Below are 288,358 nucleotides of genomic sequence, written 5' to 3'. Positions count from 1 at the left end.
ACCACCTACTGACCTGGGCTACTTCACACCCCAGCCAGATATGCAATAGAGAGGAAGTTAAACTCTGAAATTCCATCAAATCCCCATCATTTGTGTATCAAGGTCTAAAAACAAAAAGTAAGTAGGGTAGTAAACCTGGTGGTTCATCTTTACTAGACTGGTTGGTAAAAGAACAGGGATAGTTAAAGAGTTGCTATTAAAAATTTATTAAGGCTTTGAAATTCAAATATAATAAAAAAAAATTTTGTAATTAAGATATCCAGTAAAGAACTACTGTACCAATTAGTACATTACTTTGGTATTGCTTCTGAGTTTGGGAATCATAAATCTTACCCTTTTATATTGCCAGAACTAACAGAAAGTCTTGTACTCAATAGACCACTGAGAAACATTTGTCATTAGTGATTATGATTGTATATGTGTGAATAATTTATGAATACACCTTACACATGTATTGATATTTGAGTACTTTAAATGCATCAACTCTGATCTTCACAACAACCCTGAAAAATATAGGTTGCATTATTCTATCTAAGGAAACTGCATTTATGAGAGGGTAAGTTTCTTGACCAAAATGAAACATTAAAAGTAGCAGGGCCAAGTTTCAAACCAAGGTATAGATTGAAAATACAATGTGTTCAAACCATAATATCCTGGAACATGCAACACAGTAATGTTTCTCTAAGCACCAAAGTTCCTACTGGTGAATAAAATGCTCTATTATTCTGTAAAGTGTCCTTTACGGAACACTTGCTGAGTTAAATAGTACATAAGCCAGACACAGAGAACCATATTCCAATTCACTGGTGATAAAGAATATTTGCCCTAGCAACTTTAAATATATTCCTTATAGTTAATTTGAACATGGCATCAGTTTGCAGTGCTAACTCATTAGAACTCAGAACTCCCTCCTTTTCCAACCCAAGTCAATATTACCATTAATCATATTCTCAATAAAGAATTAAGATAACAAATCCCAAAATATTAGTTGCTTTTTATCATTTATTATAACAGTTCCATCATGTACACATTCACAGGCTTATCCTCAATTAGGATCACTAAATTTTTTGAATTGTTACTCACTTCTAGCAGATTCTAAGTGAAGGATGAACCACATTTCATTACTGTGCTCAGATGTACAGTCATGTTGGATTCTTTGCGACCCCATGGACAGTAGCCCACCAAGCTTCTCTGCCCAGGGGGTTCTCTGGGCAAGAATAGTGTTGTAGGTTTTCATTTCCTCCTCCATGGGATCCAATCCAGGCATCAAACCCAGGTATCTTGAGTCACCTACTTCAGCAGTTGGATTCTTTACCACTAGCTCCACCTGGGAAGGCTGGGCTCATTACTGTACTAACTATAAATATCTTAATTTTCCAATGAGTGCTCCAGTATATACTTTCATTTTAGTTCTAGAAAATGGTTATCTGTGATGAAACATATATGCAAACCATAAATGCTACCAAAATTACCAACTGATAAGATTTTTTCAAGAGGAAAAAAAACTGATGGTCTGTGGGTACTAAGTCACTTCAGTCATGTCCAACTCTGTGCGATGCTATGGACTGTAGGCTGCCAGGCTCCTCTGTCCATGGGATTCTCCAGACAAGAATACCGTAGTGGGCTGCCATGCCCTCCTCCAGGGGATCTTCCTGACCCAGGGAACAAACCCACGTGCCTCCTGTCTTTTGCATCAGCAGGCGGGTCCTCTGCCACTACCACCACCTGGGAAGCCAAGTCGTGGCTCTTAAGTATCGTTCTTTAGTGTTTCCTACTGAATCACTGAATTTTATTTATAGAAAGCACATTAGAAATAGTTTATCCAAGTTTCTTTTTACAGATTAAAAAAAAATCAACAGGTTCAATAAGTCTAAGAACATAATGATAAAGCTTCAACCTCCTACATAAAAGATGATAATAAGATTAGATTTTGTAAGAAAAACATCTCCCTAAGTTTTCATTGTACTACTACTACTTCTTGCTTCATTCCTCTCACATAAAAACCAGGGTTGCACAATTTCTTTCTCATGAAATAATGGGACTCCATTAAAACTGAAAAATTATCCAAATTCTTACAAAAATATATATGTGACACATACTTCAGCTATGCACTATGAAGCTTAAAGTTTGTAATATAAAGAAGGGAGTTGATTTTAGAAACATACAGAGGGCAGAATCAACAATATTTGATAATTGATAAGATGGGGGAGATGAGAAAATGAGGTTTATACATCCTAGACAGCAGCTTGAAGAGGAAACACTGTAATAGGAAATTAGAGTTGAATTGATGGAGAGAATATGGGATGGGGAAAATATGAGTATTTTGAAAGTTGATGTGGAACATTTTCCCTGGATATTTTCTGAATACAACTGGCTGGATGTATTGACATGGCAAAAATTTTCTTAAGTTATCATCAGGTAGGACTTCACATGGCATCATCAACTTGATGAACATGAGTTTAAGCAAGCTCTAGGAGTTGGTGATGGATAAGGAAGCCTGGCATGCTGCTGTCCATGGGGTCACAAAGAGTCAGAAACAATTGAGTGACTGAACTGAACTGAGTACTTCATATAAGCACTCACGTGTTTGAGTACTTACATAAAGAGAATAAACAATATGATTGATCATTTAAAATAAGATTAGGACAAGTTTATATCTGAGGTGAATAACATCTCATTTTAATACTAATCCATTCTGAATCAGATGATAATTGTAAAAAGTATTATTCTATCCATTTATAATATTGAGTTAAACTTAGACATATAAACTATAATAAATATCTTTATAAATTATATGCACAAGATTTATAGTCATTATCTTAATAAATATAAAATTCAAAGCAGAAGTTTAGCATCGGTGAACTTGTTTAACCTATTAGAGTTCTCAGATGAGATAGAAAATGTCATTAACTAGGAACAAAACCCCCAAAAATAAGGTTAAAGGAAATGGAAAAGCAACAGTGACATCTGCTGTCTGTTTTTATAGTTTCCTTAGAATTATCTTACATTTCAAATCTTTTCCTTTGATTTTCTTCTATATTTATCAGTGTTATATCTATAACGTAAGAAATGCTATGCTGACTAGGCATATCCTGTCTACTCCACTGACTTGTTCCCATAAAATAATCTGAAGCAAACTATTTTTAAATATATGGTATGTCTCATGGACCTTTAAATAAACACACCTTTACTGAAATCAGAGATACCTATAAATCAGTAAATTTAGAACATATAATAATGGGCTTCCCAGGTGACACAGTGGTAAAGAATCTGCCTGCCAGTTCAGGAGACACAAGAGACATGGGTGCAGTCCCTGGGTTGGGGAGATCCCCTGGAGGAGGAAATGGCAATCCGCTCCAGTATTCTTGCCTGGGAAATCCTGTGGACAAAGGAGCCTGGAGGGCTACTGTTCATAGAGGCACAAAGAGTCAGACACGACTGAGTAACTGAGCATGTTATAATGTTATACACAGACTACCGAGACGCTAATAGTCTTACTGCTGCTATTCTTTACATTCCATCAGTAATGTTTTTATAAAAAATAAAATGACTTTGCCTCTAATTTCTATGATATTATATGAAGTACAATGCACTTACTATGACATTAGATCCTCCGCAGAAGAACAGAGATGCACGACTCTAGGACTGAAAATCCAGGTTGCTTGCACCACCACCAGGACCCGTCTTACAAACAGGAGGGGTATGCAGAAGCCCACACATCTCTGCCAGATGTGCAGCATCCCAGCATCCCACCTCATGACTGCTGAGCACCACAATCATAGAGTCACCTCCTTGGTTAATGAATTTGTTATGAAGTTAGTCATGGCATAGTATTCCATAATATTCATTTTCACCCTAGAAGAATAAGACATTGGGCCATAAATGTTTACCTAGCTCCCCAGGGGGAGTTAATGAAACTGATTTTCTGTTTGACAACCAACGAAGGAGTGTTTTAGTTGAAGGAGCAAAGAGAATGGTTTTGTTGTTGGTACACTGGCCCAAGAGAGTAGGCAAGTTCTGAGGAAAACTGACCAATCAAAGTCTAAGGACACTAAGTACTTGGTTGAGGGAAAGAAGGAAGGAAAACCTGACAGAAAAGAGAGGTAGAATAACACCACAGACAGACCTGAACTGCATTGCAATTTTGTTCAATCCCCAAAATACCCATAAAACAGTCTTTACATGAATATTGAGTAAGCAGTAACAAAGATCTGAGAAACAATAAAAAATAAAGCACCAAAAATATTCCTCAATTCTTAAACCAGTGATACAAGACCAAAAAAACACAGGAAAGAATATGTGTACCAAGTCCATTTATCTTACCTGAGCAGAGAGGCACTCGTTTTTTCTTATTTGGTGTAACAAGGAAGATATGCTATTCATCTAGGTATGACAAATGACATCCTTCTACTGACAGCACTCAACACAAAACAGAATCTGTGGAAACTGATCTCACAGTTCCATATAAGAGAAAACAACGTATATGTGAAGGTTACTGGTCTGAAAAAAGAACATTCTTTTTCAGATGACAATACAAAAATTCTCTATTGGAAAAGAAGCAGTTTTCATTCTAGGGAAAAGAGAAAGTCAAAGGCTCACATGGGGGAGAGAGATCATTTGTTCTGTTTATTCTTGTTTGAACAGACACATTCTAAAATGCTCATCAATTAGGATAAACATTAAATAGGATAAACATTCAGAAGCAAACATTTCTATTCTCTTAATCCTGACATTTGAAGAAAATGTATAAAGACCCTTAACATAAAATAAATCTCAGATATTCAATAAAGGCAGGATAGCTCAGGAATCTAAGTGAAAGTGAAAGTCAAGTTGCTCAGTTGTGTGCGACTCTTTGCAACCCCATGGACTGTAGCCTATCAGGGTCCTCCGTCCATGGGATTTTTCAGGCAAGAATACTGGAGTGGGTTGCCATTTCCTTCTCCAGGAGATCTTCCCAACCCAGGGATTGAACCTGGGTCTCCTGCATTGTAGGAAGACACTTTACCATCTGAGCCACCAAGAAGTCCTAAGGAATCTAAGGTCATGATGAATATCCCAAGCAAAAGAAGAAATGTTTCTTAACGAAATCATTATTTGGTCATTTAATGTCTAAAAACAGCATCATCAAGCAGATGAACAAAATTATCACTGGAGAATACACTGGATATATTAACACAAAGATGAGTGAGTCATGTACTCTGCTCCACAGAGTTTTCAATAGACAAATAATGCATAAACATATGCAAAAGAAAAAAGTTATTCTTGTCTGTAATTTTCTGGTCCATGCATCACTGGTTTAAGGAATCTTCTTGACTCTTTCCTTTTCATTGGCTCATTCTTTGTCACCATACTCAATGTTCATGTAAAACTTGTTTTATGGGCATTCTGTAATTTGTTGATAAAGAGTTCAAAGTAATCTAACTTTACACCTAAATTTACTAGAAAAAGAAGAACAAATGAAGCTCACAGTAAGTAAAAGAAAACAAATTAAAATTCGAGTGAATCTTAATAAATAAGACTAAAAGGACAATAGAAAAGTGCAATGAAATTAAAAGCTGGTTCATTGAAAAGATGCCAAACAGCCAAAACAATCTTGAGATAGAACGACAAAGCTGGAGACATCACACTTCCTGATTTCAAGCTAAATTACAAAGTTATACCAATCAAAACAGTATGGTAATGGCACAAAAACAGACACATAAATCAACAGAACAGAATAGAGTCCAGAAATAAATCCATGCATTATGGTAAATTAATTTATGACAAAAGACTCAAGAACATATAATGGCAAAAGGATAGTCTCTTTGATAAATGTGTTGAGAACACTGTACAGTCACATGCAAAAAAAAAAAAATAGACTATTAACATACACTACATGCAAAAATTAACTCAAAATGAATTAAAGGTTTGAACATAAGACCCAAAACCGTAAGTCTCCTAGAAAAAAACCTAGGCAGTAAACTCCTTGACATCAGTCTTAGCAATGGTTTTTTGCATCTGAATTTAAAAGCAGAGGTAATAAAAGCAAAAATAAGAAGGTGGGACTACATCAAACATAAAAGCTTCTGCACAGCAAAGGAAATCATCAACAAAATCAAAAGGCAACCTACTGAGTGGGAGAAAATATTTGCGAAACATCTATGTGATAAGGAGGTAAAAAATATTACAAAAAAGAGCTCACACAATTCAACAACAAAAAATCTGACTTCATAAATGAACAGAGGATCTGACCAAGCATTTTCCCAAAGAAGACATTCAGGTGGCTAAAAGACACATGAAAAGATGCTCAACATCACTAATCATCAGGCAAATGCAAATCAAACCACAATGAGATATTACTTCACACATGGCTATTATCAAAAAAGACAACAAACAAGTGCTGGCAAGAATGTGAAGAATAGGGAACCCTCGTGTACCCTTGGTGAGGATGTTAATTGGTGCAATCATTATGGGAAATAGTATGGAGGTTCCTCAAAATATTAAAAATAGAACTAACATATGACAAAGCAATTCCACTTCTGAGCATATATCCAAAGAAAATGAAAACAGAAATGGGAAAAGATATATGCACCCTTATGTTCATTACAACATTATGTGCAATAGACAATATATGGAAACAACCTAAGTGTTTGAGCTGTTCCCTGGTGGCTCAGAGGGTAAAGCGTCTGCCTGCAATAAGGGAGACCTGGATTCGATCCCTGGGTCGGGAAGATCCCCTGGAGAAGGAAATGGCAATCCACTCAGATACTCTTGCCTGGAAAATCCCATGGACGGAGGAGCCTGGTAGCCACTGTCCATGGGTCACAAAGAGTCGGAAACAACTGAGCAACTTCACTCACTCAATCAAGTGTTCATCAACGGATAAAAAGATAAAGATGTGGTATGTGTATGTGTGTGTGTGTGTGTATGAATACATATACATGGAGTGTTAGTTGTTCAGTCATGTCTGACTCTTTGTGACCCTGTGGACTGTAGCCCGCCAGGCTCTTCTCTCCATAGAATTCTCCAGGCAAGAATACTAGAGTGGGTTGACATTTCCTTCTCCAAGGGATCATCGGACCCAGAGATTGACTATGGGTCTCTTGCATTGCAGGCAGATTCTTCACCAACTGAGCCATTAGGGAAGCTCATTGAATATACTCAGCAATAAAAAAGAAATGAAATTTTCCATTTGAGACAATGTGATGGACCTTGAGGGTATCACACTAATGAAAATGAGTCAAACAGCAAAAGAAAAATACTGCATGATTCAATTTATGTGCAATTTAAAAAAAAATAAACAAAGCAAAACAAATACAGAGAACAGATTGGTGGTTGCCAGAGGGGAGGCGTTGGGGGCAGAGAGAAGTGGTGAAGGGGGTCAAGAAGTACAAACTTCTTGTTATAAAACAAAGAAGTTAAAGGGATATAATGCACAGAATGATGACTGTAGTTAATAAAATTGCATTGCATATTTGAAAATAGATAAGAAAGTATATCCTATAAGTTCTCATCACAAGAAAAAAAATCTTGTAACTTTATATGGTGACATGATAAGTAGACATTGTGGTGATCATTTCATAATGCATACAAACATTCAAAATGTATTTGTAAATCTGAAACTAATATGTTAAATGTCAATTATCCTTTAGTTTTAAAAAATAAATTAAATTTTAAAGTTTTTTAAATTAAAAAAATGAATCTTTATAAATTTTTCCCAAAAATTTAACATAAAAATAAATGAGAACATGAAAATGAGGACAACGACCTAATAAATGGTAAAGTTTTATCATCTTAAATGCCTTTTTTGCTTACTTATTGCCTCAGAAGTGTTTATCAGTCAATTATAGCCTTAAGAACAGATGGAATAAAAAACTACTCAGTGATACCAGTTGTCTTCATTAAACATTCTTTCTGGGCACATAGCTAGAAACTTTCCATTCATTCAGCATTTGTTTATGGGTGAGATTGTCTTCCCAGGTGGCTCAGTGGGTAAAGAAGCCACCTGCAATGCTAAAGACACAGGACACATGAGTTCAATCCCTGGGTCAGGAAGATCCCTTGGAGGAGGGCATGGCAACCCACTCTAGTATTCTTGCCTGGAGAAACCCATGGGCAGAGAAGCCTGGTTGGCTACAGTCCACAGGGTTGCAAACAATCAGACAAAACTTAGCAACTGAGCACTGAGCATGAGACAGTATTAGGCCTTTCCCAAAAGCATACGAACTAGGACTTAATGAGTCTAGACAGACATCTGCTTGGAGATACGAGAGCCACCTGAACTGCAGAAAGCTTTTTGGTTCCAGCACAGAAATCTTATGGGTTTTTTCCCCCCCACATCTGTGTCTGTGACAGGAAAGTGCTTTCTGAAATGAGAATTTAAACGATCTCTGCAATGAAAGCCCATACCTGGAGTCGTGACAAGAGCAAAGAAAGTAAGACATTGATCCAAGTCAGCAACTGCTATGATAGAATTATCTTTTGGGGACAACATGTCTTACAAGTTCTATAATACCACTTGGAATATCAAAACTTGGAACAATAAAGAGCACAGTAAATACCAAGGAAATAGTGTGAGGAGATGGACTCATAGCTAGGTCCTTAGTATACATTAGTGTCTTTCACTTATATAAGTATACATATATGATTCTGATTCTTTATAATCTAATTATAATAAAAGGAGATAACAGAAGGAAAATATATTCCAAAAACTTTACTGAATATCTCTTCTACATTTTACTCTCACATAGGAAAACAAATATTTCCATTAGACACAAAAACCTCACCTATAGATTCACATGTAAGACTTCATGCAGAAGGTTCCTCAGTTTCCTTCATTTGCTTTTCCTATTTCAGTCTTTCATAAACAAAGCCATTTCTAACAAGCTCCCAGGTGATGCCAATGATGCTGGTCCAAGGAACATACTTGGACTATCAAGGCTTTCAGGCATAATGAACCTAACTCACCTGTCTAAGAAATATTTTCCTAATTCCTGTACAGAAGGAATCCACCCAGAAGAAGACTCACTAATTCAGCCTGTGGTTCCTCTATGGGGTGCTAATATTGTTTCTCTGGCTTTCTTTGGCAAATATTCATCCTGCATCTTAACTTCATCATCAAATTCTATGCAATTTTGTGCAGATCAATTAAATCTACATTCAATGATAAGAGGTAGTGTGCTGTGTGCTTAGTTGCTCAGTCATGCCCAACTCTTTGCAACCCTTTGGACTATAGCAGGAAAATGAAGAATCTACAGTCAGACAGCTATAGGTCCAAATCCTTCTCCTGCCTACCTAGCCAAGTGACTTGGGGAAAGCAGTGTAACCAATCTAAACCTCAGTCTCCCCATCTGTAAAACAGAGATGCCAATAGTCCTTCCAAAGTTTACTCTGAAGTTTTCATAGGCTAATCCTTGTAGTATTACCTGGTGAGAACTCAACAAGTGCTAGTTATTAATATTGACTAACACAATGTCACAGCATCTACATTGCTCTAATTTGTACTCACATCTCTATTGATAGCATTTGAGACTTGAAATTCACAAGTTGATTTAGCCTAGCAGAATATGTTACTCTCACAACCACCAGCAATGCCCATCCTCTAGATAAATTAACCAAATTTTTCTTCCAAATACTAAGTGAAGATCAACACCTGCAGTCTTTACATGTATATTCCAGGCATATGGAGTATTTAAAATTTTGTATTTATCACTGCAGCTTTCAAATATATAGCACAATTTTATTAACCTACTGTCTGAAACTATTAGTCAGGGCTTTTACTTGCCAACAACAGAATTGAATGAGCTAGTTTTAGCATAAAGGAATTTGTAGGAGAATATTAGCTAACTCATAGGATCCCTGAAAGGGCTAAAGAGCAAGGCTTAGAGGCTCACAGAGGCAATGAGCCAAGAACACAGTGAGAAGAAAAGCATAGCTACTGTGGGTCTGTCCTAAGAAACTCCACTGACATCCTTACAAGTTAGTTCGCTTGGTTCTAAGTGCCCAAGTCCTCATAGCTACTCTGAAAAAATTCATCACCTTCACAACCATGCTTGTTGAAGGTCCAGTCGCCCTGCATAAAACCAACATCTCATATGACTTGGCTCTATATCCCAACCCTGTCTATGTGGCAATGGAACCTGGGAATGTAATCCACCATTTTCCAAAGAATGTCTAGAGGAAGGGTGGAATGGCTGTTGGGTGAGCTGACCTATAATATTTGCTACTACCTTATGAGTTATAAGGATTCCCCACCTGATGAGTATTGTAGGTGGCAGAGCCTGCTATGCACTACGGGAAAAAAATGCCAGATACTCACTTTCTTAGTGGACTTCACCGCTGGCTCATGACCTCAGTTCTATCAGTCTTAGATGCATCCACTCTAATTTTAACTGTGAACAATGACACAAAGAAGAGAACATGAGCAATTTACTCTTGCAATGACAACAACTAGAGCATGATTATATGGCAATTGTAGCAGTGCTAGTGGCCCTAATCCAAAGTCCACTATTACTGTTGTCTGTCTTGCAAAATACAGCACCCAGTCTCAGCAGCAGCAGCAATGGTATCCTTAGAGGACATGATTTAGAGCAATGTTCCTAGTTCTGTAGCCCTGGAGACTCTGTGCAGTTTAATGTCCTAAGAACTAGTTCATTTTCTGCTTACATTATACACAATTGCTTTAACTAAGAACAGTAACATCAATTGATATCAGTTACAGTTGTAGCCAATAGTCCCTCAAAAAAAGGAATTGGATATCTGGCCTGGTTGAAAATAAAAACAATGAAAAGCCAGCCCATACTAAGAGATGGGAATCTGGAAGAAGTCCTCACTGAACAAGGACCACATAACCCACTGCCACAAAAGTATATGACAGGTGTGAGGAATTTAAGAACTATAGGCATGGAGTTTGCTTCTAACAGTGCTAGTGCTTAAAGGAAAAGAATGACAAGCTGAAATCACAAATTCTTGTCTAGAGGCATGAAGTGAAATCCCAAGTTTCTCTGACTGCTAAAAGAATCTCTTATCGCTTTCAGCCGCAGGGTTGAGATAACTGAAAATCAAACTCAAACTTTGATCCTGCAGGTTTCTAAATTATAATGTCAGCTGAATTCACACCCCACTGGGATCACTTATGTGAAAGTAAAAGCATTGATCAAAATAGAACAAAACTGAGATATGGAGGGGGGTAGGGTGGGGAATGGATGGATTTGGATGTCATAAATTCCCCAGACTCACCAAATCACAGGACAAGCCCTTGCTGGTGAAGACAATCTCACTCTCCTTGTCAAGAGAGGCACAGGAGGAATAAATTACCTATGAAAGTGGAGGGGCTGTCACAAAAATCAGGTTCTTTGGGTAGCGCAGATAGCAGAGTCAATGGCAGCTTCCAGAGTCCGTTGCTAGGGGTGAGCTGTGGCTCTTAGCAGCAGTGACAGCAAGGTCCCCACTGAGCTAGTTCTACAGCAGGATTTGGACTGCTGTTCTCATCTGCATGGTCCCAAGACTGGTTCTCTAGCTTAGTGTCCTCTGAATAAATAGCATTCTTCCTAAATCAGCCAAAACTGGTTTCCATTGCTTATGCCTAAGAAGTATTATGCTTACATTTTTCAATAATGCTTTATTTTACCCTTGACCTTGCCCTCCCCACCTAAAAAAAAAAAAAAAAAAAAAAATGTGGTCAAGATGTAAAACATTTCAATTCTGATTGCTTTGGAACAGTAAGTCCATAACCAGTTTAAATTTTCCTTACAATAAGAACTCATGCTTAGAGTGACAGGCTCCCTGCCTGGAAAATTTAATAAGAGATTCATGGCTGTTTGCTACTTATAGAGAAAATTTATTCCCTTACACCTTTATCCATCCTTGTCTCTTTTATATGCAATATTATTATTCACAGTTTTCCAGTGGATTATCATAGAAAAGGCAAACACAAACTACTCCCTATGTAGCAGCAGTCATCTAATTCATCAAATCATAACCTACAAATTCCAACATGAGCAATTGCCTGGTCAATCTAACACCGTGGCAAACTAAATGCTTGATAAACAGCCACAATCCCTTAGAAAATTTATGGCAGACTTTTAAAACCTCCAGTAAAGGGCATTGTTGGCGTGACAGTGAAAACCATAGATCAAGGGCAGCCTATACACTATTGATAAGGCCATTCAAGTACTTAAAATAGTACTTGGACTATTACTACATACATTGGTGGGGGTGAGGGGGTGTTAGCTGAAAAGAAAGTCATTTTGGTGTCTGAGACCCATAATAGGCCACTAGTCTCATGGTCACTCAATTGGGCTATTAAACCTTTCCAGATTTGCCCCAGTCCACCATCTCCTGGGCTTAGGATTCTTATTCAAGGAGAACCCAATCACCCCACCAGCCCCCTGTCTCCTCATCTCCTAACACCACTGCCCGGCTCACCCAGGCAAGCTTTAGCATGGCTTTCCTCAGCGACACCACAACCCTGGCCACAGTGGCTCCTCTCACTACTTCTAGATTCAGGTGAAGCTAGGCTGGCTCCTAGCCATCCAAGTGTCAAAACATTCATTCGTTTCCTCTCTTTCTCTCTCTCCTCTATTTTCATCATAACACTTGCCAGTAATTGATTATTCTTGTTCATGTGACCTCCATGACACCAGGTATTTTACCATCTGTCTTGCTCAACACTGTATCCCAATATCAAGAACAGTGCTCAGGATACAATAGTGAACGTGAAAGTGTTAGTCATTCAGTTGTGTCCGACTCTTTGCAAACCCAGGGACTGCAGGGTCCTCTGTCCATGGAATTCTCCAGGCAAGAATACTGGAGTGAGTACCCTTTTCCTTCTCCAAGGGACTTTCCTGACACAGGAATCAAACCCGTGTCTCCTGCATTGCAGGCAGATTCTTTACCATCAGAGTCACCGGGGAAGCTCCAGGATGTAACAGGAGATCTACTAAGTTTTTGTGAATGAATGAAAATTGAAATTTTCCTATTTGGTTTACTGGCAAAGAGATGATGAGTGATCTTTACTATTTCAATAGAGTTCAGATGGAGAAGTATAATTGGAGAGAATGGGAAGTGAGAACAATCAACAGAGAGAGTATAGTTCTTCAGAGAAGTTTAACTGTGGATGCGGGATTGCTGCAAGGGTGAGGTAGATATAGGGAGGCTTTTTAATGATGAGCAGATGAGGATATTTAAATGCTAATGGGAGGGAAAGAAGTCAAGATTCACTGCTGTTATTCTAATCTCATCCATTCACTCACTCATTCTCCTGGGTTTAGGAAACCAAGAGAGACTAATAAAATGACTAGCATGCACTCTTGAGAAAAAGCACATGCTGTGAGAAATAGTTTCAATAACCAACATATTTGTGTGACAGTGCCATTTATGAATGCAGTGAAGTGAATAAACAAGCTGAACTTGTTGTCATTAGCTTTCAACAGGATAGCAGTTTTCCAGACAAATTCAATCTTTTCTGACTCTGAAAGAACAATTTTATGTTGAATCTCTATGTTCAAGGAAGAGACTTTTTTTTTCTTTTTATTTTTTTATTAAGGGATAATTGCTTTACAGAATTTTGTTGTCTTCTGTCAAACCTCAACATGAATCAGCCATAGGTATATATATATCCCTTCCCTTTTGAAACTCCTTCCCATCTCCCTCCCCATCCCACCCCTCTAGGTTGATACAGTGCCCCTGTTTGAGTTTCCTGAGACATACAGGAAAGTCCCATTGGCTATCTATTTTACATATGGCAATGTAAGTTTCTATGTTACTCTTTCTATACATCTCACCCTCTCCTCCCCTCTCCCCATGTCCATAAGTCTATTCTCTATATCTGTTTCTCCATTGCTGACCTATAAATAAATTCTTTAGTACCATTTTTCTAGGTTCCATATATGTGCATTAGAATATATTTATCTTTTTCTTTCTGACTCACTTCACTCTGTATAATAGGTTCTAGGTTCATCCACCTCATCAGAACTGACTCAGATGTGTTCCTTTTTATGGCTGAGTAATATTTCATTGTATATATGTACCACAAATTCTTTACCCATTCATCTGTCGATGGACATCAAGGTTGCTTCCATATTCTAGCTATTGTAAATAGTGCTGCAATGAACAATGGGATACATGTGTCTTTTTCAATTTTGGTTTCTTCAGGATATATGCATAGGAGTGAGTTTTCTGGGTCATATGGTGGTTTTATTCCTAGTTTTTTAAGGAATCTCCATACCATCTTCCATAGTGGCTGTATCAATTTACATTCCCACCAACAGTGCAAGAGTGTTCCCTTTTCTCCAACCCCTCTCCAGCATTTATTGTTTATAGACTTTTTGATGATGGCCATTCTGATCAGTGTGAGGTGATACCTCATTGTAGTTTTGATTTGCATTTCTCTAATAATGAGGGATGTTGAGCGTCTTTTCATGTGTTTGTTTAGCCATCTGTATGTCTCCTTTGGAGAAATGTCTGTTTAATGTCTTTTTCCCACTTTTTGATTGGGTTGTTTGTTTTTCTGGCATTGAGTTGTATGAGCTGCTTGTATATTTTGGAAATTAATCCTTTGTCAGTTATTTCATTTGCTATTACGTTCTCCCATTCTGAGGGTTGTCTTTTCACCTTGCTTATAATTTCCTTTGCTGTGCAAAAGTTTTTAAGTTTAATCAGGTCCCACTTGTTTACTTTTGTTTTTATTTCTGTTACTCTAGGAGGTGGGTCATAGAGGATCTTGCTTTGATTTCTGTCATCGATTGTTCTGCCTATGTTTTTCTCTAGGAGTTTTATAGTTTCTGGTCTTACATTTAGGTCTTTAATTCATTTTGAGTTTATCTTTGTGTATGGTGTTAGAAAGTGTTCTAACTTCATTCTTTTACACGTAGCTGTCCAGTTTTCCCAGCACCATTTATTGAAGAGGCTATCTTTGCCCCATTGTATATTCTTGCCTTCTTTGTCAAAAATAAAGTACCCATAGGTGCATGGGTTTATTTCTGGGCTTTCTATCTTGTTCCATTGGTCTGTATTTCTGGTTTTCTGCCAGTACCATACTGTCTTGATGACTGTATCTTTGTAGTATAATCTGAAGTCAGGAAGGTGGATTCCTCCAGCTCCATTCTTCTTTCTCAAGACTGCTTTGGCTATTGAGGGTCTTTTGTGTTTCCATATGAATTGTGAAATTTTTTGTTCTAGTTCTGTGAAAAATGCCATTGGTAATTTGATAGGGATTGCATTGACTCTGTAGATTGCATTTGGTAGTATAGTCATTTTCATAATATTGATTCTTCCTACCCAGGAACATGGAATATCTCTCCATCTGTTTATGTCATCCTTGATTTCTTTCATCAGTGTCTTATAATTGTCTGTGTACAGTTCTTTTGTCTCCTTAGGTAAGTTTATTCCTAGATATTTAATTCTTTTTGTTGTAATGGTGAATGGGGTTGATTCCTTAATTTCTCTTTCTGATTTTTCATTGTTGGTATATAGAAATTCAAGTGATATCTGTGTATTGATTTCATGTCCTGCAACTTTGCTAAATTCACTGATTAGCTCTAGTAGTTTTCTGATACTGTCTTTATGGTTTTCTCTGTACAGTATCATGTCATCTGCAAACAGTGAGAGCTTTACTTCTTCTTTTCTGATCTGGATTCCTTTATTTCTTTTTCTTCTCTGATTGCTGTAGCTAGGACTTCCAGAACAATGTTGAATAATAGTGGTGAAAGTAGACACTCTTTTCTTCCTGATCTTACAGGGAATGCTTTCACTTTTTCACCATTGAGAATGTTTGCTGTAGGCTTATCATATATGGCCTTTACTATGTTGAGGTAAGTTCCTTCTATGCCCATTTTTTGGAAGAGTTTTAATCATAAATGGGTGCTGAGTTTTGTCAAAGGTTTTTTTCTTCATCTATTGAGATTATCATAGGTTTTTACCTTTCAATTTGTTAATATGGTGTATCATATTGATTGATTTGCATATATTGAAGAATCCTTGCATTCCTAGAATAAACCCAATTGATCATGGTGTATGAGCTTTATGATGTGTTGTTAATTCTGTTTGCTAAAATTTTGTTGAGGATTTTTGCATTTATGTTCATCAGTGATATTGTAGAAAACTGTAGCTTTCTTTTTTTGTGTTGTCTTTGTCTGATTTTGGTATCAAGGGGGTGGTGGCCTTATAGAATGAGTTTGGAAGTGTTCCTTCCTCTGCAATTTTTTGGAAAGTTTTAGAAGGCTAGGCATTAGCTAAGGAAGAGACTTTTAATATTACACCTTGGGACTGAGAAGACTACAATGACTAATTTGATGAATAAAAAGAAATAATAATTGTTTCCTCTTGTAAAATACCTACTTTAGGTAACAGTTAAAGGTGAAAGTCTTTCTATGGTCATTATTTTCAAGTCTCTCATTAATACCATAAAATAGGATCATTTTTAAGTGGTTAACTTTTGCCCTTGTATTCTTCCAAAGGAAACTCACTTATCCCAATAAAGTTTCTTAACTGAGATAAAATTTTCATAGTGTAACACAGTCATCTTAGATGAGCTCGATATGTGATTGTCCCAGAGGAAGTAGTATTCAGAAATAAGTGATATTAAAGTGAAAGCACTTTAGTGTAATACTTTAAATTTATGATTCTGTTTTTTTTTTTTTCCCAGTGGGTTTTGTCATACATTGATATGAATCAGCCATGGATTTACATGTATTCCCAATCCCGATCCCCCCTCCCATCTCCCTCTCCACCCGATTCCTCTGGGTCTTCCCAGTGCACCAGGCCCGAGCACTTGTCTCATGCATCCCACCTGGGCTGGTGATCTGTTTCACCATAGATAGTATACATGCTGTTCTTTTGAAATATCCCACCCTCACATTCTCCCACAGAGTTCAAAAGTCTGTTCTGTATTTCTGTGTCTCTTTTTCTGTTTTGCATATAGGGTTATCGTTATCACCTTTCTAAATCCCATATATATGTGTTAGTATGCTGTAATGTTCTTTATCTTTCTGGCTTACTTCACTCTGTATAATGGGCTCCAGCTTCATCCATCTCATTAGGACTGGTTCAAATGAATTCTTTTTAACGGCTGAGTAATATTCCATGGTGTATATGTACCACAGCTTCCTTATCCATTCATCTGCTGATGGGCATCTAGGTTGCTTCCATGTCCTGGCTATTATAAACAGTGCTGCGATGAACATTGGGGTGCACGTGTCTCTTTCAGATCTGGTTTCCTCAGTGTGTATGCCCAGAAGTGGGATTGCTGGGTCATATGGCAGTTCTATTTCCAGTTTTTTAAGAAATCTCCACACTGTTTTCCATAGCGGCTGTACTAGTTTGCATTCCCACCAACAGTGTAAGAGGGTTCCCTTTTCTCCACACCCTCTCCAGCATTTATTGCTTGTAGACTTTTGGATAGCAGCCATCCTGACTGGCGTGTAATGGTACCTCATTGTGGCTTTGATTTGCATTTCTCTAATAATGAGTGATGTTGAGCATCTTTTCATGTGTTTGTTAGCCATCTGTATGTCTTCTTTGGAGAAATGTCTGTTTAGTTCTTTGGCCCATTTTTTGATTGGGTCATTTATTTTTCTGGAATTGAGCTGCAGGAGTTGCTTGTATATTTTTGAGATTAATCCTTTGTCTGTTTCTTCATTTGCTATTATTTTCTCCCAATCTGAGGGCTGTCTTTTCACCTTACTTATAGTTTCCTTTGTAGTGCAAAAGCTTTTAAGTTTCATTAGGTCCCATTTGTTTAGTTTTGCTTTTATTTCCAATATTCTGGGAGGTGGGTCATAGAGGATCTTGCTGTGATTTATGTCAGAGAGTGTTTTGCCTATGTTCTCCTCTAGGAGTTTTATAGTTTCTGGTCTTACATTTAGATCTTTGATCCATTTTGAGTTTATTTTGAAAGTAATACATAAGAAGGCAAACAAAGAATATGCCCCTGATTCCTAATCCTGCCTAAAACATACCTAGAATTACTTTTTAATATTTTATTTTTGAAAAACTCCATATGAACTCTAGTGAATAAGAACAAATGACTTCAGTATGTTAGAAATAACAAAGAAACCTAAAAAGCAGAGGGCAGATGGATTCAGAAGTATGAAGGAAAGCATGGCCCCAACACAGAAAAGATGGAGTCTCTAATGCCAGGAGTACTCTAAGCACTATAGCAGCAAAAACTGATGGGAGAAGAGAACCTGGAAAACTGCTCAGATTATTGTCAGGAGAACCAGATTTCGTGCATCCAGATGGGTCTGCCAGGCTGGGACAGACTGTTAAGATGGTCACTTATCTTTCCCTTCGCTTCATTCATAATCTTGCAACATGCTGTTGCAGCTCCTCCCTTCTAGAAGTAGAATCTACTTCCCCATGCATTTGATTGCTTCAGTCAGCAGACATTAGCAAATATCATACAAGCAAATATGACTGAAAATCTTGTTTTCTTGTGCTTAGGGTTCTGAGACAGCCATTTGAACAAGCCCCAGCTGACCGAAAGGATAAGAGGCCTCATGAAGCAGAATCCAGGTGTTCAGCCTACCGCCAGAGTGAAACCATATGTCTGAGACCAGTTTCAAAACCAACCTACCAACCAACAGCAGAACAGAACAGTCACAGGACCACCTGCCGGCCGCAGAGTGTGGAGATCAGCAGAAACGCAAGGCAGCCAAGACCAGATGAGGTGCCGTCAGACCCACAAAAATGTCAGTTTAATAACTGTGCTGTTTTATTAAGTCACTTAGTTTTGGTTTTTTGTTGTTGACGTTATTACAACCATAGATAATTGACACAACTTCCCCTTCTACTATTGAACCAATCAATGCATGAAAGTCAGCCATCGCTGGCAACAGCAGTTAGTCTGAATGCATACCTTGCTGATATCTGGTACCTGGCAACATCTAGGAGAAATAGGAAATATCCAGAATCAGAATACTGGCAATGGGCTCACCCTTCCCCACAATAACTGTACCAAGCTGTGGTAAACAGAAATAACATTATAACATTCACTGTCTTATCACAGGGATTCTCAAATACAAGGGTGAACACATAACTAAAAATGACCAAAACATTTAAGGAAAATAACACAATAAAAGAGAAGAATTAAACCACAGAAGAAATGGGAACACATGAACTAAATAAGAATAAATATTAAAAGAAATTTAAATAACCTTAATGAAATAAGAAAGGACAAACTATGATGAAACAAGCATGTGTGAGTGGCTTCAGTCATGTCTGACTCTTTGGAACTCTATGGACTGTAGCCCACCAGTCTCCTCTGTCCATGGGATTCTCTAGGCAAGAATATTGGAATGGGTTGCCATGCAATCCTCCAGGGGATCGTCCCAAATCAAGTATCAAACCCGCGTATCTTATGCCTTCTGTATTGGCAGGTCGATTCTTTACCACTACTGCCAGTCAGGCTATAAAAAAGAAACAGTTAGAGATCTTGCCTATGAAAAATGCAGTCATCAAAATAAAAACTCAAAATTCAGGCTGGAAAAAAAAAAAGAGTGAACACAGATAAAAATTAAAGATACTCAGACTGTACCACAAATATAGCAAAAAGATATAATATAGTAAAACATTTTAACTAGTTAGTATGAGTATTAATATATCATTGCTAAATTTTCCTGATTTTAATTCATTGTAATATGGTTATAAAAGAGAATACCCTTGTGCTCTTACAAATTACACACTAAAGGGTCTAAGGGAAACAGGAAACTAACTCTGTGACTTACTCTCAAATAGTTCTTAAAAAAAATTATATACATACAAAGAGAAAGAGAATGATAAAGCAAATGAAAAAGTAAATTAAATAATATTTAATATTAAGTAAAATTTAATGTAAATTAAAATTTTAAAGTAAGTATAGTAAGTTAAAGTATAATTAAAGGTCAAAATATAGGTGGCTCTAGAGGTAAACAACCTGACTGCCAATGCAGGAGACATAAGAGATGCAGATTTGATCCCTGGACCTTGGGAAGATCCCCTGGAGGAGGAAATGGCAACCCACTCCAGTATTCTTGCCTACAAGATCCCATGGACAGAGGAGCCTGGCGGGCTACAGTCCATAGGGTCACAAAGAGTCTGACATGAGTGAAACGACTTAGCACACATGCACATGTAGTTAGGTGTTTCATATGGTAAACTATATGGTAAATATTAAATATGAATTTGAGATATGAAATATGGAACTTTAACCATAGGCTTAAAATACATAAAATCTGATAGAAATGTGAAAATAAATCTACAATCACAGTAGGAGATTATAATATTCTATCAGTTCAGGAAAACTCAAGTACACAAATATAAATAGGGGTATAGAAATTTTAAAACAAAACAACCAAGGTTTGATATAGTTGACATGCAGAGAAGGAATATAGCATAATTTGCTTATTAAATAATGCTGAACTGAATTTCACCAATGATCTTAGAGTTCGCATAATTCTTCTCCAAATTTATTTCTGACATTGAAATTTGTTCCAAACCAATCACTCATATCACTGTTGGCCCGATACTATAAAACCACTCCCCAGTATGAGGACTCAGCAATAACACTGACTAAAAGTTAACAAACACATCAGAAAAGAAGAAAAGCCTGTGTTCGAAGGAACACTACCAAACAGCAGCAGATGGTAAAGCCACTCTTTGACACAGAAAACTGGAAAATCAGTGCATTTAGAGTAGGAAGTATAGCACGTATCGTGTATTTATTACTGAGTTTAAAAAGTGTAACTGTAAGATGGTATGACCTTTTAAAGTCAGGGGCTCATTGAAAATTTTGACATTTGTAAGCACAGCATCTGTTACAAGTCATTCATTCTTCTTTCTCTTGTTGTGCACACAAATAACTGTATTATCTTGATCAGCAAATTTGATTTAACCCAAAGTTGAGTGAGTTAAAGTGATAATGATTCACATGACAAAATAATAACTTAAGGAAAAAGTCTGATTTGACCAGTAAAACCCATTTAAGAGAGAAAAAACATCTTTCAGTAGAAATAGACATGTTGAAATTGCTAGTATTTCTTATTTGACCATAATCATTTACCTTCCAAAATTGTCATTGACACAATTATGAGGTGAATCCTACCCAAACATGTCTTTAGGGAAAAGCAAAGATGATGGTGACTCTAAAAGATTTCATACAATCATCAATTCATTCTGCCAAATACTGTCACCAAAATCACAAAATAACCTTGTATAATGCATGTCAACACAATGAACATCTGAATGAGGTAAGAACAGAGAAATTTTAGGTTGAAACGATGATTCTCCAGCATTGTGTTGGAAGGTGGCGATATCTGATTACCATCCTCCAAACTGAGAAGCTTTGAAATGAAAAAACCAAGCAGGAAGCTCTATAAAGTGCAATTAGGAAGTTTACTGCAGGTAACTTACCTACAGGCAGGACTGGGCAGATGATGATGGAGAGGCATTTGAAGCTGTACTCTGTGATGCCTAAAGGGGCACAAGAAGCCTTTCAGGGGCCAAGGTTAAAACCAGAATCTGACTACATAGTGAGAAGCACCTCCACACCTATGAGAGATGAGAACCAGTGAAACCCAGGGGTCTGAAGACCATCAACCATCTGTGTCAGCAAAGGCATTCTTCCAGTTTTTGTATCAGATGAAGACAAGGGTAAAAGCTGTTAGGGAATTTATCTGGCTTGGGCACATTTCTTGTGAGGAGGCTAAAGCTGAGTCACACAGGAAGGGCAGGGGACAGGCCTTGCATGGAGCGTTCAAAATGGAGTATGTGGCTCAACCACACGTTGACAGGCAATAAGACAAACCTATATACCCCAGGATGCATTTACAGTAATAGTTATTGAATATCTTTGATAATCATTTGTAAAGAGTTTAGAAAAAATTCTGCAACATAATATAAGAGGTTATTGTATTGTTTATTGGGGTTGCTTTATCAAATACCACAAAAAATGGTTTCAAACAATGGCAATTTATGGTCTCACGATTCTGGAAGCCAGAAGTCTAAGATTAGGTGTTGCCATAGCTGGTTCCTTCTGAAAACTTTAAAGAATCTGTTTCATGCCTCTCTCCTTGTTTCTGGTGGTTTGTTGACAATCTTTGGTGTTTCTTTGCTTGAAGAGATATCATCCCAATCTCTGCTTTAATTTTCCTATGGCATTCTCCCTGTGTATGTATCTATCTCTGTGTCCAAATTTCCACTTTATATGAAGATACCGGTCACGTTGGGTTAGGAGCCACCCTAATGACTTTGTTTTAATTTGATTACCTCTGTAAACACCCTATTTCCAAATAAGGTCACAGTCAGAGGTACTAGAAGTTAGGATTCCAATGTATCTTTTTGAAAGTGACACAATTCAAACAGTAAATTACCTTAAGGTAAGCAGTAGATACAAATTTATTAGCATAATCACACAACTGCCTTTGACAGTGGGAATCAGTAGCAATCAATAACTCTTTGTAGTTTACTAATGCCAAAGGGTCATTCCATATAAATTGACTTCCTTCCTGATTTTAATGCATCCATAATGAATTCCAGCTAACACAGACATTCTATTTCCCACTATTCTGAAAGACAGGCATCCTACTTCTTATAAGTCTGGAGGAAATACCCAAGCTCTTCTCTTGGTTTCCTTGATACACACACACACCACTCATACACACACACACACACACACACAGAGAGAGAGAGAGAGAAAGAGAGAGAGAGAGAGTAAACCTAGTCAATAGCCTATTATCCTTAACAAAAATAATCTATTTTATTTTTTTAAGTATACAAAAAATATGAGGTTGGGATTATGCAAACCAATAGTTAACTTGAACTTAAAAAACTCACAAATGAGCCTGTCTTCCCCTAGATAAATTGATATAGCAAAGAGTAGCTCAGGATAAACTGAACATGAAAATAATTATAGAATGTTTCATTTCATAATAAACTAGAATGAAAGTGAAAGTGAAGTTGCTCAGTCGTGTCCATCTCTTTGCGACCCCATGGACTGTAAAGTCCATGGAATTCTCCAGGCCAGAATACTACCATGGGTAGCCCTTCCCTTCTCCAAGGGGTCTTCCCAATCCAGGGATCGAACCCAGGTCTCCCGCATTGCAGGCGGATTCTTTACCAGCTGAGCCACAAGGGAAGCCTAGACTAGAATAAGAGATCATTATTTACAGACAACAGATACTATACCCTAAAAATGCTTTTCCTTTAAAATATTTCTAGAAAGATGGTGGACTATGTAGCTACAGACGTTCTTTCCTTCACAGAGATATTGAATAAATAGCAATATGTGAATCAGAATACCTTTGTGAAAACTCTGGAGACCAGCTGAGGAGCTGTGGCACCTAGGCCATTGTAAAACCAAGAAGAGATCCCAGTGAAAGGGATAGAAAAAGTATAGTGTCTGGCACATCTGTTCATGTCCCTCACCCTGTCGTGCATAGCAGAGTATCCAGGATCAAACTCCATGCCAGGGCTCTTCCCTCAGCATGGAAATACAAAGTGGACTTAGCATCCAATTTTCTGGCTTGTATAAAGACTGCCCAAGGAACTAGTTTTTATCTTGCTGGACTCAGTCTTGCTTAACAGAAAGAGATACACTAAAGAAGAAATGGATTCTCTTGTCTTACCCCTAAGAGAACTTTCTCTTTTAACTCACTGAAACAATTTCTATACAGGCACCTCAAATTGATGTATAAAGCAGAAAGGCCTAGAATGTTAATTTGTAGTCAGATATAACTTTACTAAGCTTTTACTTATTTTTAAATGAGCACAGTAAGATGAAACTCCTTAGGCTTCCAACTTTAGGCTTACATGTGCCTAAAGGAATCATACAGGCTTTATTTTTCTTGAGCAATTAGAAGATGTTTTCATTTTGTAATGGGAACAAAAATCTAATTTGACAATATTTTCTTTTCTCCAATGGCAGTTGACTACATAATTACATTTTAAAGTGATGGTAGAAAAGTCGATCCTTATAGTAATCATTTTTCAGATCGTACAGCACAACTATATCATGACTAGATGTTCACAATCTCTGAAAAGAAGCTGCCTCCTTCAGCATCTACCTCCCTTCAAAAGAACCTTATGTAGGGAATTCCCTGGCAATCCAATGGTTAAGACTCCCCTTGTAATGCAGGGGTATGGGTTTGGTCCCTGGTCAGGGAGTTAAGATTCCACATGCTTGTGGCCAAGAAGGAAAAAAAAAAAAAAAAAACAGAGCATAAATAATAGAAGCAATATTGTAACAAATTCAATAAAGACTTTTAAAAAATGGTCCACATCAAAAAAAAACTTTTAAAAAAAGAATTCACTATAAAAGACCTGAAAGGCTAAGTGAAGAGAAGAACAAATACAGCTATTCAAATTACAGCCAAGTAATCCACTTTCATGTAATTGAGGCAAGAGGATTTTCCTACTGAAGTATCAAGATAATTACCAATTCTCAGCTTTAATTGTCCCAGAAGAACTGGTCTGAAAAAAGCATGCTCTAAGAAATTCAGAAAATAAGTTTCCTGAACATGCTGTAACTTGAAGAAAAGGACTTTGCAATCTAAGTAGCACTTTCTGCAAACCCTAAAGCAGAGAAGCACAAGAAATTTAGGGAGAACAATAGAATAGCAAATAAAGAGGGCGATCTGCCCTCTGCCTGGTTGCTGGTCAGAGAACAATCAGGAATAAAACAGAATGTTTCCCATACTCTGTTTAATTGGGAATAGAAAATAACATAGAAACATTTATTAACACTAGAGACAAGTTGAAAGAAATCATATTTTAATAATATTGTAGACACTGAATCTGAAATTAATCAGACAAGTTGGAGGAAAACTTTGCAGGCAAGTAAAAACACTTGGAAATCTCTCATTTCCCTTCACTCTTTGGTGATAACTTAAAGCAGAAAGGTATCACTTTCCAGATTTAGAGGTACTTTTTTGTTCTAGCTTAGTGAATGGGAACATTGTTTTTTTTTCAGCCTAGTTTAGTGTTTGACATCCCTGCTTTCCCCCCATAACCTTTTCAGTTTAGCCTGTTGTAGCCCCTGAAAAGGACATAGATTGCCCTCAGACTGTAAATGCTAGACAACCTATAATCCTCAGTACCTTTTTTCTCCCTGCCTGGCATCCAGGTATCCTTCTGAACAATTACTCCATTTGGCTCTATCATAGGGTACAGTATTGGTGCAATTGCAATCCAAGTTCCCTGCCCTCAATTCTTGATGAAAGTCAAAGAAGTCCCTTAAGAGTCCCTCTGAGAGCTTAGATTCTGGAAGTGGAAACTATCAGATTCCCTATCCTAGGATTTAAATCTACCATACATTTACGGTAGTGATAGCACCATGTTTCTGAACCTCCTCCTCTATACTTTCCATCAACCCCAGAGACTTCTTGAGATCCTCCCTCCAAAAAAAAAAAAAAAAACTTTTGCTTAAGTGAACTAAAGGTTTCTTCTACACATAATTCAAAAACAGTGGCACTTTGATGTCATCGTAAACACTATTTATGGGTTTTTTAACTTTGAGAATCAATCTAAACCAAGCCCTGAGAACACAATTTTGGTTATAGAAGAGACTTTTCATGGTCATGACTTGAAATACATAGCAGGTGGCGTTGTAGGACATTATTACCACACTTACAAAGAACTCTATAAAATGTGACTTCTTTAACAGCAAAGAATTCAAGCAGATTGAAGAGCATCAGAAAATCCAATGATGCTGGGGGTTCCCAATTAGATGGCATTGTTGCTTATCTTCTCAGCATTAAATTACACTTCACTAAGTCTCTATAAGATAAACTTAAATTATCCCTTAGCTGCCAAGATGGAGTGCATATACTTAATTTCCCTTAGCCTTTTCCTGGAAGCTTTTACTTGTCTTTCCTGGGCATCTCAGGGGATGGTTTCAGAAGCAGGGCAGAGCCTTCCTGAAAGGTCCAGCTGGGTTTTGTCAACTTGCAAGTGCATCCACCCTATTTCAAGTAACTCACATTGCTTAGGGACTTTTATCTAATAATAATTCACCCTGAACAGGTGTGGTGTGTTTTTATTACATAATATTTTCATCATTTTGAATTGCCCCAGACTAAAGCCAGGTTCCTTTCTTTCACATTAATAGAAATCAAGATACTAGCTAAAGTTTAAACAGAACAAAAATGGGAGCAAAAGGAATTAAACAAAATTAAGCAGTTGAAAAATTAAAAATTAATCTAACATTTGAATAATGAGAGGTAGAGATAAAGTAAATAAATTATATCTCTATCTTTCTATTTGCAGTTAAAAGTTGGATTAGTTTTCTAATTCTGCATGATAAGTTATTACAAGTTTATCAGCTTAAAACAAAACACATTTATTACCTCTCAGTTTTCTAGGGGTCAGAATCTGGGTTAGCCAGATGCTCTGTTCAGGATCTCACCAAGTTGAAATATAGGAATAAAAAAAAAAGAAATAGAGGAATATAGGTGTAAGTCACAGTTGTAGTCACATATGAGGTTTGTAGTTCTCTTCAGAACTCTTTAATTGCTGGCGGAAGTCATCACCTTGCAATTGTATGACTGACGCCCTTGATTTCCTGCTGCTGTCAGCAAGCAATCACTTTCCACTCCTCGAGGTCACCCTCAGGTCCTAGCCATGTGATTCTCTTTTCTCAAAATACAGCAGCTTCCTTCCTCAAACCTGGAGGAAAGACCCAGTTTTGAAAAGACCCAGCCCCTCTATTAAGGGCTCATCTGAACAGGTCAGGTCCACCCAAGATAATACCCAATGTATTAACTAAGTCAACTGATTAATAACCTAATTGTTAGAGTTATGTGCTGTGCTTAGTCATTCAGTCATGTCCGACTCTTTGCGACCCCATGGACTGTAACCTGCCAGGCTCCTCTATCCATGGGGATTCTCCAGGCAAGAATATTGGAGTGAGTAGCCATTCCCTTCTCCACGGGATCTTCCCAAACCAGGTATCGAACCACATTGCAGACAGATTTTTACCGTCTGAGCCACCAGGGAAGTCCAATTGTTAGTTATAGCTGATAATATTCACAGGTCTTCAACAGCCCTCAAAGGGAGAAGATTATACAGGGCATGCATACCATGAGGAGGAAATTTTTTTAATTTTCTAAGTTGATATTTTGTATTTTCATTTTTATTCAGTTGAAGAAATAGTTTTTAATTTTCTTTCCTTTTTGTTTGGTTTTTTGGCCATGCAGCAGGCAGGGTCTTAGTTTCCTGACCCAGAGATCAAACCCAGGCCCCCTGATGTCAAAACGCAGAATCCCAGCCACTTGACTGCCAGGGAAGCCCCCAGTGAGGGAGTCTTGGTGGTCATCTTAGACTTCTGATTAGCACACATCATGTTCTAAAGTAGGTAGATCAAACATCAGAGGAACAAGCATACTATTCAAACTTAGATACAGACTTTTAACAACTAAAATATACAATGAAACATATATTGGTTTTGAGGAATGGACTGAGCAGGGAGACAGACTTTTCTTCATATGCTTTTATGTACTATTTCAGTGTTATTGTTTTATATTACACAAGAATAATGTTACAGTAAAAAAATTAGAAATCACAGACAGGGGATGGAAAAATCTCACATTCACAGACTCACTTTCCTGTTCTTCTCCTAAGTGTTCAAGTTACTTAGTGTTGATTCTGTGGACTTACTCTCTTCTTTCTTTATACTCTCCCTGGATGATTTCACCCATTCCTGTGGCTTCAACGATATTCTACACACTGATCAGTATCAGATATATATTTATATCCCTGACCTCTCTTTTGAATTCTACACACACTTTTAATTCTTCCTACATACCTCCAACTACTTAACTAACCAGCATCTCAAACCTAATAAGCCCAAATTTTATTATTTGCTGCCACCATACCTTCTCCTTCTTATATTTCCTATATTGGCTGAAAGCATAACTATTCACTCAGTCTCTCAAACTATAAATTTTGGCATTGTCTGTCACATCTGCCTATCATTCCTGGTCAGCAAGTCTTCTTGTGTATAATCAGACTAGTTCCACATCTGACTCTCTACCATCACCACTGCCACACCATAGCCAAGCCTCATTTCTTTTAACTGATTTCCAAATACCAACCTTCCACCTACTAATCTATCCTCCAGGCTCCTAGGGATCATTTTCCTAAAAATCAAATGTGATTATGCCACTCCCTGTTAAACTCTCCCTCTCCCCAGTTTCCTTAGGGATAAGCCCAACCCAAATCTCATCCTTATCTCCATTTGCTCATCACTCTTCTGTTCTTACTTCTCCCACACAAACACAGTCTATCTTCTAGCCATGCTGAATTTCTCACAGTTTGATAAATAAATATAAATCTCTTTATAATCACTGAATTTTACACATGCAGTCCTCTCTTCCTAAAATGTTCTAGCTTTCTATCCATCCACTCTTGTCTCCTCCCTGATCCTTCTCCCTCTCACCTTCTTGCACACTGCTCATTCCTATAACAAATCTCTAGTCATTTTATGAATACATCTGCTCTTCAACACTCTGTCTTTTCACACATTTTTCTCTATAATAGAATACATTCATCAAATTCCTACTCATTTTTGAAGATCCAGTTCAAATGTTGCCTCCTTTAGCAGAGACTTCCTCATCCCTCTCACAAAGAGTTCATTTCTTTACCTTACAACATATAGTTCTTAATACAATAACTGCATTTTTCATTTTCATCTCACTTATTATTTTCCCCACTCAAGGACATTTTCAGGAGAGAATCTCTATTATTTGTATCTATATCATTAGTACCAAACACAATTCCTAGCACAAACTATATGCTCAATAAATGTTTTATGAAACAAAATTAACAAGAATGTTCACAAAAGCACTATTTGTAATAGCCCCAAAATGGAAACAACACAAATGTCATCCACTATTAAATAGAAAAATTGTGGTATATTTATAAAATATAAATTATACACTAACAAAAATGAAAGAACTACTGCTACTTGCAAAAACACTGGTAAATTCACAAAATGATGAACAAAAGAAGCTGGACACAAAAGAGTACATACTACATGATTCTTCTTATATAAGCTTCAAGAAACAGGTGAAACTTCTCTATAGCAATAGAAGTCAGAGCTGGTTGTAATGGCCAGGACAGGGCATAAGGCGCTCCTCTTGGGGTGCTGGTAACACTGTATCCCTTTCTGGGTGCTGTTAACATGGGTTTGCTCATTTTGTGAAAATTCATCAAGTTGTATGTACATTTGTGATTTTCCGTTTCCTCTATGTATGTTATACTTCAATAAAAAGTTTACTTAAAAATTAACTTGCACTGCTCCTAAGTTCTGCAGTCTTAATGATCTGCCGGTTGGACTATAATTTCTACAACCAATAAGAAAGTGAATAGCATGTTACCATGTTATTATTTCCTAGAACCAGTTTCTGAACTAAGAACATTATCCCAGCATGTTAAATCATTTGAAAGCATTTTAGAAGCCTATTACACTTGAATATCCCCTTAACTTGTTAATCTTTCAAAGGACAAAATTTGAGCTTCACTAGGAAGTTTCCAAGTGAAAGTGCTGATTGTCATTATCAAAAACAAATCAGTCTTCTCTGTATCTTCCTTTAGAAAGCTGTGTTCAGTTACTATGATTGGCTGATAATGGTCCCCCAAATATGTCAGGTTGTAATCCCAGGAACTTGTAAATGTTACCTACCTTACAAGAGAAAAAGGTCTTCACAGATGTGATAAAGTTAAGGACCTTGAGATGAAAAGATCATCATCAATTATCTAGGTGGGCTTTAAATGTAATTATATGTATCCTTATAAAAAGACTTAACAACACACAGAAGGAAAAGTAATATAATGACAGAGCAGAGATACAAAGATGCTGACCTTAAAGAATGGAATGAAGTGGCCAGAAGCCAAGGAATGTTGATAACCACCAGAAGCTAGAGAGACAAGAAATGCATTTTCCCCTAAAGTGTCCAGAGGGCATGTCACCCTCCCAACACCTTGATTTCAGTGCAGTGATAAAGAGCCTGTACTTCCAGCCTCCAGAACTGTAAGAGAGTAACATTTCTGATGTTTTAAGCCACAAAGTTTGTGATTATTTGTTACAGCAGCTACAGGAGACACTACTTTGCCAACAAAGGTCTGTCTAGTCAAAGATATGGTTTTTCCAATAGTCATGTATGGATGTGAGAGTTGGACTATAAAGAAAGCTGAGTGCCGAAGAATTGATGCATTTGAACTGTGGTGTTGGAGAAGACTCTTGAGAGTCCCTTGGATTGTGAGGAGATCCAACCAGTCCATCCTAAAGGAGATCAGTCCTGAATAGTCATTGGAAGGACTGATGCTGAAGCTGAAACTCCAATACTTTGGCCACCTGATGCGAAGAAGTGACTCATTGGAAAAGACCCTAATGCTGGGAAAGACTGAAGGTGGGAGGAGAACAGGACAACAGAGGATGAGATGGTTGGATGGCATCACCAACTCAATGATATGAGTTTGAGTAAACTCTGGGAGTTGGTGATGGACAGGGAAGCCTGGCATGCTGCAGTCCATGAGGTTGCAAAGAGTGGGACACAACTGAGTGACTGAACTGAACTGACAGGAGACAGGTAATAAATGTCAACCCTGTCTCCATTTAATTACAGAACTTGTCTAACACTGAAAATTGTATAATATCTCTCAAAATAATACCCCTTTTTAAACTTGCATAGTAAGCTATTTTCCAAATTGATATGGATTGTGGCATTTTATAGAACACAGAAATATTCACAGAAAGTGAAAAGGTAAAACAAATACTAGAACATAATTTATGTGGCTCATCATGGAGACCTTAAAACACAAGTCTATTGTGATTTTTTTTACTCTCAAGTTATCTTGTGTCTGCTAAGGGCTGGGCTTTAATATTCACCATTTCAAGTGGTGTCAAACATGGAATGTAAGCCTACTTATTCAAAAACTCAAATAAGACTATAAAAAGCACTCATTTAATTCATTAAGGATTGTTTAAAATGCAAATATATAGGGATATATTGATATTTCAGAGGGTTCTCAAATAAAACCTAAGTGCTTTATGGTAATTCATTAATCCACTTATCCTCAGTGAATGCTTGAGCTAATTTTAGCATATTGTATTCTCAGTGAATATGTCCCAATTCACCCAAAAGATTAATAGTTTCCTCAGTGCATACTTGTCAGGTGCAACATACAAAGCAATGTGCCAGTTGCTGATGTTGGGAGGTGGAGGAGTGAGCCACAGAAAACAAAAACTTTCCAGTGCTGATTTCTGCTGTTTAGGACCTACAAGCAATAAGGTACAGACCTACAGAAAGATAAAATGAACACAGATAGCTATAAGATTGCTTCTCTAAGTTATATATATAACAAGAGAGTTATAGGTAAAAGGTTAGAGTTCAGAAAAAGGAGAAATTTCTATACAGCTAGGGTGGGAAGAGGGTGAAAGTGATGAAAATAGCTCATGGAGAAGGCAGGCCTTGAATGATCTAATGTGCCAAGATGAACAGTTCAATTGATAAAGTACCATGTGTCCAATTTATTGTACAGAGATGACTTTGGCTGGGGTTTATAATTGATTGGAAACAAAATAGTAAAAGTCAGGCTAAGAAGGCTGGACTTGTCTATAGGCCATGAAAACCCACAAGAAGTGTAAAGCAAAGGAGTGATAAGACTGAGAAATTAATTGAGCAAGGTATAATAGGAAAAGGGGCTAGGAAATGAAGACTGGTGAAAGTGAATCAGGTTCTGGCTCAGCCACTTATGCTAATCTCGGGCAAATTACTTGTCTTCCTGGATCTCAGACTTTATTTCTATAAATGGAATTAACTGAAATGACCTCATAATGACCTCATAATGACCTCATAAGATCATTTGCTGTGAGGGTCAAAAATAAATAAGGAATTTAACAGTATTGTATAGGTTTTAAAACAGGATAAGTAAAAGGTATAAAATACAGAGTATGCGCTTATATTCATAATCCAGGCAAGGGTCAGTGAGGGCCTGAAGTATCCATTGGTAATCCGAATCAAAGAAGAGATACCAGAGATACCACAGCAGTAGGCCTGACAGACTCAGCAGTTGGTATAGTGGGGACGGAGATGCAGGGAACAAGGACCGAGAGGCCTTAACCTTAGATGACAAAAAGAATGGGAGCATAAAAAGAAAAGTAGGTTTATGGTTCACTGGACTTCTCCTTCACTCAACAAATAATTGTCATTTGCAGGCATCATTTTAAGTTCTGGGACTGCTACAGAGAACAAAGTAGACGAAGATTTGTCTCATGGAACTTGTATTCTGTGGAGGGACACAGGCAATTAAAGATAAGTACAAGGCATGTCAGTATATTAATCATGTTTTTTACTATCTGTATTTTATGATATTTTGACATCTCCTTTGATGAGTCTCCTGAAGTCTGATACACTATCTCCCAGGGCCTAAATCACCCCAGGGCAGGGAACCAGACAACTAGGAAACACCCTTATATTTCAGAGGCTGCAGAAGTTACTCGAACTATCCAATTCTAAATTTGTTCTACTACTTACTCTGCCTTTCTCAATCCTTCCCACAAAAACCACAATAAAGGCTCTGGTCCATGCCTTCCCCTCACTCCTACATCCTGACCTACCCCTCTGCTTCTCCATCTGGCCCTGCATGGCATGGCATACCTCATCCTGAAAACTATAAAAAACTATTTTTTCAATGGCAATCATTTTCTATCATCAGCCAAAAGAATACCTTATCATGGTAGTTAACTAAAGTTTTACTTCTATAATCAGATTAATTTTTAGAGTACTAAATGGCTTTTGTCACATCCTCCAATATACCAAAATGGTATTATACTTGGAAGTAATTCTTAAATATAAGTTTCACTATATTTTTTCCCATGATAATGCAAATGAATAATTGAACTCTTGAAAACTTGGAATAATTTTCCCCAAAGTATCCCTTTTCTCTCATCTATACTGCTTATCTAAAAAGAGGATTCATGGGACTTCTCTGGTAGTCCAGTGATTAAGAATCTGCCTGGCAACACAGGGGACACGGGTTTGATCCAGGGAACTAAGATCCCACATGCACTAGAACAATTAAGTCCATGCACCCGCATTCTCTGGAGCCCGTGTGCCAAATTAGAGAGCCCAAGTGCAGCAACTACTGAGCCCATGTGCCACAACTAGAGGGTCCGTGTGTCACAGCAAAAGATCCTGCATGATGCAATGAAGACCTGTGACCAGCAGCTAAATAAAGAAATAGAGAAATCCTGATGCAGTCAAATAAAGAAGGATTCATAATAAAAATAAATAAAAAGTATAAAAAATAATAAATAAAAATTAATAAATAAAATAAAAAGAGAATTCATATATTTCATATTTTTCAAGCATACAACCTAGTTCAATAAATATTACTAATGTTGTTAATATTTTATAATAAAAATAAACTTATACATGAAATTTCCACATTTACACAATTATTCTAATTGCTTTTTAAGATAAACAATAGCACTATTGAAAAACTACATATTGGCATAAATATGGGAAACATTGGAAATTAAAAAATTTTTTAAACCTTGAGGCTATACACATTAAAGAAGTTTTATATGTTGCTATTTTTGTTACCTAAACCTAACTAAAATTACTTTCACCAGCATGTTTTGAAGAATCTTAGTTGCAGATTCCCTAAGTAAGGGAAATGTAACTATTAACTTCAAAAGATAGATAATATATAGATACAAAGTATCATAATCCAAATAACCAAGATAAATGTCTTCAGAAAAGATCTGTAGTAATTTTAAGAGTTGAAAGGGCATTTATTATCAATTGTCTATAATGACCCATAGTTATTTGTTATAAGATGCATTTGAATCTGCAATGGAGAATCCAAAATTATTTAAAGCTTCAAGGTGACAAATCAATTATCCCATAATGAATGGCAAGTTATGTCAGTTGTAAATATGTGTCACAAGGATCATGTTTTAGTAGAAACACTGAAAGAAATCCTGAACAGCATTTCATTACCATGCTAATGCAGTAGAGCCTTCTGGCAACTATATAGAATTCAGAACATAATGTCTAAATACACAAGAAGAACATTTAGAACATGAACACTAATATCCTCAAACAACTGCTTACTTTATGCTAAACCAATAATAGTGCTCAACTTTTTGGTCTCAGGATCCCTTTACCTTTAAAGATTATAGAGAGCCCCAGAAAGTTTTTATGTGAGTTCAATCAATGGTTTATTACCTTATAAGAAATTAAAACAGAGAAAATATTTAAATAGGTATTTATTTATTTAGGAAATTTTTTAAAAATCATAATAAACACCCCATGTTAATATCAGAACAACTATGCTACCTTGTTCTGTAACCTCTGGACATGAAAGGAAGAAAGAAAAGTTTGAGTTTTTTTAATAAAAAAATAAAAATAAAATACAAAATGTATTATTAAGGAAACAGTTTTGACCTTGCAGACTCCCCGAAGAAGAGAACTGTTTTGAGAACTGCTGCTCTAAATCTTCAGTTTATCAGTAGGAAAAGCTGAATTTGTCTTCTAGGTCACATGAAAATGCTGTTTTCAGAAGGGAGAATTAACAGTAACCAAGCCAGTTCTTAGAGTCTTAAGAAACAGCCCAAGTCCAGTGACTAAGATAAGAACTTTAACTTCTAACTTTACACAAAGTTCAAGTTCTCAGCCTTAGCTAATAACAGCAGGCCTGGATATACTCCTAGACAGCAGTAATGCTTTGAAATGCACATGGTGATCAGCAGTGAGTTAACTGTGACAATGCTCTTAGTCTAAAAATTAACTTAATGATTTCTTTACGACTGTTTAATTCATTAGAGTTAATTACATATCAATACTGCAGTTAACTTATAAAAGTAATAAACTGGGCTTCTGTTTCTCTTGTGTTGTCTAAAACATCTTCTGTGTGCTAAAACTCCTAAGGATAGATAAATAAGTCTTTGAGCTGGAGATGACAAAAGAGCTAATGAAGAACATCTGTACAATCAGTGTGTGTGTGAGTAGCAAATGTTTATACTTATTTTGCATACATAAACATGCATGGGAAAAGTGACAGTGAAGTGAAAGTTGCTCAGTCGCGTCTGACTCTTTGCAACCCCATGGACTATACAGTCCATGGAATTCTCCAGGCTGGAGTACTGGAGTGGGTAGCCCTTCCCTTCTCCAGGGGATCTTCCCACCCCAGGGATCAAACCCAGGTCTCCCACATTGCAGGCAGATTCTTTACCAGCTGAGCCACAAGGGAAGTCCAAAAATACTGGAGTGGGGAAACTAGCCCTTCTCCAGGGGATCTTCCTGACCCAGGAATAGAACCGGAATCTCCTGTATTGCAAGCGGATTCTTAACCAACTAAGCATTCAGGGAATTTACCACATTAATTTCCTTTTTTAAGCAAAACCAAAATATGAACATTTTTCTACAACTCAATGAATTTCAAGACAAAATTACAAAGATTTTAAAATAATTTTTTGGTGTCTATATAGTAGACATTTTGTTTGTCCACAATTATTCTCTTCCCCAACACATTACCTGTACCCTAAATGATCCTAATTATTACAATCTGAGTGGGCTTCAAACTGATTAAGAACCAACAGAATACACAATGGAAAAAAAAAAGATGATCTCTTCAGCAAGTGGGAAAGTCGGATTAGTTCAGTTCAGTTCAGTCGCTCAGTCATGTCCAACTCTTTGCGACCCCATGAATCGCAGCATGCCAGGCCTCCCTATCCATCAGCAACTCCCGCAGCTTACTCAAACCCATGTCCTTCGAGTCGGTGACGCCATCCAGCCATCTCATCCTCTGTCGTCCCCTTCTCCTCCTGCCCCCAATCCCTCCCAGCATCAGGGTCTTTTCCAATGAGTCAACTCTTCGCATGAGGTGGTCGGCCAAAGTACTGGAGTTTCAGCTTCAACATCAGTCCTTCCAATGAACACCCAGGACTGACCTCCTTCAGGATGGACTGGTTGGATCTCCTTGCAGTCCAGGGGACTCTCAAGAGTCTTCTCCAACACCACAGTTCAAAAGCATCAATTTTTTGGTGCTCAGCTTTCCTCACAGTCCAACTCTCACATCCATACACGACCACTGGAAAAGCCATAGCCTTGGTCAGATGGACCTTTGTTGGCAAAGTAATGTCTCTGCTTTTTAATGTGCTATCTAGATTGGTCATAACTTTCCTTCCAAGGAGTAAGAGTCTTCTAATTTCATGGCTGCAATCACCATCTGCAGTGATTTTGGAGCCCCCAAAAATAAAGTCTGACACTGTTTCCACTGTCTCCCCATATATTTCCCATGAAGTGATGGGACCAGATGCCATGATCTTAGTTTTCTGAATGTTAAGCTTTAAGCCAACTTTTTCACTCTCCTCTTTCACTTTCATCAAGAGGCTTTTTAGTTCATCTTCACTTTCTGCCATAAGGGTGGTGTCATCTGCATATCTGAGGTTATTGATATTTCTCCCGGCAATCTTGATTCCAGCTTCTGCTTCTTCCAGCCCAGCGTTTCTCATGATGTACTCTGCATAGAAGTTAAATAAGCAGGGTGACAGTATACAGCCTCGACGTACTCCAGTCTGTTGTTCCATTCCAGTTCTAACTGTTGCTTCCTGACCTGCATACAGGTTTCTCAAGAGGCAGGTCAGGTGGTCTGATATTCCCATCTCTTTCCAAATTTTCCACAGTTTATTGTGATCCACACAGTCAAAGGCTTTGGCCTAATCAATAAGACAGAAATAGATATTTTTCTGGAACTCTCTTGCTTTTTTGATGATCCATTGGATATTGCCAATTTGATCTCTGGTTCCTCTGCCTTTTCTAAAACCAGCTTGAACATCTGGAAGTTCACGATTCACGTATTGCTGAAGCCTGGCTTGGAGAATTTTGAGCGTTATTTTACTAGCGTGTGAGATGAGTGCAATTGTGTGGTAGTTTGAGCATTCTTTGGCATTGCCTTTCTTAGGGATTGGAATGAAACTGACCTTTTCCAGTCCTGTGGCCACTGCTGAGTTTTCCAAATTTGCTGAAATATTGAGTGCAGCACTTTCACAGCATCATCTTTCAAGATTTGAAATAGCTCAACTGGAATTCCATCACCTCCACTAGCTTTGTTCATGGTAATGCTTTCTAAGGCCCACCTGACTTCACATTCCAGGATGTCTGGCTCTCGGTGAGTGATCACACCATTGTGGTTATCTGGGTCGTGAAGATGTTTTTTGTACAGTTCTTTTGTGTATTCTTGCCACCTCTTCTTAATATCTTCTGGTTCTGTTAGGTCCATATCATTTCTGTCCTTTATCGAACCCATCTTTGCATGAAATGTTCCCTTGGTATCTCTAATTTTCTCGACGAGATCTCTAGTCTTTCCCATTCTGTTGTCTTCCTCTATTTCTTTGCATTGATCCCTGAGGAAGGCTTTCTTATCTCTCCTTGCTATTCTTTGGAACTCTGCATTCAAATGGGAATATCTTTCCTTTTCTCCTTTGCTTTGCGCTTCTCTTCTTTTCACAGCTATTTGTAAGGCCTTCTCAGACAACCATTTTGCCTTTTTGCATTTCTTTTCCATGGGGATGGTCTTGATCCCTGTCTCCTGTACAATGTTAAGAACCTCCGTCCATAGTTCATCAGGCTCTCTGTTTATCAGATCTAGTCCCTTAAATCTATTTCTCACTTCCTCTGTATAGTCATAAGGGATTTGATTTAGGTCATACCTGAATGGTCTAGTGGTTTTCCCTACTTTCTTTTTTGTTTAAGTCTGAATTTGGCAATAAGGAATTCATGATCTGAGCCACAGTCAGCTCCCAGTCTTATTTTTGCTGACTGTATAGAGCTTCTCCATCTTTGGCTGCAAAGAATATAATCAATCTGATTTCAGTGTTGACCATCTGGTGATGTCCATGTGTAGAGTCTTCTCTTGTGTTGTTGGAACAGGGTGTTTGCTATGACCAGTGTGTTCTCTTGGCAAAACTCTATTAGCCTTTGCCCTGCTTCATTCCATACTCCAAGGCCAAATTTGCCTGTTACTCCAGGTGTTTCTTGACTTCTTACTTTTGCATTCCAGACCCCTATAATGAGAAGGACATCTTTTTTGGGTGTTAGTTCTAAAAGGTCTTGTAGGTCTTCATAGAACCATTCAACTTCAGCTTCTTCAGCATTACTGGTTGGGGCATAGGCTTGGATTACCATGATATTGAATGGTTTGCTTTGGAAATGAACAGAGATCATTCTGTCATTTTTTTTTTTTTTTTCATTCTGTCATTTTTGAGATTGCATCCAAGTACTGCATTTCGGACTCTTTTGTTGACCATGATGGCTACTCCATTTCTTCTAAGGGATTCCTGCCTGCAGTAGTAGATATAATGGTCATCTGAGTTAAATTCACCCATTCCAGTCCATCTTAGTTCGCTGATTCCTAGAATGTCAACATTCACTTTTGCCATCTCCTGTTTGACCACTTCCAATTTGCCTTATTCATGGACCTAACATTCCAGTTTCCTATGCAATATTGCTCTTTACAGCATCGGACCTTGCTTCTATCACCAGTCACATCCACAACTGGGTATTGTTTTTGCTTTGGCTCTATCCCTTCATTCTTTCTGGAGTTATTTCTCCACTGATCTCCATTAGCATATTGGGTACCTACCAACCTGGGGAGTTCCTCTTTCAGTATCCTATCAATTTGCCTTTTCCTACTGTTCATGGGGTTCTCAAGGCAAGAATTCTGAAGTGGTTTGCTGAAAGTTGGATAGCCATATACAAACCAATGAGGTTAGAACACACCCTCACATCATACACAAAGATAAACTTAAAATGGCTTACAGACAAATTAAAACAGGACTCCATAAAACTCCTAGAAGAGAATGTAGGCAAAATATTCTCTGACACAAATTATACCAAAGTTTTCTTAGGTCAGTCTTCCAAGGCAATAGAAATAAAAGCAAAAATGAATATACAGGCCCTAATTAAACTTACAAGTTTTTTTCAGCAAAGGTGGAAGCCCAAAGAAACCATAAACAAAATGAAAAGGCAACCTGTGGACTAGAAGAAAATATTTGCAAATGATGCAAACAACAAGGGCCTAATTTCCAAAATACACAAGTAGCTCATACAACTCCACCCAAAAAAACAAAGAACTGAATCAAAACATGGGCAAGAAGAACTAAACAGACAGTTCTCCAAAGAAAACATACAGATGGCCAACAGGCACATGAAAAGATGCTCAACATTGCTAATTATTAGAGAAATGTAAATCACAGTGACAGTGAGGTACCACCTCACACTGGTCAGAATGGCCTTCATTAGAAAATATACAAATAACAAATGCTAGAGAGGGTGTAGAGAAAAGGGAACCCTCCTACACTGTTGGTGGAAATATAAACTGATGCAATCACTATGGAAAATGGTATGGAAATTCCTCAAAAAACTAAAAATGGGTTCTATATGATCCAGCAGTCCCACTCCTGGGAATATATCCAGACAAAACTATAATTCAAAAAGATATATGCACCCCTATATTCACAGCAGCACAATTCACAATAGCCAAGACACGTGCGCGTAATCCCTCCGTCCTGTCTGGCCCTTTGCCAATGCATGGAAACAACCTAAACGTCCATCAACAGACGAATGGACAAAGATGTGGTACCCACATGCAATGGAATACTACTCAGCCATGACAAAGAACGAGATAATGCATTTGCAGCAACTTGGATGGACCTAGAAATGATCATACTAAGTGAAGTAAATGAGAAAGAGAAAGACAAATGCAATATGATGGCCCTTGTCTATGGAATCTAAAATAGGACATAAATGAACTTATCTATAAAGCAGAATCATAGACATAAAGAACAGACTTGTAGTTGCCAATGGGGAGGGGGTTGGGGGAGAGATGGATTGGATTTACAGGTTAGTAGATGCAAACCTTTATATGTATACTGAATAAAGAACATGGTTCTACTGTGTAACCCAGGGAACTATATTCAATATCCTGTGATAAACTATAATGGAAAAGAATATGAAAAAGAATATATATACATATATATATATAAATCACTTGGAGATTATTTTATATATATATATATATATATATATATATATATATATATATATGACTTACTTGGCTATACATCAGAAATCAACATTGTAAATCAACTATATTCCAATAAAATAAATTTTAAAAAATAAAACACATATTGTATTGCCAAAAAAGGAAGGTAATAGAAAGATTCCTGAATTAACAAATACAGAAAGCAAACCCATTTGAAAACTAGAAAGTAAGCATCTCAAGAACAAAGATCTCTGTCCATTTCTTAACTGGTGATTCCTAGGCATTAGTAAAAGCCTAATATATAAAAGACATGCATTAGATAGTTGTAGAATAAATGAATGTATAAATAAAGGTAAGGAACTATCTTTGTGACACATACAACCAAAATTTACCAGTGTGAGTTATTTTCCACATTCTCTTATTGAGGCAATAGTGCTCAGGTTTGACAACTTGAAAAGTTAGGTGTTACGTGGGTCAAACATAGCAAACTGTTTATTATAAATAAAAGCAATTTCCCTAAATCTGGATTGATATTACTCTGAAACGCAGAGTTACTAAAGTTATTCCTCTCTTCATTGGGAGAATATAAAATTATTTATCTGTAATATATCTGAAAAATAAAATGTTTCCCCTGTTATTCAACAGTTGTAATAATCACGAACTGGCTTACAAGACATTTTGTAGGTTAATTATATGCTGTCATTGCAGGAATGAAATGTTTAAATCAAAGCAGAATAGCATTTACTATTTACAAGAGTTTGTTAAAGGCAATATATAAAGAATAAACTCCCTAAAGTCTAAACAACCTAACATTTTATTATCAACCTTGTTTTAATCAGTATATTTCAACTTTCCAATTTTTGGTAATATTAAAACATCCTTTCTTCATTCAGTGTTTGCCCCTTTTTCTTCTGGTTTACTTTTGGGAGATGCTGAAATCAATTCTGGTTAGTCTATGACAAAATATAAACTTATTAATAGGATACTAGGATAACTCACAGAATTCAAGAATTTGAAAACATATGGCAAGAATACTGGAATGGGTTGCATTTCCTACTCCAGGGGATCCTCCCAATCCAGGGATCAAACCCGAATCTCCTGCATCTCCTGCATTGGCATATGGATTCTTTACCAACTACACCCCTTGGAAAGCCCAAGCATACATACACACCCCAGAAAGGGCAAGAGCAACTGGATATCTCAAACATAGAAGTCCACGGACTCTATTTAAGAGCATTGCCATTGATCTGACCCAGCTCCCAAAACATAATTCGAAATGACAAGTTCCAGCAAAGAAATGGTAATTTAAAAACTTTAAACATTACTCATGTCTAAGTAAAGTCAATATAATATTTAATAAAATAACATATCCCCAAAATTAGAAGGATGAATCAGACCATTTGAACAGTTTAGCCTAAACATGCTTTAGGATCATATCATCCCCCTATACCTAAATCTGTGATCACCAAAACAATTTTATGATCATTGAATTCATTTTTTATGTATTCATATCTAGTCAAAAAACAGATTTCCAACAGAGAGAACAAAATAAAGTCATTAGTGGTTCTCTCACCATTACCACATCCATGTAAATTTAAATATTGGTATTAAAACCAATAACCCCTGTCCAGTAAATTAGGTTATTGTGAGACCACACCTAGATGAGATGGACTCTCAAGGCCACGTAATATATGCTTTAATAGTTAAGGTTTGTTATTTTGGAAGTTCAAAGGCAAACACAAAATTATGGTAGTCTAGTGGCTTCGTCTCTAAGTCATGTCTGACTCTTGCAACCCCTTGGAGAAGCCTGCTAGGCTCCTCTGTCCATGGGATTCTCCAGGCAAGAATACTGGAGTGGGTTGCTATTTCCTTCTCCAGGGGATCTTCCTGACCCAGGAATCAAACCTGGGTCTCTTGCATTGCAGGCAGATTCTTTACCAACTGAGCTAGGAGGGAAGCCTGAAAAATCATGGATATAGAATATTATATAAGCTCTGGGTCACTAAGATGTGTGGTGAGGTAAAAGAGGAAAAGAACACGTGTGCATGAATGAATGAATGAAACTTTCTCAGTTGTGTCTGACTATTTGCCACCCCATGGATTATAGCCCGCCAGGTTTCTCCATCCATGGAATTTCCCTGGCAAGAATACTGGAGTAGGTAGCCATTTCCTTCTCCAGGGAATCTTCCCAACCCAGGGATCAAACCTGTGTCTCCCACACTGCAGGTGGATTCTTTACTGTCTGAGCCACAAGGGAAACTAGGTTATGCTCCAAATAGTTAAGCAAATAGAATGAAAAGACTGGTGTAGAAGTGCTTTTTATTCATTATTTTATTCAGTCCTATATTTTTCTGATAGATAGATGATAGGATGGATGGATGGATGGATGGATAAATGGATGGATGGATAGGTAAATGGATGATAGATGGATAGGTAGGTAGGTAGATAGACAGACTAACAAATGACTTCCTTGACAATGAAAAACTGATCCACTTTGATTTTACAGCTAAAAGCAGAACCCTCAGGACAGGTTCAGTCCCAGGAAAGAGTAACAATTCAGAATATCCACCCCACAAGGTTTTTGCTTGTAATAACCCATTCATCTTTAACTTTATGGGCTTATAAATGATAAAGAAAGAAAGCACTTTACTGAGACCAAACTGAAGATCTTTATCTGCTCTCAAAGATTTTCCAATTAACCACCTCAAACCAAATTTTTATGATTGGCATTTACATCCTATCTTTCAAAAGTAAATTTAGAACTCCATCTGGTTTGATTCAGAGCTCAGAAATGTTAATTGTATTACCTAAACTTGTGAGTCTTGACCAAAGTGAAATATTTTAATTTAAAATCCAGTCATTTGTACTAAATAGGGAGTACCCAAATGGCTGTCCACAGGCAAATGAGGCTCTGATTAAGGTTTCATTATTTACAGTGAAATTGAGAAAAATAAGAGCAATGCAGAAAGTTTCACAAAACTAAACTTATTTTTTATTTCTATCTATAATATTTATTTTATAATTAATTCTTGGAAAAATTTGTTGTACATTAAATAATAACACCATATAACAAATGCATATTGCATGTGATTAAGGTATAATCCTAAATTGTCCATGAATTAAAAACTAAAGTAAACAATTATATCAGTAGGGTTACAGTGAGGAGGTAGCAATCACACAGTTATTTGAATGAAGAGAATTTTAAAAATTGGAAACTGGAGAAATAAAAAAGTTCTTAAGATATCAGAAATAGCAACTGCAGAAAGTAGCTATCTCCACCTGGAGCGTTGGAGGAACAAGGAAAGAGGTTGTTAAAACTTAGAAACTGGAAAGGTAGAGGGGGGAGCCCATATGGACTCAAACATCTGAGGTGACGCTGCATGCCTGATGCTTCTGTTGGGGTCTGGGGTGGAGGGAGCTGTGCACGAGGGATTTCTTTCTGCAAGTATCAGGAAAACTGGCAAACCAGTCCCAGTTAATGCTGTAGGAGGGAGGGAACTGCGGCCGCCTGGTAAAGGGTTGCTGAGCTAATGCTCACAGGAACAGGAAGAAGGCAGAAAGAAAACTGGAAGCTGACAGTCTGGAGCAAGTCCCTCCTTTCTCCTTCCACCTCCCAGTCTCCTCCAACACTCCCTAGCGGAAGAGCCTGACAGGGAGCCAGCTTAACAGAGTAAAAATGGAGTTTACAGAGTCCAAGCATCACAAAGTGGGGTACAAAAGGGCTTAAGAAGTTAACTGATACAATACTGCTGGCTTTTACTTATAAATTTTTACTTAGATGTAAAATACTACTTAGTGACATAATTTTATCAATAGAAACTTTATGAGTTAAGTCAGTTGAACTGAGGTAGACGAACCAAGAGCCTGTTAGGCAGAGTGAAGTAAGTCAGAAAAACAAATATCATATATTAATGCATATATATATGGGATCTAGAAAAAACGGTACTGATGAACCTATTTGCAGGGCAGGAACAGAGATGCAGATGTAGAAAATGGGCATGACTCATCAGGAAAAGGAGAAGATGGGAGGAATTGAGAGACTAGCACTGAAACATATACACTACCATGTGGAAAAGAGACAGCTAGAGGGGAGTTGCTGTTTAGCACAGGGAGCTCAGCCTGGGGCTCTGTGGCCCTACAGGGGTGGGATGGGGCGAGGGAGGCCCAAGACGAAGGGGAATACATGCATACTTACTGCTGATGCGTGTTGTTGTGAGGCCCTGGGAGGAAGCAAACATGCCATCTCTCACCTCTGTAGCCTTGTATTGGGGAGGCGAACACTGCGGGTACTCTCAAAGTCGAGTTGCTCTCCAGACTTTGTGCTACCAACTTCAGAACTTTTCTCTTTTGATGCTCTTCAACTATACCCTCTCCTTGGAAGCTCCCACCACTATATAGAACCACTCTTTTCCCATGCTTATCACTTTCGTTACCAGCCTCCAAACCACTCCACCATGTTCATTAAGATCTGAAGCATCTGGCTCAAGATACTCCTTCACACCCTGAATCCTGCCACGTTCGGCCTGATTTAATCACAGACGTGAAGGAAACCTTAAATAGTAGTAACTGCACAGTTGTCTGATCCAGACCCCTACAACACACTTGGCTTCTACAGCACTTCAGCAATCCTGTGTCAGGAAATAACCAAAACATCAACCTTAATTAGAATCACTAATTTCTGGACTACTGAACTCTGAAACTAAATCCACCTAAATTCTCTAGTCCTTTCACTCATCTTAAGGCTTACCTTAAAGCTTCTCTCTCTAACCACTTTCCCAAACTATCAGCCCCTTTCTTTAATTTTGTCTTTCCAACTTAATCAGGAGTTATAATTAATGTTTATTGAGAAATTACTCTGCAGGCACTACTCTAGGTGCTGTGTGGGTAGCACCTCTTTTCATTCTCACAGCAACCTTACAAAGAAGAAGTCGCTACAGTCGTGTAAACAGTTATTTCTACCATTTTCTAGCCATGCCTTCAATTTCCTTTGACAGTGCACATCACTTGCCTACCCAACTGTGGGCATATTTTATCCTCTTTTTTTTTTCAGACTTCCAAAAAAGAAATCACATAATTATAGAAAAAACAGCATAATTAAATTGATTGGTTCAGGTTCCTAAGCTAGGACTCCAGCATTATTCAGTAGCCCCATATGCACCCCAAGTTAAATTCCTTTGCCACTTTTATGAAAGAGTTCCAAAGCTTTAACCCTCTGTTCAAGCTGCATTTTATATTCTCTTCTGCTACTCTACTCAACTCTATTCTATTCTCATCTTCACTCTCAACCTGTGGCCTGAACTTCAACTTTATGAAGAATACAGACATACTAAAGCATAATTTCCCTCTCCTTGAGCTCCAGTTTTATTGAAGGGTGCTTATTTCTTGTCGCCAGTCTCAAAGGAAGAAGACTGCCTTGACTCAAGCCCTTCTTTCTTACCTCATGATCTCATTTCATCTGTTTCTCTTCTATCTTCAATCCTTCATTCAACAAATATTCATGAGCATCTACTAGGTGTCAGAACCTGTTCGAGGGAAACTGGATACATAAGTGGAAAAAACAAAGATCCTTGCCCTTACATTTTAGCCTATCTATTGGTTTATGCACCTTAGATCTTTAAAGAATCAAATTCACCTTATATACCCACCTATGCATCTCCAAAAAAAGTTGTCGGTTGCAACTTCTGTCTCTTCTCTTCATCATTAAATTACTTAAAAAGGATATCCTTGAGGGGTAGGAAGCAATATCTTAAGAATGAAGTATATGGCAAATAACTGCTGAACAGAAAGAATCACAGTGATGCCACCAAATAAAATGCCCGTGAGCCACAGAGTCACACACCTGGTCCCTCCTCTTCCTGAGGCTGCCTGCTTCTCTGGATGACCAAGATTGGGAGAAAGCATCCCCAGAAACGATGTGTGCTCAGGGTACGTGATTCACCACACCCAAACTGTAGATGCCAGTTGACAGCAAACTCAGCTTACTTTCCCTTCACTTTTGGGTAGCTAAAGGCCTTAACAAAGATTATAAGCCAAGTGTTTCCAGGCCTCCAACTCAAATCCAGCATAAATTCTAAGAGTACAGATGAGAAATTACCAGATTAAAGTAGAGTAGGAAGTCAAGTCAAAGAGAGTGCACCCATAATTCTCTAGGCAAACAGCAGGTCTCTATAGATGAATAACAGAAAAACTTGAATACAGAGCCTATGAAAAACTATTACTAAATGAATTAAATAAATGTGATATGAGAAAAACAAATGAAAAATATTTGTTCAAAATATGCTTGTAACTGAAGAAACAATTTTAAATAAGGATTATTCACTCAGGTCTCCCTTGCTGGTTTTGAGTATAGAGGAAACAGATCACAAGGCAAGGAATGTAAGAAGCCTCTAGAAAATGGAAAAGGCAAGGAAATGGATTCTCCCCTGGAGCCTTCATAAAGGAACACAATTTCACCAACACCTTCAATTAAGGCCTATTCCCTAATCTATTTTGAGTTAATTTTAATGTATGGTACAGTTCATTTTTTGCAGGCGGATATCCAGTACTCCCATTTATTGAAGAGACTTTCATTTCTCCATTGCATATTCTTGCCTCTTCTGTCAAAAATAACTGACCTTATATGGTTTGTTTCAAGACTGTCCGCTCTGTTACACTCTCTGAGTGTGTTTTTATACCAGCATCATACTGTTTTGATTACTACAGATTTGTAATTTGGTTTGAAGTTAGGCAGTGTGATGCCTCCAGCTTTGCTGTTCCTACTCAAGATTGATTTCAAATTTGGGGGTCTTTTATGGATCAAACAAATTTTAGAATTGTTTATTCTATTTCTATGAAAAATGTCATTGGAACTTTTATAGAGATTATACTGGACATTTCAGCAATATTTTTAATCTATGAATATGGAATATCTTTCCATTTTTGTCTTCATTTTGATCATGAATGTCTTACACTTTTCAGTGTACAGATCTCTCGCCTCCTTGGTTATATTTGCTTCTAAGTATTAATATTTTATTGTTTTGATGCAATTATAAATGAGATTATTAATTTCTTTCTGATAGTTCATTGTTAATGTATAGAAAAGCAACAATCTTGTATCTTGATTTTGTATCCTGCAAATTTACTGAATTTTTATTAGTCCTAACAGTTTTATAGAGAAGTCCTGTGGTTTTCTTTATCTAATATCATATCATCTGCAAAAAGAGACTTCTGTTCCTCGTTTATTTGGATTGTTTTATTTTTTTGTCTAATTGTTCTGGCTACAACTTACAGTACTATGTCGAATAAAAGTGACATTCTTTTCCTTGTTCCTAATGTTAGTTTTCAGATTTTCACCACTAAGTATGATGTTAGCTGTGGGTTTGGTGTCTTGGAAACCCACCCTTCATGTGGGAGTCAAAAGCTGAGGCGCTAGATGTGCAATCCAAATTCTGCTTCTCAGGGAGAAGCTCAGAATAGGCGTTCTCTCTCAATAGTATTTCACAGCTGGGCGCAGAGTTTATGGTGAGCGTGTGCCTCAGCCTTTCCTACCTGTTTTGTGTTTTTTTGTATGTCTGCAATATAGAAATTGCTTAGCTAGTTTCTCAATTTTTTTTTCAGAGGGAATTTCTTAGAATGTACCTATATACATAATGCTTCCATGAGAGGAAGAATATTCAGGAGCCTCCTATGTCAACATCCTGATAAACTCTCCAAACTTTCGCTATTCCTAGAAGACACTGGAAGACACTGAAATGGCTCACTCACTACGTGTCTTAACTTCTTCTAACATGCTGAGGCTAACCAGTTAAAAACTATTTCACAACCCCTTGTACCTAGGGTCCTAGGTTTTATTTAAGTTCCTACCGTCAGATGTTAAACTGGACTTTGGCACTCATTTGTTGGTGTGGTTTGGGACAGCAGTGGCACTGGCTGGGACAGCAGCTGTAACAGCAGCTTCCTAAATTGGCAGACTATTTTCTGCTCATAGCAGAGGTTCAGGAGCTAATAACTTGTAGTTGTTTCTTTCTGATACTACAGCATCCTGCTTGGGTTAAAAGCAATAATCTCCTGACAGCCAGTGTAAGTTGGGAACCATTCCTGGAAACTCAACCTAGAATCTGTGAGCCATTTAATACTCTGAAGAATCTCTTTGTGCTCAAACTGGCTATAGTGAGTTTTAATCTCCAAAACTGAACACTGACCAATATACTACTTATTTATTCTGGAGAAAATTTCCATCTGTGAAGAAAGAGATTTGTGACCAAGTCAGTAATTCAGACACAGATTTCACTCTGCACGTTTAAGTCAGTAAAGCAGGAAGTACCTAAAATACAAAGAATGACAATTACCCTGTGCTATAGTAGGTCCTTGTTATCTACTTTATATGTAATAATGTATATCTGTTAATCCCAGATTCCTAATTTATCCCACACCCTGCTTTTCCCTTTGGTAACCATAAATTTCTGTTCTATGTCTGTCAGTCTGTTTCTGTTTTGTAAATAAGTTCATTTGTATCATTTTTTTAGATTCTACATAAGTGATATTCAATATCTTGTATCAATATTCAATACCCATAATGGAAAATAACCTGAAAAATAATATACATATTTACATATATATTAAACTGAATCACTTGGCTGTAAACAGAATCTAACACAACATTGTAAATCAACTATTCTTCAATTTTAAAAAAAGAATGGCAAGTAATGGCTTGTTATGGTCCTCAGTGGGCATCTGGCATGTTGAAATTTGGATGCAGCATTTAAAAAGATATCCAAATTTCTTTACTTAAGAAAGTAACATGCACTGTTTTCCTATATATTTCTTTCTATAAACATGCATCAGGACTTTTCCACATAAACACCTTCAAAAAGCAGTAACTACTCATCTGCATGAACCTACAGGCCCTGGGAAAGTCAAGCATTGATTTGAACTCCAATAGGAAGCATAAGAGAACTCAGAATCCAGGTCTATTACTCCTGGAGCCTCAAGGCTGTTCTGTCTGAATTTAGTTATCCATCTTTCTTTACCTCTGGGCTGTGGAGAAGCTCTACCATATCCTATTCTTTTAACCCAATTTCAAGTACTGACTGATGACCACCTAAGAAGGATATGTGACACTCTCAATGGTTTTGACTTCTATAGTCCCACGATTATTTCCTACGTGCACAAACACCAGCCATAGAATAGACAATAAATTTTTGTAGCAGATAGTGTGGTGACAGGAAATATTTGAGTGTCAAAGGTATAAAGCATCCTGGGTAGTTGAGATACGTATCAAAAAACAGACCTAGTTCCTGCTCTTAACTGACAGGCAGTGCCCATTTTGCTTGAGTGTTTCTGCTTGCTTGTAAAGTCTCTGAGCTCAAACTGAAACACGGCAAAAAAGCACAGATGCAGAGCTTAATTTGAACTGTGTTTCTATACCTATAAAACTCACTTAAAATCCATTATACTTTAAGTAATTTCTTACCAATAGTGTACTCAGACCTGGAAATGTCTAGAACTTAACCATTTTACACTCCTTGCGTATGGAAAAACTAACAAACAAATAAATCCTTTATGGAAATTTTCTATATTTCAATAGGGATTTAGAAAACCCAGGTTTTTGCATTGCTCAAAACTTATCTAATAGTACACTTAAAATCTGAATATCACAGTTACATAAATTTTACCTAGGGAAAAAAAAAACCTGAAAAAAATTAATTACATGAATGCTAAAATGTCTAGGAGTGAAAAGTACCCATGTCTGCAACTTAGTCTGAAATGCATCAAAAACTCAGATGCACAGAAGGCAAATATAACAAAATGTTAACAATCATAGATTCTAGGTGACAGATTCAAATATTCTTTGTACTGAACATTTCCATAACAAAAAGTTTAGAGGAAAAATGGTCTACCACAGCAGACCAGAGTCTCCTAACTGATCCTTATCTGGGACCAGAGGTAAGAAACTAAATTAAAAAAAAAAAAAAATCAATGGCAAATAATGCAAATACGATAGATCATGGAAGAAAGTGAAAGTGGAAGTTGCTCAGTCGTGTCTAACTGTTTGTGACCCCATGGACTATACAGTTCTCTAGGCTAGAATACTAAAGTGGGTAGCCTTTCCCTTCTCCAGCAGATCTTCCCAACCCAGGAAAGAACCCAGGTCTGCAGGAGGATTTTTTACCAGCTGAGCTACAAGGGCAGTTTATTTTGTAGGCACATGGAAGATGAAAAGAGGTGCAGAGGATCCTAACAAGCTCACTTAACATTACCCTACTAAAGAAAAACCTGCAAACACCAGCTGAAAACCAAAATCACAGGTTTGGGGATTTTTTTTTTAATATCTGCAGGGCATGTTTTTTCAAGTATTTTTATTACACTGAAAACTGAAAAATTGGTCTGCTTTGTTTCAAGGTAAAAAATTGCTACTAATGCCTTTAAGGAAGTGGGGGCCACACAGAGGGTAGGGCCCTTTACTGTAAGCAATCTTAGTGGGTTTTGGGGGTGCAAGACCAGGAGAAAGAAAAAGGGAGGAGGAGAGGCAGAGGCAGGGAGAGGAAACAGGGAAATAGGAAGGAGATAGAGAGAGGGAGAGAAGGAGAAAAGGAAAAGAAATTGAAGTTCCAAGGCCAAGAAGGGTAAAAGAGGAGCCAACCAGATGAAGGGCTGAAACAAAAGAATCCCGTGAAACTTCAAGATGGTGCATGGCTAACGGACATTTTGAGATCTGGGAGGCCAACTCACTTGTGCTTGTTTGCATTGCTGCTGTGTAAACTCTATTATCCTTTCCCCAAATCATCACTAACATCTCTTAGATTCATGAATATTTTCTGTGAATTGGCTTTTACTGGACATCAGACAGGGAGCTCAGTTTTTCTTCTGGGTCAGTGTAGTGGAGAAATCTTGAGACCGGCTTCAGACTCCCACAAGCCTTGAATGAAAGGTATCCAGGTCAATTTTATGGAGATCTCTTGGGCTCAGGATGAATGGGAAGGAGGAGGGGGATGGGGTTCCGACATTGGCATTTTCAATTGGCCTGTTGAGAAAAATAAAAAAATTCAAACTTAGTTTTTCTCATCCATTTTTAATCCAGAACACCCTCATTACCAGATATGGAAATTCAAGAAAGACATTTTCAGCTTTTGGTGATCAGTTTTTCATGGGGTAATATTGCCACCTGCTGGTATTTGAAAACAGAAATACCTTTATAATAGTCAATAGTTTTAAATTTGAAACCTTAAGAGAGTTTCATTTATTGGCAAATTCTTCCTTTGTGCTAGAATATAAACTTGTATAAAAGGAAGTTCTTTGTCCCCAAAGACTTCGTATTATCTGATGGCAAACTTAACAAAAACACTTTCTTACCTTTCAAGATTCAGGCACCATTTCATCAGTAAAACTTAACTAAGGTGGCCTCGGGCTGCAGTGGCTTGGGGGTGGGGGAGGGGGAGTGGGTTCCCAAGGAGAGATTGAGGCGGGGTCATGGCAGTGAAAGCACCAGAGCCTACCTACTAGACCAGTGGTCCATGACATGGGCCCCAGCCTTTCGGCTTTGCAGAAAAGAATTTCCACCAAGATACAGAAAATAGTGAAGCACGTGAAGTATTTATTAAGAGGAAAAAGAGTACAGTACGTGTGGATACACACGAGCAGACTCAAGAGGGACAGTCCCTGAGTTGCACTGTCGTGGCAGTTGGAATTAATTTTACGGGGTATTTCTTACAGGTTTCCTCTGGCCGGTCATTTTGATTAGCTGGCTCAGTCCATATTGGTATATCTGATCTCCCATGTGTGCACACGCATCTCTTAGCCAAGATGGATTTTACCGAAAAGGCATATGGGGACAGAACATCCTTTGACAGAACTCCTCCTTTAACATCCAAGGAGACTTTTCTGTGCGTGTGTGGTCAGGGAGTTTGGGCAGGGTCCAGCCTCCTCCCTTAATTGTTCTGCTTTTCTCTTCTTGGAGTTTCAGTCCATAGGGAATGAATCTCCAATTGCTTTACCTTGGGTGCAGGGCAATCTGCCTCCTACCTACCTCAAAACTTTTTGACAAGTGCTCCGGCCTGGTGCACTGGGAAGACCCAGAGGAATCGGGTGGAGAGGGAGGTGGGAGGGGGGATCGGGATTGGGAATACATGTAAATCCATGGCTGATTCATATCAATGTATGACAAAACCCACTGGGAAAAAAAAAATAAATAAATAAAAAATAAAAAAAAGCAAAAAAAAAAAAAAAACAAACTTTTTGACAGCAAGTTCTCACCCTTCTGAAACAGAAATTGGCTGCTCCCTCCCTCAGGCCCTAGTTCATCCTGTACATATTTCTTTCTTAGCACATACAATATAGCACAGTACTTGTTTTATTACAACATCTGTCTCCTATAACCAGACCATAAATTCCTTGAAACTCAGGGACTGTATCTTTTGAGCATTTATACTCCTAGCACCTGGAACAGAACCTACACATTGTAGCCAGTAAGTATATGGTAAATGAATAAATGAGTGACAGTCAAAAAAGCACAAACAAAGTAAATATTATTACATATAAACTTTTATTAATTCAGAATAACTTTAAATATTTTGGCTTCAGACATGCACATTATGCACTTCCTTATATATATATATATATATACACATATATGTGTGTGTGTATGTGTACTCATTCAAAAAACTCACATTTTGCAAAATTCATATACATATGAATTTTCAGTAGAATAAAGAATATGAAGCTAACTCAGCAGGTAATTTTCCCATCAGCATATAATCCATAAACTCTTCATTTTCATAAGGTAATCTAAAAGAAGATATTGATGGACTTTCTCATCAGTTAAGAGCACCAACTAAGACGAAACATTCGGGGTAAATAAATTTTATTTATTTGATAATGAGTCAGCATTGCTGAGGTACAAAACAAACTGAAAGTCGTGATGTTTGAATTTTTCATGTTAGTTACATAACCCAGGATCACAGACAGAGCTGAGTGTGAGATCTACTGAGATCTGCATACGAATTCTGTGGAACTCCAGGGCACCAAAGTCCCTTGAGTTTGAACAAGAACTGAAGAGTTCTCTTCTTCAGAACTCTTTGGAAAGGCACTTCCAGGGAGCCTGGCTGTTAACCCTCAGTCAGGAAAGAGTCAAAGAACATGCAAATGAAGTGTGGGAGGTAGGAGACCAATTCTTACAGGGGTCTATATACATGTACTCTTAGCAGATAATCTGGATACCTCTATTTCATTAAGCAAAAGCTGATGGAAATTCCTGTATGTTCTTCCCATTTGCCTCACACCTTCTATTTTCCATTCATTCCTCTTTCCTTCTTGCCTTCCATTCCAAGGTTGATCTCATCCTTTCCAGTTAAGTTCTGAGACCTTAACTCATAAATTATCTCTTTCTTCAGTCTTCCTCCTCTTTTCCTCACCAGCTCCTTCCTCCCTACATATCAAAACACCAAGCTTCTTCTGTCTTGGGGGGGAAAAGAGCCCTCCATTGAGTCCTGTTTCTGAAGAGGCCAGTGACAAATCCTAACTCCTTCCTACCTTCACCAACAATCTTCATAAAAGACTTTACGTGCTGCCACAGTTATCCTCTCCGTTTGATGGCACAATTTCTTGAGACCTGAGTTTTCTCAAACTCATATCTTGATACTGCTCTCCTACCCCAGATTACCAATCATCAACAGACTTGTCAGCTTCAGTTACTCCGACTCAACTCCTGACGCTTTGGGCAACAGGGATTATCACACTCGACTGAACATGCTTCTCCCCATCTTCTGCACTCCATCCTCTTCATACTTCTCTTGATCAGTTCTCAGTTTTCTTCCCTGGAACCTCTTCTGCTTCCTACCTCTAAAAGAGAAGGCAGAAGATGTACTAAACAGTTTAGTCCTCATCTTGTTCTCACTTGATATACTCTTACTTAGGGATTTCATCTATTATTTCTGCCCTTCTTTAACAAAAATCTACTAAGGGCCAACCATGTGACAGCTACTTATCCTTCGAGTTTGTGATTCAGTGATGAACAAGACTGACAAGGTCCCCATTATCATGAGTTGATATTCTTGATTATCATGAGTTGATATTGTAAGGGAAGGGTGGGTAGTGACAAATACTAAACAAATTAAACCACAAATAAATAGGAAAGTATCAAAATATGGTAACAAAAACTTTGCAATTGAGTCTTGTTAGAGAGGCACTCTGAGCTTAGCTTCCCCAAGGCTGGCATAGGTTAACCCCAGAATATCCAGCTAGGGAGACTGCCAGTTGAGGTTTCTGTGTGAGGGTGAGGGTCCATGGCTCAAAGTGAGCCACCCAAGCTGAACTGACCCAAGTCACTGCCAGATTTCAGAGGGGTCTCAAACACCAGAGGTCTTGAGAGCCAAGAAGCATCACTAGGCTCTGACCAAACTAAAGGAGAGGAGTCCAAACAGAAGAGCAGCAACTGACGAAGGACATCACCATGGTGACCAGAGGAACCTTGAGACAATATAGAAATCTGAGAAACCTGCCTTCTTCAAGCCATAAGATCACAGAAGCCACCCCTCCATCACATACTCAGATAACATCTTAGAGACAAACGCTTAAGAGAGCAGTTATACTAAGACATTAAACACTACTGAAAACTGAAAGGAAATGTTTAAATGCTTACACACACACACACAAAAAAAAATGCTTACACGCACCTAAGTTTAAAACCTGGTAATTTCCTTGTATTTTTTGTTACTGTTACTTGTTCCCTCATACTACCAATCCCCCAATAACCAGCAAATTGAGATTTGTAGAGGATGAATTAGAGCAGTGATAGCAAATAAACTTTTTCCTGCAGTTCTGAGTTTTGAAATGGGTAGCCTTATGACATGGCTATGTGTGTGTCTCTAATTCTGACCTCTCTCTTGAGTTCCAGACCAGGAACAGAGACACAGATGTAGAGAACAGACTTGTGGACACAGCAGGGGAAGGGGAAGGGGAAGGGGAAGGGGGAAGGTAGAATGAATTAAGAGAGTGGCACTGACATAAACACACTACCATGTATAACACGGCTTGGCGCTCCACAGTGACCTAGAGGGGCAGGACAGGGGCGGGAGGGGGGAGGCTCCTGAGGGAGGGGGTACATGGACACTTACAGCTGATTCCTGCTGTTGTACAGCAGAAACCAAAAACACTATAAAGCAAGTATCCTCCAATAAAAACAAATAAATAAATAAAATGTATCTGTCTCACCTACAGACCAACTTCTTCCTAAATCCCTTGCCTCAGTTAAGATGAATTTCTGATCCTCCTAATTAATCAGATTGAAAATTTTGGGAGTCTCTAAAGTATCACAAGCCTAACCTGAAATACTGTTCAGATATAATGTTTATTTATAGTCTCGGCCACTCTGCTAGCTCAGGAAATCTTTAGTTTCATCTAAAAGGTTGAAGTCTCTTGACTGGTTTTTCTGGAAAAGGGCATGAGGATAGTCCTGTAGGAATGGACATAAAATGTGAGAATCTTTGTATCACATATTAACACCCATCAGAAAGGACTCCACCAAGGAAGAGGCACTAGACAACCAAGTAGACAGAATACTAACCAGTTGACATCATCCAGCATATCACTGACCACCTCAGTGCTAGCACAATGGGCTAAGCTGCCAGGGTGGCAGAAATAGAGATTATGCATGGGCCCAACAGTCTGGGCTCCCTCTCACCAAGGCTGATCTAGCTAAGTGCTAAAACAGATTATCTAATCTGAAAGAGACCAAAGCTGAACCCCCAGTATAGAACATTTCCCCCAGGAGACCATCAGACAGAGTAAACTGATTACACTGGACCCTTTTACACTCTGAAAGGTGCAGTGATTCACCTTGACCAGAATCAACACTTATTACAGGTATGGATTTACCTTTCCTGACCACAAGTATAAATGTGAGCTTGTGAATTACAAAATTTTAAATGGTTCACATTTATGACTTTGCCAAAAATAAACTCCCAAACTTAAGTTAAAAATAAAATGGAACAAGGAAAGAAGACACTTAACACCAGTACCTGAGATTTAACAATGTTTCTGGTTCACTTTATATCCTACAGAACTTTGCTACCAACCAAACAGATGTACTAAAGCAAGGGAGATGTCAATACAGACTGCTCGGTCCACTAGTCCTATTACATACCACAACCTTCAGAAGCTGCCAATCTGAGACAGTGATCTGAAATGCTTGAGGAGCATTCTGAAGGCATGGTTGAGGTGATGATACCATGTGAAGATAGGACACCCTCCTCTGGCTTGTAGTTGTGCCCTAAATCAGTAAACATTATGCTACAGCATCTCTAAGAAGTAACATACACGTAGGCAAGAAACAAGGGGAAGAAGCAGGAATGGCCGCCTCAGTCCCAGGGCCCATTTAGAAATTTATATTTCCTTTCCCTGCAACGCTAGGTTCTATGAATCTGGAAGTCCTGTTCTCACGAAGGGACAGAGCCCATTAAACTTTAAGTTACAACTGTCGCCTGGTCACTCCAAGTACCTTGAGCCAAGAAACAAATCTGGCAGGAGTAAATGATCTTGGTCATCAGAAAGAGGTAGGGCTTGTGTCACAAAAGTGCAGGGTATTTTTTATCGCCAGATAACAATACGTTTGTCATATGATAGGCATATATGAAAGGGATCTATCTCTTCATACTCCTTTGTCCAATTTTGACAACAAATGGACAAATACGACAGTCAGAGCTGGACCATATCAGGTCTAGAGCTCACAGTGCGGAAGATGAAATGCACCACAACGGAACTTCCTCCTCTTCCAATCCCACTTTGTTCACTCCCTGACAGGTGGTTTTTCAAAAGGCACTCACCAATAAATCTTTCGTATGCACTCTCTGCCCTTTTATTGTGACACATTTCTTTGTCATGTTAAAAAAAAATGCAGGCTCACCTATTTTTCCTGCCCTAGAATCAGCCATTTCTAAAGAATCAAAAGCACTCTACTGCAAGAGAAACTGGTTAATCTAGGTAAAAGTCTTTCAGATTTTATTTTGAAAATTTTCAAGCTGAAAGGTTGAGAAAAAAGAATACTTCTTTAGAGCTTATAGTAACCATTTTCTAAGTTGGCCTCTAACCACTAAAACTGGACCATGGGTATATTGACTTCATTACTTAGCAACATTTCCTCTCTTATTTTTCATTTCCCATAGTCACTGTTCAAATCCTTTTGTTGGTTAGTGTATTTTCTCAAGACTTCTCTAATATTTGACTCCTCAAACATCTGCACATCTCTCTCCCTGCCAGGTGACTGATTACTTAGCCCAGTATAGGATTTACAGGATGTAATTCTATCACTAGTTCAGTGACATTATCCTACCATCTTCCAGTCTCCAAAGTTCGATGCAGGAAATTCAGTCTATCATTTTTTTTTTCCTTCACAAGTAACTTTTTTTTCTTTCTGGAACCCAGCAAGATTTTGTTATCCCTGAAACTTAAAAAATGTATAGGAATACATCTATTAGTTTTCCTCATCAATGCTAACTGAAATTTGGACTGAGGGGAAGGAATGGGGTATTTTTCAAAATGCAGATCTTCTTTCTAATATGAGTTCTTATAATTTTCTTTTTTTTAACCTTGTAGAACTCCTCCTTACATCTCCTGAATCTTAAGTTTATGTCTTCTTTTGTTTTTCCATTTTGTTTTTAATCTAGGGTTGGCAGAGAGGTATTTTTGGCAAAGTCACACATGTGCATCATTTAAAATTTTATAAGACTTGTTATGAAAAACATTAGGTCCCACACATTTCAGGGGCTTTCCTGATGGCTCAGACGGTAAAGAATCTGCCTGCAATGCAGGAGACCTGGGTTCAATCACTGGGTTGAGAAGATCCCCTGGAGAAGGGAATGGCAACCCATGAGAATTCCACGGACAGAGGAGCCTGGCAGGCTACAGTCTATGAGGTCGCAGAGTCAGACACAATTGAGCGACTTTGAGTTCACTTCACAATTCCACACATTTCACATTTCTCATCCTGGAAAGCAACTGCTTTCAATTCTTCCTGTTGGTTTCCAGTATTTATCCCCAATCTCTAAATAATATGTTTACAGTCTTATGTTCTTACTATCAGTTACTGGCATTACTATCTACTGAAAATATCTATTATTAATACAGAAGATGAGAATTTAGCTCTTTCACATATAACCACCATTCTCACCCCACTCCCACACACACACTTGGGTTCCCACGTTCTTCCAAAATCTTATAAAGTTATGATAAATCAATATCCATTTTCTCCGAGTCTCTCCCTCACACAACTCCCCTAGCCAGCCCTTCTAAAGGTCTGTGGTATCAATACCACAGGATAACACTACAGGACCCATATCTATTGTTTAGATTAATATTGTTTATGTTGACCATGCAAATACTATGATAACTCAATCATGTTTACTATGATTATTATCTCTAATTAAGAAATTTTTTTAAACTTTTCTATGTTTTAACATTAATTTTTCCTCCCATATTCTCCAAAGCTTGTGTAAATCTCTTCCCAATAGTCAAACCCACTGGGTATTTTATTAATTTCATCTTCTTAAAGAAGTCTCTCCTTGAGCTTTCTAACCTGTTACAATCTAGATCGATTCATTTTCAGGCCTGCTGCAAAACTATCATTTGATGTGTCTCTTTACCCACTCAAGTAAATTCCTTTGTCTCTCTTTTATGTTGGATCCTGTTCCCTCAATTTTGTTTTCTTCTTCCTTGATTTACACCAGTATTTTGATGATGCACAGGCTCCAATAATGTCCACAGAAATGGTATGTGGAAAATCAACCTCTGAATGTTTTTGTTGTAATTTATTTCTCTGTATGAATTTGTTCTTAGTTTTTAGATATTCTTCCTCTTGATTTTTCCAATACACTAATTTGGATTGATCTCCAGAGTGACTCTCCTTAAATTCTTCTAAAGTTTAATTTCAGTGATTTTTTTTTCCTATGTTTATATGTGTGGTGGTTAATTTTATGCATAAACTTGATTGGCCAAGAGGCACTCACATTAAACACTATTTCTGGGGTCTATGAGGGTGATTCTGGATGAGATTAGCATTTGAATTCATAGACGCACTGGGATGCCTTGTCCAGTTGTGGATGGGCACCATCCAACCTGTTGAGGGCTTATATGGAACAAAAGGTGGAGGAAGGACATATTTGCTTCTTTTTCCCAGCTTCACTGAGCTGAGACATCTCATCTCATCTTTTGCCCTTGAAGGGGAATTTATCTCATTGGCTCCTCTGGTTCTCAGGCCTTTAGGCTCAGACTGGATTACACCACCGCAATTCTCAGGTCTCCAGTTTACAGAGAGCAGATCACGAGATTCCTCAGGTCCTGGAAGTTCTGTTTCTCTGGAGAACCTTGACTGCTACAGATTTTGGTACTGAGAGTGGGATGTTGCCATAACAAATAACTTAAAAAGTGGAAGTGACTTTGCAACTGGTTTACTGGTAGCAGCTGGAAGAATTTAGAGGTACACACTAGAAATATGAGCATTAAGGGTATTTATGCTAAGGGTTCAGAAAGAAAAGAGGAGAGGAGAGAAAACCTCAGTCTTCTTAGAGAATATTTAAGTAACCCTGAGGAGAATGTTGGTAGAAGTGTAGACTTACAAAGGCCATTATGATGAGGTCTCAGATGGAAATGAGCAACATGTCATTGGAAACTGGAGAAAAAGTGATCCTTATTATAAAGTCGCAAGGAACTTGACTGAACTGACTTCATGTTCTAGTGTTCTGTGGAAGGTAGAACTTGCAAGTAATTAAATTGGATATTTAGCTGAGGATATCTCTATGCAAAATACTGAAGGAGTGGCCTGGCTCCTCCTGACTACTTATGGCAAGATGTGAAAAGAAAGAAATGATTTGAAGATGGAATTCTTAAGCAAAAAGGAACTAGAACTGAAAGATTTAGAAAATTCTCAGCCTACCTATTTGGCAAACTAAGAAAGCATTCCTTGAAGAGATACTAAAGGTGCAATAAAATCCACAAAGCAAATCATAAGAAATACTTAAAAGTAAATATATTACAAGTCACAGTCACTGATCATAATTTAAAAATATAAGAAATAATTTTTACATGTTTGAAATACCTTAACGACTTGAAAATTAACTCCTGATCAAGGAGAAAAATCATAAACACACGTGATTGCATGCATGCTAAGTCACTTCAGTCTGTCCAACTCTCTGCCATCCCAGGGAGTGTAGCCCATTAGGTTCCTATGTCCATGGTATTCTCCAGGCAAGACTACTGGAGTAGATTGCTGTTTCTTCCTCCAGAGGATCTTCCTGACTTAGGGATAGAATTTGTGTCTCTTGCGTCTTCGCATTGGCAAGCAGGTTCTTTATCCACTAGCGCCACCTGGGAAGCCCACAAACACTTTAGAAATTAATGAAAAAGTAACTACATAAAAATTTACAGAACACAGAAAAAGCCATAATTAGATAAAAAGTGATGTCCCTAAATCCTTTCATTATGAAGACAAATGAGCACAAGTTCAGAAACATGTTTATCCTAAGTATTTTTTTAAAAAGCACGAAGTTAACTAAAAGAAAATTTGAGGAGTAAATAGAGAAAGATACCAGATATAATCTGATACAGGAAAACAGTAGAAGAGTTAATAAATAATTCCAAAAGATGCTGTTTTAAAGACTAACAAACAAGATACATACACACACATACAAACACACACACCATTTATGATCCTGCTTAAAAATGTTAAGACAAAACAAATATTAGCAAGACAAGACATAGAAGCAATGTGTGATTTCCTAGAAAATACAAATAAATCAGAGAAAACCAAGTAGAAAACCAACTGGACTAATTACCAAAGAAGGGATTGGAAAGGCGACTATTATTTTAGATAATAATGATATATCCAAAAAATCTTTAAACCTTAGTCCACCTAACTTTTAGTAACAAATAATTACAATATTATTTAAATTATTTCATATCAAACAGAAAGATGAAATGTGACTCACTTCATTTCATGAAGCCAGAATAACTTTATTACCAGAACTTAATTTAAAAAATAAACCCACCATCAGCAGACAAATGGATAAGAAAGCTGTGGTAAATATACACAATGGAATATTACCCAGCCATTAAAAAGAATACATCTGAATCAGTTCTAATGAGATGGATAAAACTGGAGCCCATTATACAGAGTGAAGTAAGCCAGAAAGATAAACACCAATACAGTATACTAACGCATATATATGGAATTTAGAAAGATGGTAACGATAACCCTATATGCAAGACAGAAAAAGAGACACAGATGTATAGAACAGACTTTTGGACTCTATGGGAGAAGGCGAGGGTGGGATGATCTGAGAGAACAGCATCAAAACATGTATATTATCAAGTGTGAAACAGATCGCCAGTCCAGGTTGGATGCATGAGACAAGTGCTCGGGGCTGGTGCACTGGGATGACCCAAAGGGATGGGATGGGGAGGGAGGTGGGAGGGGGATTCAGGATGGGGAACACACGTAAATCCATGGCTGTTTCACGTCAATGTATGGCAAAAACGACTACAATATTGTAAAGTAATTAGCCTCCAACTAACAAAAATAAATAGGGAAAAAAATAAAAAATAAACCCAAAATGATAAACCATTCTAATTATCTCAGCTACTAAGACTATATTAAAAAACTACCCTAGTACTTATTGACCTAAGTGCAAAGAAACAGAGGAAAACAATTGAATGGGAAAGATGAGAAGTCTCTTTAAGAAAATTAGAGATACCAAGGGAACATTTCATGCAAAGATGGGCTCAATAAAGGACAGGAATGGTATGGACCTAACAGAAGAAGATATTAAGAAGAGGTGGCAAGAATACACAGAACTATACAAAAAAGATCTTCACGACCCAGATAACCACAATGGTGTGATCCCTCACCTAGAGCTAGACATCCTGGAATGTGAAGTCAAGTGGGCCTTAGGAAGCGTCACTACGAACAAAGCTAGTGGAAGTGATGGAATTCCAGTTGAGCTATTTCAAATCCTGAAAGATGATGCTGTGAAAGTGCTGCACTCAATATGCCAGCAAATTTGGAAAACTCAGCAGGGGCCACAGGACTGGAAAAGGTCAGTTTTCATTCCAATCCCAAAGAAAGGCAATGCCAAAGAATGTTCAAACTACGGCACAACTGCACTCATCTCACACGCTAGTAAAGTAATGCTCAAAATTCTCCAAGCCAGGCTTCAGCAAGTTCACATGAACTGTGAACTTCCAGATGTTCAAGCTGGTTTTAGAAAACGCAGAGGAACCAGAGATCAAATTGCCAACATTCATTGGATCATTGAAAAAGCAAGAGAGTTCCAGAAAAACACCTACTCTGTCTTATTGATTAGGCCAAAGCCTTTGACTGTGTGGATCACAACAAACTGTGGAAAATTCTGAAAGTGGTCTGGGAATCCCAGACCACTGATCTGCCTCTTGAGAAATCTGTATGCAGGTCAGAAGCAACAGTTAAAACTGGACATGGAACAACAGACTGGTTCCAAATAGGAAAAGGAGTACGTCAAGGCTATATATTGTCACCCTGCTTATTTAACTTATATGCAGAGTACATCACGAGAAATGCTGGGCTGGAGGAAGCCCAAGCTGGAATCAAGATTGCTGGGAGAAATATCAATAACCTCAGATATGCAGATGAAACCGCCTTTATGGCAGAAAGCAAAGAACTAAAGAGCCTCATGATGAAAGTGAAAGAGGAGAGTAAAAAGGCTGACTTAAAGCTCAACGTTTAAGAAACTAAGGTCATGGCATCCGGTCCTATCACTTCAAGGCAAATAGATGGGGAAACAGTGGAAACAGTGACAGACTTTATTTTGGGGGGCTCCAAAATCACTGTAGATGGTGACTGCAGCCATGAAATTAAAAGACGCTTGCTCCTTGGAAGAAAAGTTATGACCAACTTAGACAGCATATTAAAAAGCAGAGACACTACTTTGCCAACAAAGGTCTGTCTAGTCAAAGCTATGGTTTTTCCAGTAGTCATGTAAGGGTGTGAGAGTTGGACTATAAAGAAAGCTGAGTGCCAAGGAATTGATGCTTTTAAACTGTGGTGTTGGAGAAGACTCTTGAGAGTCCTTCAGACTTCAAAGAGATCCAACCAGTCCATCCTAAAGGAAATCAGCCCTGAATATTCATTGGAAGGACTGATGTTGAAGCTGAAACTCCAATACTCTGGCCACCTGATGCGAAGAACTGACTCATTTGAAAAGACCCTGACGCTGGGAAAGATTGAGGGCAGGAGGAGAAGGGGACAACAGAGGGTGAGACGGTTGGATGGCATCACTGACTCAATGGACATGAGTTTGAGTAAACTCCGGGAATTGGTGATGGACAGGGAGGCCTGGTGTGCTGCAGTCCATGGGTTCAGAAAGAGTCGTACATGACTGAGCAACTGAACTGAATTTAATCAATTTGATTTCAGTACTGACCATCTGGTGATGTTCATGTGCATAGCCTCTTGTGTTACTGGAAGAGGGTATTTGCTATGATCAGTGTGTTCTCTTGGCAAAACTCTGTTAGCCTATGCCCTGCTTCATTTTGTACTCCAAGGTCAAACTTACCTTGATGTAAGGTATCTCTTGACTTCCTACTTTTGCATTCCAGTCCCCTATCATGAAAAGAAATCTTTTTTTGATGTTAGTTCTAAGAGGTCTTATAGGTCTTCATAGAATCATTCAGCTTCAGCTTCAAAATTGGGAAAGGAGTACATCAAGGCTGTATATTGTCACCCTGCTTATTTAACTTATATGCAGAGTACATCATGTGAAATGTTGGGCTGGATGAATCACAAGCTGGAATCAAAACTGCTCGGAGAAATATCAAGAACCTCACATACACAGATGATAGCACTTCAAGGCAAATAAGATGGGGAAAATGTGAAAACAGTGACAGATCTTAATTTCTTGGGCTCCAAAATCAATGCGGATGATGACTGCAGCCATGAAATTAAAAGATGCCTACTCCTTGGAAGAATAGCTCTGACAAACCTAGGCAGTGTATTGAAAAGCAGAGACATCACTTTGCCGACAAAGGTCCATATAGTCAAAGCTATAGTCAAAGCTATTTTCCAGTAGTCATGTATGGATAGATGTGGGAGTTGGACCATACAGAACGCTGAGTGCCGAAGAATTGACAGTTTCAAACTGTGGTGCTGGAGACCTTTGAGAGTCCCTTGAACAGCAGGGAGATCAAACTAGTCAATCCTAAAGGACATCAACCCTAAATACTCATTGGAAGGACTGATGCTGAAACTGAAGCTTCAATACTTTGGCCACCTGATGCAAAGAGCTGACTCATTGGAAAAGACCCTGATGCTGGGAAAAACTGAGGGTAAGATGAGAAGGGGGTGAGGGGGATAAGATGGTTGGATGGCATCACTGTCTCAATGGACATGAGTTTGAGCAAACTGAGGGCAATAGAGATGGACAAAGAAGCCTAGCAGGCTGCAATTCATGGGGTCAAGTGTCAGACATGACTTGGTGACTGAACAACAAGGGATTGGGGTAGGGTAGGTGAAAAGACAAAGCACAGAGGATTTTTAAGTGCTATAATAGTGGATATATGTCAGTTCATGGGATTGCAGAGAGTAGGACACAATTTGCAACTGAACAACAACATAGAATATACATCAAGAGTGAAACCTTCTGTAAACTATACACCAGGGGTGATAATGATGCATCAATGTTCAGGTTCATCGATTTTACCAAGGTGCTACTCAGGTATACAAGGACAAGGGATATGTGGGAATTCTCTGTGCTCTCTGCTGAATTTTGTTGTGAACCTAAAACTGCTCTAAAAAATAAAATCTTTTAACTGTGTAGATTTCTTGTGAATCAATTTATAATCCACTCCATCAGACAAAAATCACACTCATAAATTTCAATATATGTCCTTGAGCTTCCTCTAGGTATCCTGAGAGACAATTCTCTTAAAATTCTTAGAGGACATTTTCATTTAGTAAAGATGTGTGAGGCATGGTATATCCTCAAGATGGACTACTTGCCTTGGTGAGGCATAAATTAAATCTCCTGAGACCTTATCAAAGAATGTCACAATCACTCCCTTGGTTTCATAGTTAAACCATGTGAATCTAGAGTAAATCACAATACTCTAGATTTAATCTCTTTCCATAAGATTTTTCTTAATTTGAAAATTTTCTGCCACCTGGAGAAACTAGAAAAGAGTTTTATTTTCAGACTCAGTAAGTTCTGGTTCCTTTGTATTTAACAATTCTTTCCTTAAATTCTCTCTCTTAGCCTAACTGGACTACTATTTATGAAATGACAGAGGCTTATAAATCACAAAAATTAATTTCTCACAGTTGTGGAGGTTGGAAGTCCAAGATCAGTGTGCCAGAATGGTTAGGTTCTGGTGAAGGCCAGAGCGTTCCGAGTGGCAGATTGTCACCTCACTGTGTTATCTCATGGTGGAAAGGGCTAGGGACCTCTGCATGGTCTCTTTTATAAAAGCACTAATCCTATTGATGAGGGCTCCACCATTCGGACTTAAGTACTTCCCTAAGCACCTCCCCATTTCCTAATACCATCACACTGGGCATCAGCATATGAATTTTGAGGGATACAAGCCGTCACACCACAGCACTTCCTCCTGTCAAGTTTACTATAAGCAGCAAGAAACAGCCAGACAATACCTTTGAATTTGTGCGATTCATTATAACCATTTTCTCTTTTCCATATTACCATAAGTGACAACATTGCTAAACTTTCTGCTATTGCATAACAAGGATCTTTTCTCCTGCTCCCAATGATACTTTCACTTTCCTTTAAACCTTCACTGAAATCCTCCTTGACCATTAGGATTTCACTAACAATCTCTTCTTATTTAAATATGTAGAGTGCATCATGAGAAACGCTGGGCTGGAAGAAGCAGAAGCTGGAATCAAGACTGCCGGGAGAAATATCAATAACCTCAGATATGCAGATGACACCACCCTTATGGCAGAAAGTGAAGAGGAACTAAAAAGCCTCTTGATGAAAGTGAAAGAGGAGAGTGAAAAAGTTGGCTTAAAGCTCAACATTCAGAAAACTAAGATCATGGCATCTGGTCCCATCACTTCATGGGAAATAGATGGGGAGACAGTGGAAACAGTATCAGACTTTATTTTGGGGAGCTCCAAAATCACTGTGGATGGTGATTGCAGCCATGAAATTAAAAGACGCTTACTCCTTGGAAGGAAAGCCATGACCAACTTAGACAGCATATTAAAAAGCAGAGACATTACTTTGCCAACAAAGGTCCGTCTAGTCAAGGCTATGGTTTTCCAGTGGTCATGTATGGATGTGAGAGTTGGACTGTGAAGAAAGCCAAGCGCTGAAAAATTGATGCTTTTGAACTGTGGTGTTGGAGAAGACTCTTGAGAGTCCCTTGAACTGCAAGGAGATCCAACCAATCCATCCTAAAGGAGATCAGTCCTGGGTGTTCACTGGAAGGACTGACGCTGAAGCTGAAACTCCAATACTTTGGCCACCTGAAGTGAAGAGTTGACTCATTGGAAAAGACCCTGATGCTGAGAGGGATTGGTGGCAGGAGGAGAAGGGGACAACAGAGGATGAGATGTCTGGATGGCATCACCGACTCGATGGGCATGAGTTTGAGTAAACTCCAGGAGTTGGTGATGGACAGGGAGGCCTGGCGTGCTGCCATTCATGGACTCGCAGTCAGACATGACTGAGCGACTGAACTGAACAATCTCTTCAATGTCCTCCCACCTTCTGCCCATTGTCTAGTCCTGTCTAGTTTAGCTTCAGTCACCACTACATTTTGAGGTTTCTGTCACATGGCACCCCACCTCCAAATACCAAAATCTAACTCAGTTTCTATGACTGCAAAACAAATTACCCCCAAACTTAGTGGCTTAAAAGAACAATATTTGCTCAAGAATCTGCACTTTGTGCAGGGCTTGGTGGGGATAATTCATTTCTGCTCCATCCAAAGGAGACATAAACAACAAAGAACTACAGATGCTATGATAGATGTTGTAAAGAACAGATGAGGAGCACAAAGTAGGCAGTGGTTAATTCCACCTGGGAAATCACAGAAATAAGTAACCCCTGAACCAAAGTTGGGGGCTGACATGAAGAGGAGCAGGTATCAAACAGTGGGTTATATTTGGGAAACCACTGTATTGGTATGAATAAATCCATTAAGGTAGGAGAGCAGGAAGGAAGGAATTAGTGAGAGTTGAGGCTAAAAGCAAGGCTGAGAACATATGATGTTGCTATAGGAGTAAGCAAGCGGCCTAGGGTCAAATCAGGTGTGACACTACCACGGGGAACAGCTGCAGCTGGGAATTATTGGGGACTCTAAAGAACTACAACCGCTAAAGGCAGGCCCCTATGATGAGAGCCAATAGTAAGAAAGAAGTCCAGGAGGTACTGTCACAGAGAGGTTGTCAGAAGGTGTCACTTCAGTGGTATCTGAGAGAAAAGCTACCAGGAAGAAAAGCAAGAAAAGGTCAAGCTGGGGTTCCCTGCACATTCTGTATTTCTAATTTACACACCCCACCTTTACCTTGGGGATAGAGGAAGTTTTCCCCAGTATCTACTTGACGCTCAGAGGTGGTAGTGATCATGAGAATTTCAACACAATTTCTCTCCAGAAAAATCTTCAGAAACTCAGGGAGGGCCTGCGGTTGTTAATACAGGCCAGATTATTCTCTCAGCTTCATGGTAGGAAAAGCATAAACCTGGAAAAGAAGCCTGTATTCTCTCAGATCCTCTCTCCTCTCTTCTGTTCTCCCTCCCTCTCCATCTCTTTCTCTTTCCCTCCCCTCTCTTCTCTCTCTCCAGTTTCACCTACTACATTTCTATATAACCACAGGTAAATATCTTATTTCAAGCCCACTAGAAACCAATAGCATGAACTCTCTATGGGATCCTGACTCCCTATTATATGTTTTCTCTTTAGAAGAAGTTTTCTCGTTTTTAAAAGAAGTGAAGTTTTTATTTGTCAGTGACACTTTCTGGAACAGAATTGAGAACAACATTCAGATAAAAGATTATTACTCTGTAAAATAAACACTATCTTACCAAGCCTTCCTTTCCTAACAGATACAAAATCTTAACTGTGCTTTCTATGCCTAAAGGAGTCATGATGACAACTGGAGATGCTGTCAGTTCTTCTAGCTCAAGTGGACAAGAATTATAGTGGAAATTTCAAATAGAATCTCTACTGCAACAACTGGAGCCACTCAGATAAGTAGGTATGTATGAAGAATGAGGGAGAAAATAATGTCTCCTATAAACTGCCAAAACATGAGCATTACTTCTAGTAGCCTAAATCTCACTTATGCTTGAAAACAAGCTTATATGAAACTTAAACAGAACCTGATCAGATGAAAGAAACATTTTTTAAGATTTAGATTCAGGCAGCTCTAGTAGGAGTTGATGGATCTCTTTTTTATTATTTCAACACTGATACGACTCAGTTATTTACTTGCATTTCCTTGCATTTTCGTGCTCTTATAACTAACTGCCTATATCACTGTAACTTCTGCTTAAATTTTCTTTAAAAAAAAAAACAAAGATTTTGGTTTTCTTTTTTTAAAAAACCAAGTTTCACTGACCCGCAAATGACCATTTCCCTTATGCCGGCAGTGCCTTCAAGGCAGCATCTTGTAGGCCCTGCCTGGCTACAGCTGGAGGGATGGAGCACTGGGTCCAACCGTCAGCAGACAGCTGCTGATGAGCTGGACAAGTCCCGTGGCACTGCACTGAGCCACCATCTGCAAGGACTGCCTACAACTGCCTCCCCAGCAAGAACTGTGGCTATAACAAGCTCTGCACAGATCAGGTAGTAACCTGCTCTAAAACCTACAGGCACTAATGTGCTCTGTTCTCAGCTTTGAGAACTCAGCCCAAAGTCCTATTTATCAACTTGCTACTGTCGTCTACTTTGAAATACACATTATCTTTTAATTATTTATTTTAGTAGCTCTACTTAATAGCCCTTTTCAAAGAAAAATCTTAAGGTGAAATCTTATAGACAGTTTGGCAGCATAAATATTTATGTTCTTTTGATTATTTAGTAGTTTCTTTATCCCAAAATTGTTCCCAGAGAAACCTCAATGCACCCAAAAGACTTCACAAAAAAAAAAAATTTTCTTTTCTATTGAAAAGAAAATAAGTCAAGGTAATTTTCCTTTGTTCAGAAAACACTGGAAGGTCTTGTATCTACAACAGGTACCATTTAGACAAGTAGATTAGAAACTTGCGTAATATTCTCAAGAGTGAGCAAATGTATTTGGCTATTACCAAAAGGAGACAAATGCAAAAAATAAATAAATAAATAAAGGCAATTGTGTCTGGGTAGTGATCTAGATAGGAGTCAGGGGGAAAGAAGAGAACACTGCAAAATATGACACTGGTGACCGGCTATAAAGGCCACTCTCCATTATACAGATTAAAGATTCTCCAAATTTTCTGCAAAACTTCCATAAGACACCTTACAGAACTGCAACATTCATTTTAGAGGCAAGTGGTCTAATGACAGAAAAGGATGCTAAACTTAAAACCTGAAACCATCCAAGTCCTAGAAGAAAACATAAGGTAAAAGCTCCTTGATATTGGATGTGACCATGATTTTATGGATAGGATACCAAAAGCATAAGCAATAAGAGCAAGAATAAATGGGATTACATCAAACTAAAAAGCTCTTTCATAGTGAAAGAAAAAATATAAACAAAATATTTAACAAATATTTCTTGAATCTGGGCTGGTTTTATGACTTATTTTGGTCAAAAGGGTCGAAGAGAGTGACAATGTTAATTTCTCAGCCAGTTCAAAGTCTATACTTCAAAAGTGTTTCCAATTCTGCTTACCTCACTTAGATCCTTGCATCTGTCATGTGAACAAGTCTAGGTTAGCCTGATGCTAGGATGAGAGACACACAAGGCTCACTGCCCCCATGACCTCAGTCAAGAGTTGATCATCTTTATAAAGAATGCTGAAAACATTCTGAAAGGACTAGAAAATAAAGGCAAAGGCATTTCCTAGAACATACAGCAAAAGCAAAGAGGAAACTATGGAACAAATGATATAAAAATTGGAATATAAATCTAAAAGAGTCAATGTCAGATAAACAAACAGAAGTTCCAGATGGAGGAAATAATTAAATAAATAGAAGAAATTTTCAGAGAACTTAAAATGCAAGTCTTTATATTGAAAAGCTATACACCAAACATCAATCAAATGAATAAAAATAAGATCCTTATTTAGATACATTCTTGAAACTTATTCTTTAGTATAAGGAATATATGAAAAATAATTTAAAAGCTTCTGGAAGGTAAGAAATAAGCAGCTATCAGGCTTCTTGGTAACAACACAAAATGCTTGAAGGCAATGTGCTTTGCCTTAAAAGTTCTGAAGAAAAAATGTTTGTAACTTTGAACTTAAAATTCTATACCCACAGCTCCATCAACTATAAAGATCAGGCAAAACACTCTCATACACAATCAACCCTAAAAGTTGTTGTTAAGCAATGTTCTGAAGACATCAAGGACGTAGTTCAGCGAAATGAAGTGAAAGACAAAACATAGGATCTAAGAAATAGAATATCTAGTCCAATGACACAGAAAGGAAAGATCCAGAATGACGACCACATGGCAGACCTGGAGAATAACAAATCTCACACTAAGACAAATCTCTGAAATGACGGTCTCCAAGAAGAAAGTGGAGTCTTAAAACTGACTGAGTATGACAGAGAAACCAGATCATTTTGAGAATGAAGGTATTTTATTCTTATGTCATTTAGAAGAAAAAAACAGTAATTCCAAATTCTAGAGAGGAAAAAAAGCTATATATGAAAGTCAAGATTCAGCTATAAAGAAAATCGAACTATTATATAACTTTTAGAAATGTATGTAGTAGTAAAAAAAAATAATCTATTTGACCATGATCCTAGAAATATTCTCTTTAGGGTCATGATTTTGGACACAGAGACAAAAAAATGTAATCATAGTATAAACTACTTGGTTCTGCATTATATAATCATAGTAAGTTAAATGTTGTTTACTGACTTTTTTAATTTAAACAAACTTTTGTTTAATTTAAACAAGCTTTTAATTTAAAGCTTGATTTATAGAAAAGTTATCAAGATAGTAGAGAGAGTTCCTATATGCCAGTCTCCCATATTATTAACATCTTACTTTATATACAGCATGGCTGTCACAACTAGGGAATGAACACTGATACTTTAGTATTAACTATACATTTTAGGAGACTCAGGTTTGATCACTGGGTTGGGAAGATCCCCTGGAGGAGGGCATGGCAACCCACTCCAGTATTCTTGTCTGGAGAATTCCATGGACAGAGAAGCCTGGTAGGCTCTAGTCCATCGGGTTGCAAAGATGACTGAGCAACACTTTCACTTTCACTTCTTCACACTACACATTTAACGTGGATTTCACTAATTTCTCCCTAATGTCCTTTCTGTTCCAGATCCCATTCAGGATATAATATCATATTTAGTGATCATGTTTTCCCACCTTTTTCTGGTGACAGTTTCTAAAGACCTTACTTTTGATGATTTTCACAGTTCTAAGCAGTACTGGTCAGCTACATGTTCATTGTAGCATCTCCCCATGCTCATCTCCAATCTCCCTTTTCAATAGTGAGAAAACTGGCTATCAGCCACCATACTTTTACACACTCGTTCATTCCCAGTACACTTGTAGTTCCAGAATTGTCATCTGCACCCCTGTGAGAAACAACTTTATCAATCACAGTACAGTGTTTATATATACTTTTGTCTTTAATTTTACAGTTTCTGAGTCAAAGTATTCTTTTCCAAAGTTATTCATGTCAAGCATTTCCTTACCCATTCCTTAAATGAGACTATGTCATATATTTTAAAACGCTTGTTAGATTATTACTCTGCGTTCCATTTTGGGATCCCTCAAAATCCTGGTTGATTTTTTAAATTTGCATACAGTAACTTTTTATGCTATAGAGTTCTATGGATTTTAAAGAATGTGTAGCATCATATGTCCGCCACAACAGTTTAGTTCATCACCCTAAAAACTCCCCCTGTGCTCCCCCAAGTCAAACACTCCCCCTTCCTCAAACCTCTGACAACCACTGATCTGATTTCCATCCCTATAGTTTTGCCCTTTCTAGAAGGCCATATGAATGGTATCATTTCGTATGTAGCCTTTTCAGTCCTTGGCTTCTTTAACTCAGCAAAATGCATTTAAGATGCATTCATATTGTAGCACTCAGTTCAATCCAGTTCAGTTGCTCAGTCATGTCTGACTTCTTGTGACCCCATGGACTGCAGCAGGCCAGGCTTCCCTGTCCATCACCAACTCTTACAGCTTGCTCAAACTCCTGTCCATTGCGTCGGTGATGGCATCCAACCATCTCATCCTCTGTCGTCCCCTTCTCCTCCTGCCCTCAGTCTTCCCCAGCATCAGGGTCTTTTCCAATGAGTCAGTCTTCACATCAGGTGGCCAAAGTACTGGAGTTTTACATACTTGTTGAATGAGTATTCATATTCATATTACATACTTGTTGAATATACAAAAGAAGTTGCAGCATTAATCTACAGTTATCCCTGCTTTTCATACCCATTGTATAGCTGTACCATCCTTTGATTATCTGTTCAACTATTATTGAAGAACTTCTTGGTTGCTTCCACTTTTTTGATGATTATGAAAAAAAGACAGCAGTTGTGAATAAAGCACACATGGGTTTTTGTGTGTAAATACATTTTCAAATCAACTTGCTAAATACCTAGGAGTGCAATGCTAGGTCATATGACAAGTCTGTGTTTAATTGTATAAGAAATTGCTGAACTGTCTTCCAAAGTGGCTACACCCTTGTGCATTCTACCAGCACATGAGAGCACCAGGATTTGGTACTCCCAAATTTTGGATTTTAACCATTCTAATCAATGTGTAGTAGCTCCTCACTGTTTCACTCTTCACTTCCCTAGTGAAAAATAATGTTGACTATCTTTTCATATGGTTTTTGGCATCCATAAATCTTGTTTAAAGTGTCTACTCAGATCTTCTGTCCATTTTTATAATGATTGACTGTTTCACTGGTGAGCTTTAAAAATTTGTTATATATTCAACACATACATTTTTTTAAAATATGTGATTTGCAAACATTTTCTCCTAGGTATAAATAGACTTTTCATTGTCTTAACAGTATCTTCTATAGAGCAAAAGTTGTTAATTTTGATAAAGTTCAATTTATCAGTTTTATCTTTCAAGACAGTGAAAGGGCCATCTCCAAGAAGGAAGTGAGTTTTTATAATTAAGTATAACATAAAAGGTAATTGTGAGAACACGATGAAATATTTTTTTTGTCAATAAGAAGGAAAAAAATAATTCAAAACTCTGGTGGGGTTGGGAAGGGCTCTAAAAGAAAGTCATTATCCAACTATAAATAAAATTAAAATATGCATAATTTTTAAAATATATGGTATACAAGAAAATATAATCCATTTGACTTTGCTCTTAAAAACCTTATTGCTAAGGTTATGATTTTGGACCCAGAAACAAAGAAATATAATCATGATGTACTATTTGTAACTTTTAGAATAAACTGAAAGCATGCAACAGTTAATTATGATTTCAGGATAATGATAACACTGATAGCAATCATTCATATAGTACTTAGTAGGTACCAGGCCTTGTTTTAAATACTTTACATATAGTAAGTCAGTTAGTCGTAACACTAATCCTGTGAAATAATATCATTATTATCCCCTTTTCACAGTTGAGGAAAGTGAGGCACACAGAGATGAAATAACTTGCCAACATCACAAAGTCATGATGTGGTAGAGCTTGGATTTCAACCCAGGAGGCCTGGCTCCAAAATCTACATTCTTAACCATAATGTCATGCTGCCTTCTTTAGTGAAAGTCACTCAGTCGTGTCCAACTCTTTGTGACCCCATGGACTATACAGTCCATGGAATTCTGCAGGCCAGAATACTGGAATGGGTAGCCTTTCCCTTCCCACATCTTCCCAACCCAGGGACTGAACCAGGGTATCCTGCATCGCAGGCGGATTCTTTACCAGACCAAGGTGTCCCGCATTGCAGGTGATTCTTTACCAGCTGAGCCACAAGAGAAGCCCAAGAATACTGGAGTGGGTAGCCTATCCCTTTTCTAGTAGATCTTCCTGGCCCAGGAATTGAACTGGGGACTCCTGCATTGCAGGCAGATTCTTCACCAACTAAGCTATCAAGGAAGTCCACCATCTTTAAATATAGTATTTATAATATAATATTGTAATATAATTATATAATATATAATTATATATCTCTATATTTATATATAATTATAATTATATAATTATCTACATTTATCTAAATATTATAAATGTTCTATTAAATATCTACTTTAAAATGATCAAAGTTGATATTTATATTCTAGTCTTCTTTAAATACAATATAAATATTATCAACTTTGATCATTTTAAAGTAAACAGATATTTTACTGTTAAAAGACAGAAAAAAGGTTAACGTAAAGGATATGACTGATAATAGTCTCGCTTTATAAAAAGGAAAATAAGAGATAGTGCTAACAATTAATGGAACACAAAATAGAGGCTTACGTACACTGGAGCTGCAAAAACTGAGGAATAACATCAATTAAGCATATAAAATTTGAAGGAAAGTAGGGTAGCACAAGAGTAGTGTAAATAAACTAAAGCCTCATCATTTTTTTTTTAAAGCCACATCACACAGCTTGTGGGATCTAGTTCCCTGACCAGGGATCAAACAGAGTTCCCCTGCAGTGGAAGCAAGAGAACCCTAACCACTGGATCACCAGGGAATTCCCTAAAGCCTAATCTTTAACGACAGGTCATCAACACTTACTGCCTTAGCTGACGGATCAAGAAAAATAGTGGTATATTATTATAAATTATAGAGGCATCTAATAGAAAACAAAAAGAAATAATTAAAATTGGCTTTTAGTATTTCAGCAGTTAAAAATTAAAGTTCTGGATCAAAACTTCCTGGGATCAAGCTCCATTCCTCCATTTAGTGTCAACAATGCTATTAAGTAAAGTTACTTGGTCTTTTCTTCTTAAATTTTCTTATCTAAAAATGGCTATATGCTGAAAATAGCTAATTCATATGATGTTATGAAGATTAAGAGAGTTAATACAAATAGAGCTTTAGAACTGTGAGTGGTTCAGAGCAGTAAACCCTAAACGTTAGCTATCAGCTATGAATTAGAGGGAACACACACAAAATAAGTTTGTATTTACCTCCTGACTTACTTAGCCAAAGAGTCAAATCTCAGCAGTGAGGGTGCCACTAAAAGCAGGGACAAATGTAGCATATCTCAGCAGAGCTTCCATCGGCCTGCAATGAGAGGACAAGGTGGGGTCTTGCAGTATCTGGCCAGTTCAGTTCTCTTGGTTCCACTCTCTTTTATGCTTAGGGCTTACATCAGCACTTTGTGCAATACAATCTCTAACAAGTTATGCCCTTTAATGGCAAGATATTCCAGACATCTGGGTTCCTGCTGGTTCCTGAGCCAAACTCAGTGCTAATGAGGCCACTTTTTAAACAATCTTTATTGGAGTATAATTGCTTTACAATGTTGTGTTAGTTTCTGCCATACAGCAAAGTGAATCAGCTTTATACATACACGTATCTCCTCTTTTTTGGATTTCCTTCCCATTTAAGTCAGCACAGAACACTGAGCAGAGCTCCCCGTGCTATGGAGTAGTGACAGCTTACAGTGAACGATGTCGGATTCGCGATCTCCAAAGATTTAGCTTCGGGACCAGAGACCAGGCTTGACCACTCAGGGCTCTTGTGTGACAGAAGTTTTATTACAGTGAAAAGAGACAGAGAAACCTTCTGACGATAGACAGGGGAAGGAGGTGGAGAGTGCCCCACTCGCTAGTCTTTAGCAAGGGAATCATATACTTTTTTAATTAGTTATTACAATAAATCAAAAGAATGTCTCAAGGTTGTAAAAATTTTACCAGACCTACTCCCACAATTTATATTTTAGGATAACAGGATTAGAACTTAAAAAAAGAAAGATCCTACCTGACCCAGTCCCATAATAAACACTTTACAATAACAAGATTAGTCAGAAGGTTTTCAGGAAGGAGAAACTCCTCAAGCAGAATACATTGTTGTTATATTATCCTCAGTTTAAACTGAGTTGTTTGTTGTGTAATCATCAATTCCAGGCTTAAAGACAAAAACATTTTATGTGACTAAGACTAAGGAATGTAGAGGGGGAAAAAGAGTTGTTCTTTCTTCCTTCTTGAGAATCCAGACCCCTATCTCCTTTGAGAACCCCAGGACCCTCTCTCCTCCTCGGGGACCCCAGACTTCTTATCAAACTGCCTAGGAATTGACTCTCAGTAGGTTCTCAGTAGTTATCTATTTTATACATAGTATCAACAGCGTATATCTGGCGATCACAATCACAACTTTTTATGTAATGGGAGGAACCAAAGTTAATGTCCAGATGCTTCTAAACAGCCTTGCTTCCCCCAGGTTTCTAATGTTTGTAAAGGCTTTCTCCAAAGATATCCCCTGAGGAGGAGATCTGAACTTCTGATCATTATAGAAAATATTAAAAATCATGGCTCCTGCTACAGATTTCATTAGCTTATTAGAGGAAAAAAGGACACGTATAAAAATATAATGAACTTCACAACACAGACAAGATAAAGGGGGAGTGGAATAAAGATGCAGACTTTCACAAAATGAAAGAATAACTGGTGTTTGGAAAAGAAATAGATCATTCTGTGGTGACAGGATAAAGGAGATCTTCAGCAAGTATCCAGTGTGACTGATTGAAGAGATTTATACAAGACTAACTGTGAAAGGCACGAGAACCTGGAGCCTTTAAAGGTATGTACTAAGCAGAGATACAGGGTATTTCAAACAGTTTATTTCAAAAAGTTTAATCTTTTGTTACTACATTCATTTCCAGATGACTCAGTCTCATAGTTTTAAACACTATCTCAATTCTGATGACTCCCAGACCTGCTTCCTAAATTTCAGTCTAATAGGGCTTTCCTGATAGCTCAGTTGGTAAAGAATCTGCCTGCAATTCAGGAGACTCAGGTTCGATTCCTGGGTCAAGAAGATCTGCTGGAGAAGAGATAGGCTACCCACTCAAGTATTCCTGGCTTCCCTTGTGGCTCAGCTGGTAAAGAATCCACCTGCAGTGTGGGAGACCTGGGTCTGATAAAGAATCTGCCTACAATGCAGGAGACCTGGGTTTGATCCCTGGGTTGGGAAGACCTTGGAGAAGAGAAAGGCTACCAACTCCAGTATTCTGGCCTGCAGAATTCCATGGACTGTATAGTCCATGGGGTCGCAAATATCTGGACCTGACTGAGTGACTTTGACTTTGACTTTCATACCCACCTGAACCTGGACAGTTTTGCTCTGCTTGGATGTCAAGCTGGGATCACAAACTGAGCATGTACAGAGCTTAACTCCTAACAAAGTGAAGTCACTCAGTCGTGTCCAACTCTTTGAAACCCCATGGACTGTAGCTCGCCAGGCTCCTCTGTCCATGGGATTCTCCAGCCAAGAATACTGGAATGGGTTGCCATTTCCTTCTCCAGGGGATCTTCCCAACCCAGGGATCGAACCTGGGTCTCCTGCATCGCAGGCAGATGCTTTATCCTCTGAGCCACAAGGGAAGCCCAACCCACTACCAAACCTGCTCCTCTCAGAGGCACCTGTATCTCAGTTAATAGTAACTCCATTCTTCAGCTGCTCAGGCCAAAAGAACTTCAAATAATCCTTGACTGTCCATTTCCCCTCATGTTTCACATCCAACCCACCAGAAAATTCTACTGGTTCTACTTCAACTACATCCCAAACCAGAATGCCTCTCACGACTGCCACTGCTATCACTGATGTCTGAGCCTCTACAATCTCTCACTGAGATCTGGGTCAAAGCTCCTATCTGATCTCCTGCTTCCTCTTTCTTTTCAATTACAGCTGCCAGAATGATTCTATTAACAAAAAGGATCTTGTCACTTTTTAACTTCAATATCTTCCCAAGAATAAACATTTCATTCAGAGAAAAAAAAAAAACCACACTCCTAATTGTGTCCTACAAGGCCCCACTCAACCTGTATTTTTCCACTCTATACCTATCTTCCTAATATATACCTTTGATTTCTATTAATATTACCCATCTTCCAGCTCACTCTACTCCTCCCTAATATTCAAACATGCCAGACATGCTTCCATCTGAGGACCTTTGTACTTGCTGCTCCCTTTGCTTGGAAACCTCTTTTCCTCAGATATTTGCTGCCTTTCCCACTCATTTTCTTCAAGTCTTTACTGAAATGCCACCTTTACAGAAGGGCCTTCCTAGGACCTTATCCAAAATGTCAACCTTTCACCCTCAATACTCCCTATTTCCCCACTTCATTTATTTTTTTCTCCTTTTCAGTTATCACCATCTAAGACATTATGCATTTTGCTCCTTTGTCATTGCACGACCTCACTGGAATATAAGCCACCAGAGTCATAAGTTTTTGTTTGATTATTGATTGCTATAAGATTATTATACCCTTTGCAGCTACACATCCTTGGTACATAATAAGCACTCAATAAATATTTGTTAAATGAATGAAAGAACATGGCAATGCTGTACAAAATACATAATTATACCATATTCATAAGAATACCATATTCTTAAAAACATTCCAGTTCAGTCGCTCAGTTGTTGCAAGGCTTCTGGGGAGTACAAAGACTAAAAAGACAGCAGTGGGACATAATTAACTATAATCCAAAATAGACATTCACAACTTTTATGTGAGAATTACAGGGAAAAAAAAAAGTGGTACAAGGGACTCAAGAGAAAAACTCTATCAGTAGGGGACAACTGCAGTAACCTAGGTATCAGCTGATTAGGCCCTATATTGGCTAGAGTACAATAAAAATGGAAAGGGTCATATGTGACAATGATCATAATAAAAGAAACAGTTGGTAGGACTTGGTGACTAGTCGAATTCAGAAAGAAACAGCAAATCACTGCTAAATGTCAAACTTAGGTAATGACAAAAATAGCAGTGCTATTTTTTTTAAAAAAAAGAGAGAAAAGAGGAGGATTAAAGTGGCAGGAAAAATGTTAAGTCCAATATTAGATATATTTGAGGTGATACCAGATCACATAAGAGAAAATTTCAGGACAGTTCTAGATTCAGAACTATGACTTCGGGTTAAGAATGCAGTTGACCCTTAAACAACATGGAGTTATGGGTACCAATCCTCCATCCAGTCAAAAACCCGTGTACTTTATAGTCAGCCCTCAGTATCTGTAGTTTTGTACCTGCAGATTCAACCAGTCACAAATTGTGTATTATTATTAAAAACTCAACATAAAAGTGAATCCACGCAGTTCAAACACATATTGTTCAAGTGGCAACTATAAAGACTTAGGAGTTATTTTCTCACAAAGACATCGGTGAACTGAAAAAAGTGAGATTTCTAAGCAAAAGACTAAAGGTAAAAACCATGAGAAATAAGTAACCAACAGGGCAGGAGAAGGAAGAGGTGCACCTGAACATAACAAAGAAAAAAAAGAGAGAAAGAATGAAAACAAGGACACCTCAAATATATATATATAAATTTTTTCAGGCTTTAAAAAAAAATAATCAAGCTACCATTCATTTTACATTTAGCAATTCTGTAAATATGTTCATTCACATACTCAAGATATCAGATGAAATCAAAGCAATATTTCAGTTGAATCTTGACTTAGAATTGTCAGACTGGTAAAATTAGGCATTTTCCTGGTAAACTCTGAAACAAAAAACAGCTTATGTACTTCTGCACATTTCACGGACTGGAGTGCAGATGTAAGATCAAGAATATGATACAAGTCTGTCACCCAGGAAACCACTTAATGGCAAACTGCTCAGCCTCCCTTATAAATGTAACTTCACCCTGATCTGGCCCAGCTCCATACATAGATGTAGTATTCAATATATATTCATTTATAATAATAGCAAGCAAAACAGGTAAACAGATACAAAAATAGATAAACTTAAAATAATTAGTTCAGGGTAGGGAAAGGAAATAAGGAATTTTTTAATTGGTATAGAGTTTTCGTTTGGAAAAATAAAAAAGTTCTGCAGATGGATGGTGGTTAACAGTCACACAACAATGTGGATATACTTAAGGCCACTGAACTCTACGCTTAATGATAAACTTTTGTTATGTATCAGTTCAGTTCAGTCGCTCAGTCATGTCTGACTCTGCCAACACATGAACCACAGCACGCCAGGGCTCCCTGTCCATCATCAACTCCCAGAGTTTACACAAACTCATATCCATTGAGTCGGTGATGCCATCCAACCATCTCATCCTCTCGTCCCCTTCTCCTCCTGCCCTCAATCTTTCCCAGCATCAGGTCTTTTCAAATGAGTCAGTTCTTCGCATGAGGTGGCCAAAGTATTGGAGTTTCAGCTTCAATATCAGTCCTTCCAATGAACACTTAGGACGGATCTCCTTTAGGATGGACTGGTTGGATCTCCTTGCAGTCCAAGCAACTCTCAAGAGTCTTCTCCAACACCACAGATCAAAAGCATCAATTCTCTGGTGCTGAGCTTTCTTTATAGTCCAATTCTTATACCCTTACATGACTGCTGGAAAAACCACAGCCTTGCTAGACGGACCTTTGTTGACAAAGTAATGTCTCTGCTTTTTAATGTTGTCTAGGTTGGTCATATAGAGAAGGCAATGGCAACCCACTCCAGTACTCTTGCCTGGAAAATCCCATGGATGGAGGAGCCTGGTAGGCTGCAGTCCATGGGGTCACTAGGAGTCGGACACGACTGAGTGACTTCACTTTCACTTTTCACTTTCATGCATTGGAGAAGGAAATGGCAACCCACTGCAGTGTGCTAGACTGGAGAATCCCAGGGATGGGGGAGCCTGGTGGGCTGCCATCTATGGGGTCGCACAGTGTCAGACATGACTGAAGCAACTTAGCAGCAGCAGCAGGTTGGTCATAACTTTACTTCCAAGGAGTAAGCATCTTTTAATTTCATGGCAGCAGTCACCATCTGCAGTGACTTTGGAGCCCAAAAAATAAAGTCAGCCACTGTTTCCACTGTTTCCCCATCTATTTGCCTCAAAGTGATGGGACCAGATGCCATGATCTTACTTTTCTGAATGTTAAGCTTTAAGCCAACTTTTTCACTCTCCTCTTTCACTTTCATCAAGAGGCTCTTTAGTTCTTCACTTTCTGCCATAAGGGTGGTGTCATCTGCATATCTGAGGTTATTGATATTTCTCCCTGCAATCTTGATTCCAGCTAGTGCTTCCTCCAGCCCAGCGTTTCTTATGATGTGCTCCTCATATAAATTAATTAAGCAGGGTAACAGTATACAGCCTTGATGTACCTCTTTTCCTATTTGGAACCATCTGTGGTCCCATCACTTTGAGGCAAATAGATGGAGAAACAGTGGCTGACTTTATTTTTCTGAGCTCCATAATCACTGCAGATGGTGACTGCAGCCATGAAATTAAAAGACGCTTACTCCTTGCAAGAAAGTTATGACCAACATAGACAGCATATTGAAAAGCAGAGACACTACTTTGTCAACAAAGGTCCGTCTAGTCAAGGTTATGGTTTTTCCAGTGGTCACGTATGGATGTGAGAGTTGGACTATAAAGAAAGCTGAGTGCCGAAGAATTGATGCTTTTGAACTGTGGTGTTGGAGAAGACTCTTGAGAATCCCTTGGACTGCAAGGAGATCCAACCAGTCCATCCTAAAGGAGATCATACCTAGGTATTCACTGGTAGGACTGATGTTGAAGCTGAAACTCCAATACTTTGGCCACCTGAAGCGAAGAGCTGACTCATTTGAAAAGACCCTGATGCTGGGAAAGATTGAGGGCTGGAGGAGAAGGGGACAACAGACGATGAGATGGTTGGATGGCATCACCGACTCAGTGGACATGATTTGGGGTAAACTCCAGGAGTTGATGGACCAGGGGGGCTGGCGTACTGCAGTTCATGGGGTCACACAGATCGACACAACTGAGCAACTGAACTGAACTGAACTGTTATTCCATGTCCAGTTCTAACTGTTGCTTCCTGACCGGCATACAGGTTTCTCAGGAGGCAGGTCAGGTAGTGTGGTATTCCCAACTCTTGAAGAATTTTCCAGTTTATTGTGATCCACACAAAGGCTTTGGCATAGTCAATAAAACAGAAGTAGATGTTTTTCTGGAACTCTCTTGCTTTTTGGATGATCCAGCAGATGTTGGCAATTTGATCTCTGGTTCCTCTGCCTTTCCAAAACCAGTTTGAACACTGGAAGTTCACGGTTCACATGTTGCTGAAGCTTGGCTTGGAGAATTTTGAGCATTACTTTACTAGCGTGTGAGATGAGTGCAATTGTGCAGTAGCTTGAGCACTCTTTGGCATTGCCTTTCTTTGGGATTGGAATGAAAACTGACCTTTTCCAGTCCTGTGGCCACTGCTGAGTTTTCCAAATTTGCTGGCATATTGAATGCAGCACTTTCACCACATCATCTTTTAAGAACTGAAACAGCTCAACTGGAATTACATCACCTCCACTAGCTTTGTTCGTAGTGATGCTTCCTAAGGCCCACTTGACTTCACATTCCAGGATGTCTGGCTCTAGGTGAGTGATCACACCATCGTGATTATCTGGGTCGTGAAGATCTTTTTTGTACAGTTCTTCTGTGTATTCTTGCCACCTCTTCTTAATATCTTCTGCTTCTGTTAGTTAAGTTAGTTAAGTTGCTCAGTCGTGTCCGACTCTTTGCAACCCTGTGGACTGTAGCCCACCAGGCTCCTCCGTCCATGGGATTCTCCTGGCAAGAATGCTGGAGTGGACTGCCATTTCCCTCTCCAGGGGATCTTCCCGACCCAGGGATCGGACGCAGGTCTCCCACATTGCAGGCAGACGCTTTAACCTCTGAGCCACCAGTGAAGCCGTGCTTCTGTTAGGTCATACCATTTCTGTCCTTTATTGAACCCACCTTTGCATGAAATGTTCCCTTGGTATCTCTAATTTTCTTGAAGAGATCTCTAGTCTCTCCTGTTCTATTGTTTTCCTCTATTTCTTTCCATTGATCATTGAGGAAGGCTTTCTTATCTCTCCTTGCTATTCTTTGGAACTCTGCATTCAAATGGGAGTATCTTTCCTTTTCTCCTTTGCTTTCTGCTTCTCTTCTTTTCACAGCTATTTGTAAGGCCTCCTCAGACAGCCATTTTGCTTTTCTGCATTTCTTTTTCTTGGGGATGGTCTTAATCCCTGACTCCTGTACAATGTCATGAACCTCTGTCCATAGTTCATCAGGCACTCTATCAGATCTAGTCCCTTATATCTATTTCTCACTTCCACTGTATAGTCATAAGGGATTTGATTTAGGTCATTCCTGAATGGTCTAGTGGTTTTCCCCACTTTCTTCAATTTAAGTCTGAATTTGTTATGTATATTTTACTACAAAAAAAAAAAAAAAAACTAATTCAGCTCACATATGTACTATAAGCTAAATGCTAATTCTCCAGAAGGAATGATTATATCAGTATTCTTTTTAATCCCATGTCTCTGAATTCCTATCACTGTAATTCAGTAACAAGGAAGAAAAGCTGTGATCCAAGATAAAAATGACAAAGGAAAATAGAAAACAAGATAAAAACAAGTTTTTTAAATTGAAAATAATTTTTATCAGATTGGATCTAGAAGATCAAGATGGTGGACAGAGTAGGAAGATCCCAAGCTCATCTTCTCCAGCGTACACACACATAGAACTACATATAGAATAACTATCTCTGAAAATGACTTAAAGACTAGCAGAATACATTTTCTACAACTAAAGATATAAAAGAAAATGGGTAGGAGGGACACAGAACCCACATCCTAGTGCAGCAACCCACAACCAGGAGGGGTATCACAACTGCAAATATTAACCCTGGAGAGTAAGGCAACTGAACCCCTTGTCAGGCTCCCTAGTCTGGGGCACTAGAACTGGGAAGACAAACCGATGGACTTACAGAGTATTATGCTAAGTGAAATAAGTCAGAGAAATCACAAATACCAAGTAATTTCACTTATATATGGACTCTACAAAACAAGACAAAGGAAAACAAGAGAGAAACAGAGTCAGAGAAACAGGTAACAAACTGGTGGCACCAGAGGGGAACTGGGTGGGGGTTGGGTAAAATAGGTAAAGGGGATTCAGAAGTACAAACCTCCAGGTATAAAACAAATGAGTAACCAAGATGTAATGTTCAACACAAGCAACACAGTTGATAATAACTGCAATAAATATGTATGGTGATATTTGGTTAAAAAACTTACAGTTGTAATCAATTCATAATGCATGTGTGTGTTAGTCACGCAGTCATGTCTGACTCTTTGCGACCCCAAGGACTGCAGCCTGCCAGGTTACTCTGTCCTTGGAATTCTCCAGGCAAGAATGCTGGAGTGGGTTGATATTTCCTTCTCCGAGGGATCTTCCCCACCCAGGGATCAAACCCGGGTCTCCTGCATTGCAGGCAGATCTTTACTGTGTGAGCCACTGGGGAAGCCCATAACGTATACAAATGTCAAAGCATTGTTTTCACTTAAAACTAAGATAATATTGTATGTCAACTATATTTCAAGTAAAATATAAAATAAAAACTTTAAAAGAGTCAACCCTAATTACAAAAGTAGGAAAACACAAACTGAAACAGTCAGTGTTGAAATTAAGGAATAAGTCAAATACATACTTGCAAACTTGGAGGAAATCCTGGAATTCCTGACAAAGGAACTGTGTGGTAAAGGACAGAAGGATCTTTCCATATCTCAATCCTGAGAAGCAAGAGCTGAAGGGAAAGTCAAGGTAGAACAGCAGAAAAAATAGATGATTTTAACTAAGACTTTTAATAGTTTGGCAAACAGAAACTACAGACTGCTGTGGTAGGTGGCTATAAGCAGGTTCAGAACATATAGGGAAATATATATAGTATGGAAAGTAGATTTTTTTCATTGATATTTTCACCTAGGTGTTTACTGTGTTCACTCAAAAGTAAAGGTGGCAAGCAACTTTCATGACAGAAGATTACCAACTGAAAGGGCTATCACACTCCTCCAGTGCTGTGTAACTTTCAAGGCATCTTCATGATAATCCTGAAATATAATCAGAGCAGAGTCAAGTAAGATGCTAAGGCTTCTCTTCAGATGCAGCAATTTCCACCAAAATAAGAAGTACAAATTCCCTTACTAGAGCTGTGAGTTCCAAACTTACCACATTAAGGATTCTGTGTTATTAAAACTATAAACTAGTCTCACATATTCTGCTAGGACTCTTTTCTCCTTCGTCACCGCAGATCATATTATTCATAGCACAACTCTCCTTCATTTGTAATCCAAAACCCCATTATTCCTGTTGGAAATGCCACAGTGCTTTACAAACATCCGAATCCCAGTCACCATTCAAAAAGAGATCTCATCTTCTTTGTGAAATCCTCTTCTAATCTCTTCACTGCTAAATATTCATAATCTTTGCAGTCTAAATTAGTGCTTCTTGTAAATTCCTGGCAGTCCACAGCACTTTCACTGCCAAGACCTGGGTTCAGTCCCTGGTGGGGAAACTAAAATAAATAAGTGCTTCTTTTCTTTTTCTCTAGTTGTGGCAAATGGGGGCTATTGTCTAGTTGCAGTACACTAGCATAGGCTCTAGGCACAGGCTTCCGCAGTGGCAGCATATGACTCAATAGTTGTGACTCATGGGCTTAGTTGCTCTGCCGCATGTGTGACCTTCCAGGACCAGGGATTAAAACAGTCTCCTACATTGGCAGGTGGATTCTTTACCACTGAGCCACTAAGGAAGTCCCAAGAAATACTTCTTGAACTATCTGTGGTAAAATGCCATTTAAAAAATTTTTCTACTTTGTGGACCAAGCCTTTTATAAAGTGAAATTTAAATGATTACTAGAATTTTTAAACATGTAAAATAGAAACCAAATTTTATTATAAATTTGACAGGCATATAATTTCTCTGTCAAATTCCTAGAAAAGTTGCTAAAGATTACTCTTAATTTTTACACTTATATTTCAGCACAGTGGTAATAGTTCACACACTGGTGTATCAGTCTGCACTTTGGGTTTTTTCATTTTGTTTTTAAATTTTTATTTTATATTGGAGCATAGTTGATTAACAATGTTGTGTTAGTTGCAGGTGTTTAGCAAGGTGATTCAGTTATTCTGCTCAATATTCTTCAATAACCTAAATGGGAAACGAATTTATAGAATGCACGTTGAACAGCATGTGTCTTAAAGAACTAGTGTTTTAAAAATTGAAATCATTCCAGTCATCTTTTCTGACCACAGTGCAGTAAGATTAGATCTCAATTACAGGAAAAAAAACTATTAAAAATTCAAACATATGGAGGCTAAATAACACGCTTCTGAATAACCAACAAATCACAGAAGAAATCAAAAAAGAAATCAAAATATGCATAGAAACGAATGAAAATGAAAACACAACAACCCAAACCTATCGGACACTGTAAAAGGGGAAGGTTCATAGCATTACAGGCTTACCTCAAGAAACAAGAAAAAAGTCAAATAAATAACCTAACTCTACACCTAAAGCAACTAGAGAAGGAAGAAATGAAGAACCCCAGGGTTAGTAGAAGGAAAGAAATCTTAAAAATTAGGGCAGAAATAAATGCAAAAGAAACTAAAGAGACCAGAGCAAAAATCAACAAAGCTAAAAGCTGGTTTTTTGAAAAAATAAAATTGACAAACCGTTAGCAAGACTCATTAAGAAACAAAAGGAGAAGAATCAAATTAACAAAATTAGAAATGAAAATGGAGAGATCACAATAGACAACACTGAAATACAAAGGATCATAAGAGACTGCTACCAGCAGCTCTATGCCAATAAAATGGACAACTTGGAAGAAACAGACAAATTCTTAGAAAAGTGTAACTTTCCAAAACTAAACCAGAAAGAAATAGAAGATCTTAACAGACCCATCACAAGCAAGGAAATCGAAAGTGTAATCAGAAATCTTCCAGCAAACAAAAGCCCAGGACCAGATGGCTTCACAGCTGAATTCTACCAAAAATTTAGAGAAGAGCTAACACCTACCTTACTCAAACTCTTCCAGAAAATTGCAGAAGGTAAACTTCCAAACTCATTCTATGAGGCCACCATCACCCTAATTCCAAAACCAGACAAAGATGCCACAAAAAAGGAAAACTACAGGCCAATATCACTGATGAACATAGATGCAAAAATCCTTGACAAAATTCTAGCAAACAGAATCCAACAACATATTAAAAAAATCATACACCATGACCAAGTGGGCTCTATCCCAGGAATGCAAGGATTTTTTAATATCTGCAAATCAATCAATGTAATACACCACATTAACAAATTGAAAGATAAAAACCATATGATTATCTAAACAGATGCAGAGAAAGCCTTTGACAAAATTCAACACCCATTCATGATTAAAACTCTCCAGAAAGCAGGAATAGAAGGAACATAGCTCAACATAATAAAAGCTATATATGACAAACACACAGCAAGCATTACCCTTAATGGTGAAAAATTGAAAGCATTTCCCCTAAAATCAGGAACAAGACAAGGGTGCCCACTCTCAACACTACTATTCAACATAGTGTTGGAAGTTTTGGCCACAGCAATCAGAGCAGAAAAAGAAGTAAAAGGAATCCAGATAGGAAAAGAAGAAGTGAAACTCTCGCTGTTTGCAGATGACATGATCCTCTACATAGAAAACCCTAAAGACTCTACCAGAAAATTACTAGAGCTAATCAATGAATATAGTAAAGTTGCAGGATATAAAATTAACACACAGAAATCCCTTGCATTCCTATACACTAACAATGAGAAAACAGAAAGAGAAATTAAGGAAACAATACCATTCACCATTGCAACAAAAAGAATAAAATACTTAGGAGTATATCTACCTAAAGAAACAAAAGACCTATACATAGAAAACTATAAAACACTGATGAAAGAAATCAAAGAGGACACAAACAGATGGAGAAATATACCGTGTTCATGGATTGGAAGAATCAACATTGTCAAAATGACTATACTACCCAAAGCAATCTATAGATTCAATGCAATCCCTATCAAGCTACCAATGGTATTCTTCACAGAACTAGACCAAATAATTTCACAATTTGTATGGAAATACAAAAAACCTAAAATAGCCAAAGTAATCTTGAGAAAGAAGAATGGAACTGGAGGAATCAACGGGCCTGACTTCAGACTCTACTACAAAGCCACAGTCATCAAGACAGTATGGTACTGGCACAAAGACAGAAATATAGATCAATGGAACAGAATAGAAAGCCCAGAGATAAATCCACGAACCTATGGACACCTTATCTTTGACAAAGGAGGCAAGGATATACAATGGAAAAAAGACAACCTCTTTAACAAGTGGTGCTGGGAAAACTGGTCAACCACTTGTAAAAGAATGAAACTAGAACACTTTCTAACACCATACACAAAAATAAACTCAAAATGGATTAAAGATCTAAATGTAAGACCAGAAACTATAAAACTCCTAGAAGAGAACATAGGCAAAACACTCTCCGACATAAATCACAGCAGGATCCTCTATGACCCACCTCCCAGAATATTGGAAATAAAAGCAAAAATAAACAAATGGGACCTAATGAAACTTAAAAGCTTTTGCACAACAAAGGAAACTATAAGCAATGTGAAAAGACAGCCCTTAGACTGGGAGAAGATAACAGCAAATGAAGAAACAGACAAAGGATTAATCTCAAAACTATACAAGCAACTCCTGCGGCTCAATTCCAGAAAAGTAAATGACCCAATCAAAAAATGGGCCAAAGAACTAAACAGACATTTCTCCAAAGAAGACATACAGATGGCTAACAAACACATGAAAAGATGCTCAACATCACTCATTATCAGAGAAATGCAAATCAAAACCACAATGAGGTACTATTACACGACAGTCAGGATAGCTGCTACCCAAAAGTCTACAAGCAATAAATGCTGGAGAGGGTGTGGAGAAAAGGGAACCCTCTTACTCTGTTGGTGGGAATGCAAACTAGTACAGCCGCTATGGAGAACAGTGTGGAGATTTCTTAAAAAACTGGAAATAGAACTGCCATATGACTCAGCAATCTCACTTCTGGGCATACACACCGAGGAAACCAGATCTGAAAGAGACAGGTGCACCCCAATGTTCATCGCAGCACTGTTTATAATAGCCAGGACATGGAAGCAACCGAGAGGCCCATCAGCAGACAAATGGAAAAGGAAGCTGTGGTACATATACACCATGGAATATTACTCAGCCATTAAAAAGAATTCATTTGAATCAGTTCTAATGAGATGGATGAAACTGGAGCCCATTATACAGAGTGAAGTAAGCCAGAAAGATAAAAGACCAATGCAGTATACTAACGCATATATATGGAATTTAGAAAGATGGTAATGATAACCCTATATGCAAAACAGAAAAAGAGACACAGAAATACAGAACAGACTTTTGGACTCTGTGGGAGAAGGCGAGGGTGGGATGTTTCGAGAGAACAGCATCGAAACATGTATATTATCTAGGGTGAAACAGATCACCAGCCCAGGTTGGATGCATGAGACAAGTGCTCAGGTCTGGTGCACTGGGAAGACCCAGAGGGATCGGGTAGAAAGGGAGGTGGGAGTGGGCATCGGGATGGGGAATACATGTAAATCCACAGCTGATTCATGTCAATGTATGACAAAGACCACTACAATATTGTAAAGTAATTAGCCTCCAACTAATAAATGGAAAAAAAAAAAACTCAGGGTTTAAATTAATGAATATTCACTTATTTGAAAAAATCTGAAACTTGAATTCAGCATTTGTTTAAGCTGGACTCAGATATGAAAGGGACAGTAACTCTGGAAAGTAGACACTACATGTATGTACAAAGACACAGATGTGAGAAATGACATGGCATGTTGCTGACACAATGAACAGTATAGTTCTTACTTGAGGGGCATGTAGTGTGAGAGAGGGAATTAAAAGCCAGGTAGGGTTTACAGAGGGAAAGATAAGCGAGGAAAAAGCCCCAAATATTTCTAAAGGAGTACCATGACAGAATCAGTGTCTTTGAAAAAGTAAGCTGGGAGTGGACAGGATGAGGAGGGACTTTATACTTACAGTGTTATATATCATACCTTTTTTCATGTCCTCCAGAGCCTGGAAAAGTGCTCAGTAGATGACGGATGTAAAGCATCTTCATTAAGTAGCAGGTGTTAAAAAAAATACTTTAAATTCTGTTAGATGTACTAGTTGAAAATATTCTATATTTACTACATATGACTTCTAAAATTTAAAATAAAAAACAACTTACAGATACTTCATCTGTATAACAGTAAAGAAAACTCAGCTTGGAATGATCCTTGATCATTGGCCAGCAAAAGATTTCAACAAATTTCTGAAAAACAATAACAGACAGGAGTGTATTAACAAATTAAACAGAACAGACGACAATAGGAGGAAGCTGCAACTGAGATGAAAGCCAACCTGCCCTCTGGAACCCCAGATGGATTCTAGGCTCAGGGATACCAGAGGAGCTGTCTCAAAGGGTTATTAAAGAAGGGACTAGCTAAGGATAGAGACAACAAGAAGATCTGAATATAGAAAAACTGTACCCAGTCAAATACTCCACATCTACCTTCCTCTTCCACCTCTAACCACAAAGCATACATGGAAGCCTAATATTTATCCCTAACCAAAAACAACAAGAGGATAACTGTCCTTTGTGGCAAAGATGGTCAACTATCAACCTAAAAGATGGAGTTATCTCTAAGATGGAACTGCTTAGCCAAACAATCCACCCTTTCTCAGACCCCTCTTGTATCTAGGTACTACCATATGACTAGTTTTAGCCAATGGAATGAAACAGAAGTAATGGGTCATTTCCCTGCCAGGCAATGAAGGGCCTTCTCTATTCTCTCCTTCCCTTCCTCTAGGAGACAGAGAACCACAAGGAATTTTAAGGATAACAGAATCACAAAAGAAATTCAGTACACTAAATCACAGGAAGGAAAGTTGCCTGCTGAGAAGACCCTCATTGGACGACTAAAGAAGCAAAAAAATAAAATGCTTTTTTGTTAAGCCATTGAATTTTCAGGTTTACTGATTTCAGCAAACAGCATCCTTACTAACGACAGTCACTTTTTTAAAAAGGAAATAAAAAAAGGAGGAAGGGAAAAACATCAACAGAAAAATTAAGCTTCGGTTTTAGCGACCCAGAGGCAGGCCTTCCTCTCTGTGGCATTTGGAATATCAGCAGCCTGATAGTCGGCTTTCTATCCACCCACACTAAAGGAAAGCCTGGCAGCTGGCATGTTCCATCACACATGCATATTAAGACGAAGAACTAGGTCACTGGAATGGGAAGGACATGAATGATTATCACCAAGAGGTCAGATGTGGTAGACTGGATTATTCTTGTAGTACCTTATCCTATGCAGCCAATAGCAACTAGCACACGCTTTCAACTTTCAACAAATTTCTTTGTCCAAAACTGCAACTTCATTAAACTGCCTTCCATGATACCACAGACAATAGTTTTATCAAAAGTTTTGCTACTACATAACACAATTCACCATTTTCCCAGCCTCCTATAGTGGTTTTCTTGCTAACCACCAACCAGTTTCAAAGCCAATGGTATGTAATTGAAGTTTCTGTTATAGCTGCACCCCACTCTGAGATACTCATCCTTATCAGGCTTATCAGGCAAAATCATCCTTATCAGGCAAAACAAGCAAACACAAAATCTCGATAACATACAAAAATAAGCATATATTTCTCACTTAGAGAAATAAATTATTTAAGTCAAATAGGGCAGTTCTGTTTCAGGCTGTAGATCAAGTTGACATCTTTTCCATGTGTTTCTATCTAGGGCTCTACAGTGGCCACCAGATGCCTGGGACCTGTTTGATTAGGCAAAGATTGGAAACTCCCAGAGGGGCAAGTGGAAACATTTAATAGCTTATAAGGCCTAGGCTCAGAACTGGTGCATTGTCACTTCTTCACAAGTTCTTCTGGTCAAGAAGTAAATATCTGCTGAACAGTTACCTAATCTGTCACAATTCACTCTCTTGCACACAAAAGATTGTGACTGCTATGAAGTAAAAGGTGATTAATAAGAACCAAGACATTAAACAAAGATTAAATTTTGCCATCTGGTACAATATGGAGGGAACCTGAAGGTATTATGCCAAATGAACAAGTCAGACAGAAAAAGACAAATACTGTATGATTTCACTCACATGTGGAATATTTTTAAAAATAAAATACACACACACACACACACACACACACGGATACAGAGAACAGACTGGTGGTTACCAGAGGGGAAGAGGAGTGGGGAGAAGACAAAATGGATAAAGAGGGTGTATGGTGATGGATGGAAACTAGACTTCTTTGGTGGTGAGCACTTTGCTGTGCATAAAGTTGTCAAATTATTATGTTGTACACATATTATAAACCAATATTAAAACATATCATAATGTTATAAGTCAATGTTACCTCAATAAATATATATGTAACTATATGTGTGTATACACATACACACATACACAAAAAAAAAAAACTTAAAATTACAATTAACTACCAAACACTGGTAGAAATTAGGGGAGGGAAAAGGAAGTAACTGAACTAAATCTTCATCTTTTATAAAGTGGAGGAAATAGATGGTGTTTAATCAACCAAGGAGTGTAGGTAAAAGCATATAAAGTTTCCTAACGAACAAACAATAAATTAGTTCAAATGTCTGTTTCTGGGGGTAGGCCTAACAACTAGTGGCAAAGAACAGAAACTGTTGCTTTATATAAAAAGTGTTGTTGTACTACATTTTTTTGTTGACATGTTCACGTATTACTCTAAGAAAAAAAGTAATGAATTTCTACTAGAAATTTCTCACTTAAAGGCTAGATTTTAGAGGTGAGAGAATATTCCTATATATAAACTGAATACCACGGAAAAAAACTGTGTACATGAAAGGAAACTTATACTTTCATTGTGGTACAAAAGTATGAGTCTCCCCTTTGTATTCAGTATAAGTGCAGAAGTAATTCACATTCCTGGAGAATGCAGTTAGGAAGTAACAAATTTTAATATTTAGAAATTAACTTAACATCACTTTCACCATAAAAAATTCTTAATATGGAAAAATTTACTTATAAAACTTAAGACTTAAGTGATCTGCTGTTACTCACAATATAGAGAATTGATATGAATACTAGCCACCAAAAAGTATAAGTACAACAAAAGGAAGATAGAAAACAAACACTAATAGATTATTTAAACAATAATTAACCCAAACTACAAATAAAACACAGGTCATTCAGGTCAATTCTTTCCAACCATGGCAGACATCACAAATCAAACATGGCACTCTGCCCAGTAACACAAGGGAACAATCTCAAATTCCAAAATCCATCTCAATACAGTACTCCTCACCCTCCAAAACTGATCAGAGTTGGCAAATCAAGTGAAACTTCTTTACCCTAGAACAAAGCAACACTCCAATTAAAGTTTACGACATGAAAATATTTACTTCATTTAGCCTTTTCAGCAGTTAAAAGGCTTAACAGATTTTTCCAAAAGTTAAATATTACATTCTGTGATGAGAATCTTGCCATAATTGAACATTAAGAATGTACTTCTTCATGGCGGAGTCTTGTAGCTACTCAACTAATATAACTTGGAAGTCTGATGGATATTCAAGTGGTAAGGAAAGGCAAAAAGACTGTCCAAACACTTTTCAACAACTATTTAAAAGATCTGTTGACAGCTTAGACCGATTTTGTTCAATACAGAGTTCCAGGAATCTCTGGATCAAAGGTTATTACTGAGCCATGGTATCGAGCAGATGAGCAGATAGATGCTGGCCCACATCCTGTTCTGAACAAAGTTCTTTCCTCTCTTCACCCAAATCCCCACATCCATCTGTCTAAAGCACTCCGCACATTACTCCATCCTCCTAAATTCAGCTAATTGGACTAGGGCAGGACACTTCACCTTAAAGCAAGCCAATCAAGAGGAATATGATCAACTTTTTTGTGGCATATCTTCCAAAATAACCCAATGAGATCTTCACACAAATTTCAACTGGAGACAAAGAACAAACTTGCAAATGAAAGTAGATACTTGACCTAGAAGACCATGTAAACTAGTGAGGGCCAGCAGCTGGGCCCTATGCAAAAGGTAACAGCAAAGGAAGCCTGCTGAAAAGGTCTCTCCTTTTCAATGGAACAACTAGGCTTCCCTTGTAGCTCAGCTGGTAAAGAATCTGCCCACAATGTGGGAGACCTGAATTTGATTCCCCGGGTTGGGAAGATCCCCTAGAGAAGGGAAAGGCTATCCACTCCAGTATTCTGGCCGGGAGAATGGCATGGACTGTATAGTCCATGGGGTAGCAAAGAGTCGGACATGACTGAGCGATTTTCACTTCCACTTCCATGGAACAATTAATTACTGTTTTTAGTTCCCCATCTAGTTCCGGTAAGGCTCAGGTGTGTTCTAATGTACGCATATGGATGTCCTCAAAACTCCCTAAAGTATCTCTAAAAAAAGAAAAAGAAAAAAAAAAATCCCCTCATTACATAAACTAGTTAAAAACTAAAGGAACCCAATTAAAATGCCTACTTAGAGACAGCACCCTTGGAGTAACTGTGGGATACTGCAAATACACAATATAAGCTGTACAACTGGAACCAAGATAATTAAAATCAGTCAATTACTGATCTTGACTAGAAGTCAAGGAACCTATTGGTTCTATCAACTTGCATTAAAGATAGCAACATGCAGTTTTTAATTACAAAAGATACCTATAGAACCATTCAATCTCTTGAATTAAAAGCAGGAAAATAGTAATGCTATAAAAATAAGACATTCAAGTTAAACCTCTTTTTTCTTTAAACTCTGAAAGGAATGAATGAAAATATATATATATATAATAGTTCTAGGAGTGGAACTGAAAACACAGGAATTAGCTAGCAGGCCCTGCTCTTGGAACACAAAGGGGCTCCAGCCACACATATGAAAGTTCTTTGGTTAAGAAGTTGTAATCCGGCATCCTGCCGGATTTCTGGTTTTGTTTAAATCTGGTTATGTTTGCCCTACAGAATATTCTTAATGTGAAAGCTGAAAATCAAGACATTTCATCTTTTAAAAAGTTAGAATTTTAGTTTCTCCTGAAAAATTAGTAAACCTGGAAACACAGAGCCCAGTTTCCCATTGGGAAAAGCATCCTCTGGGAAGCCACAGTCCTCCCCACTACCTATTATGTTGCTGAGAACCCAATTCTTCCCCTGTTGCTCCTGACTCCTTTAGGAAGGGCTGTACTTAGTCACTCAGTCATGTCAGACTCTTTGCTACAGAGTAGCCCACCAGGCTCCTCTGTTCATGGGGATTCCCCGGGCAAGAATACTGGAGTGGGTCGCCATGCCCTTCTTCAGGGAATCTTCCCAACCCAGGGATCAAACCCAGGTCTCCCACATTGCAGGTGGATTCTTTACCATCTGAGCCACCAGGGAAGCCCCAAAACACTGGCATGGGTAGCCTATCCCTTCCCCAGGGGAATCTTCCTGACCCATGAATAGAACTGGGGTTTCCCGAACTGCAGGAGGATATGAGCCTTTAGGATATAAGCTATCAATCTCTCCATTGATATAGATCTTCCAGTTCACAAACTTGCATAACCAACTTGTGAGTGGCTTGGTTAAGATCAGTTCTGACATCAACAACATGGTGCAACTATTAACAGAGGAAAAAAAAAAAAAGATTTGGTCTTTTGTCCTGCATCCAGCATACCAGGGCAGACTTTTCCTACCCTAAAGACAAGTGTCCTTCAGTTCTTCGTTTCTTTTTCCTGTAATACGACCTCTCTAGGAACCATCCCAATCCCTCAGACAAGGGTGGAGAGGAAGAATCAAATTCTCAGTTCTAATCTCCCAGGCGGCTCCTGTGCCTCTACGTACTTATGGATGTAGCTAATAGATAACTGGAAGGAAATTACATCATCTCTACCAGCCAGCAGTGTCTGAAACTTGCTCAGGAAAAAAAAAATTATTTCAAAAAATTTTTGAATTTAGGCAACTTGCATGTTTACTGGTAGCCTTGAACATCTTTTCATAATGTAATTAAAACAAAATTTGTGTCACAGGTTTTTTCTGTATTGAAATTTCAAATGATTCAGTAAAGTTATATTTTTATAACTACTGTTTGGCAACGCAGAGAAAGTTAGAGGAAAAATAGATTTAATATCCTAATAACCAAATTGGAAAAAGCATTAACTTTAGCATGTTAGAAAAGGAAGAACATAAGAATATTGAATGTTTTTCTCCAAAAAAACACATTAACAAGAATTAAGGTAACTCTACAAAAGAATCAATCATAATAAACATAACAAGAGAAACAGGACAAACACCTGACCATCAGCAGGCACACATATCACTCCACCAGGGTACATATCCATCTTGATGTTATACTCTTATCCATTATTCGTTGCCTGGGTTTCAAATCCAAATAAGCATGGGTAGTTGCTATAGTGACAATATGCCACTTTTGGAACCAGAAGCTTAGTACTACTGAGTACTTATGGTCTTCATAACGTCAGTACTTCCTCCCACACTTTGAATTATACATCCAACATTACACATTCCGACATTAAAACTTCACAAAATGTGATTTCATTCTGTCCTTTAAGAAGTCAATTTTGTTACTTTCTCAAAAATAGTTTCCCCTAAAATAATTTATAGTTTATGTAGTATAGTAAATGTCAAGAGAAGCAACCTAAGTCATTTAACATGTTAAGAATATACATACTCAATACATGCTTAGTGGATTAATATTAAAGATTCTGGCTTAATAAAATAAATTGTATGCCATTATTGAAATGTATTTTTTTAAAGAATTTTTTAAAGATGTGGACCAGTCTTTATTGAACATGCTACAATATTGTTTCTTTTTATTTAATGTTTTGGGTTTTTGGCCACAAGGCATGTGAAATATTAGCTCCCCAACCAGCACCCCTTGCACTGGACTACCAGGGAAGTCCCTGAAATATACTGGTTTTAAATCGTAACTGAGCATGATCATATCTTATTAATTCATGTCTTAGCTCAATGTTATTAATAATAGTATTCCTACCATCCTTCATTTAATACGAAAATTAAATGATTTTCATATTAAATGAAACAAAAATTCAAAAGCAACACTAAGAAGCAGCATTTTATTTTATAGCAGACTGATAAAGAGGTCCTTCTTGCCTTATAATGGGGTTCTGTTCCAATAAATCCATCATAAATCGAAAATACCATAAGTCAAGAACAATTTAATATACCTAACCTACCAAATATCACAGCTTAGCCTAGGCTACCTTAAACATGCTTAGAACACTTAAATTTAGTTGGCTAATCATCTAACACAAGCCTATTTTATAACAAAGTGTTTAAGATCTCATGTGACTTATTGTACATTGTTCTAAAAGTGAAAAACATAAATTTTTTAGTGTATTGGGTTGTTTACCCTCAATATTGTGATGCAACTGGGATATGTGGCTCACTGCCACTGTCTAGCATCGTGAGAAGAGTATCACACTATGTATTACTAACCTGGGGAAAATCAAACTTAGGTTTCCACTGAATGCACATCACGGTTTCACACCATTGTGAAATTAAAAAATCATAAGCAGAACCACCTACTTTGGAGACTATCTGTATTTTTATTTCCTTTAGAAACTATTCCTAATAATTAGAGACTAATTATTAGTGGTATTTAAGGCAGGTATCCGCCTGCCAATGCCAAAGATGCAGGTTTAATCCCTGGGTCAGGAAGATACCTTGGAGGAAAACCCATTCCAGTATTCTTGCCTGAGGAATCTCATAGATAAGAGGAGTCTGCTGGGCTATAGGCCATGGAGAAGCAAAACAGTCAGACAAAACTTAGTGACTAAACAACAACAACAACAAGGAGAGGATAGTTTGTTGCTAGTACAACACTAAGAATAAGGAAAAATATCATTCTCAAATCAATCAGAGAATATCTCCAGACCATCAAAGAGTCAGAGACTGGCAACCCTCATACATTGCTGTTAGGACTGGAAAATGACACAGTCATTATAAAAACAGCTTGTAAGTTTCTCCAAAAGTTATACAGAGAACTATCATACAACCTATCATTTTCACTTCTAGGTATCTACTCAAGAGAAACAAGACCATATGTCCACAAAAGACGTGCAAATAAAGAGTTATAGAAATGGTATTATTCAAAATAGCCAAAAACTAGAAACCTAAATGTTCATCAGAGAATCCCCTGGTGGTCCAATGGTTAGGATTTGGTGCTTTCACTACCAGTGCTGGGATTCAATCCCTAATCACAGAACTAAGAGTGGCCATAAATAAACAAACAAATAATGTTAATCAACTGGTAAATGAGTAAACCATAAATAAATGAAATTCTATTCAGCAATAACAAAAGGAATTAATGACCCAAGATCAAAAACACTATGTTAAGTCAAAGAAGACAGACATAAGAGATCATCCACTGTATAAATACATTCATATCAAATATTCAGAAAAGTCAAATTTACAGAAAAGGAAAATACATTCATGGTTGCCTGGAGGTAGAAGTGAGGAGGTAGAAGTGGAGGTAAATGGGCATGTGGAATCTTATTAAAGAGATGAAAATGTTCTAAAATCTATTTATAGTGTTGGTTGTACCACTTGATAATATAAATTATTAATGTGTATACTTGAAATAAATGAATTATATATGAAAAACATATCTCAATAAAATAGGGTGTTTTCTTTTTTAAAGTCAAAGAACATTAGAGCTGCAGGGAACCTTGCCAGAATTCAGACAAATGAAGAAAGTGAGGCCCCAAAGGGTTAAACAACTTGTTTAAATGTTACCCAGCTAGATTCTGACAAAAGTAGAATAGACCAAAATCCAGTCTCAGCCTCCTACTAAAAATAAAATACCATGGAATTGTTTAAAATTACAATAATAGTTACACAGATTTCTTTGTGAGGAGTTCTAGAAGTATCAAAATTTGAAAACCTAAAAGAATGTTTAAAACATAAAAATCCTAAGAACCTGATGTTCAGAAAAATAAAATAAAAGCTAGAAAAACTCATTTGTCACTCTTTGAGGCCATACAACTTTCAAAATTGGTAATAAAAGAAAAAGAACTAAGCATTTTTTCTGACTTTCCAATAAAAGTTATATTTCAGGGTAATGAAATGCTGCCAGTTTATGACAGAAAGCTTCTCCAATACAGAGGAATGCAAATTAATGAATGTAGATGGAATGAAAAAATTACAAATTATCATTTTGAAGCCCATAATAAAATTATAATTCAGGCAAGAATTATCAATTATTATTAAGGCCATTAAGTGGTTGAAGGGAAAGGTGGACAGAAAACATCACACCTCACAGATCACTTTGTTTTACGGAGACGTCACCAACCTAATCAAGCCGTTAGCATTAAATGTCCAGGTTTATTAGAACTTCAGGTACTAGAGTAATAAACACCAAGAGAAAGTAGTCAAACAATCACAGAAGGGAAGACATTCTCCAGGTCAATATGCCTCCTCTTTAGCTAATCAGAGAAACCAAAAAAAAGTAGGGGTGACTAATCTAGATTGAGATTTTGAAATATAAACAAAAACAAGTGTGGTCTTTAATTGGATCCTGGTTTGGACAAGATAGCTATAAAGAATATTTGAGAGATAACTAGACAAACTTGAAGATAACAGAAGTTACCTTAAGCGTGATAACACTATTTTTGTTATATACGATTATGTTTTCAGAAACACATATTGTACTACTTACAAGTGGGAGATTCAGATACCCATGGTCCACTTCAAAATATTTCAATGAATTTAAAAAATAAAAAATTTAAATCCAAGTCTCAACTTACTAATTCATTGCTGTTTCTATTACTGCTCATTAATTCATTCATAAATTATAAGAAGAATTACATAGAAAAATCTCTTGCAGACAAGAGGTTCAGAGACGTGATCTACCACGAAGGAAAGCATTTTTTCTGTTGTTGGTTTTTTGTCGTTGTTTTTACAGCGACCGAAAGGAAGACAGATAACTCAGAGGTAACAACTCAGTATCACAGACAAGAAGACACCAAAAGGCATCAAAGCATCACAAATGGGGAATTTTGCCCTCAAAGAGCTAAAAATATCTTGTAGAACAGTCTCGTGAAGTTAATTACAAGAAAACTATGCTGTTTCGAGATCACAGCTAAGGCTCTGAAGCGGCAGCCTCACTAATGCAATCCTCAATTGTTACATAAAATTACCTATTCCCTTCTGACTTCACTGCCCTGTACAACCAGTTTACTACTTTCCAAGATGTGGTGAAGTTAACGGAAACTCTTTCGAAAATCCCTCTCTCAAGCGAGGGGAGCCAAGCTAAAGAAAACCTTTACCGTAACCACCAGCTTCTTTACTTCTAGGGCCTCAAAACAGGGAACGCAGAGCCTCCCTCGAAGCCCAGGGAAGACGCCGATTATCAACCAGCAGATCTAACTCATTTGCCTTGTTTTCTCCTCTCCCTCTAAATCCGAAGGGTGGCGCTGTCCTCATTCCTTCCCCACACACCAGGTGTGCGCGCAGGTCCACTTCGAGGTCCGACCGAGGGGTGGCGGCGTCCACTGACCACCTCGGTCCGGCCTCTCCGCCGCCCCGGCCCGCGCGGCTCCTCTCCCTAACCCTACCCCTCCGAGTGAGCCCGCGAAAGCGCCCGCTCCCCTTCTCAGGGGCTGTCTCTCAGAAACTCTCCACAACACTCGGGGCAGGCGGGACGGCTAGGAAAGACACAAGCCAGCACTCTGGCTCTGAGCCCTCAGCCCAGAAACAGAGAAGCGTACAACAAAAAGCGTCAGGACATCTCGCACCAACGCGAGTTAACGCCGCGTCGACCTCCTGAGCGCCCAAGTTAACCGACTTACAGACTTGACTGAACTGAGTGGTCTCTGAGGGACGGGAGAGGGCGCCCATTTGCTGGCACCACCAGCGCTTCCCGCCCCGCCCCACCGGCCTAAGTGCGTCAGGAATCACGTGCCTCGTCTCTCATCCCTACCGGCAAGCGGGCGCTCCCTTCTTCCGGAAGTCGCGCCCAGTCACGCCCAGGCTCCTCCCACCACCGGTGACGTCAAACTCAGCTCCTACCACTGGTCTGCCTCCGCCTCCAGGCGCGGGGAGGGCTCCCGGTTCCTTAAAATAAATCCTGCCGCTTCCGGCCTCCTAACCAGTACAAGCGAGGGTTTTGAAGTTGCGGAGAGCGCAGGCCTCGGACGCGCGTGAGTAAAGTTTGAGAGGCCAGAGGCTGGCTATCTGGAGGCCACCCCCGCAGAGGCCTTTCCCCCTCTGCGCAACTGGTGCCGCACTTGGTTCCGCCGAGACCCACGACGGTTCCGCCCCCTTCTTCCTTGTCATTGATGTTGTTGTTCTTGTCAGTGCCGCAGCCCCGACCACCGGGAGCCCGAACCCGAGCCGGGGCCGCCCGGGTGGCGCGGTGGCGGCGGCTGCGGCTGCAGCAGCTGCGACGGCTGCGGGGGCTGCTCCGGGGACTGCGGGGGCGGCCGGGGATCGGCAGCCGGCGGCGGGGCCGGATGGCTCTGTGCGGGCAGGCGGCTGGCGCCGCGTCGCTGCCCAGCGAGCTGATCGTGCACATCTTCTCCTTCCTGTCCGCGTCCGACCGGCTCCGGGCCTCGGCCTCCTGCTCGCACTGGCGCGAGTGCCTCTTCTATCCGGCTCTCTGGCCCCAGCTCCGCATCTGCCTCCGCGTCTCGCCCGCGGAGCAGCCACGGCTCGAATTCCTCATGCGCAAGTGCGGCTGGTTCGTGCGAGAGCTGCGTGTTGAATTCGCCGCGGAGAACTACCTGAGCGGCGGCGGCGGCCCGGGCGATGGAGGCAGCGCCGACGCCGGGACTGGCGGCGAAGAAGTCGAAGCCCTGCAGCTCTCAACCCGTTGGCTGGAAGTGCTGCGCACCTACTTAGAGCTGGTCCTGTGCGTGCTAGTCAGCATCCGGAACAACAGGTAGGCACTTCGCAGCCCCTCCATTCATCCTCCTCCCCCCCGCCTCCACTTCCCGGGGCGCTGGGTCGCCTCCTTCCTCTCACCTCGAAATAGATTCAGTGTGGAAACGCCCCGCGCGCTTCAGCGTTGCTTTTTTCAGTGACTGGGGGTGTCAGTTCTAATCCGGCGATTTCCTTGAGGCGGGAGGGCATAACAGGACTCATCCTAATACTTTATAAACAGTGATGGACTTGGTGTTTATCAGACAGCACTCCTGGCGCCTTCCAGGCACTGTCTCATTCATCCTTTCGGCAGCAGTGGGATGGAGTTGACAGGCGCGGTCATTCTTCATTTTACAGATGAGAGAGCTGAAGCTTGGAGGGTGAGGCCTGTGAATGAGTCTTGGGAGAAACAAAACGAATCTGTTTTTTGTTGTTGTTGTCGTTTTGTTCTGAACCTTTCCGATCAAAATAGTTCGTGGTGGCGGAGAGAGTAGGTATGCCACAGGTTTCGCATAGGTTCGAGACTCTCCTGGCATAAAAAGAAATCTTTGACAGCCATTTTCTTACCGGGAATGGTTTTAACTAGGCCAGGCACAAAGTAGGAGGAATTTTTTTTTTTTTTTTTTAAGGGATCGGGGAACTGCCTGATAATCAGGATTAGAAGGTCCCTCCCTTTTGCGAACCTCCATACTCAACTTGTCCCCAGTGATTCACCTAAAAGTAGCACAGTACAGCTTGGTGTTTGCGTGTGTTGGGGGAACTGGCCAGTGTCTGCAAAGGGTAAGCCCAAACTGTCCTGATATTGCATCAAAATCTTTCATTCTGGGGTTAACTTCCTGTGTTCTGGCCCGTCGTCCTAATCAGTGTTTTCCATTCTTTATCTACCGCCCTTTCCAGAATCCTATTAACGTAGATTTTCTCTATCTGGATATTCTAACTAAGCCTAAAATTAAACTGGGAGGTAGAGGAAAGTTCATAAGTTCAAAAAAGGAGCAACTTATATAGTAGTAATAGTTCAGCAGTTTGCAAGTAGTTTCACATTCAGGATCTTATTTGATCCTTTCAGCTGAGCCTGTGAGTTAGGACAGCTGTTATTATCCCTGCTTTATAGAAAGGAAACTGAAACGTAACAGGGTCAAATAATTTGCAAATTATCATACAGTACTGTTTTTCTCTGACAGCAGTGTACTTCCTTTTGCAGTAAATACATTATGTTGAACAGGATGGAGTGAAGGTCCTGGTTATGCTAAGTGAGATAGATACATGTGTATTCTTAATTCTCTGTTTGAATCAGAAGGGTGGAATATAAGCGTTAGCTGCAAGTTGTATCTGGAGCATGGCTGCATCATCTCAGTGTACTGTGTATTTTCCTAGCTTCTCACACCAAGCCATCTTATTTCCTCACTTTGATTTTATGTGGCAAAAGAGGCTGTTTAAGACTATAAGTTGGTCTTGATCGTGTTGGAGACTTTCTGTCAGAGTTGGATGTGTGGCTGGAGGCCCACCTGACCCAGAGGTTACATTCAGTCAGTGAGCACTTACTGCTGATGATTCATTGGAGGGTAGAAGTGGGATGGATTCTTTAAAGAAAGGAAACTGAAACGTAACAGGGTCAAGTAATTTGACAGTATCAGTTAGATTTTTCTTGAGGTTAGATAGGAGTTCTGAGCAGTCATTTAAAAATGCATGTCTTTTGTCCAAGTAAGAACCCACTTTACAAAGTTTCTATCTAGTTCCTTTTAACTGATTGGTTGGTTGGACAGGTAAAGGTTATATAGGCAAAATAGTGATATATCACCTCTTTTCTTTGTTGTTTAATTTTTCATCAGTTTTTATTTTTTTAGCTGTGTGTGTTGAGGTAAAGTTGACAAATAAAAGTGAACCTACCTCTTCTTTAGCATCTCTATCTACTTGTCTATAAGACCGCCCTCTAAATAATCTTTATATATTTGGAAAAAATGTCTCAGCTTTATTTTTTTAAAGTATTTTGAGATACTCTACTAATATTGGAAGTACTAATATGAATGTTAAAAATTTAAGTGAAACTAGTTTTCTTTAGAGAAATTGGAAATGTTTTAAACCAAGATGTTTATTTGATAACTCTGATAAAGCCTATTCTTATTTCCTTCGTAACCACTTAAACATCAGACTCAGGCTCAATGAAGAATGACTCAAATGCTTTAGTGTTCTTTGGTTTTCTAAAACCATAGAATTTAATAACTAATGAGAAAAATCAATATTTGACATTGCTTACATTTCCAAGGTAAATTTTACAGTGCTTTTGCCTTATGATTTCTACCATTTTATAGGTAGAAGAGGAGGGTATGAACCTACCAAGTGACAAGCTTTATGCTTCCTGCCTTTATGTTGAATTTCATACAATTCAAACTTTCATTTTGCTGTTTCAGTTATTTTCTTGTCTCTGAGTTAAAGAACTAAAACTGTAACCTTGAATTGTGGGAACTTTTCAAGGGTACTGTTCTGAAAGAATAATTGGCATTTTGTTTTGCTTAATTCCTGGGTATGCACATGTGCTCTCAGAGTGACTGTAGCCACCTTACCAATTTCTTAGGTGTTGGGGACAACTGATGAGAATCAAAGAGGTACGGAAATGCCTCTCGGAGGGTAAAAGACAGTCTTCTGTCTTCAGAGTTCACTTCTCCAGAGGGTGCTAGGATACCTGCCTTCTTGATCAACAGTAAGAATGTAAATAAAAAATTAGTACTCAAAATACTAAAAAAAAAAAAAAAAACACACTTTCAACTCTATTGTAAATTAAATCGGCTGAATTTCTTCTGTAGGAAATTGTCCTTAGAAGTTGGAAACAACAAATATAAATATGCATTTTTAGAATTTAACCTGGTTGTCAAGTTGAGTACTACCTATTAAAATACTGTATTCCATACTCCTTAGGAAAAAGGAAACTTCAGAGACAATAAGATTTATGATAATAGCTAATAGACTCAGTCACTAAAAATACTTATTCTTAATCAGTAAGCATTAGGTACATTGTCAACATCTGATTTATACTTTCCTGGACTATATAAATATTTTGCATGAGCCTTTTTGGATGAAATACTAAATTGAGGGCAGTGCTTTTCTAAAAGATGCAAGCCATGGAGACTTTGTATAGAGTGATTTTCTTGTTAAAATTCTAACTACATGAGGTGGGGGTGAGGTTCAAGAGGGAGGGGACATATGTATATTTATGGCTGATTCACATTGATTTATGGCAGAAACTAACACAACATTGTAAAGCAATTATTCTCCAATTTTAAGAAAATCTAACTATCTAGATTGACCAGTTTTTTGACTGTGCCTGCTTATATACCCTGCTAGTAGTAGAACATCTATCAATAATTCTTAGATGTGGTCTGCTGATTTGGCACATGCAGTCACAGAGAATCTTACCTTAGTATTTTTTTCCACATCAGTATGCCAAGACACAGCAACTGATAAAGCAATCTAAAAATACATCTTAAAATAGATTAAAAAATCTTTGGACATTTCCTATTACTATCCAAGAACATAGGACATTCTTGAAGGTATCATCTCCAGCAACCCTGAGCCTTATTTTTCTTGAAATATTTTCCCATCACGGGGCAATAAATACGTGCAATAATAATATTTCACTTTTGAGAGCTAACTTTTGTTATTTGTTTTAAAAAGCCCATTTGGAGAACATGTATATTAAAATATATTGGGACTCTGACCAGTCCTTGCTGCCCAAGAGATGGTTGCTTTTAGAGAAGAGATACCTTACCCAACAGACTCCTCACCTTAAAACGGACAAAGTAAAGTGACTCCATGGGGATAGCTTCAAGGTCATTGAGCAGAAAGGAGACTAACCTGATGAAGAAACTGATCTCCTTGGAGGGCTGTTGAGAGGAATTAGGGCTCTCTTTAGTCCATAGGTAACTTCTTCCAGTGACTGAGAACTGAAGATAGAGGATAGGAGATAAAACTCAACAAAAAGGTCATCAAAGTAAAATACTTTTCCTGTGTTAAAAGAAGTGACTGAGCAGCTTTTGAGTGAAAGGATTAAGTTAACTCCATTTTAATATTTTAGTTCTGAGGCAGCCTCGGAAGAGTTCACCCAAGTTGTTAAATTTATAGCTGATTTAAGATGATAATTATTAAAATGTGTTTTTTTCCTCTCCAAATATTGAGAATATGCTATGTGCCAAGCAGTGAAGACAAACTCCCTGTTCCCATGGATTCGACATTCCAGAGGGAAAAGATAGGCAGAAGCAAGTAAACAAGTAAAAGCAAGATTATTTCGATTGTGAAAGTAAAAGAGGACTATGTAATAGTGACTAGGTGGCAACATGAGATAGATTGGTAAGGGAAAAACTTTTTCTATAAAGGACATTTAAGCTGCTACATGAATGACAAGTCACCCATCTGAAGATTTGAGCAAACAGCATTCCAAGCAGAAAAAAGAGTAAGCACCAAGGCTATAGGCCAGCCAAATTTTTGACTGCTTGCAACAGTAGGAAAGAAAGTAAGGCAGGACCATGTGAAGGGTGAGAGCACTGTCACAATGAGCTCTTACGTGTAGGAGGAGGAAGGAATGGTGTTTTTTTATGGGGACTTGTGAAATAAAGTTTGGACTATATTCCAAGAATAGAAGTTATTGAAAAAATGTTAAGGACAAGCATAAGGTGATCTAATTTGCATTTTAAGGCAGTCATTCTGGTTACTGTGTAATGAATGAATAATCCTCGTAAGAGATGATGATAACCTAGAGTATGATGGAAGAAAAGATTTTTTTAAAGGTGGATGGATATGGAATATATATGTGTGGACGTAGAGCCAAAACGACTTGCTGCTAGGATATAGAGGAAAGGAAGAATCAAATTTTTTTTACCATTTGTCTTTAAAACTCACTCAGTTTTCTTTCTTTCTTCCTTAGTACTGTTAAAATTATCTTTTAATGATATGTTAAATGACAGTTTTAAATGTCAGTCTTACTTAAATCTTTTTTTATTTCGTAACCCCTGGGATTTGAGGATGATGGTAATTCAATAAGTGAGGGCTTCCCTGGTGGCTCAGGGGTAAAGAATCCTCCTGCCAATGCAGGAGATGCAGGCTTGGTCCCTGGGTCGGGAATCTCCTGGAAGAGAAAATGGCAACCCCCTCTAATACTCTTGCTTGGAAAATCCCATGGACATAGAGAGCCTGGCAGGCTACAGTCCATGGGGTCACAAAGAGTCAGACACAACTTAGCCACTAAGCAGCAACAATTCAGTAAGTGAATTCATAGAGCAAATTCTGGAAAATTGCTTTTAGTTAATGGTTCCTAAGAAAGTTGATAAGGAATACTACTATAGGCCTGTGACTTAGTTGTGGAATCTCTAAAGCTGTACCAATAGCTACATATAGCTAATCAAATTTTAAATTACTTGGATAAAATTGAAGATTTAGTTTACTGTACTAGACACGTTTCAAGTGCTCCATATGTGGCCACTGGCTACCATTAAGTATTATGTAAATTCAAACACATTTGATATCAAACATGGACTAAGAAGATTAGAATTGGTCTGAAAAAATTTTATGCAATGATATAGATTAGCTTATTAGGTTAGAAAAGGAAAAAATTGCATTTTGTGACCTCCTATACATCATTGAGAAAGACTTAACCTTGTTAATAATTGCTTCTTTTTAAATAATCAAGTTTGTATGTAGTCTCCTTTTTCATAGTTAATTAGACTTAGCTGTATTACCTCTAATTTAAGGTTATACTAAATAATCCAAAGAAATCTCAGAGAAAAATGAAGAGTTTTTAGCACTGCAGTTAGACCTTGGGGAGTATTTCTTAAGCTCAAAGGTGGTTAATATTGTTTTCAAAGAATTGCCCAAGCTAACGCACTGAATCTGTATGTACAGGTTTTTATAATAAGGCTATCAAAAATTGTGTTGATTGTTTGATTCATAGGGAAATTTTTACCCTAAAAATAAAATAAGATCACTGTTTTCAGTGAAAAGTTGTGTGGTGGTTTAATTTCTTTTTAAAAATGTTTTATTGAAGTATAGTTGATTTAGAATATTATTATTAGTTTCAGGTATGCAGCAAAGTGATTCACTTACATTTTTTTTTTTCAGATTATTTTCCACTGTAGGTTTTTACAAGATATTGAATATAGTTGCCTGTGTTATACAGTAAATCTTTGTTGCCTATCTATTTTATGTGTAATAGTTTATATCTGTTAATTTCATGCCCCTAATTTATCCCTCTCCATCCTCCTTTTCCGCTTTTGTAGCCATAAATTTGTGTTCTATGTCTGTGAGTTTGTTTCTGTTTTCTATATAGATATATTTGTATTATTTTTTAGATTCCACAAATAAGTGGCCGTTTTTTTCACTGATTGGTTTTTCTGATGTTGAGTTATATGAACTATTTGTATATTTTGGACAGTATCCCCTTTGTCAGTCACATCGTTTACGAATATTTTCTCCCATTCCATAGATTATCTTTTTAATTTTTATTTCTTTTTAATAGGGGGAAAATTGCTTTACAAAGTTGTGTTGGTTTCTGCCATACAACAATGCAAATGAGCCATCATTATACATATATCCCCTCCCTCCCGTTCCCCTGTCCCACCCCTCTTGGTCATCACAGAGGCCGGGCTGGCTCCCTGTGTTATGGAGCAGCTTCTCCCCAGCTCTGTTCTATACATGGTAGCATATATATGTTGATGCTGCTTTCTTAATTCTTCCCTCTGCCCTTCCCCTACTGTGTGCACAAGTCCATTTTCTGCGTCTCCATTCCTTCCCTGCAAATAGGTTCATCAGTTTCATTTTTCTAGATTCTGTATATATGCATTAATATACAATACTTCTTTTTCTCTTTCTGACTTACTCTGTATGATGGTGGTGGTAGCGGTTTAGTTGCTAAGTTGTGTCCAACTCTTGCCATCCTATAGACTGTAGCCTGCCAGGCTCCTCTCTGTCCATGGGATTTCCCAGGGAAGAGTGCTGGAGCAGGTTGCCATTTCCTTCTCCAGGGGATCTTCCCAAGCGAGTGGTTGAACCCATGGACCCACATCTCCTGCATTGCAGGCAGACTTTTGCCGCTGAGCCCCCAGGGAATTCATCACTCTGTATAACAGGCTCTAGGTTCATCCACTTCACTAGAACTGATTGAAATCTGTTCTATTTTATGCCTGAGTAATACTGCATTGTATATATGTACTGCATCTTTTTTATGCATTCATCTGTCGCTGGACATCTAGGCTGCTTCCATATCCTAGCTATTGTAAATAGTGCTTCTATGGACATTGGGGTACATGTATTTTTTTAAGTTATGGCTTTCTCAGGGTATACACCCAGTAGTGGAATTGCGGGGTCATATGGTAGTTTTATTCCTAGTTTTTAAAGGAGTCTCCATGTTGTTCTCCATAGTAGCTGTATCCATTTACATTCCCACCAACAGTGCTAGAACATTCCCTTTTCTCCAAATCCTCTCCAGCATTTATTGTTTATAGATTTTTTGATGATGGCCATATTTCTTTTGCCTTAGGAGACATAGCTAAGAAATAAGAAAGTATTACTACAGTTTATGTCTGAGAATGTTTTGCTTATGTTCCCTTCTAAAAGTTTTTTTTTTCCTTCTAAAAGTTTTATGGTGTCATGTCTTATACTTCCGTTTTGAAATCATTTGGGATTTATTTTTATATATGGTGTGAGGCAGTGTTCTGACTTCACTTTACATGTAGCTGTCCATTTTGCTCAGGACCACTTATTGAAGAGACTGTCTTTTCTTCATTGTATCAATATATTTTTCTCTCCTTTGTCTTAGATTAATATCCATAAAAATTTTAGGATAATTTGTTCTAGTTCTGTGAAGTGTCATGAGTGTTTTGATAGTTGTTTTTGTTTTGTGTTTAATTTTGTCAAGTGGAACTAATGTATAACATAACCATATTTATTTGAGAAATTGAAAGCATGGCTTTTCTTTAAGTAGTGCTCTGCTCATATAGGCCTTACATAAATCAGAATCAATTTGTCAAATTTCCCCAGAAACTTCCTGGGCTTCCTCACTGCAATCACTTGGATTTGTTTCTCCTCCTTCGCTTTCCTGTTTCATGTAAACCCACTATTCCTTGAAATTTGCTAAAGTCTGACCCACATGTAAGCTATAGAATGGTAAGACTAAGTGAAAAGAAGCAGCAAGTATTATGTTGGTGCAAACATAATTGCGGTTTTGGACCATGAATTTTAAATCATTATAACTAGACTCAAACACATCGTTATTAATCAAAATAGGAACCATTACAATCAACATGTCTTTGACAACGAGAAATAAATTTGTTTATTCCTGTAGCATAAAAATCCATGCTTCTGGGATTCAGTGAACTCTTGGAAAGCATTTTCTGCCTTCCCCTGGTTGTGGAAGCATTTTTCCTACAAAAAGTTGGTGAGATACTTGAAGTGGTAGTCACTTGTCTAGAGGTCAGGTGAATTGGCAGATGAGGCAAAACTTCATAACCCAATTCATTCAACTTTTAAAGCATTGGTTGTACAACATGTGGTCAGGCATTGTCATGGAAAACAATTGGGATCAGACTGGCAGCCGACCACCAAACAGTAACCATGACCATTTTTTGGTACAAATTTGGCTTTGGGAAGTACTTTGTAACTTCTCCATCCAGCCACTGAGCTGGTCATTGGCCAGTTGTCATACAAAATCCACTTTTCATCACATGTCACAATCCAATCAAGAAATGGTTCCTTGTTGTTGTGTAAAAAAAAAAGAGAAGATGACATTTCAAAAACAATTTTTTTTTTTATTTTCAGTCAGCTCAGTCAGCTTATGTAGCTTTTTCACCTTACCAGTTTGCTTCAAATGCCAAACAACTGTAGAATGGTCGACAGTGAGTTCTTCAGCAACTTCTCATATAGTTGTAAGGGGATCAGCTTTGATGATTGCTCTCAATTGGTCATCATCATTCCAATGGCCAGCCACTATGCTCCTCATCTTCAGGGCTCTGGTCTCCTTTGCAAAACTTCTTGAACCACCACTGCACTGTATGTTGATTATCAGTTTGTGGGCCAAATGCATTGTTGATATCGTGAATTGTCTCCACTGCTTTATGATCCATTTTAAACTCAAATAAGAAAATTACTCGAATTTGCTTTTTGTCTAATATCATTTCCCTAGTCTAAAATAAATATAAAATACACAGCAAATAGTCATAAGCAAAAAACATAAAGCGAGAAATGCACATTAAACTAGTGTATAACATAACCACATTTATTTAAGAATGTATTAGACTATGAAATGGCAAAGTTCAACAGTGCAAAACTGCTATTACTTTTGCACCAATCTCATAGTACTCTGCATAAGGCTTCTTCCTTTCGTTTGCTCCAAATCACTGCTCTTATCACTGTTAACACTAAGTCAGGTAAATTGGTTTTTCTGTCCAGAAACTTGTCTTGTGTACTCTTCTGTTACATCTCTGAAATGGGCAAGGAAAAAGAAGGAAACTGAGGCCACACTTGAGCCATCTTTAACCCAGTTTGTTAATCAGATATTGCTGATAACTTCCAAAAAGAATCTCATTCTTAGAAACCTCAAAAAATCAACTTTGGTTCAAGGCAAAGGAGAAAGGCACTCACCTGAGGCAAAAGACTTTGACCTATAGCTTAGATCCACCTTCCCAAGCCACATACCTTCTCCATACCAAAGTCCTAGTAGAGTTACCACCGTGGTCATGGGGCTGGGTGAGCCCCAGTCATGTTGCCAGTACTGCAGAGAGCTGAGGAGTGTTTGTGTTCTTGATAGTCTTGAAATCGTAAACTAATTTTCCTAGAGAAACAGCAGTATTCAGCAACCATTTATCTTTACTGAAGTATTTGAAAGGAAATCCAATATATAGATGTCATTCATTTTATACTACACACTTCAACATAAAATTTTGAAAATTATGGACATATATATACATATAGGACTTCCCAGGTGGCGCTAGTGGTAAAGAACCCACCTGCCAATGCAGGTAGGTGTGAGATGCAGGTTCAGTCCCTGAGTTGGGAAGATCCTGTGGAGGCGGGCACAGCAACCCACTCCAGTATTCTTGCCTGGAAAATCCCCATGTACAGAGGAGCCTGGCAGGCTGCAGTCCATGGTGTCGCACAGAGTCGGACATGACTGAAGTAACTGAGCACACATGTACATATAACCAAAATAACATTAATACACTTAGCAAAATTGTCAATAATTCTTTAGTCTCTCCTGATTTTTTAATTAGCCTTTTTAAAATAAAACCTTTATTTCCACGCCAAGAATCTAAACTTGTACCTTTGTAACTTAACCACAGTAACTTTTCATGTAACTGACACACAGTACATATCTGATAAGTGAATGAGCAGAGAGTAGGAGAGCAGTCTGTAGCCTCAGTTTCTAAATTATAAGTACTTAACAGTCTGACACTGCTCTGGATCTAGATGATGAGTTTGTAAAATAGGATTGAAAAAGAATGCAATTAGTTGAAGAAATGTGTTCTTGATTATCAACACTTCTTATGACTTTATGCTTGTTTACAACACATTTTAGGATTTGCAAAGGGACTGTTAAGTAGGTTGTATCCTATTAGTATTACCATAGGAACAGAACTAAGTTAATTTGAAGAACTAAGATGAAAGAAAATATTTCTAAAAAAAAAAAAAGAAAGAAAATATTTCTAACCAACAGAACTGTTTTCCCAGTATGTTTTTGTTCATGCCTTTTGATCAAAATTGTGTTGTGGATATTGTGCAGGAAAGAATTCTGTATTATATACCTGGAACTAAAAATAGGGGTCATCCAGACAGTTTCCTTGTTTTAACTTGTTAAGTTTTACTAACATTCAGGTTGTTAATTCTTTTAATGATCTTGATGTGAATTAAGCTCTTATACAGGTGAAAGCTATGTAAAGCTGATTTAAAGGAAAAATTCATCAGTGATAATTCTAGTAAAATGTGAAACATCCTTTTATAAAATTGGAATAATAATATATATGTGGTTTTGAATAAACCTTTAACCAGACTCATGAAGAAAAATCTCAAAACAACCTAAACTTATACCCAAAGAAACTAGGAAAGGAAGAAAAAACAAAACCTTAAGTTTCAAAAAAAAGAATAAAAGAGCAGAAATAAATAGAGTAAAATATATATATATAAATATATAAAAGATCAATGAAACTAAGAGCTAGTTCTTTGGAAAGAGATACAAAATCGACAAACCTTTATCAGGCTCCTCAAGAAAAAGAGAGGAAAAAATAAATAAATAAATAAAAATAAAAAAAAAGAAAAAGAGAGGACCCAAATCAATAAAATTAGAAATGAAAAAGGAGAAATTACAGTCAACACCACAGATATGGAAAGGATCATAAGAGATTACTAACAGTGATTCATCAATAACATAGATGACCTAGAAGAAATGGACAAATACATAGAAATGTGCGATCTCCCAAAACTGAACCAGGAAGAGAACACAAAATATGAACAGACCAATTACTAGTAATGAAACTAAATCAGTAATTTTTTAAAAAATCTGCCAATAAACAAAATTCCAGGACCAGAGAGCTTCATAGGTGAATTCTACCAAACATTTAGAGAAGCGTTAGCACCTATGCTCTAAAACTATTCCAAAGAGATTGTTGCAGAGAAAGGAACACTTCTGAACCCATTCTGTGAGGATAGCATCACTCTGATACCAAAACCAGAAAATGACACCACAAAAAAGAGAGAAAGTTACACTGAAATAATATCACTGATGAACATAAACGCAAAATTCTCAGCAAAATATTAGCACCCTGAATTCAGCAATACATTAAAAGGATCATACACCATGATCAACTGGGATTTATCCTACGGATGCAAAGATAGTTCACTATCCACATATCAATCAATGTGATACAACAAACTGAATCATATGATCATCTAAATAGAGCAGAAAATGCTTTTTGACAAAATTTAACATCCATTTATGATTAAAAACTCCCTACAAAGTGAGTATAAAAGTAACATCCCTCAGCATAACAAAGGTCATATAGACAAGCCCTCAGCTTATCATCATACTCAATGGTGAAAAGCTGAAAGCATTTCCTCTAAGATTAGGAGTAAAACAAGGATGTCCACTCTCAATTCCTTTGTTCAGTATAATCAAAGTCCTAGCAATAGCAGTCAGACAAGAAAAAGAAATGAAAGAAATCCAAGTTGGAAAAGAAAATTGTCACTGTTTGCAGATGACATGATACTATATACCAAAAATACTAAAAGCTCCACTAAAACCTATTAAAACTTATCAATGAATTCAGTGAAGTTGCAAAATACAGAATTCGTGTGTAGAAATATGTTGCTTTTTTATGTACCAACAGTGAACTATAAGCGAAATTAAGAGAACAATCCCATTCATAACCACATCAAAAAGAGTGAAATAACTAGGAATAAATCTCAGGAGGTGAAAGACCTGTACTCCAAAAACTATAAAGACTTTGATGAAAGACATTAAAAATGACACAAACAGAAAAACATACCATGCTTATAGATAAGAAGAACCAGTGTTGTTAAATTATCCAAAGTAATTTACAGATTCAGTGCAATTACTATCAAAATACCAATTATATTTTTCTCAGAAGTAGAATAAATAATTGTTATTTTCATGGAAACACAAAAGACACTGAAAAGCCGAGGCTTTCTTAAGAAAGAACAAAGCTTCAAGTATCACACACTCTGATTTAAAACTATACTACAAAGCTACAGTAATCAAAACAGTATGGTACTATTGCAAAAACAGATGCACAGATCAGTGGAACAAAATAGAAAACTCAGAAATGAGCCCACACTTAGATGATCAACCAACCTACAACAGAGGAGCTAAGAATATACAGTGGGAAGACATTGTATAAAGACAGCCTCTTCAGTATTGGGAAAACTGGACAGCTACATGCAAAAGAATCAAACAGGACTATTTTTTTCACAATGTATACAAACGTAAGCTGAAAATGGTTTAAAGATTTAACTGTAAGACCTAAAAGCAGGCTGCCCTGGTGGCTCAGTTGGTAAAGACCTGAAACCATAAAACTTTTAGAAGAAAACATGGGCAATATGCTCTTTGACATCAGTCTTAGCAGTATTTTTTTAGATATGTTTCCTCAGAAATGGAAAACAAAAGCTAAATTAAACAAATGGGACCACACCAAACTAAAAAGCTTTTGCACAGTCAAGGAAACTACCAACAAAAAGACTGCCAACTAAATAGGAGAAGGTAGTCACAAGTAAGATATCCCATATGGGGGATAATATCCAAACTATATAAAGAATTCATAAAACTTAACATCAGAAAAACAAGCAACCCAGTTATAAAGTGGGCAGAGGACCTGAACAGACATTTTTCCAAAGAAGAAATACAGTTAACCAACAGACACGTGAAAAGATGTTCAACGTCACTAATCATCAGGGAAATGCAAAAGGAGCAAAGGCAATATAATAGAGAAATGATAATCTTTTCAACAAATAAGTGTTGGAACAACTGGACATCCACATGGGGAAAAAATCTATAGACACAGACTTTATTCCTTTCACAATAATTAGCTCAACTTAGGATCACAGACCTTAGGTGTAAAACACAAAGCTGTAAAGCTCCTACAAGAAAATGGGAGAAAATTTATGTAGTCTAGGGTTTGATCATGACTTTTTCAGTACAACATCCAAGGGATGGTCCATGAAAAGAAGCACTGATAAGCTGGACTACATTAAAATTATAATTTTCAATCTGTGAAAGACCCTGTTGATGGAGTGAAAGCCACAGACTAGGAAAAAATATTCATAAATGACCTCTAAGAAAGGGCTCTTGTCCAACATATATAAAGAGCTCTTAAAACTCAATAATAAGAAAGCAAAAACCCTATTAAAAAGTAGGCCAAAGACTTTAATAAAAACCTCAGCAAAGAAGATATGCAAATGGCAAACAAGCATGTGAAAAGGTGTTCCACATTATATGTCAAATTAAAGCAACAGGACACCACTACACACCTATTAGAATGACCAAAGTCCAGAATACTGACAACATCAAATACTGATGAGGATGTGGAGTAACAGGAACTCTCATTCATTCTTTGTGGAAATGCAAGATGGTATAGCCTCTTTGAAAGACAGTTTGGCAGTTTCTTACAACACTAAATTTCCTTCTACCCTATAATCTAAAAATCATGCTCCTACCCAAAAGAGTTAAAAGCTTTTTGGCCACACAAAACCCATCACAACAGCTTCATTTATAATTGCCAACAGTTGGAAACAACCAAGATGCCCTTAAGTAGGAGATTACTTATGATGTAATCTGAGTGATATTCAGAGTACAATGAAATGATATTCAGCACTAGGAAAAAAAAGACTATTAAGCCATGAAAAGACATGGAGGAAACATAAATGCATAGAACTAAGTGAAAGAAACCAACCTGAAAAAGCTATATACTGAATGACTCCAACTATTCAATATATAATATTCTGGGAGAGACAAAACTACAGAGACAGTTAAAATATCAGTAGTTGCCAAGGGCTAGAGGGAATGGACAGATGACTAGGTGGAGCTCAGAGGACTTCTAGGGTCATGAAGCTTTCCTGTATCATACTATATGCATATCATTTTGCATTTGTCCAAGCTTATAGAAGGTACAGCACAGACAGTGAACTGTCTGATAAAGCTAGTGATCTTTCTCCAGAAAGTGCACATAAACAAAATATTTTGCCAACAGTTTCTATAGGTTAAGAGCCTATAAATCCTTACTTTTGTATGATCTGGGTGTATTTATTTATGTAATATGGGTGTGGAATGTTATTTTTAAAAAAATTTTGGAGTGTAATTGATTTACCATATTATGTTAATTTTAGGTGTACAGCAAAATGATTCAGTTATACATTTTTTTCTAGATATTTTACCCACATAAGTTATTGCAGAATATTGAGTTCCCTGTGCTATACAATAGGTCCTTATTGGTTATTTTATATATAATAATGTGTGTTTATTAATCTCAAGTTGATAATTTATCCTTACTCCCGACATTTCCCATTTGGTAACCATAAGTTTGTTTTTGAAATCTGTTTCTGTTTTGTAAATAAGTTCATTTGTATCATTTTTAATTAGATTCCACATATAGTAATAGCATATGATATTTGTTTTTCTGTCTTCATTTAGTATGATAATCTCTACATCCATCCATGTTGCTGCAAATGATATTGTTTCATTCTTTTTTATGGCTGAGTAGTATTCCATTGTATGTGTATTCTGTATCTTCTTTATCCATTCATCTGTTGATAGACATTTAGGTTGCTTCCATGTTTTGGCTATTATAAATGGTACTGCAATGAACACTGGGGTTCATGTATATTTTGGAAGTATGGTTTTCTCCACATTATGCCCAGGAGTGGGATTGCTGGATCATATGGTAGCTCTATTTTCTAGTTTTTTAATTAACCTCCATCCTGTTCTCCATAGTGGTTGCACCAATTTACATCCCCACCAACAGGTATAGGAGGGTTCCCTTTTCTGCACAGCTTCTCCAGCATTTATTATTTGTAGATTTTTTGATGATGGCTATTCTGACTGGTTTGAGGTGATACATCATTGTAGTTTTGATTTGCGTGTTTCTAATAATTAACAATGTTGAGCATCTTTTCATGTGCTCTTGGCCATCTATATGTCTTCTCAGGAAAATGTTGAGCTGTATGAGCTATTTGCATATTTTGGAAAGTGACCCCTTGTGGATTACATCATTAGCAAATATTTTCTCCCATTCTGGGGATTGTCTTTTCATTTTGTTTATGATTTCCTTTGCTGTGCAAAAGCTTTTAAGTTTAATTAAGTCCCATTTATTTTTGTTTCCATTACTCTAGGAACTGAATCCAAAAAATATTGCTGCAATTTATGTCCAAGAATGTTCTGCCTGTGTTTTCCTCTTGAGTTTTATATTATTTGGTCTTATGTTTAGGTCTTTAATCTGTTTTGAGTTTATTTTTGTATATGGTGTTAGAGAATGTTCTAATTTCATTCTTTTACATGTAGCTATCCATTTTCATCTTTTCCCAGCATCACTTATTGAAGACGCTGTCCATTTCTTCATTATATATTCTTGCCTCCTTTGTCATCAGTTAGGTCACCATAGGTGCCTGTGTTTATCTCTGGACTCTCTGTTCTATTTCATTGATCTGTATTTCCATTTTTGTGCCAGTACCATGCTGTTTTGATTATTACAACTTTGCAGTATAGTCTGAAGTTAGGGAACCTGATTCTTCCAGCTCTGGTCTTCTTTCTCAAGATTGTTTGGCAATTAATGATCATTCTTCAAGCTAAGTTTTAGAATCATCAGACTTTTTAGTGAAACTAAGGTTACTAATTTGGGAAAATATGACATAATATTAAGAAGTTATTTTTCATTTACTTAAATCTTTTTATCACTTTTGTGGATTATACATTTCTTATTAAAGTTATCCCAAACTTCTAGTTACAGGCGTAATTCTCTAGTGGTTATGTTAAAAACAAAACAGCAGACCCAAAATGGAGTCAGTTGTGCTAAACCCCATGTCACCAAACTAAGACTCAGTACCTAGCCCAGCTGTGGTTTAATCAGCCTCAGGATTGTAACCTTTAATCAGTTAGCCTGGAATTACCAGGTCAGCACTAGTGAGGCAGTCTGCCATATAGTCCCTTCAGTTCCCTGTAGGAGGGTGACTATTGCCTGGAACAGTGCATTATTTACTAATAATGTATTTTTCTACTTCCTTTCTATTTTAAAAGCAATTTACTCAGTTGAATTTTTGTTGTTTTAACCATTATTATTAGCATTTAGGAATTTTTAATCTTTATCCTTTCTCCTACTGTGTTTAGAATTTTACTATTTAGAAAAGTGTGTTTTGTAGCTAAAGTTATTTACAGATTTTTACAGTTATTTTTTTTAATTAACCTCTTAATGGTAAGCTCTATGTTTGATCACAAAATCACAGAAGGTTCTCTAGATTTTAGTTAGAGTATTTCTTACCGTGGAGATAGAGATATCTCCAAAGCAGTGCCCCACCTTAGAACATTTAATGCACTAAGTTAACTGGTTTGGGAGAATTTTATATTATAGTTAAAATGTATATGAAAAATATATATATATGAAACTTAGAGCTTGAATGTTCTTCCATATGTCATTTTGTTATTTATTCATCCCTAAACCTTTAAGGTAGGTATTATTATTACTGATAGAGTTGAATTCCAGCAACTTTAAGAAGACTTTTCCATGGTCACTAAAACCTTGAGTTCTAACTAATAAAAATAAATGGAAAAAATAAATAAATAAAACCTTGAGTTCTGAACTACTTGTGCTTCACAAGTATGCTTCACTTGTTATGCTATCACAAGTTTTTCACTGTATGTTAAAAGCAATCTGAAAGTACTTAGTTGGATTCTAAATGAGTTACTAAGGTGGAACATCTGTAGAATATCCCTTCTGCATATGTTTACTTTTAATATTTATACTTTTATGTTAATTATTTAGACAATCATTTTAAATTACCTTTTTTTTTTTTTTTTTTTAAATTACTTTTCTTATAGGAACCTCCAGAAGTTTAGCCTTTTTGGAGACATAAGCGTTCTACAACAGCAAGGAAGTTTGTCAAATACATACCTCAGCAAGGTGGACCCTGATGGCAAAAAAATTAAACAGTAAGTTATATAGTTAATGGAAAGGGGACTCTATAATAATAAAAATATTTTTCTGAACAATGTTAAGATACTGTCCAAAGAGTAATGATATTTTTTTCTGAAAAGAACATGTACTCTGAAATGCCTTAACAATAAAATAGTGATCAATACATACCATTCCAATCTTTAAGACAAGAATTTGCTGTGTAATTATTGCTATTTAAAACTTAACTTCTCTACTTTACTTTGCTATAACATGAATTGTAAATCATCAGTCTTTTCTACTGATATAAAATGCTCCTTCACTTGAAGGATTTCAAGTACACATATTTCTATATGTGTAATATGTATTATATTTTTATGTGAATTTTAATGATAATACTACTTGTGGGTTAAATGAGTGTGCTCAGTTGCTCAGTCATGTCCAACTCTTCGCAACTGCATGGAATGTAGCTTGCCAGGTTCCTCTGTCCATGGGATTTCCCAGGCAAGAATACTGGAGTGTGTTACCATTCCCTTCTCCAGAGGATCTTCCCGACCCAGGGATCAAACCCATGTCTCCTGCATTGCAGGTGGATTCTTTACCATCTGAGCCACCTAGAGCTAAGTCTTAACAGGATTGTGTGGCATGTGTTTTCCTTACAGAATTCAGCAACTGTTTGAAGAAATACTGAGTAATAGTAGGCAACTGAAATGGCTGTCTTGTGGGTTTATGCTGGAAATAGTAACCCCAACATCACTGTCATCTCTCTCAAACTCTATTGCCAACACCATGGAGCACCTGAGTTTACTGGACAACAACATTTCTGGTAACAGCACCCTTATCACCACAGCAGAACTGGAGCGATTCTTGAACCTGCGCTCACTTGCCCTGGATTTCTGTGACTTTACAGCTGAGATGGCTAGAGTCTTAACCGATAACAACCATGTGCCTTTGCAGCGACTTTCTCTCCTGGTTCACAATGTTTCCGTGATGCACAAGTCTCTGGACAACATGCCAAATGATGAGCACTGGAAAGCCTTGTCAAGAAAGAGCACCAGCCTTCGGGTCTATATTATGGCTTTTGATATCAAGAGTGAAGATATGTTAAAGATTCTGAAACCCAGTATACCACTAGAGAGGATTCATTTTGACAGCTATATCACTTGTGTTTCAGGAGCTATTGTTGATCTTATATCTAGGCAGTACGACAAGTTCCTCACTCATTTTATATTAATGAATGATGTGATTGACACGTCTGGTTTTCCAGATCTTAGTGACAACCGAAATGAAGATCCGTTGGTTTTATTAGCATGGAGGTGCACAAAGCTCTCTCTTCTGGCAATTCATGGTAGGTGACTTTTGTTTGTTATAGTTTGAATTTGTTATTACAGCTGAAACATTTTATACCAATAAAAAGATAACACTGACATGTATACTGTCAAAAACTCTTACAACAAGTTGATATGCAGATTTTTTATACTTTCTAACATGACTGAAGCAACTTAGCATGCATGCATGCATTGGAGAAGGAAATGGCAACCCACTCCAGTGTTCTTGCCTGGAGAATCCCAGGGATGGAGGAGCCTGGTGGGCTGCCATCTGTGGGGTCGCACAGAGTCGGACACGACTGAGCGACTTAGCAGCAGCAGGAACATGTGTATAACATGTATAACATAGACCACTTACAAGTGGAAAGACACATTTCTACCCTATTTTGTTCCAACTCCTGTATTACTGTTTTTCTTTTGCCATGTGATTAATAGTACTCCACAAAAATGGCACTGAAATTATCCAAGAAAACATACATATTCACCTGCAATAGATATATTTCTTCCTCTTAAAAACATAACACAGAAGGAAGAAGAAAGTATGATTTCTTTCATGCTCACTGCCTCATCTTCTAGATTCTTGGTATCAACATGTTAATTTGTACAACATTTTTAAAACGATGGTTGTTGTTTGGGAAGTGCTCTTTTCTTACTGGCAGGCCTTTCATCTGAATGTGAACTATTTTTCATTTGGACAGAGTTCCTCTTAGAAGAACATATTACTTCTTTTCTGAAACTTGTAAGACATTTAGAGAATATAAAATAGAAAGTCTGCATGAACAACTTAAATTTATTATGTTTCATTATTTCTGAAATTAATCTTAGCTTCATTTGAGTGTGGGAGTGTATCTTACTTTTCAAGTTTTGCTTTATAATTTGGCCAGTCATTGGAAGTAATAGCAAAGAATAGATCAATATTGAAGTTAATAAATTAGGATTTTTTTAATAGGATGAAGAAATAGCAAGATATTTAAAATTAAGTCAGTCTTTTTAAAACTTCTTTTTATTTTTTTGACTCTGCTGAGAGGCTTCTGGGATCTTAGTTACCCAACCAGATATCAAACCCAGGCCCGAGCAGTGAAAGAGCTGAATCCTAACCATTGGGTCACCAGAGAATTTGCTAAAGTTTTTTTCTCTTATTAAAGTGTCACTTTATAACTTTGGACTGTGAATACGTGTGTGTGTGTGTGTGTGTGTGTGCGCGCGCGCGCACGCATGCACACGCAGGGTGCTCGTCACATCTCAATTCTTTGGGACCCCATGGACTGTATGCTGTCAGGCTTCTCTGTCCATGGAATTTTCTAGGCAGGAATACTGAAATGTGTTGCCATTTCCTGCTCCAGGGGATCTTCCCAACCCAGGGATCGAACCTGCTTCTCCTGCATTGACACGCCAAATTCTTTACCACTGCACCACCTGGGAAGCACCATAGGAGATGACTTTTACTAATGAAAAATATCAACTTACTATGTATTGTTAATCAAAAGCTATAAAATTATACTTTAAATGTCTTCAATTTTACTAAATGTGCTGATATCAGAATACAGTTACAGCACCTATCTGTTCACCAGCTGCAGTGATGGTCTTGGAGATAATATCAGACTTCTAGTCTTTTTTTTTCCTCTGAGCTAAACAATTACTGGGGCTTCCCTGGCAGTGGTAAAGAATCTACAAATCTCAGCATATTTTTAAAGGAAAAGGACCCCAAAGTGGTGAGATACAAATTTGTGGAAAAGACAGATGTATAAAATAGACAAAATAAAATACAAGGAAATGACAGTGCTTGTCTTTTGCTTATTTTTAAGGTTACACAGTGTGGGCACACAACCTCATAGCCATTGCTCGTCTTCGTGGCTCTGATCTAAAAGTACTTGAAGTCACCGAAGAAAGCATTGATTTTGACCAAGGCGAACTGGCCGACCAGGATGTGGATCCAGTGCATAATCTTATTGAGCAGGTATCCCTGGGCCTCGGTCAGCCTTGGCATGCAGTCATGGACATCGAATCACTCAGTGTCTTCACTGAACCAAATCGTCATTTTTACAGAGAGATGCAGAGCTTCAGCGAAGACATTTAGCTTTTTTTTAATGTACGATTCCTGTGGTTACATTTGCAAGTAGGGTCCTATTATGTTTTTTTTTTTTCCCTTCAGTAGTGTGAATTAACCCCTTTGTGCTGTGTTTAATCAGTATTAGCTTTATAGAATTATATGTGTATATTCTACTTCTTGATCAAAGAACATAGTCGGGTATTGGTTTAGAAGTTCAAAGTGACAATGTATAGGGCTTTCACGGTTAATGGACTTGTTACCAGACCAGACCTTAAGAATATACAACCGAAGGTTGTCTGAGGTTGCTGGCTAACTATTTTTCACTGAGTTACTCTGCCTTTTGATGTTTTTATTCTTGTGTGTAAGAGCTCAGGAGCCAAAATATTTTTATACATATATAGATATATATCCATAGCCTGATGGATTTGTATGCAATGCACTGCATTCATTCATTCTGATAGCATTTCATTGATTTTTATTTGAAATGGAAGAAGGGAGGATACTACGATCCCAAGTGAGTCATCTTTAACAGAAAAGCCAAGACTTTTAACTTTCATTACATATATAATAGTCAATTATCATCAATTACCACTCTGAATTTTGTATAGTAGAAGGTTAGAACATTGCTTAATCCTTTTTAAAATGCATTTACATAAACATGAATACTCAAATTATTGGATTTTTCCTAACTATATCTGACATAATTTAATTCATCAATTACATTATACATTCAAGTTAGCTTTTTAGCCCAGATTTCAAATAGTGGAGGAAGAAAGAAATAATATTCCAGGGTAAAACCTCCTAAAAAAATATCATCAAATCACAGAGTTGTAAACACACATGCTTGCAAACAAACATTAGTCGTGAAATCCCTAGCAACAAGTCACTGGATTTTTCTCTGTCAGCGCGCGTGTCAGCTGCCAAAGAATAGACTTAACTGAAGAAGTGCCCACATGCTGGCAGGGGCTGGCCCACTCTGGCCAGCCAGATACTGCTAGATTGTAATATTTAAGGTCGAATTTCGACCTGTGGTACACAGCTGTGCTGTGGCTCAGTCAGCAACCTCAGATCTCTGAAAAAAAAAAAAACACAAAACAAAAAAAAAGAAAAAAAAAAACCATGCACCTGTTTCACTGTGAATAGTGAATGTAAAGGAAAAAAAGGAAAAACTGAAAGCTTGTTCTATCACAGGTATGAGCTGCTATGATAAATGAAGAACATTCCATGAAGTATGTTTTAAAACCTTGTTATATCTGAGAGGCTTTAAAAGCCGACTTAACTGTTTCAGGGCAACCGCGGTACAGACGTGGTCTCTGTGAGACTTCCACCTGACCCCAGTTTTAAGTGGTACGAATGTTGTGCATTTAATGTTAAAGGACAGTCTGCAATAATAAAGTAAGTAGCCAACGTGGGTGCCCAGCAGTGCTGAGACCTGGCTGCTCTATTGTAAGCTTTGGAAACACAATTTATGCAACAGATGTCCAGATATGATTCTATTTATGGAAAAAGTTTATATGTATTTTACAAATGGTTTTACCATCTTATATTAAAATGACCTTTTGACAGGTGTGCACTGTTTTGTCTCCAGTGAGCACATACCATGCGGATTTTTTATGTACATCAGTAGTGTGAATCCACTGGCACAGGGTGTGTAAATGCCAGATGTGGTGAGATTTTATCTTATAAATGTGATCAGATAAAATAACTCCTGACAGAAACTGTAAGGAAACCAGCTGAATGTTTGACCTGATGACTGATGTTGTATGGTTTATGTTAAATGTATATTCTTTTAATCAATGAATAAAGCATTAAAATGTGATCATTGTAACATTTTCTTGTTCATGAAGCCTGAAAACCTTTAGTGTTAAATAAACTAGAGTAATCCTAACAATGTGTATAATCACGTTAGCTCCTATTGGTAGTCTGGTATAGCAAAGCTTAAATTTGAACAATTTGGAGAGTTGATTTTTTTTTTTAACTCACTGTGGCAAAATATAAACATAAAAGCAAATAGACTGGTTACCACCAAATCCAAGTGTATTATGTATTTAGAATACATTATTTATAGACTATAGGAACTTACTTTTAAAAATTCTTCTACTGGATGAAAAGAAAAAAAAAAAACCCATTTCAGTATGCCAGTACTTAAATAGATCTTAAACTTCTACACTGCTTTAGTTTGGCTTTGTAATCTCCACTCTTGGTTGTTAAGGCAAACAGCTGTCATTCCTTCTTCCTTCTCTCATCATTCCAGACACCACTTCTTCCAAGCACTGCCTCATCATGGAATAATCTGGGGTTCACGAAGAACTGTTATTATACCTACTGCTCCCTCATTTCATGGGTACATCTAACTCCTTTGGATGAATCAACATGTCTGTATTTAAAATACCAAAACAATACCTAAAATACATGAAAAAAGAAAGTCTATGAATATATACATATATGTAAAAGTGAAGTTGTATATAGTAAAGCACTAAACTGGGGGTGTTAACCCGTTTTCTCCACTAAGCTCTGACTAACGCTACATGAGCAGAGCAGACTCTCGAGCCTCAGTTTCCTCATCTGTGAAATGAGGGATTCGCCTAAAACTGATTCTTCATTGAAAGTTTCAGCTGATGTTAGTCTGACAGCTTGTAGACAAATATTTATTTTTAAAACACAACTCACTAAACTAGATGAAATTTGTATATCTAAAATTACTTTCCTATTTCTTCCACCACCCTGGGAATAGAGAAGTTAGGGAGTTGGGAGGGTGGGGCTTGGGAAGGACAGTGTGCTTATGATTGAACACATAGATTCAGCACCTAACTTGCTTGTGGCTTATCCAATAGCATGAACCAGACTGGGTTGTTATGAAGCTAGTAACATTAAATGGCACTAGTGGAGTAACATACAGTAGGTGTAAATAATACCCAACAGTCACACCACATTGTCTGTATCAAAGCTTCCTAAGCTTTTTCATATGCTGACACATAGAAAATATTATGCAGCACACTGGTATAAACAGAAGGAATTAAAGCAAAAAAAAAAAAAAATCATTGTTTTCATTACATAATTAGAAAAATGCAGAAGGTTGGCGGAAATCATTTTTTGTATAGAACTTTCAAATAAAATCTTTTCAAATATTTTAACTTATAACCTACTAAAAATTTTAATGTTCCCAAAAGAAACACCCCACAAATGGATGCTAATTTTTAAACCTTTCCATCCACAACATCAAACATGTATGCAGTTGAAATTATCCTTATGAAATCTAACAGCTCTAAATGTAATGGTAAGTGTAATGTTGAGCTTTCTTACATAATGTAAATTAATTTTCAAATTCAAGTGATTTTTTTTCACTACAAGTATTTAGAAATAATGATGAAGCTCTAATTTGTACATACATAACTCTGCTGCTAGTTAAGCCACTGTTGAGAGCACCCATCAGCTACCAACACACAGCTACCAACAAATCAGAAATACCTGATTTATATGAAAGCAATTCAAGGCCTGCAGGAAGCCCCGCTCCCACTTCCAGCCCCCAACACCCCCCTCCTCACACTCACCAGCTACATCTGGAATTTCATACCTGGACTTCCTACCTGCTCTTCAAGCACCTGGAGCATACTTCTTTCCCAGCTTCATAGGTCCCCATTGTCCGTGTGTGGACAGCAGAACACTGCATCTGGCAAGGGAGAAGTGGGTGCCTGGGTACAATTACAAGTACACACCACTCTGGTAAATACAATACCGTGGTGATTCCATACCTACTACCATTCATCTATTTTAAAAATGCAATAAGGTCTTGATCATTTGGAAATTTTACATCATTTTCCCCCTTAAACCTATATATCATATAAGTTATTAATTTGTTGCCTCAGCTCTGAATGCACCCTTCAATGTATGCTCTCCAATAATGGAACTCCTTTGAGTAACACACCTTTAAAGTCAGAACAGTGTTGTTCAGAAAGGGCCATGAGGGACACGGTAGAAGGCAAAGTTTATCATGTAGGTTCCAGGGTAGGCAGCCTGGCCGTAAGACTCCCGGTGTAGCCTCCCCCAGCCGTGGTCCCTCTGCTACCTTGCAGCCTCCGCCTGACCACTCTCACAGGCTGTGAAGCTCATGTGCTTCCTGCCCGCACTGGACTCCCATTCCCTGCCCTGCATGTCACGTGGCCCACACGCGCTCTGCAGGCCTCTCCATCCCTGGTGTCCACACGCCCACTGCACACCCAGGGCCAGTAGTTGCTGTTGGCCTCCTCCCCACCTGCACCCTGCTCAGCCTATTGCTTGCTGAGCATCTCCAGACTAGCTCAGGCCTTGTGGAACCAGTGATCTATCTCTGCTGTCCTGGGGGCTGAAACATACCTTCACCAAAGAGGACTGAAGCCCTTCTGAGTCTGTCCTACCATGAGTGCCCACCTCAGCTTTAAGGGGCCACATACAGTTTCCTCACATTTTACAATTATTATCATAGTAATAATTCTTTATATTAAACTTTCCCTGCTCAAACTACTGTGTGCTTTGTCTTCTGATTTGATCCAGACTGCTACATATATCCTTTTCAACTATGCCACAGCTTTTTATGCAAATCTAATACTTGTTAGTTTTTCATTGATTACTTACATATTTTCTGCAACAAAAGAGTTTAAAATGTGATTTTCTTAAAAGCCATTACATTTTTTGTCCTAGATTTCATACCTATTAAATATAATTGATCAAAAATACAAATATTATTACTTATTCCTGAAAATGAGTCAGGTTCATCATCCATTCAATTTTATTTTCATTTTTATAAACACAAATGGTAAAAAAAATTTGTTTCACATATATAAGTAGATGAGAGTTTTGTTACAGCAATGTCACTCATTCTTCAACTTCTGAGTTTTCAGGACCAAACAAAGCACTGTCCTATTATCAGAAGTTATTTTATATAGGTCAACAGTTGAAAACAATCTTTAATTATTCACTTTCTCATCACTGACACCAATATCTCAAACTGCCTTTAGCTCCAAATGTTTACACACCTTAGTTGGATGCATCATCATAAGACTAGAAGGTTAAAGGTATGTGCTCATTTTATACATGGGAGAAGGGTTACCTGCAAAATGAAGAAAAGGAAAGGAGAACCTGAACTTGTTCACAAGTTCTTTCTAGGCAGAATAGCAGTTAAGCAGTACACAGATGGAAGTGAATTCTGTGAATTTTCCTAGAAGCATACCCGCATAACATTTGGAAATTTTTTCCCACACTCTGGGGGGCTGGTGGTGGTGTTTAGTCACTAAGTCGTGTCTGACTCTTGTCACCCCGTGGACTGTAGACAGCCAGGCCCCTCTCTCTCCCCGTGGGATTTCCTAGGCAAGAATGATGGAGTGGGTTGTCATTCCTTCAGAGCATCTTCCTGACCCCAGGATTAAACCTGTGTCTCCTGCATTGGCAGGCAGATTCTTTACCACCAGGGAAGCCCCTCAGGAGGTGTACCCCAGTTTGAAAACTATAGCTTCTGTGACAAGAAATATTAACAGGCTTATTTCCACATTATTTACAATGAAAAATCAGCAGCAACCTAATGCCCATTAATATCAGAACAGAGTTACTCTGGCAAAGCCACACAGTGGAATACCACACAGTGGTCAGAATGAACTAACCTGACCTCCATTTATTAACATGATGGATCTCCAAATAATGTTGAGGTAAAAAAAAAAGGCAACTTCTAAACGATATATGTGTGTGTGTGTGTGTGTGTGTGTGTGTGTGTGTGTGTGTGTATATATATGTATATATATATATAAAAAGACATTATTGATTTTTATACATTTTTGAAAGGCAGGAAAAATAAACCTATATACTATACATAAACACATTTAACTGGAAAAACAAAAAAACATTCACTCTCTTTTCACAAGAGTACTTACCTCTATAACATGAGGACAACTGCATCTGGAATTTTTTTTTTTCTTGAAAAAAATTAAGGCAAATGTTAAATTTGCTCTCTAGGTAAAGGAGTATTCTTTACATAATTGTTAAAGAAAACAACCTCAGCTATTTGGAGTATGGCCAAGAATCCACAAGTAAATATAAAAGGTTTGTGGGAGATTATTCCCTGTACTAAAAGGCATCAAATTCAGTAGAGCCACTTGTTTCCTTCCAGCTCATTTGTTCTTTTTTATTTTTTTTTTCATTTGTTCTTATGTTCAGCATAATTCTAGTAAGTCTGTTTGTTTCTTTGTCTCCAGTAGATTAGAAGTGGAGAGAATAAATGAGTGTGGAAGGCAGAAGTTTACAATCCTCAAAAAAGAATATAATCTTAAGTCATTGTGAAGAAACTTGAAATAGACCTAAACAACCCCATAACAAGCTTTAAATACACTGTAATGATAAATGCAATGACTCTGAAACAATATAAAAATATATTCAAAATATCTCTGTAGTGAGTTAATAGAACACTTAATAATATCTTGGAAATCTTTGCACACAAGATGGTTAAAATAAATATTTGTGTTTAAAAGAATGGATTTTAATCAAGAAATACTTAAGTGAAATTTTCTAAGAAACACAGTTATTAGCTAAGAAATATCATGACTGATAGAAAGTGAATATTTACTGTGTACCAAGCATATTTTTAACTACTTCACAATAATGTATTTTATGTAGTTCTCATAGCAACCCTATAAAACAGGGTATCTGGGGCAGGGGAGAAAGGATAATTCTTTAGGGATATATTCCTAAAATATAGAGAAAAGCCCACATAACAACAAAGACCCAGCATGGCCAAAAATAAATAATTTAAAAAAGAGATATACTAATAGAGGTTTAAATACATTAAAAATTGCAAAAGCAACAATAGAAAACTTTAACTGGGATAAATATCAAACATGAAGAAAGGAAAACAGGGATGAGAATAGTACAAGTGCATTAAGTCCCAATTTTTCATCTCAAGGAATCAATACACATACAAATTAATATATGTAAGTTCATAGATTATATGTATATCTTCTAAAATTCTAAAATCACCAGAATTAAAAAGGAAAAAAAAAAGTTAAAAGAGAAAATGTCTAGGATGTATAACTGGGCATAAGGAATAAATGGGGAAAACTTGAAATTGATCCTTAAATTCTATTATTTGATTTATTCCCAGTTGTTTATATTACCTTAATAAAACATATTTTTAAACTAACTATGTTTCTTTATTCTGGAATCCCAAAGTATTTTAGACCACTCAGCCCACATCAAGTCTCCTGCCTCCCACCATGCTCTCATCTGCCTCCTTGGTTTATTACCATTCTCTCTGTTATGCTTGATTTGCTTTCTCCTCTCTCCTGTCTTAAGCCAAGACAAGTCTTTCCTACCCCAGGGCAAAAAAATTTTATTTACTTGATTACCACCTTCCACATTACTCCTTTTACATTTCTCTTCTTTCCCTTTCCATCTTTAAAAAAAAAAAATAGTCCTTATTTCCTACTGAAGGCTGCCTTTTAATACTGAATATAATGATGCTTTTTGGTCCTCATTCTACTTATTATTTTATCCAAGCATTTAACATGGAGCCTTTCTTTTTAGCCTTTTTTCTATGGCAGGGGTAAAAATGGAGACAGAGTGTAAATGCTTCACAAGAACAGCGTTTCAAAGAACATCTGGGGGAATGCTGGTATGAAGTGTTCCAATTATAATGCATCACTGCTTTGTTCAAGAATATTTAATCTTCAGTCTCTTGGCACTGAAGGAAAAAACCCAAGTAAACAACTGAAACCAATCAACTTTTCAATATAAATAGTGTAATATTAGCTATACTTAATTGCCTTTCCTTTCAAAATCATATTAATGTGCAAGATGACTAACAACAGAATACAAACCGGAGTTACAGAGACATTCTAAAGATACTGAGTTCAAAGCTCAAAATGACACACTGCCTCAATACAGCTATCGTAGAGTAAATCTCAACATTTCCCCACTAAAAACAGTAAATATCTTACAAATGAAGAGAAAAACAAGAAAAAAAATAAAGCTGCACAGGAAATCAGTGAATTAACTAAGAATATCCAAATTCTGAAATTTGCCATTAGACAATATCCTGGTTTTAAAATATGATATTTAAGTGTATTAACTTTTTGCACTGGGTCATTCATGTCTATTTATAAGAAAAGGGCACAGTTTTGGTTAAGATAACTGAATGCGAAAGATCCAAAGTATTATTTTTAGCCTCAAAGCCACTGGTAGAAGTAAAAAAAAAACTAACTAATGGAGCCATATTAATGAAAAAACTAGCTGATTTTATTATTATTAATGCCAATCAAGTCTTTAAATCAATCAAAATTTATTTAATTTGGCATAAAGTTACTTTCACATTTGTCTGCAACCATAGTAAATACAGTTCTTGGCATAAAGACGCACAGCCTTTGGAATTTAAAATATCCCCAACTGCAAGATTACATATATAAAACTCTCTTTATTGTTTATGTTATAGTGGATGAATTAAATTAAAATAATTATACCATCTAGAACAAAATAAAATGGAAATAATTTACTCATAAGATTCATATTTAAATCATCTTTATTTACAAAATACTATCCTGAGAATTATAATTCCATTAAGCTTCAATTTGAGCAAAAGTATACTCACTTAAGTAACAGCAGTTACTTAAACTGAAAATGAGAGAGAAGTCAAAATCGCTTTTGAAGAGAGACCCACAATATGGTCAAGTTTCTTGCGGTGGCTCTGGATGCTCAGTAGTAGGCTCATTTGAAGGTGGGATCAGCCCTGATGGGATCTCACTTCTACTTTCAGGATGTGGGGGTGGGGGGAAAAATCCAGCTCTCGGGAGAAGATAATGAGGAAAACCTCTTGGTGGATAGACATTTCTCACTGTTCAGAGAGATTGGTAAAAGACAGGTTTTAACTTTCAGCACCTACACTGTGGCCCCAATAAATCATTAGCTTATAACATCTAGTACCTATCTTTATTTTCAAAAGATGACACCAGAATAATTACCTGATTTAACAAATGAATTCTTAAAACACTGAGAAAAACATATGCTCTTCAACTTTACGTGATTAAAGGGAATATCACTAATTTTAGCTGCAGGTTTTTGTCCTATGAAAATCTAACATCTTAACACTTTTTAAAAAGGAGAAGAATTATTTCAAAATAGAGTAACTCAAAAAAGCTTTCATGTAATGTAATTTTCACCAGATTTAAAATTAAGATCAGTAATTCCCAAATCTAATTTGACAGTATCCTAAAATATTTACAGTTATATCAAAAACTGTCTTGAAATTCTTCAAATAAAATTCATTTTAGTTCACTCTAAACTTTAAAAAGAGGAGGAATGAGGGAAGGAATGACTCTATCAGACAAATGATAGGCTTTTTCCTGGTGTTTGTTAACCATGTATTTATCCTACTGAAATCTGTAGTTCTAAATGGAAACAGTCATAAAAGCAATAATCATTTCTTTTCTCAAATGTGAGGCCTGAGGAATTTTAATAAATTCAACAATTAGTCCAAACATGATGATAAACACATTCTAGGTTTTAAATAAGTAGGATTACATGGGAGCTACTTATGAAAAAGGATTTTAAAAGATTTTCTAAAATACTTTAGTCAGTCACTTTAACACAAAAATATAAACTGTAATTATTTTTACTAATTGACATAGTACCCAATTTCTGTCTAATAAGATACAAATAGTTTTAGTCTTAACATAAGACTGTTGCAAAAAGCCAATGATTTTCTTGATTACTGACACACAGAAGTAATTCTACATCTATTAAGATGAATCAAATTGAAGCCTCATTACTGATGAGACCTCATTACTGATGGCTGGCAATCTTCCCAATTTGGAAAAATAATGGTATACTTACAGAAGATGAGAAAAATTTTCCTCCATTGTATTACTACATGAATAGAAAGTAAAATTAATGTTTCTTATCTACTCTATAAGACATATATAAAGCTTTATGAAGCATACTTGCGAATGGTGGAGGTGGTGGGCCAGGGAAATCCCTTGGTGGAAAATAATCTCGGGGAGCTCCATACATGCTTCCTGGAGGAGGTGGAGGAAAAGGAGGCCCTCTTCTTATGAAAGGACCCCTTGTATCCATCGGAAACAATGGAACTCTGACTGGAGGACGAGGTGGAGGAACAAAACCAGGTCCAGTTGCTTCATTTTCAATGGGAAGAGATGAATCAGCAACATTTAAATTCTACAACAAATTGACATACAGCAGTCACTGCAATAGCAAAGTTTGCAATAGCTTTCCTTATAAGCTTAGGCTTAGAAGAAGGCATCTAAGCACCTAGGCAGAAAGCAGTCTATGATACCGTAAAAGGCTCCAGAAAAAGATTCCGTTTTCTACATCAGATGGATTTTAGCTATCATGAATATTTTATTAACTCAACAGAAAACAGTGTTAACCAACAATGTAATTGCCCAACTAAAAATAAAACATAAGAATAGCCCAAGAGTACCAAAATATACATTCTTTTATCAAGCATATACTAAAAAAAAATGCTTATGTTAATATTTTCAAGGTGACCAAAAACCAAGATTGTAAGTACAGTAAACAAAAAACATACTTTAAAACAGTCCTGGATTTAAAATAAAAGTCCAAGAGGGAATTCAAGTTCTTGTTTAACTATACAAACTAAATCAAGCCTTGAGTCTGTATGTTGTACTTTATCACCATGGGGTACAATCCAAAAAGGAAATAGCTATAATGCAAAGCATGAAGTACATTTGTCAAAAAGAAAACAGCAGCTTTTAATCAAAAAACCAGATGCTGGCTAAATTACTATTCTAGTAAACCAAGAGATTAGAAAGATCCTGAATACATGGATACAATTTCACTTTGAATACTTACACCAAGATCATCTTTGCTTTCATTTCTACTGGATTCCATTTCTGAAGATACTGGCCCATCTAAAAATAAAAGTTAAACCATGAAAAATACTTGGTTTAACACACCATTCTTACAGCTTCAGATCACAAAGGACATTGATATCCCTACTCCCCTTGCCGGCACATAAGCCAGCTTGACACCAGCATCCTGTATTGGGGCCACAGGGACAGCTCGGGGTCCGTGGAGCTTTTGGCAGACTCAGAGTTCTGTCAAGGCGTATGTTTGTGGTTTCCCCACCACGTGCCTAGACAATCCTACAAGCTGCATCATTAAGGAAGCTTCCAGCAGACAGCATTCCTCTCCCTCTCCCCAGCTCCTTTCCTCCTGCCTTCCTTTCCTTTCCTTTCTTCCTCCCTTCTCTCTCATCTTTCCTTCCTTATTCCTCCATCACATGACATGGACTAGCAACTGAATTAGCCGCTGTTTCTAAATAAATATGTCTGGGCTTTATCATTAAGAATTGCACAGGCTCTGAGAACATAAATTTAAACAACCCTCTCTCTGACCACAACTGCCTGTCCCCTCCCAGCCTTTTCATTTCATTACTCTCACTATACTTGTCCTTGGGTATCACTGAGGCTTCCAGTCCTCTGATCTCTCAGTTTCCTCCATTCTTCATTTCCCTCCCTAATTAGCTGATCTCGGAGACTCCACTGCTAACAGCCAGTCACTAGCGTCTTTATCCTGTTGGCCATCTTTCACCTGCCTAGGATTCTTCTAGACAATCTAAGAGCCTGATTCTGTACTCAGAGTCCCCTGCCTTGAGCTTCCGCTGGGATCTTCCATTCTGCTTCCTCCCTCCACCCTTTCTGCTAGACCCATCCTATCGGCAGGTCTCTCCCAACTACTATTTTAAAATTATAAAGAAAAAGAGAACCCCCTTAGAGCTATCGTTCCCCTTCACAGTCAAAAGTTCTTCTTCTTCTTCAAAAAAAGTTTTTCTATATATATTATTCAGAATTCCTGCCATTTTGTCTCTCAGTTGTACTCAATCTATGTGCAGCATACACTGTTCCCCTGAAATTATATCCCCCAAGATAACAGAACTTTCAGTTCTTATTTTTTGTGATTTCTCACATAGTTGACTACTCCCTCCCTCCTTCACTCCTCTCCGCCTTCACCTTCCGGGAGGGCACCTTCTCTCTCTCCTTCCTAGCTGCTCCTTCTCAGTCTCCTCCGTGGGCCCCAGGACTCCTCAGGGGTGGTCTCTTCAGAGTTCCGCCCTCAGCCTCCTCTCCTCTCATCCTCTCCTTGAGAAATTTCACCCATTCTACAGCTCTAATTTGATGTATACTACTACTGTACTTCCAGACGTTTAAGTCAGATCTATATATTTCCCCCAGGAATTCCGAGCTTGAAGTGCCTACCTGAATAGCCTTGCAGTTGTATCACAGGAGCAGCTAATTTAAGTTCAAAGTTAACTTAAAATATTTCCCGTCAAACATTATACTGCTTCTTGCTCCTTGTCTCTGAACAATGAATGGCCCACATGCCTTAGCCAAGAACCCAAGCATCAGCCAAGACTCTCCCTCCTCCCTCATTCCGTTCAATCTGAAGTCCTCCCAGTTATATTATCTCTGTGTCTCTTCACATCTTTCTGTCTGCTCAGCTAAGTCACCACCATCATCCATGTAGATTTCTGTCACAATCTTCTAAAAAGTTACCCTCTCTCCAATCTCAACCACTCTCTCTAATCTATTCCCCATAACACAACCAGAATAATTTCTCCAAAATGCACTTCTTATCTGATTATTCTCCATTTAAAATCCTTTAACATGTTCCCATTATCCCACAAGTAGGTCCAAAATTCCTGAACAGGTTTGCAAGGCCTTGAAAACTATGCACTGCTTACTTCTACACTACTTGTTTCAATATTCTGACTTCCACTCCATGTTGCAGCCACATTTACAAGGCATTCCTACCTGTGTCTTTAAATATGCTATTCTCTCCTCCCAGAACATTATCAAACATCATTCTGGCCCAGCTAATTCCTCCTTTAATTCTCAGCTTATACATCATATTCTCCAAAAAGACTTTCTCGACAACCCCACATTCAAAACATCACCACCTCTCATCTAGGTTAGTGGCTCGTGGCCCATAAGCTCCCATAACATTTTGCACGTGTTACTTTTGTCGCTATATAGTGCAATTGCCTGCAGACCACAGGCACAAGGAATGCTGACCTCCTATTCACCAGTGAAACAGAGCAGCTACCACAGTGCCTGTCAAACGGTAAACAGTCTACAGATATTTAGTGCATCAATGGCAGAGCTGAGGCACTAAACTGATCCACTACCCTCTCATTTCAGTAAAGCCTAAGGATCAAGACCATGGCTCTGGAGTCAGACAGGGTATCAAATCCTAGCTCTAACACTTCTTACCTAAGCTCTTTAGCACCTTTTTTGAGCCTTAATTTCTTCATCTATAAAATAAGGGTAATAGTATCTACTCTACAGGTTTATTGTAAAGATGAAATGAGGTCATTCATTTCATTCAATAAATGTTTACTGAGCACTAGTGTTACTTAATGTATTTCCATTTCACACCACTTTCCTTCATGTAAACACCATACACTGATAAACCAATAACAAAACATTACATAGATATAGAAATTTTTCAGCTTACAAAATACTTCCACACACATTAACTCATTTAACCCTCATAATATCAAGGGATTCATATGTCAGTTTTACAGGCATTATCCATCAATAACTTATGCTCTTTTCTTTATTTTTGCTCATACTCTTCATTATTACTGGCACAGACCTTTACCTTTTAACTAAATTTTCAAATTTCCTCAAAAGCAGCTCAAATGCCACCTCTTTCAAAGAGTTTTCCCTGATCCTTCAACTATATGGGCGTTTTCACTTTCTGTGAACCTAACATATTCTCTAATGGGACTTATCATCCTGGCTAGTATCAGTCAAGCATATATATCTGTCTTTCTCCTCTATTAGTAATTATTAGCTCCTCAGAGCTAAAAACTATACCTTACTATAATTATATTGTCTACCATGTCATGCAGTGCACCTTCTAAAGTGAAAGAACATAAAAATTATTTGCTAAATTGAATATTGTTCAATTGCAAAAAAAATGAACAAAAATGTGAAAAATTTTAAATAGCATTAGTTTAGAAATAGATGTTTAATCACACATACTTTCATTCACATTAAGCTTGAATTAATGGGGGAAAACAATTTCAAACACCAAACAGAAATAATTATAATAACAGAAAACCAGGCCACAGGTCTCCTTCTTTGCTTAATATTCAAAGAAGAATGATTTTCCAGAATAATACATATTCCAACTGGATAATTTCCCTCTCCTAAAATACATACCCTTTCCTGAGGAAATTTTTTACCCATAAATTTTCATTTTCTACTTTTAATCTTTTGTTATGTACTTCTAAAATACATTGGGTGTATGTAATTCCCAATTTCAATGGGTTGCTATGAGGTGGTTTAAGAAAATGAGCCCAAGACAAATTGTTGGTTGCTCAGTAAATGTTAAATCTACCTAAGCATGAAAAATTTAAACAAGGTAACTGATTAACCCATCAACCGAACATGCACTCAAATTATTTCTCTGATTTTCACATATCATTCACACAGCCTAATTTCTCTGATTACTACACAGGATTTATGTAAGTGGACTGGAAAAACTAGAAAATTAATCATGGAACACAGTAAAATTTACCATGACACGTACACAGAATAAAGTCATTGCAATAGTGCCCAAACCAACCACCGACACATGTGCAGATGCCATGGATGTGTACAAAACAGCAAGAAACATAAAACCAGGAAGTTCCCAGGAAAGAAACTGTGACCTTGAGAGCTAAGCAGAAATCACTATTATATTAGTCCTTTATGCAGCTTCCAGTTCTTTAGTATGCCATCATTACTAAAAAACACATATATACCCAGAATATTTCTTACCTGTTTTATCCAAAGAAGGCATATTAAAACTTCTGAGTTCTGCTGGTCCAGAAAGTCTACCAGAATTAGAATAAAATCTATCTTGCCTTTGTGGAAGAAGAACTGGATCAGGATATGGCTGGCCTAGAAAACATGTTTTTAAAATATCTTCATTAAAGATAAAAATCAAGTTTCCTTAAATTTAATACATTGAACATAGAATTTTTCTCTCTAAAAGACTTTGACACATATTCTTGGTAGACGATAGTAAACAATTTTAGGAAAACTACACACTTTACTTAAGGCAATAATTTTGCTTTTTAGTTAACACAAATATGATGATACCTTGGAGTTTGAAAGTTTCTGTTACTACATGTATATCAGAATATATGAACAGAATTTAGTTATATATATATATATTTATAGATAGATTTAACTTTAACTTTAATAATAGTGGAAGGAAGTGAATACATCAATAAATCAAAAAAAGGCTTCGAGGAGCTAGCTACTAGTAAACAAAGACAGAATATGCTGTAAACATAGAAAGAAATTTAGCAGAACTGATGATAAAAGAAATGGGTCACCAGAGCAGAAATAGTATCTGTGAGGTCATCAAGTAATCAAATCTTCAGTTAATTCAATATTTTAGAATTTAGCATCCCTCCAAAACTAAAGGGAAAAAATCTCTGACTCAATAGATGAATGGTAGGTTCACAATGCTCAGATTAAGGGCATCTGGGCAGACACAAATTTAGGCACAGGCTCTGACTCAAGTGCTTCTACAGTCAGCCTCCTTTGTCATTTATGAAGACAAAATGGTAATAATTCATGGATCCTTGTGGAACTCATCATTCTTGAAAAAATACAGGTAGTCTATCTCATCTGTTAGGTGATGGTAGACTTTGATTAAGGGTGCTTTTGCCAATCTTCAAAAATATAGTAGAGAACATGACCAGCATCTGCCCATTTCCCCATCCCCAACCCCTGGTAGGCCATTGGTCCACTCCTTCTATATGTTCCACATTTTCAGATGCCCACGTACAAGTAAGGTCCTGCAGTATCTGTCTTCCTCTATCTGAATAATTAGGTGGAAGTTCTTAAAGACACTGCTACGGTGGGAGAGAAGGGCCAGAAGCTTCCTTAAGCAACCAGATTCTTGCAAAAGTTAATAAGTAATAATACTACTAAAAAAATATGGCAGAGGAGAAAGGGGATAACTTTTTTTTGCCCTGTTTCACTCTCTCATCCTAACAGATACGGTCTCATACTACCTTCCATGACTGTCCTAGGTGAACATAATGTGAACTCCATACATACTTGTTATATGACTCAGTCCCTTGGGACCTTATAGAGACATCTTTCCCACAAAAAGCCAAGGATACCACCTGCCATCAACTCAAGTCAATGATGAAAATTATATTTAATGAGTGCTCAAGGGTCAAGTGGAGAAGGAAATGGCAACCCACTCCAGTATTCTTGCCTAGAGAATCCCGTGGACAGAGGAGCCTGGTGGGCTGCTGTCCATGGGGTCACACAGAGTCAGACACGACTGAAGCGACTTAGCAGCAGCAGCAGCAAGGGTCAAGGGATGTGACTTAGGAAAGAGAGATTCAGAGAGTCTTGAAGGCTCATTTCCTCCCTCTTTCAGAGTTGTAACCATCTGAATTAGCCCCATGGGAGAAAAGGCCAATACCAACCACTGAGGTCTAAACTGAGTTTTCCCTACTTTAAACACAGAATTAACTAAATGGCAGACTTCCAACTCTTTCTTAAAATCAGGTCTCAAGATACCATATCATTATCTTGCTTCTAAAATATATCCCCACAATATCAATAACCTGAGAAATACGATTTTGTTATAAGTATTCTGTTTTACTGACCATATGTCTCACACATTGCCCTCCTCTAGGAAAATAATCCACTCTTTAAATCTACCAGCTCTTATGTGCCAGGCATCAGTGATACAAAGTTGGTTTTAATACAATCTGTGTCCTTATGGTGATGAAACAAAAACAAATCATATTTTAAATAAAAGGGCATACAAATAATATGAGAGATGGTCTATCTAATTCTGACTGGAGGAGTCAGAAACAGTGCCACAGAGAAGGTAAAGCTTGCCCTGAAAGAAAAATAAGGAAGGACAAACGAGTAAACAATGATATTCTAGTCAAATTCAAATATACGTATACATGTATATGTACATGTACATACATAAACACACACATATACTTGATGTATTAAGATAAAACTACGTGGAAAGCATATGACCAATGAAAGACTAAAATACAAATAAGTACATGAAGGGTTCCTTTCTCTTTTGCCTGCTTACCTTTGTTTTCTACCACCCTTCTCAGAGAATAGATGATTAAAAAGAAAGAATGGGAGAAGGAAAAGAATCAGGGAAAAAAAATAGAAAAGGAGGAAGAAGCATACAGAGCACCGTGAAGCAATTTCATAAAATAAAAATTACCAAAAAATTCACAATGTCTAGTTTAAACAAAAATGTTACTCATCTCTTTTCATTCCAAAACAAATCTCAGCTTATAATAGTTCCTTCAGTAGCTTTAATAACTGGGGGTCTACCATATAATAAGAACATTAATGTGGTTAAGAAGAGAATTATAAAGATGGATAAAGGATTTGCATTTTTTAACTCAATACTGTTCACTAATCAAGTACAATAGGCATCTTTACTCAGAATGTGAAAAAATAATTTAATGATTAAGGAATTAATGGAAAGTAAAACTTCCAGAAAGTAGCTGATAAAACCATCAATATGGATAGATTATGGCTCTGGAATAAAGAGACCGATGGTACAGAGAAAATGTCTAAGAAACATACGTATGCAAACATGGACATTTAAGATAAAAGTAATATTTCAAATTGATAAATAAATATACAGTATTAAAACAACTGTCTACCCATGGGGGAAAAAAACTCTTCAACTAAACACGAAAACCAAAATAAAATCCATATTAAGGACTTAAAAAGTCAAAACAAAATTTTAAATTTTTAGAAGAAAAGAGTATCTTTTTGATGTAGACAGGTTCTAAAGAAAAAAAATTCAGTACAAATAAAAATGGATTAATTTCCCTTAACAAAAATAGAAAACTTTTGGTTTTTGATATATAACAATAACATACATAACAATAAACCAAGAAAATATTTACAAAAGATAGAAGATTAGCATCCAAAGGATGCTAAGAATTCCTATTAACCTAAAGAGAAATGGATCAGGCAATCTACAGAAGTAAATACAAATGACCAATAAACATGAAAAGAGGCTCAAGCTCACAAATAATGAAGGAACTGTAAAAAAAAAATCAAAGAAAAATGAGAAAAAATTTAACTCATATGGCTGGAAATATTTTTTAAAAGTTTTATATCAGGTATTGAAGAAACAGCTACTCTCAAATACTTCACACATAACCACCCTTGAAGACCAAGGGTAACATCTATTAAAACCGAAACTGTATGTGTCTTACTTCCCAGCAATTTCATAACCTGGACTCATCTCTAAAGAACATATGTGCAAAAATAAAGTTTTAACTGCAGCACTGTTAGTAATGGTGAAACACTGAAAACACCCTGAATGTTCATCAGAGGAAAATGGATAAGACGGGATAAATAAATTGTGGTATATTCATATACTTAAATACAGCAATAATAATTTTTTATTAAAATGGAAAGAAATCAGGAACATATGCTGACAAAAACTTGATAAAATAGAAATTTTTAAAAAATCATATATAGACTATAAGTTTACAAACATTAAACTTATGAGTAATTGTCTCTGGGAAAGAAGGTAATGACGACCTTGGGAAAGGAAACAGAATAGTTTCCCCAGTGGCTCAGAGGGTAAAGAATCCACCTGCTGTGAAGGAAACAGAAGAGACTTCAACTCATATAGTATGCTGTTTATATTTGTTTTATTTACCCATTCTCTTTCTCTGACACACAGCTACACACACACACACACATATATATATGAAACAAATATTAATATGTAAATTCTGGTAGGTGATAGACAGGATTATTCTGTTTTTTAACTTCTTATTTTTTTTTTTCTTCACCTGTAAAATGGGAATAATAAATTTAAGAGTGTTAGAATGATTAATATAAAGCTCTTAACATCTGGCACAAAGTAAGCATCCCAAAGTAGCTGTAATGATAAATTTTTTATAATTACAAACTATATTAAAATATAGTATTGACTTGTGTGCTCAGTCGCATTCAACTCTATGTGACTGCATGGACTGTACCCCAGGCTCCTGTGTCCATGGGATTTTCCAGGCAAGAATACTGGAATGAGCTGCCATTTCTTCCTCCAGGGAATCTTCCTGACAAAGGGGTCGAACTCGTCCCTTGCATCTCCTGCACTGGCAGGCAGATTCTTTACCACTAGTACCACCTGGGAAGCCTATAGTATCGACTGGTCTCTTTCAAATCTATGATCATAAACTTCAACTGGATCCTCAACATTGCCCTGTAATCATACCACATTTCACTTACATGTAAATTCTTTCACTCTCCTAAATGGCTACTGTGTACCTTTTTCTCCCTCCAAATCTCTGACAATCCCCTCCCTTTCTCTCCTATCCCAAGTTAATGATCTTACACATCAAGAAACTTGATGCAACTAAACACACTCACTTAACCTCACTCAGCCTCTAATCTGTACCCAGTTGCTCTGCCTTCCTTCCTTTCACAAAGTTATTCAAACACTATCTAATTTCTTAATTACCCTCTGGATCCCACTCTTTTTGTGTACTTTTATACCCTCTCCCACACATCGTCAATTTCTCCTCTGATCTTAGATCATTCCCATCAGCAAATAAACATGTTGTAATGTTTTCTATCTTTAAAAACAAAAACATTTCTCCATCCAATTACCACCTCATCTCTCATTTTTATTAAAAGCAAATTTTTTCAAATATTGTTTACATTTGTCCCCACATCTTAATCTTTCCTCTATCTACTCTCTTCAGGAAGACTGAAAAACTAAACATGGATTTTTCAAGTTTATATAACTATATATAGCAGTAAGTTAGCAACCAAATGCTAATCATTAGAATTTAAAAAGGATCATTACACAAGAAAGTTGAAGCGCCACAAGAAATATATACTCCCAAAAAAGTGACAGCCTCAAAATTTGGAAACAACTTTAAAGTAAATCTCATCCTCTAAGAGCAGAAAAGCATCACTATGGGTTTTAGTACACTTTTTCAGCTTATGAAGACTCCAAAATCTCAACAAGGAAATCAAAGTGAACCTCACTTGAGACAAACTATAATTCTATCAAACGCATCTTATCTGAAAGAATGTTTGCAATGCAGGGCAATGGTCTACACAAACATCTACAGATCAGAGCCAGTAATGTAAAAATCTATGCCTGTGTTCTCCAAACTGTTCTGATAAAGCTCTCCCAACTGTTCTGATCTGTTTAGCCTGCTCTTCTCTCTCAAGGTAAAATTTAGAACTGTCCTCATCAAGTTGGCTGTATATGTCTTCTGCATAGCTTTTTAAAAAAAGAGAGATAAAAAGCATGTTTTTTAAATATGCAAGGCTGAAGACCACACTTAATTCATGATAAAACCACCAAGAAATAACATCTAAGTCTCTTTGCTACCCCTTACATAAAATATATTATCTAAATCAGTTAAAGATAAGCACTGACCAAAAAAAAAAAAAAAATGGAATACATACCTACATACATATTCCCTGCTCTTTGCTAAAGTTCAAAAAAGTACAAGGAGGAAAAACTATATAATTCACTATTAATGCATATCTCTAGAGTAGCATAAGATCTGCTGAGAATTAAGATTCTTATTCTTCTCTAGTACTTCTCTATTCCGGGAAAAAGAAATCGTGAAGTAGCATAGAGGAATAAAAGGACACTGAAGCTGGAGCACTGAAAGATCAAGAGGGGCATTGAGAGATTAAGAATACCAAAGAGTGAGAAAAAAAATGATAAAAACTGAAACTTTGTTTCATTAAAGTATCTGTGGTTTTATTTTCTTAACTTAAAATTTTACTAAAATATTTACATGAACTTAGACACAATTACTATCTTTCTTGTTAGATTCATGAATACAGTCATGTACATATGATGAATCATTATTGTGATTAATACCTATACTATAAATTACTTATAGATATAATTCTCAAGAATCGGTTAAAAGACTAAAAGTCAAGAATCCTGCAGATTCATACCCTGACAGTCAAAAAGCTATCATTTAAATTTTAGCATTTCTTTTCTTATTTGAATTATGTTACTAGTATCGTAGAAACACAGTTACTAATTACAGTTTACAAAAAGCATAAGAACATTTTAATAAGCATGTCTCTCAAAATGTATTAATAACTACTAAATGTGGGAGCAGGAGATGCAGAAGATATGGGTTCAATCCCTAGGTTGGGAAAATCTACTGGAGTAGGAAATGGCAACCCACTCCAGTATTCTCACCTAGAAAATTCCATGGACAGAGGATCCTTATGGGTTACAGTCCATGGTGTTGCAAATAAATGGACATGACTGAGTGACCCAGCGAACACACATATGGGAGTTAGATCATATTTTAAGACTTTCTAAAAACTTGTTCAACCATTAGTCAAGATTGCTTACTATGCACAGCTTTGTAAATAAGAGCAACTACAAAGAAAACAAGGCAATTACTTAGGAAGAACTTAACAGAAAAACCATATATTCCTTTCTTCCAAAAAGTAATTTTAAAATTTTAAAATTATATTACCCAAATATGTTTTTTAAAGCTAGTCATACAGTAAGTGAAAATACATCACAATAGTATTCATATAATCCCTCTGGCTAGATTGTATTCATGATCTCAATTATTTACCTTTCCTTGTATGCTTGTCCTTGAGAGGTAAAATACCTATCCTGCCCAATGATTCCAAATTCTGCCATGTGACTTGCTTTGTCAACCAAATGTTAGCTGTTGTGATTCAGAGAGGCTTCAAAAAGCATTTTGATGTTTTTGCTTTTCTACTCCTGAACTTCAAGGGTGAGATCCTCACAGAATAAAGTTCTACTTCTCACAGAATGAAACACTGAGCAAGGTAAGTAACACTGACGAAATTCGTGTTGCAGTTCAATGTTTATTAAGAATTTATAATGGGCTTGTTAATTACGGGACATCTTCTTGTTAAAATTTTAATTCTGATTACTTATGACGTGATATTTCTACCTAAATTCATAAGACAAATAAAAATAAACTGAAAACAGTTTCTTAACCTGAATGCTGGCTTACAGGTGTGCTCAAATTTTGAAACAATCATCAGGTTATATGCTTAAAAACACTTGCACTTTACATGCACTGTATCCAGATAAGAAGGTTGTTTTGTTTTTTTTTTAACTGTTGATTTTAAAATAAAGATTCCCAGAGAGCTGCAAAAATAATGTAGAAAGTTCCTGTATACCCTTTACCCAGTTTCCCCAAATGTTTACATCTTTCATAACTATAGTTCAATGTAATAACAGGAAACTAACATTATTACTAACTATGTGTATAGTTCTTGCCATGGATAGATTTTATCATGAATAGATTTATGAAACCACCAGCACACTCAAGATACAGAACTATTCCATTACCAAAAGGATCTCTCTCAGGCTTCCCTTTAATCACATCCACTCTCCTCCCTCCAGCATCCCTAATTCATGGCATCCACTAATCTGTTTTCTAGTTCTATAATTTTGTCATTAAAGGATCATATACATAAAATCATATATTATCTGACCTTCTGAGATACTTTTCTCAGTCACCATCATGGCCTTATGTTAGTCACTCAGTTGTGTCTGTCTCCTCGAGACCCCATGGACTGTAGCCGGTCAGGCTCCTCTGTTTATGGAGTTCTCCAGGCAAGAATACTGGAGTGGGTAGCCATTCCCTTCTCCAGGGGAGCTTCCCAAGCCAGGGATCAAACCCGGCTCTCCTGCGTTGCAGGCAGATTCTTCTCTTTAAGAAGACTTTTTAGTGGTTGCTCTAGGTAGTACATAACTTATCACTGTTAACTGCTGAAAACATTTACCAGTTTGATTAAAAGGTAGCTTGACCTAGAACAGGAAGTCCCTCAATTAAGTTTTTAAACTGAAAAAGGTGTGTTCACAACTGGATTTAGGAAAGAATGCTGTAGTCTGGTTTTACTAACATTGTATATTATATTATTTGGTCTGTCAACTAGATTGAACATTATCTAGAACATCTCAACATTAACCACTAATACTGAACTAAATGTTCTATTACTCCGATAAACAGATTACACAGATCACTCAGTTCATCTCTCTCACTGTATAAAAGGACTGAACTCCAAAGAGCTAAAACAAATTTCAAAAATCACATAAAAAGATTAAAGAGTGAAGATTAGAAATCAAATTTCTTAATTTCCAATCCAAATACTTTTTCACCTGCAGAATTCTGGAGAGGCTACAGTCCATGGGGTTGTTTAGTTGCTCAATCGTGTCCAACTCTTTGTGATCCTGTGGACTGTAGCCTGCCAGGCCCCTTGTCCATGGGATTTCCCAAGCAAGAATGCCCGAGTGGGTTGCCACTTCCTTCTCCAGGGGATCTTCCCAACCCAGGGATCGAATCCATGTCTCCTGTATTGGCAGGCAGATTCTTTACCACTAAGCCACCAGGAAAGCTCCAAATGTACCAGATGGGCTTAACAGCAGAATGGAAGTAACACTGGAAAGAGTCAGTAAATTTGAAGATAGATCAACAGAAGTTATTCAACCATAAAAAGAAAGAAAGGAAAAAAATTTGGCAATAAAATGAGGAGACAGACATCCATGGGACAACATCAAAAGGTCTGAAAAATTATAGGTTTCAGCCAATTGTTAAACAACATGTCAAATATGTTCCAATTTTATGAATAACGGTCACTATTGTTTGGGTTCCAGCCTCAGCTCCTCATCTAGCTAACTGTTCTAACTGAAGACTGTCAGGGAAAATCCTTCTTCTGGGACTCAGTTCCCTTCTCTATTTAGTAAGGACACTGGATAAATTAGTGGTTTTTAAATTTAGCTATTCCTCAGAACCTCCTAGAGAGGTTTTTTTGGGAAATACAGATCTTACCTCCAGAGATTATCTTCAGAAGGTGTAATGACAACATCGTACATCAACTATACTTCAATGAAATTTACAGAAAAACTAGGGCGGGGGAATGTGGTGAAACCCAGGCATTTGCATTTTTTTAAGTCCCCTAGATTATTTCTGATGATAAGCCAAGTTTGAGCATCATCACACTAGCTAATACTTGGGGGGAGAGGCAGAGCATGTGACAGGGACTCTTGGTACTGACAGCTTGTAAATTCTCAAAAGGAACATCCTTTACAAAAATATGAGATTTCCCTGGTGGTTCAGTGGTTAAGGATCCACCTTGCAATGCAGGGGACATGAGTTTGATCCCTGATCAGGGAACTAAGATCCCACATACCTTGGAGCAACTAGCCCATGCACCACAGCTAGAGTCCGTGAGTCACAAAGAAAGATCCCTCTAAGGACTAATGCAGCCAAACAAAAAATTTAAAATATATATATATGTGTATGTATATATATATATATATATATATATATATATACACACACACACACACACACACACACAGAGAAATACAATATATACCAAAAGCTTGAAATCAAACTCCTTATGAAAGGGGCTGTAAATTATTCATCTTTATTTTTATCACATCTAAAGTTTAAAATGAATGCTACTTAAGAAAAAAATCCTTGAAAGGAGGATTTCTATGCCACCTATTAACAGATTCTTAAGTCTGAAAGTCACAGCATATATAGTTCTAGACATAAAAACAGTAAGAAAAATATTCAGCTTTCTTAGAATTATTTGGGTATTCATTCATTCAACAAATATTTACTGGGCAAATATTACAGGCTCAGCACTGTTCTAATTTCTGGAGATACAGCAGTGAACTAAAGTGACACAAATCTCTGTTTTTATGAAGCTGATACTCTAATGATATCAAACAAAAGAAAGTAACCTCAAACCAAAGAAATTACCACTTCATACAACATACACACACTTTGTTAGTGCAGCAAAGGCTAACTCTTGGAATTAAAGGGTTTTTTTAACCACAATATTCTTCCTTCTCCAACTCCTCAGGAAGCAATCTGAACTAGTATATTTTTTAAAATGTAACTAATTTATGCAAAGCAGACATAGCTCACTTTACATAACAGTGTCTGTCCCTGAAACACTGTGCATAAATAAAAGTTTAGCAAACTGAATAATTTTAATAACATTCCTTGGGCAAATAGAGGCTATAAGGGAATAGCAGTTATTGCCTTACTTCAGAATATTCTACTGTGAGTCTTCCAGTAAACATATTTATCTTGACAATTAATCTAAGATATATTGCTCAAGGGTAAAAAGACAATTATAAGGTGAATGGTATAACTGCACAGAAGTGATGAAGGAATGGGTATACCTATGTTTATGAAAACATATCAAAAAAGAACTCCCTAAAAGATATAAAACTATATTCTGGGAGGGGCATGCTTAAGATGACAAGGGGGATTTTTTCACTTTCCTAATTACACATTTCTCCATTGTTTGAACTTTCTAACATAAATATAAACATGTATCACTTCTATGAGCAACAAAAACTATAAAGACATTGCATGGTGGGGGTGGAGGGAGGACAGTTTTCTATAATGTGAATAATTATCCCTAATTACTCTCTTTGGAAATTTGTGTTACTACTGTTTTCTAATATGTATCATGGTTCTCCTTAAGACAGGGCACATGTGTACTTCTCTATTCCTGTATGTTGCACACACACTGGATGCCTTTCAAATATACACACCAACTATACTCATTCCATACCTGATGGAGGAATCATCATCCTACGATCTTGTTCCCAGGGTGGTGAAAGGGAACCAGTGTCAGAAGACGCTCTGTGAGGATCAGTTAACCTATCAGAATTTGATTCTCCTCTTTCATTGGTAATCGGATGGTCCAGAGGATTCCCTGGGCCTCTTGAGCCTAATTAAAGAAGAAAGATACAACTGTTTTATCTAAAAAAGTATTATAAGATCTCATCAAATAAAATCCAGGTCTTTTTTGAAAGGCAAAACAATCAGATTCTAACCAAGTTTTCCCAAGACACATTAGACTATAACTCTATCCTACCAAAGCCATTTCTAAAACAAAAGGAAATATTTTGTCATATACATAAATACTTGCCTATAAAACTCATTCTTAAATGTTATTACCATCATTAGTTACATACAAAATCAGTGGTTAAATTGGAAATTATAAATACTAAGTCTGAAAAATAAGAGTACAAAGTAAATAGCAAAGTAAAGGGTTTCTATATCAGATGTAATAATTATGAGATTTTTTTTTAATTAAACTAATATGCCAATAGTCAAAGAGTATGAAGCCTTTAAAACAGTCATCTTAGAGGCTATGTACCTATTTTAATAATTCTGCAACTACTCAAAGTATATTTTAGAAATGTACTCAGATTAACTTAACAGCTACTTAAGAAATTGCATCTTACTATTGTAGTAAGTAGAGACATGACTCTTCATGATTTCTGCCTCAGAAATGATTTTAGCCAGTCTGATTACAAAATTTATATATGCCAAATATATTTGACTTTAAGCGGCTTCTAGCAATTTTTAAATATCAAGTTCACCTCCAAAGAGAGCTCATTAACTCTGAAGTCAAGTCTAAAATAAAGAGTTTCAAAAGCAACAGCACTGTTGAAATAAACACTGAACAAGGTAACACTCATTTGGGTAAGAAAATCTGACATGCTAACATTTATAAAGAAAGGGAATCATTCCAAAATTCCCTTCCTATGACCACAGAAAGAATGGCACCTCAACTAATAACCCATACTCAATTAAAGTGAAAAACACAAATATAAAAAGGTTTAATATTAAATAACAAAATTAATTAATTAATATTTGATCTATCATTGAGGGGAGAATGAGGTCTCCTCAAAACTACATTGCCCAGAAAACAAAAGCTTATTTAATTTTTCAAAGAACAACTTTAAAAAACAATTATTTTAATAGAAATCATTCTAAAATGCTCCCCACATTTCAGCACTTCCTTTAAGAGATAAAAGTACCTTTTCATGGTAACTTGTAGCAATCAGTATAAACATTCTGTTTTTGTTTTTTTTTTTTAATTTTAGTAATTTTTAAAATTGTTCTATCTACTCTTGTTGTCAGGAAGCCAACTGACTTTTATGTCAGAAGGTCTATTTATCCTTATTCCTTCTAGTTTGTTCATCCTTTTAATCAGTTCATCAGAAGGGAAAAAAAGGCTGGGATAGCAGAAAATTAAATCAGTGAAATATGTGCAAGAGTCAATTAGGCTGAGGTTGTCTAGAGTGAAAAATGGATCTTTAAAGGAGACACTCAAAGACTTTCTCCTGATTGCTTACCTCCAGAGGAAAAAAGTACAGGCAAGTGACTATTAGGTGAAAAACTGCCAACATGAACATGCTAAAGGTCAAGGTTTTTCATTCAGTCCACAAGTTACATACAATTTACTCTAAAAAGAAATTATTTTCCTTACACTCAATCTTACTCAAACATGTATCTCATCCAAACTTTCAAAAAAAAAAGATAAGAGGAAGGAAAAGAAAGGTCATTCTTCTTTTGTGGGTCATAGAAACTTTCAGTTCAAAGCAACTCTTTTTAAGGCCTGCTAACTTACCTAAAACTTCTGTAGCTTTTCTAACAAACAGTAAAACACCCTTGCAAATGATCTAATCACATTGTATCTTGAAAGTTATTTAAAAAAGAAAGGAAAGTAACTTAAATAGGAGAGGAGAAATCAAAGGTAATTTTTACTGTTATTTCAAATATTCAATTAACTACAAGCAATCCTTGACTTATGTCATTCAACTTCTAGTGATTCACATTGCCAATTTAGCTAGTTTATACCCTTACTTATAGGGCACTGTTTTTCAGAACTGTTGGCTGCAACCCATTGTGGCATATGAAGTTAATCTTAACTAGTATTCTTTCTTAATGAAATGGAATAGAACTGAATAGAAGTTCTCAAAAAGCATCAAAGATAGTAAGGGTAGTACTACCTCATGTGACTGGCTTCAATAACACTTATGTTCACGTGTAATCTGACATGATATAAACAGAAATTCAGGGCTAAAAACCTAAGGCTCTCGATTTTGGAATAAATATGTTTGAATTTTGCCACAACACAAGGGAAAGTTCTAAAGTAACTTGACAAACAAAATATAGTTGAGAGATAAAAGAGGAAAACTCCAGATCAAAAGAGGTATACAGGTAACATCAGTGCTGATGAGGTAACTGCAGAAAGATCAATAGCTAATGCTTGGGCTTGAATGGCTCTGGAAATTCTCAAAAACACATAAGGGGGTAACAAAGCACACGATCTTGGGTCAGTTTCTTAAAGTATTAACATATGATTTAGGGCTCTTTTAAGGTTCCCAACAAAACTATGTCTACAAGAGAGCACTTCTGAATTCCTTATTTCTTAAAAAAAAAAAGCTCTTTCACTTTCTGATTTTTTACAATAAAAAGATCATGATAATAAAGTAAAAAAAAATTTTTTTTAAATTCTGTATTCCAATAATGCTTAATTAAAATACAATTTTATGCTAGGTTATACTGTTACTATATTTCATGTATACTTTTATAAAGTTATATATTATGTAGTAAAAGTTCCAGCTTTTAAAAAGATTTTAAAAGATGATGTATCAAGTCCCTGACCAAAATGTAATCCATCAGAAATAGGTTTCTAAGGGAAAAATATATTCAAATTAGATGTCACAGAGTTTCTTTTCCAAACAAAAATTAACCCAGAGTAAGTAAGTGCAAGGAATGCCTGTATTTTTCAAAGGTTTATTTTAAAGATCATTTTAAAGATAAGTTGAGATGAAAATATAAAGTAAGGAAGAAATCTAGAGTAATAAAGATGTTTAAACAATATACCTCTTCCTCCTCCCCCTGGAAGCAAAGGTGAGAGTCTGAGTGGACCCTCCAACAAAGTTGGAGGGGAGAGAAAAGCTCTCATTTCAGGTGAAGGTCGACCCAATGGTGAGGGACCATATGGGGAATGCTCTGGAATAATTAAAACAGCATATTTAAATTCATAGTTTCAATTACCTACACTATAGATTAGAATCCTAACTCAGCAAATTACCATCGGGTCATTCTATTGCCAATTTAAATTTAATCTCTGTCCTAAATACTAAAGGTGCCTTGGGTTTAGCTAATATGGGATAGAGCTATATATAGAACCATGTGTTTAAGTCTATCTACCAGACACTTCAGTCAATAAAAACATCACTCTTTTGGTAACTAATACACTTAAATGATCATACACTATTAAGTAAAGGACACCATATCTTAGAGTTATAAGAGGATTTGAGGGGCATGAAGTTTGTTTGTTTTTGTTTTGTTTTTAATGGCAGTATGCTTCCAGATAGTTCAGCTGGTGAGGGTTGTACCAATAGAAGGGCTCTGTTTAAATCAGGGCCAGACAGGGCCTGTATTGGGCTATGAATTACCCGAGTAAAGTTCAGATTTTCAAAAGCAGGAAAAAAAAACCACAAAATACTCTGAACCAGCAGAAATTACTTCTGATTTATCACCAGTGAAAACTTAGTTTTACACATCAAATAAATCACTTTATCTATAAACCATATAACCAAAAGTGTGATCATTTTACAAACTTCACCATTCTCAAATAATGGTTATTCTTCCAAAGATCGAAAATCAACAACATTATCAAAAAACAAACAAACTTCAATGCCACCCAAAATAACACTTTTCAAAACATGCTAAATTTTATTATGCAGCTTATATAATATTTGAATGTAGTTACAACAAAAGATCAAAGCATTATTTACCCTGAGACATTTTTGCATTAGATTCAGATAAAAATTCTTTCTGTGTAACTCCCTCAACTCCAGACTTTGTTCCTATTTGAAATTCATAACAATCTGCTATTTCTTAATGTAGAAATACTTAATGAAACTGGACTCTCAAAGTGATTTTTATAACTTTTCAACAGTTATTAAAAGAGGAGTCTACCTACACAAGATAGGTTTGCTTTTACTACCCTAGAAGCTTAATTCCAATTCAAGCAAAATTACTTTGAAAAATGTAAACTATTTGGAATAGTATGAGATCATAAAGATGCTAACTCACTAATGAATGGACAGAAATATTAAATACATCTTCCAAATAACTGGTTCTTTTGGAGGTAATTAAAGCAATCAAAACTCAGATTAATAAAGTTTTCCTACCCTTTTAATGAAGTTTTAAATAATTTAAAACCAGCTGTTTTAATTCTTATTTTTAAAATTCAAGCAAATTCCAAAGAATGGTTAACATGTAAACAGTCACAATGCTATTCCATTTAAGCAATCTTTACCCATTCACTCTCCAAAAAAATAATGAGTACCTTACTATGTACCAAGCACTTTGCTTCCCAAGGAGCTCAAGGTACTAAACATACATCATCCTACAAAATACCACTGAGAAAGCCATTACTCACATTATTGCTAGAGAACAAAACTCAGAAACTTGGCAGACCACAAGATAACTCAGATTAGAACCCTAGCTCCAAAATCTAAAAAATTCATAAGTAGTGTTAATTCACACTAATATAAATGGTATGTACAAAATATATTAAGTATTTTTTTAATGAGGGGTTAAAAAAAAAACTACCTCTGCCAAATGCTGTATTTGGAACATCAAGTGCATAAGGATCTTTTTCTAAAAGTTCAATTTTAAACTCTGTTTCAGTTAATCTGCAAATAAAGAACAAACATCACTAAGTTACTTATCTAAGAGAAGCACTCACATTTCAAGAAAAATGCCACTATTATAAACTATTTTTTATTATCTCAATATCTACATAAAAGAAACAGGTCCTTTAAAATTATTCTGACCAAAATACCTTTATATATCCCCCACTATTTATTTTAGGGTAACAGGTTCCTTTTGCCTCATGATAGTGATGTTTTGTTGAGGTTTGGAATTGTTTTATTCTCTTTCAAAACTAGGCTACAAAGAATACCATATCACAGAATCCAACTTTTAGAAAGATTGTGAAGGGCCCTCCAAGGTCAATGAGTTCAAAACTATTATTTTACAACTAAGGAAAGTGAGGTTAGGAGTTTAAATGATTTATGCAAAATGAAAGTACCGGGGTTAAAGCTCAGGGCTCCCAGCTCTGAGTCACATAAGCTTTCCGTTGTAGTGTTACCCATACGATTCCAGTCATAACATAAAGTTGGAACCTGATTAATTCATCCTACTATTTTATTCCTTTCCAAACTTTTATCTGAAAAATATGACATTTTAAAAGAATCTTATTTCTAGTTCTATGCCATTAGATCTGAAATAAAACATTTAATCATATGGCTTTAATTTCTGAGTAGAAAAGACAAGTAAGAGACTAAAACTAATACTGGATAATGTTAATAGTACATTCTGTCAAGAAATTATAACACTATGGGAAGACTTTTACAGTCTTCATAGAAAACCATTTACTCTTCCCTTCAATTGTACACTGTACTCTTTTATCCTCTCATTCATTTTGTTATTGTAAAGCAATGCCATCCAATATAATAAAATCATGGAAAAAGAGAAATAATAAACATTCTATCCATTTATTCATTAAAAGATGTTAATACTCTGTGAATTACCATGTCAAAAAGATTTATCCTTTCTATCTCCATCTCTTATAATCTCTTTCTACCCACTCTGATTTAAACAAAATTTTTTTAAGTTATACTTTTTACAAAAAAATCTATGAAAAGTTTCTCTCTGTTACAGTAACCTCTAGTCAAGCGTTTCAAACAAAAAATCTAGTAAACTCTAATAGAACTAAGGTATACTTTATTACTAGATATGTTGGGTCACTGAAAGTCTGTTTATCCTTATAAAAATATCAACTACTTAATAAAATAACAACTAAGAATAAAAGTCATAAGCAAAGTTTTTAAAGTATTCCTACTAAGATACTTACTTTTGTCTGTTGTGAGCATTTTCTTTCCTTAAATCATTGAGGTTTCTTTCAGCAGTCCGAGCTGCCAACTTAAGGAAAATAATATATTTTTAAAATAAATTTATGAAAACTTGAAATATAAGCATACATAAATATCTCAATAATTGCATACAAATATCACAATCACTTAAGTATGTCAGTAAGCATTTCAGTAAACTCAATGTAAAAAAAAATTAATTTAGAAAATTATATCAAAAAGAAATGAGTTTCATACAACCAGATGAACCTAAGGCTGGAGTTTAATCATGTACTTGCCAAGAAATGCTTTCAGCTAGATGTGAAGTCAAGGATTAGAATTGCTTGGTGTTGTAAATATCCAAATAACATGACAAGAGCTATGGAAGAGGACTCAAGCTTAGGAATGGAGACTCAGAATTATGCGTGGCAGCATTGGCAGCGGAACAAAGTACCTATCTCTGGAAAGAGATCACTGTAATTCTGTGAAACTATAAAGGTCTAAACATGCTGGTAAAGGCCATTTTTTTTAATGACTGAATATAATCAAAGAATGCTGCATGTTTATTAAGTACACAGCACTGTAGAGATACATTCCTTTAGTCTTTTACATTTATTTACAGACACTTTCATTTAATAAAAATCAGAGTACCAATACAGATGTTACAAGAAAAAAAGGCTATACCAAGAATATGCAATAAACCCAAACAGCTGTGGGTAAAATTAAGCTTGCATAGAATACTACGTTTCCCTGTTATCCTGTGGACTCTCCAGGATAGAAGCAGCAGAGTGGGGAACACCACACCCGCCAGATTAATGCAGTTCACTAGGGCAAATGTGACAGTCACCAAAAGGCAGGCAAATTAACGCAGTCTGTAATTGTGAACTGTACCTGAGAATTGACTTTAACTGGGCCAATATTCACTAAAAATATAGCTTAACCACATGTTAGCACTCAATATCAAAAGATTCCAGGTGTAAATCTTTTTCCAAATTATATAATCAATTTTGTACTAACAAAAAAGAACACCATTGTAACAATTTTTGTTAACAAAATACCAATTCATTTAACTTTTAATGATGCAGAACTAAAATCATTTCTAAATGTTTGCTAATGTGTAACATATTTACTCTTAAATACATGGCACAAAAATGTGTAGTTAAGTCAAAAGTAAGTTCTACTCTGATTATAGTGTAGTATATATTAAAGATATACCTACAACAAAGAAATATAAAAATAGACTGATCACAACGGTTCACATTTGAAAAATCTACCCCCAGAAGTTAGCAAAAACTGTAATCTTAGTAAATAACCAACTATGTTGTAATCTAGAACATTTATATTCAGATATTGAACACTTGAATTAAAATACGCAAAAAGATTCTATTAGGTACAGGTGTTAAGAAGGAAAACAAAACAGTCCCTATAAGCTTAAATCTGTGGTAAGAACAAATACAAATAACCACAGTACTTGCCACAGGATACAAAAAAAAAAAACCCAAGTACTATGACAATTTAAAGGAAGATTAAATCTAACAGGATGGAGCAAAGAAATGCTCAACAGAGTAAGTAACACCTAAAATTAAGAAATTATTACAGTAAATTAGTGGAAACAAACTGAAAGTTCATAAAATGAAAACCTTCAAAAAAAAAAAAAGAAAACCTTCATAGAAAAGATAAAACTTCATAAAAAATATCTATGATATATTAAGAAAGGTTATAAAACATTAATATATGATCTTGTTTTTTTAAACATATATATGTGCTTTATGTCTCAATGTATCTATAAAAGTATGGAATAAATTAAAGTACTACTGCTGATTACTTCTTTGTACTTTTCTACATGGTATAATTTTTGTTCAATGAGTATATAAAATATCTTTTTAGTTTGAGACATGAAGGGCATATTTTCTGCATGTTTTAATTTAAGGTCAATGTCATTATTTACTAAACAAGAATTTCAATGTATTGAAAAGAAAAAGTATAAGACTTGGAATCTTAAAAAAAAAACATATAAGACTTAGAATCTAAAAGGTCAATGTTTCAATCTCCAATCTTAACTCTCTAATCACGTGACCTAGGGCTGTTTCCTCATCAGGAAGACCTGAATTACAATACCCATTTTTTTTACAGTTATTGTGTGGACTAAGTGAGTAATATATGTAAAATGCCTTTGAGTACAGTGCCTAGAATATACGCAATACTAATAAACATCAGTTCCTCTCCATCTTTAAAAAATAATTTGCATCTGAGCATTTAGAAAGGAGTGAGGAAGACTAAACTCACTTCCAAGACCAGCATATTATTTCAATAACAAATATTATTTCAGTAACAAATATTACAGAAGCATATACATAAAAGCTCAAAACTGGGAAGGATCCTGATATTCAACTTATCTAATTTCTTACTCTAAGCTGAAATCTCCATTCCAAGAAACATCCATGCCTAAAAATAAAAATATCTTCCAAGCTTCAGTACAACAATGATAATTTAACAGTTAACATTTATTGAATGCCTACTATATGTCAGGTACTTGGCTTCAGAATTATCTTCTTTAATGTCATCACAATAACTGTGAAATAGATACTAGTAATATCTCTGTCTTTAGGTAAGGAACGGGTGGTAAGTGATAGAGCCAGGATAGCAACCAAGACAGGATGACTCCAGACCCCATATTCACCTACTGTGCAAATCACTTCCCCTTGAAGACTTTGAGGGGCAAGTCTTTCAAAGGCCAGCTGTTAACAACAGTTCTTCATGTTAGAGAGACCATCCTGATCATTACTCAAAATCTATATAGTTATCACTTTCTCATACAGTTCCTCCAAAACACTGACATGTCATTTCTTGTGAAGGTCTTTTTTTTAATGTGTAACAAGTAATTAAAAATCAGAGAATCAGATACCTGAATTATATTAATATAACTTTTAGAACTAGGACGGGCTTTAGATTATTACTTCAGCTAGTCCCATTGTTTTACAGATGAGTAAACAAGCCCAGAGAATTTTAAAAATTTGTCCACAAGTAATTAGCTGGCAATCCACTGCCTGAAACAAGTCTATGAATGTTGCCTCACCTCCCCCAGAGTATAAGCCCCAAAGAGTAAAGCTCCTTGCAAAGAAGTAATGTGCTAAAAGCAGAGAAGGAAAAATCAGATTTTGTGAATAACTGTATCATAACAAAGTATTTAGTTCATAAGGGATGTAATTCCACTACTGGTGAAATTAAAAGAAACTGATTTCTTTATACACTACCTTTTTTCTTAGTTATAAAAGTGTACCTTTACACTGCTCATCTAAATTAGGAAAAAGAACAATTTGACAAAAAAGCCTAAGAAAATTCAATACTTACCCAATTATCATGTGCTTTTTTCTCATGAGAAATAATCTGAAAAAGAAAAGTCATTAAAATACTACTAATAACTATTTTTTCTGTAAAAAACATTCATACCTACCACTATGATTTAATACAAAACTCATAAACTCAAATATAACTCAATCATCTCTAAAAAGTCAGCAAGTATTATTTTAAAGCAAATTTTCATATACATATGATCTACTCTATTACACTTCTAAAACAAAAACAATGTTAAGACAACTGAAATTTTTGTCTAGTACATTTCTGTTTTACACAATAATCAATTACAATCAGTTCAGTTCAGTTCAATTCACTCGCTCAGTCGTGTCCGACTCTTTGCGACCCCATGAATAGGAGATACCAATTAAGAAACAACTAGCCAGACTGGTCATATATTTATATATAAATAAAAGACCCTAATGCTGATATATGTTTATTTATTTATGCAACTCAAATTCCCAAATCAGCAGTAGTTCACATAGCAACTTTAAACAATGTCTCTTGTCCCAGAATCTTTGCTCCCTAGAAATGTTCCGCCACCACATGCAAAACCTCAAGAGACTAACTATACTCCTGCATCAAAACAGATATGAATTCAAACAAATCACCACTGTTTTAAGTTACACATACACACACACACACACACACACACACACACACATACCTGTCCTTGATAAGAATGAATAGTTCTCTCCAACTCTTCTTCTAGATCTTTGGCTCGCTTTCTATAAAGAACAAACAATCATTCTACTCTTAACATAAACTAAGAAATGACAGAACACACTATCTCTACTGAAAATATTAATTAATTTAACACCTAGACTGCTTTGTTTCATGTAATGCTAGAACTCCACATGTTCATCACCTTTGGGGTTGCTGGTTTAGTTGCAAGGTTCTAAAGCATATTTTTTTCCTGATATAATTTAAACATTAGGTAAGCTTTAGGAATATTACTACTTGAGTTTACCTAAAACAAAAATCATGAAAAGATTTAGATGGAATACTGGCTCATATTCATTTTTAAGAAGCATATTGGGAGATGTATTCAGATGTCTAGTGTCTTAACAGAACTCTAGGAAATTAAAGATCTGTGAGAAAGAAAATGCTATTACCTTTATAAGACTAAAAAGACTTAAAGTTCATAAGACTATAAAAAGACCTTATAAGACTAAAAACTTCTTTTGGATAAAATTCAAGCTTGCTCTTCCTAATGTAAAATGAAGTATCACAACAATTTGGAGTACTGCTGAATCTTGTCACTTATTTTCTCTAGGTTTTTATTATTTCTATTATTTTAGGATTAATTATTTCAGAAAGGATTGAGCTAAGGTAAAAACTAGATTTATGGTCTTATAAACACTTCTTCATAACTTTAATTAAGGCTTATTCTTTTTGCAGCATACTTCTCAAACTGATTAATATTATATACATTCTTCCCCATATGAACCAAAGAGGAAAGACCTTAAAATTAGTCACATTGACAAAGTTCTTAACTTTAACATAATATAGGATTGCCCATATTCAAATCCAACTACTCTAAGAGATTTTGAATTACATAAAGTAAAACTTTTTTCCTTTTTATATTTTCTGTATAATCGCATAAGAGCAAGACATCTAAATGAAAAATAATAAAACAAAATTATGGGGGATTTTTTTTGATTACTCTATTATTTTTTTCTGCTTTTGGGCTTTTGTATGGATACCCTTCCTACCTCAAAAAGAAAGGGGTGAAATATATTCATACCTATAGGTCTCCAGCTCTTCAGCTGCATGGTTGATCTTTTCATCAGCTTTGGAAAGTTTCTCCTCTTTCTCTAACCGGTAATTTTCCTCCATTGTCAATTTCCTTAAAACAAAAAGTTTTTATTTCTGTTATTGTATGTCATAAAATAACCAATGGTATATTTTTAATTATATCACAACTGGTGATTTATTCTACTAAAGCAACCTGTAAATATCAATAAAAACATCACACGTAAGAAAAAAACAAATGTACCTGTGTGGAATTTAATATAATAGAATCAAATTGTAAAGCACCTTATCCAATACAGTACTACTAATACAGATGCTTTAAGAGTTCACCATTAGCATTTATATTTTTATCATTGAACAAAAAATGTTTCAAAATCAAATAGCTTTCTTAAAAAAATAAATTGATGAGATGCAACCCAATCATAAATTAAGAACTTTGAATAACCACATAATGAAAGTGAAAGTCACTCAGTGGTGTCCAACTCTGTGACCCCATGGACTATAGAGTCTGTGGAATTCTCTAGGTCAAAATACTGGAGTGGGTAGCCTTTCCCTTCTCCAGGGGATCTTCCCAACACAGGGATCGAACCCAAGTCTCCCACATTGCAGGTGGATTCTTTACCAGCTGAGCCACAAGGGAAGCCTAAATAATCACATAAGCTGAAAGCAAAATATCTTTAAGCTATTTTATCTGCCACTCAATGGAGTGACCAATGTAATTTATTACCTGTGAAGTATCATTTCATTTTCTTGATATAGTTCAGTCATTACTTTAAGTTTCTGCTGAAGTTTTTGAGTTTCACTTTCGAACTGTGTATTTTCTGACTGTAAAGATGCTTGTTCAGTCTGGAGATTTTTAATACACTCTACAGAAAAATTTTTTAAATCACAATTAAGGGAGCAAATATTTTGAGCTACACATTAATATTTTATAAAAATAAAAATTACAAAAACTAGTTATTAATAAACTAAATTCTTTCTGACAGAAAATTGATATTTTGTTTGCCTAAATACCTTTTAACATGTTAAAGAGCTATATAAATTATAATTTTTTTATTATTTAAGGATTTCCTACAAAAAATTTCTAAAACCTTCAGTACTCTAATTCTAGCATCTAATTTTCAGTCTAGGAGACAAAAGTCACTAAAATTCTCAAAGTTTTGGTGATGAGGATTTTGAAGGCAAATACTTTAGCTTAATATTTCCTGTGAATCTCTCCCACATGATTAATAATGTATCTTTTTTTCGCTAGTAAAGTTTACCCATTAATACTTCTACCCAGCCTCTTTTTAAGCCAAAATTTTTATACATGGTAAAAATCAAGCCAGAAATTTGGATCTTCTCATAACGAATGCCCCAAAGTCCTGCTGGCTTACACCAGATCAAGACTGGAAAGGAAAATACTAACTTTAGCTTTGTTTCAACCTAAAAGAATCATCCATGAAAATTAAACAATTCTAATTAATTATGATTATAAAATAATCAGTGGGTACACTAATTAGGGAAATTATTTGTTTCAACATAACATAATTCAACTCCTCTAAGACTAAGGTGACATCTCCCCAAAAAACGTGTATGAATCACAACCATAGGACAAATCTTGAAACAAGGCAAAACTCACTCTGCCTAAACAGGACAATTCCAAAACAATACTAACAATCATTAGAATTTTATTGATTTATGTAATGTTATATAATTATTCTAAAACATCTACTAATTAAATATACACACCAAAAAGATAGTTTAATACCTTAACATTAAATGATTAAATGTGCAGAAAATTGTCCACATCTGTCTTTCCAAGAAATTTTTAAATCTAGATCAGTAAAGTTTGTTGACCTTTGGCCTTAAGCCATTGCCATGTCATCTTAACAATTCTTAACAAGCCATTGTTAAGTCACTTAACTGACATTCATGTTGGATATTACTTCTTTTAAAATTGGATCATCTCTATTTAAAAAAAAAAATCAAACCAACACTTAAACTTTCATTATATTTTTTCACTTCTACCATAACTATTTTGTTTCAAATCCTCTGTATCTTAAAATAGCACTGTAAATGATTACCAAAAACGGCAGGGTCAGAGGAGAAACAATTCAGAAGAAAACCTTTCTGTTCTGAATAGAAGATTAATTATAGAAATTTATCTTTCATGACTCCCTAAAATAAGAAAGATTTGCAAGAAGGGACAGAAAGTCTCCAAATACTAGTTTTAGAAAAATAGTAATTTGCCAAGATACCATATTAAGTGATGGGGTAACTGGTGAGCAAATTCCTTACTGTCCCAGCACTCATTACAGTTCCTCACTGAGAGCCTGTTAATGTACTAAAATAGGGCTTCCTTGAAAGTAGGCTCCGTATCTTTTCCTCTTGTAAATCTCCCATGGCTTTCAGTACCATACATTAGCAAAACTTTAAGTTAATATTAATGTTTTCCAAAATTCAAAAATAACCGAACTACCAGTACCATGTGAATAGGGCAATGATAATTTTTTAAATAATCTGTATCTTTGGTGGTTCAACCTTTTCAAAAAATATCTTATTATAAACACAGTTTACTTATTTCAGAAATTTTTGAAAATAAGTAAAAAGAAAACAGAAATCTGTCCATGATCCCATATTCAAAGAGAATCATGGCTGACATTCGAGAATGTCCTTCCATCATTTTTTTATGCTAACAGTTATGCTGAATTTTTTTTTTTTTTTACAATATGGAATGTTCCTTACATCAACTTTTAAAATTTTGGAACATAACAGTATTTGTTCACTTGAGGAAAAAAAATGCTATCAGCAAAATAAAAAAAAAATCTTTTCAATGAAAAACAACATCAGTTCTACAGGCCTAACATCATTCCCATATATGTTAATATACTATGCAAGGACATTAGAGGAAAAAACTGTACCATAAAAACATCTATAAAATATAGAAGTACCACTACTAAAAATCAAATCTGCAATTAACAAAGTTTTTTTTAACTAAGTTTTAATTTGCTACTTTTTAGTAACTAAAACCATACCAAATATTTGACACTGAAATTGAAAGTACAGCTTTACATTTTTTTAATAATGCCATTAATTTTATATAAATATGGGGGAAACGATATGACTTTACCAACAATAAAAACTCAGACTAACTTTTCACAAATAACAAACAAAAGTAAAAAAAAAAAATCAAATTGTATCTCCCCATAATTGATTCAATTAATGTTCTATTCTCTATAAGAAGACATATTTATTCAGAGAAACTTTGTAAGTCTATAGATTATCTACCTGTAAGCTCTTCTTTTGTTTTATCAACTTCAGATAATTGAGTGTAAATTTGGTTTCTTTCTCCTTCTAGGGTTTTTAAAGAAGCTCTTAACTTCAAAGAATGGGAGAAGGAGAAGAAAAAAAGCAACATTAAACAATTATACCAAAACAAATAAAAATCTCAATATACCATCCTAATCCTTTGAAGCTCTTTTACACTCCGATGAAATTACTACGCAGACTACAGAAGCCAACAATGGAGTTTCCATCTTAGAAAGTTAGCAAAGTCATCAACACATGTAAATCTCAAAACAGGAATAAAGAAGTCAGTGACTAATGCTTGAACAGCAGCTGTTTGCTTTCAGCACATAAATTTTGATCAAAGCAACCTTCAAGCTACATTACTGAAACTTCACATAGATCAATAAAGATCAAGATACCACTACTAGGATGAAACAGAGTAGGGATAAATCACAAGAAAATGAATCTAGTACCTACTTCTCAAGATAAGATATGGGGCAATAGAATATTAGAAAACACTGAGACCAGAGGATGAAGAACATTGAAAGAGGAAAAGTATGGGAAAATATGTAGTAAATAATCTTAATACAGTCCTTATCCAAAGAAATGAGTGCACACCTTGAAAATTTTTATTACAATAAATTCTAAAAACTAACAATATGAATTTCTAGTTACTGTAAAAAAATTAAAAAGCAACTGAAGAAAATTCTGATCACTTCTAAAACTTCTGTCACTTATATGGTAACTATAAAATGGACATTTAAAACAGTTACTAGGATATATGGATTTAATCCATGCTTTATCTGTTTCTCTATATTCTTATGTAGTAATGCAAACCTTAGCAGCATGAATCAGTTTCTTCAAAGCTCCTTTTGGTTGATTATCTATAGTGAAAAACAAAAACATAATAACTTGATAAAACAGTACAATGACACAACAGACAGCCAAATGATTTTATTAGTTCACTCAACTAGAGCTTTATAATCCCTTGCTACAATAAAGAATTTAATATAAGGCACAGTGGCCTCAGACCTGCTCCAAGGAAGCTAAACAAAAAAAGCAATGGAATTATCATAGTATCATGTAACACGGTTCTTCACCACTAACTCCAAAAACAGAGTTAAAATAAGCATTTGGGAATCACCTAAATCTAGCCCAGTTTCAATTATTCTTAGAATCCCTCATCAGACAAAATATGACCAGAATTATATTCCAAATTAAAATAACATTAAACATGAGTTTTCTCATTAGAAAAATAATTATTTCTAAAAAAATAAATTAAAATTTAAAAAAAAGAAAAATAATTATTTCTTACAAAATAAAGCAGAAGTAAAAAAGTACAAACAGAACTATAGGTCTTTACTTTGGAGTATACTTTTCTTCCAAGACATTAATGTTATCATCAAAGAAAATCTTCTAAAAAAAAAAGTCACACCTTCTCCTTAACATATTTTTTACTGACATAGAGGATGGAGGGAGAGAAAAGAGAAAGGTTACAAAAGTCAGAAAAACTATCACTGGGGGGAAACTCAAAGAAGATACCTGAGATCTCTCTGCACTGTTCTTATGATTTTCTGTGAGTCTATACATCAAAACAAGATGTTCTCTTTCAAAGTCAAAAGAACTGATCTGAAAACATACTAAGTGGCTATAGGGAACCTAACTTCTGCTGAGTTTTCATACTGCAACCAGTAATGGCAACAGAATTTGGGCTGGTAAAAATTAAAGTACTGTCACCATATGAACCATCTAAAGAAATGCATCTTAAGGCATTCATTTATATAACACTCAATTTTCCAACTACTCACCCATCCATTTGATCAGCTTACAGTACAGGGGGAAATAGGCATGGAAAGAATTATGATGCTATGTGAAGACTGCTGTGGTCGTGGTTGTGGTTTAGTCGCTAAGTCATGTATGACTCTTGCGACCCCTTGGATTGTAGCCCGCCAGGCTCCTCTGTCCATGAGATTTCCCAGGCAAGAATACTGGAGTGGGTTGCCATTTCCTTCTCCAGGGGATTTTCCTGACCCAGGGATCGAACACACATCTCCCGCCTTGCAGGTGGTCCCCTACATTACAGGCAGATTCTTTACCACTGAGCCACCAGGGAAGCCAAAGACTGCTATAATGTACAACACATAAAAAGAACAGAGATGAGGAAGGCTGAAAGTCTATCTGAGGCACTGAAGAAAGATTTACTGAAATGGAGCTATCTTAGCTGAAACAACCATAAGGGATAGCGAGAGACGAAAAGAATATTACATGAGTATATAAAGAGTATTATGCACATGGGGAACTAAAAGGATATACAAGAGCCAGTCATCATTTCCAGTAAAAGAAGATGAGTTATGACTTAATACCTAGGTATGCATCACTTTCTGAATCACTCTTCACTTCCCATTCCAAGTTATCATCTGTAATGTCTTCACCAAGTACAGCAGTCCAGTCTTTCATCTTTCGTAAGCGCTCTGTCAGAGACTTGACATTTACCAAAGGGGGAAAAAAAGAGGGTAATGCCTTATGCTGACTTTACAACCTCTGAATGCATAACTGTAGTCTAAAAATCAATCCACATAGATAAAAGTACATGAGCTCTTACTCTCTACCCAGCATAAAATATGTAAATACTCTCAAAAACTAACATTTATTTACTATTAAGGTCTACAAGTTAAAAATAACAACTGGTTACTCTTAAATCAAATATGAAAAGTGAAAACGCAAAGTGTCAGTCACTTAGTCAGGTCCGACTCTTCATGACCCCATGGACTGTAGCCCACCAGGCACCTTTGTCCATGGAATTCTCCAGGCAAGAATACTGGCGTGGATAGCCATTCATTTCTCTAGTGATCTTCCAACTCAGGGATCAAACCCAGGTCTCCTGCATTGCAGGTGGATTCCTTACCATCTGAGCCACCAAGGAAGTCCAAATCAAATAAATATAATACCTAGTAATGGCCCATTTTTGCTAAATGTATCAATGACTATATAGTAACAAGATTTCTTTTTTTTTTTTTTGAAGTCGCTCAGTCGTGTCTGACTCTTTGCGACCCTGTGGACTGTAGCCTACCAGGCTCCTCCCTCCATGGGATTCTCCAGGCAAGAGTACTGGAGTGGGTTGCCATTTCCTTCTCCAGATAGTAACAAGATTTCTTATGTGGTATTTCTCACTGCCACAGTAAGAGCAGTCATTAACATGAGAACAAATTTTGTGTGAAGTCAAACAAATCCCCAGGTGAAGTACATGATATATGAAAAAAGAGATTTCACAGATTCAATTTATTCAAGTAAACAACTAGCTGAGGAGATCAACTGACATAACTGACAAAAAGAAAAAGAAATTGTAAAAGAGAATCTGAGTTGCAACATTAGAGGCTTTGCTATAGTTCTTTTTGAATTTTCTTAAAGATTTTCTTACACTATAGAGAATAAAATAGACTATTCCATGTATTTCTGTGGAAGGACACACCTAAAAGACTGATTCTGCTCTATAATTTCCACCCTTCAATCTCCTCCCTTTTGAGAGTTCCAGGCACAAATGTCATGGCCTACAGCTCTGAGCAGAGTTTGAGATTAGCACCTCATTCTTCTTCTGTTAGGAAGAGTCCCAAGTCTTTTAGCAAAGTTTAGGAAAAAATAAAACAAAACAATATGCCAAATTACAAATACAAATCCTAATGATGGAACTGTGAAAACATCTTTGCAAGCATGCTAAGTCGCTTCAGTCGTGTCCAATTCTTTGTGACCCCATGGACTGCAGCCCTCTAGGCTCCTCTGTCCATGGGATTCTCTAGGCAGGAACCCTGGAGTGGGCTGCCATGCCCTCCTCCAGGGACCGTCCCAGGGATCGAGCCCCCGTCTCCTGCACTGGCAGGTGGGTTCTTTACTGTTGAGACACTGAGGAAGCCCCCAAAACATCCTTAGTAGTGAAGTAAATAGTGTAAATGTATAGCTTTCAAGATGACATCATCCACTTCACTGTGCAGGTTACAGAATGTTAGTTGTACATCTTATTAGTTAATATTCACACTTGAGTATCTGTTTGCAGCTTAAAAATGTAAGATTTAAAAGTGTAGGCAGGAAAAACTGGTAGAAGGGAGAGATAAGAAGTAGGAAAAAAATCAATAAATCTTAACAGTAATACCAATTATTTTATTCCTAATGGAGTTAAAGTGCAACTAGATTTACCTAAAATATTCATCTCTGTGAAAGTACATATACTGGTTAATCTAGGCATTAAAGATATTCATATTTATATTCAATGCATATAACTTCGTTTGTCCAATTTATAAAATTCTTTCTAACTCTTCTCATCAACAAAAAAAGATGGAAATCTTAAGATAAAAGCTAAAATCCAAAGTCTTTTGTCTTTCTTCATTAAATAGCTAGGCTAAAATAGAAGAGAGAAGAAAAAAGGACACGGGGAATACATATATGTGTGTATACATACACACACACACATATATATATATACATATATATACATACACACACATATATATACATATATATATATATACACACACACACTACAAATCTACAAGTTTTCAAAGAACATTTGGCAACAAGAATAAAAACACAGTAAGTACAACTAGCAATGTTTGCCAAAAAGTACATCTCCTCAAATGTCCTCAAAATAAAAGCTGTTAAAAACAAAATTTCTTATATTTCACAATTAATTTAAAGTTCTAGCTTAACTCAGTCATTAAACCAGCAGGGCCATTTACCTTAATCTGATTTTCTTTATCACACAGAACTTGTTCCACATGTACTTTGTAGTCTTCAAATGTTATTTTCTGTTTATTAAGCTCATTCACTTGTTCTCTCAATTCTTCAGCTTCTTGTAAAAGCTAAAATTTAAACCCCAAAGAAAAAGAAAAGCAACTCTTATTATCTCATCATATTTATGCACAGGTACACTTATTTATGGGGTTCCCTTGTGGTTCAGCTGGTTAAGAATACACCTGCAATGCGGGAGACCTGGGTTCCATCCCTGGGTTGGGAAGATTCCCTGGAGAAGGGAAAGGCTATTCACTCCAGTATTCTGGCCTGGAGAATTCCATGGACTGTATATCCATGGGGTCACAAAGAGTCGGACACAACTGAGCGACTTTCACTTTCACACTTATGTATGTAAGGTGTATCATTAATAGAACCTCACAAAAAGGAGAGTAACTCATATTCTTGTATCAAACTCAGGTGTAGATGCACTTATTTATATATACCTAGGTGCACCACTAATAAAGAGGCTTCCCGGGTCACTCAGTGGTAAAGAATTCGCCTGCCAGCACAGGAGACCTGGGTTTGATCCCTGGGTTGGGAAGATCCCTTGGCGACAGAAATGGCAACCCACTTCAGTATTCTTGCCTGGGAAATCCCATGGACAGAAGAGCCTGGTGGGCTAGAGTCCACGGAGTTGCAAAGAGTCCAACACAACTTAGCAACTGAGCACACATGCACCACTAATAAATATTATACAACAAAATGTGTTGCTAAGAAAAGCGAGAAAAAAGGAGGTGGTGAGGAAGGAGGAGTGTAATGAGGAAAGAAGGGAAGGAAGGAAGGGCTCCCTTTTTCAAAGAACTTTTAAAACATGGGTTTTAAAGTAAAATAACAGACACTTTAACATTCTTCAACTACTTACATGATAAATTTATATCAAATTAAAAGCTTTCTGAGACAAACACACTTGTTAGATTTGGCCATTTTTTGCCATTCTTTATATCCCATATAACATGCCATACCTCATTTATATTAATCTTTTTTTTTTAATCATGGGCCATTTTGTGGCTAACTAACCTTCAGAAATACCCTTAATCTAGAATAGATCAAATTCTGCATAAACAATCTTCTACTGTACAGACTTTTACAGAGGAGAACTTTCTCAACATGAATAAACGGTAAAGATGGTCATATAAGATAAACTTAACTACATAATGCTTATTTCAAAGTTTTAAAAATCAAAAAATAACAAAAATAAAATTTAAAATTTAAAAACAAGCAAGTAACTAGAAAGAAATATTTATATATACCAAAGGGTTAATAACTATAATATGCAAAAAGCTTTTAGAAGTCAGTAAGAAAAACAGGTCCTCTCCCCCAAAAAACAGAATCAGCAAGTAATTTACAAAACAATCAGCATATATATATATGGAAAAAAGGCCAAATTTATTTAATCTTTAAAACTCTATTTTATTAAATAGTAATTACTGGGTTTCCCTGCAAAATTAAGGCTTCATCAGCATATTCCCTAGCACACAAAAAACTAGTCCTTCTCCACGTATGTTAGTAAAATAAGACAATTTTGACAGATTAAAAATAAATAAGAATTGAAGAATAAAACTTGGATTTGGTGACTGGCTGATCTTTAGTGAGTTACTAAGGAGACTGCATACAAAGCAAGCAGTCTTATTAGGTTAAAGAAGGAATGTGTTAGACCATGGAGTCAGTGCATACAGAATAGTTTATTTCAAAAACTCTGATGACCAAAAAGGAGTTAGATTAAAGCAGCTATAAAGAGTAAGACAATCTAGATGAAATATTTTCAATGTACAGAAGGTCACTTTTGACTATATTGATAACATAGCAAAATTAACACAGGATATATTGATACCAGCCACTTTCTCCTGAAATCTACTAAGATGACAGTAAAGAGGTGTAAGGGGGAAAAAAAGCATAAACCCACAAGGAAAAAGACAAATGTGATGAAGAAAAAGATAGTTCCAGAAGTGGAAAGTGATGGAAGCATAGTAAAAGACCAGACAATTGAAATCTAAGGCAGAAGATGGTAGAGTCTAAAAGCAGTGTTGACTTGATACAAACCAGGAAGGCTCATGTACTAGTTTATAAGTGGAATGAAAAGAGAAGTACTGTTCAAAAGTCTGTATGAAAACCAGTTAGAGAAAACCCCATGTTCTCCCCACACATACATATACAAACATTCTAATTCTCAGTTCATCCCTCTCTCCCTCTTTTACATGCACGAACACATGCATGTGCACACACACTTACACAGACATACACACATCTGGCAAAAGCCTGGAGGGTTTTATTCTCTGGAGAGCTAGAATCTGAAACTCTGGGACACCTGACCCAGGTAAAGGTGTGAGTAATAAGCTGTAAGCATAAAAGCATTAAGTGAAAACTGATATACTGAACAGTGAGATACCAGCTCCTTACCTCACTAAGCTGCTTACCTCAATGTTCACCAACAGCCCTATACCTCCCAAATAGGAACTGTGGAGGACTCATCTCTGTGGAAAATGGTCTCTGAATACCAACATCTGGACACTCTCCAAAGAAATACCCTAGCCAGATTACTATGTAGAAAGGCCCATAAGAAACACACACAGGGCTTCCAACTAGATTTGGAGACCCCTACTATTAAATAAATAGACACCCATGAATCACCAAACATCTGAAAAAAGAAACTCTTAGACAAAAGACATAGACTAAAACAGAAAACAAAGGAACTCAAAGAAAACAAGGCAACTCAGCAAAAAAAAAAAATCAAAAAAGAGTAGGGGGAAAAAAACATGACGTCCTCAGCAAAGTAAGACATTGCATCCATGAAACCAGTAAAAAGCATAAGCAAAACAACAAAGAATTCTTACAAGTAAAAAATATCAGAGAATAAGTGAACAAAAGTTTCATAGTCATAAAGAAACCAAAAAAGACATTTTAAAATAATTTCATACATCATACAAAATACACCCCAAAATGAATGAAATAATTCCAGTAAATTTCCCAGAGCTGAATCAAGAGTTTCTAGAAAGAGTGTATCCAACAAATATATGGAAAAAGACCCACACTAAGCCATATCATTGTGAAATTTCAGAGAAGTGGAAATAATGAAAGATACTAAAATTTTCCACAGAGGAAAACAGTAGGTCACAAAAAAGGTTCAGTAATCCAAACAGCACTTGATTTCTTACAAGTGAGTCTGGAAAATGAAGACAATAGAGCAATAATGTCAAAAGTTCAAGAAAAGAAAAACTGGAACCCAGAAGGTATGCAACCAAAATGTTAGCAGTATGAGAGAAGACATTCTAAGTCATGAAACTTCCTAAAAAGTTCCCTCCTATACTTTTCCTCAGGAAGATAATCAAGGGAATTTACCACATAAAGCACACACAGGACATAAGAAATAGAAGATCCAACACAGAAGACAGAAAAGTCAAAGGATACGGGGAGAAGGGAAATCTCAGAACGGCAGAAATATAACAGACCTAGAGAACAAGTTCCTACTGAACTAGGATGGAAGACCCCAGAAAGTACTGCTTCAGGGAAAAAAATGAAATTAGTAGATTAACCAAAGCCTTTGCACACATAAACAAAATATTTACATAATCTCTAAAAGAGACATTTATGATTGAAATACAGATAAATTACAGATAGGTATAAAAGAAGCAAGACAATTATTAACTCTATGGCAAATAAAAAGTTGAGTGAAACAGAATACGTAATCAGAGCACATCATGTGGCTTAGCTGTGAACAAGTTTAGAAAATTATAAATAATGTTATAATTTTAAAAAATTTCCCACTGAAAAATTCTAACTGTATTGGGAGAACAGTAGGAGAGGAAATATGTTTGGGTGTGTGGCAGTGTCTACATATGTGAGGAGGAAGAAGATAAAAGTTAAATCCTTACAATATCTGCCACCTTAAGTAACTGCTTCTGTCCTTAGGCCCCTAGCTGCAATAACTATCATGGTTTTCTCTGCTCTCCTACAATCTGGCTTTGAAGATTTGTGCTAAACGCTATTTGCTATTATTATCAAAATGGTGAGTGTCCAGGCTTACTTTCACTCCTGGGGGAACACGGTTCCAGGAATACAGACCTTTGTATGCTATACAAAAGAGACACCATAGGATACATAGAGATTGCCCTGCTCTTGTGGTCTCCAGAAATAGCCTACTTTTGCCCCCAGCATGAGTCAGTCATGAGTATGCCTGGAACATTTATAACCATATACTCACAAGTTGAGGAGTCCCTTTTCAGTACAAACCTGTTTCTGTTTTTCCTGAAGTTGAGAATTTTCACTCAGAGCATCTTTTATAGCTATCTTAAGTCGTTCTTCATTCATCTGAAATATTTTGAAGGTTGTTTTGGCCTAAGTAAAATACAACATAATGAGATTACAAGAATTGGTTTGAAAGCCCTTTTTTATACACACTCCTTGAAACATGGGATTAAAATTAAAAATATGCCAATATTAATAGGAGAGGCAGCATGCTATAGCAGAAAAAAGGCTGACTTAAACTCACGGTCTAGTCCCTCAAGGTCTAGTTGCTCTGCCACTAACTTGCCACATGACTCTGGACAAATGATTTAACCTCTCGTAACCTTCTATGTACTACCTGGCAAATTTCATTAACTTTCTATTGTCTCTCTTACTAGAACTTAAAATCCACAAGAGCCTTTCTGTCCATTTTGTCTAGTAATATTAAGTGCCAATCACCTTCAACAGTGAACAGTACACACAGCTATGGCTCAAGAAATACTATTCAATGAAAAGAATGAACTCTCCTCAGATACTGTGTATCTTACGACTGTGTCTAGGGCCTCCCTGGTGGCTCAGCGGTGAAGAATCTGCCTGCCAATGCAAGAGACACAGGTTCAATCCCTGATCCAGGAAAATTCCACATACCAAGGACCAACTAAGCCTGTTTGCTACAACTATTGAGCCTGTACTCTAGAGCCCAAGAGCCACAACTACTGAGTCCACGCACCACAACCACTGAACCTTGTACACCTAGAGCCTGTGCCCTGTAGCCAGAGAAGTCACTGCACTGACAGGCCTGTGCACAGCTTCCAGAGAGTTAGCCCCCACTGCCCACAGCTAGAGAAAAAGCCCGCACGGCAACAAAGACACAACACAGCCAAAAGTAGATGTTTTAAAAACTGTATCTAAATTCTAATATTTAATTCTTTAATCATAAAAGTAATAGCAAAATGTAAATGATCTTTAAAGCAATAGATCTATTAAAATAATTCAACTTACTTCAGCTACTTGTGATTTGAGGGACTTGGATTCATCCTCTAGGGACTGGATCCTTTTTGAAATGTCCGACATCTAAAAAGACAGTATCAATCAACAAGTATTTACTGAACTTGTCCAATTTTCAAGATGCTATTTCTATCAAGTATATTATTAACCTAACACTTTTGGTCCAAAAGGGAGGATTCAAATTAAGAAAACTTAACAGCTATATGCTTAAAGGGATTTTATATGAAAGTTATATAACAACAATATTTCAACTCATCTTTAATATTTCTTAACATTTAAGTTATATATAAGAAGGCTACTAGCATTATATCTTCCTAAATAATCTCACACATTAAGATCATCCTTAAGACAGATTTTAATATAAAGACAAATAAAGGAAAGTTTAACTTCCTAAAACACTTTGAGTAATAAAAAAAACTACTATGTATGTGATTATTCAACTTAAATGATTTATGTGAGCTACTCCACAGTGCAAACAGAAAATTTCTATAAGAATATGCAAGAAATGTAACATAGTAATGCTAACCTCTAACAAATGAAAAGAGCTAGAGGACCCAGAAAATCTTATTCTCCACTTTATAGCCTTCTCTATTCTTTGGACTTTTTTTTTCACAGTGCATGTAATACTTTAACCGAGATCATATAACCTTTTTTTAACTCAATAACTTTCTTTTTCCTATAGTCTCCTCAAACACAAAAGTCCTACCAACTCATCTTGCTTCGAATGTTTAGATTTCTCTTCCTTTAACTCTTTTTCTAGAATGAGTATTTCATCCTCAAGTTCAGATTTGAACCCGTTCAATTTTTCACAGAATGCCTGAAAGAGGAATAAAACTTTGTAAGACAGTCATGGGAATATTTGGTCAAGATAAATCAGATGAATGTAATCAAATACACACACTGTAAGTTAAATAAAAAGTCTAGTTCAAATATTCGTTCATTTTTATAACACTGAAATAACAGCAATACTAGCAGATGTTAGCAAACTTTTTCTATAAAGTGATAGTAAATATTTTAGGCTTGAAAGCCATGCAGTTTCTGTCCCAGCTAAAGTCATATACATGTGTAGCAAGAAAGCAAAGACAATACATAAATGAATGAGCATGGCTGTGTTTCAATAAAATTTTATTTACAATAACAGGTGGAGAGCTCAGAGCCTAGTTTGCCAACTTCTGCTCTAAAGCATTATAAAAGAAGCAATGAGAAAAAACCCAATTGCATATAATACATAAAATCAAAAATAAACTCAAAAGACAAATCAAGATAATATTCTACACTGAATTAAGACTTATTTTCTGTGGCCTTTTTAATTTAAAATGATTAGTTATTGGATTATCCAGTTGGAATTTAAATACTGTAATAAACATACCTCTGATATTTGTGATCCTTCAACAAACTTGTTAAAAGAAAAATAAACCAAAAGAATCAAAGAACTTAATGCAGGCCAAAATAAAACTAGAATAAGTACATACTATATCATACTGGTTAAAAAGCATATTTATATATATGCATATATTTCCCCAGATTTGACTATCTGATGATACAAGTTCTCTGACTTGAATCAAAATTACCCTGATATTTGGATTTTATCTACAGATTCAAACAGCAATTTTTTGTAACTATACCACATTATAGTTTATATTCAACTATGCTTACCAATCTTGAAAATAAACACTGTATGTTTCAAAAAATTACTACAATTAGAGAAAAACTTCTAAAATATTCATTTTAAAGTAAAAATTCAATGCCTAAGAATAAATTGGTGTGCTTTATTTTATCCACAACATTGCAAAGCTTAAGTAAATATATTTGTGCTTCAGTTTTTGTTCTTTTGTCAGCATGCTAAATTTCGTGTGAAATTCTATTTTATTCAATCTAATAAGTTACTATGAGAACACTAGTTAAAATAGAGGGTCAACAAATAAAATATAATAATTTCAACAAGTTCTTGACAATATTAATTGGTAAAATGAAGAAAGAAAAGGTTAAGAATTCAATTTTACTTGGAATTCAATTTATGACTTCCTTTGGATGCTACTAGGAAATTCTGATCCATATGCTTTGATGGTTATAAACATCAGTGACGGAGAACTGCGAAGCTAAACTGAACATATATACCAAAGGTACAAAGTCCATCATTTTCTACTTTAACATTAGTATGCTTTTTACAACACTTCCATCTCTAAACAGTAGCAGGACACTCCTATTACAAACCCTTATCTGTCATACCTTGACATTTTCCTTCCTTCCTATTAGCCAAAATCAAACCTGGCTCAGGAGCGCCAACTCTGTATTTCTTCCAAACTCTACATTCTGTGGCATCATTTGCTACCTTGAAATTGGTCATAGTAGGAGTATATACACAACAGAACTCAGCAGGTGTTACAAATAAAGGCTCCTACTTTTTAGATACCAGCACATCACTGTGTGTAACATTCTAGTCAGCTCCTAACCCTTTGATGAGGTAAAGGCAAGAACTGCCTCAACTTACATAATTTACTATTTCAAATTACTCCTAAATTTATGAAAATGAATTCTATTTTTCCGTCCTGAAGCAAATTGAGCCAAAAAAGGAATGATTACCCTAATGCACTTCCCAGGAATGAAGAATTAAGAGCGTCTATACAACTCTAGATGACAATGAACTGAATATGCTTGACTCAAAACAAGTCATCAACAAAGGCTCAAAATTTTAAAATACCTTATGCTACTTACTAACATTCTATTTCCTATATTTAACTTAAATTTTTTTAAGTTTTAATATCCATGAAATGTGAGTTTTGAGAAGATACATGACTTTTAAAGTTTGTCATTTAGTAAGAACCTTTCTTTTAACTTTTGTAAGTATCTATTTGTTCTTACCTCCAAACTTTGTGCTTCTGTTGACTCCTTTTCAAAGTTGGCATCCTTTAAAGATGACTCTAAGCCTTCATACTGAAAAAAAGCAACACTATAAGTAAAAGTACTATAAATTTTATTCCAAACGTGCCCTCTGACCCACCAATTCTATGAGAAGCAACAGTTAAGACCGCACTGCAGAAAGACAGCATCATCCACAGCTTCAGATTTACCACAATAATTTTTATTATACTATTACTGATACTCAACATGGAAAAATCTGGCATTCAAGAAAATAAGATCTGAGTGAGAATCAAGAGAAAAAATGAACAAGAGAAAAAAACAATCTTAGAGGGTTCAGGTAACAGAGTTCTCCTTCAGACAACAAAGTAAGTAAGCTTAATATATAAGAGGAACTAAAAGACAATCATTGAGCCAAAGAAAAAGAACTACAAAAAGAGCCACACAACCTTTAGAGCCGAAAAAGGCAATAGATGAAATTAAGAAGGTTTAAAAGGTGATTAGGCATAGGTGAAGACAATTAGTAAAATGGAAGCTAGAGCAGAAGAAAATATCCAGACTGAAGTGTGAACAAAAAGATAAGAAATCCAGAGAACATAACAGATATGTGGGATATAGTAAAAGGCCAAAATACAAGTATTTGGAATCCCAGCAAGAGAAGAAAAAAAGAGCAAAAACAATATTTGAAAAGGTTATGATCAAGAGAATTACAAAACAAATAAGACATTAAGCCACAGATTCTGGAACATCATGAAGCCCAGGGATGAATAACAGAAGATACCACATCCACACAACTAATAACACTGCTGAAAATCAAAGATAAAGAGAAAATCATAAAAATAGGCACATAGTTTCTTATAAAGTTATACACTTCCTGCCATATGACCCACTAATTCTGAGGTACTTACAAAAGAAAAATAAAAACATATACCCACACACCAAAAAAAGGTAGAATGATCATAGCAACTTTATTCATAATAGCCAAAGATGGAAATAACCACATTAAGAGGTAAATGGATAAAAGAAAATGTGGTATGTTGATTTAATGCAAATTTACTTTCAAGTTTAAAAAAAAAAAAACTACTATATGCAACAACATAGTGAATCTCAAAAATACAATGCTACCTGAAAAAAAGCCAGACACAAAAAAGTATGATTTCATTTACAGAAACTCTAAAATAGACAAAAACTAATTTATGGAGATAAAAATATAAACAGTGGTTGCTGGCAGGGGTATGGGACTGAATGAAAATGAGGACAAGGGAATTTACAAGGGTGATAGAAATGTTTTATGTACTAATGAGGGTGGTAGATTCCTGGGTGAATACACCTGTGAAAATTCACAGAACTGTGTATTTAAGAATGTCCATTTAACTATTGAAAACTATACTTCAAGTTTTTAAATTGAAAGAGAAAAATAATATAAAAAAAGACATAACACCAAATTTCAATAAAACTTAGAGCTGACTTTGACCCACAAACAACATGCCAAGAAAAAAGTAGTAAAATGAGGTGTCCCCAAAGTGGCTTAAAGAAAATAACTGCCAACTCAGACTTCTATAAAGAACATTATACAAAACAGAGAAATAAAGACATGATCAGACAAAAACTAAGAGTTATCGACAGTATATTATAGAAAAAAAAGAACAGGAGCTCCTTCTATTCTTTACAAAAATCACCCCAGATGGAAGCTGGAAAGGAAAGGAAGAATGAAGAGTAATGGAAAGAATAAATGTGTGGATTAATCCAAATGAATCTTGACTGTCTCAAAGAATAATAAAATTATTTGGGGGTTTATATAAATATAAAGGCAAAATATAATGCAATGGCATATACATGAAAGGGGGCAAGTGAAATTAAAGCATTCTAAGATCTTTGTACTATCAATTAAGCAGTATTATAATAGCACAAGTTTATATTAGAACTCAATAAATTAAAAATATATGCTCTAATCTTGAAGGTAACCATTAAAAAAAAAATCCATAACTAACAAACCCACTGATGTAGAAAATATTGAATTAGTAAAAAAACTTTGCAACCCAAAAGTAAAAAAACAGAAGAGAAAAAGGCATGTGGAACAGATGGGTCAAATAGAAAATAGTTAAGATGGTCGATTTGACCCCTAATAAATTAGAAATTATATTAAACGCAAATGAACTAAATAGTCTAATTAAATAAAAATATTTTTTAGACTGATTAAAAAAAGAAAACCCCATAAAAAAAAAAAACACATAGCTAGTGTTCAAATCACTAGCTATGAGGGAAATGTACATTAAAACCTCACTGAACAACACTATAAATCAACTATACATCAATAAAATTTAAAAAAACAAACAACTCATTGAGCCAACACTTCACATCCATTAAGATGGCTATAACCAAAAAGACATAATAACAAGTGTTGGAAAAGATGTGGAGAAAATGTGGAAATATAAACTGGCACAGCCACTGTGAAACACAATATGGCAGTTCTTCAAAAAGTTAAATATAGATCCAACAATTCTACTCCTAGGTATATACCCAAAATAATTTAAACCATACATTCACACGAAAATTTGTACAAGAATGTCCATAGCAGCATCATTTATAACAGCCAAAAAGTACAATAACCCAAATAACCATCAATTGAAAAATCAATATGTCAGTTGTAGTAAGGAATATTATTTGGCAAAAAAAGATATATATATATAGTATTGGTGTTTGCTACAGCATGGATTAAGCTAGGTTTAAAAAACTAGTCACAATGAAGCACATGTTATATCATTCCATTTATGTGAAATGGAATCCAGAGTAGGCAAGTTTATAGAAATAAAAAGTAGGTAAGCTGTCTAGGGCTTGGGAATAGGGGAGATTGGGTGAAGGGTGACAGCTAAGACGTGCAGGGCTCCTTTAAGGTGTAAAAAATATGTTCAAAAACATTTTGTGGTAAATATACCAAAAGTATACTAAATATACTTAAGAATACTAAAAGTATACTAAAATATACTAATTATACAAAGAATCATTTGTATAATTTAAATGGGTGAACAGTACAGTATGTGAATTACATCCCAACAGAGCTGTTAAAAAAAATACTATAATAGTTTCAAAATCCTCAGATAACAGGGAATAAATCTAAGAAAAGATGTGCAAGACCTCAACACAAGAGTGTATAAACAATACTGAGAATTTAAAAAAGACATAACTAGAGGGATATATCATGGTCCATCGATAGATACTCAACATTGTAAAAATGTAAATTCTCTCCAAATTAATCTATATATTCAATTAATCCCAAATTCCTAGCAGGCTATGTGCATGTGTAAACTGATGAAGTGATTGAAAATTTATATGAAAAGACAAAATCTTGAAAAACAAGTCTGGAGATTTACACTGTCAGATGCCAAGACGTGCTAGGTAGATTTTAAAAAGCATGGTACTGGTGCAAAAATATATACACATATGTGTGTGTGTGTATATATATATATATATATATATATAATATACCAACAGAACAGAAAATATTATAGAAACAGGCTCAGATATACACAGTCACAAGATTTAACAAGGCTTAACAACAACACTATATAACAAAGGGAAAAGATGGCCTTTTAATAAATGGTCCTGGTAAATTCAACAGCCATATGAAAAATGTGAAATACTAACCACCAAATCACACATCACAGAGTCAATTCTAGATGGATTAAAGACTGATTAATTTGGGGCTGAACTGAGTTTCCCCTCAATATTTGTTTGTTGAAGCTCCAATACCTCAAAATGTGACTGTGTTTGGAGACAGGCCTCTTAAAGGGCATTAAGTTAAGATGAGCCCCTTGGATTAAGATAGGCTCTAATCCAATCTGACTGGTACCCTTACAAGAGAAGGAAATTTGGACACAGAGAAACGTCAGAAACATGCACCTGCACAGAGAAAAGACGATGTGAGAATTGACTAAGAGGTTGACTGGTTATGTCAAAGTGACAGGCCTCAGAACAAACCAAACCAGTCATCACCTTGATCCTGGGCTTCCAACCTCCAAAACCATGAAAAATGTAATTTCTACGTAAGTCATCCAGTCTGTGGTATTGTGTTATGACAGTCCCATCAAACTAATAAAAAGACTAAATAAGAAAAGTAAAGAAGATAAAAGTTTCTAAAAGATAACACAGATGAATATCTTCATGTTCTTGAGTAGACAAAAAAAAAATTTAAGTAGGAAACAGACAGCAGTCATCATAAAGAAAAGACTGACAAATTAGACTGGTACAAATAAGAACTTCTGCTTACCAAGATACCACTTGAAATATAAAGGCAAACCACAGAGTAGAAGAAGATATTTGTAATACATGTATCTGACAAAGGACTTGTATCCAAAATATAGGAAAAATCTATATACCAAAAGGAAAAAGATGACCATACTTCTTCACATTTTAAAAATGTGAAAAAAATTAACTAGGCAACATGAAACAAAAAGGTTATATCCAAATGGCCAATAAAACATCAAAGGGTGCTCAACCTCATTGGTCAGGGAAACGAAAACTGAAATCACAATGAGACATCTCTATGCACCGACCACAATGGTTACAATTTAGATTGGTAATATGAAAGCAACTGAACTCTCATACTTTGCAAACAAAGCATTAATAATCTTAAACTTATACAGAAATACCTGCTCTGAAAAGTAAGGATCCTAGAGGATCCTAACATGAATGTCAACATTTTCAAAAATGTCTTACCTCCTTTTGAACAATGCTAAATTTTTCAAGCAGTTTACATTTTTCTTCAATTAGTGTAGAAAGTTCTACAGCAAGCTTTTTCTCTCTCCCTAAAAAAGAGTTAATGTTATCATGTTTTTAAGTTTATTCAATTACAAACAACAAAGAAGTGATCTAAAATAGAAAAAAGAACTTACCCACATAAAGCCGGCTTCTAACCTGAAACAAATTTTTAACAAAAATTACATTAAAACAAACATACATTCAGGCAAATATTACTTATTTAACTGCTACTGACAACTTAAAGTGTTTCTTATTACCTTTAGTATAAATGTAAGCTAGCCAAAAAGTGGTCTATTTCCATTGAGAAAATAATACTGCATATTAAAGTCCCCCCATTGAAGATACACATTATTTATTAGCATAATAAAGGCTATGAAATAACTCTACCTTAAAGATACCCGTTTCATTTCATTTAGCCCACTGCTCCTCAAACATATTTGACCCCAAAACAAACTACTTAAAGAAGCCCCTACTATCATCTCCTTTAGTACTAATATCTAAAATAACAAAATTTGAAAATTGTTACCATGGGGCCATGGATCTGCTGACTTTGAAGTAAAAAAAACTTTTTTCTTCTTTAACCTCTCTTTCAAACAATGAAGGAAAAATTTCAATTTGTAAGTGGGTCAGGCTTAGGACTAAAAAACAATGGGGACTTAGATAATCTACAGAAGATATACAGGAATAAAATTAAATGAAACAAGATTTAAAAGTCAAGGTACAGTATAATTAGTTAGATGAGGAACAACTAGTGAACTGAAACAGACTCAGAAACTATCTCAAAAAGTAACAGGAGGAGGCGGCAGCGGCGAATCTCTTCCAAATGGTGCCGAAGCAGGACCCGAAGCCTAAATTCCAGGAGGGTGAGAGAGTGCTGTGCTTCCATGGGCCTCTTCTTTATGAAGCAAAGCGTGTAAAAGTTGCCATAAAGGATAAACAAGTGAAATACTTTATACAGTACAGTGGTTGGAATAAAAATTGGGATGAATGGGTTCCAGAAAGCAGGGTACTCAAGTACGTGGATGTCAATCTGCAGAAACGAGGAGAACTTCAAAAAGCCAATCAGAAGCAGTATGCAGAGGGGAAGATGCCAGGGGCTGCCCCTGGAAAGAAGACTGCTGGGCTGCAGCAGAGAAACACTCCAGTGAAACAAAAAAGAACAAAGACACCTGGAAACGGAGATGGTGGCAGCACCAGTGAGACCCCTCAGTCTCCTTGCAAGAAAAGGGCTCGAGTAGATCCTACTGTTGAAAATGAGGCAACATTCATGAGCAGAGTTGAAGTTAAAGATTCCTGAAGAACTGAAACCATGGCTTGTTGATGACTGGGACTTAATTACATAGCAAAAACAGCTCTTTTATCTTCCTGCCAAGAAGAATGTGTATTCCATTCTAGAGGATTATGCAAATTACAAGAAATCTTGAGGAAACAGATAATATAGAGTATGCAGTCAATGAGGTTGGGGCTGGGATACAGGAGTACCTCAGTGTGGTGCTGGGCACTCAACTGCTCTACAAATTTGAGAGGCCGCAGTACGCTGAGATCCTTGCAGACCACCCTGATGCACCCATGTCCCAGGTGTACGGGCCACCATATCTCCTGAGACTGTTTTGTAAGAATTGGAGCAATGTTGGCCTATACACCTCTGGATAAGAAGAGCCTTGCTTTATTACTGAATAATCTTCACGATTTCCTAAAATACCTGGCAAAGAACTCTGCAATTTTGTTTAGTGCCAGCAATTATGAAGTGGCTCCCTCTGAGTATCATCGGAAAGCCATGTGAGGTGTGTCCACCCACCCACATTTGATCTCTATAAACAGCTTTTTGTTTCTTAGTCCTTCTCTTGTACAAACAATGTACTTTGGAAATGTTCGTGTATAACAAAATTGATGTTTGTTTTCTGTTTGATTTTAAACAGAGAAAATAAAACAGCTCCTTTTTTCTTTCCTTTTTTTCATTTCGAAGTTGCTGCCAGAGTATACAGTGATGGACAACAGAGAGACATACTGTAGAGTGTTTAATTGCTTAGTTGACAAAGCTGCTTTTGAATACTGGTGGTTTCTATTCCTTTGACACACGCACTTTTATAATATGTGTTAATGCCACATGACAGAATGCTCTGATTCCTAGTGCCAAAGGACCAACTCAGTGTATATAACTGAAGACATTCATCTATTTGTGCTCCCCTTTTTTTTATGGTGCTTAAAGTAAAGAGCCCATCCTTTGTGAGTCATCCATCCAAGTTGTTTCTTAGGCATTTTATCTTTGCTCAGATTGCTGAAGAAAGGTGGCTTGTTTCATGGTTTTTGTATTTGTGTCTAATGCACATTTTAACATGACAGATGCAATGCATTGTATAGCTACAGTTTTCTGGAAAAGCTAATCTTTTAGAAATTGTTTTTCAGATCTTCAATAAATTTTTTCTTTAAATTAAAAAAAAAAGTAACAGTAAACCATTAAAAAAAAAATGAAAAAAAATCGTTAAAGAGATAAGGAAGTGAGAAAAGCCAACATCTTAAACAGCAACAGTCCCAAAGAGGAAAAAAAAAAGTAAAATGCAGAAAAAACTTCTCAGAATTAAAAAATATAAAAGATTTCATATTTAAATATTTAAGATAATTCAAAGAAGAAATAAGAAAACAATCAAGCCTAAACAAAATATATTGAAATAAGGATATCAAATTAAAAGCCTCTACAGAGAACAGATCACTTACAAATGAATAAGAATCAAACTGACAAGAGACCTTTCAATAAGTAACATTAGATATAAAAAGACAAGGAAGTAAAGGATTTTAAAATATTAGCAGGATGAAACTTTAGACCCAAAATGCTTAAATCAGACAAACTGCTGTTCCAGCGTAAGGACTTAATTCAAACATCCTCAAGCATACAAAAGATTTGCCATACAAAGACCAATATTAAACACAATATAGAAAGAAGTATCCAAATATGAGAAGAATTAAATCCAGAAGACCCTACAAGAGATATGTCAATTACTGGTGATCAAATATCTTGGTAATATTTATTGTTGTCTTCAGGGATGGAGAAGGGGTGGAGAAGAACATAAAAAAGAAAAGAGAAATATTTTTAGAACTAAAATTCTAGGTTACACCAATACGAAAGTAGTTTGGAAAGTGAAAGAGACCAAGGGATGTGAGAGTACACTAAATAAGGTTCTTGTCTTTTCACTAGGAAAATCTACTTTATGAATGTAGAAAGAACTGAAAAGAAATATATAAAAAGTGGAACAAATTAATGAAGTATGCTAGGAGAAAGTGGTCCAAATACATCGGTAATCAATAATCATAGTATACATAGAGACAGTAAACTCAGTGAAAACACAGAGATTTTCGGATTAAATATAAAAAAAGTTCATACAGAACTGAATCACTTTGCTGTATGCCTGAAACTAACACAACACAGTAAATCAACTATGCTCCAATAAAATAAAAAGAGAAATTCATAGAGTACATACATTAAGTAAAAGACCACAGAAAGACTGGAAAACATAAGGATGGAAAAAAGACACAATAAATATTACCAAAAAGAAAACTGGTCTAGCTGTATTAACATCAGATAAGAAACTTCTAAGACAAAAGCATCAGTAGAGTTATAGAGGGTCACTAAATATTGATTAAACAGTTAACCCACCAAGAAGAGATATAGCAATTCTAAACATATATCCACCTAACACAATATTCTCAAAATATGTAAATAAAGAATTGAAAAAACTATAGAAAGTAACTGATAAATCCATCATGACAGTGGAATTCAGCCAACTTGCCTATTCTTAATAGATGAAGGAAACAACAAAAAAGAGCAAGAATATGTGATACATGAACACTACAAATTAGTCAGTTAGCAAGACTGACCTAATAATGGATGAATATGGAATGATACATATGTATTTGTTTTCAATAATACTCAGTGGAATAGAAAAAAGAGCACAGAAAAGGTCTACGTCCACTTGGCACTCTCATGTGTAGCATGGCAGACAAATGGGAAAAGGAAAGACTATTCAATAAACAAAGCTGGGAAAAAGGTTATTTGGGGGGTAGGGTGAGGAGGATGGGGAATTACAGACTTGCTACCCTACACCAACCAGCAAATTAACTCAAAATGAATCAAGCACTTCTGTACTAAATGGAAATTATTTTAATTAAGAAATTCTACTCATCAGAAAACATCTTAAGAACAATGAAAAGATGTTTCATACTGGGACATCTGTAATAGACATAATCAACAAGGATATCATCAAGATTACATAAGGAGGGGATGGGAGGAAGGCTCAAGAGGGAGGAGACATATGTATACTTATAGCTGATTCACTTTGATATACAGCAGAAACCAACACAACAGTGTAAAGCAATCAAACTCCAATTAAAAAAAATTTTTAAAGAAAACATAAGAAATTCCTACAAATAAAAAGGAAAAGAACAAACTACTCAAAATAAAAAGGGGCATAAGACACAAACAAAATATTTCCCTGAAGAACAAATACATATGGCCAGTAAATTAAGTTTCTAATCTCCTTAGTGATCAAAGAGTACATCAGAACCATTGTAAGATATCGTTCAAGTGGCAAAAATAAAGAATTTCAACAATAACAACTGATGGAGAGGACAGAGATCAAATGGATCTCTAGGACCTCTTATATATTGCTGTTGGGAGTATAAACTGGTACAGACAACTGGAAAAGAATCTAGCATTACCTTTTAAAAGTAGAACCTCCAGCATGCACTAAACCAAGTAAATCTCAGATCCAGTATATTCCCAAGAGAAACTTACAAACACACAACAGGAGACAAGTATAAGAATTTACACAGCAGCATGATTTGTAATAGAAAAAACCTGTAAACTCAAAGGCCCAAGACCATAAAAAATATAAATTAACTGTAATATATTCTCATGATGTAATATTAAATCAAAATGAGCCAAAAATATGGATGAATCTTAGCAATATAGGATGGAGTAAACAAGTTCCAAAACATGATATTTGGCATGCAACTAAGCAAAATTACTATACTTCTGAAGGATATATGTATTTAATACATATGACAAAAATTAATTTTTTTTGAGGCACTGGAATATCAACACAGGATCTTGAACAGGATTACCTCTACTTCAGGGAGGCAGGGGGATGAAATGAGGAGGAGCATCTAAACATAAGTGACGGTCAATGTCTTTGATTCCAGGTGGGTCATATATTCACAGATGTTTAGTAGACTATTAAAAACAAACACCACCCAAATAATAAATAAGAAATAAAGGCAGGGTTTTAGTGTTAGTATGGAATACTCGTGTAAAGAAATTTTTTTAAATTTCAGCACTTTAAAAAATTCCTCTAGAGATTTCCCTGGCAGTCCAGTGGTTAAGACTCCATGCTTCCACTGCAGTGGGGCATAGGTTCTATCCCTGGTCAGGGAACTAAGATCCTGCATGCTGCATGGTGTGGCCAAAAAATGAAAGAAAAAAAAAATTTCTTAAAATCTATATTGATTTACATGTATTCCCAATCCCGATCCCCCCTCCCACCCCCCTCTCCACCCGATTCCTCTGGGTCTTCCCAGTGCACCAGGCCCGAGCACTTGTCTCATGCATCCCACCTGGGCTGGTGATCTGTTTCACCATAGATAGTATACATGCTGTTCTTTTGAAATATCCCACCCTCACATTCTCCCACAAAGTTCAAAAGTCTGTTTGTATTTCTGTGTCTCTTTTTCTGTTTTGCATATAGGGTTATCGTTATCACCTTTCTAAATTCCATATATATGTGTTAGTATGCTGTAATGTTCTTTATCTTTCTGGCTTACTTCACTCTGTATAATGGGCTCCAGTTTCATCCATCTCATTAGGACTGGTTCAAATGAATTCTTTTTAATGGCTGAGTAATATTCCATGGTGTATATGTACCACAGCTTCCTTATCCATTCATCTGCTGATGGGCATCTAGGTTGCTTCCATGTCCTGGCTATTATAAACAGTGCTGCAATGAACATTGGGGTGCACGTGTCTCTTTCAGATCTGGTTTCCTCAGTGTGTATGCCCAGAAGTGGGATTGCTGGGTCATATGGCAGTTCTATTTCCAGTTTTTTAAGAAATCTCCACACTGTTTTCCATAGCGGCTGTACTAGTTTGCATTCCCACCAACAGTGTAAGAGGGTTCCCTTTTCTCCACACCCTCTCCAGCATTTATTGCTTGTAGACTTTTGGATAGCAGCCATCCTGACTGGCGTGTAATGGTACTTCATTGTGGTTTTGATTTGCATTTCTCTAATAATGAGTGATGTTGAGCATCTTTTCATGTGTTTGTTAGCCATCTGTATGTCTTCTTTGGAGAAATGTCTGTTTAGTTCTTTGGCCCATTTTTTGATTGGGTCATTTATTTTTCTGGAATTGAGCTGCAGGAGTTGCTTGTATATTTTTGAGATTAATCCTTTGTCTGTTTCTTCATTTGCTATTATTTTCTCCCAATCTGAGGGCTGTCTTTTCACCTTGCTTATAGTTTCCTTTGTAGTGCAAAAGCTTTTAATGAAGAATTTAGGGGTGAAATATGTGATATCTACAACTCTAAAAGATATGGCAAAAAAAAAACCTGTATGTGTATATGTATACATAAATATTTGTATATTTGTGAGTAAATGTGTGCATACACACTTATACATATGTGAGAGAAAGTAAATGTAGTAAAATATTAACAATTGTTGCATTCAGGTGAAGGGTATTTGGGTTTTTGTCATTCTATTATTTAAAATTTTCTGTAGGTCTGACGAATTTCAAAATGAAAAGAAAAAAGTACTTATTTGGCATCAAATGCAAACTTTCATACTGAAATCCAGTAGTAGCACTAGCTTTTAAGGCAATCACTCAGCGGATCTGGAGCAGGGTTTCTCAAATTGAAATATATGTATGAATCTCTGGAGATCTTGTTAAAATGAAAATTCTGACTCAGGAGGTCTGGGTGAGTCTGAGACTCTGCATTTCTAACAACCTCCCAGGTGATATTGATGTTGCTGATCTCAGATCAGATTTTGAGCAGCAAGGATCAGGAACATTGTTATACTATTATTTCTTGAACTGTGTTATCAAAATGAAAATACACCATTAAAAAATTTAAAAAAAAAAAAATCTATATTGAGTTTCTACACATTAACATGAGTAGCCCACAAAACGACAACCTGTTTCCTTAAAACAAAAGATACGTTTCTCATATTACCTATTCAACGTGAAGACTGAATGAACATTCTCTTAGTATACCTAGCATTGGTTACTTACCGACCGAAAACTTCTCCACAAAAACAAGAGAACAGCAAAAAATCCAACAATAGTTGCACATATCACCAACTCCCATGGAAAACCATACAAGTTGGATTGTCTCATATCTTCAGGCAATGCTGCCACAGCCTTCAAGACAAAGAAAATTAACTTGTTAAAAAGTTTTGATCACCACACACCAGACCTGCAGCACCTTTATCATGGTGCTCCTGGCTCAGAGGTTAAAGCGTCTGCCTGGAATGTGGGAGACCCCAGTTCGATCCCTGAGTTGGGAAGATCCCCTGGAGAAGGAAATGGCAACCCAATCCAGTACTCTTGCCTGGAAAATCCCATGGAGGGAGGAGCCTGGTAGGCTACAGTCCATGGGGTCACAAAGAGTCAGTGACGACTGAGCGACTTCACTTTCTTTCTTTCTTTCACTTTCCCAGCCCCTAGAACTATGATGAAAATGTTTGTTAAGTCACTCAGTCTACAGCATTTTTGTTATAGCAGCCCTGTCAGACTAAGACATAAACATAAGTACAAATTTACATGTAAACACCTGTTTTACATGTTTACATGTATAAAACCTGTTTTATAAAATGACCTGTTATTAACCACTATCACCAAGTGATGAAGGAAAACAGTAGGGTGAAATGTAATGATTTTTAAACCAGAGTTCTACAGAGATGCCTGAAAGTGAGAGTAAGAGGAGAGAAGGCCAAAGAAAGAAGCTGAATCAGATACTCTTATCCTGATTCAATCATTTTAGGTTTTTTCCATAGTGTATATTGGCTTCCATATAAGATTTACCTAGGGGGTAAAAAAACAGATCTGCTGCTTTATTAAAGTTTAAAAACTACTGATGAAACCTTGGCTTTAGAATCTGAATCCCTCTACCGTACCTTCTCGATCTGTAATGGGAATAATGCTGTTTGAACATGGAGGACAGGTGCTCAATACAGGTAACTGTTTCTATTATTCCTCTTCCAAAGACCATGATACTGTAACCATGGCCTTTCCACATTACTTCTTTCCCTAGCAAGACTTCAGCGCAAAACAGTGGAAGGCTTTTGCAGCTCCTTCTGTATTTTACCTTTCTCTGGGTCAATTCGTCTTCACTGTCATCCAAGGAGGTTATTTTTTCTTTGTTACCAGGCCCCACATATTATTCAATCACATAAAAAGGTAAGAGGGGACTTCCCTAGTGGTTGAATGATTAGGAATCTGTCTGCCAATGCCAGGGTCCCGGGTTCAATCCCTGGTCCTGGACGATTCTACATGCCACGGGGCAACTAACCTCATTGTCCCATAACTACTGAGCCAGAGCACCTAGAGGTCTTGCTCCACAACAAGGGAGGCGTCCAGTGAGAAACCTGTGCACACTTAAGAGAAGCGCCTGCTCCCTGCAGCTAGAGAAAGCCATCGCAAAGAAATGAAGACCCAGGGCCGTCAAAAATAAACAGGGGAAAAAAAAGGTAAGAGGTAGGGGAATAGGAGAAAAATATCCTTTTTTTAAGAACAACCTGAAGTTTGATCAGGTTTGAGACTTTCCAGACTTCAATCCAAAACCTCTATTGGCAAATCTTTCCTTTTTAGGCCATTTCTATCTAGAAAAACACCCTTCAATATCTATTCTCCTTTTTAAAATCTTTTTTATAACTCTGATCCATATATGCTATCTACAGTTCATTAAGCTGTATTAAATAAACCTTATTTTATACCTTTCCAAAAAACAAAAAAACACCCTTTACCCTGATCTTTACCTCTGCCTTTCCCTACATTACCCACTACCAGCTCACAGAACTGTGACATCACTATACACACTAATGATAATTTTTTAAAATTATTTCTGTTTCTGAGAAAAAGAAGTATTTGGATACACAATACTGGGAAGAAACAGATACATGTATATGTATGGCCATGTCCTATCTCACTGTACACCTGGAAATTCTCATAATATTGTCTGTTAATCAGCTATACCTCAATACAAGATAAAAATTTTAAAAAATTCAAAAAGAAGGTGTAGTGTATACACACACACACAATGGAATGTTAGTCATATATAAAAAAGATAAAATTTTGCTATTTGCAATATGAGTAAATCTGGAAGGTATTAGCTTAGTGAAATCAGCGAGACGAAGAAAGACAGACACTGGAATTATCACTATATGCGGGATCTAAGAAATAAAACAAATGAATGCAACAAAACAGAAAGTGACTCAAGGTTATAAAGAACAAATCTGTGGTTACTAGTGGGGAGAGAGAGACAGGAAAAGGCAAGATAAGGGAAGGCAGGTAAGAGGTACAAACTACTATGCATAAAGAAAACTACAAGCAGAAGATACTAGGAAGAGGTGGCAAGAATACACAGAAGAACTGTACAAAAAAAGATCTTCACTAACCAGATAATCATGATGGTGTGATCACTCACACTCACCTACAACCAGACATCCTGGAATGTGAAGTCAAGTGGGCCTTAGGGAGCATCACTACGAACAAAGCTTGTGGAGGTGATGGAAGTCCAGTTGAGCTAATTTCAAATCCTGAAAGATGATGCTGTGAAAGTGCTGCACTCAGTATGTCAGCAAATTTGAAAGACTCATCAGTGGCCACAGGACTGGAAAAGGTCAGTTTTCATTCCAATCCCAAAGAAATACAATGCCAAAGAATGCTCAAACTACCACACAATTGCACTCATCTCACATGCTAGTAAAGTAATGCTCAAAATTCTCCAAGCTAGGCTTCAGCAATACATGAACTGTGAGCTTCCAGATGTTCAAGCTGGTTTTGGAAAAGGCAGAGGAACCAGACATCGAATTGCCAACGTCCACTGGATCATCGAAAAAGCAAGAGAGCTCCAGAAAAACATCTATTTCTGCTTTATTGACTATGCCAAAGTCTTTGACTGTGTGGATCACAATAAACTGTGGAAAATTCTGAGAGATGGGAATACCAGGCCACCTGACCTGCCTTTTGAGAAACCTGTAGGCAGGTCGGGAAGCAACAGTTAACTGGACATGGAACAACAGACTGGTTCCAAATAGGTAAAGGAGTACGTCAAGGCTATATATTGTCACCCTGCTTATTTAACTTATATGCAGAGTATATCATGAGAAATGCTGGGCTGGAAGAAGCACAAGCTGGAATCAAGATTGCTGAGAGAAATATCAGTAACCTCAGATATGCAGATGACACCACCCTTTTGGCAGAAAGCGAAGAAGAACTAAAAAAGTGAAACAGAAGAGTGAAGAAGTTGGCTTAAAGCTCAACATTCAGAAAACTAAGATCATGGCATCTGGTCCCATCACTTCATGGCAAATAGATGGGGAAACAGTGGAAACAGTGTCAGACTTTATTTTTGGGGGCTCCAAAATCACTGCAGATGGTGAATGCAGCCATGAAATTAAAAGATGCTTACTCCTTGGAAGGAAAGTTATGACCAACCTAGACCACATACTAAAAAACAGAGACCTTATTTTGTCAACAAAGGTCTGTCTAGTCAAGGCTATTGTTTTTCCAGTAGTTATGTATGGATGTGAGAGTTGGACTATAAAGAAAGCTGAGCACCGAAGAACTGATGCTTTTGAAATATGGTGTTGGAGAAGACTCTTGAGAGGCCCTTGGACTGCAAGGAATCCAACCAGTCCATCCTAAAGGAGATCAGTCCTGGGTGTTCATTGGAGGGACTGATGTTGAAGCTGAAACTCCAATACTTTGGCCACCTGATGCAAAGAGCTAACTCTTTTGAAAAGACCCTGATGCTGGGAAAGATTGAGGGCCAGAGGAGAAGGGGACAACAGAGGATGAGATGGTTGGATGGCATCACCGACCTGATGGACATGAGTTTGAGCAAGTTTCAGGAGGTAGTGATGGAAGGGAAGCCTGGCGTGCTGCAGTCCATTGAGTTGCAAAGAGTTAGACACAACTGAGTAAACTGAACTGAACTGAAGGAATGAAGTGAGGCAAGAATTGGGACTGATTACTAATAAGGACAGGGTTTCTTTTTAGAATGATAAAAGTATTCCAAAATTGTGGTGATGGTTGCACAATGCAGTGAACATACGCCAAAAAAAATCACTGAATTCAGCATTAAAAATGGGTAAATTTTATGTTATCTGATTTTATCTCAATAAATTATTTTTTTATCTAAAAAATTAAAAAGTAGAGCAGTGCTGTGCAATCCTAGGCCCCAGGCTAGTTTTGTGAGAATAGTGTATTTAGCCAAAAAAAAAAAAAAATCATCCAGGTAAAGATATTGTTCACACAGTAGAACAACTTACCCAAAATTTGGTTACCCTTCTCCATGTGTCTCTCCACTGACAGTCCCACAAAAATTAAGTTTTGATTATTGTTGTTTTTCGTGAAGAAGGAAATATGTGCAACCTGAAATTATCTCTCATCCCACAAATCCTTCCCTTTCTACATATACTATCTCTTTGAATGAAAAAGCTGCCATAACCAGAAACCTGGGAGTCATTCTACATTACTTTTCTCTCTCTGATCCTTTGTGTCCAGTCAATAAATTCCTACCCACTACAGCACTTCGCTACTAAATATTTCCCATTCAGTACCCTCTTCGCTGCTTCCCAGGTGGCTCAGTGGTAAAGAATCCACCTACCAGTGCAGGAGATGCAGGTTCAGTCCCTGGGTCGGGAAGATCCTCTGGAGAAGGAAATGGCAACCCACTCCAGTATTCTTAACCTGGGAAATCCCATGGACAGAGGAGCCTGGCAGGTTATAGTCTATGGGGTCACAAAGAGTCGGACACGACTGAGCATGAGCACACCCTCTTCTCTATCCCTCTGTGACAAGTCTGTCACCTCTCCCGTACACTGTGCTCCTAGTTGGGTTGTTCTTACATCTGACCTACACCCTCCTACCAGGACGATCTATTTAAGCCAAAAGCCTAACCACTGAAATACTTTGAAGGCTCTCCAGCACCTACATCACTTGGAACCTACTTATGTCTCCAACAAGCATCACTGCATGTTGCTCCCTGAGCCCACTTTACACTCCAGTAACACGGCTTCTAGTCGGCTGGACACACCATGCTGTTTTCATTGCTCGCTTAGGCTATTCACTCAGTCTGCAGAGGCTTTCATAATCACTCAAGAAAATGTCCTCTCTCCCACCCCTCAACTTCCTCAGCACTTTGTATGTATGCTTCAGTAAGCACTTTATCCATTTCTACCTCTTACTGCTTCTGTCTCCTCCCCCGTAACTGACAGTAGGACAGCGGTGGCCCAGCCTGTCTTAGTCTATCTAGACGCTCCATGTAACTATCATCTGTGTTTACATCTACACATACACAGACACGAGACACACCAGTGAATACCAGGGCAATAGAACTTTTTAATTTACGTATAAGAAACCAAAAATTGTAATTGACCCAATATTTAAAGGGGCTTTTGACATTTCTAACGCAAATATTTTTTTTAAAAAAATACGGTGACATAAATGCCCCTAAACATGTCAACAAAGACACTTATAAAGTTACTGAGAAAAATCCCTGCAACCTGATTATAAACTGAACCTTAAAAAACAAAAGAGAAATTGTAAACACTGGGAGCTCATTATCTCCAGATCTTGACGTTAACACGACCGTTTACATTAACAAGACAGAAAGAAGCAACGAACAATCTCACTTATGGTAAAGCACCTCAAAAGAGCATTCTTTCTTAAAAGAAACCGCAGAATTAGAATCCAAATTCCTCTCCAGGCTTAGATGTCCTTTCAAGCAACGCGAAGTTTCAGCACTTAAAAGGAACTCATTTCAGAGGATCAGTCCTCAAGTTTCTCACAGTCTGGGAAACCACGTGTCATCAAAATAAATAACGTGACCGAAAGGCTAACTGATTTTAGAAATCAGGAAACTCACCTTTCTAAAGTCCTGCTAAGCATAAGCAAATGCTCTCTTCACCTTCCGGATCTCCAGGTCCCCCTACACCACATCAGAAGCCGCCCAAACACCCTAGGAACCTGGCTACTGCCCTGGACACAGGCCGCAGCCCGCCGGCAGGTGAGAACTGGCTTCAGGACCTCCGACCACTGCGGCTCAGACCCCAAAGCCAAAGTCTGCAGCTTCCCTCCCCGGGAGGCACCCGCGACCCCTGGGCCAAGTAACCCTGATCGCGCCTGGACTCACCCAGCGAAGCTTTGCCAGAAGCAGCCCCAGGTACGGCTGAGGGGCACTCCCGGGCCCCTCCATAGCGCCAAGGCTGCTCTGGCAATCGGAGCCGTATCCAGGGCCTGGCCGAGCCACAACAAATGAACAGAACACGCAGCGTTCGGTCCGGAACCCTAACCTGCACCCGGCAACCGGAGCAGACCACTGCGGAGCCGGCTACAGGGGGGTGCTGGAGATGAATGGCGCCGCCGTGCCTCTAGCGTCCATGCTGACCACCCGGGGAGCTTCGCCACCCACCCCAAGTTACGCTTTGCGTACCGAAGATGGGAAGGTTCAAACCCGCCCGCGCGAGTCTGCGATCTACACTCTCCTTGCCGCCCTACCCCGCGGTTTGGTTTCGGCCGGGCCGCGGCGGGGAGGCGGGGTCGCGGGGACTCTGTTAATTTCCCTTCCTTCTTCGCGCGAGGTTCGTAGACGTGTCCTTGTCTTTCTCTCTTAAAGGGGCCGGCCCTCTACCTAGAGAAGCTACCCATCCTTGGAAATCGAGGTGCTCAGGGCTGAGAGAGAAGGATTCGGCCTCCGGCCCTGAGTTGTAGCGCGGGCCCCAGACATCCCCACCAAAGGTCAAGACCACGGCCCAGAAATCCCCACCACCGGGCTGGCGGCTGCTAGACTTCTCCCGGAGGCCCCTTCGGGTCGCCCGGCTGGGTCAGCGCGACGCGCCTCCTCTGCCCGACTGCCGGCGCCTGGCCCAAGCCCAGCCCCCAATGCTTTCATCTCGCAGCGCTTCAAGAGCCTGCTGTCCGCACCCCACAGAAGCCTTGATGGCGTCGTACCCCGGGGGAGCTCGCCGGCCCAGGGAAACCGACCGCCGTCTTCATTCCAGTCACAAAATGGCTTGCGGGGCCCGGGCCTCTGCGTCCTGCCAACCGTGTCCGGACTTTGGACAGGAAGGCGTCTTGGGTCAGCTGTGATCTGGGCAAAGTTTAACCTCTCCCACGCAAGAGAACATCGATCGGGCCTTCGGTGCCCAGCGGAGGGTTCCAGGGGCTTACTCACTTTTACCTGAGTTACCTGGGCACTTGCTACGCAAAACTCTTAAACTCCATGAGCTCCTAGTTACCCAGACGCCAAATCAAACCCGTGTGAACTTCGGCTGAGCGCGTGTTCTCTGAAAACGGGAGCTAAAAGTAGCACCTTGCCCTCTAAATTTAGGACCCTATATTTAGGTCTGTTGAATAAAATACCCGGGGATGGATCTGTTCTTAGAGATGGGTTTTATAGACCATCTCTGCATTTTCCAACTGAAGTCCTCGTTGAAGCAACAAGAAAAGGAACGGAACGGATACGTCTTCCTTAACAAATCACCTCAGAGAACTCAGCAGTTGAACAATATGTTAGTTCCTTAGGAAACTTCCCTAATGTTTAGCTCCAGCAACAACAAAAGCATTGTGCCATAAAGAATCCAAAAATGGTCCAATTCACGATGGAAGATTTTCGGAACCAAAATGCAGCCTAGATTTTCGGAACTCTCATTTGCCACATCAGCCTAAGGAGTTTCAGGAACTATCGGTAGCAAAAAACAGCAGAAATTGCTTAATAATTCTCCATATTTAAGGTATTACACAACCTTCATATGTGTTGGACAGTATATACTCAAACTAAACTATATGCATAGCTTATTCAAACAGAAGCCAAACTAAAACTCTGTCTTTAAAATTTAAAAGAATCTTAGAACAAAGTATGCCTCAAAACATTGTGTTACTGAATGAAAATTCTTCAGTAAATCTGAACATTTTTAGAGAACTCCAGAATTACTTTCAGCTTTCAGGACTTATTTACAACCTAAAGCATTTTTTTTAAAGTCCCTTTGCTCTCCCAGAGACAGTCTGTGCTTTTTTCTAATTTAACAATAATTACCACCACAAATATTAAAAACATAGTCAGGGACAAAAGGATAAATGACATTTTTAAAAAATCTACAAATTTCCCATGGCAAAAACAGTAAACCTTAAACTCAATGCCAGATCCGAACCTCATTTCTGTAGACACTTAATAGTCATATTGAAACTTACCTCTTCCTCTAGATCTTTCAATTCCATTTTTTAAAAAGTTCATGTTAAAATATCCTAATATATATGTAAAATTCTAGTAGTACCTCATATCTTTGAGAAAGATTTCAGGTTCTAATACATCCTGCACTTTTCTGTTTCTACAAAGACTGTGATCCTGTTTTGACACTTGTGTGGTAAAGGGGTGTTATAGGTGGAGTTGTGACTACCAACCCATAATCTAATTTCATGGACAAAACTCCTGGTCAGTTTTTGTCTTTAAATATCATGCAAGTACTACTCTCTTAAAATCTACAATTGAAAAGAGAAATCCTGGATTAGGTAACTTTGATAAAAATAAAATTGAATGTTTTAACATATATTCATATAGAGTATATGATTTTTACCATATTTACATTCAAAGTTTGTTTTCCTTAAGTAGATACGGGATTTTGCCACTTATATAGGCCCATCTAAAAGGAAATGGAGAACACATGCAGTCAGTGTTTGTGACAGCTACAAGAACCCATACAAGACCACTGGAAACATGCTAACCAGTAAACTTTGTCTACAATCCAGAAACTGATTTCCCTTATAAAGGGCCCTGTTGCTAAACTATAAATACTAGTTACTCCCTTTTGATTAAACAGTCAGTATCACTGGCTATAAGATCTAGTCTTTCAAAAGAAAGTCAAACATGCTGAGCCACATCTTCATTCGCTAATGATGTAAGAGTTTGTTCTCAGAACATTTAAATCAGAAGCTACCTGTTGAACAAGAGTTGGGTAATTTCCATTGTTTATTCCATATATAAATGAAGCATTCTAGTTAAGAATATATAAATGTTAGAACTCAAAGAGCCTCTTCAATTATAAAATAAAGTAGATAAAAGTAGTGTTGATTCCTATTCCTTAGGCTTTTTTTTTTTTTTTTTACAAAATCTAACTGAACTTATCAACAAATGGAAACAATTTAGGAAAGAAAAAAAGGAAACCCTTTCACCTAAATTTATTGGTGCTTATTAGACACATTAAGATTGTTGAAATTCCTGGTCTGACAGGAACGCTTCAGAATATTTAGTCCAAACATTATGAACTTAAACCATATAGAGGCCAAACAGTTGAAATAAGTATAGGGAAATGAAAAATGCATGTCTACTCAGTACAAGCTCTATTCAGCTTGAACTTCTTGTTGCTGTAGAAGAATGGGAGACTATGTATTACAGTCTTCTACGTTTTCAACAAAGTGCAGAAATCCAGATTTTTTTATTAATGCACATTTTAAGTGCAGGCAACTGATTCATAATGTTTTACACAAAGCTCAAGCCAGTCTATGACCAGTAGCCTGTCATCTAATCTCTGATATTAGAGTTTTAAACTGAGACTTCCCCAGAGAATAAGTGACTTTCCAGGGTCACAAGATAATTAATACATTTAAAGTCAATATTTTCATGTCTAAAGAATCTCAAACAAGATGTTCATATAAAATGTATTTGACAAAATTTACTGAGTCCACAAAAGTAAGCATACTTAGCACAGCCTATATTAAATAAGCACTTAACTGTATAGAAAGGTTAATATGGTGTAGCAATAAATTATTTTTTAATTTAGTAACTTCACTGATATAATTTATGGGGAGACGACAAGTAAGGGCTATGTCAGTAGGACATACTAATAAATAGAATTAAATAAGCAGTTGAAAGTTTTATTACAACTATTTTAGAAACTACATCATCATTAGTTTTTATTCTCTCCTATGCTAGAGCAGATTTCTGAGTAATGTTTTTAACCAACATCTTCAACACCAAATCATACTGAGTAAATTAATCATTTCTCTGAGCTTATTTACTAGGTAATGTCAACTCTCTGGAACCCACCAAAGAAAGTGACGAGGAAGCCTCTGAAAGCAAAACAATATGTGTTATTAAGCCTAGTTTTCACAAATACTCTTACAGTCAGTGGCACCTGGTCACCTTAGCTAGAAATCTCATAAATTTTCCTGTTTTTCATTTTCTCCTTGCTACTTTCAATCAATCACTAAATCCAGTGGTCTATCTGCAAAAGGTCTATCTAGTTTGTTCTTCCAATCATTTTAATAACCATTATCAGATACTTAGGTCAGAGGTTAAAAAATATGGCTAGTAGCCCAAACTCAACCCACAGAACATTTTGTCTGACCTGCATGGTATTTTTTTTTTAATCTGAATATTTGCCAGCAGTTAAAAATTGGGAGATTTCAAGCTTCCCTGGTGGCTCAGGGGTAAAGAATCCACCTGCCATTTTTCACAGAACTAGAACAAAAAAATCTCACAATTCATATGGAAACACAAAAGACACCAAATAGCCAAAACAATCTTGAGAAAGAAGAATGTAGCTAGAGGAAACAACTTTCCTGACTTCAGACTATATTACAAAGCTGTAGTCATCAAGAAGACAGTACGATACTGGCACAAAAACAGACATATAGACCAATGGAATAGTATAAAAAGCCCAGAGATAAACCCATGCACCTATGGATACCTTATTTTTAACAAAGGAGGCAAAAATACACAGTGGGGCAAAGATAGCTTCTTCAGTAAGTGGTGCTGAGAAAATTGGACAGCTACAGGTAAAAGAATGAAAGTAGAACACTTCCTCGCACCATCTTAAGTCTCTTCAGTCATGTTCGACTCTTTGAGACCCCATGGACTATAGCCCACCAGGCTCCTCTGCCCATGGGGATATTCTAGGGAAGAATACTGGAGTGGGTTGCCTGAGCCCTCCTCCAGGGGATCTTCCCGACCAAGGGATTGAACCCACATCCCTAACACCATATATCAAGATAAACTCAAAATGGATTAAAGACCTAAATGTAAGACCAGATACTATAAAATTCTTAGAGGAAGACATAGGCAGAACACTCTATGACATAAATCACAGCAAGATCCTCTATGACCCACCTCCTAGAGTAGTGGAAATAAAAACATAAATAAGTGGAACCTAATTAAACTTAAAAATTTTACACAGCAAAGGAAACTATAAACAAAGTGAAAAGACACCCCTCAGAATGAGAGAAAATAATAGCAAATGAAACAACTGACAAAGGATTCATTTCCAAAATAAACAAGCAGCTCATATAAGTCAATATCAGAAAAACAACCCAATCAAAAAGTGGGAAAAACCTCCAACTAATAAAAATAAATGGGAAAAAAAAAGTGGGAAAAGACCTAAATAGACATTTCCCCAAAGAAGACATACAGATGGCTAACAAGCACATGAAAAGATGCTCAACATTGCTCAATATTAGAGAAATGCAAATCAAAACTATAAGATACCACCTCACACCAGTCAGAATGGCTGTCATCAAAATGTCTACAAACAAATGCTGGAGAAGCTGCGGAGCAAACGGAACCCTCTTACATTGCTGGTGGGAATATAAATTAATACAGTCATGATGGAAGAGAGTGTGGAGATTTAAAAAAAAAAAACTGGGAATAAAACCACCATGTGTGTGCTTCCTAAGTTGCTTTAGTTGTGTCCAACTCTGCAACCCTATGGACTATAGCCCGCCAGGCTCCTCTGTCCATGGGATTTCCCAGGCAAGAGTACTGGAGTGGGTTGCCATTCCCTTCTCCAAAACCACCATATGACCCAGAAATCCCACTACTAGGCATATACACTGAGGAAACCGAAATTGAAATAGACACATGTTCCCCAATGTTCACTGCAGTACTATTTACAATAGCTAGGACATGGAAGCAACCTAGATGTCCAGCAACATATGAACAAATAAAGAAGCCATGGTACATATATACAATAGAATATTACTCAACCATAAAAAGGAGCACATTTGAGTCAGTTCTAATAAGATAGATGAACCTAGAGCCTATTACACAGAGTGAAGTAAATCAGAAAAAGAAAAGCCAATATCGTATACTAACACATATATAAGGAATCTAGAAAGATAGTGCTGATAAAATTATTTGCAGGACAGCAATGGAGACACAGACATAAAGAACAGACTTATGGACACAGGGCAGGGAAGGAAGGAGAGGGTGGGAGGTATGGAGAGAGTAACATAGAAACATACATTACCACATATGAAATAGATCGCTAATAGTAATTTGCTGTCTGACTCAGGGAACTCAAACCAGGACTCTGTAACAACCTAGAGGGGTGGGATGGGGAGGGAGGTGGAAGGGAGGTTCAAGAAGGAGGGGACATATGTATACCTATTGCCAATTCTTGTTGATGTTTGGCAGAAACCAACACAATACTGTAAAGCAATTATCCTTCAACTAAAAATAAATAAATAAAAAAGAATCCACCTGCCATTGCAGGAGACACAGGTCCAGTCCCCGGTCAGAGAAGATCCCGAATACCGCAGAGCCACTAAACCCAAGTGCAGCAACTACTGAGCCCATGCTCTCGGGCCCTCAAGCCACAGCTGCTGCGCCCGTGTACTGTGACCCCGGAGCCCTCGCACTGGAGCCTGTGCTCCGTAACAGGAGCCGCGGCAGTGAGAAGCCCTTGCACCACAGCTAGAGCGGCCCCCACTCACTGAAGCTAGAAAAAACCTGTGCAGCGACAAAGACCCAACACAGCCATAAATCAATAAATATTTTTAAATATTATTTTTAAAAAACAGGTTCTTTTTTTAAAAATGGGAGATTTCACACACAAAAAAAAACTAGATTTCAAAAAAAAAGAGAAAAAAAAAATCTAGATTTCCAATTTTTCTCGAAATATCAGAAAATCTGGAAAAAAAAAAACCCAAACTGAAGGAAGGAACTATATCCTTTGGAGAAGGTGTACACTCTATAGTTGGCTACAGTTCTCTCCTTTACCTGTGCTGCACTCATTTCATTTGAGTTTATAAACCCTAATTTAGACCTTCACGATTTGTTTCCTGAACTCAAGTGATAACTTCTTGATTGGACTCCCTTCCTCTGGTCTTCATTCAATTCTTATTAATATTGACAGTGTGGGTTGACAGACTTCATACATGAAACTTTTTCACTTTACTTAAAGCAATTATCTTCCAATTAAAAATAAATTTAAAAAATAGTGCCCCCCAAAAAAATTAAAAAAAAAAAAATAGTGCCCCATTATTGAAAAGATAGAGTTCAACTTCCTATCACAAATGCAAAGCTAACCTTTCTCTTTAATCCCAGTATTCAACTTTAGTCTCACTTTATATTCAATCAGACTGAATTACTTATAAATTGCTTATAAATTTATTGCTTATAAATTCAATCAGACTGAATTGCTTAGAAATGCCAGAATCTCTCCCACTTCTGTACTTTCTAAAAATGCACTCTCAACCTAGAATGTTCATCCTTTCTTGCCTGGCTAACTGCTACTCTTTCTTCAACATCAGCTCAAGTAAGATCTCTTCTGGGACATTTTCCCAGGCTCCTCCTTCCCACTTTCTCTACCTACCATTCCCAATCAGTCTACCAGGCAGCTCCTCCTGTGTAGCAGTAGCATCCTGTGGCCATTACAGCACATAGTACAGTTATTGCTTTTTCTACTGTGTCCAACGGGAATGAACTCCTTGAGGGCAACCACTGTTAAGTTTCATCTTAAAATGTAAATGAGAAGATACAAGTGCTTCCTCAATTATTTATATAATAGTAGTAAATGAGAAAAGGAACAAACACTTGCAAAAGACCTTATGTGCCAAATACTACGGCTAGGTCCTTTTGTAATATTTCATTTACAATAAATGAGATAGAATTTAATAGAAGTTACAATAAATGAAAAAGCAGACAAACTTTAGAATTTTAGTTATGACTTGGTTAAATTTTGAAGTACTAGTTGTTTTTGCAAGATTCTCACATTACATCATTTTGAGGTCACAGCTGTTATTCAAATATTAGTAATTTGCTTAAGATTAAGTTTCAGTTCATATTATTTCTGAGTTAAATCTTAGTATGATTTCTTCTGATTTAAAAAAAGAGAGAAGGAAAAAACCCTAATGCTCAAGATCAACAAAGCTTAAGGAAAGGTTTTTTAAAATATCTTTAAGAACATCCATGCAACAAAATATTCATGTAAGGGAAAAGCTTCATGTAAGGTTTTACGCAAAGAGAAATGTTATGCATCAATAATATTTACATATGGAGGATTCACTCAAACATAATTTTCAGTTACTCCTATATTTAGTAAAATAGGTAAAATTATTGGGTGGCGCTAGTGATAAAGAACCCACCTGCCAATGCAAAAGACATAGAAATTCAGGTTCAATCCCTTGGTCGGGTAGATCCCCTGAAGAAGAAAATGGCAATCCACTCCAATATTCTTGCCTACATCATCCCATAGGCAGAGGAACCTGGCAGGCTGCAGTTTATAGCCTCACAAAGAGTCAGACACAACTGACTCAACTTAGCACACACATAAAAGTATTGAAAAATATCTAAAATTTCAACTTACCCTTTCTATAAGAATTACAATTGGTGAAAATGCAGAATTCAGGAAATCATAAACATCAATTTGAAATAAATATTCCAGAAGCTGACGCCAAGAAGCATCTTCTGTCAATTTATAAATTAAAATGTTAATACTTGATAAGATACAAATTTTGAGTTTAATTTCTTCCTTAATTGCTGCATTAGAGAACAAATAACTTGTTTCTTACCTTTTTTAGCAATGTAATTTTGAGGAGATAAAGAGTTATCAGTTAAAAGGATCTGACTGTTTGACAGGGTATTTTCCGTAGATGTGTCCATTTCCACCTGAGTAGGCCTTTCAGTGTCTAGTGACGTTTTTAATTTTTCATCACTATTTTCAGAAGATAGAGTTTTGAAATGAGCTTCTTCATGAATTCCCATAGGGAGCTCTATTTCAGAGTCCATATCTGCAAATAGAAATGTTTAGGGTTTTTAATAATGTTTACTTTGTTGTAGGCTTCCTATTTTTTTCTAGGCAGGTCATCCTTTGAATCTTTGTGGGCATTGTGATACTTCATTATGGAAAGAATTCATTGAAACAAATTTATAGTCTGTATTAGTTCCTAATGCAGATATAATAAATTAACACACACTTAATAGCTTAAACAACACAAATATATTTCTAGAAATCAGAAATCCTAAAACCAAGGCTTTGGCAGGGCTGTGTTCCTTCTGGAGGTCTAGAGGAGAATTCATATCCTTGCTTGTTCTGCCTTCTGGAGGCCATCTGCATCCTTTGGCTCATGGCCCTGTATATATGAAGATATATATATATATATATATACACACACACACACACACATATATATCTATATGCATATCTCGAGAAAATTCATTTTAAAGAGGATTGTTGTCGTTGATGTTTAGTCATTAAGTTGTGTCCAACTTTTGTGATCCCATGGAATGTAGCCTGCCAGGCTTCTCTGTCCATGGGATTTTCCAGGCAAGACTATTGGAGCAGGTTGCCATTTCCTTCTTCAGGGGCTCTTCCGAACCCAGAGAGTGAACCCGACATGCATTGGCAAGCAGATTACAACTGAGCCATCTGGGAAGCCCTTAAAAAGTATTACCCTTCTCCAAAATTAAGAAAAAAATTTAATTTGAAATATATGTGTTATAATTTTCCATACTTGTAATGTTGCACCATATATTTATGTGCATGCCATGTCACACAGCCATCAATTCAATCTTCAAATATAGTTTAAACAGATCACTTGATTCAATGAACTAATCAAACAGGATTTTTTTTTTAAAAAAGGTTCTAACTAGTCCTAGCCTGAGGTATAGTAGTCAAGTAAATTGTGGAATTTATTTCTCAGTTACTTTTTAAGACAAAGATAGAAAACTATCATTGCAGTCCTGAAAAACAATATTAAAGAATAGTCCTAACTGAATTATTCAATATCTAACTTCGCTCTTTGAGTTATGAATGTAACATATCATTTTCATGCTGACACTTAGCATTGTTTAAAAGAAGAAAGTCCCCAGTGAGCAAACAGGTACCTGTAATTTAATAATATCACATGTGGACATTAAAATTTAAAATTAACAATCAATTCAGGAGTCTGAATATAATTGGACCACTGTAAATACAGGATTCAAATAGTGATCTACAATGATGTTTAATGGCATAAGAGGAAAAAAGACTTATTCAATAATTGATTTCCCAAAATTTATGTGTGCCTAGATTGATTCTTTTTAAAATGTTATCTGATAACACACTTGAAATAAATATATGTAAAAAACCAAAAACTTCCTATATTATTTTCATATTTAATTACATTTCTGAGGTATTATTTTTACATGACTCAAATGCAAGCCTTAGGATTTACATTAGAAGCCAAAGCAATCTTGAGAAAGAAGAACAGATCTGGAGGAATCATACTCCCTGACTTCAGCTTACACTACAAAGCTACAATCATGAGAACAGTATGACACTGGAACAAAAATAGATACATGGATCAATGGAGTAGTCTAGAGAGCCCAGAAATAGGCCCACACACTTATGGTCAATTAATCTACAACAAAGTAGATAAGGATATACAATGTAGAAAAGATAGTTTCTTCAATAAGTGGTACAGGAAAAACTAGACAGCAACACGTAAAAGAATGCAATTAGAACATTCTCTAATACCATACACAAAAAATTTAGAGACCTAACTACAAGACTGGATACTATAAAACTCCTAGAGGAAAGCAACGGTAGAACACTTTTTTATATAAATCACAGCAATATTTTGGGGAATCTGTCTCCTAGAGTAAAGAAAACAAAACCAAAAATAAATGGGACCTAATTAAACTAAAAATCTTTGCACAGCAAAAGAAACCATAAACAAAACAAAGAGACATCCTATGAAATGGGAGAAAATATTTGCAAATGATGCTATGGACAAGGGATTGATTTCCAAAATACACAAACAGCTCATACAGGTCAATATCAAAAAAGCAAACAACTCAATCAAAAATGAGTGGAAGACCTAAACAGACAATTCTTCAAAGAAGACATCCAGATGGCCAAGAAGAAGCACATTGCTAATTATTAGAGAAATGTAAATCAAACCTACAGTAAGGTACCACACCAGTCAGAATGGCCATCATCAAAATGTCGACAAACAATGAATACTGAAGAGGGTGTGGAGAAAAGGAAAGCCTTCTGTACTCTGGTGGGAACATAAACTGGTGCAGCCACTAGGGAGAACAGCATGGCGGTCCCTTAAAAAACTAAAAATAGAACTTCCATAGGATCGAACAACCCCACACCTGGCCGTATACTGGGAGAAAACTACAATTTGAAAACATACATGCATTATTTACAATAGCCAAGACATGGAAGCAATCTAAATGTCTATCAACAGATGAACAGAAAAAGAAGATTGTATGTATTAAATACATACAATGGACTACATGCCATAAAAAAGAATGAAATATGCTATTTGCAGCATTGGATAGACCTAGAGATTATCATATTAGATGAAGTCAGATAGTGAATGACAAATATCATATGATATCACTTACATGTGGAATCTAGAAAAATTATACAAATGAACTTACCTATAAAACAGAAATAGACTCACAAGCAAAAAACAAACTTATAGTTACCAAGAGAAAGAAAGGGAGGGATAAATTAAGAATTTGGGATTAACATTTATATACTACTGTATATATGGGTGGAGAAGGCAATGGCACCCCACTCCAGTACTGTTGCCTGGAAAATCCCATGGATGGAGGAGCCTGGTAGGCTGCGGTCCATGGGGTCGCTAAGAGTCAGACACAACTGAGCAACTTCACTTTCATTTTTCACTTTCATGCATTGGAGAAGGAAATGGCAACCCACTCCAGTGTTCTTGCCTGGAGAATCCCAGGGATGGGGGAGCCTGGTGGGCTGCCATCTGTGGGGTCGAACAGAGTCGGACATGACTGAAATGACTTAGCAGTAGCAGCAGCAGTATATATGGGGTCTCCAAGAGTCGGACACAACTGAGCGACTTAACTTTCACTTCATTTTCATGCATTGGAGAAGGAAATGGCAACCCACTCCAGTATTCTTGCCTGGAGAATCCCAGGGACAGAGGAGCCTGGTGGGCTGCTGTCTGTGGGGTCGCACAGAGTCGGACACGACTGAAGCAGCTTAGCAGCAGCAGCAGTATATAAAATAAACAACAAAGTCCTAATAATAGCACAGGAAACTATACTCAATATCTTACAATAACCTGTAATTGAAAACAATCTGAAAAATAATATATATTCTTATGTATGTACTCATATATGTTCTTATATGTACATATATTGTTATATATAACTGAATCACTTTGCTGTATACCTGAAATATTGTAAATAATTCAATTTTTTAAAAAGATTTACATTAGATACAGTTATGACTTTCTTATAATTGTTAATAAATTAATAAAGTTTTAATTCAAATTAAAAAATGAATTTTCTTTCCTATTTAACTGTACTTGAAAAATTCATTATTTAAATAAGCTCAGTTGGAATCCTTTTGTAAAATAGCTATTAATATTGTAATATAAATAACTTATCTAATTAATTTATTTTGTAAATTCTTAGATCAGCAATATTGGCTTTTTGTCAATGTGTTATCTCAAGTCTCAGCTTTTCACAAATACTTATTCAAGATCAGTGGTTCATTTTTCTTATGCATTCTTTATACTTAAGTCCAGTTTTCACTTGTTATTCCCTAAAAGGGTTACTGAAATTATCTGAAAATATTGGCTATTTTAGCTATTTCTCCAATATCCAGAAAATAGACTCTGTGGCATTAACTGAATCCTTCCTTTAGTATTCTCTTTTTTAATAGCAAACTTTGCATGACCCTAGTTTGCTTTTCATTTAGCTAATAGTGAAATGTTTGAAATATTTGTAGAGTAAGGCATCTTTTCTCTGAACCTTAAAAGAATTTCTTAACACTTTTATAAAAATCCTTCAAAACTAGTTATAGTTGCATAAATGCACTGCTTGACTATTTACCAAGTTATTCTCCCAGCATCGCTACATGAAATAAATTCTACTAAAATGATATTCAGAATGCCCTGAAGTTTCTATAAATAAGCTCTAAAATATTTTTATACATCTATAAAAATTTTTCGCCTATATTTCTGGGTTGATATTGCTTTGTTTTAGTCTCTCTTCTTTCCAGTTACTCTCATCTGCTTTTTCACAAATATCTCTTTAGGATCTAACAAGCTTAGAATAAAATGATTTCCTCTAGCCTTTGAAAATCTAGGTCTCTAATGTTTTCAATCATGAAAATCATCATATCTACACCTTTCTTATTTAGAAAAGTGTTAGAAGTGGCTCAGATGGCAAAGAATCTGCCTGCAATGCAGGAGACCCAAGTTCGATCCCTGGGTCAGGAAGATCCCCTAGAGAAGGGAATGGCTACCCGCTCCAGTATTCTTGCCTGGAGAATTCCATGAACAGAAGAGCCTAGCCGGCTACAGTCCATGGGGTCTCAAAGAGTCTGACATGACTGAGCAACAAATACTTTCACTTCACTTAGAATCTAAAGTCTATATTCTGGTTAGAGGATGTTGATCAAGTAAAGAACTCACATTTTGTAGAATATTAAGAAATAACATATAGTTCTTCTGGAAATTCAAGAAAATCAACTAGCTCCAAAGAAATGTGTTTCTTTCTGAGTTTGCATTATTGATCTCTTCTTGTGAAAGTTTTTCTGTCATTCTAAAGTTCAATTGTGTCTGTATTATTGGCCAATATTTGTTGAGTTTCTAATCTGTCCATCATAAAGACATCAGAATGGAGATGTGAGAAAGTCATGTTATATAACTCTACTTAAAATATAATCCACATGTTTTTAATCATAGGAGTCACTGATGCCTGGACACCTAGAAGTCTCCTCTGCTACTCTGCCCTCTTCTGTTGTCCTCTGTTGAGCTCCCAGAATTGAGAGACTTGAGGGAGAATGTGGAAAACTTTTTACATTGTTTTTGCTTGAGTTTCCATATTATCTTGTACACTTAAAGAAAACCCTTGTTATCACAGATCTTCTTAGGGGGGAGGTGAGGAACTATAGATCTAGAATAAAATATAATTTAGAAACCAAGACTATTTTAAATTAATGAAAGGTGTTTTTAGAATAACCTAATAAGCAAAATTATCACCTAACAGAACAAGAAGTCAATGGACATTATCTAAAATAGGTTAATAGGTTAATCAAAGAAGAACAATATAAATATTTTATTTAGAAAATAGATAAATACTAAAATAAATTTTCTCTAAAAAATAAAAGAAATTATTATCCTTGGGAGAGAGGTGGAAGTAGAGATGGACAAAGGGAATAGAAATTGCTTTTGTTTAAAAAAAACAAAAAAGCCTTAGCACTACATATATTTTTAAACCTGTCTACATATAGCAGTTTGATTAAAACTTATTGTAAAATACCTAGAGATCTCCTTGAAATATCCATATATATCCAATCATTCCTTGCCCCTTGAGATTTTATGATATTGAGATCTACTAAGGGCTTCCCTGGTGGCTCATACAGTAAAGAATCCACCTGCAATGTGGGAGACCTGGGTTTGAACCCTGAGTTGGGAATATCCCCTGGAGAATGGAATGGCAACCCACTCCAGTATTCTTGCCTGCAGAATTCCATGAACAGAGGAGCCTGGCAGGCGCCTGTCCATGGGGTCGCAAAGAGTTGGACATGACTGACTGACTTTCACTTCACTTCAAGATCTACTAAGTCCCAGAGCAAACCAGATATATTGATAAAAGGGTGATTGATAAGGTTGTTGCTGATTATTGTTTATTTAGAAAAACAAGGATTCCTGGATTTTTCATGTGATTTGTATTTTTAAAAGTAGGCTCAGACTATAAAGAATCTGCCCATAATGCGGGAGACCCGGGTTTGACCCCTGGCTTGGGAAGACCCCCTGAAGAAGAGAATCTCTACCCACTCTGGTATTCTGGCCTGGAGAATTCATGGACAGAGGAGCCTGGCGGGCTACAGTCCATGGCACCTCAAAAAGTGAGACAAGACTGAGCAACTAGCAATTTCACTTTTTCCTATGTTTAAAAAAGAAATCACATTATAGATATTTTATACTAACCTGGCTGACTGTAATCACTTTTCAACATATCTTCTATATTATCTGTGGGGTACTTTTCAGCTGAAAATTCTTCTGTTTTATCATTTTCACCTATATTACTTTCATCCAGAGTCTGTTTGGGAAATGTCAATTCTGTTTCCTTTGGAGTATTCTGGAAACTCCAGCGATTGTTAAAATTATACAATAGCTTTTTAAAATATGGTACAGTATCAGAATCATCTGTTTTCTCTAAGACCCTTTCCTTGACTATTTGATTTTCAGTTTCCGTAATTTTTATTAGTTTTATTTCTTGTTCTTTATGAGGGTCAAATTCACTTGTTGAAGGATGTCTATGTTTATCTCCCACACCTCCTTCTTCATTTATTCCATCATCTGATATCATTTTATCTTCATTAGCATATGCAAAGCCTAGCATAGCAAAACCAAAATCAAACCAGCTTGGCTTGAGAATTGAGCTGTTATTAGTGATTATGTCTTCTTTTTCTGTTAATATTTCTGTACACAGAACAGTGGGTTCTTCTTCAGAGGATATGGAACTAGGAACATCTTCTAAAGGTGGGTTGCTTTCTTTGGACAATAACTCAAGCTCTGTATCCTCACCTCCAAAACCCAAATAACTTGTAAATCCACCACCAAACCAACCAGCGTCTTGAGGATTGAAAATGTGCTCTGACTCAGATACTAGTTCAGACTGTTCCTTTGGCACTGAATCAAACTCTGATTCAAGTTCTTGCTTATGTTCTGTTTGGGGCTTACCACTGTTTAATTCCTCTGGGTCATTCCCATCTTCCACTGCTGTTTGTCTACTTCGAAATGAGCTTTCTTCTTGAGGTTCAATAACTGATTCAAAAGTCTTTTCTTCAGTTTGGTCCTTTCCGAATCCAAACCATTCTTTCACTTCAGGCACAGTTGAAGACGGTGGGACATGATCCCCTTCTGGAATAAGATACTGTTCCATACTTCCAGCTTCTGCTTCCCAATCTTCTGATTGACTAGTACTTCTGATATCTTCAGGAGCCTCTGAAGCTGGAAATTGGTCTTCAAACAAACTACCTTCAGAAGTTGAATAAAAGCCAGGTTCTATCTGAAAATCATTTTCATATACACTAGATTTGGGGTCATTATCTTCTTCATATGGATACATATTTTCACTATTATCACTGTTTAACTCACTAGCTTCATTTTCAAATATATAGTTTATTCCAAGAAGACAGAAAAAGTCAGATTCCTGAAAGGAAAAATATATATATGATTGACATTAATATACTGAAACTCCTTGTTTGTCCAAAATCATTCCAAGTGAGTGTCATTTTCCCAAGGCCACACAACTAGCTCAATAGCTGAGCAAAAACTCCTAATCGCAAACATTTGTATCCTAACTGACTTTTCAGGGTTAGTGATATAAACCTCAGTGAGATCCACTTGCATTAGGATTTGTGATCAAATAGTTGAAGAACTTTAGAAGAAAAGACAATCCAGTATTGAGTATATTCCGCAAAGAAACTCTAATGAAAAGGCATACATGGCCACAAAATCTTGCTCCTTGTAAGGGTACACTGAATGGACATTTGGAGCTGTGCAGTGGTTTCAGACCGGAATTTACAGCAGGATGATCACAGCTCAGAAAAACCAGATTCCAAAGCATGATGGCCTGGTTAGAAGCTACACTAAAACACTCAGGCTTCTTTAACTGAGTTACTGTAAGCAGCCAATGGAGACAGGGATCCACTTGCTCATTTCACAGAAAACCGAATTTTCAAGAATAAAGTGATAAAAGCTATTTTTTTTTCTGAAGGTATGAGACACTGATATGCACTGCTGTTTGGTAATCACCATTATAAAATGAGAATAAAACTCAGAATTTTACAAAAAAAAACTTCAGAATTGCAATTTCTACAGTATAATTTTGGCACTACAACACTGTAGGTGATTAATAGACGTTGGAGCCAAACACTATGGATTGAAATCTTTTTTTTCATTTTTTATTTTTTATTTATTTATTTTTTCATTTATTTTTATTAGTTGGAGGCTAATTACTTTACAATATTGTAGTGGTTTTTGCCATACATTGAAATGAATCAGCCATGGATTTACATGTGTTCCCCATCCCAATCCTCCCTCCCACCCCCCCATCCCCATCCTATCCCTCTGGGTCTTCCCAGTGCACCAGCCCTGAGCACTTGTCTTATGCATCCAACCTGGGCTGGTGATCTGTTTCACCCTTGGATTGAAATCTTAATCCTGCTGTTTACTAGCTCTGTGACCTTGGGTGAATTAGATGACCTTCCTATGCCTCAGTCTCTTCATTCACAAAATGAGAAAAATAATACCTTATAGGGCTGTTGTAAAAGATTAAATGAATCAAGTACTTAAAATAGAAACTGTCTCTAGTAAATACTAGTCTAATGTAGCCCAAGGTTATACTACCCTAGATGAGCCAGTCGTGCAAGGATAAAAAGGCTCATCCCCTTGCCTCTATTCAGAACAAATCTGAAAAGTCATCTCAGCTTCTAAGTTCCTTATAGAATCACCTGAAATCATTGCTGCAACTGCATTATAGTTCAACTTCTCTGTCTGTCCAATCCTGCATTTTCTGGTGTTTCTTTATAAGTGCTAGTCCCAAGAGTACTCCCCAGTACCTTTCTTGGATGCAAAAGTCCATCTATTTCCCAGGGGACTTGACCTAAGAATTTGGGCCTCCTATATGCCTAGAATGTCGACCTTCTAGGAATCAGCGAACTAAAATGGACTGGAATGGGTGAATTTAACTCAGATGACCATTATATCTACTACTGCAGGCAGGAATCCCTTAGAAGAAATGGAGTAGCCATCATGGTCAACAAAAGAGTCTGAAATGCAGTACTTGGATGCAATCTCAAAAATGACAGAATGATCTCTGTTCGTTTCCAAGGCAAACCATTCAGTATCACAGTAATCCAAGCCTATGTCCCAACCAGTAATGCTGAAGAAGCTGAAGTTGAACGGTTCTATGAAGACCTACAAGGCCTTCTAGAACTAACACTCAAAAAAGACGTCCTTTTCATTATAGAGGACTGGAATGCAAAAGTAGGAAGTCAAGAAACACTTGGAGTAACAGGCAAATTTGGCCTTGGAGTATGGAATGAAGCAGGGCAAAGGCTAATAGAGTTTTGCCAAGAGAACACACTGGTCATAGCAAACACCCTGTTCCAACAACGCAAGAGAAGACTCTACACATGGACATCACCAGATGGTCAACACCAGATTGATTATATTCTTTGCAGCCAAAGATGGAGAAGCTCTATACAGTCAGCAAAAACAAGACCAGGAGCTGACTCTGGCTCAGATCATGAACTCCTTATTGCCAAATTCAGAATGAAATTGAAGAAAGTGGAGAAAACCACTAGACCATTCAGGTATGACCTAAATCAAATCCCTTATGACTATACAGTAGAAGTGAGAAATAGATTTAAGGGATTAGATCTGATAGACAGAATGCCTGATGAACTATGGACAAAGGTCCGTGACACTGTACAGAGACAGGGATCAAGACCATCCCCATGGAGAAGAAATGCAAAAGGGCAAAAGGGTTGTCTGAGGAGGCCTTACAAATAGCTGTAAGAAGAGAAGCAAAAAGCAAAGGAGAAAAGGAAAGATATTCCCATTTGAATGCAGAGTTCCAAAGAATAGCAAGGAGAGATAAGAAAGCATTCCTCAGTGATCAAGGGAAAGAAATAGAGGAAAACAACAGAATGGGAAAGACGAGAGATCTCTTCAAGAAAATTAGAGATACCAAGGGAACATTTCATGCAAAGGTAGGTTCGATAAACGACAGAAATGGTATGGAGCTAACAGAAGCAGAAGATATTAAGAGGTGGCAAGAATACAAAGAAGAACTGTACAAAAAAGATCTTCACGACCCAGATAATCACAATGGTGTGATCACTCACCAAGAGCCAGACATCCTGGAATGTGAAGTCAGGTGGGCCTTATTTTTTGTTTTTCAGGTGGGCCTTAGAAAGCATCACTACGAACAAAGCTAGTGGAGGTGATGGAATTCCAGTTGAGCTATTTCAAATCCTGAAAGATGATGCTGTGAAAGTGCTGCACTCAATATGCCAGCAAATTTGGAAAACTCAGCAGTGGCCACAGGACTGGAAAAGGTCAGTTTTCATTCCAATCCCAAAGAAAGGCAATGCCAAAGAATGCTCAAACTACCACACAATTGCACTCATCTCACATGCTGGTAAAGTAATGCTCAAAATTCTCCAAGCCAGGCTTCAGCAACATGTGAACCGTGAACTTCCAGATGTTCAAGCTGGTTTTAGAAAAGGCAGAGGAACCAGAGATCAAATTGCTAACATCTGCTGGATCATCGAAAAAGCAAGAGAGTTCCAGAAAAATATCTATTTCTGCTTTATTGACTATGTCAAAGCCTTTGACTGTGTGGATCACAATAAACTGTGGAAAATTCTGAAAGTGATGGGAATACCAGACCACCTGACCTGCCTCTTAAGAAACCTATATGCAGGTCAGGAAGCAACAGTTAGAACTGGACATGGAACAACAGACCGGTTCCAAATAGGAAAAGGAGTACGTCAAGGCTGTATATTGTCACCCTGCTTATTTAATATATATGCAGAGTACATCATGAGAAATGCTGGGCTGGAAGAAGCACAAGATGGAATCAAGATTGCTGGGAGAAATATCAATAACCTCAGATATGCAGATGACAGCACCCTTATGGCAGAAAGTGAAGAGGAACTAAAAAGCCTCTTGATGAAAGTGAAAGAGGAGAGTGAAAAAGTTGGCTTAAAGCTCAACATTCAGAAAACTAAGATCATGGCATCTGGTCCCATCACTTCATGGAAAATAGATGGGGAGACAGTGGAAGTAGTGTCAGACTTTACTTTTTTGGGCTCCAAAATCACTGCAGGTGGTGAATGAAGCCATGAAATTAAAAGACACTTACTCCTTAGAAGGAAAGTTATGACCAACCTAGATAGCATATTAAAAAGCAGAGACATCACTTTGTCAACAAATGTCCATCTAGTCAAGGTTATGGTTTTTCCAGTGGTCATGTATGGATGTGAGAGTTGGACTGTGAAGAAAGCTGAGTGCCGAAAAATTGATGCTTTTGAACTGTGGTGTTGGAGAAGACTCTTGAGAGTCCCTTGGACTGCAAGGAGATCCAATCAGTCCATCCTAAAGGAGAACAGTCCTGGGTGTTCATTGGAAGGACTGATGTTGAAGCTGAAACTCCAATACTTTGGCCACCTCATGCGAAGAGTTGACTCATTGGAAAAGACCCTGATGCTGGGGAGGGATTGGGGGCAGGAGGAGCAGGGGGTGACAGAGGATGAGATGGTTGGATGGCATCACTGACTCGATGGACATGAGTTTGAGTAAACTCTGGGAGTTTTTGATGGACAGGGAGGCCTGGCATGCTGCGATTCATGGGGTCGCAGAGTCGGACATGACTGAGGGACTGAACTGAACTGACTGAACTGATATGCCTACTATGTGCTCTGCTCTGTGCCAAGTACTGAAATTCTACAGTAAATGATAGAAACAATAAGTAATAGATTGTTATAAGTGCTATGCAGGAAATAGGAAGTTGTGGTTGAGAAGCATTAATTCCTTTAGAATCATCATGGAAGAGCTCTCTGAGGCACTGATGTTTAAGCTGCGACCTACAGCTTAACGACTAAGCAATAACAGATACAACTTAAGGACTAAACAACAACAACAAAAGGATAAGGAGGGACTAACCAGGTGAAGAACTTAGGGAAAGCATTCCAAACAAGGGGAATGACCAATTTGGGTTTGTAGGCGGGGAAAGGGCTTGGCATGGTCTAAGAACAGTCAATAGGCCAGCATGGCTAGGAGCATAGTCGGGGCCAGAAGAAGGGCATAAGACAAGGTCAGCAGAGGGCAGGAACAGATCATGCAGAGCCAGGTAAGGAGTCAGAGCTTGATTCCAGATTCAACGCAAAGCCGTTAAAAGGCTTTAAAACAAGTGAATGACAAGATCTGATTTTTTGGATTTTGATTCATGACTATAAGATTCATGGCTGTTTAGAGAATGAATTGGAAGAGGGCAAAAGTAAAGGTAAAAAGACCAGTTAGAAACCTACTACAGGTTCTACTCAGGAGGTAATTATGCTTTGAGTCAGAGCTATAGGGAGAGTAAAACTGAAGAGAAGACAGATAGATATATTTTGGAGACAGAACTGGCAGGACCGATAGTTACACAGTGAATAGACAGGTAATCCCAGAATTTGTGCTGGGAAAGAGCCAGATAATAGACAGTTTACTTAACCAGGCAGAACTGACTTCACACTGACCTCATTTAAGGTAAACTGGCTGACTTCACACTGACCTCATTTAAGGTAAACTGGCTTAACCTGCATGTGTGTGTGCTAAGTCGTTTCAGTTGTGTCTGACTCTTTGTGATCCTATGGACCGTAGCCTGCCAGGCTCCTCTGTCCATGGGATTTTCCAGGCAAGAATTCTGGAGTGGGTGGCCATACTCTCCTCCAGAGAATCTTGCTGATCCAGGGATTGAACCCAGAATCTGAATTAAATGCGCTAGTCAAATTCATGTATTGAAGAGTCACCTTCTGATTCCCTTTCTCATTATCAAGCCCAGCATTATCAAACTCAGTTAAAGCTCCAACAGCAAAAGAAGTTTATAGATTGGAGACCTAGAGAATATGATGGGAGATAAACTCTGTCTCAGGAGGACAATAACATTAGTAATAATATCTAACATTTACATAGCATTTAGTAAATGCTGTTTTATGTGCTTTCATATGCTCTTTTTTCCTCAATACATTCATGAGGTAAGTTTATAATCATCATCCTCATTTCACAAATGAGAAAAAAGGCAGAAAGATCACATAACAACTCAGTGGCTAAGTCAGGCTTTGAACCCAGCCCATCTCCAAAATTTATGCTCTGAACTACTATATTCTACTGCCTGCTAATTTTTCAGTAAGCAAAATCTTTGTCATTAACCTTGTCTTACCTGATTTTATTCACATACTCAAACTATTCCTAGCATGAGTTCTTAAGACTATTTTATGTATCCACTCTATAAGATGTATAACCAATGGGCATTTACACCACAGAAAACTGTGTTAATCAAGAAATTTTAAATTCAACTAATAACCGATAAGGGAATGGCAACCCAGTCCAATATTCTTGCCTTGAGAATTCCATGGACAGAGAATCCTGGTGGGCTACTGTCCAAAGGGGTCACAAAGAGTCAGACATGAATGAATGACTAACACACACACACACACACACACAGAGACAGAACAACTATACTCCCATATCAATTAATTAAAAAATAAATTAAATTAAATAAAGAATACATTCATTAAAAGGAGAAAGAAGAAAAAGAAAACGGGTAATTGGAAAAGAGAATTCTTGTTAGGGAAAAAAATACATAAATTTACTTTAGAAAAATAAATCAGTTCAGTTAACAACCAAAATCTGTTTACTCACTTTTGTTGGTATTTGAACTTCCTCAGATATGAATACTTGTTCAATCTGGACTGCATCTCTGGGAAAATATCCAAAGTCCTTTCCTTTCTATCAAAATGAAGAATAAATATTAACAAGAGTAATCAAAGCAATAGCTATTGAGTCTAATTTTGTTCCATGTCCTTGACTTTCATGTATTTCAAATCACAAATATTTATTGGTTTTCATTTACTATCTAAAAGAAAGTCCAATTAAATCATATTCCGCTTGCTACTCAACAGAACAGGGTTAATTTGAGGGAACAAAGGGGCAAGCTATAAAATGGCACTTTTTCAGATTTCAGAGGGAAAACCACTCATTTTCTTCCTTTTTCTGTTCTTAATGACCTTTCTTGCCTCGTGGACCACAGATTTATACTAATAAACCTGGAATATGAAAAAACAAGGGAAAGGTGACAGTAGCCAAGCTAGATGGAGCTGTGACATATTCAGCATTTTCAGGATGTCAAAATAAGATAAGATGTTTAAACCTGAAGGGCCAAGATGGATTCATCAAGATAGTAAAGATCTATGAGTCCTCCAGAGGGGATCGGGTTCCATTCAACTTCTGTACCTTGGTGACAGAGGTCCTCTCAATCATGTTTAAGTGCCTTCAAGATGTCCCCCAAGAGTGAAGGCTTCACACGGCCACTCTCAGTCCATTTCCTACCCCTGTCCAAGTTTAAAGAGTGTATTTCTTTTGGCCCTTTGATTTAGCACCATTACACCTCAATTCTGATTTTTCCAGCTCTTCAGTTGCTGCAACTATTTGAAAACTGACAAAGCGAACTCCACAATGTGGCTCCTTTTCTATGGTGGCAAAACCTGGTTTGCAGGGTCTTAGTTCTTTAATGAGGGATTGAACCCAGGCCCTCAGCAACAAAAGCCCAGAGTCTTAATCACACAGTGTGGATTCTTTTAATTTTAGTTATTTACTTATTTTTGGCTGTGCTGTCTTTGTTGCCATGCAGGCTTTTCTCTGGTTGCAGCGAGCAGGGCCTATTCTCCAGTCGCGGTGTGCAGGCCTCTCATCACAGTGGCTTCTCTTGTTGCAGGGCATGGGCTCGAGGGCACATGGGCTTCGGGAGTCGTGGCATGTGGGCTCAGTGGTTGTGACTCCAGGCTCCAGAGTGCAGGTTCAGTAACTGTGGCTCACAGTCTCAGTGGCTTCGCAGCATTGGGATCCTCCCAGAGCAGAGATCAAACCCGTGTCTCCTGCACTGGCAGGTGGATTCCTTACCGCTGAGACACCAGGGAAGCCCACAGTGTGGCTGCTTAAATGGCTATCTGCCTGGACTAGACACCTAAAGCATAAAACTAAGTGTGCTTGAAACTTCACCCTGGCTCCACACATTACATCTTGCTTTGTGTGGAACTATCATTTTCACACATAGTAGACAAGAAAGAAAGACGGAGAAGGCAATGGCACCCCACTCCAATACTTTTGCCTGGAAAATCCCATGGATGGAGGAGCCTGGTAGGCTGCGGTCCATGGGGTTTGCTAAGAGTCAGACACAACTGAGAGACTTCACTTTCACTTTTCACTTTCATGCATTGGAGAAGGAAATGGCAACCCACTCCAGTGTTCTTGCCTGGAGAATCCCAGGGATGGGGGAGCCTGGTGGGCTGCCATCTATGGGGTCGCACAGAGTCAGACATGACTGAAGTGACTTAGCAGCAGTAGCAGCAGATAAGAAAGAATGCTTTCTTTTCTTCTTATGATACCTACTGTTTAATTTTTCTTATAGTTGCATTAGATACCTCCAGTGCATTCAAGTCAGAGAAATAGTGTGTTTAAAGAACCATAAGCAGTAAGAAGTCTTGGGAGCTGCAAAGTCCAGGTAAACAATTCTGGTCAACAATGTCTGAGGTTCAGTCATATAGCCTCTAATGCTAAGAAGCAGGATTGACCCACATAGAATCTGCACCTTCAAATAAAGATCAGAGGCTTCCCGTTTAGATGCTATACAACGAAGAGATCTTATGCATATGCTATATGGAAATGATGTATGTATAGTTTGGTCATGCTTGCTCAGCTTGGGAATAAAATCATGTGTCATGGTATGTTTTCATTCTTAAACATAATGATATAATCTTAGATACCAATCTATTTTCAACTGAAAATATTAATCATTAATTTTTCTACGTTATGCATTCAGAAAGATGATTCAGGAGCCTAGGAATTTCAGTGTAATAGGACTTTGGGCTGAATAAAAGTGTCTCAGCTATTCTTTTTTTCCATGAAAAATTAATATATCTCATTTCCTTAGGCTACTAATCTTTCAGAGGACCTCTTCAATAGCAACTCAGACCTTTATTTGCTCAGAAAGACATGTCTTTTTTATTTTTTTGGCCAAGTGAGATCTCAGTTTTCCCAGTTAGGAAATGGAACTGCACCTTTGGCAGTGAAAGGTGATATCATGGAGCTCTAACCACTGGACTGCCAGGGAAGTCCCAAGACACGTTTTTTAATCTGATTAACTAAAACTTCCCAGTCTCTCCTAAACCTTGGTAGCACCAAGGGATGGCTGGGCTTACCTAGTCACCTGGTAACCTCCATCAGTACCTCTAAAGTCTCTCCAAACAAATATAAAAGTTAAGTTAAAAAACTATGCATTTTATGTAAAATAACTTCAAGGCACTCTTAAGCCTTCATCTCAATCAGACTGGCTTCCCCAAAGCTACTTTTATAGAAATTCTGGAACCAATAGTGAACATGTCCATGTTGTTTGTTTAAATATATCAAAAGTTATATATATATATATATATGTATATATATATATAGTACTTTGAAATGTTTAAAGTTCTTTTAGAGATGAAAATGAGGCTTCTTTGTGCAAGCTGGTCATTTATTCTGTATTCGATTTATAAGGTTAGATACTTACACTTCCTGCCCACAAGTCTTCCCTTTTTCCTGAGAGTTTAACATAAACCGATATCTCTTCTCCCTTAGTGAAGTTCAGGTATCGACAGTCAGGTCCTCTGTAATCTCTTATGGCTGAGACTCTGCTTATTAAAGCTATGTAACATGCAAAGTAGAGAAGGGAAGGAAAAGATAATTAGTTTTCTTCCTAGCCATCTACTATACTCCAGGCATCATGATAAGCTCTTTCATACCTTTTATCCTTGTTATTATTAAATTCTCAAAACAGGCTATGAGGTAAATAATCTCATCTCAGACTAACAAATGAGCCTTTAATTAAGTCTCAAAGAGATGGTCACACACCTGATAAATAGTGGAGCCAGATCTGAACTGACTTTCTTTTCACTGCAACATCTGCTTTCTATATTCTGAGCTTTTCTTTGTTTTTCCCTAAACCTTTCTAGAAATCCATCAGTCTCTCTTAATGGACAACTCATATCCTACTTCTTATATGAGATATCCCTAATTGGTCCAGCCTACTCCACCCCTTCTCTGAATTTCAAAATTACCTATTATTCTTATGTTATACCCCTATTTACTATTTCATATTGACCTGTCTTATCATCATTTACTAGAATGAAAATCCCTGGAGGAAGAGAAACTTATCTTACATTTTATTTTATTCTGCTTAGATACACATCGCTCATCTTGCAGACCCAGCACATGACAGACCCTTGGTAACTATGAACGATTATATCCCCATATGCCAGATTTAGCCCTTCAACATGTAAAGTAATATACATATCATATTAACTATTATAATTATACTGACATATGTAAAACATTTTGATTAAGTTGTGCAATTAAAGTTAAAATAACTTTTATCGATTACTATAAATGTGAATGTTCTGTTAACATGATATGTGCCTAACCCTAAGGCAACTAAAATGAGGCTGTAAAGAAAGAAATAAAAATTGTTTTAATTATTATTATATAATTAGATAATAATATAATTATATAATGGTTATATAATAATATTATTATTATCATCTAGTAAACATTCTTTCTATATTAAATTACATATCCAAATTATTAAGGAAAATGTTTACACATAAAAATTTACTTTTAAATTATTTATGTTAATACTAATAATATTTTAAATTTTTAATTTCCATGTTGCAAATTAGAAATAATTCTCACATACTGGAGGGATAGAAGGTTTAAAGCGATTCTAATATATTGGGATGAAAGATGCTATTCGTTCTGTACCATAATAAGTTCTTAAAGAACAAAATGAAAATTAATTTATCATTGTAGGAGAAAGCTTAATATTCAGACATAAATAAAACTTTCAACTCCTAAAATTGATTTCATTATTTTTACATAATAAATTATGCAAAAATGATTAATGTGTGATAAAGTTTTAGACAATAAATCATGATGGTATGAAATAAAAACAGTCTTAGAAAACTCATGAGAGTCAGCAACTTCTGATTGTGAAACAGAAACTAAAAAAGTAAGAGCTTCATAAAAATAGCTATCAAATGGCTTTTTTTTAATACAAATCATTTACATTTATCTTAAAAAGTAGTAAAAGTGCTAGTTTGTTTTGAAAGCTGGATTAATGTCCTTATAATTTCTGATATATTTATATATAAGGTTATCCTTACTCCTTTATATTTACATTAAAAACTATCATAAAATGTTTTGCTTCTAGCATGTCCTTTTTATAGTGGACTACACTTTATAACTACAAATATTTCCCAATGATATTAATGTTCATTTTTTATCATACATGTCCACAATAACATTTTATATCATTTCAGAGCTTTAGTTTAAGAGGAAAAAAAGAAAAGCAACTTACTTTCACATTCCAAGTCACCACATTTTTTTAAGTCTGCCAGCAGTTTTGTGCTCTCCAAACACTTTGTCAGAGAAATAACCAAAAGGAAGATCCTGTGAACTTTAAGATCCGCCATGCTAAAATAAGCAGGAATCCCAAACAAGGTTTAAACTGATCGTTTAGGCAATATTTATGCCAGCCAAAACAGGAGATAACCCAGCATATTTTCTAAATGTAAGAGGGAAAGGTTTGAGGTTTTTCAACCTCTTGATAACTACTTTTTTCTGTCGGTGTTTAGGCTTAACTTGAGGGAAAACACTCTCTGTTCTCAATCTTCAGTATCTGCAGTGTCAGGTATCCAGATTATACATAAGGGTTTAATAATTAACAGGGATTTTTAGCTGGAGTCATGTCTTATAAAGCCAGCCCATGGAAAATTCTCTTGCTTAAAGGCACCTTGTGTTCCACAGAACAATTCTTAAATGGCCTCCACAAAAGGTAATTTATCTCTTTCTGTTAAAGTCTTCGGGTAGATCAGTAAATAAGTACATAGTATTTGCTGCATGTAAATACCAGCGTCAGGGAAGATATAGTTAAATGTAGAAGCAATAATAATTTATATTAAAAGCATCATTCAGGATTATCATGATGAAAGTTATTTAAAAAAAAATCCCACTTTCATATTATAACAACCTTCCATGTTACTCTGAGGTTGAAACTTGTATTCAGTTAAGATAGTTAAAATGTATTAAGTACTTATTAAGATCCACGTACTGTCTTAAACAATTACACGATCTGATTTTACTTTCACATCAACTGTCTAAATAGGTGACATTATCATCCCTATCTTGCATTATGAGGAAACTGAGGTACATGCAGATGGGTTAACTCACTTGCCCAACGTCACATAGTGCATGGAGAAGAAATTTAAACCTAGGTCCCGTGACTCCTCCTTCTCACAACCACAGAAAGATGTCTATTCCCTCTGCAACAATACCATTACAGAAACAGAAGGCAGTTTCATACAACACATACATACAGTATCATTTAATGTATTTAAAATCATATGTGTATTTCTGTATGTAAAGGGTGAATGAGAGAGAGGTCTGAAAGACTCCTCCCCCATACGGTGGGAATATATCATTTGAGTTCAGTTGTTTTCACTTTCCTCTTTGTACTTTCTATATTGTTTAACTTTCTTCTTAAAAATAAGTAAGCATATATCATTTTTAAATAACAGTAAGGTTATGGAAATTAAATTACTTGAATGACTTGTTTAGTCACTAAGTCACGTCTGACTCTTTTTGCGACCCCATGGAGTGTAGCCCTCCACGCTCCTTTGTCCATGGCATTTCCCAGGTACAAATACTGGAGTAGGTGGCCATTTCTTTCTCCAAATTGAATGATATTGTCCCTTAAAGGAGATCAAATCCCTATACTGGGAATTTTTGTGTAAAACACTAGGTCAAAGTAGACTTTTGGAAACTAAGTTTGTCCTGTTTCAATCTTAGGGGAATATTTTTCTTAGTCCTTCTTTGCTGTACCTTTTCCCAGTGTCTGGGCATGCCAACATACATGCACTTTGCAGAATGCAGCACTTGCAACACTTGTGTGACACCACACTCCCCTCTAGTGCCTGAGCAAGCTAAAGTGAAAGTCTGTTGCATTCAAAGTCCTAAATAAAAGGATGTGTGTTCTCTATTTGTTTTCCAGAACCAATAATTAGTAGGAAACCTGTTCTCTGAGATCAAAGATTTTTCCCTCTTCAGAAAAATCTGACAGAGCATGAGTTTGAGGGTCCTTTGGTTTACAATTAGAGCACTGCATAGCTGTACATGTGCACACTCAAAAAGGTGTAGGTTTGTTTCCTGAATACTTTTGCAAATCTGTAAACTATATTTGTCAAAGATATTGAAGAAGCTCTTCAGCTTCAAATTTTGGCACAGAATTACTTACATAGTCCATAGTATCAAATCAAGAATGTTCAATAATTAATGTACTTCATCCTTTTCTGTATTCAGTATTAAAAAATGTTAAAGCTAAATTCTTAACTAGTTAATTTAATTGTGTTCTCCATTATGAGACAGACGAACCCAGAGAAATGTGTCTGTTTGTTTGAGTCCAGAAAAACAAGAGAAAAATCCTTGCCTAAGATACCACCTTGCAGAGATTTACTCTTGCTAGAAATGCTCCCACTTTCTTACTACTTAATGCACTCAAATGATCTCATTTTATGTTCAAACTATTATTCAAATATATTTTAACAAGAAATCTGAAAATGTGGTAGCATAATGTCAACTGTCTCTAACAGATCCAGATGAAGAGGTGGTATATGAAAAGGATGAGAACATTTAGTTTAAAGAAACTGAAGTATCAATTTTCACTGCAAAAATAGTTATATTAACTTAGTCAGACGTTATATAATGGCTGATGCATTTTGCAGCTCAAGTGTTGTGTCAGTATTAAAATATAATACTGCTTCTGAGGAGGATTTCATAGTACGAGTCAGGAACACTGATTTGGAATGCCTATCTTCCAAAAGATAGGCCTTTGGAAGGCTTTCTTCCAAATCAGTATTGGAATCAGTTTGCCAACAAAGGTCTGTATAGTCAAAGATATGGTTTTTCCAGTAATCATGTACGGCTATAAGAACTGTATCATAAAAAATGCTGAACACAGAAGAATTGATTATTTTGAATTGTGGTGTTGGAGAAGACTCTTGAGAGTCCCTTGGACTGCAAGGAAGCCAAACCAGTCAATCCTAAAGGAAATCAACCTTGAATATTCATTGGAAGGACTGATTCTGAAGCTCCAATACTTTGGCCACCTGGTACGAAGAGCTGACTCATGGAAAAAACATGATGCTAGAAAAGATTGAGGGCAGGAGAAGGGGGCAGCAGAGGATGAGATGGTTAGATAGCATCAGTCAGTCAATGGACATGAATTTGAATAACTTCTGGGAGATGTGGAAGACAGGGGAGCCTGGTATGCTGTAGTCCATAGGGTCTATATTTGAGTGATCAGACACAACTTAGTGACTGAGCAACAATAGCTTTCTTCAGAAATCACACAGGATGTAAGAGTAACTACTGCACTGAGCTAAAGAATCAATCCTCAAAGCCACGAACGTTCAGTATCTTAGAGGTAGTATGACAAAGCAGACCTTCCCATGGGAATATACAGACATAATCATGAATGCTGTACTTCTACTGCTTGGTGATGTTATTTCTGATACTATGTGGTACTACCTTTTCTCTTAGTGCCTCAGATTTCCTAAAGTGGGAACATACTTCTTCAACCAGCTGCCTGTTACCTTGGCAGTTTATAAAATAGAGAAGCTTGATTACAGTGGTCCCATCTTATCCATATTTTCACTTTCCATGGATTCTGCTACCTGAGATCTGAGAACATTATATTGAAAATTCCAGAAATAAACAAGTCACAAGTTTTAAATTGTGCACTGTTCTGAGTGGTGTGATGAAATCTCCTGCTGTCCTTCTCCCTCCTGCTCAGAATCATCCCTTTGTCCAGTACATCCTGTCCATCAGTCACCTAGTAGCCACCTTGGTTATCAGATGGGTTGTCAAGGTATCACAGTGCTTGTGTTCAAGGAGCCTTTGGTTTACTTAAAAATGACCCCAAACACAGGAGTAACGATGCTGGCAAATTGGGTATGCCAAAGAGAAGCCATAAAGCACTTCCTTTAGGTGAAAATGGGAAAGTACTTGACTTAATAAGCAGAAAAAAATCATATGCTGAGATTGCTGAGATCTAAGGTAGAAACAAATCTATCTGTGAAATTGTGAAGAAGGAAAAAGAAATTTGTGCTGGTTTTGCTATCACACTTCAAAATGCAAAAGTTACACCCACAATGTCTGGTAAATGCTTAGTTAAGATGGAAAGGGCATTAAATTTGTACAATAAGAAATGCTTGGAAAGAGAAGACATACAGATGGCCAAAAAACACATGAAAAGATACTCAATATCACTAATTTTTAGAGAAATGCAGAATAAAACTATTAATACAATGAGGTATCACCTCACACCAGTCAGAATAGATTTCATTAAAAGATATACAAATAATAAATGCTGGAAAGTGTATAGAGAAAAGGGAACCCTCCTACCTTGTTGGTGGAAATGTGAATTGATACTGCCACTATGGAGAAGAGTATGGAGATTCTTTCAAAAAAAAATAAAAATAAAGCTACCATATGATCCAACAATCCCACTCCTGGGCATATATACAGAAAAAAATAATTCAAAAGGATGCATGCACCCCAATATTCACTGAAGCACTGTTTTACAATAGCCAGGACATGCAAGCAAACTAAATGTCCATTAAATGAGGAATGGATAAAGATGTGGTACATACATACAATGGAATATTACTCAGTCACAGAAAGGAATGAAATAATGCCACCTGTAGTGACAGGATGGACCTAGAGTCATACAGTCATAGAGTCATACAGTCAGTGTGACATACAGATTGTCATACAGCCAGAGAAAGGCAAATATGTGAACTCGGTCATGCAAGACTGTTTGCAACCCCATGAATTGCCTGCCAGGCTCCTCTGTCCATGGAATTTTCCAGGCAAGAATATTGGAGTGGGTTGCCATTTCCAACGCCAGGGGATCTTTTTAAACTAGGGATCAAATCTGCCTCTCCCACGTCTCCTGCATTAGCAGGCAGATTCTTTACCACCGAGCCACCTGAGAAACCTCAAATACTGTATAATATCACTCATAGTGGACTTTAAAAAATGGTACAGGCTTACAGATGAACTTATTTGCAAGGCAGAAATACAGTCACAGATGTAGAAAACAATCTTGTGGTTACCAGTGGAGGAAATAGGGGTGGGATGAATTGGGAGACTGGGAATTGTGTATAAGATTGTGTATCTCCATATACACACTATTATATATAAATGCATAACTAATGAGAACCTACTGTACAGCACAGGAATCTCTACTGAATGCTCTGTGATGATCTAAATGGGAGGGAATCCAAAGAAGAGTGGAGATATATATATATATATTATATATGTATATATTTATTTAACTGATTCACTTTGTACGGCAGAAACTAACACAGTATTGTAAAGCAACTATGCTCCAATAAAAATTAATAACAAAAAAAGAAATGTTGAGAGAGAGACCACATTCATATGACTTCTAACAGTGCACCTATTTCCAGGTCTGCCTCAGCTGCAGAGAGCCACCTTACCCAAGATCACCCCTTCCTGGGTGATCTGATGAATCTTGTTAATAAATGACAAGTGAATACAAAAGCAGGATCATCTCAGCCTAAGGCAGGACACTCTGACAGGCATTCCTCACTACAGAGCTCCTTGTTGGGTTGACTGAAGTTTGCAGAGCCTGCATTGGAGTTTGACTTCCCTTTCTGCCCAATCCCTCCTTCTCTCCTCTCCTTTAATAGGTGTTAATCTCTTGAACCCAAAACTCTGTCTCGGTATTTATTACCTAGAGGACCCAATCTCAGATGCTAGTGATCCGCAGATGCAAAAAGAGGAGAAAGTGCACACTTTGACTTGCCATTGGTGCTAGTCACTCCATGGCTTGTGTTGTTTTGTGTTGCTGAAGGCTATGTTTTAATTCTGACCACTTCCTCTTATTCTATCAGTCAGAGTTCTACCAGGAGACAGATGAGTATTCCATTTTGAGGGAGGCACTCCTGAGTGATTGAGGAGTTTTTAATAACAAAGGTGGGGGCAGGGTTAAGAAAGACCAGCAGGGATGTAACATCTCCAGGCCTGAAGGAACAGTAACCACAACCTGGAGAGAACTCCAGGAAAGTACTGCCCAAAACAAACTTGAAACCTTCAGTAAAGGAACTCAGTCAAGAGAATCTCTTTTTTTCTGATCTTCTGATTTTATCTCCAATCCATCAAACCCAGCCAGAAACTAGCGAATAGGGAACACTTTGAAGCCATTCTAAAGTTCTGTGTTCTAGAGATGCAGAGCAGAGTGGTAAAGAGTGGAGTGGGAGGAGCAGAAGAGAATACCCTCCACGTTGTCATTATTCCTTTACTGTGTGTTTTTGAATGATAGTATGCAATATCCTCTATAGTCAAGATGGCATGTGTGTTGATATTTGCTGGTCAGGGGACTGAATTGGTTAAGTCTCATCAGTGGGTAGGAAAGGAATTTAAAGTTTGTTGAACACCAGCTCTGTATCAATAAGCTTAATATTTCACATGCAAATCTCACCTTCCAGGATGGGTATTATTCATTGAGTGCCTGTGATGTGTCAGCCACCCTTCTAGGGACTGGAGGTACAGGAATGAACAGGGCAAAGTCCTTGCTCTCAAGGACTTTGTATGCTAGTGAAGAGAGACAGACAAGAACAAACAAGCAAATAAATGAACAGGATAACTGAAAGTAGTGATAACTTGTTATGTAAGTTTGCTTAAGATAAAATTGCAAGGAAAGGCATTTCTGGACAGTGACGTTTGATTTCAGATGGGGGAGCAGGAAGGCAGAACATTGTGTGCAGAGGGGAGAATTAATGAGAAAGTCTACTTCATTGTCTGAAGTTTGATTGTGTGTGTGTGTATTAGTCACTCAGTTGTGTCCGACTCTGCAACCCCATGGACTGTAGCCCACCAGGCTTCTCTGTCCATGGAATTCTCCAGGCAAGAATAGTGGAGTAGATTGCCATTCCCTTCTCCAGAAGTTTGATTACTAAAGATGTAAAGAAAAAAAATGAAAAAGTCACATTGAATGCATTATAGTATGTCAGAAACAAGGCTCTAAAGTGGAAACTAACTTGGCATATATAATCAAGAAACATAAAGGCAGGTGGAGAGTGGTCAGAGATGAAGTAGGAGACACAGATCCAATCGTGTAGGGACTTTTGACTTTGGAAATGAATGAGCTTTGTTCTAAGTGCAGTGGGATGCCATAGGAAGTTTTAAGGAAGGGACTGACATTATTTGTGTTTATATATATAACCTCACTTTTTTGCTTTACCAACCCCTACTTAGTGTTCAAGTATCTTAAGTTAAATCACTTAATGAATATATCACTCAATTTTTTATTAAGTGAATAAATTAACACATTCCTGAATGAGTAAACAAACTGATTTCTTTTCAAGGGCAAGATTCGTCATGTCCCATTGCTAAATGAAACTGTATCTTCAGCTGTGAGGCTCAACTGCTTCTTTCTCTCATTTCAATAAAAGTCAAGTGATCCTTTTCATTAAATTTGCATTGCTGAAGGTATGTTACAAAAATCTATAGCCCACCCACACTGTAATCAGGGGATTGAGATTAACTTTATATTAGATCTGTATTTCTAATATTCTCAGACAAGGTGTGAGAATGATGCTGGAACAAAGCCAATATATTGTGAAAATGCTCATAGTCTTATCAATAAACATTACCAACACTTGAGCAGATTTTGTTTTATATAACCTGTTGACAGAAAATTATCTCCATAATTATTTTAAAAGAAATAACATTTTCAAGTGACAAAAGTGTGAGCATTTTTTTTCTTCAGGATCAACAATTCAGAGACATTGGAGGGCTTTTACTTTAGGACTGCTTTCTGGGCCTATGCCAGAGAACTGCCTCATAAGAAAGTTCATGTTGATATATCAGCCATTCATATAAGGGTCGAGACCTGTCTTACACAGGATTACACTCTACAGAGTACTGTAAACTAGATCCAACATATCTACTTTCACTCAAGCCCCACAACAGTCCTGCTGAGAATTCATGTCGCCTTCATGCATACTTCAGGACTCCGTTACAGCAAAATCGGCACCTAGAGCTACATACATATGTTTCAAAATTTAGTGATAATAAAAAACTTTTCTCCAAAAATTCAACTCAAAGCATGTGAAGAGTGAAATGTCAGCCAAAGAGCCTTTTCTGGCTGTCTGCTTTCCTCACATTTGTAGAACACTTTTTTCCCCGTATTGTAGAGCATAAAAACTTAAATGGTGCATGTTAAAAGACGTAAGACCTGCATCCCCAGTATTAAATCCTGATTTTTCATTCTCAATAGGAAAGTCATGTCGAGTTACAGTAATCAAGCAGTAGTTCAAACAAAAATAATTAGAAATATTATCATATTACAAAGTATTGCTTCTTATAGACCTGCACATAAAATTCAGACTATTATAAATTCACAGTAATAAAGAGCTACTTAAAAGCTTAGAAATTTTTACTTTGAAACCTTACGAACTGTGTGTGGGCTTCTAAAAATATGCCATGTTAAATGAGTCACGTTGTGGCAAACACACTTATAGATGTATCTCCATGGCTAGCTTTTCAGATGTTGTTGAATATCTTTATGGAAATCCCTTTGGAGATGAGTAACGTGGGAGTTGGCAGTGCATTTTCATCCGACTTCGTCCGATTCCTGTCCTATTGCTATCATGACTAACTTCTTTTTCAGAGTGTCACACTATTTAAGCCAAAATGGAAGGTCTGTATTTTGGGCAGACGACTATTCAGTGCACTGAATGATGGAGCATCCTACCAGATACTGTTACATCTGGGAAATGATCAAAATTTGAAGTACAGTTTCTACTGAATGCCATATACTGCTTTCATACCATGGTAAAGTAAAAAAAAATCATAAAATCAAAAAATTAAGTCATAAGTCATAATCATAAGTCAAGGACTGCCTATATATACAAATGTGGCTTTTTGTTTGTTTGTTTTTTGCTGGTATCACCAATCTGCCCAGTTAATTTCTTCCAAAAGGAAAAACATTTAAGATTTTTCCCAAAATTGCCCAGCATACAATATTTCTCATTGAAAGCACCTATCTGTTCATTAAATGAACACTGCTATCATTTCAATCAGAGAAGGCAATGACAACCCACTCCAGTACTCTTGCCTGGAAAATCCCATGGACAGAGGAGCCTGGTAGGCTGCAGTCCACGGGGTCGCAAAGAGTCAGACTCGACTGAGCAACTTCACTTTCACTTTTCACTGGAAACTAATTCCATAAAGTAACCATTAGAACCAGGTTTGCTAAGTATTCTTATGGGAAGATTGTGAAAAATCTGTAGAAGCTAAACCACAATGCATTATAAACATATGAATCTTGACTATTTTCTAAGAAGCAGTGAGGTCTATGTGAATATATTCCATTTCCAGCATCTTGTGTTGAACAGATGCTCAATAAATGTAGGACTATTATCAGTCCTTAAGAGAGTGAAAGCAGCTTCAAGTTTTTCTTAGTAATGGAAGGCAAGGACTACCACTCACTCTCTCATTCTCCAATGTCTTCCTTTTACTGAATAAATAGGATTTTGGGACTTCCCTGGCAGACTAATGGTAGGGACTGCACTCCCAATGCAGGGGGTGTGGGTTTGATCCCTGGTTGGGGCAACTAGGATCCCACATACTGTAGCTAAAAAAAATAAATAATACAAAAATAAAATAAATAGGCTTTCAATAAATATTTCCTAAATTGAATCACTCAACAGATTGTTAACTTTGCTATGTTGAGAGACTAACTTGTTTGGGTTGATCTAGAAGTAGTAATAATCTATAAGCATTCTTGAGATGATCTTAAGGATAACAAAGGTACAGAAAAGTACACGTTTTAACTATACAATGCAGCAGATTCCCACAAATATAACCATTATCCAGGCGAAGAAAGAACTTTACCAGCAACTTAGAAGTTTCCTTCATGACCCCTTTCAGTCATTAACCTCTCCATTCCTCCCAAAGGTACCGCTGTCTTGATTTCTAACACCATTAGTTCTAAAACTATGGACTAGTTTTTGAAATTTGTGTCAATGGGATCACATGATATGTATTCCTCACTGATTTCTTTTGCTCAATATTGCAGTTGTAGGAGGTATCATGTTGATCATGTAACTGTGAATTGCTGAACAGCATTCCATCATATGAGTAAGTCACAATTTATTCATCTCATTGTTGAGGGAATTTGGATTTTTACAGTTGGGCCATCTATAAACAAGGCTGCTAGAGATATTATGTATATATCTTGGTGAAGACTGCATACTTTTCTATTGGATTTATTAGTTCAGTTCAGTCACTCAGTCATGTCTGACTCTTTGCGCCCCCATGGACTGCAGCTGCAGCACACCAGGCTTCCCTGTCCATCACCAACTCCCGGAGCTTGCTCAAACTCATGTCCATCGAACTGGTGATGCCATCCAACCATCTCATCCTCTGTCGTCCCCTTCTCCTCCTGCCTTCAATCTTTCCCAGCATCAGGGTCTTTTCCAATGAGTCAGTTCTTCGCATCAGGTGGCTAAAGTATTGGAGGAATTTCAGCTTCAGCATCAGCCCTTTCAATGAATATTCAGGACTGATTTCCTTTAGCATGGACTGGCTGGATCTCCCTGCAGTCCAAGGGACTATGTCCAGTTCTAACTGTTGCTTCTTGACCTGCATACAGATTTCTTAGGAGGCAGGTCAGGTGATCTGGTATTCCCATCCCTTGAAGAATTTTCCACAGTTTGTTGTGATCCACACAAAGACTTCGGCATAATCAATAAAGCAGAAGTAGATATTTTTCTGGAACTCTCTTGCTTTTTGGATGATCCAACAGATGTTGGAAATTTGATCTCTGCTTCCTCTGCCTTTCTAAATCCAGCTTGAACATCTGGAAGTTCATGGTTCACACACTGTTGAACCTGGCTTGGAGAATTTTGAGCATTACTTTACTAGCGTGTGAGATGAGTGCAATTGTGCAGTAGTTTGAACATTCTTTGGCATTGCCCTTCTTTGGGATTGGAATGAAAACTGACCTTTTCCAGTCCTGTGGCCACTGCTGAGTTTTCCAAATTTGCTGGCATATTGAGTGCAGCACTTTAACATCATCTTTTAGTTTTTGAAATAGCTCAACTGGAATTCCATCACCTTCACTAGCTTTGTAGTGATGCTTCTTAAGGTCCACTTGATTTCGCATTCCAGGATGTCTGGCTCTAGGTGAGTGATCAGACCATCATGATTATCTGGGTTGTGAAGACCTTTTTTGTATAGTTCTTCTGTGTATTCTCACCACCTCTTCTTAGTATCTTCTGCTTCTGTTAGGTCCATATCATTTCTGTCCTTTATCGTGCCCATCTTTGCATGAAATGTTCCCTTTGTATCTCTAATTTTCTTGAAGAGATCTCTAGTCTTTCTCATTCTATTGCTTTCCTCTATTTCTTTGCACTGATCACAGAGGAAGGCTTTCTTATCTCTCCTTGCAATTTTTTTGGAACTCTGCATTCAAATGGGTATATCTTGCCTTTTCTCCTTTGCCATTAGGTTCTCTTTTCTCAGCTATTTGTAAGGTCTCCTCATACAACCATTTTGTCTTTTTGCATTTCTTTTTCTTGGGGATGGTCTTGATCACTGCCTGCTGTACAATGTCACAAAACTCTGTCCATAGTTCTTCAGGCACTTTATCATATCTAATCCCTGGAATCTTATTTGTCACTTCCACTGTATAATCATAAGGGTTTTGATTCCGGTCATACCTGAATGGTCTAGTGGTTTTCCCTACTTTCTTCAATTTAAGTTTGAATTCGTCAACAAGGAGTTCATGATCTGAGCCACAGTCAGCTCCCGATCTTGTTTTTATTGGATTTATACCTAGTGATAAAATTGCTTGGATATAGGATCTGCAGAGAAATGTACTTCAGCAGATACTGCCAGTTTTCTAAGTAGGTTGGTTATACTACTTTTTTTTTTTTACTTTTTCACCAGCAATATATGAGAGTTCTCTTTACCCCATAACCTTACCAGCATATGGCATTGTCATTCTTTTTTAATTTTAGCTATTGTGGTGACCATCTATTTCTGGACTTTATTTCATTGGTCTGTTTGACTGTACTTGCACCAATATCAGTCTTAGTTACTTTAGTTTATAAAAAGTCTTGGTATCTGGTAGATATCCAGATATCCTTCTTCAAGGATTAGGTTTTTTACCTTTTCTATTTTCATATACATTTTAGGGATCCCTGTCAATCCTTACACACCCCACCTCTCCCTTCCCCCACACACTTGTGGAACCTATACTAGAATTATATTGAATTGATAGACCAACTTGATGGAAGTTAACATTTTTATAATAATCTTAATGATTGAATCTGGTACATTCTTTCACTTAATTCTTCTAAAACTTCTCTCAATAATCTTTTAGTTTTCTCTGTAGTTTTCAATTTTTTTTTCCTGTCCAATCTTCCTACCATCTATTTTTTCTTCTTGCCTTATTGCACTAGAGTTGTCCATTCAGTAAAATGTTGAATAAAGGTGGAGATAATGAATCTTTTTTTGTTCTTAATCTCAAGGATAAAGTGCAGAGTATTTTACTGCTGTGTATCATTTTTCACCACTGCTGGATTTGACCTTCCCATAGTTTAAGGTTTTACATTTGTAGGTTGAGTGAATTGCACTGTAATTTTCCCTTTCGTCTAATATCCGTGTGTCATACTGCTATTAGCGTTATACAGGCCTCGCAAAATGAGCTCAGAAGTGTTTGCTCTTCTACTCTCTGTAAGGGTCTATGTCAAATTAATAGAATTCACTGATGAAATAACTGGGGCCTGGAATTTTCTCCTCTGCTGTTTCCCTCTCCTCTTAGGGGAAAGGTCTAGATTACCTTCAAAGGAGCAAAAATAAGGCCATCATTTGACTTCAACAGAAACAATGAATACAGAAGGCAATAAAACAAGTTGTTCAAAATACAGAAAGAAAATACCTACCAACCCAAACTTCTATGTGGAGCAAATACATCCTGCAAAAATGTAGATGAAATAAAAGAATTTTAGGATAAATAAAAACAGAGACTACATCACCAGAAGACGCGCATTGAAGGATATACTAAAGAATGTTCTTCAGGCAGAAGGAAAATGATTCCAGATCAAAGCTTGAAGGTGCAGGAAGGTATAAAAAGCAATGCAAAGTGTAAATGAATATGAAAGTATGAATCTATAACAATGTGTTATGAGGCTTAAAACATAAATAGACAAACTATATGAAAAAACTAGCATATAAATGGAGCAAAATGTTCTAAGGGTATTGCCTCATGCATAGATAAATATTGTAAATTAAAGGACTGCCACCTGAAAAGGTGAAAGTATTACTCGCTCAGTTGTGTCCGACTCTGCAACCCATGGACTGTGGCCTGCCAGGCTCCTCTGTCCATGGAACTCTCTAGGCAAGAATATTTTGGGTAGCTATTCCCTTCTCCAGGGGACCTTCCTGACCCAGGGATTGAACTCAGGTCTCCTGAACTGAAGGCGGATTTCTTACCATTTGAGTCACCAGGGAAGCCCTTAAGAAACTTTAAAAGAATGTATCAAGTTAATAGAGCAGGAAAACAAAATATTAGTAATTACTCATTCAGTTCAAAAGAAGTCAAGAAATATAAAGAAATAGAACAGGAAAGAAAAATAATCAATTATTAATATGTTAAGATTTAAACCTAAATATGTCAATAATTAAAGTTAGGCAGACTATTCCAAAAAAAAAGACAAAGACTATCATATTGGTTTTTAGAAATATCTTGCTTATAAAACACATCTTTAATACAAGGATAACAGAAAGCTTGAAAGTAAAATGTGGAAAAGAAATTATGCCAACACTATCCCAAAGAAAGATGCAGCAGCTATACTAGAATCAAGCAAAGTAGACTTTAAGAAAAAAATATTGTTACAAGTAAACACCTTTGAAAATTCTAAAAGGGTCAATTCACAAAGATGAAGAAGCTATTTTAAATTTATATGCACTACAACAGCCTCAAAAATACATAAAATAAAAACAAAACGAGAAAGACAAATCCATGAACTTAGTGGCAAGTTATAACACACCTCTTGGTAACTGAGTCAATAAAGAAATAAGGATATAAAAGATTTAAGCAACACACCAATAAAAAGAATCTAATTGACATAAACTGTAAATAGCTACAGAATCACTGTTTTGTTCAAGGCCATGTAATAGTCAACTAAACAGATGCAAGGTCTAACCTAATAGTAATTCTCAACAAAATTTAATCAATTGAAATTACACAGAATAAGCTCTTTAATGACAGAGTTAAACTATAAATCAATAATAAAAAGATACTAGAAAATTCCCATACATTTGGATTTGGATTTGGTTTTGAAAAGTTTTACCATGCTTAATAGCTTTTTACTTATTTCACTTGAGGTTCAAGACTATGGCTTTATTGTGTTTCCTCAGTTGTGGGAGATCCTCAGCCACTGTTGAGTGACTGTCTCTATCTATTGTTAAATTTGGCTACTGAACTCTTTGATTTCAAAAAGTTTCTCAGTTCTAAGAATTTCCATTTTGCTCTTTCTTAAAACTAATTTTCCATTCTGTTAAATTCTCCATCTTCCCTTAGTTCCTTGTATATATTAAGCAGTTAAAGTTCAGGATTGATTACATATTATCAGGATTCCCTTTGACTCTGTCACCTTTGTGTCTGTTGTCTTTTGACCAGGTCTTTATCTCTCTTACTCTTGGATCAAATATATTTGATCACGTACAAAAAACTGCACAAAAACTTGAAACACCAGTAATGTTATCTTCATACAAAACAACTTTGCTCCTCTGAATCTCAGATAATAATCCAGTAAGGTTCATTCAGTCCCTTTGAAAACTAGTCTATTAATACTTCTGGTTCAGCCTAGAGTATATAGTAACTTGGGGTTCCCAATCAAAGCCTGGGGCATGGGAGGCTTAAAAGGGCTCCCCTTTTTGGTGACCACTGAACTCAAGGTTTTGTCTGCTTGGCACTTGATTCTGTACATCTGTTTTTCAGCTTCTTGGTAGCCTCTTCCAGAATAGGTCCTGGGGGAAAAATAGCCTCAAACACCAAGCACCTCTTTGTTCTTCCTTTCTCAGATTTTGGCCCTATAATCCTTTAGTACCTTGGTGGGTCTCTGCAGGTTTCAGATGTTTATATCTATACTTCTTTCTATATATATATACACAGACATACACATACATGTCTATTAAGTCACAGCTTTTCTAGTTCTCAGTGGGGAGATAGGTCCAATGTAACTACCTTAACTGGAAATGATACATTTCTTTTCCATCATGCTCTTACCCCATCACTGTCCTGAATCTGTTCTTTAAAAAATTTATTCAAATAGTTTAATTTTTGCTGTACAGCAAAGTGACTCAGTTATGTATTTTTTATACTTTTCCACTATACCACAGGATAGTGAATATATTTTCACTGTGCTACATATATATTAGGGCTTTGTTTTATTAAATTGTTCTTCTGAAGTTCACTAGTGACCTGTTGCTAAATTCAAGGGTTCTTACTCTTCATTAACCTATTTGCACCACTTGGCACATGATTATTACTTCCTCCTGGAAAGACTTCCTTCCCTGAACTTCAAAAACGCCCCTCTATTTCCCTATTTTTCTTTCTCCTTAGCTTCCCATTCTCTTAAAAGCTGAAACACCCAGGACTCTCATTACAACTCTTCTTCTATTCTTACCCTTGGTGATCTTACCATGGATACCCTCAGAACTCTCGAATTTGTACTTCCAATAAAGCATCTCCTGAATCAACTTTCACTTCCAGTAAAATGTCTTGCTCCTTTTACTGCATACTGTCACTTGGATATCCAATAGGAATTTCAAACTAAATTCCTGACCCACTCACCTTCACTATTCTCAAATCTATTTATTCATCCTGATCTCTCCCATTTCAGTTACTAACAATCCACTTCTAGTTGTGCAGGTAAAATCTTTAATCACCCCTGACTTCTCACAACATACTGTCCACAAAAGGAACTATCTTAAAAATATATCCAGAATCTGCTAACAACTTCTACTGCTCCCACCAAATCACTACATTGTGCCTAATTATAGTAGCTCCTTAACAGTTTGTCACTGGCCTTGGTTCCATTTAGTCTTTCCTCAGCACAGTAGCCAAAGTAATTCTATTAAATCCTATCATTTAACCTCTTTGTTCAAAACTCTCTAATGACATGCCATAAACAAAAGCTAAAGAACTTAAGCCAGAATATCTCCTTGGGTCCAGCTACAATGGCTGATACATTTGAAACAGTTCATTGTTTTAAAGAAGCATATTTTAATGTGATAGGAGAGGCAAAGTGAGCTGGAAAGAAAAAGATCAAATCACACAAACATTAATTACCCATCATAATTTATTCATGATATTGCCTAAAACAAACAAGGCCATATCCAAGGTATCTGAATTACAGCAATGGGATTAAAAAAAAAAAAAAATCACTCATGGAGTTTGAATTCTAATGGGACATATACAACATATCGAAGTACAATATAACTACATAACACTAAGTATTATGGAAGAAAATAAAGAGGATAGTAAGGGTGCTGTAACTTAAATAAGGTCCTGAAGTGGCAATGGGAAGTATGCTAGGTGAGACAAAGAGTAGTGTTTGAGATTTTCAGCTACCTCAGGTCTGCCAAGCTGCAGTCCTCCCCATTGACTTCTTACAGAAGCAAAGTCCAAACATGTAAACAGGCATCAGGTTTTCTGGGCTAAGTGCTTTAATGGCAGTATTTCAAGATGGGAAACTGATTTTACTTTTACTCAATGATTTAAAAAAAATGATCTAAAAAACTCATGTTAAGATACTGAACCCCAAACATGCTAGTGACTTGCTATTCTGAGGGCACTGGGCTACATTACTATCCCATGTAATCAACTGTCAATTCAGCAGCCTATGAACTCATTCAATTGCTGCATTAGTGCTTGGCTCTAAAACATGTGTATAATTACCAGAGTTCGATAGTGCAAAGACAAGCCCTAGACTGGATGCAGCTCATCGAAGACTACTATTTTCTAATTTCTGTGGCCATACCAAACGTTGGACTCTTAGAGCAGAGGGTTTTCTTAACAGCTTCTTAGATGTCTCTAATTAACAGAGCTCCAAACTAATTTCAGTCCTTGGTCAGTAAATGTACCCCTTTTACCCTTCTAAATTTTCCCATAAAAATAATTTCTAATAGGATTCCTGTATGTCTTTTTCCCCTAAGAAACTGTCACTACTTTTATTATATTCTAACATTTCTTGTACCTTTTTAAGGAACCAATTACACAATTCTCTAAACATAAATTCCTTAAAGTATCATTTACAAGGACAAAGCAAACCCCAATTTTAAAAATGAAACTTTCTCATTTATAAATGCATACCACTAAAAAGCTAAGTTATTAGAATTTTCTTTATATACATCAATATAGCTTAACCAAAATAAAATTGTTCTGCATATTCCAAAGATCTTTTCCTTTTTTCTCCTTATGCATTATAATCCCAAAATAATCTTCTGTATAAGCATGACAACAGTTCAAATTTTCTGGATAAAAATGAGTGAACAACATTTAATTTGTTTAAGACTGTAATACATGAAAGTATTTTAGATTCATCAAACAAGGATGCTTTAAGAAAAGAATCAGGTTGTCCTATGGTTATCCCTTTTAAGTGTTTACCAACCTTCCTCCCATAATGGCACACAAGAAAATAAAGCTTATACTGTATGCTGAAAAGCATTACAATTCCTCGGTAAAGTGACTGTTAGAAACAACTGGCCCAGGGATGCAGGTATCTAGCTTTGCAGCTTGAGAAGTTCTACACATTTACTATTTAATAACTGCTTCAAGAAAGTATTTTTTAAAAAGGTCTTTTACCATGTTCACTAACATTTATACAATGCTGGAAATGTGTTGACATTTTAACTCTTACCGTTTTCTTGTCAAGAGAAGGCATAATGAATATTCAAAATTAAGCCTAAAGCTACAGTCACAACAAAAAATTATGAACTCAAAGACCATCTGCAATTTAAGCGCTCTCTTGTATAAAGCATCAGAAAGTTAATACAAGTACTAGTCTTAAGCAGGCACACAAGTCTAAGCCACATTTATTTGCACATGTATAGTAATGGGCAACAGATACTCCAATTCATACAAATTTATAAAACAACAAATAATCATTTGGTACCACTTGCGTGTTATCTTGCTTACAGATTCAAGTGTAGATGAAGTTCCTTCATTTTGTAAACTTTCACACAAATACTTAAACAAAAATTCTTGAAAACACATATTGGCATGTTTCAGATAGGGCCAACACAAAAGTTAAGACAAGACCACAAACTTAAAATCCAAGTTTAGAATATACTTTTCTACCTCCCTCCCCTAGAAAGTGATTATTTTCTTTAACAGATGTATATGCCGTATCACAGAAGTAACCATGGAGACAAAAGATGCTCCCATAATCATAAAGAAAATGCCAGTCATACTGTTTTATCTACCAAATATATGGTTTAAATATGAGAAAACAGGAAAAATGGGGAAATGCTTAGATTAAAATAACAAGGGAGATTAGAAAAATGTGGTAAGTGATTTTGAAGGGCAACAAACTATGTTCCCATCAAAGCCGGAAAGTTCTGACTTTGACAACTCAAAATAATTGTCTAAGGCAAATAAATGTGAGGAAACCTTCAAAAACATTCTAATCACGTTTAGTTATCTAGTGATAAAAGCTGAAAATGGTATTAAGAGGGTATTTATTATACAAGCGTCAACGAGGACATCCCAAAGCTAATGAAAGAAATGCACATTTATTTCTACAAAAGCAATGTATGATACAGAAGGGAACAGACTTAAAGATTTACCTATTAAAATATACAGATTCTTACTGAAGAGTATAGGATATTTAAAAAAGATGACAAGGGATGTTAATCTTTTTTTATTATTATTGTTTTTACATATTTTGGAACCTCACATAATTTTGATAAATAACTCTTACAAAATTATGCAAAAGTACAAGAATGTCTGGTAAACAAACAGTCTGTATTTTCCAAAAAATTTTTTACAACATGCAATTCTTAAGGCAGCATTCTCCTTACAAGGAAAGGTAATCCTTTTAACTCATCAAGAAATCTTCTGCTGCAAAGAATAGGCTAAGAAAGCCTGGCTTCTTCCATTAACGCCTCTTGTCTTTCCTGTCTGATTTTCGGTCTCTTTCACTTCTTGAAGATCTTTTGCCTGATCGACTACTCTCTGATATAGACCTCTTTCTGTCAGACCGGGAATTCTTATCCTTTGACCCTTTCGCATCTCTACCACTACCTCCTTTTGAAGACTTGTGACTTCTTTCTAGTCCTGAAGCATCCCTTCGCTTCCGATCCACGCTCCTCCTGTGCTTTCTATCCCTGTTATGTCCCCGGCCCCTACTCCGACTCCTACTCTCACTACTGCTAGTCGTGCTGCTGCTACTGTCTCTACTGCTGCTGCCGCTGGAACTGGAGCTGCTACTGGAGCTACTGCGGCTACTGCTGCTGCCACTGCTGGAACTGCTGCCGCTGCTGCTACTGGTTGAGCTGCTACTGGAACTGCTACTGCTACTGCTTCGACTTCTACTCTTGCTTGTCTTATTTCTAGCTCGACCTCTACTTCTGCTCCTAGTTTTGGTTTTGTTCTTGCTCTCTGAATGTACCGTCAGGACTGGCTCTGTCACCTCAGTGAGTTTTACAGACTCTACAAGAAACTCCTTCCTCTCAGGTGGCAAATGCCCTTGCTCCTGAACAACCTGAGGTGGTGGCTGTGAAACAGCTAACGGCAAATTCTCAGGCTGAGAGAGAGGCTGGGGCTGGAGTACTTGTTGGGGCTGAGACTGGGATTGAGGTTGCGACTGGGGCTGGGGCTGAGGCAGGGACTGAGGTTGAGCCATAGGCTCAGGTTGGGGCTCAGATTCTTTTTCTTCTTTTTCCTCAGGCTCATTTTCCATTTCTAGAGTACTAGCATTCTCTTTTGCAGGAGAAACAGATTTACATTCTTTATCTGGCTCAACTTCAAATTCCATTTCTGGCTCCAATTCTTTGCTAGTTTCATTTTCTGACGGTTCTATGCTTTCAACTTGATTGATTTCCATTACCTCCTGCTCAGCAATTACATTTTTGACACTCTCGACCATCTCTAGCACATCCATAACTTCTTCAGGCTGACTATCCTGCTGCTTCTCACTTTCCCTTACCTCAGTTTCCTCCTCCATCTTTACTTCCATTTCCTGTTTTTGTTCCTCCTCCTCCTGTTCCTTCTCTGCATCACTATGAACTATACCAATTTCCTTTTCCTCTTCCTCTCCTGCTTCCTCTATTTCTACATCATTGTGCTGATTACCTGTCTCCTCCAACTCTTCCTCTCGCTGAGCCACCTTACCCTCTTCTTGTTCCGACTTCTGTTCTTCATTACGCACCACCACCTGATGTTCTTTTTCCTTCATTGATTGTCTTCTAGGCCTAGCCTCCATTTTATTTATTTGTTCTGCAAATTCGATGCGTCTACCTTCAAATAAAGCTAAAGAATAAAAATTTACATGTGTAAAATTTACTAAGATTTAAAAAACTCAAAGTCACAATTTGACATCTGGTCACAGAATGTCTTTTTTGTAAAGAGATGTCTTTTTTGTAAAGAGATGACAAGACTGATTATGTCAAGTAAGTAATTCCAAATTGATATAAGATGACAAAAGCAAACAACCACTGGAAACCTATACACTTTAAGAAATCAGTAGCAGGCAAAACTACATATTATCTAATTGATGGAAAAACAGGACTATCTTTTGCTATTTTACTGCAGACTAAATGAAAAAGAACAAAACTTCTTTTAAACAATCAATTTCATGGTATCATACCATGAATTAATTTTTCTGATCCCAAAAAGAGACAAATGAGCTAATCACAATCTTAGTAGTATCTACCCTTCCATGTATATACTTCCTCTATAGACTACATCAATCTTCACCTTTTTCTTGATTCATCAGCATTTGAACCTGGCTACTAAGGATGTCAAGCAAAACACGAAGTCAGCTCACACAAATGCTTTAGAAACAAACATGCATTAAGTACCACCTAATATGTTAAGTTTCCTGTACCTAATATCTGTCATGAAACAAATGATTCTGTACTCGAAACACGTTAGCACCTTAAGAATATTGTTCTAAAACATTAACGAATTGCAACTGCTACATGAAAGAAACAAACATGTATGTATGTATGTATGTATGAATCTGTTACCTTACCCACCAAGGAAATTTCAAGGGACCTCTTCTTTACACTTACCATTCATTTTTCTCTGAGACTCCTCTATTAATTTTTGGGTAGCAGGACACATTCTTCCAGGAATATAGAACAAATGGGGCTTTGTTTTAGTTCTGATATATTTTATTATCTTGGCATTATGCTCATTCCATTCTTCTTGCTAAAGAAAAGGTAAAAGGTCAGTGCTTTTGTCAACATGAAGGATTACCAATCTTAGAATTCCAAAATATACTCACCAGCTGCGCAAGCTCAACCTTCTGTTCCAAAAGTCGCAGTTCTGTCTGTTTAGCACGTCTCTCTTCAAACAGTTCTCTCCTCTCATTTTCAACCTGTTTTCTTTCTTCTTCTGCCTGCACTTCAAGTTTTTGTTCAATTTCCTGGCGTCTCTTTTGCTAAGGATAAACAACAACCTTTAAAAGCTTATTATGCACCCTGATGTAAAACACTGCAATTTTACTGATGTCTACAAACATGTGTCACATCTGCAATTCAGGACACCAGCTAATTCAAACTTGGCATCTGAAGCAGACTGCAGTTTCCCTTTCAGGAAATGGGGACTGAAGCCTTTTCATGTAAAAAATCTAAATTTTAAAGCTGCCAGCTATAATATCAGTTACTATTTCATTCCAACACAATATATGAAAGAACTTAACCTAAAAGTTCACCTGAAAAAAAAAAAATAAATAAATAAATAAAAAATAAAAGTTCACCTGAAAGAGAAGAGTACTGTCTTTATAGGTTATTTTCAGTTACTCTTTCCAAAGCAAAAAACTGGAGACAAGTGATATCCTAGAACAGACAACTAGTTCACTCTCTCTGAAATAAAACTTGATTAACTTCCTGTAACTGAATTGCTATCTCCCTTCTCCCCTGAGAAGCAGTAACTTGGTGTTCAACTCCAAGGACACAATTTTGTAGCTTTAGTAAAATAAAAACTTCCAGAAATAGGACAAATAAACTCGGGAGAGCAGGAAATATAATTTATGCTTCTGCTTCTAGAGTACCTCTGAGTGTGTTTTAGAATTTATAATTACTTAATAAATTACAATGATTAATAAGTTCAACTTGCTGTTTTAAAGAAAGTACTGTAAGGCCTGAAGAAATGGAGAGACTTGGCCAAGACCTGAAAGTGAGACTGCTATAGAGCTGAAAACCTGAATCCAGATTCTCCTGAGTCAGATTAGGCTCAATGAACAACAAAGAAAAGTTCACTAAGTTACTTAGCAGCACCTCAGAAAGAACCAGTTAATAACAACTTGAGAAAGTTTTAAGTTTTTCCTTAGCTTTATTTTAGGCTGGCAATTAAATCTTTTTCCCTCCTTAGGAAATATCAGTAATGCACTTTATGAATCTTGCAATTAAATCTTAAGATTTTTTAAAACATTTAACACATAATTAACTACCTTGACAGCTTAATAAAGGAAGCAAAAGAAAAACTGCATAAATACCCTTTCGGTAGCAACAGTGGATTCTTGTTTAAATTTCTGAAGGGTGCCCATCAACAAGCCAAATATTCGCCGGTTCCTAAAGAAAAGAAAAAATCCAGTTTCAAAAGGTTCTACTTCATTTGAGCCTGCCATGTCCTATAAGCAGCACGGTTATACACTTGAACAATTCCTAAAATTTTCTTAAAATTGCATTATTTAACAAGAGTTATTTTCCTCCAGAAAGATACTCAAGATACCTTTGCTTTCCCTTTTCATCCATATTTTGATCCTGGATAAGGTCTCTCCGTGTGCGCTCTTTGGAGGTAGCTACAACTGAAGACTGCAAAGCTGGCTGCAGGAGAAAAGAAATCTCAGTAATCTAACATACCAGTAGCACTCTACTAAATGTAGCAAGGTGAAAATACTATATTCACCCTCTATGAAGTTCTTTTAATCTCAATTACCTTCTTAACATCATCATCCTCTGGGTCGCTTTCTTGGCGTGATTCTCGTCGAGTCCGACGCTCCCCTCCCAGCCTGACATAGGAAAGGGAATTTAAAAAGGCCAATTCAAACTTTGATTTCCTAGAGCTCTCAATCCACTTAAGCTTTTGTAGTTTAAGACAGGAAAGTAACACAAACTGACTATTTCCTCAATCTTATTTTTCTCCTGACCTTTACTGTGCTTTCATTCTTTTTTAGTTTTATCAGTTTACTGCTACCAACCCATCTCCCTCCAATATCTATCCTGCATGCGTGCTCAGTCATGTAACCCCATGGACTGCAGCCTGCCAGGTTCCTCTGTCCATGGACTTTTCGAGGCAAGAAGACTGCAGTGGGTTGCCATTTCCTTCTCCATGTGCTAAGATTTCTGTTACTGCCATGAAGAACTGAGTTTTCAGGGATACTGGCTGTCTCAGTTCAGTCAAATACCAAGTGAAAGACTCAGAATAAGTGATACTACTCAATTCTAATACAACTCAATCCAACAATATTAAGTACTTATATTCTACCTCATAAAATAAAGTATGCTTCCAGAATCATGTCCTCCAACATACCTACTGACTGCCCCTTCAAGGTCTCTCTGTTTGGCTGGGGGTCCTCCTCCACTATCTGAGAATCCACGCCTGCAATAAAAATGTCCAACATAAAGCGCATGAAAATTAAGAAAAATGGTTATTTCTACTTAAGAAGATAATTTAGTTGCAATTATTAAAAACTCCTCTTCCAAATAAAGTAACCTCAAATGGACATTTACTTCAAGATGGATGTTTTTATAGCATTTCTCTTAGCTCTATGAGAATAAATTAAGTTTGCACATAACTGATATACTTACTATACTCTTCAATCTCTAGCTGTAAATGTAAATGAAATTAACTATAGAGAAAACTACAGCTAATCACAGCTTCAAACAAACCAAACTTTCCTTAACACTAACTCTAGCAAGAAATTTGTTTAAACCGATTCATTAATTTAGTACAGTACCAATGTATTAAATTTTAAGGACATCTTACCTCAGCAATAAACTACCACGTCCTCTACCTCCACCAGGACCAGAAAGGGCGAGCAATCTGGCTTGGATGGGCCTACAAAATATTTACAAATCAGTGCAACAATCGTTTCTAACAGCACCAAACACTCCAACGGGTGCGGTTCACCATCAAGAGAAAATAAACAGAAAAGTTCTAAGAAAAAGGTTTCAAATCCACGTGTTTGAAGCACGGCAAGTGGCACTTTACTAACTACCTCGTTTTCCCAAGACCAGTTTCACAGAAACGTATTTCTCTCAACACCACTACACGTTAACAGACCTGAGTCAGGTTCCAATTTCACCAACCCAAAGAAAGTTGCACGTGGGCAAGAGCCGGAGGGTGAGGCGGCGGACCGCGTCCCCGGAGGGTCCCAGGGCCAACCCTGAATCGGGTAGCCCGGGAAGGAGGAAGGCTTTGTGCTGCAGTTCCGGGCCTGCGGAGCCGAGGGCGGGAATCAGCAGTCCCGGCCTTCCCACAGGACGGGAGGCCATCCCGGTGCACCCAGGCTCCGCTCTTTCCTCACGCACCCAGGACTTAACGCTGAAGGCCTTGGAAATTCCCACCTCACAGAGAACAGGGTCCCACGGCTGCTCGGGAACAGGCCTCGATGTTCCAGTCTTCTCAGGGCTGACCGCCCTCCCCGCCCCCAATTCACCCCGGCTTCACGGCCGCCTCTGGGAGCCAGCATTCCCCATCCACTCCTTACCTCACGTCATTCGGATCCCGCCCGGTGAGCTTGCGAATATTCTCATCCACATTCTTTAGGCTCTCTTTGGCCTTTTCTAGCTGCTCCTGCAAAGTTCTCACTGCGACCGCCATCTTCTCCCTGCAGCAGGCTTCGAGACTGCTCTATAGGCCGCGCCTGCCTGTGTCGCGCCGCAAGACGCCAGAGGACTGACAGCTGGGCTCAGCCAATGGCAAAAGGAGTTGTATTTCGGCCTCAACCACTCAGCAACCGGAAGGGGGAGAAACTGCCGGCCTTTGTGACTCTGGGCCAATGAAAAGTCAGGCAGGGGTCCCCTCCCTCCCCAATTAGCTGCGGGTGGCTGGGCTCCGCTTCTAGCGCAGAGCCGGGGCGGGTTTGAGACTACTTGGGTCCTCGGAGACGTGGGTTCGCGGCCCACCTCTTCTGGTGAGGAGAGCGGGGTCTTCCTGGTCCTTTTAACCTGTAGATGACGTGCCTCTTATCGTTTACCACCTGATCCCCTCAGAGTAGGGTTCAGACGAGTCTATTTCCCCGTCTTCCCCCGGTAAATGATTTGATTAGGACAGGGTGCGGCCATTCCGTTGGTGCGCATGCCCAGAGAGGCGGTGGGCGGGGCGCAGACTTCTCTTGATTAGGTTAAGCCTTAGAAGAGCGGAGGGAAGCGAGTGAAGAGGAAAAGTCATTTTTCCTAATAGCTAACAATTATTTTGTACTCTGTGAAACACTTTACGTGCATTATCCCCCACAAGCCAAAGGCTTGAATAAACTTGTTACTCAGGCTTGTTACTACTGATAAGGAAATTGAATCTGGAGATAATGTAACTGTCCTAGGTCACGCCGGTCCAGAATCACCCTATGATCAGACCAGTGCCAGATTGTACTACAAAAAAATGATCAGATCATGTGCAGGGTTATACTAAAAAAAAAAAAGAAAGAAAGAAAGCGACGATAATGGGTATTAGCCTCTACACCTAGGTTGCAGCTGGTTGGTTTAAAATGGGTTCTGAAGAACAATGTTATGGATAATCTTTATGTTCTCATCCTTCACTCGTTAGCTAGGCATCGTGCACTAAGCTTAGAAGGCCAGCAGTATTTAATCTGAGTTACCATTAAATTCATCCAACAATCCTTAAAAGTTCTTGATCTGTTAATCTGGACTCTGGAAAAATCCTGGAACAAGATAGCTGTGGTTCCTGCTTCCACGAAGTTTGTAGGCTTCTCAGGGAGCAAAATGCTTCCTGTACTTTACGCATTTAACAAATATTTATGAAATGCCTACTATGTGCACTTGGATAGTCACTGTACAATACAGATATCTGCCCACAAGGAGCTTGGCGATGGGACGAATGAGGAGACAGATAAAAGCATAAGTAAATTATAAAACGTGGTAGAAATGGGTTAAGTGCTATACAAAAAAAGAAAATGTAAAGCTGGGTAAGAAGGATGCGTGTGTGCTCAGTCGTGCCTTTGCAACGCCATGGCCTATAGCCCCAGGCCCCTCTGTCCGTGGGAATCTCCAGGCAAGAATACTGGAGTGAATTGCCGGTCCCTCCTCCAGGGAGTCTTCCTGATCCAGGGATCTCCTGCATTGGCAGGCAGTTTCTTTACCACTAGCACCACCTGGGAAGCCAAGAAGGATGAGTCTTGATAAATAATTAAATGATTCTGGGACTTCTTTGGTGGTGCAGTGGTTAAGACTCCTAAACTTCCACTGCAGGGGGCTCAGGTTTGATCCCTGGTTGGAGAACTAAAATTCTGCTTGCAGCTGTTGTATGGGGGAAAAAAATTACATGGTTCTGATTGTGAGCAATCACTGCAGATGGTGACTGCAGCCATGAAGTTAAAAGACGGTTGCTCCTTGGAAGAAAAGTTATGACCAATCTAGACAGTTAATTAAAAAGCAGACACACTACTTTCCCAACAAAGGTCCATCTAGTCAAGGCTACGGTTTTTCTAATAGTCATGTATGGATTTGAGAGTTGAACTATAAAGAAAGCTGAGCACAGAAGAATTGATACTTTTGAACTGTGGTGTTGGAGAAGACTCAGTCCCTTGGACAGCAAGGAGATCCAACCAGTCCATCCTAGAGGAAATCAGTCCTGAATATTCATTGGAAGGACTGATGCTGAAGCTGAAACTCCAATACTATGGCCACCTGATGCAAATAACTGAATCATTTGAAAAGATCCTGATGCTGGGAAAAATTGAAGGCAGAGGAGATGGTTGGATGGCTTCACCAACTCGATGGACATGAGTTTGAGTAAACTCCTTGAGTTGGTGATGGACAGGGAGGCCTGGCGTGCTGCAGTCCATGGGGTTGCAAAGAGTCGGACACAACTGAGCAACTGAACTGAACTGACTGTCAGCATGCTTAGTCTCATGGATCCTTACCACAATCCTGTGTAGTAAACAGTACTTGGAACCTGAGTGTGGTAATAGTGCCATGAAGTGTAACAGTGTTTCCATGGGAAGATGCTTTTAGAGTCAGCCAAAAAGGTAGGATCTAGTCCTACTTCCTTAGAATCTATTACTAACATCCTTGGGAAATTTAACAGTCTCATTTACGGGGGATAATCAGTAGAATGCCACGTCCAACATTTAGTAATGCTCAATAAATATTAGTTTCCCCTCCAGTCGCCAAAATATCCGAAGACACCGTTATTGTGGTTTAAGAAATAGACCTTAGTAAGACACCAATTTTTTGCCTAATCTTTGACCTTGCTGGTGGTGACAGGGGAGAATACAACTGGGACATAAAGGACCTGATTTCACAAATGGGAGATTTTAGTGCTGGAAAAATCAAGATTAAGATTACAAAATACTCTTCAAAATTAGTCTATTTTCAAAGGGTTTGTTGAAACACGCTTGATTTTTTGTGGTGGTTGAAAAAACTGATTGAAACGTTAGAAGGGACATTTTTAAAAACAAAACAAACCCGCCTCTATTCCAATTATGGTACATGGTCTTAAATTTTATGAAAGGATATGAAGAGTTGAAAGGTTCACAATTTGAGAAACTCAGCACTTTGAGGGAAGCAATGACTTCATTGGGCAAAAAATCTTTTCTGTAAGTTACTAAGAAAAGAACTAATCATAGGCGCAGCAACACGTTTAAGCCAAAGTTTGCCAAATTTAAAATGTGTATATGGTCTAACATTTGTATTTGCATGTCTGCAGCAGTTGTCCACATCCGCCATAGATTCTTATATGAACTCCATCCCTTCAGTCGCATTTCTGAAGTCTTTTATTTGCATTTTCTGATTCAAATTTCCCTTTCTTGTCCCTTACTTCCAGTAAACTTCCTGGCGGCCAAAATGGCTCTAAATCTTACACCTAGGCTTATCCAAAATGGATTGGGGTAATTTCTCAATATACCTAAAATTTATCAGTTCAGTTCAGTCCTCAGTTGTGTCCGACTCTGCGACCCCATGCACTGCAGCACGTCAGGCTTCCCTGTCCATCACCAACCTAAAATTTATAGCCTGAAAACTGACCATTTATTCACTCCATACAACTTTTCATATTTAGGAACATATAGCAGAAGTGGAAGCTTTTAATGAAGCTGTTAGACATTGTTGTGCCTAACATAACAAATTAACAGAGATGGCAGCGGGAGCTCTTCTCTTCTCTTACCAACTTTGCCACTTTGCACACGAAAAATCCTTCTTCCTATCGGCGCCAGCAGTTCACCCCGGGGAAGGAACTCTGTGACCATAGAGCTGGCGGAATGCCGGGGTAGAGGGGACCGGATGTTGTGTTTTCACCTCCCTGCCTAGGGGCCGGATCGGGTCTCCCGGGGCTGGGTTTGGTTCCCGTTGCTGTCAGACTCTCCCGTTCAGCCGCAGGGCCGAGTGGCCCTGGGGGTGAGCTCGCCCCGGGACCAGACTCACTCCATTACCAGCCTTCAGGAAGCTGAGTGGATTCCTCGGTCTCCTAGCAACGAGGGCCCGGCCGCGGACTGAGCCAGCCGCGTAGCTTGTCCAAGCAGTTGGGGCGCTATCCAGAATCCCCAAGCCGGACCCAAACGGGAGCCGAAACCCCGAGCTTGGAGGAATAAGCAGGAAATGGCGGACGAGGCGTTGTTTTTGCTTCTGCATAACGAGATGGTGTCTGGAGTGTACAAGTCCGCGGAGCAGGGGGAGGTGGTGAGTGCTGCCACACGCCCTGACACTGCTTGTTTCCACTCAGTTCTTTCCTTCAACCCCTGTCCCATCGCATGCCACTCGTCGCCTCCCGAAGTGTAGACGAATTGGTACACTTTCAGGTATCCTAAGCCTTAGAACCTGTCAGCTGTCCAGTCTTGCATTCTTGTCTCTTTCGTATCTTCTACTCTATGATACCTTTTTGTCCAGTCCCGTATCTGTGTCTGGCAGGCCACAGATTTTCTTAGTTTTGTCCCTTCCATGTGTTGTCCCTGCCCTGATTTGCGAAAGAGTTAACTGCTGATTTTGGCACCCCTACTTAATTACAATGTCACTAACAGCACTTCCCAGTTGTCCACTGGACAGATCTCTCCTAGCCTGAGAATCCTGTCCCTCCCTCCACATCCCTAACTCTCACTAACACTCCAGGAAACTCAGAGAAAGAACGTTAATGAGATTTGAGGTCGAAGCAAAGGAAATTTTGCATGTGTTACTATGATTAGGAAACACAATGTAAAAAAATTTAGTGTGCATTATATGTCAGAGCTGGTCGCTGGGGATATAGTAATGAAGAAGCAAACAATGGCCCCATCCTCCTGGAGGTTACTTCTAATGTATGTGAGTCTTCATTCACTAATTGATTCATTTAGAAAATATGTTAAGTGTATTGTGGGCCTGACACTGTTAGATTAATAAGGTGAAGTCCCTGCCTCACAGTCATTGGGGAATGTGGTTCAGTGAATAATTAACAGTATTTGGTGGTATGAAATAATGGAGTTGTAGGATTTCATAAATAAAGTATTCTAAAGTCATGCTCAGGTCAGAAGCTCTAGTTTCTATAATGCTGTTGATAAAGAGGGGTAGAAATTAAGGGCAGGTCAAGCATCCTAGGCAAAGGGAAAGTCATAGTGGAATGAAAGGTGTAGAGTATTTAAATATGCCTGAGCATTCACTGTGACTAGATTGAATAGGTGGAGAGTGAAAAGTTTTGAAAGCTGAAGCTAGAAAGAGCCTTGTATGATTAAAAACATGGACCTTCTCAGTGGAGGATTTTTAAAAAGAATGACACAGTCCATTTGCATTTCAGAAAGACGAAAGTATTCTTTGGACTGGAGAGGGAAGCTCTTGTAGTGAGAAGCTTCCTTATTGTAGGAGTCCAGGCAGGAGATGATGAAGATCTGGATAAAGAGGAGAGAACGGTTTGAGAGATAGGAGGCCGAATCTCTAAGACGTGATTAGGTATAGGAATGAGAATTGAAAATTATCCCCAAGTGTTTAGCTTGAGCCGCTGGGTTGGATGGAGAAGGAATAAAGAAGAGGTGAAGATACTGAATTATTTTGGATTGGTTGAATTTGTGGCACCTTAAGACATCCAGGAAGAGTGGCTGTCAGTTTGTGAACTGTAAGAAGGATACTGTCTGTTTTAGGGGGCAGTAACAAAGATGCCAGAGTGATTTATAAACAACAGAAATTCATTTCTCACAGTTCTGAAGGCTGGGAAGTACAGTCAAGGCACCAGAAAATTTAGTGTCTGGTGAAAGCCGCTTCCTGATTTATAGATAGTGGTGTTTTGGCTGTGTGCTCACATGGTAGAAGGGGACTAACTAGCTCTCTGGGGTATCTTTTATAAGGGCAGTAATGCTTTTCTTGAGGGCTCCACCCTCAAGACAGAATCATCTCCCAAGGCCCCTACCTCCTAATACCATCTGGGGGTTAGATTTTCAACATACGAATTTTGGGGAGATAGATTTAATCTATGGTATTAATTATGCATTAGAGATATTAATAGGAAGATATCAGGAAGAGTATTGGAAATAAAGCAAATTTTATCTTTTTTTTTTTTTGGCTACACCTTGCAGCATGCAGGATCTTAGTTCCTAGATTGAACTCACGCCCGCAGCAGTGAGTCCTAACCACAGAACCACCAGGGAATCCCACAAAGTCTATTATTCAGATTCATCAGTAATAAGAGATTTTTTTCCAAATTACAAACTTTTGACTTTAACATCATTAACAACCAGTAGTTAATGTTCAGCATCTGTGCTGAGTGCTAGTGCTGAGTAGCAGACATTTGTGTTTGTGTAGAGTTAGAGTTCCTTAAATCCTTTTCCCCAGAGAATAATTAGTAACACATCTCTTTTACTCTATTATCATAAAATCCCTGCTCCCAGCCCCACCACACATGCATCAGCTTGCTTGATTCTGCTCTCTTCTACTTTCTTTCCCTCTTTCAGCTCTTGCCCAGGAAAACCTTTTTTAAAAATCCGCCCCCCCCCCCCCAAATGGGTTAGCCAAAATAAAACAAAACGGTTGTTCTAATCGTGACTGATAATTTTGAGAGATGTGCCAGTCCTATAAGAGAAAGGAAATCCAAAAGTTTTGAATCATTAAAAATAACTTTCTTTTCCTATTGCAGTTTGTGTATGGTGGGGAAAAAATTTTAAGTGCATATAAGCAAAAAGGATTTTTAAAAAGTTATGTAGTAGGCTTGATGATTAGAATCCATACTGGCATCTTGGTGTATGAGGGTTTGGTAACGTCTCTACTTTGTGTGTGCTTCAAATTTTTCATAATAAAAAAATGTAAAAGAAAGACATAATTCTATCAGAGATGGCCTTTATATATCTTTTTAGACATGAAGTCATAAGTTTAAGTGAAATCAAGGAAAAGACTAATGTTCTCACACTTCAATAATTTTCCAACTGTGCCAAAGAGGTATTAAATCTAATAATTGAACAACTGGACATTTAGCAATTTATTGGGAATATTTTTTTTTACATTAATGGATAAAATATTCCTAAGTTTTTCTTAAAAATTTGGTACTTACTAGTGAGCACTCACAGATGCCAAAGTGAATGAACATGTAGCAACATCAGAAGGTTTTCCTAGGGCTTAATTCAAGAGTTCATGTGATTCATAGTTAAGATTTGAGAATGTCTGCATGTAAGCATATTTCCTGCTTATCAATATATTCCTGGGTGATTCTACAAAGAGCGTCATGATTTGCAGGTCATTCTACCTGAGCATGTTTGGAAACCGGTGTGCAAATGAACAGAGTGGTGCTGTATGGTCCAGTGGAGAAACAACACAATTTGGTGTTTAGAAAGTCTATAGCATAAATACAGAAAATAAATCAAAGGAGAAAAAACTAGAGACAAGGAGGTCAGTTAGGAGGTTCTAACTGAAGACCAGGAGAGAAAGGTTAAGAGCTAATTTAAGCAGTCAGGAGAGAGAAGATGGACTTGGGAAAGCATGTAGATGATAGGCTCCACAGGACTGCAGTGTGTATGTAGGCTTGGCAGCACAGAAGTGAAGGAAATGGAAGTTTTCTGGTTGTAGTAACTAGATAGATGGTGGTGCCATTAGTGAGGTTAAAGAATTTTGGAGGCAGAGCAAGCTGAGGATGCTAAGATAATATCATTTTGAACATGCCGTATTTAAGGGGCCTGTGGGACCTCGGGGCTTCCCAGGTGGCGCTAGAGGTAAAGAATCCACCTGCAATCCAAGAGACGCAGGAGACATGGGTTCGATCTCTGGGCTGGGAAGATCCCTTGGAGGAGGGCAATGGCAACCCACTCCAGTATTCTTGCCTGGAGAATCCCAGACAGAGGAGCCTGATGGGTGACAGTCAGCGGGGTTGCAAAGAGTTGGACATGACTGAGCATGCACACAATGGGACCGCTAGATGACTGTGTCTGCTAAAATCTGTACTAGAAATAAAGAGTTAGTAGTCAGCCCTATTAGTGGAGTACTTAGAAGAAAGTTCAGCAGATAACGAGGCCTGTGGTGTTAATTGAAGACAAAGGCTTCAAAATATATAAAATTTCTTGCCCTCTTGTTGCTGTATTCTAGTAGGTGGGGATGGAGGAACATGAACAGTATAAAATTAGTAACATGTATATTGGGTTAAATGGTGAAAGAAGTTCCCTGGAGACAAATTAAGCAGAGAAATCAGAGCATCAGTATCACTTTTGGAGGGCTTCTTAAAACACAGGTTACTGACCCATACCTACAGTTTCTGATTCACTGAATTGGGGGTGGGGTTACAGAATTTGCAATTTTTGCAAGTTCCCATGTGATGCCGATGTTGTTAGTCTTGGGACACACTTTGAGAATCATTAGGTAGTTTCTGAAGTGGAATGATACTGTAGTTTTAAAAGACTGAAATTGGCCTCATTGAGATGATGACTTGTGAATGAAGACCTAAAGCCAGTGAGGTGGTCATGTGAGTTATCTAGATGGAGAGGTGCCTAGAGCTTGCCTGGCATGTTTAAGGACAGCAAGGAAATCAGTGAAGCTGGATGGGGTGAGTGAAGAAGAGGAGGTGAGGTTAGAGAGGCACAGGAGTCTGGATTGTATAGGGCTTTGTAGGTCATCCAGAGGATTTTGAGAGTCTTTGACATAGGTGTTATTTAACGACTGAAGAGTGGATGAGATTGTCAAAGGAAGAGTGAGGCAATTGCATGATTCCAGAAATAGGATGGTGGGGTCACCAACTAAGATACACTGGGAAATGGAAAGCTTGGGTGACTCTTTAAGAGACATTTTCAAGCAGAACTTAGAACTTAGTGACAGCACAAAGGGAATGACAGAAAAAAGTCAAAAGCGATACCTTGACCTTAATTTTATAACGGAAAGAATAGTTGAAAATGGAAAAAGCCAGGGAAAGCAGGAAGAGTAATTGGGAAGAGGCTTTGGCATTTCTGAAAAGTAGTAACAGTTCTGTTTATCTTATTGCCTTATGAAAATGATTAAGAAAATTCAAATATGACCTGTAATTCACTTTTTCTCACAATGTTCAGTGAAATATTTACATTCTGGCATTCTAAAATTATTCAAAACTATTATTTTTTTAAATAGGAAAATGGACGCTGTATAACTAAACTGGAAAACATGGGGTTTCGAGTGGGACAAGGATTGATAGAAAGGTGAGCAGTATGGATTTGAAAATTTTCTTCCAGGTAGGTTATGAACAAAGATGATCCATTTCAAAAGATTGCATAAAACTTGAGATACTTTCATTTTAATTCCTAAATTTTATTTATTCTCTGTTCTTTATTCACAGATTGAAATTTCTTTTTAGGTCTGATGCTATTTTAACTCAGTTATCCAACTTTCATGTTTCAAAATTTGAAGAAAATAAGTATTTGTTTAAAATTTTTTTCCTGAAAACTTTGATGTGCTGAAACAACTATCTAAAATCTTGTTGCATTTCCTACTTAAGCTCTAGTAGGTTCTTTATCCTAAATGGAATATGGTTTAAATGTGTACCTTAAGAGTCTGTTTATGCATGTGATCGTCTTCAAACTTACAGATCAATTTCTTTTAGTATTCCTTTCTATCTGAAATAACTGAACTCTGTTATATTTTCCTGATCTTCCCTCATGGCTCAGGTGGTAAAGAATCCACCTGCAATGCAGGAGATCTGGATTTGATCCCTGGATTGGGAAGATCCTCTGGAGAAGGAAATGGCAACCCACTCCAGTGTTCCTGCCTGGAATATCCCATGGACAGAGGAGCCTGGCACCATGGATCACAAGGAGTCGGACACAACTGAGTGACCTCTCTCTTTCATATTTTATATAACAGTACCATGATCATGCTCAGCTTTTTTTTTTTTAAAAATGTGTCAGCTGTACCTAAAATTGCTTACTGTTAAGACTAATTTTAGCCCCATCATTATATAACAGTATGTGAATTCACTGAAATGGGAACTACGTTGCTTGGTGCCTGTCACTTTATAACTGTCAGTAAATGTTCAGTGCTATTGTGGCATTTGGAAATTAGTGAATAATTTGCCCCTCCTTTCTCTGGATGAAAAGTACTGTATTACTTCTAGTTGATCTTTTTAGGTTTACAAAAGATACTGCAAGGTTCAAGGATGAGTTAGATATCATGAAGTTCATTTGTAAAGATTTTTGGACTACAGTATTCAAGAAGCAAATCGACAATTTAAGGACAAATCATCAGGTATTTAGATAAATTAAGGCCTATTTTTTAAAGTCCTTTATCTTAATATAAATGTCCTAGTTTAGTGACTTACTTGTTATATAAAACTTAATTTCTCAGAAACTTAGGAATATTTCTATGTTATTAATACATCACTACTTTTTTTCTCTAGTAGGGTATAGTGAATAAAGGCAAGGGCAGTTATCTGTAATGACAGCTGTCCCTTTCTCTCAATAAAATTTTAAGTTTTAAAAAGTAGCAAATATCAGAATGATAAGTTTTAGGACTTGGTTCTTTCATTATTCTTACTTAGTGGTGGTAATATGCAGAACCACAGATATATCACATTTCTGTCTTTCAAATAATTCCTAAGTCTCATTGTAATTCTTGCCTGTTCAGTTGCCATTGTATTCTTTATTCTTAAAATATTTTGTTAATATAAAAGTTAATAGGAAAAAAAAAGTTAATAGGTTGCGTGAGAGATTATGCAAAAAATGACATAAAATTTTAGGAGATATTTAGAATATATTTGGCATTTACTAAAGTATAAAAAATGAAAATAATGTTATCTCTTAGCTACCAGTAGAATTCATTTTTACAGATAACATCAGCCTTAACCTAAAAGTACTTGAAATGCTTATGTGAAAAAGTGACACTGATTATTGGCTTTCTAGGTATGAGTTAATTAGATATAGCTGCTAATTTCACCTAGAATGTATTTTTGATTCTTTCACACTAGACTGAATTCTTTAAGGATAGGAACTGTTTTATGTATCATTGTATCTTCAGTATCTTTAAAGCATTCAGTAAATATTAGTGTTATAAATGATGAACAGCTCTTCAGCTTGAACACTGCAAAACCTCTTTGTATAAAGAAAATTTGACCAATGGAAGGGAAAGTTTTAATAACTTAAAAATTCTTAAATTGTTTTGAAGGGAAGAGTACAGATTACATTGACTTTGGATGTCTTTCTGTTTTTGGGACAGGGCATCTATGTACTTCAGGACAACAAATTTCGCCTGCTTACTCAAATGTCTGCAGGAAAACAATATTTAGAACATGCATCAAAGGTATTTAATGGAATAAAAGATTGGTTTTTTATTATGAAACAAGTAGAAATGTAGGGAAAAGTACAATACTAATCACAGTAGACGTGAATTCAAAATGTTTTAAAATTGTTCCTTTTGCCTAAACACTTCTCTACGAAATAGGAGAAAGATATTTATCATATTGAAATAGTTTATATTAACTTGTAACTAAGTAGGCTTATGATGACCAATTCAAGAAACACTATAGTTTAAATGTCATTAAAAATGTAGATTAATGATAAGATAGTACTAAAATATAGTATGGATACATCAGAAAAGATACTCAAGCTTAAAAAACTGGTATTAGCTATACAAAATTATTCAATTCAGAGTTCATATTTACAATCTCCATCAGTAAATTAAAAAAAATTTTTAATATAGTTAATATTTATTTCTAAGAATATATGTCTTGTATTAAGTATATCTGCATTTCAGGGTCTCATGTATTTTTTTTTCAGTCTCAAGTAGGAATCAATAAATAGGCCAGATGTATTACAGATTAAAATACATTGGGCAGTATGTAAAAGCTGCTTTTTATCTGTAAAATTTGTCCACACCTAAATTAATCTAACACAAAGGCAGTTTGGTGTAGTGGGAAGAGTATGAACTTGGGACCAAATAAATCTAGATTTTAAGCTAACTCCACAACTTATAGATCCCCTCTGGACCTTAGTTTCCTTATTAATAAAATTGATTGTAACAGTATATTATAAACAATCTCTAAGTTCTTTCCCAGTTTATAATTTCATGATTCTATATCTGATTACCTATCATTACCCGTTTATGTATATTATAAAATATTTTTTATATTATTCATACATATTGTTGAATATCATGCAATTCAAAAATGTAGATGATAAAATACCTTGGACTATTTGATTTTTGGTTCTCTTTTTGTGCTGTCTCTGCTATGGCTTAGTCCCATTTGCTTGTTCCCTTAACAGTTTCTCAACATTGGCACTTTGATCCTTTAAACTGGATAAGTCTTTGTTGTGGCAGGCTATAAGTCTTGAACAAGTCAAGATTCTTGACTCCAGAAACCAATTTTGATTGAATGGAATCATATTAGTTAGCTTACAGAATTGATGGGAAGGCTCAGAAAACAGGCAAGAACCAGGGAAGGGGAATCTCCTGGTGGTTTAGTAGTTAGGATTTGCTGTGGCCCAGGTTCAGTCCCTGGTCAGGGAACTGATCCCATAAGCCATGCAACATGGTGTGGCCAAAATTAAAGGAAAAAAAGGCACCATGGGAAGTTAAAGCAGCCAGATCGCTGCACAAGGAGAGTCTAGATAGAATCCTTCAAGCAGCACTGACGGTAGACACAAACCACCTTTACTGTCTCTAGAACGAATTCTAACCTGTTTCCAGCTTTTTCTGTCACTCATTGTAGATTCAGGGTCATGGACTGGGCCAGTGAGTTGACTGAGCTTAAGTCATGTGTCCATGTTCAGTTGCGTAGGAGCTGGGAAATCTAATAGTAAGAATTTTTAATAGTTTGAAAAATTATTACAGCTTTTCCAAATAAGTGACTTACTTATTAACGTCAAGGTTTAACTAAATGTGATATTTAGCAATACCTTTACTGTCTTAGTAAACCCTTAATACTTTTTACACTTTTGTTCCTTTTAGTATTTAGCTTTTACATGTGGCTTAATCAGAGGTGGCTTATCAAACTTGGGGATAAAAAGTATTGTAACAGCTGAAGTATCTTCAATGCCTGCCTGTAAGTTGACTTCATATTTCTTAACAAATGTTTTTAGCAGTTATTTATCAGGTCTGGTGTTCTTTTTGTTTGTTTCTTGTATTTGTTACTTAGAGGACATTTAAAATGCCAGAACCATTTCATTTTACTTTTGTCAATTTTAACACTTAATGTAGTTATATGTAGCATACTTATATTTATAGTCAATGATTTTAAAATTCGTAAGAGACAATGATTTAAGAAAATGTGTTAAGGAAATGTAAATTTATAAGACAACTTAAAGGGTGACTCTTAATTTTTAAAGGAAAATTTTAAGATAGCAAATTTCCTTATAATGAAATTTTTAAAAAAATTTTCTCAAATACATCTGTTATATAAAGCTAGATAAAGCTAACTAGTCTTTTATCACTAAACTCCTTTTCAAAAATCTCTTCGCCACAGCTACTAACCAAGAATAAAATTGGATTGAGCATCACTCTATTTCCTTTCTATTCATAGTAACTAGCAATGAAATACCTAAAATATAGAAATCAGAGAAACAAAGGCATTCATTCACAAACCGGATAATCATGATAAAAATGAAACTGACTTTATCAAATAGTGTGAAGTGTGAAAGGTCATTTGATATAGCAAGTTTCTTGATTGAAACAACTTAATAAAAAGAGCAGAAAATGGATGTTTAGACATGTTTACCTTTTACCTGAAATCAAAATGATTTTCATGTTTTCCTTTTAGGTAAATTTCAAGTGATGATACAGAAGCTATAGAACCTACTGAAATGCAAGGCTTTACTAGTGTAAAGAGATAAATTATTCCTGTATAAAATATTTCAGAAGGCAATGATTACATTGTTGGACATTTGTACTGATATAAGCTATTTGCTAACTTGTATAATGAAAGATGCACGCTTAAGCAGAGGAAGGTTGTATTTTATCAATTTAAGACAGACCTTAAAGCAAGTAGAGACATTCTACTATAACATACACTTTACTGAAACTATTTAGAATGAAAATCTAATTTCAAATAACTAAACACCAATGCAGGACCCTTATTTAAACATTTTTATTTGCTTAGAGTGATACATATTTAACCAGAAATGGAGAAGCAAAACTCAGGGTTTGGTAAATTAGCATAAAGAAAAGTATGCACCAATCAGAATCATTTGTGTAAAAATGAACAAATTTTGGTTTATGAATTTGTTATTAAAAAAGCAAATAGTACACTAAATTTTAAACTTTATTATCTTATTGCTTATAATTTATTTCTATTGAGTTTTTATGCATGTATAAGGATTTCATTATATACATTGTGTGTTGTGTGTGTGTGATATATATTTAACTGCCTAAATTGCTTTAAAACTTTATTTTACTTTAATAGAATTCAGTTCTTGAAAGCTTCATTAATATAATAAAGTAAAATATAGATCTAGACAAAGTGGGATACAGATGTGAATTCAGTGACTCCAGAGCCAAAGAATAATAGGTATTTGAGGAAGGAATTGTTATACTTACTCCAGTTAACAGTCTTGACTTTCCATTTCTCTCTCCATATGTGGAAGTGCTGGTGAAGATTCTAACATCTGTACTTTTCCCCCTTACTTTTAGTCTTCCCCAAGGGCAGAGGGGTGGATGAATCGATAGTCACACCAGTATTCATGGGCCCATAAGCTTCTGTGGGTTGAGGTCAGTGTTCATCTAGTGTATCTCTTACCTCTTCTTTCATATGATGATCATGAAAGGACAAGCATGGAGATGAAAGCTGTCATTATTGAGGATAGCAGGTGCAGACAGAAAGCACCTGAATGGTGCTCCTGAATTAACCAATCCTGGAACTGCTATACCTTTGGACTTTTTCTTTTATAATAAATTCCTTATATTGGTCAGTCTCCCTTTTGTGTATTTTGTTGTGTGTGTGTGCTCAGTTGTGTCTGACTCTTTGCGGCCCCATGGACTGTAGCCCGCCAGGCTCCTCTGTCTATAGAATTCTCCAGGCAAGAATACTGGAGTTGAGTGCCATTTCCTTCTCCAGGAGATCTTCCCAATCCAGGGATTGAACCTGCATCTCTTGTGTTTCCTGCATTGGCAAGCAGATTCTTTACCATTAGTGCCACCACTTGTAGCCAAAAAACAGGCCTGTCTTGGTAGAGGTGAGGCAAAAGTTGGGTTATACAGGAAACAGTATGGGAATATTGAATTTTCTTTTTTCTATAGGGGGAGGGCAAGACAAAGGTTTACATTTAAAACAATAAAACCATAAGGTGCTAAAGACAATATGAGGTTCTATGATCTTGTAGTAGAGAAGGCCTTTTCAAGACTTGTAGAAAATCAAATAAAGCCAAATAGTAGAAAAATAGCATATCTTCAAGAAATGGTACTGGGAAAACTGAATACACATCCACATGCAAAAGAATGGAGTTGGACCCTTATACCATACACAAAAATCTACTGAAACTGTGTTGAAGACTCAAGACCTGAAACTTTAAAATTCCCAGAGGAAAACAGGAAAAGAGCTTTATAATATTGGTCTTAGCAATGGTTTCTTAGATTTGACACTGAAAGCACTGGCAACAAAAGCAAAAACAGACAAGTGAGACTGTATCAAACCAAAAAGCTGCCCAGCAAAAGAAAGAACAGAGTGTGAAGTGGCCCTGTGGAATGCAGAAAGTTGACGCAAACCATGTTCCCTGGTAAGTGGTTAATACCTAAAGTATACAGGGGACTAAAACTAGCAAAAAAAACTCAAATAACCCAATTAGAAATGAACAGAGGACTGAAACACATATTACTCCAAAAATACATACAAATGGCCAACAGGTATATGAAAAGATGCTAAGTATCATGACTAATGAGGGAAATGCATATCAAAACCACCACTAGTTACTACCCCACACCAGTTAGGATGGCCATTAAAAAAAACCCAAACCAGAAAATATGTGTTGGCAAGGATGTGAAGATATTGGAACCCTTGTGCACTCTCAGTGGTAATGTTAAAATGATACAGCCACTGTGGAAGAGAGTATAAAGATTTCACAAAAATTTAAAACTACTATATATTCCAGCAATCCCACTGGAGAGTATTTATTACAAATAATTTAAATCAGGATGTTGAAGAGTTATTTGCACTCCCATGTCCACTGCAGCATTGTTAACAATAGCCGAGAAGTGGAACCAACCTAAATGTTCATTGTATGTATAAGGATTTTCACTATTTGACTATATTCATTGACGGCACTTGATTTGTACTGGCAAACAAGGAAATAATGTGCAGCCAGTAAAAAGGATGAAATAGAGCTGTATGTATTTGCTTACATGGCATGATGTTAATTGGTCTTGAGAGAAAGGTTTTTTTTTTTTACAGGATACCACACATGCAATATGTAAAATATAAATATACATGACTATGAGTGTATCCAAAAGACTTGAAAGGTGTAAGTAAATTGTACAGTAGATTATTTTAAAGTAATCCCACAATAAAGATATTTTTATTTGGGTATCTTTCTGTACAACTTTATGTTTTAATTATAGTCATCAACAGCCCTAAGTGAACTGTAAACTTGTGTTGAAGAGCAGGTGTATGTTTCAAAGGTAAATATACTGTATGAATGACAAACTATGAGGTAGCTTTATAAACTAGTTTTTATAAACTGTAGTCAGTGGCCTATACTAACCATGATGACAGTTCAACCCTTGTCTACCAGCCAAACCTCTGTAAAGGAACTTAAGCCTGGAGATGTCATCAGAACCTGTCTTGGTCCATTTGGTCTGCTTTTCTACTATATACTGCTATACTCATCTTTCTCAATTTCGAACGCATTTTTATTATTTTTGTCCCCAGATGGTAAAACTGGTAACTTGAACCACTTTTCATCTAGTTCAGTCTCTAATTGACTAATTCTGCTAAGAGATACAGATGAAATAATCTTATCTTAAAAAATGAATACAATAAAAGTTACAATTTAATGAATGCATAATGTCCTCCTGACCAAAGAAGTAATCAATCTTTATGTGAAAAAAAATAGGTGCAATCCAATTTATCTGGTCCATACCCCCACAGACCTGATTAAACTACTGTATGGTAGCTATTATTTTCAAAATAATTACCTTTAAATTCTGCATTTAAAATGTGTAATTTCTCAATGAACTTAAAAGATTTTTGTGTCAAAGTTTGGAAAAATTTTCCTCTTCAATTTCTCATTAACATCAGAAGATACTTTTGTTAAAGACTTGATAAACCCTTCAGCTATATTGGTAGTCTGCCTAACTATATTTGTGGCTTAAAATATCTTGTTTCTACATTCCTGAAAAATATCCTTATGCCAAGTAAAGTTATTACAAAAATAAATTTTCAGTTAAATATTAAAGACCTACAGTTTGCTGGAAAACAGAGGTATAAGAGCATTAAAATAATTTCATATACCAATTGTCTTCTGTACATGCAAAATTGCCTTTTTTGTTTCAAGTTCTCAGGAAAGTTAATTCTTCTGTGTGAGTAGTGACCATAATTACATGCTCAGCCACTAGCCATGGAAAAGCTATACATTAGTTACAACAATAACTGACACTTTATACCTTTACTATTAATAAGTCAGTTCCTAGCCTTACCCACTAAAGATCAAATAGCAAAGAACATGAGGCTATTACAAGGCTACTTGTGGTTATTGGTTGGAAATTGAAACTCTTCATGGTAGACACTGCTGGCTGCCTACTCAACAGCCCCTCTCCCCTCTTGTCTAACAGAACCATTTTTGGTAGAAGTGACAATGTGCTCACCAATAATTACATTTTCCAGCCTTCATTCTAAGTAGAAAATATCATAATTCTGGCAAATAATGTGTAAGTTGAGGATTTCTTGTAATACTTTTCTCCCCTGATATGACATCGAGAAGTGTGATACCTTTTTATCCTCCCTGGAATGTAGATTCAAAGAGATAAAACAACCATATCATGACTAAAAAGATGAAAACTATCCTCTAAGATTGATAAAAGAGAAATTTGTATGTAGCCTAGAATATTTAAGATATTGTTACAGCCAGCTGCTACACCAGCCCTGAACTTCTCAAATCAGAATTAATAAGAAAAAAAATTCTTAATTTTTAAAACCTCAATTAAGTCAAGTTTCAAAAGCAATGTTTAACTGTTGGATTTGCAATCCTACTCTTGGGAACTTCTGGTCAAAGAAAGGAAAATGTTGTACATAAAGATATTTTCTATATTGGATTAGCACTGAAAACAGATTAAATATCCAACAATGAGAGAATGTTAAAATTCTGGTAAAACACAACTTAAGACTACTAGGCTACCATTTAAAACTCAAGTTTTTTGAGGGAATTCCCTGGCAGTCCAGTGGTTTGGACTCCTTGCTTTGATTGCTAAGGGCCCGGGGGTTCAATCCCTGGTTGGGGAACTAAGATCCCACAAGCCACTGGGCGCGACCCCCGTCCCCCACTGCCAAAACCAACTTTTGGAAGACAACACAGTAGAAAAGATTAAAATACAAAATTATATCTGCTCCATTTATAACTAGCGGCAAAACTATTGGTTGCCCGATCCACATTTATTCCCAATCCTCTTTTCCTTTTCCATTAGAAAGATTGGAAAAGCTTACAATTTCATTTCCCATTCTTCTTGGAGCTAGAGGTAATGATTTTATACATTCAAGGCCAACAGATGAACACAAGTCTGCTATGGATTTCTGGAGCAGGTTTTGCTTTTATGAGGAAAGGATCAGATGTGGGAGGCTCTGCCTCCTTCCCTCACTTTTCTGTCTTGAATACAGACACACCGCTCTGCACTGCAGTGGCCATCTTACCAAGAGGGAAAAACTAACAGACTTTCAGAGACCTTGGTAAAGTGGAGTCACTGAACCAATGCCAGCTCCTCTAGGTTTTTTGTTATATGAGAAAAATAAATCCCTATTTGAAAAACCATTGCTACTTGGATCTTCTGTCACTTAAAGTATGAAACACTCCTACCTGATATAGAAGTAGAAAAAGTGTAAGTGAACGATAAAAGATTTGACGGAAAAATTAAGTGTTGACCTTTTATAGTATTATAGAAAATGATTTGTAAAGAAAAAATTGCATTTATGCAAGAAAACTTTAAAAAATGTAAGTACTGAGCATAAAGAGAAAACATCAGACTAATTTTGTAGCTAACTATGAATACACATGTCACATAATCTAGATTATCTTAATTCTAATACTAAGGACATTAGTCTGCTGTCTTTTGTTTTGTTAAAAGAGTCAAACAAAATCTAGTAACCAAAACATATTTTCAATAAAATTTTATATGTGTATATGTAAATAACAAAACAGCACCAAAGACCTCTGTACAATTTTACCATACAGGTTCTGTGTAGGATGCTTCATCAATAAACCTTTTACTTTTGCTCTAAAAGCACATGATTACAGAAAACTGCTTATTCATTAAAAACTGGGTAAGATCTTTCAAAGATACCTCAGATATTCAAAATAAAACAACCTATCTTCTAAGATCAACCTGAGTTGCACAGGTTAAGTTGAAGACTCTTCACACGGTGCTGAAAATGTGAGGCAATCTGCACTTGAACTGGCAGTGCACTTCCTCAGACTCAGGCTGTCTTCATCACAAGTATCTTCTATCTCTGAGAGATCAGCTACATCAAGATGGCTCATCAGCTAAGTCACGCTGGTCAAAATACCTGGTGAAAAAAGAATTTGCACAGCTAAGGAAAGCATAAAATGAAATGGGAACCTATGAACTGGGAGAAAATATTTGCAAACGATGTGATCCATGAGGGTATAATTTCCAAAATAAAAAAACAACTCATGCAACTCAATAACAAAAAAACCCAATAAAAAAAGTGAGCAGAAAACCTATACAGACATTTCTCCAAAGAAGATATATAGCTGGCCAACAGGCACATGAAAAGGTGCTCAACATCACTAATTTTTTGAGAAATGCAAATCAAAACTACAATGAGGTATCACCTCACGCCAATCAGAATGGCCATCATCAAATGACGGAAAGGGTATGGAGAAAAGGGAACTCTCCTACACTGTTGGTGGGAATGGAAATTGGTGCAGCCACTATGGAAAAACAGTATGGAGGTTCCTAAAAAAAATTAAAAATAGAGTTACCATATGATCTAGCAATCCCACTCCTGGGCATATATCTGGAGAAAACTCTAAAAAGGTACATGTATATACATATATAAAGAATATCACTAAGCTATAAAAAATAATGAAATAATGCTATTTGCAGCAACATGGATGGACCTAAAGATTATCATACAAGGTGAAGTAGGTCAGACAAAGATAAATACCATATGATATCACTTTTATGTGGAATCTAAAAAATGATACAAATGAACAAAATGATATAAAACTGAAACAGACTCACAGGCATAGAAAACAAGTTTATGGTAACTGAAGGAGAAAGGTGAGGGGCAGGGCAGGGGAGATTGAATTAGGAGTTCCCAGTGAGCAGATACAAATTGCTACATACAAAATAAACAAGGTCCTACCGTACAGCATGGTGAACTATATTTAATATCTTATAATAAACTATAAAGGGAAAAATCTGAAATAGAATATACATATATATATGCATAACTGAATCACTGTGCCATGCACCAGAAACTAACACAACATTGTAAACCAACTATATTTCAATTTTTAAAAATTAATGTATACTTAAAAATATTAATTGTAGCATATCCAAAAGGATACATCTATATACATATATAAGGAATATTACTCAGCTATAAAAAATAATGTTTTTGTAATAGCAAAAGACTACAAACAACCCAAATATCCATCAATAAAGTGACTGGCTGAATAAACCATAGTACATCTACACAGTGAAATATTACAAGGCTTTTATTTTTTTTTTTTTTTTTTTTTTTTTTTTTTTTTTTTTTTTTTTTTTTTTTTTTTTTTTTTTTTTTTAATATGGAACGCTTCACGAATTTGCGTGTCATCCTTGCGCAGGGGCCATGCTAATCTTCTCTGTATCGTTCCAATTTTAGTATATGTGCTGCCGAAGCGAGCACTACAAGGCTTTTATAAAAAAGGGAATGAGGAAAATATCTACACTGAAACCATGTAATTCCCAGGATTCATTAAGTGAAAAATCAAAGTACAGAACGGAAAGCTAAGTATGTTATATTTTATAAGCATGTGCAGGGTATATATACATTTGCTTATATTTTTAAAAAAGAAACAGTGAATGGGAGGATAAATCAAAAATTAACAATAAAACAGATAACTACAAAAGGGAGAAAAGAGACTACAGAGGATAAAGGTGGATTCTAAAATACAAATTACAATTTTAACTTTGGAACAATGTAAATATTTTATGAAATTATAAAACAAGTTTAAGTAAAGATAAAATCACTAACCAGACTCCACTAAATGAGTCTTCTCCTATACTATGTTGGTGGCATAAACCAAATAGGAGAATAATTCCAAGTAATCTTAAACATGATGTTCTGATATATGTAACTAGTAAGATACACCATAGACAAAAAGAACTGCAAAGAATTCTTAAAGGGACTTCAACAGTTTTACTACTGGTAATATTGTTAGTATTGTTATTCTGAAACTACTATGTGAATATTGTAGGATAAAGCCAATAATTATGTTATTAAGAAAAATCAAGTAATCTTAAGTTAGAACTGAAATATCAACTTGGACCTATGATTTTATTTTTCTTTCTAAAAAATACATACTTCATAGCTCTGTTCAGTGAAAAGGTCTAGGTGCAATGACCAACCCGAAAACATCTAGCTTCCCTAATGTTCAATTTATGGACTCTAGATACCACTTTCTACTTTGAAAGATGAACCAGCACTCCCAGGAGAAAAGACTAATTCCAGATCTGGAGCCAGACGTGCCCAAGATATAACTGAGTCATTCTGGCAGAGCAGAAAGTAAGAAAGCTATCAAAAGACCACTGAGGTCATAGACCAAAAAGCACAGGAACTGATTGAAGGGCTCCCACTATCCAAAGATAGAACAATTTGAGCATCAAAAAGAATGACTGCTATATCCCTTTACCTGAATGTGAAGATCATCCTCACACCACTCTACGAAAGAAAACTAGACAGTATGCTTCCTGACGTGACACAAGAGCACACAGTCTTGTAAACAAACACACAAACACACATCATTATATATAATCAAACCTCTAGACCTACCTACCAGTTTACAGAAAACATGCAGGATAAATGAACCATTAAACATCACCATGAAGTTAGCTGTCAAAACCAAAATACAGGAAATTCTACAAGTCAAAGGATCCGTTTTTTTCAGCAAATAAATAGCAAAGAAAAAAACCGAAAGGGTTGATGGGGGTACTTAAGAGACATATCAGACAAATGCAACGAGTGCATCCTACTTGGATCCTGGATTGAAATTCAAACATAAAAAGACATTCTTGGGATAATTAGGGAATATGAAACACAACTGGGCATCCGATGATACAGAGTTATCACTAAATTTACTGGTTATGAGTGCAATATTACAGTCATTTTTTTTAAAAACCCTTTATGAGTCAGATACACTAAAACAGGAGAAATAATATGTCTAATATTTGTTTAAAACATTTTTATGTGTTTAAAAATCTCTATAATATGGAGCATAAAAAATAATTATGATTGGTAAAATAATTAAGGTGGCTAATAGCTACCGGGGGGCTTCCCCAGTGGCTCAGCAGTAGAGAATCTGCCTGCAGTGCAGGAGACTGGGTTAGATCCCTGGGTTGGGAAGATCCCCTGGAGGAGGGCATGGCAACCCACTCCACTATTGTTGCCTAGAGGATCCCACAGACAGAGGAGCCTGGTGGGCTACAGTCTGTAAGGTCACAAAGAGTCAGACCCTACACTGAAGCAACTATGCACACACAACAGTTACTGGGTCCTGTGTGAGTGCGATCCTACTCATCTGATAAGGTATTTCTATGAATTAGCAGCTATTGCCTTAAAGCTATTGAAAGAAAACCAACAAAAAAAACACAGAAGACTTATAACCATGTAAGTTGCTTACACTGAAGCAGTTAAAACAGAGTCAAGGCCTATGTTAAATGGTTTTCAAACCTGCTGTAACCTATAGGTTTTCCTAAGTGAAGTCTATAGCCTCAGAAACTTCTGCCCCACCTTCTAAGGATTAAATGAGTTCCTATTTTGAAGCACTAAGAAAAATGCCTGGCACAACTGACCAGCAAGTATTAATTATTATCATTAGCATAATTATTATAGGCCAAGAAACTAAAAACACAGACCAATGAACAAAAATATCAAGTCCAGAAAGAGACCTAAAATAAATATGTATGTGTATGTATACACATATTCACATATAAGAACTTAGAATATGAAGACATTTTCATGTAAATTCCAGGTGGAATTTTAATGTAAGAAATGAAATAAAAGATAAACTAAATAAAAATATGCTCCAACTGAAAATGAACAAAGGACACAAGCAATTAAAAAATACTGCAATAAAATGAAACATACTCTACCCTTATGCATAACCACACAAAGCAAATAAAAATAATCTGCATCTTTTTATTACTAGAATGCAAATATTTACATCAACTGAAAACACTCAGCGTTGAATAGTAGATGGGCACTCTCACCAACATTTTAGTGGGAACCCAGAGTGGTATGATCTTTCTAGAAGGCAAATGCAATAAATATCTCAGTTTTACAAGTACATGCAAGTCCTTTAATTTATTTCCAGGAATTTGCCCTTAGGCAATAAGCAGAGCTGTAGGTATAAGAATCTTCAATGCAGCATTATTTATAGAGAAAAACTAGAAATAAAGGGAATTGTGATACATATAATACTGTTTCCTTATGCCTCAACTTCCTCACTGTAAAATGGAAACAATACTTTCTACCACCATTAATACTGCTATTATAAAGCAAGAAAGTGAAAGTAAAGTCGCTCAGTCGTGTCCGACTCTTTGACCCCATGGACTTTAGCCTACCAGACTCCTCCGTCCATGGAATTTTCTAGGCAAGAGTACTGGAGTGGGTTGCCATTTCCCTCTCCAGGGGATCTTCCCAACCCAGGGATCGAACCCAGGTCTCCCACATTGCAGCTAGACGCTTTACCATCTGAGCTGCCAGGGAAGCTCATAAAGAAGTCAAGGATTACTTACCTGCTAACCAAGCAGATTAATAAATTCAAAGCAGGAACCCTTTCATCATCTTTGCTGTCCTAAAAAGTAAGAAGAAAAAAAGAAAGCTTGCAATGTAGTCTGTTATCCCCTAATTTTTTCTTCTTCTTTTATTGTGGCCTCGCAGCATATGGGATCTTAGTTCCCTGACCAGAGATCAAACCCACGCTCCCTGTGGTGGAAGCAGAGTTTTGCTTCCACTGGATTGTCAGCAAAGCCCCAACCACCTATTATTTTTGAAGGAAGTTTTAAGGTGCAAAACATGAACATTTTATTATATGACAATCATAATCACATGGATATAGGAAACATCAAAGAAAACAGAGAAACTGTAGAGTTAATGATTCCTTGAGAAACATCTAAGATCTTTTAAAGAAAGCTCCTGAATAGGTCCTAGAAAGGAATAAGAGTTGAGGGCTCTAAGGAGGATAACTTGGGAGAGATACTTTTCCTGATTCCAAGTATAAGACTGAAAAAAGCCTGTGTCCTAACTGGACACTAATGGAAGCAAAATATACAGACATATTTTAAAGAAAATATTTCAGATCAGAGTTCTCAATGATGAAGGAAGTTGTTCCTGAACTATACATTTCCTAAAATTCACTTTAAATATATAGTGAGTAATAAGTTACATTTTGCTCAGAGTACAGGCCATTTAAATTAGTCTGTGCCATCTCATGGAAGTTTAATGAAAATATTTTGGAGTAGTCAGTGGAGAACAGTTATATATCTTGTGCAGGTGAAAGGAGGAATGAAAAAAAATCAGCTTAGTCTGCATCGAATTAATTTATATCGTAATGCTGCAGGCATGAGTTAGAGGAAGGGTCTATCTAGAAAAATTCAAAACCATTATCATGCCACAGACTGCTAGTTGACCACTCTGGCTTGATTCCCCTTATTATGTAGCAAATGAAGCTCATTTTCAGATGGGTACACTGTCACCCAACCAAAATAAACATTTCCTATAATTCTTTATGGTCATGTGACCAAATTCTGGCCAATGAGCTGTTTTGGCCAGATGTGCTTGTAAGAGGCTTTGGGAAGGCTCTTTAGAGGGAAGGACCTTCTCTTCTTTCCAGCTTCCTTTAGTGAAACATGCTGGCGGAACCTGAATTATGAAGTGAGTCTGGGGAGGGAAACCACATGTGGCAGAACTGGAAGGCCTGGGTTACCGCCACCTTAGATCTAATCTGCCTACCTTCATACTCCCTTTGAGAAAAAACTTCCATTTTATTTAAGATAATGTTATTTTGGACTCTTCTATTATGCAGCTAAATCTAATCCTGTCTAACAACATAGTCCACGTTTTGTTATTTCACTGAAATCGTTCTTTACGATCACAGAAGCTGCTGAGTACTTCCAATATGAAATAGTGAGTCTGAACTTACCACCAAAAGCCTCACTTCAGAGCACCTTCTTGCAAGCTGCCGAATCAGTGAATGAGCCTCCGGTAATAAAGGTTTTTCAAGACAAGCCAATAAAGCATAAAGCCATCTTCCCTATACAGGATTTAAAAAAGTAGTAAGTAGGCAAACTACACCGTAAGTTTAATTTATAATTACTTAATTGTACCTCAGAAAGGCCGTATCAGGTTATATTCCACCAGCAGTACACGTGACTGAGTTTATTTGGAGCAACACATCGCTCCACGGACTACTCAAGAGGATTAGAACAAAGTTTAAATAGCAATCTGTCAACACACTAAGGTAGCTCCTCAAGCAACCCCAAGTCAATGGCTTTTTTTTTCCATTTTTTAAAAAAAATGGTTTTGATCTATTCAAGCTTTATTTCAATGACTTTTTCTTGAACAAAAAGATTCACATCCAGGTTCCTTTCACAAAGAGTGAGTGGGATTCTCTTCTACGTGAAAAGAGAGGTATACATTTAAACTTGACCAGAAGCTTCTGGACGGCAAACATTATATCTTGTTTTGACTGGGAGCCTTGAAGCTTCAGATACTCTTTTTTGCAAGTATCCTCAATGGTGAAAAATACTTGTTTTTAAAATCAAATCTAACTGCAAAGGATGATAAAATTTCCTATTAGGGGATTAAGTGGGCAATTCATTTACATAACATCTGTCAAATTTACCCAATTTTGAAGGTGAAAAAATTTTAAGCTCTGAGTGTAACGCAATAAAATAGAAGGACAGTACAGTATAGTTGGTCAGAGTACAGCCAGACTGCCCCAGCATGAGTCTCGGTTCTGCCAGTCATAATCTGTGTGCCCTCAGGCGAGTTACTGAATCCCTATGAGCTGTTTCCTCATCTGTAAAATGGAAATAACAGCTCATAGGTTATTGAAAGAGTCACGGAGTTATTATACATAAAATCCTTAGAATGAAGCCTGGCACATATATTTGCTATTATTCCTATTTCTGATATTCTTTAGTGGACTGGATTTCAAAACCATTTTACAAATGCATTTCAAACTTCTCTAAGCCAGGACTATTTGAAATGGGGTCTGCAGACTGGTAGCCATTCTGTTTGTTACTGATCTGTGAAAAGATAAGCAGCTTCTCCCAGGATATAAACCAACTATTTGGTTGATTTTTTTCCTCCTCAATGCAAGACTCTCAATGAAGGAAGTACTATGTTGATTAACATTCTATTCTAAGTTCCTTATTTTACTGCAAACAAGCATTATCTGCATTATACATATAGATGAATAACACATACATATATATAAATAGTGTAGAGCCATAGCTTACATATAAGGTAAGTATATATAATTTTGTCTGCATTATGAAAAGAAAAAGATGCAGTACTACCAATTCTGGAGTAAAGTCTCTTTCTCCAAACCAATTATTCAGATATTCCAAGACACTAGTTACTGTTGACTAAAAAAAGGGGGAGGGGGAAGAGATGGGAGAACAGCATTAGTAATATAGCACTGACAAGTTCAAGCTGAGTTACACCAAGTTCAGTGAGAAAGCAGCTCTGCTTAAAATGGACTTCTTCTTTAGACTTAAAGAGAAACCTTTGACTCTATTTAGTAATTTGATTAGATGGAACATTCAGTGAGATAAGGCTTTTTTGACAAATATTTTTATATATTTTTCAATTATCAACACGGTTTAAATCCTAGGATTTAGTTAGTAACTACTAATTTAGTTCAGAACTATTTTTTAAAAATTTCACCTACTCTTAAAAAAAGGTCTTTGCATAAATACCTTCAGCTTATTTTCATTAAATCAAAGTACAAATAATCTAAAGACAAAGTTAGCTAGAGAAAGATTAATTTTAAAGCTATACAGATAGAATTTACCAAATTCTCTAGCTTATTCTAATACAGATGGGACACTTACAAAATTCACTCTCATTGAATTTAATATAATTATTTGAGTATCTTAATGTAAATGATCAAATAAGTAAAACTGTAGGCTAGTATATTATTTACAACAGAGTATGACCTGTTAAAAAATTTATCTTCCAAGGGTAGCCAATATATGTGAATACAAACAATCAAAGTTTTATTTGCTCTTTAAGTGGGTAACAGAGTTCCTAGTGCTGAGAGACTGAACAAATAAAATCCATATTGCTTCCCTTTTGACCTAAGAAATTCAAATTTAATTCTTAATGAAGTGTGCACAACATCTGGAACTAGAAATAGCAATCTAACCTTAGTAATTTTTTCAAACCCCATAATCTAAGACTTATAACTGAAACATAAGCGTATGAATAGTTTAGCAGCATGATAAAGAGCATGCGTTCTGAAGTGAGATCAGCCTGGGACTGAATTCCAGTACTGCCAGTAAAACTTGCCAATAAACCACCTGCAAATGACTTAATCGCCAACTGTTTCCTCATTTATTAAAAAAAAATGGATATTAATAATAATTCCCCATATAAGGCTGTAGTGAGGATTAAGTAAGAATTTTAAAGAGTTTAGGACAGGGTCTTACATACTGTAAAAATTAAATAAATGTATTCAAATATCTTAACACACACTGCAAACAGAAGAATGCATATATTCTTATTATTATTAGATATATTTTACCTGATTCATTCTGCTAACAATACTAAGCAAGGGAGGAAAACCAATCTGAAAGAAAAATGAGACTGAGGTTTACTAAGTGGTATTACAAAGACGGGGAGGCTTCATTTTTTTAAATTGGTGAATTTCTCAACATGCTGTTTTATAAAAACAAAAAATAGATAAAATTCCTTCATTATGATCCTTTTGTAGTTCATGAGCATGATGATTGGGTGTTCACGCTGCTGCGTGACATGTGCCTCCCTCACAAACCTTGTTACGACATCGGCACATTACCTGTCTGACGTGAAAAAAAAAAGAAAAAAGAAAAAAAAAAAATTCCTTCATTATATATTACAATAAAATATTCCATGAACTATTATGCTAATAATGCCCAAGAAAACAATGTCTTGACATTTGAATACATAAATGTAAAAATATAGAATGATCTGAGTAATGAAGATATTAAAATAAAGCATGTAATTAAAAACATAGTATGATATTAATAACTTGTGCACACTCTTTCAAAAACTTTTAGCTAAAGCAAACATTTTGGGGAAGTAAGGGTACTTGAATGAGTTCTTTCAAACCTAATCTGCTTTAAATAAAAAAAATTATTTTGGACTTTAATGTTGGGAGCTTTGATTATGAAAACGGTACCGACTTATGAGAAACTTAAGTGGACACGCATTAAAGTATATTTTGCAGTAACAAACTGAATAAATATACATTCTTTGCCAAATTAAAAAATTTTGAAGAAAAGTTAAACAAATAAATAAATAAATAATAGAATTTTTAAAAGTAACATATATTAGGGGATATAATCCAATAGACGAAATGCTGTTTAAGAATCAGCATCAAACTAGCTCTGAGAACTGAATCTGTCTACACTCCCACCACCATGCATTAAGAGTGCCTGTTTTCCCAGCCCTTATTAAGAGTGTGTCAAACTTGCTTTACCAATGTTAACTGAAAAATCCCAGCTCAATGGAGCTGTAATGTTTTTATTTTAAGTGAGTTTGGGCATCTTCTCATAAAAGAACAATTTACATTTCCTTCCTGTGAAATGTCTCTTTACATCCTTTGCTTTTTTTTTTCCAACTGGGGTCTTGGTCTTGTTTGGCAATTTTCAGAGCTTTTACATTTAGGGGATAAGCTAATTTTAAATGAGAAAAACAAAACGTGGCACCAAAGAGAAAACAATAAATACCTATTCAACAGAACAGACAACATGGAATAGGGAGTTACCAGTAATGCAGATGTATGGACATCTGCAAGCTTGCGGGCAGGTGAATCCTGAAGGACAAGAAGCGGCTGGCCACATAATTTATTATTAAAGTCATATGAAACATAAATAATCTTTATATTTGTAAAATATAAATATAGCTTCAACATTTCACTGCCAGAATATGCAATTTATTAAGCATTTTTAAGCACCTGAGTCATGTTTTCCTTTGTTTCTCTGACTGCTCAGAACTCATTGTTTGACCCTTGCCTAATCATTAAAAAAAAAGTCCTATCTAGCTCAAAAAATTATTAAACAGCTAAAGCACACACTGTTTTAGAAAACAGGCTGATCTAAATCAGTCATATATTATTTGCTTTTTAAAATTTTTTTATAAACTTGGAAAACAAAAAAGCTATTATGCTTCTATGTTTAGCAAATGAGCTTATAAAAATAGTCAGGAGACTGGATTTGGCCCAAGCTGTATTCTGCTAAGTCTCTATACTAAATCTCCCACCAAAACTAGGACCTGTTTTTTGTTTGTTTAGTCACAGTATCACTTACTTGTACATAATCGATTCCAGGACTTTCACTTGCAGCTGGTCCAATAGCCCCTTCAGCACATAACCTTTCACCTAGACAGAATTTTTTCCAGCCTTCTTCATCTTCAGATTTTGGCTAAAAGAAAAAAAAAAAAAAAGAATTTACTTACGTATTTTCTTTAATACTGATCAATGAAAAAACAAGTGAGGATTCCTTCATATTCCCACCACCTCACACAAACATATAGTGCTTGTAACAGAGGGAACTGTGTCCTCTCAAAATTCGTATGTTGAAACCCTCACCTCCAGCATGTGACGGTTAGGAGACTGAGTCTTTACAGCAGTGATTTAAGTTAAAATGAGGTGGGTAGACTGGGTCCTAATCCAATCTGACTGACATCCTTGTTAGAAGAGGAAATTTGGATAAAAAGACATGAGGGATGCGTGTGCACACAGAAGGCCATGTGAGGACACAGCTAGAAGATGGCCATCTGCAAGCCAGAGAGAAAGAGTGACCTTTAGAGAAACCTACTGAAACTTTGATCTTAGCCCTCTAACCCACAAAGCTGTGAGAAAATACATTACTGTTTGTTAAGCCACTCCATCTGTGGTGGTTTGTTACAGCAGTCCTAGCAAACCGATACAGGACCCAAGTGGTCACACCATATGTGGGACCTTTTCAGTCTGGATCATACTTTAGTGAACACTGACAAGCAAGTACGTGCTCAAAAGAGGGTGATAAAGATGTAAAATTGATATTAAAAAAAATACACTAAGAATGCTTACAAGAATGAAGCCTATTTATCCCAAGGAAGGAGACACAATTACATACTTCACATAAAAGGCTGTCCAATCAAAGAAGGAACAGATTTACACTGTCAGAGGAAAAAAGCATGACCTTTCAGCTCAATCTTAACAGAACAACCTAAAATTTTTTTAAAAAATATTTATTTATTTATAGTTGATTTATAATATTGAGTTAGTTTCAGGTGTATAGCAAAGTGATTCAGTTAACAGAACAATTTTTATTTGGACACATCACCTCACAAATCATTTTATACACACATGCAGTTAGATTCTCAGAAGGAAAACAAAACCCCTAAAAGGTAAAAGCCTACTGTCCTGGAACAATGTTTTCCCATTACTCCACTAGGTCAGAGACTGTTTCTACTTCAGGTAGCACTGAAAATCCTAATCATTACATATGGTTGGTGCTTAACAAATGATTAGATCAATCAATCAATCAATATTCATATTTACATAGCTGCCTTCAGAGGCTGCTCTAAAAATTCATATTATTATTTACATGTTTCACATCTGCCACGATGAATATATGTTACTGCTATGTAATATTCCACTGTTTTGATGGAGGATCTTCATTAAGTCAATTAATTATGTTGTCATTTCTTTTTTGACAAAATTATATCATCATCATGTTACTGATGCAGCTTCTTTTTGAATTATATAGGTACCCAAAAGTCCTTACCTTGAGCAAGGAAAAAATGTATCTACCTACCTACTGCCCTCTCCCTCTTCTTACCAGGAGGCCTCACCGTACAGTGAAAGGCTTTCGAATCAAAGTCTGGTCTGTATCTCAGCTATACTTATTTTATGAGTTAAATGATCTTGGGCAAGTGATGTTAGTGTCTTTCACACTTTTTCTAGAGCAGAGCTTCCAACTAGTATACAGAAGCATAGACAGAGGTTACTGAATCTCTGTTTTCAGCTGGTAGTCTTAAGCCATGAGAGCAGCTTCCTCCATTTATCCCAAAGTGACATCATTTAAAAGATGTTAGGAAGCACTGCTTAGAAGAAGCTTCTAAAACCTGAAATCTATGGGGAATTCCCTGGTGGGCCAATGGTTAGGACTCTGTGCTTACACTGCAGGAGGCATGGGTTTGATCCCTGGTCAGGGAACCAAGATCCCACGGGGAGCGCAGCATGGCCAAAAAACCCCCTGAAATCTATGAACCACGTGAAACAATGAGCAAAATTGTATGAATAGGTGCATTTTCCCCCCTCTGAAAATAAACAGCTTTCATTTGATCCTCCAGAAGAATATGAGACTCCCTAAGACATTAAAGAGCTTTCCTGGTTGCTCAGTGGTAAAGAATCGGCCTGCCAACGCAGGAGTCTCGGCTTCAATCCCTGGGTTGGAAAGATACCCTGGGGAAGGAAATGGCAACCCACTCCAATATTCTTCCCTGGGATATCCCATGGACAGAGGAGTCTGGTGGGCTACAGTCCATGGGGTCGCAAAGAGTCAGACACGATTGAGTGACAAACACTTTCACTTTTTCAATGGAGATACAGACATAGGGTACAGACTTGGGGACACGGTGTGGGAAGCAGAAGGTGGGACGAATTTGCAGAGCAGCATGGAACATATAAATTACCATGTAAAATAGATAGCAAGTAGAAATTTGCTGGATGAGATAAGGAACTCAAATCAGGTGCTCTGTGACAACCTAGAGGGGTTGGATGGGGTGGGAGGTGCGAATGAAGTTCAAGAGGGAGGGGATGTATGTATACCATTCATGTTGATGTAGGGCAGAAGCCAATACAATATTGTAAAACAGCTATCCTCCAATTAAAAATTTTAAAAAATTAGTCTAAGCTGATAATACATGAAACAGTACTTTCCAGTAAGCATGACAAACTTTACTAAAAAGTCAGTCACTGGTACTGGCACCATTATCCCATCAGGAAAATCCAAGGCACCTTTATTCAATCTTTTTGTAAATACTAAAAATGTATTTACTTTCTCGAAAACCAAATGTCTAGAAGGACCTTTACAGACTTGTAGAGAGTGATCCAAAGTCTCTTAAGATGTGGATTAAGGGTGTCATAAACATAACTTGCATTACTTATTCTATCCTTTTCAGGTGAAAAGACAATGGAACTGTTACTATTAATAGTAGATGGGAGAGAACTAAAATAACATAGATTAAACAAGAGAATCTTTAAGAACTGAAGTAAATACTGACTGTTTCAAATAGTTATACACTGTACAATGGAAAGAGAGAAACTTACATACCATGGTCACATTACTATCCAACTGTTGTGATTTCCAGTGACTTCTATGTCTGTTCACACTCTAAAGGAAGAGAAATCAGACAAATGATCTTCATAGAATGGATAACTCAAAAGAAATCAATTGCTGCACAACATTCTAACAATCTTAAAGCCTGGAAAATGTTTCAAATTGTATTACGTTGAGTGATTATAATAGTAATTTGGTAACTGATTCATGAATGTTCTTATCTTTATATATTTAGTAGCCCAAATTTTCCAACTACAGTCTAAGAACAGAAATAAATCTGAAGGAAGGCTTTAATTTGATGAAATGATAAAAGTAGAAACCTACCTGCCGAACAGTTGAAAACTGTGTCACTTGTTGCCGTTGCCACTGAAGAGTGGGGGAGTATCCTTCCGGGGCAGGCTGGCATCCTGAAAGCTAGAGATCAGTTCATAAATTTCAGAATCAGTGTTAAGTGTTACCACTAGAATCTCAAGCCTCTGCAAAGTGAAAGCAGAATCAAGAGGAAAAATGAGTAATAAAGCAAGTAAGACTACACAAGAAAGGAAGTACTTTTTGCAGATGTAAAAAAGGAGGCAATTCATTTATGTTTGAGTTTAAAACATCAGGAAAAGATCCTTATATAGTTGCTTTAGTAAAAGCAATCTGGAACAGTTTATAGTTGGGAGTTTCTACAAAATCCAAATATAAGACCTAAAGATATAACCCAGTACTACCTTTCTATAATAGCAAAACTGTTTGAAACAAAAAGACATAATGCAAATAAAACATTCCGGTATGAGCAGAATGCAAATAATTCAAGACATTTGACTTTACATTTGAGTTTTTTCAAAACAGCACATAGGTCACAACTGATCACATATTGCCTTGAAACAAAACTGAGTGTGGTCACATTTTAAAAGCCAGGTATACAAGATAGCATCTGTCATCAACTAAAAATTCCTGTAAAGGAATTATATGAAACATTATAGTGTCTGAGTTAAAATCTCCTGATAATAAACATCAGATAAACAAATTACTTAGAACAAAAAAGGAAAAGGAACTGTGGTAATTTTAAAAATGCTGCTCTCAAAAAAAAAAAAAAAAAAAAAATGCTGCTCTCCTTCCACCATAGGTTAAACAGCATCAAGTGGACCTTCTGTGGCTACCCCATCCAGACTAGTTCTCCCTGTTACTTACTGGTCATTATATGTTAACTTTCTTCACAGCAACAGACACAATATATAATTGTTTGCTTTTTAAATGTCTTCCTCAGGAGAAGCAAATTCTACAAGGGTAGGGACTTTTTCTGTCTCATCTTCTGTTGTATTCCCAGTGCCTGGCGCATACAGCTGCTTAGTTAAAAAAAATGTGCTGGATAAATAAATGAATGAAAAGGTTCACAGTGGGCAAGTAGGTAGAAAAGTGTGACACTTGGGTTTCTGTTTTTAAAAAACAAAACCTAGTCAAATTCAAAACATACCAACTACTCTAAGTAAGATTAAACGCTAGCCCAATAATAATTATGAACTGGTAAAAGGTACCTTAAAAATAAAGGCTGGCATAAACAACCTATTTAAAGACTCCATGAAGATCGGATCATGCTCCTAAACTGTTATGAGCAAAACTCCACGAATGTCAGGGTTACTGAAAGCCTCTTTAGAGGCAGTAAACGCCAGCTGTCCTTTTGGGGGGAAAAGTACAAGCAACTGTCTAACTGAGCATACAGCAGTCAAATCTTACACTGTAACTGATCCTGATACTTTCTGACACTATACGGTGAGCCTCCGTCTTTTAATTTGCGGGCAGGAAAAAAAAAATCCCCTGACGCGTAATAACACTCACAGAAACATTCACACTTTGCTTCCTTTTCAACTTCTTTGGGTCAATTTGAGCTACCACAACATCTGGACATTGAGCTGCTTCGATCCTACAAACAAGTAATAAATGCAAAAAACGTGATTACTATTGTTCACGTGTAGTATAACAAGCGATCCAACTTCTACAGTTCAATATAAAATTACAAAGTTCAGAATTGCAATTGAAGCTCTAAACAATAAATTTCTGAAATTATCTCGACTGAAAGCAATCTAAGAGCATGTATCTTGTCACGAGTAATCAAGTTTAATAAAATGAAGTTCACAGAAACTCACTCACACAAAGATGTAATCAAGGGATTTTGTTCTGACCGAGTATGGTAAGGGAACAGAAGTGGGGCTTTATCGCACTTCGGGGTCGATCGGGGTACGGGTACTGTGCCCAAGGGCGTAAGGACAACCGGCCCACCCGCACAGGGTCCAACACTCACTGGACCCGCCTCAGGTATTCCTGGGGAGTGCTCGGAGGTACGCTGGGATCGAAACTTTCCGTCAAGTCGCAGGGCTCCACCGGCAAAAGCCGTGGCATCAACTCCTCCACCGCAGACTCCGCAGGTACCCACGCCATAGTTTTCAATGAAGAGCGTCCCACCCAGCGCATGCGCCAGAGCTGGGGTCACAGCGCAGGCGCACATGGAGGCGCGTTAGGCGCGGAGTTGAGCAAGAGGCCGGCCTTAGGGGGCGTAACTGCGCAGGAGCAAACCTGAAGCTTGTCCCAGAGTTTAAGGGTCCGGTGCTGTAGTGAAGACTGCGAACTTAGTTCCTGGTAGAAGTGGTTCTGAAGTTTTTTCTGTGTTTTATTCTTATACCTTTCTAAGACCGAGGGTTATTAACTTTTATGCATCATTAGTATTGAGGGAACTGTAAGTACTTTTTAAGTTAATGAGCAGTTACTGTAACGATCATTTATTGAGCTTTAAATTCACATTACCTGCATTTCCTCATTTAATTTTTACTGTCTTTTAAAGTAAGTGGTATTGTGCAAGGTTTGTGGGGGAGGAAATCGACTGAAAGAGGGGTGAAGGACAATTGTAACTTTCTTCTAAAGAAGACCCATTGGAAAAGCCCCTGACGCTGGGAAAGATTGATAGCAGGAGGAGACGGGAGTGACAGATGATGAGGTGGTTGGACGGCATCACCAACTCCATGGATATGAGTTTGAGCAAACTCTGGGAGATGGTGAATAGGGAAGCCTGGCGTGCTGCAGTCTATGGGATCGCAGAGTCAGACACCAATGAACAAGAACAACAGAAGAGAAGAGCCAATTCCAACCCAGATTTATCTGATGCCAAATGAATGTAAAACTAGTATCCCAGAGGAATTTCTTGTACTTGGTTGTGCCACAGATCAGTTTATATTTATCCAAAATGAAGCTTATTACTAGAGTAGCCATCCCTTTTTCTTTTTTAAGAAAGATTTCTTAAATAGTGCAAAGAACAAAGCTAATGCCAACACCCAGAAGTTATCATTATTAATCTCGGGGCAATCTTGTGAGGGGGTACTATTATTTCTACTTTACTAGTGAGTGAACAAGGCAGAAATGGATTTAAGTTAACTTATGCTAGGTCACAAATTGCAAGAAACAATGAAAGTACTAAGTCTCTTCTAAACAAAGTACTATGTCTTTTCTAAACAAGCTCTGAGTGAATACAATTGTTTTCTAAGGTCTATTTAATTTAAGGCTTTTTTGTTTGTTCTTAAATCAGTCTTTAGATTGCAAACAATTTATTTTAAAACCAGAATGTAACTTTCTAAACTGGAGTAAAGTAAGGACAATCTTAGGTTAAGCGCTTAAGAATTGGTGCTTATAAATACTAACTAAACAATTGGGAGACATGGAAAGAAATTGTCTGGCTGCAAACTAAAAAGTTATTTGGTTAAAAACTCTTACTGATTTTAGAAGAAACAAACTTACAAGAGATGTGGAGAAACACTCCTGTCACCAAACATTTTGGTGATGATCAAGAATAAATTAGAAATCATAATGTGTCATTTCTGGATTTTCTTACACATACTTTTTTCTTTGGAAACTAGCTTATTAGCAATTTCCCCCCCCCCCATTTTTCTGTAGAAAAGAACCTACTAGATCAACCACAAAGGGAACAATTCTTAATACTGGACTCCGTATATAAGTGCATGGCAAAACTACACATGGATGAAGGAGACAAGAAGAGAGATAACAAAATGGAACAAAGCTCGTCCCAGGAAATAATAAGAAAATTTTTTCAAAAGAAGTGTGTAATAAAGGACATCAATAATTCGAGAGAGAGGAAATTAATTAAACATTTATAAGGGTTACTGTCTGCTCTTTAAAACTAATCTGGCTTAAAAGAATTAAGGAATGAATTTTGGAACACGTTTGATATGGTTATAAATAGGAAATTGCACCAAGTATTTTTTTTAAGTCTTTATTGAATTTGTCACAATACTGCTGCTGTTTTATGTTTTGTTTTTTTTTGGTCATGAGACATGTTAGCTTCCCGACCAGGGATAGAACCCGCAGCCCCTGTATTGAAGGTGAAATCTTAACCACTGGACCACCAGAGAAGTCCCCTGCAATAAGAATTTTTGAATGTTTTGATTGAGCTATGAGACAGTTGAGAAGAAACTATATTTTGTTGATGAAGTTATTCTGAAGAAAAACTTTTTAGAAATCTGAACTTCTAAAACTATAATAACCATTTCTTTCTAGGAAGAACTATTTCTAAGATACTTAACTGCTTCGGAGGCCCTGTTTTTAAAGATTTCCAGTCACTTCTTAGTTTACAGTGGAAAGATTTTTATGTTTCAATGTTTCTCACACTGGTTCTTGGCTGTGGGAGTAATATGAAGGTTGTGAGCACAGAATGTCTGTTTATTGATGACAGCGGCATCTGCTAAGTCAAACTTGCAGAACTAAATGAAAAATTTGTCCCTGTATTTTATGTCCTTTTAAGCAGATATTTTCAAGTATTAGCGTATACAAGAATTAACTGGAAGAAATTCTTTAAAATACAGACTCCTGGGTCCTATAGCTCTCTCCTCCAGAGTTTCTGACTCTGTTTATTGGTTGTAGGACTCTGAAACTGAAATTTTTAGAAAGCATTCCAAGTGAGAAACATAGCTTAGTCCATCCATTTTATCTTTTCCTCCTTATTCTTTAAGATTTACTCCCCTAGAATTTGGGGCTCCCCAAGTGGTGTTAGTGGTAAAGAACTCACCTGGCAATGTAGGAGACATAAGAGACACGGGTTCGATCTCTGGCTTGGAGATCGCACTCCTGAAGGAGTGCGTGACAAGCCATCCAGTATTCTTGCCTGATAAATCCCATGGACAGAGGAGCCTGGCGGGCTACAGTCCATAGGTTCTCAAAGAGTCGGACATGACTCAAACAACTTAGCACACACCCTAGAATTTTTCTGTGTTACCATACTTTGTCGGGTACTTTCTTTTCTCCTTGGCCATAGTCTGAAATTTCACTTGTCCCTTTATGCCATTAAACTTTAATAAATTCAGTCATCCAAGTAACGTTTCAGTTCAGTTCAGTTCAGTCGCTCAGTCGTGTCTGACTCTTTGTGACCCCATGAACCGCAGCACGCCAGGCCTCCCTGTCCATCACCAACTCTCAGAGTTTACCCAAACTCATGTCCATTGAGTCGGTGATGCCATCCAGCCATCTCATCCTCTGTCGTCCCCTTCTCCTTCTGCCTGCAATCTTTCCCAACATCAGAGTCTTTTCAAATGAGTCAGCTCTTCGCATCAGGTGGCCAAAGTATTGGAGTTTCAGCTTCAACATCAGTCCTTCCAGTGAACACCCAGGACTGATCCCCTTCAGGATGGACTGGTTGGATCTCCTTGTAGTCCAAGGGACTCTCAAGTCTTCTCCAACACCATAGTTCAAAAGCATCAATTCTTCTATGCTCAGCTTTCTTTATAGTTCAACTCTCACATGTATACATGACTACTGGAAAAACCATAGCCTTGACTAGACGGACCTTTGTTGACCAAGTATGTCTCTGCTTTTTAATAAGCTGTCTAGGTTTATCAGTTTTTTATTATGTGTCGGACACTGTCATAGGCATTGGGCTTTAGTAGGTGATGTGGGGACAGTGGAGGTTTGCTGTCAGGAAATGGGGACAATTTTGAGGAGGACAATTCTGAGGAGTCCTGTTCCTTGGTTAAATACCTACATGTGATTTTTTAGGCCTGACCATGTGTGCATGCTCAGTTGCTTCAGTCACGTCTGACTCTCTGCGACTCTATGGACTGTAGCCCGCCAGGCTCCTCTGTCCATGGGATTCTCCAGGCAAGAATACTGGAGTGGGTTGCCATGTCCTCCACCAGGGGATCTTCCCGACCCATAGATAGAGCCAGGCTAATTTCAGGTTCTCAGAAACTGCTTTTCTCTTTCTTTCGGCTATATGTTTTATACAGATTATCATGATATGTTGTTATTCTAAGTGGTAAGTACAATTATTATGTTTATTTTCAGATGAAGAAACTGGCTCAGAAAAGGTTATATAACATTCCCAGATCATACAACTAGGAAGTGGATGAAGGGGAGAGTCCATCTTGGGTAGTCAGATTAATGAACCATTGCTCTAAAAATTACCATGCTCCACAAGATACACCTCATCACTTGTGAGAGCCTTTATGACCCACTGGCTATAGATTAGAGAGAGGCAATTCTATTAGGTTCAAGGTCACACCTAGTCTTAGGTCACACCCTTTGGGCATGAGCAGTCAGACTCTTTATCTCTGGGAATGCTGTTCTCAAGCTTTTGAATCCAGATCCAACAAAGCTGACTTGATGCCAGAAAATTGAGGCAAAGTCTAACTTAATTATAGAAACCCCAAACCCAAAACTTTACTCCCCTTTTAAAGTAAAAATACAAATCTAGCTCCTTCCTTTTCAAGTAGGAGTTCTCTTCTTTGCTACATGGTTTTACTAATTCTTATGTTCTTTGGAGTCAGACACGACTGAGTGACTTCACTTATGTTCTTAGGAAATCAAATAAACATTAGACAAAAAGAAAAGGAAAAAAACTTTTAAAAATATTTTTTAAAAAATTTAAAAATAACCATGTTATGTTTCTTTAGCTATAACTGAGTTAAGAGCAGATCATACAATTTCATTTGTTTTGTTTGATTACATGTACTCTTAGTAATAATTATGGATTTGGTCAGAGTGGCAGAATGAAATGATACTGAAGTATAACACTGGTGGGGCACTCTGTGGAATAGAAACAATTGCTGTTTGAACAAGAGCTAGAAATTTTAATGCCAAGGCTTGCCAACATTTAAAGAGGATATGACAGGCATGAAACTAGTACTAAGTGCTCTAGGTTTTAAATGGACATAAACACCCTGACCTTGGATATGCTACTTAAACTCTACTATCCTCACATTCATTTGTTATATACAGGGATTGGACTAACTGATCACTGAGATCTATTTGAGTTTAGAATTCTATAACTCTCGTCCATCCTAAAGGAGATCAGTCCTGGGTGTTCATTGGAAGGACTGATGTTGAAGCTGAAACTCCAATACTTTGGCCACCTGATACGAAGAGCTGACTCATTAGAAAAGGCCCTGATGCTGGAAAAGATTGAGGGCAGGAGGAGAAGGGGACGACAGAGGATGAGATGGTTGGATGGCATCCCCAACTCAATGGACGTGGGTTTGGGTGGACTCCAGGAGTTGGTGATGGACAGGGAGGCTTGGCGTGCTGCGGTTCATGGGGTTGCAAAGAGTTGGACATGACTGAGCAACTGAACTGAACTGAACTCAACTCTTGTGTATAATTGAATTTTTTGCAAATTTATCAATTTTTTCATTGAAGTAGAGTTGAATTACATCACTGTGTTGCTGCTGTACAGAAATGTGATTTGGTTACACATATATGTATATATTTATGCATTCTTTTTTTAATATTTTCCATTATGGTTTATCATAGCATATTGAATATAGTTCTCTGTGCTATGCAGTAGGACTTTGTTGTTTATTCATTCTAGGTATAAAAGCCTGTATTTGCTAGCCCCATCCTCCCACCCTATCCCTCCCCCTTGATAACCACCAGTCTGTTCTCTATGTTTATGGTTCTGTTTCTGTTTCACAGATAGGTTCATTTGTGTTATATTTTAGATTCCATATGTAAGTGGTATCATGTTATTTGTCTTGCTCTTTCTGACTTACATCACTTAGTATCATAATCTCTAGCTGCATCCATGTTGCTACAAACGGCATTTTAAAAATAACTGAGTAGCATTCCATTGTATATATGTGCCACATCTTTATGCATTCATCTGTCAATGGAGATTTAGGTTGTTTGGAGATTTAGGTTGTCTTGGCTATTGTGAATAGTGCTGCAATGAATGGAGGGGTGCTTGTAGGTTTTTCGGTTAGAATCTTGTCTGGATCTGTGCCCAGGAGAGGGATTGCTGGATCATATGGTAATTCTGTTTTTAGTTTTCTGAGGCATCTTCATGTTGTTTTCCACAGTGGCTGCCCCAACTTACATTCCCATCAACAGTGTAGAAGGGCTCTTTTTTCTCCATACCCTTTCTAGCATTTGTTGTTTGTATAGTTTTTGATGATGGCCATTCTGACTGGTGTGAAGTGGTACCTCATTGTAGCTTTGATTTGAATTTCTCTAATAAATTGTGATGTTGATTATTTAGGTCTTCTGCCCATTTTTGGAACTAATAAAAAAGATCTACAGTTTCATTAAGGTCAAACATGAACAAAAATTTATCACCATGTGTATTCTGCAATAAGAACAGACAAAACAAACTCCTGACATTGAAAAGGATTCATCATTCAAGGTGATTTAAAACTAGATAATACTATAATGGAAAACTATTTCATGTAATTAATATAACATTCCAAGACTATTTTTCAGATTTTTTCATCACTTTGCTGGTAAAGGTCCGTAGAGTTAAAGCTATGGTTTTTCCAGTAGTCATGTATGGTTGTGAGAGTTGGACCAGAAAGAAGGCTGAATGCCGAAGAATTGATGCTTTTGAACTGTGGTGCTGTAGAAGACTCTTGAGAGTCCTCTGGACAGCCAGGAGACCAAGCCACTCAATTCTAAAGGAAATCAACCCTGAATATTCTTTGGAAGGGCTGATGCTGAAACCGAAGCTTCAATACTTTGGCCACCAGATGTGAAGAGCTGACTCACTGGAAAAGAAATTGATGCTGGGAAAGATTGAGGTCAGGAGGAGAAGGAGGAGATAGAGGATGAGATGGTTGGATGGCATCATAGACTCAATGGACATGAGTTTGAGCAAACTCCAGGAGATAATGAAGGACAGGGAAGCCTGGCATGCTGCAGTCCATGGGGTCGCAGAGTTGGACACGACTTAGCAACTGAACAACAACAACAATTGTAGTTGTATGCGCAGACTACAACACTAT

The 288,358-nt window shown here is 36.9% G+C and overlaps 5 protein-coding genes, 1 long non-coding RNA gene, 3 other non-coding genes and 1 pseudogene across 32 annotated transcripts; 4 read left to right on the top strand and 6 right to left on the bottom strand.

Annotated features, from left to right (window-relative positions):
- Window positions 1-48,562: 48,562 nt before the first annotated feature.
- On the bottom strand, window positions 48,563-101,254 carry LOC122707015. 8 transcript variants are annotated; one of them, XR_006344545.1, is made up of 6 exons: window positions 100,988-101,096; window positions 90,359-90,442; window positions 90,183-90,241; window positions 85,066-85,129; window positions 84,730-84,825; window positions 48,563-51,004 (listed from the first exon to the last, which is right to left on the bottom strand). It is a non-coding gene; the product is annotated as an uncharacterized LOC122707015 (long non-coding RNA). The 8 variants fall into 8 exon arrangements; XR_006344551.1 differs by lacking the exon at window positions 100,988-101,096 and adding an exon at window positions 100,466-100,979; XR_006344550.1 differs by lacking the exon at window positions 100,988-101,096 and adding an exon at window positions 101,119-101,254 and having other exon boundaries at window positions 90,183-90,442.
- Window positions 77,585-77,656, bottom strand: TRNAR-GCG. The gene has a single exon. It is a non-coding gene; the product is annotated as a tRNA-Arg (tRNA).
- On the top strand, window positions 101,141-124,901 carry FBXO33 (F-box protein 33). The gene is made up of 4 exons (XM_043922653.1): window positions 101,141-102,078; window positions 119,632-119,742; window positions 120,367-121,052; window positions 122,838-124,901. The coding sequence occupies exons 1-4, from the start codon at window positions 101,477-101,479 to the stop codon at window positions 123,107-123,109; spliced, it is 1,671 nt and encodes a 556-aa protein (XP_043778588.1). The 5' UTR covers window positions 101,141-101,476; the 3' UTR covers window positions 123,110-124,901.
- Window positions 124,902-131,319: 6,418 nt separating this feature from the next.
- MIA2 (MIA SH3 domain ER export factor 2) lies at window positions 131,320-221,914 on the bottom strand. 15 transcript variants are annotated; one of them, XM_043922637.1, is made up of 30 exons: window positions 221,599-221,914; window positions 219,757-219,890; window positions 216,855-216,941; window positions 209,364-210,591; window positions 202,962-203,180; window positions 202,757-202,857; window positions 188,184-188,312; window positions 181,042-181,063; window positions 180,866-180,954; window positions 176,153-176,224; window positions 174,660-174,686; window positions 173,997-174,107; window positions 173,285-173,356; window positions 172,289-172,393; window positions 168,007-168,129; window positions 165,643-165,760; window positions 164,117-164,163; window positions 163,280-163,370; window positions 160,737-160,875; window positions 160,002-160,103; window positions 158,922-158,982; window positions 158,252-158,287; window positions 154,906-154,973; window positions 153,600-153,682; window positions 151,857-151,985; window positions 148,744-148,902; window positions 137,905-138,027; window positions 133,928-133,986; window positions 133,036-133,270; window positions 131,320-131,930 (listed from the first exon to the last, which is right to left on the bottom strand). In XM_043922637.1, exons 1-30 carry the CDS (start codon window positions 221,711-221,713, stop codon window positions 131,764-131,766), a joined length of 4,251 nt encoding a protein of 1,416 aa, XP_043778572.1. In that variant the 5' UTR covers window positions 221,714-221,914; the 3' UTR covers window positions 131,320-131,763. The 15 variants fall into 15 exon arrangements, with proteins under 15 accessions (XP_043778572.1, XP_043778573.1, XP_043778574.1 ...); XM_043922638.1 differs by lacking the exon at window positions 174,660-174,686; XM_043922639.1 differs by lacking the exon at window positions 151,857-151,985 and having other exon boundaries at window positions 221,599-221,898.
- Window positions 181,731-182,690, top strand: LOC122707014 (annotated as a pseudogene).
- Window positions 221,915-239,420: 17,506 nt separating the features above from the next.
- Window positions 239,421-246,738, bottom strand: PNN (pinin, desmosome associated protein). The gene is made up of 9 exons (XM_043921360.1): window positions 246,284-246,738; window positions 245,560-245,631; window positions 245,104-245,172; window positions 244,510-244,582; window positions 244,303-244,397; window positions 244,067-244,142; window positions 242,855-243,010; window positions 242,640-242,778; window positions 239,421-241,875 (listed from the first exon to the last, which is right to left on the bottom strand). Exons 1-9 carry the CDS (start codon window positions 246,394-246,396, stop codon window positions 240,503-240,505), a joined length of 2,166 nt encoding a protein of 721 aa, XP_043777295.1. The 5' UTR covers window positions 246,397-246,738; the 3' UTR covers window positions 239,421-240,502.
- Window positions 246,739-249,640: 2,902 nt separating this feature from the next.
- Window positions 249,641-261,049, top strand: TRAPPC6B (trafficking protein particle complex subunit 6B). 2 transcript variants are annotated; one of them, XM_043921363.1, is made up of 6 exons: window positions 249,641-250,427; window positions 255,285-255,352; window positions 256,277-256,394; window positions 257,361-257,444; window positions 259,092-259,185; window positions 259,900-261,049. In XM_043921363.1, the coding sequence occupies exons 1-6, from the start codon at window positions 250,347-250,349 to the stop codon at window positions 259,929-259,931; spliced, it is 477 nt and encodes a 158-aa protein (XP_043777298.1). In that variant the 5' UTR covers window positions 249,641-250,346; the 3' UTR covers window positions 259,932-261,049. The 2 variants fall into 2 exon arrangements, with proteins under 2 accessions (XP_043777298.1, XP_043777299.1); XM_043921364.1 differs by having other exon boundaries at window positions 250,409-250,546.
- Window positions 261,050-265,431: 4,382 nt separating this feature from the next.
- GEMIN2 (gem nuclear organelle associated protein 2) lies at window positions 265,432-281,626 on the bottom strand. Of its 2 annotated transcripts, XM_043921361.1 has the most exons (10): window positions 281,392-281,568; window positions 280,929-281,013; window positions 279,432-279,521; window positions 279,102-279,161; window positions 276,087-276,200; window positions 274,322-274,366; window positions 273,093-273,161; window positions 271,712-271,822; window positions 270,306-270,364; window positions 265,432-265,842 (listed from the first exon to the last, which is right to left on the bottom strand). In XM_043921361.1, exons 1-10 carry the CDS (start codon window positions 281,559-281,561, stop codon window positions 265,803-265,805), a joined length of 843 nt encoding a protein of 280 aa, XP_043777296.1. In that variant the 5' UTR covers window positions 281,562-281,568; the 3' UTR covers window positions 265,432-265,802. The 2 variants fall into 2 exon arrangements, with proteins under 2 accessions (XP_043777296.1, XP_043777297.1); XM_043921362.1 differs by lacking the exon at window positions 280,929-281,013 and having other exon boundaries at window positions 281,392-281,626.
- LOC122707297 lies at window positions 267,089-267,195 on the bottom strand. The gene has a single exon (XR_006344809.1). It is a non-coding gene; the product is annotated as a U6 spliceosomal RNA (small nuclear RNA).
- LOC122707273 lies at window positions 274,499-274,604 on the top strand. The gene has a single exon (XR_006344786.1). It is a non-coding gene; the product is annotated as a small nucleolar RNA U13 (small nucleolar RNA).
- Window positions 281,627-288,358: the final 6,732 nt, after the last annotated feature.

The sequence above is a fragment of the Cervus elaphus genome, chromosome 13, assembly GCF_910594005.1.
Source record: "Cervus elaphus chromosome 13, mCerEla1.1, whole genome shotgun sequence".
Lineage (NCBI taxonomy): Eukaryota > Metazoa > Chordata > Mammalia > Artiodactyla > Cervidae > Cervus > Cervus elaphus.
This window is presented reverse-complemented; position numbering and strand designations above follow the sequence as displayed.

What these genes read in the sequence shown, in the direction of transcription:
- FBXO33 (XM_043922653.1), top strand. Translation starts at nt 101,477, where the DNA reads ATGTTGTTGTTCTTGTCAGTGCCGCAGCCCCGACCACCGGGAGCCCGA. An exon ending in GTCAGCATCCGGAACAACAG is followed by an intron (nt 102,079 to 119,631) that starts GTAGGCACTTCG and finishes CTTTTCTTATAG; the next exon opens with GAACCTCCAGAAGTTTAGCC. An exon ending in GATGGCAAAAAAATTAAACA is followed by an intron (nt 119,743 to 120,366) that starts GTAAGTTATATA and finishes TTTTCCTTACAG; the next exon opens with AATTCAGCAACTGTTTGAAG.
- TRAPPC6B (XM_043921363.1), top strand. Translation starts at nt 250,347, where the DNA reads ATGGCGGACGAGGCGTTGTTTTTGCTTCTGCATAACGAGATGGTGTCT. An exon ending in CCGCGGAGCAGGGGGAGGTG is followed by an intron (nt 250,428 to 255,284) that starts GTGAGTGCTGCC and finishes TTTTTTAAATAG; the next exon opens with GAAAATGGACGCTGTATAAC. An exon ending in GGACAAGGATTGATAGAAAG is followed by an intron (nt 255,353 to 256,276) that starts GTGAGCAGTATG and finishes TGATCTTTTTAG; the next exon opens with GTTTACAAAAGATACTGCAA.
- GEMIN2 (XM_043921361.1), bottom strand. Translation starts at nt 281,561, where the DNA reads ATGCGCTGGGTGGGACGCTCTTCATTGAAAACTATGGCGTGGGTACCT. An exon ending in AGTTTTCAACTGTTCGGCAG is followed by an intron (nt 279,162 to 279,431) that starts GTAGGTTTCTAC and finishes CTCTTCCTTTAG; the next exon opens with AGTGTGAACAGACATAGAAG. An exon ending in TTAATCTGCTTGGTTAGCAG is followed by an intron (nt 265,843 to 270,305) that starts GTAAGTAATCCT and finishes TTTTTTCACCAG; the next exon opens with GTATTTTGACCAGCGTGACT.
- MIA2 (XM_043922637.1), bottom strand. Translation starts at nt 221,713, where the DNA reads ATGGCGGATCTTAAAGTTCACAGGATCTTCCTTTTGGTTATTTCTCTG. An exon ending in ATAAAGAAAATCAGATTAAG is followed by an intron (nt 165,761 to 168,006) that starts GTAAATGGCCCT and finishes GTAAATGTCAAG; the next exon opens with TCTCTGACAGAGCGCTTACG. An exon ending in AACAAAAGAAGAGCTTACAG is followed by an intron (nt 160,876 to 163,279) that starts GTAGATAATCTA and finishes ATTTTTCTGTAG; the next exon opens with AGTGTATTAAAAATCTCCAG.
- PNN (XM_043921360.1), bottom strand. Translation starts at nt 246,396, where the DNA reads ATGGCGGTCGCAGTGAGAACTTTGCAGGAGCAGCTAGAAAAGGCCAAA. An exon ending in CTTGAAGGGGCAGTCAGTAG is followed by an intron (nt 244,583 to 245,103) that starts GTATGTTGGAGG and finishes TTCCTATGTCAG; the next exon opens with GCTGGGAGGGGAGCGTCGGA. An exon ending in CCACTGTTGCTACCGAAAGG is followed by an intron (nt 243,011 to 244,066) that starts GTATTTATGCAG and finishes GTTTATCCTTAG; the next exon opens with CAAAAGAGACGCCAGGAAAT.